At 42.6% G+C, this 229345-nt stretch overlaps 14 protein-coding genes and 1 non-coding gene across 20 annotated transcripts; 11 read left to right on the plus strand and 4 right to left on the minus strand.

The window, feature by feature from the left end:
- The first annotated feature begins 1980 nt into the window (after window positions 1-1980).
- On the plus strand, window positions 1981-14910 carry dhtkd1 (dehydrogenase E1 and transketolase domain containing 1). Its single transcript, XM_070830943.1, has 17 exons — window positions 1981-2215; window positions 2429-2581; window positions 3266-3477; window positions 3626-3820; window positions 4012-4281; window positions 5380-5551; window positions 5715-5913; window positions 6831-7143; window positions 7241-7325; window positions 7435-7574; window positions 7688-7838; window positions 7946-8052; window positions 9955-10119; window positions 10208-10290; window positions 11040-11206; window positions 13791-13876; window positions 13981-14910. Exons 1-17 carry the CDS (start codon window positions 2044-2046, stop codon window positions 14080-14082), a joined length of 2772 nt encoding a protein of 923 aa, XP_070687044.1. The 5' UTR covers window positions 1981-2043; the 3' UTR covers window positions 14083-14910.
- Window positions 14911-16666: 1756 nt separating this feature from the next.
- On the plus strand, window positions 16667-37664 carry camk1db (calcium/calmodulin-dependent protein kinase 1Db). Its single transcript, XM_070830659.1, has 11 exons — window positions 16667-17017; window positions 26524-26655; window positions 27755-27829; window positions 29508-29646; window positions 30065-30191; window positions 30436-30511; window positions 31837-31949; window positions 32877-32955; window positions 33676-33763; window positions 33904-34066; window positions 35628-37664. Exons 1-11 carry the CDS (start codon window positions 16923-16925, stop codon window positions 35777-35779), a joined length of 1239 nt encoding a protein of 412 aa, XP_070686760.1. The 5' UTR covers window positions 16667-16922; the 3' UTR covers window positions 35780-37664.
- An 824-nt stretch (window positions 37665-38488) lies between these two features.
- Window positions 38489-43378, minus strand: ucmab (upper zone of growth plate and cartilage matrix associated b). The gene is made up of 5 exons (XM_070831308.1): window positions 43107-43378; window positions 42895-42957; window positions 42709-42804; window positions 38987-39085; window positions 38489-38893 (listed from the first exon to the last, which is right to left on the minus strand). Exons 1-5 carry the CDS (start codon window positions 43306-43308, stop codon window positions 38796-38798), a joined length of 558 nt encoding a protein of 185 aa, XP_070687409.1. The 5' UTR covers window positions 43309-43378; the 3' UTR covers window positions 38489-38795.
- Window positions 43379-45002: 1624 nt separating this feature from the next.
- On the plus strand, window positions 45003-72665 carry LOC139201777 (cyclin-dependent kinase 17-like). Its single transcript, XM_070831192.1, has 17 exons — window positions 45003-45075; window positions 54804-54952; window positions 59792-59956; window positions 60852-60985; window positions 64954-65079; window positions 67112-67168; window positions 67430-67544; window positions 68555-68649; window positions 68872-68934; window positions 69417-69540; window positions 69671-69791; window positions 70349-70446; window positions 70608-70713; window positions 71205-71247; window positions 71445-71535; window positions 71707-71784; window positions 72492-72665. Exons 2-17 carry the CDS (start codon window positions 54826-54828, stop codon window positions 72527-72529), a joined length of 1581 nt encoding a protein of 526 aa, XP_070687293.1. The 5' UTR covers window positions 45003-45075; window positions 54804-54825; the 3' UTR covers window positions 72530-72665.
- Window positions 72666-73913: 1248 nt separating this feature from the next.
- LOC139201778 (ETS domain-containing protein Elk-3-like) lies at window positions 73914-86781 on the minus strand. 2 transcript variants are annotated; one of them, XM_070831194.1, is made up of 5 exons: window positions 86622-86781; window positions 78658-78866; window positions 77505-78281; window positions 75570-75692; window positions 73914-74690 (listed from the first exon to the last, which is right to left on the minus strand). In XM_070831194.1, the coding sequence occupies exons 2-5, from the start codon at window positions 78862-78864 to the stop codon at window positions 74592-74594; spliced, it is 1206 nt and encodes a 401-aa protein (XP_070687295.1). In that variant the 5' UTR covers window positions 78865-78866; window positions 86622-86781; the 3' UTR covers window positions 73914-74591. The 2 variants fall into 2 exon arrangements, with proteins under 2 accessions (XP_070687295.1, XP_070687294.1); XM_070831193.1 differs by lacking the exon at window positions 86622-86781 and adding an exon at window positions 81526-81820.
- Window positions 84031-90325, plus strand: hal (histidine ammonia-lyase). Its single transcript, XM_070831195.1, has 20 exons — window positions 84031-84281; window positions 84497-84557; window positions 84835-84862; window positions 84944-85018; window positions 85104-85176; window positions 85305-85371; window positions 85489-85526; window positions 85620-85745; window positions 85878-86017; window positions 86202-86249; window positions 86419-86566; window positions 86684-86779; window positions 87247-87305; window positions 87498-87578; window positions 87681-87746; window positions 87837-88002; window positions 88193-88327; window positions 89245-89353; window positions 89484-89553; window positions 89684-90325. Exons 1-20 carry the CDS (start codon window positions 84035-84037, stop codon window positions 89813-89815), a joined length of 1965 nt encoding a protein of 654 aa, XP_070687296.1. The 5' UTR covers window positions 84031-84034; the 3' UTR covers window positions 89816-90325.
- Window positions 90326-91872: 1547 nt separating this feature from the next.
- On the minus strand, window positions 91873-91961 carry trnay-gua (transfer RNA tyrosine (anticodon GUA)). The gene is given in 2 exon segments: window positions 91873-91908; window positions 91925-91961. It is a non-coding gene; the product is annotated as a tRNA-Tyr (tRNA).
- Window positions 91962-99403: 7442 nt separating this feature from the next.
- Window positions 99404-107643, plus strand: LOC139201450 (netrin-4-like). The gene is made up of 10 exons (XM_070830770.1): window positions 99404-99732; window positions 99901-100457; window positions 102388-102660; window positions 103529-103655; window positions 103897-104085; window positions 104910-105117; window positions 105256-105368; window positions 105515-105583; window positions 106531-106704; window positions 107132-107643. The coding sequence occupies exons 1-10, from the start codon at window positions 99672-99674 to the stop codon at window positions 107272-107274; spliced, it is 1914 nt and encodes a 637-aa protein (XP_070686871.1). The 5' UTR covers window positions 99404-99671; the 3' UTR covers window positions 107275-107643.
- A 1408-nt stretch (window positions 107644-109051) lies between these two features.
- Window positions 109052-115861, minus strand: LOC139202010 (methionine aminopeptidase 2-like). Its single transcript, XM_070831471.1, has 11 exons — window positions 115687-115861; window positions 114794-114907; window positions 114495-114557; window positions 113581-113683; window positions 113108-113269; window positions 112704-112885; window positions 112367-112461; window positions 111395-111491; window positions 111200-111303; window positions 109990-110105; window positions 109052-109779 (listed from the first exon to the last, which is right to left on the minus strand). Exons 1-11 carry the CDS (start codon window positions 115859-115861, stop codon window positions 109527-109529), a joined length of 1464 nt encoding a protein of 487 aa, XP_070687572.1. The 3' UTR covers window positions 109052-109526.
- A 4839-nt stretch (window positions 115862-120700) lies between these two features.
- LOC139201885 (uncharacterized protein C3orf20-like) lies at window positions 120701-124772 on the plus strand. The gene is made up of 9 exons (XM_070831317.1): window positions 120701-120799; window positions 121020-121170; window positions 121468-121687; window positions 121928-122008; window positions 122145-122502; window positions 122817-122933; window positions 123581-123723; window positions 123860-123976; window positions 124187-124772. The coding sequence occupies exons 2-9, from the start codon at window positions 121029-121031 to the stop codon at window positions 124224-124226; spliced, it is 1218 nt and encodes a 405-aa protein (XP_070687418.1). The 5' UTR covers window positions 120701-120799; window positions 121020-121028; the 3' UTR covers window positions 124227-124772.
- Window positions 124773-125385: 613 nt separating this feature from the next.
- On the plus strand, window positions 125386-140498 carry LOC139201558 (FYVE, RhoGEF and PH domain-containing protein 6-like). Its single transcript, XM_070830912.1, is given in 21 exon segments — window positions 125386-125427; window positions 126836-128837; window positions 130827-130956; window positions 131154-131221; window positions 131793-131823; window positions 134467-134618; window positions 135142-135298; window positions 135437-135524; window positions 136102-136152; window positions 136272-136330; window positions 136415-136486; window positions 137266-137334; window positions 137757-137840; window positions 137953-138032; window positions 138181-138304; window positions 138438-138578; window positions 138781-138886; window positions 139047-139141; window positions 139221-139349; window positions 139463-139602; window positions 139733-140498. Coding segments are annotated over 21 exon segments (3828 nt in total). The 5' UTR covers window positions 125386-125414; the 3' UTR covers window positions 139770-140498.
- Window positions 140499-141107: 609 nt separating this feature from the next.
- Window positions 141108-149018, plus strand: nr2c1 (nuclear receptor subfamily 2, group C, member 1). Of its 4 annotated transcripts, none has more exons than XM_070831161.1 (14): window positions 141108-141309; window positions 143779-143909; window positions 144167-144400; window positions 144557-144635; window positions 144736-144915; window positions 145007-145157; window positions 145677-145773; window positions 146130-146314; window positions 146689-146842; window positions 146938-147059; window positions 147233-147375; window positions 147578-147715; window positions 147883-147988; window positions 148151-149018. In XM_070831161.1, exons 2-14 carry the CDS (start codon window positions 143838-143840, stop codon window positions 148320-148322), a joined length of 1833 nt encoding a protein of 610 aa, XP_070687262.1. In that variant the 5' UTR covers window positions 141108-141309; window positions 143779-143837; the 3' UTR covers window positions 148323-149018. The 4 variants fall into 4 exon arrangements, with proteins under 4 accessions (XP_070687262.1, XP_070687259.1, XP_070687260.1 ...); XM_070831158.1 differs by having other exon boundaries at window positions 141109-141309; window positions 146127-146314; XM_070831159.1 differs by lacking the exon at window positions 141108-141309 and adding an exon at window positions 141423-141502 and having other exon boundaries at window positions 146127-146314.
- Window positions 149019-151716: 2698 nt separating this feature from the next.
- Window positions 151717-163322, plus strand: LOC139201956 (transmembrane and coiled-coil domain protein 3-like). The gene is made up of 4 exons (XM_070831406.1): window positions 151717-151948; window positions 159633-160618; window positions 160856-160991; window positions 161318-163322. The coding sequence occupies exons 1-4, from the start codon at window positions 151883-151885 to the stop codon at window positions 161621-161623; spliced, it is 1494 nt and encodes a 497-aa protein (XP_070687507.1). The 5' UTR covers window positions 151717-151882; the 3' UTR covers window positions 161624-163322.
- Window positions 163323-169025: 5703 nt separating this feature from the next.
- Window positions 169026-189682, plus strand: ccdc136b (coiled-coil domain containing 136b). Its single transcript, XM_070830695.1, has 10 exons — window positions 169026-169056; window positions 169279-169342; window positions 176401-176718; window positions 179521-179595; window positions 180776-181078; window positions 182333-182450; window positions 183684-183960; window positions 184089-184220; window positions 186063-186175; window positions 187439-189682. Exons 2-10 carry the CDS (start codon window positions 169291-169293, stop codon window positions 187449-187451), a joined length of 1401 nt encoding a protein of 466 aa, XP_070686796.1. The 5' UTR covers window positions 169026-169056; window positions 169279-169290; the 3' UTR covers window positions 187452-189682.
- Window positions 189683-193133: 3451 nt separating this feature from the next.
- Window positions 193134-215807, plus strand: LOC139200877 (filamin-C-like). 2 transcript variants are annotated; one of them, XM_070830022.1, is made up of 47 exons: window positions 193134-193864; window positions 196307-196555; window positions 198077-198174; window positions 199365-199515; window positions 199719-199837; window positions 199953-200030; window positions 200149-200311; window positions 200478-200678; window positions 200843-200959; window positions 201576-201713; window positions 201908-202034; window positions 202124-202260; window positions 202348-202541; window positions 202652-202765; window positions 202877-203020; window positions 203176-203299; window positions 203603-203763; window positions 203880-203970; window positions 204109-204278; window positions 204385-204502; window positions 204608-204870; window positions 205000-205597; window positions 206084-206257; window positions 207078-207240; window positions 207329-207657; window positions 207764-207887; window positions 208074-208230; window positions 208304-208493; window positions 208609-208632; window positions 208731-208972; window positions 209088-209187; window positions 209285-209425; window positions 209585-209713; window positions 209849-210022; window positions 210128-210292; window positions 210409-210612; window positions 210708-210860; window positions 210967-211089; window positions 211202-211450; window positions 211572-211841; window positions 211976-212113; window positions 212269-212384; window positions 213171-213303; window positions 213427-213603; window positions 213725-213943; window positions 214440-214661; window positions 215115-215807. In XM_070830022.1, the coding sequence occupies exons 1-47, from the start codon at window positions 193489-193491 to the stop codon at window positions 215300-215302; spliced, it is 8235 nt and encodes a 2744-aa protein (XP_070686123.1). In that variant the 5' UTR covers window positions 193134-193488; the 3' UTR covers window positions 215303-215807. The 2 variants fall into 2 exon arrangements, with proteins under 2 accessions (XP_070686123.1, XP_070686124.1); XM_070830023.1 differs by lacking the exon at window positions 200843-200959.
- The last annotated feature ends 13538 nt before the right edge of the window (window positions 215808-229345 follow it).

Below are 229345 nucleotides of genomic sequence, written 5' to 3' on the forward strand. Positions count from 1 at the left end.
AAAAGACATACACAGGCTTTCCAATTTCTACAACTGGTTGTTCATATGTATTTTGTACCAGTGAAGCTTTTTATATTGGAAATTAAAGAAAAAAAATCTATATTGGAAAAAAAAATTGTCTGGCCTCTCAATGTGGCCTCGCCTTGACCAGGTCTTGAGTTTGGCCTCTTGGTGGTGTCAAGCAATTTTTTTTTTTTTCTTTTGGTGGTTTTGTTTTTTGTCTCTAAAAGGATGCCTGATTATGATTTTACTTCGATCTCTACATGTCCCTCACTTCGTTTAATCAGTTTCAGTTTCGGGGGGGTTGGGATCCTCTAAAATCGTGGTTAGTTTCATGTTAGTATTCGTGCTGTCCACATAGTTTAATGGTCATCAGGATTTCGACAACTTTGTGTGGATAATTGTCTTAGTTGAAGAGTTAACTATCTGTTTAGTTTGAGCCTTGCTTTTTACCTGTGTAGAGTTTTCCGTTTTTTCCCATAGCGGAGTGTGTAGCTGAAAGACTCTGTGTTCTTTTTTGGTCAATGTTTGTTCATGTGTGGTGTGTTTCTTTGCCTCTGTCTCCAAATTAAACCATATCCCCTAATATGGACTGTGTGTCTTTGTGTGTTGTGCTTGTCCAGTGTTGTAAAGACATTTTACAAACCACCCCTCCCTCCCCCAGTGTGTCATGTCTCGCTAACTTGTTTCTCTTCGTTGTGCTTCTCTTTGCTTATTTCTCAGCAGTAACAGATGGGGGTGGGTGGGTACGTTTATCTGACTGCTGTTTATGTGCTGTGGGTTGTGTTATAGGTGAGGTATTTTGAGTTTTAATCATAAAAAAAAAAAAAAAAAACATTCTATGGCTAAACTGTGTCCCCTTTACATCTGTGAAGCCACACCTGAAGGTGTTATCACAAATACACCAACAGTGTGAAAATGAAAATAAATCCTTTAAATATAAAGCTGAATTGATGGTATTAAACACCATGAGTTTAGACACTTAGTAGTGTCTTAATGACACTACTAGTGACTTAATGACAGTGTCTTAATGACACTACTAAAACTTAATAGTTTTATGATTAGTCAGTTGATCGACAATTTGATGCTTTCTTTTGGAGCTTAAAACGGTAAGTCTGTCTTAATAAATGAATTGGTGATGCCAACTGTTCACTAGTTCCAGCTTCTCCAATCTGAGGCTTTGATACTATTTACATGAGATTAAACAACGTATGGGTTTGCATTGACTCTTTAGTTTGGTTCTCCACACTATCGTGGATGAATGTGTCTCATACTGGACTCAATAATTCCTAATAAATAAACCAGAAAAATAGAAGGAAAAAACTTCCTCCTATTTTTTCCTCTGGCCCTTATGCCCCTCCATAGTTTTAACACTCTTACATAAGCAGTGAGAGTATTTTAGTGAGATGTGCAGCTCACACGAGCCTCCTGAACATCTTAGGATACTTCGGCATAGACTCTAATTTTATATTTTGGGTGTATGTGCTCAACTGGATTGAACTCCGATGACAGTAGAGGCCTTTAAAATATCACTTGCATAATTTCAGTTCATTACTTGATATTTAAAAGTTCGGAGGAATTTAGAGCTACAACTAGAAAAGGCAATAAATAAACAAAAAGAAAACGGTTAATTTCATAGCAAAGCCACTTGAAATCCTGCTTTCCAAGTTTCAAATTGCTTCTGGAATTTTCAAGGAGCGCCTGAACGCAGCACACATCTCTTTGCCTGACACTTGTTGCGCTACGTCGCACGGGCTACTTTACGTACCTCGGATTTTTTTCTAAAAGCTTTAACACGACTCAAAAATTTATATTTGCGCACTACAAATACAAACCTGATATTAAATGTGACATAAAAGTATCTAAAGTTAAAAGTGAAAGAGTTCCTCGTCACAGCGTTGTGAAACGGAGCACAGGAGCTCCAGCCAATGGGCTTCCGATAAGGCGTCTCCTCCCATAACGTGCCCCCCGTCGGCAGTATGGCCGCCGTCCTGTAGCCTCCGCTGCGTGCTGCCCCAAGATTCAAGCTTTTCCACCTTAAACATGTCGGCCATACTTTTCCTGAGAAGCTCGCTGAGCAGACTGCCGACAGGAGTGGCCCGGCAGGCCGTCGGCTGCTGTTATCACACCGAGAAAGGTGTGTACGGATACCGACCCAAACAGACGGAGAGCCGGTACGAGCTGCACAGAGACAGCAGCGAGGCACTAAATCAAGGTCAGTATGGGGTTAACTCACTGTGAAGATAACTCAACTTCACCCAAACAGTCTGAGCCGCACTGAAATAACGTTATCAACTCATAAATGTACATGAATTATTGCGCTCAACGTTATTTTATCCAGTTTTTCTCTGGTTTCTCTGAGTGTATTTGTTGTTAAATGTCAGCCAGCTCGCACTGACAGCGGCCTGGTGCTCTGCTCTGTGAACAGATCACGGTCTAGCCCGTCTGGTGGAGGCATACAGGGCACATGGACACAAGGCTGCTAAAATCAACCCCTTACTGCCCCAGAAGCCCGTGGCTGACGGCGTGCCTGAGATAGACCTGCTCAGTGGCACCGTCAGAGGACAGCTCAGCACCTCAGGTAGGTGAACCCTGCAGCACAAGCAGGGACCACGGCAGAGTTGTGTTATTATCACTCCTGTGCATGCTGCATTGTGTAATCTATACTTTGTCAGGGCTAAAAACACCCCCATACTAGTAAAAGACATGTATTCAAAACTTATTGATGGTTAAGAAAGTTTAATTATCTGCATCCTTCTATGTGTTAAGTAAACTGTGCTTAAAGTATCAAAAGTTAAGTGCAACAGGTGGCTGCTGAGAGCTTTTTATTGTATTATTTAGTTGATATTACTGATGTAATAATGTCTATGTAGCATGATATGTAGTCGATCGTGGTGCAGATCATTTTTAGCATCTTAGAATATCGGGAGACTTCATTAATAAGAAGGCGTCATATTTTATAAAGTGACAATAATTTGTATGTAAAAGTAAATGTCGTGATAATGCAAAGTGCAGGACAGAACTTTGATTTTATTTCGTTGTACATTTTACATTACATATTGTTTAATAAACATAAGGATGGAAGCTGGAGTTAAAAGTCCAGATCAGTCTGTGAACAGCCAGCTAGGTTAATTAATGTATCATTCACATCAGGTTTAAAATGGTCATTGATTTAGATAAGATTAGAATCAAAGACAGAGGTGCTCTCTGTCCTGGTGAGGAGCCTTTCATGAATTCAGATCCTCACATATTTGTGCTCCTGCAGGTCTGCGACATTTTGGCAAAGCGGAGGCTTCAGTGGAGGAGGTTCGGGCCTACCTGGAGGAAACTTACTGTGGCCACCTGTCCGTGGAGACCAGCCAGCTGAGCACCCTGGAGGAGAGGGAGTGGTTCGCCGACCGCTTTGAGGAGCTCAAGAACAAGAGTTTCTCCCCCGAAGACAGGAGGCAGCTGGCCAAGATCATGCTGGAGTCTCAGGTAGGCCCAAGTAGAAAGAGGAGGATAACCTCCATATATGATGCAAAAAAAATCTTCTGTATTCTTTGATATGTCTTGTCATGTTTGTTATAGTAATGTCATAGTATCAACCCCCCTGTTTCTTTACTTTTTCTTTTATAACCTACAGGAATTCGACCACTTTCTGGCCACCAAGTTTGCCACCGTGAAACGTTACGGAGGAGAAGGAGCAGAGAGCATGATTGGTTTCTTCCACGAGCTTTTCTACCAGTTGGCCCACAGCGGCGTCACTGACATTGTCATCGGCATGCCGCACAGAGGCCGACTCAACCTCCTGACAGGCCTGCTGAAGTTCCCACCAGAGGTTAATTAGCCCCAGACTGCAGCATTTACTGAGACATGTATACTTTGAAATCATCCATGACCTTACAAGATAAGATTGTTTATTTTTGCACTACGAGCACAAGTAAAGAGGAAGTCAGGGTCAGCTGCCACACAACAAACAAGATAAGATGACCTCAAACAACACTGTGCTTCTACAATCTTTATCTCCAGCTCATGTTCCGTAAGATGCGTGGCCTCAGCGAGTTCCCTGACACGTCGCCCGCCATCGGTGACGTCCTCTCCCACCTCACCTCCTCGGTGGAGTTGGATTTCGGCGCTGCGCACCCTCTTCATGTGACCATGCTGCCCAACCCGTCTCACCTCGAGGCGATCAACCCCGTGGCTCAGGGCAAAACCCGAGCCAGGCAGCAGCTCAGGAGGGAAGGGGACTATTCACCCGAAGACAACGCCCAGCCAGGGGACCAAGTCGTCTGTCTGCAGGTACCATAACCAAAACACTCAACCAGCCAAGAAGTTTGGGCTTTCAAGAAGAGGAGGAGCAGCTTAAAGGGAATCCAATCAGTGTTGTAATGAATATAGTCAATTGAAGAAATAAATAGATCAGCGTGCGCTATATTGGCGGAGAAAACTAAGTTTTCCTTCTGCAAAGTAAGTGTGTTCTTGGTCACCGTCGCTGTCATCTGAGTCATTGGTGACCAGGAAGAACTACAGGCTCTGTCAGCTCGTTCTGATGCACTGAATTGCAGCGAGAGGAAGTTGTTGCTTCAGTGTTCTTCATTTATCACCAACACTGATTGGACGTCAGCATAAAAAGTGGCAGAGTTTCCCTTTAAACTTTTTGTCATTATGTGATAGTGACAGCAGAGAGTCTGACAGGGAACATGGGGTGAACATGGTTTTGATCAAATTTTTATTCACTTGAGGGCAAAGCAAATGTGGCCAATGATTCTGAGACACCATGTCAATGATCAGCCCGTGCATATCTATGTATCACTGTGTATAAAGTATTATTTTTCTTCTTTTTTAGTACCACTTTCTGTTTTCTGTCCACACAGTATAAATAAACATAGTAATTAGCTGCCACAAAGAAGCTGCTTCAGTTTGTAAATCACCCTCTCACTAGAAGAATTTGCCACATGTGCTCCATAATTGTCTATCACTGCATGTATTCTGATACAGAACCGGGTCCAGATTCAGAATCCAATTTTCGAAACATTTTCTGTTGTTGAAATAACACATCTTAAGGTTCGTGCAGCCTCGGCAGAGGGGTTAAAGGATCAGCCCACAATCCACAAAGCCCGTCTTAAAACAATTGTCGGGTTCCCCTAATGAACACTGAAACAGGGAATTGGCTATAGAAAGACTAACTCTGGAAGACAGCCACTCGATTTGATTGGCTCGGACTGCTGAATCCTCACATTAAGTCCAGATAAACTTTGGAATGTATTTTGAAGATGAGGACTGTGGATATTGGAAGTGATAACTATAATAAAGCCCTCTGGGCAGGGAGTCGTTAATGAAGTCCCTTTTTAACCTTCTTGCAGTCTTGCCAAACAATGTCTCTTCTCTTCTCCACAGGTCCATGGAGACGGCTCTTTCACTGGCCAGGGGATAGTTCCAGAAACGCTGACCCTCTCAAACCTCCCTCACTTCAGAGTCGGTGGGAGCATCCACCTCATTGTGAACAACCAAGTGGGTTACACCACTCCATCCGAAAGAGGGAGATCCTCTCTGTACTGCAGTGATGTCGGTTAGTGAAACACCTGAACGCCATTGGTATCAAAATGATTAGACATTTGCTACTTTCTTATCAGCCTTTGAAATTGTATTTGCAAATGTGTTTACATGCAAATTTAAAATGGTTTCAAAGGTATTACTTGACACACGTCATGTACGCTGTTGAAATGTCACAGGTAAGATGGTGAACTGTGCTGTGATTCATGTAAACGGCGATGATGCCGAGGAGGTGCTGCGTGCCACTCAGCTGGCTGTGGAGTACCAGCGGCTTTTCAGGAAAGACGTCATCCTGGACCTGATCTGCTACCGTCAGTGGGGCCACAACGAGCTGGATGAGCCTTTCTTCACCAACCCCAGCATGTACAAGATCATCCGGTCAGTTAGAGCTACCATTTTTACTTCAAGTTTAGCATATACAGCTAATTTCTCAGGATTCTTTGTTTTTCTGATCGTGTACATAGACGCACTAATAGTTCAGCAGGTTTTAGCTAATATTTGCTTTACAAAGTAATATCGAATAATATCGAATATCAAAGTCGATATTTGGCTGACGGTGGGTTTAGCTTTTTTATTATCTCTTTTTCTTGGAGAACGTCACTTAATACAGCTATCAAATTAGCAACAGATCTGTGTGTCTGAAAAGCTCGATCTCTTACAGATTGTACATTGATATACATATTAACATGAACACATCAGAATACCAGAACAGTGTATTTTCTCAGGACTCGGGGAGCATAAAAAACATTTACATTACATTTGTTGATGTAGGTGGTAACCTACATCAACAGGCTCATTTTCACCGTACAGACACTATTTAAAGACCTCAAAGATCTCTTTGAATGCTGATCAAAAATTCTCAAATGAACAAACAATTTATTCACAGCAGTCACAGCTGCTACAGACTAAGAAATAGTGCAACATGCTTTCCTTGTGCAGAATTTGTGTGATTTGGCTCTGTCCAAAGAGACAAAGTTTTTGATGAATGGTGATAATGTGTAACCTCAGTGTTGTTAAAGATGTCCCTAAACTCTGTTAATCAGAATTTTGTTAGTACAACATTTTTTACATTTACATTTTCGTGGTAAAAACAACAAAAGTGGTAAACAGTGGAGCTGAGGGAAAATGTACCACTAGAATTTGCATCTTGACAGACATAAACTTTGGGGCATTGTGAAATTTAATTTGGAGATTAAGTTATTTTCCTCCAAAAATGGAGTGAAACTAAGACATTGTGTATTCTGTTCCTGAAAAACAGCAGTTCATGAAACAGTCACATTGTTGCATCCTCACAGGTCCCGTCAGAGCATCCCTGACTCCTACTCAGACCAGCTGATCTCTGAGGGTCTGATGACCGAGGCAGAGCGCGACGAGATCAAGTCCAAACACTACGGCATGCTCAACAACAAGCTGTCCAACATGACCCTGTACAGCCCTCCACCCACCAACCTGCAGGGCCGCTGGGGAGATCTGGTGGAGCCCCAAGCCAGAGTCACCACTTGGGACACGGGTGTCCCCGTTCCCCTGCTGCAGTTTGTAGGAGCAAAATCTGTGGACATCCCCGAGCAAATCCAGCTGCATGGCCACCTCGCAAAGACCCACGTGCAGGTACAACCATCGTTGTCTTTGTCCTGTCTAGTGGATCGTCTTTTGTTGACGTGTCAGCGGCTAGGTATTGATCATTTTTGCCTTCTTTGTGACTCAGGCTCGGTTGCTCAAGTTGGAAGAAGGGACCAAGCTGGACTGGTCCACAGCAGAGGCCTTGGCTTTCGGCTCGCTCCTCTCTCAGGGTCAGTGTTAAGCAGAGACTACATCCGAAGTGAAATTAAACTTGAGAATCATTGGATTTTGTTGGTGTCAAGAAACGAATTTGCAGATTTCAGGTTATTGTTGTTCCAGGCTTTAATATTCGAATCAGCGGGCAAGATGTCGGAAGAGGCACGTTCAGCCAGCGACACGCCATGGTGGTGTGTCAAGAAACTAATGACATGCACATCCCTCTGAACCACATCAGCCCGCAGCAGAGCGGCTTCCTGGAGGTAAGGTCCTTATGAACATCAGTGTGAACGTAGTCTGTCTAAATTATGTCAACATTCAATGTAATGCTAAGAACATTAGTTCTTACATATTATGTGCCGCGCTGTGTGCTCAGGTGTGTAACAGCCCGCTGTCTGAGGAGGCGGTGCTTGGATTTGAATACGGTATGAGCATCGCACAGCCGAAGCTCCTTCCCATCTGGGAGGCTCAGTTTGGAGATTTCTTCAATGGAGCGCAGATCATCTTTGATACCTTCCTCTCTGGAGGTAAACCTCTAATTTACGCCGGTGCCATCAGCAGATTCACAATTACTCTCATTATCTCCGATTTTTGGGCAAATCACACATCAGATGTGAAACTGCTGTGTCCTCAGGTGAGGCCAAATGGCTGCTACAGTCTGGTATGGTCATCCTGCTGCCTCACGGCTACGATGGAGCCGGACCGGAACACTCATCCTGCCACATGGAGCGCTTCCTCCAGGTCTGTGGGACTGTGATGCCACATCCACGTCAAACCAAATGACCGGTTTCTGATTCTGTGCAAATATCGTTCACATCAACATCTCAGCCGTAATTTTAAATGGGAATTTTTCTGACAGACTTGACACTTAATGTTATGCTGCTGCCTGAAATCCAAACAAACATGGATGCCAAACTCAGTCATACAAAGTAATTAACACACACATCTTATTTCTGATCCCTCACAAAACCACCTTTGCCATCATACAGCCATCTTGAGCGATCACAAGTCTTAACATGGGAACATTACGCAGCGTTCACATTGTATGGAACGCATGATGAAGGTGAGTAACACCATGTTGGGCTGAACGATTCCTCAAGAAACTCAAGTAACTCGATTTAACGCACTGGTGATTATTACTGTCGCACAACACACTTATGCAGAGGACTCTGGAGGGAGAGAGACAAAAATAGCAAAGGGTGAAAAGAAGAGACAGGCCGGAGAAAACAACAGAAAGTTTCAAACGTTTGGGAGCATTTCAAGCTGAAACAAAACTGCTGAAGCACTGATGTTGTGCTATTGTGGTCAGGAAAGTGTTTTCTTCAAAACACAGAATGTAGTGTGGCACCTAAATGAGCTAGATGGGTTAGTTTTAATGGACAATATTAGTTTATGCAACGTCAGCATAAAAGATGCTGATTTTTCTAAAAAGGAAACCAATTAGTAGTCATTTCAAGAAACGTGTCTCATTTGCTCTTTAATATATTTACTAAAGCTCTTTAATAAAGTGAAAGTATTTCTTATCCGATTAATCGATTGAAGACTCTCTAGAATACTAAAATAATCGTTAGCTGCAGCTCTGACACCACGTTCACGTCCTGCAAAGTCATCAGCTGTTGCTTAATGATAAACCAAAAGCACCACGGATGTTTTCATGGAGGTTTAATGTTTTACCTGAGCCTGTACAGAGGTTATATTTTCACCACTAATTGCATGACTAATGAGAAACGACAATGTCACAGTGAGGACACTTTGTCCAAGTCAGCTTTCTTCAGATCAAAGGAACATAATGCAGCGCAGATGATATTACTAGCAAACCACTGAACAGGTCTGATCAATAACAAATCAACAGAGATAATGTTTCTTAACTGGCCACCAGCAGTCAGCAGACAAAAGGCATCAGACTGAGGTTGTGTCCGAAATCAGCCCCTCATTCACTCATTCACTTCTCCCTACACAACAGTCTGTAGTTTACACTGTTGTGAGCAGTGACTTCAGGCACTGACTGCATCACACAGAGGTGATTATTTGATCTATAAATGTGACTCATTGCAATGTGGGTTTTGTTAGCTTAAATGATTTTGTGGATGCCATTATAAGGCATGAATTTCAGACTTAGAATTAAGACACTTAAGTAAAACGTCAGAGCATGAATTTAGCGCACTATGGAGTAAAAAAGGAGTGACCATATGGTTAGGAATTGGTGTGTTTATCACCTTTTTTTTTTTTTTTTTGTGGTGTAGTAAGATTATTTGTAGGTTTGTTATAACCTGCATAGTGGAGTGAAATTATTCCACATTACAACATTTAATTTACTGCTAAATTTCTGCAAAAAAAAATGCTGATTTTGAGCTTTTCATAGACCAGCACTGCTGTTTTTACAGGATTTTTTTTAGAAAGTATTGTTTTCGTATTGTTTTTAGAAGCATGGCTCCATCTGTGATGTTATTGATTAACCGGTGGGAAACATCTAGTCTCTCCTGCTGGATATCACAGCATTCACAGTCTGTTATTGAGCCTCCAGATTTACAAGTTTGGATGTTTCTCAAAAGAACATCTGTGCTCGGCTTTTTAGTCACTTATGAGTTTTGTTACACATTACCTAAATTGTAAATGCTTACTCATCCACTTTTTGTCTCTTAGATGTGTGACAGTAAAGAAGAGGGTGTGGACGGCGACACTGTGAACATGGCTGTGGTCAACCCCACCACTTCTGCTCAGTACTTCCACCTGCTGAGGAGACAGATGATCCGTAACTTCCGCAAACCTCTCATTGTAGTTGGACCCAAGATGCTGCTCAGATTTTCTGTAAGCACCGTAGAGATTCTAAAGGAGAAACATATAACATTTTCAACTCCTCTTCGCAGACACTGAATAATGTTTGTTGTTTTTGCAGGGGGCAGCGTCCAGTCTGGCTGAAATGGCACCTGGAACATCTTTCAGACCAGTGCTGGGAGATACTTCAGTCTCAGCAGGAAGGTACAGAAGTCACAACGTTTTCATGATTGTGATGTCTTGGAGACTTTTCTGATAATGTAATTTATTCTGTAGTGGTGGTCCTCAATGTGATGAAATATATCTAAAGCAGATTTTCAGGTTTATACCTACAGGAATGTTTTTACATGCATGCAAGTCTGAAGTCCCAAGCAAAATAACGTTACACACACACACCTAACACTTGGGTTTTGCAGTCACTGAGGACATTTCCTTCACAGGTTTATCCAAAACAAAGTAAATCCTCTGGTCTTCAGTTCCTCACAATTTGATGTGCTTTGATCAAACCCTCTACGTCTTAGATTTACCAGAGCTAGTGGTAGCAAGATTACAACCGTGGCGGGAAGCGAGATGGATTCAGGTTTTCAGTGGGCTTGACCATCAACCTGCTGGAGGGCTGAAGGAGATCACATGATCAACTGCATGTGACACCATAAGAGGGGCCAGATCAAAACGCTGTTTTTTCACGCACATTTACTGAAAGATGGAGCAGGAGAAAAAGAGAGGATGTTTTTTTTTTTTTTTGTGGGTCTCTTGACACAACTGGGACACAGATTTATGTTAAAAAGACATTAAAAAGTGCATTTTGCATAATAAGTTCCCTTTTAAAGGAATTATTCAAAGTGTCATCAGCGTATTAGTTTTCTAAAACGAGGTTTTCCAGCTGATGTTTTGAAGCACTCTGTAGAGAAGCACGTACATTAAACGTGCCTGTTTTTACTGATTCCATGCAGTGTCCAGAAGGTGGTGCTGTGCTCTGGGAAGCATTACTATGCCCTGCTGAAACAGAGGGAGACTTCAGCAGCCAACCAGAACACGGCACTCATCCGTGTGGAGGAGCTGTGTCCGTTCCCACTGGAGGCTCTGCAGCAGGAGCTCAGCAAATACACCAATGCCAAAGGTATGTGTGGGACCCCACCTCCACTGTTAGTGGGCATGCTGAGCTCAGAAGTGCCACCACAACAGCAGTTGGTTTGATTTCAGTCCAGTCATTGTGGAAAAGTCCATGTTTGTATGTTTTGTTAACGTTTTTGCTTGTACTGCTGCATTACAAGCAAATCAGGGCTCACTCATGAATAAATGAGAATTTTAATTAATTCAGCATTTCAGGGTGAAGGACTTGACTGTGTTCCTCAGCATACATTATCATTTTTAGTCTTCGTACCACTTCAAAACTAAAGAGGAAACACAGTAGAGGACAACAACAGTCACTACAGTAACGCAGTGAATAAAATGTGATTTCTGTTTTTATCAGTCATTTTCTCTATCAATTATTCAACTCAATTCTTTATCAATGTGGGTTTTTTGTCTCAGTTAATTTAAAAGGAGTGCTTTTAATATACTTATTTTGTCTGATATTTTATTTTTAAATAAAATTGACTTACAATTCAATTTTCAATTCAATTTTATTTGTATAGCCCAATATCACAACAGAGTGTCAACTATGTTTGATTTTCATGTAGACAATCAGAGATAATGTAATATAATCAGCTTCCTAGTCATTTGTTTAGACCACAGTGTGTTGCGCAATCTGTAGCCTCTGTTTCCACTTTTCTTCTTTGTGTTTTGCATTTGTCAGGGTTTTTTCAGCCTTCACTACATATACTGCAGGCTTTGTGACTGATGCACAAGATGTACTTTTCACACACAAAGACAATTCATGGTTCTTTACAGCAAGCTTCAAAATGCATTAAAACGACATTTAAACCTCAGTGGTAAAGAAAATAAATGATCAAAAATACATGCAGTTTCAGTGCCGAAATGAAACCCCTAAATGTAATTTAAAAAAGCAGGAGCAAAAAGAGCCTGTGGTACGGAGAAACTAAACACTCACCATGTTTTGTTTCGTCCTCTTAGCTCTACCAAGACAGCATCACAATAGTCTGGCCTACTAAAAATATACACACTGAAAAGTTTTTCTAGGTCTTGCTGAGACGTAAGTCCTTAAATTCTATGACATGTTTTCAAGGTGACACACTTATTGTCCTAAAGAGGTTGTTAAAATCTTTGTAGCTATCTGCCTCTGTTTTCAGTGAAAGTGAGCAGTGACCTTTGACCTTTATATTGACAAGTTATCTCAGTTTTATCCTAGTCTGCTTGGAGGAAAGTGATTTCTTTTTTTCCTCAGTACACTAAGTAGTTTAGTGTCAGGCAGAAAACAATTAAGAAAGCAGCTGCACGAGTTAGTCATAGTAATTTGAATGTCACTCAGTGGCAACTTCAGTAGACATCTGACAATCACCACTTTTAGAAGCGAGTCCTCAAGAAACCATTAGACAGCCTGCAAAGAAATCAGCAGAGCCGGTGCATCAGTGTATCTGACAAATTGAAAGTATGAGCTCAGTATTCGCTGCAGGGCTGTTGTGTTTCTCTCTTCCTGTCCACGCTCTGTGGGTGACTGGGTGCCAATCCAGACAACGACTGTGTTTGTTTCATTTTGTTATGCAAGACTTTCACAGAATGAGGAACTTCTGGCTGTCGATGTCAACATATCTCTGCCTACCCATGAGTCCTTTTTGTTTGCGAGTTGTTAACTGTACTCTGTGAAGTTGGCTTTTTGCTCCTCGCTCAGGTTTCACATAACCCTCAAATTCTGAAGTCACTTCTTGTCTTTACAACTCAATGCGGTCGTTCATTCAGTTTCTACTACAACACTTACTATCAGAATTTGAACGCTCTGATTTCAAGAAACTTGTTGGCGTTCAAAAAACGAAAGCTAAAGGCACCTGGATCATAACTGCTTGTTTCTCTCTTATGCACCTATTTCTTTATGTTTTGCCTTTATGAGACAGTAACAGTGGAGGCAGACAGGAAATGAGATAGAGATAGAGGGGAATGGTATGCAACAAAGGTCACCAGCTGAAGCCGAACCTGCGACAGTTGCGACTATACAGCGATGTGGCGCTCGCGGGTTTCAAGGCACATTTACCTGTTTCTTATATTGTTTGTCCAACTTTTTAAACTGGTTTCTTTGCTGTCCAACAAACGTCAAATCTTTCAGCCCTCTACGTCCAGTCGAAGCTCACCTCTCGGCTGGTCTCAATCTGTGGAGCTAGTGGTGCTCAGCGGTCTTATGATAATCTGTAATGTTATTCAGCTAATCTTTTCATCCTTAACAAAACACAATATCACTTTTTTTTAATAATGTATGATCCCTTACTTGAAATACTGATAAGTGAAGGTTTGATCTGCGTAGTTGCAGATGTCAGTGTGATTCTGAATGAGGTTTTTTCACTTCTGGGGGGAAAAAAACCCTGAAAGTTGGCTCTTTGTTTCATTGTTCTCACCTCACCAAACACAAAAGCAGATCCAGTTCCTCTTTGATCTGGAAGCTGGAATCTGGAGCTTTGTGGTCAAAGACTTCAGTGAAAGTGGTAGTTTAGTCCTTAAACTACATGAACAAGTCACATGTTTGGTGTGAACACAGTGAATCATGTCCTCTTTCAGTGTAATTCATCTTTTTTTTTTTTTAAATCCACCCACAGAGTTTGTATGGAGTCAAGAGGAACCTCAAAACATGGGTCCCTGGTCTTTTGTAGCACCCAGATTTGAGAAGCAGCTGGCCTGCAAGGTGAGCAGCATCTCCGATGATTCAACATACAACGTTAAGCCAAACGGCTCTGAAATGAACCAGTTATGTCACACAGACTAGACCGTCTCCTCTGTCCTCCTCAGCTCCGGCTAGTGAGCCGACCTGCTCTTCCCGCCCCTGCTGTCGGTATCGGGACCCTCCACCACCAGCAACAGGAGGCCATCCTCACCGCTACCTTCTCCTAAGGCTACTGGGAACCAACATAACCAGTACGCAAGCATCGGTGCTACACTACAAACTGTGTCTGCAGTATCGCTGCTAAACGTGCCGGACTGCTGATACACGGGACCTTCAGATGATGTGGACGGTGCGGTTTAAAATATATGCATCAAGGTATTTTTTGGTTTTTGTCACTGTACAAGGACGTGTTAAAGAGAATAGTGTTGATAATTTTATTTGTACGGTTATAGTCAAACACAGATTTTAATTATGTTCATGGTTTGAAGGCCTGAAGTCTATTTTCCCTCTTTTTTTTCATTTAAGTATTCATGTGTTCAGTTACGAGGCACTATGGTAAGAAAAAAGCACAACTGTTGATGTGCTGCAGTTCTGAATCGAGGCCTTAGAGACGATGTTTACAGTGTGATTGTAGCAAATAGGCACTTTTAGCTGACCATTGTACCTGTAGCACTGGGGACTGTACCTGTGTCAGACCTGTCACATGGGCATCTAAACTGTCTTTCATTTCCTCTCATGCTCTCAGTCTGCATGTGCTGTTTGTTTTTGTTCTGCTGGAACTGAAATCTCTGAGCATTATCTTTGAAATATTTATGAAAGAATGGGAGCGTTTTAACTGGATTTCTGAACCAACGAAGAAAGTTGTTACTACTTTGACTGTTAAGCGTTTATCCAGCCTGGAGGTAAATGTATTTTGGACGTTTCATGGTACAAATTTAGGCTAAGAGGTAAGCGATCACCATTATTTAAGCAGAGTTTAAGACTTGAAAGTACAGGCATTGAAAGGGCTAATGTAAATAAACCAAATCAGAATATTCAAATGGAAATATTTTCAAATAAATGTATTTTCAAGGTTACGCATCATGTGTCTCTTCTCTTTATCTCATGCTCGTATAAGAGCAGACACACCTGTTTAAGTTTGACTTAATAAATGTGAAATGAAAATAGGGTCACTCAAATAAATCTTTATATTGATGATTGTTTCCTTTATGATCAACTAGTAGGCAGCTCAGCTGTTAAAGCTAATCTACAACTGCGACACGACTCAAAAATCAGAGAAGCTGCTGAGGAGACGGCTTCAAACTGACTTTATTTGACAAAAAATGACTTTGTTTTGTCCTGTAAAAAGACTTATAGCTGGAATCAGCAACACATCTGAGGATAAACCAAGTAAATGTTGCCAACCATCATTTTACAGCTTGAATTTAGCGTTCATTGTCCTAAATATTGTTAAAATCATGTAAAATATGTTACACAGTCTGTTTTAAAGAGACTTCAGGTTTAGCTTTGAAGTCCTATAACATTGTCAGACTCATAGTGGAGAGTTTCTCTTTTTATAAAACGGTCAAAACTGATGCAGCAGAAACAGAGATCAGAACAGTTTGTCATTTTATTTCCCACCGTCCTTATTATAACCTGACCTTACAGTTACTCTGCTATAGACTGATCTTCCCTGATGTTTGATTTGAGCCCTCCTGGTGCTCCGTAATAGTCAGTCCAGGCCACTGCAACACTGTACACATTTTAAACTGGTTTTGAACTGGGGTTAAAGTAGGATTTGTAAAGTGCGGGGATGCAGTGAACCCTCAGCCACCCGCTCACCGCTGGACTGTGGACTCGCCTGAACAATCAGCCTCAGGAGCACAAAACCGGCCTGAACCCTGGACACAGCCCCTGACAAAGTTAACATCAAGTTGGTGGAACAGAACAATCCCATTCATCAATATTAAATATCAGCTACCTGTGGCAAACCGTTAATTATCTGGTCAGGGTGACGGGACCGTTAATTTTAACTGTAAATGACACATTTCTACACGTCAGACGAATCTTTTGGAGCAAAGCATCCTCGGCTTGATCAAATTTTTATTGTACCGTAAGTAAAAGTCTAAACTCTGCACATGAAACTTTGCCCACGTGTCCCACCAGTCAGTGAAGCGAAACACGTTGACTGTGGCGATTATAGCTTGAAATATCACTAAATATGAGCTTCCGGCCCACTTTCACCGCTGACTTTGATGCAGTTTTCCATCGGCAAGGCTGCAAACAGACAAAGCATGGACGGAAACAGCAGGGGGCCAAGGGTCACCTGCTGTGCATGATGAGCCCCCCCTCTCTCTCTTGCTCCAAGCTACGCCCCTGCCTTTAAATTTCACCACATTTTAAAACTGAAACACTGGATTTGTGCATCACCCAGACGTGGATTAAGACGTGGAGACACAAACGGACCCCCGGCGCTCCTCATGTGTGCAGGAGTTTCCACCGGGCCGGTGATTTGGTGCAATGCGAACACTTAAGTCGCTCATTGTGCGCGCTGTCAGATAGAAAGGCGGGAGCAGCAACCTCCCACTCCTCCTATTGCTATAACAACCACAGGGCGGTCGGTGTGACTCGATGGCACAGCGGCTCGGATGCGACTGCCAAGTGTCATCTCCTTCCTCCTGCTGCTGCTGCTGCTGCTGCTGTAAGCAGCCCGAGCCGAGCTCACCGCGTCGCCGCCTGACACTGAGGAGGAGGAGGAGGAGGAGGAAGAGGAGGAGGAGGGAGAGCCTGTGTTTCCCCGTCACAGTGATCTGAACAGCGGGGAAGCTCAGACTGAGGATCCGCTACGTCAAACAGATTAGTGAAATAACCTCTCGGGGTAGGACATACCTCCCCTCCGTGGGCTTGCCTGGCCGCTGACAAATAGCCAGGAAGCCCTTGGCGAAATACAGAAGTGCACTACTTTTCTTTTTCTTTTCTTTTATTCCTGTTTTTCTTTCTTTCTTTTTTTTTTGGCTGGCTGGCTGAGACGACTGTGGTGATCCTCCGGCAGCGCCTCCTCTCGCCCCCCCACCCACCCCGCTGCGAAATGGCGAAAGAAAACGGCGAGTCCGGCGATGGATCTTGGAAAAAGCATGTCGATGATATCAAGAAAATATTTGACTTCAAGGAAGTCCTCGGGACGTGAGTAACAAGATAACACGGGCGGCAAGAAACTTTGTATCCAGTTGTGTAAATTAGCGTCAGACAACAATGACACATTGTGCCTTTTGGACGGAAATGAGACTGACAGCTGTTGAATACGCGCTGAATTGACTGAGAATTGCTCGACAGACAGACAGACAGACAGACAGACAGACAGAGGCAGGGCCCATCTGAACTTCCAGCCGTCTCATTTAGATCAGGATCATCATCAGTGAATTGCTCGGGGAGTGGAAACAATGCTCCATGAGACGCATTAATGTGTGAAGTCAGACACGCGTGATTTGTCCCCCCCCCCCCCTCCGTTTATGTCACAGTTCATTCAGAAACTACTGCAGCGTGTTTTTGCTCCCCCCTTCAGACCAGATCAGGGCTGAAAGCGTGTACTTCCAGCTCAGCGAGGGCAGCCATTTATTTAGAGGGTCGTTTTTTTTTGTCCAACATAACTCTGTGACACAGGCGGCAGGGCCTTATTCTGCACGCACAAATGATGAAGTCAGCTCCCAAATGAAGGGACCATCTGTGATGACTTTGTGTTCTTGTGCTCAATCTCTTCAAACAGAGGAGCAGGATTTGGCTGAGAAACATTATGTCAGGGCTTTACAGACTCAGATACTTGTTGGCTCTGTCTTTGTGTAGTTCAGGGACCACTTTGCTCTGAAAGTTGTTCTCCTGCCTTTGGACCACAGAGCAGACGACTTTCCAGGGTTTATTTTTGGTCCTCTGATAGTGCTGCTTGACTTCATGTCTTTTCTTCTCTGAATAAGTTATGGTGCAGAAAGAGAGCCTAAGTGCTACTGAAGCAGCAGAGACAATGAGTCTCAGGTAGTCAATCTTAAAATCACACATTTAATAGTGTATTTCTCATTTTCCTTATCGACTCTGTCCCCTAAAGACACGTCTGTCCTCCCCCGACTGAGAGGAATTCAGTGTGGTGATGTTTGTGCTCGGGGAAGGAGGCTCCCTGGGGAAATATGTTTGGTTTTTTCTTTAATCTTGACTCAGAAACTGGTGTCAAGCGGAGGAAAAACAAGGCCTCTAGTCACCATGGTTGTAGGTAAAGAATGGATCTGATCATTCAGAGGTGATAAATAATGTAATATAGACAAACTCGTCTTGTGCCAACTTCATCTTTCCTCTCCTTGGCTGTCCTCATCATGAGACAGGGCTGCTCGGCATGACCGCAGACCTGTTTTTCCTGAGCAGCATAAAATTGTCAAACACATCAGTGATTCATAAAGCGCACTCGACACTTCAGCTGTTGCATTAAACAGTCAGACGTTCCTACCTGGAGGCAGTTCTGATTTCCCCAAGGCTTTCATTAATGTGCGAAGAGCCTCTGAATAACACCAGTGAATCATCGTGAATTTAACTGTCCGCACAATGGCCAGGTTGGAGGAGCACACATCCCCCGCCCCCACAACCTAGCGCACATCTCTGGGCCCAGTTTGTCACTGATCGGCCCTTCTGTCACACATTATACAACACATACACTCGCCCTGATTGACTTAAAGTTAGTCCCATTTACTGGTTCCTGTGTGTCCTAATCAGGGAGTGCCTTGTTAACCGCACAGCAGGGTTCACGACAGGCCACCTGGGGCAGAAAAGCCCATCAGCCCTGCAGCTTTGCTTGAGGATTAAAAATGGACGAGGAAAGACTGTTGATCAGAGGAAGAGACGTAGATTATCCTCCTCCTGCTGCTCCACCTTTCAACTGTGGGTTCCTGGTCAGGTTTCCCCATCGGTGTCCAAGAGGGCTCATCTGCCTGCAGCATCTTTGTGCCAAACTGAACCCATTCATTGCTCTCCACACACTGCCGGTGTGTTCAGCAGTATTATTAACTCTTAGGCACTTTTCTCCATTTTATGTTTCTTTACACTATATTTAAGAGGAAAATGTTGTCCGCTTTTACCTCACTGCGTTTATCTGACAGCTGCAGTTTTGCAGATGAAAGTTTGCCACATTAAACTCTACAGTTAGTTTATAAAATATGATGCATTGTTACGGATAAAATTAAAAGATACCCAACAGTCTAAAGTAGTTAAAATGAGCTTCACCTCCACCAGCTACAACATTACAGTTGAATAATCAAACATTAAAAAAGTCAAAACTGACACAGGCTCTTCTTCTTTCAAATACGTTTTACTGATTTTATTTTACTGGTTTTAATTTCAATGCGTTTAGTTGTCTGTATGTGCTGCAGTACTACTGTATTTTTACTTAACTAAAATTTTGAATGCAGGACATTTACTTAGCTACTTTTACTAAGTTAAGCATCTGTGAGCCTCAACAGTAACATGTCTGAGATAAAATGGTTGCCAGAAGCACAATAGTTCAGGTTACTGTTCAGTTATATTTACAGATATATGTGATGCTTGGTTTTCTGTAACATTATGATGTTAACGTTTTAAAAATGAACATCAATACAAACATCCTACAAAAAGAAACGTTTGACACGAACAGCTGGAGGCCGTCTGTCTGCGTGTGAACGACGTCACCACTGATTAGGTATTGACAGGAGTTTAGGAGGAAGCCTACGCCTACGGTGGCGGCGATGGCGGCGTTAAGGCTTTGGCCACAATTCTCTTCCCCGTATTTTCTTTGCTGTAGATGGTGTGAGCTAATGAGATCTTCACCACTGAAGCCAGTGCTCCTACCCCACTGCCACTTCCCCTGTGGCTAATTTCAGACCCTTAAGCTGCTGATACTCTGTAGGAGCAAATTAAGTTAGCAGACCACAAACACCTTCAGAAATCCCTGCGATACTCACAGTGAAGATGTTGAGATGTTTGTCTGAGATCCTTCCTTTTCCAAAAACACTACAGCCTAGCTAATGAATAAGGATGCACCAATCCAATGTTTCCTTTTCGGATTCTCTTTCCGATACCTCAACTCAGCTCATAACTGCTGATACTTAGCACTGTTCAGGTACTAGTTTTTCACAAATTCCAAACCTTAATACTTCACTATAGGTGGCGCTCATTAGGATCAGTTTTATGTGAGGTAACGTGAGCTGAGGAATTGCTGTATTTAATGCGATTGAGTCACATAATGACCAGTATTCAACCTGCTTAAAAAGGTCAGTATCGCTGCAATATATCAGATCGGTGCAGCTGAAATGATCATTGAATGGGCTGATGTAACCCCGAGTATTAGCTCAGCAACAACAAAAAACTACTGTGGAGAAATGCCAAAGATTTGCTTGAGGAGATGTTGAAACAATGTCTCCATCCGTTTTCCCCCCAGTAAAAATTGATAAATCTATTTTTTACTGTAAAATGTTCTGTCAGTACTTACATTGGACACACAGTGACATATTATCACTTATTAAGTTGATCGAACTTGCCAGTAAACAGTTGCTTGTTTACGCATCTGACAATTATGGAACAACATTATCATTGATATGGAGTCGTTATTTATGGTATTACCTGATCATCTGGTTTTGGTCTCCACCAACTTCTGACAAAAATGTGTGGCTCTTAGGCGGCGAAATGCTCACTTATGTTCACCCGCTAGTCGCTAAGTTTGCCTTGTGGTGCTGGGCAGGTAGTGTAAAATTAGTTTTTGGAGCCTTTTTTCTGAAACCAGGTGCTGTGGATAAAAATGATGCTGTGAGAGTGAACCAAAATAGTAGAGCTGAAAGACGATAAAACGCTTTGTAGAGCTGAGAGGGACTGCAGACTCTCGTGGTAATTCTCTGTGGGTCCTTCAGATATGAGCAACTCATTTCACAGTGTTAGCATAGCCCATATTCTAGCTGTCAGCCACTCCGATCGTCTGACCAAGGCCTTTTATCCGTTTACTGTTGTGGCTTCTAAACTTTGGAGCAGCCGTCTTCCTCCCATCAGATCTGCTGAATCTGTGTTTGGTTTTAAGCGGCTGCTGAAAACCTTATAAAACTCCCTCTATTCTCCTAGTTGTCTCGGTTGTTTTGGTCATCTGCTTTGTTTATTTGTATACTTGTATTTTTGTATTAACACCTTTTATGTGAGGTGCTTTCTTTCGGAAGGAATTTTCTATCAAAAATAGTTGTCGCGTGTCCATTTTTATGTTGACTTAAACTGTCAGACATTAGTCGTTATCGGTCTAAAAAGGGCTCTAAAACATACTTTACCCAGGTGAATAACTTGAAGAATGCACATATTTTATTTATCTAAATGTCATGGCTAAAAAGTAGTCCAAAAATGGTGCTTTCCAGATTCATCTCTTCTAAGTGCTTTGTCGTGTATTTCCAGAATCTCACTTTCTGAGGTCGATGTACCAGAGATGTCCTCGGCTAGCTCCCACTGCAGGGCCAAACAGACGCTTGCTGTATCTTTATGCCAACAAAAGAAGAAAGTGACCTTTTCTGAGTTTGATATTGAATAAACATGCCTCTATATATTCCAGGTGTTAAACTGACCAGGGCTCTGACAAAGCCCCCACGTGTCGGTGATGCATTGAAGTCAGTGCTGTTGACTCGATGCATTGATCATTTTCTGAGGCACAGCTTGTGTGGAGACTAGTTGGGTCCTTGAGGCAGTGAAAATGGCAGCTAGGCAACTGGGATGATGGAAATCAGTAGTTTCTCCCTCTGAAGAAGACACTACCTACCACTTCCCACCACCACTGTCCTCCAGCTACATTCACTGTGGGAAGAGATACTTTGTCACTGACTGTAACGATGGAGAGTCAAATAATTCACCAAGACAATGTGCCGTATGTTTTCTGTGTAGTAATTTGCTGAGCTTCCATTTGTATTCATGTGCCTCTCACCACAGTGAATGCCTACAGAGCCACAGTGTGCTATCCACTGCTCTCAGAGAGCTGAAGTGTGCCAAACTGCCCTGTATCAGAGCACAGGAAGCGGTAATCATCCTTATTAAAATAATTCAGCTTCCCTCTGATGGTAAGATCTGAAGCTTTGGCCCGGTTTCTGACAAACATTTCCCTCAGGCAATAGATGTTTTTCCTTTTTTAGTTGTTTATGAGGGACATTAGCTCTTATCGGCCCGTGAAGTGACCATCTTTCTCTGCTTGATCAACAGTCTGGTGAACACAAAGTGCACATTCCTGGAACGTCCCCTCAGGTCCAGTGTGTTGTTGGGTAATGGTTTCCAGCTTCGGTCGTGGGGACTGTGTGACTGTGATTATTTCTACTTTAGTCATTCTGGTCATAGTGTTGGTGTTGATTTAACTCTGCAACACCAGATTAATACTGTTTACTACTGTACTGCTGTTTACTACATAAAACCAGTGTTGGCTGGTCCGGTATCAAGGGCTGAACTAAGGACATTAACCCTACGGGATAGAAAGTAACTCAAACCCAGTTTTGAGGTATTTGTACTTTACTTGAGTGCTACTATTTTAGGCAAATTGTGTTTTTTTTCCCGTCATTACATTTATTTGACCATAAGACTGAGGTGACGTGTTTGAAGTGGTTGATTTGTCTCATAAACTCTCCAAAACTTAAAAATGCCCAGTTTACACTCAAACAAGACAAAGAAAAGCAGCATTTTTGCTGGAAAAGTTACGTAAGTTACTTAAAAGATTAATCTAAGTTTGTCATTATTATCACAATAGTGGAGATACGATTAGTCGTTTCGGCTCTACACTTTACAGATTAAAGCTTTACATATAAAGCATGTGTTCAGCTTGTAACATATGATACATTTGATGCATTTTAGATTAAACTACCCAACAGTATGTAAAGTAGTTAAAACTGGCTCTACCTAAAATGCTGCTATTGAACTAGTAAACAATAGTCCAGTAGCATATAATAATATTACACTGACAAGTTCTTTTTCTTACAATATGTTAACTTTTGTACATTTAAAAAAAATTCATTTTGCAGGTAATACTTAACTTTACCAGTATGGAGTATGGGCCAAGAATTACAATATCAGCTGGTGCTATATTGATAATGATACTGATCAATGTTGTATCATCTCTCCTTCTAATTAAAATATCAAATACTTTATTGAGATACGTGAATTATACCATTACCATCATAGAAAATTCTTTAGCAAACATAGAAAACTGAGTCCAGTTTATCTCACTTGGTATATTCCAGATGAGGACGATGAGAATAATAATGCACATCACAAACTGTGTCATTTTCACAATCTTTGTCCAGCTGACTGTATAGTTCACAAAACTCTGAGTGGACGGAGTACCATATCACAGCTGAGCAGATGACGCTGTGAAGGCTGGTAAAAATACGTGCTTTGTGTTACTGTAAAATTATTATTGCTGCTAGAATAACATTTATTACCAGCTAAACTGTGTAGAATTGTTTTCTGTCCGTGTATATAAAAGGCATCTGTTGTCAGAATCATTGCAAGAGAATCAGTGATGGTCCCAAATTTCCAGTATCTGTCCACCTCTAGATTTTAGTGTTCACTTTAACAAAGCAGCCGGCTTGCTGTTCATCAGTTTTACTTTCATTTTCTAAAAACAGAGATCATATAAGCTGTCCTTGCACCATTGAAGGGTGACTTTGAACACAGTAGGTCGCCGGTGGTAGCTCTACCTGGATTATAAATCCAAACCATTCCATCCCATATGTTGCGTAACAGGCCGCTGTAATGCATCTTACACAAGACGATTCAGTGTGATTACTCAGCAACAACAAGAGTGCAAGCACTGTGAATCTCAATAAGCCCGCTTCAGCCATCGAGACCCTCACCCCCTCCTTTAAAAACACTTCATCCATCAACGCTGCCCTGAATTTCATAATCGCCAAGGAGGACCAGCTGAGGTCACGGCTTGAAAAGTTTTCTGAAAGATTGTTTGTGTGATACAGGGCTTCACTTTGCATCTGCAGCATCAGCCGCAGGTTTCACAGAGAGAGCAGCCCACATTCACATTTCACATTAGTCAGCCGTTGTGGCTCAGCTGTCCTGCACATAGTGTGGTGGTGTTCTGTGACTGCAGACGGTCACACACACACACACACACACAGCTCATACTGCCATCCATAAGCCTGGAGGAAGGAGAGCTCTGCGTCTCTGGGAACATCTTAAAATTCAACTATAATTATTCAACCAAGTGAGTCAGTGTGCTGACTTGATTGTGCCGTCTGTGACACTGGGTCAGGAACATTTTGCAGCCATACAATCATATTTATCTTGCGTAATAGATTGAGATGAGCTTCAATGTGGGGTCTAATTTAGATGGAGCTTTCTCTCATCACTTAATACTGCTCCAGATCACAGCTAGGATTACTCCAGAAACGAATTTGGTGTGCTGGTAGTCACATAGGTTGAGTTATGTAGCACTGCAACTAACTATTATTTTCATTATCGAGTATTTTCTTTATTAATCATTCAAAATGGTTTTTTATAAATGTTTTTGTTTGACTAGCTCTAGAGTTATGTGTAATTATAATGTGTGTGTGTGTGTGTGTATATGTGTATATATATATATCTGCAGATACAGCATGTGGGCAGCAGCGTCACCATATGCATGTCTCCAGCAGACATCACACCTTTTCTTTCCTGTGAATTAAGCATTAATAGACGGGATTCTATCAGAAATTGCAGCACGGTTTGTCATGCTTCATGCATAGACGGAGCGAGGAAAGTCACAGGCTTAGACTCTGTCATGTTGTCATTCACAGGAAGTGATGTTGCTGCTTGTCAATGTGGTGTGTGCTATACGCTCTAACCACCCTCTCAGTCAGATCACAGGTTTCCTGTGGTTTTCGTCATTGTGTGTCACCTGCTGCAGCAAGCGTGCTCTGAAAAACCGCTCGACAGGCTCGGCGTGCCATTGGGGGAATTTTATACCTCTCCTAATGTCCACACAGCTGTTGTAGACGGTGGCATGCGCTGAATAGAAATGATGCTCATTGTCCTCACGGCAACAGCTGTAGTGGGAAGATAGTGCTGTAAGTGGTGCACCAACTCCCTCACTTACACAAGCCCTTGAATTTACATATTGTCCCACATCATGTGTCAGAATGAGGTCAAAGTCAGAGGGGCGTATGCTCCGAGGCCTCCCGGTTCTGTTTGTTTGCAGTGAGTGTGTTCCACCTCATCACACCTGGGGCCGGGCTGTGTGACCAGGTAGTGTGTTTGTGCACAGTCTGTGTCCATGTGTCATGGCTGTGACTGACCCTCCCCCTCCTGAGCGATGGTGGAGTGAGGGATTAGCATGGATTTGATGGCCTTGGTGGGATTTAGTGCAGCGAGCGGCACTGAGTTTAGAGCCTGTTGGGAGAAACTGATTACACTTTGAGAACATAATGGACCTTTTGATGCTGGACGTCTTGCTTTTTGAAAGGAGGTGGATGGGTTGGGTGCTTTTCTTTTACTTTTGTATAACATGATGATGCGACAAGAAACTTATTTCAGCAATTAAATTGAATGTCAGAAAACAAATGCAGCATGGTTAAAAACAGATGGCTGCTATTTACATATTTGCTGGACGAAATTACTAGATAATGAAAATAGTTCAGTATAACTGAGCAAAATCACAGACCGATTTATGGCACAGCATAAATATTTAGTTTAAATACTTCTGGGTGCTAGAAAGGCAAAACCCTCCAATGGATTATCGGCTAGCAATAAAAACTGAATGGAGAAACTGACCTTCATCCCAAGGCTGTGACGTGATGTGTATTGTGTTGCCCATATTGATCCACTCATTTTGCTTTAAAATATCAATAAAAATACAGTTTCAAGAAAGGAAACCAACATGTCAGAAGAAAATGATTTATATCAGATTTATGTTATGAAAACCGTATGTCAGAAAATGTAAAAGTATAGAGCTGTAGTGGAGAATATAGGTGAAAAACTACACATGGCAAGAGTTGGTCAAGAATATATGTAACTGGGAAGGATAGCAGCATCCCAAAACCCCAGAAAATGTCAGTACTATGGTTATGCTGATGCGTTACAGCATACAGCCATGAGTTCATCAGTGGATCAAGGATTATTTTAGTCTTTTAGATCATATTAGTTGTTTCGGTCCAATGAACATGACCCAGAGAATTTCAAATCATTGCTCCTTTTTCAAAAATCAAGCCCTGCTGAGGGTATGTTAAAAAAAGATACCTGTGAAGGTGTGTAATGAAAAAAAGGCAAACACACTGCCTGCTCAGCGAGATTTAATAAGGTGGACTGAATGTGGTATCATAGCAACTGATACAGATTGCTTGAGCAAATATTCCCTTAATTCCGTATTTGTTTTTAAAGGCTCTCATGTATAGAGACAGATGGCCGAGGAAGACACGTCCTAAATGGGTGTTTTTTAGAGGTTTTAAAAGTGTTTGCCGTGCTTTTGGCTGCACACGAGCACCAAACTAAGCCAACACAGAAGGCTGTTGGCCATAGTCAGGGACTTTGCCAGTTCTCAGTAAATATTCCCAATATGCTGTTTGTGTACTCTGGCCCTGTCTGCCTCTGAGTGCCCTCTATCTACTTATTGACAATAGGTTTTCTGTGTCAATATTGCCTGAGCGCATATAAAGCAGGACTAACATGGTTCTCTGTCTCTCTTGCAGTGGTGCGTTTTCTGAGGTGGTGATGGCTCGGGAGAGGGCCACAGGAAAGATGGTCGCTATCAAGTGCATCCCGAAAAAGGCGCTGAAGGGGAAGGAGACGAGCATCGAAAATGAAATCGCTGTGCTTAGGAAGTAGGTACCGCATGACTGAGCCGCGGGGGAGTTTGCAGAGGAAGAACACCACTTTAGAAAGGGTCACCACACTGTGGCATCCTCAGGGAAGCTTGTTTGTCTCTCTCCTCTCTGAGTAATGACTCAGAGTCGGGATGCTGGTGTCGCTCAGTTTATTTAACAGCCATTGTCGGGCTTAAGTGACTTCCTTGTCGAATCCTATCTGTCCGCCATTTTGGATCTTTTACTTTGTACACACACTTGCACGCCTGTACAGGGTATCATTGCAGGATTGCATTGACACCAGGTGACACTCCATCCTCCTCCAGGGCCTGATGGGTAATTCCCCCAAGACGCTCAGTTATCACTCAGTCACTCTTGAAGTGAGCATGCCAGCTGTTGGGTGTAGTTGCCTGGTTACAGTTGCTATCCTTTGACTTTCCTCTTTATTTTTCTCTCTGTCTTGATTTCTCATCCCTTTTTTCTCCCTCTTTTCATACTCCTCGCTCGGCTCTGTGTGTCTAACAGCCCTCTAACTGCAACCTCATTTTTGCTCTGGACTTAGAAAAGAAGTTGTGAAGGTTGTTTGGTCCTTTGAGACTCTCCCCGCCTCCTCCTCTTCCACCCCCACCTTTTTCTTTTCAGCCACCTGCCCTTGTGAACATACTCTGTCATCTGCATAGCTCCTCGTTTAATTTTTTTTATACTAAAACCTTGGTTGGTTGCCTGGACACAGACTCCCAGCATCCTGATCCGTCGTGTATTGTTTGCTTCAGGTGCTCCTGCTGATGGGGGTTGCCGTTTCATGACTCATTGATTAACATCCTTGAAGAATCGCCCTGCTCTCCATCATGCACAAAAGGGTTTCTCCCTTGTGTGAAGCGTACTCTTTGCCTGGTTCAGTTTTTGAAAAGTGTGAACATACACATCTGCACAAACACATGCAGAGTCTAAATGCAGACAATGTGCTGTAACAGAAGCAAAGGGAATGCTTCGTTTTCAGTTGGCAGGGCATCATTTTAACAAAAATAAAGGCAAATTGCACCTCATTAGTGGCCTGTGTTGAAATGAACAGAGGCTGACAGCAAGCAAAGTGAATTTTCTGTTTTCCTTCTTCCAGGATAAAGCATGAGAATATTGTGGCTCTGGAGGACATCTACGAGAGCTCAAACCACCTGTACCTCATAATGCAGCTGTAAGTACATCAGCCCACCGCTTTATTTGTTTATGTCAGCTCTTTGTCTCCCATTTGGCCAGTCATTTTTATAATGTGCTGCGTTTTTTGCTTGAATAAGCATCTGTAATGTCCTTGAGGCATTTTTGCCTTCAGATGAATGTCTGAGTGAATGTATAGTGATGCTTTAAAGATGAACGGGATGAAGGTGACTTAGATCACTGTCTCCTGTCCAGGTAGCCAGAAATTATACACATGCTTGCACATTTTGATGATGCAACGAGCCTAGAAACGTTGTTTTTTTAAAATATTTTTTTACAATAGAAAATAATAGAAAATAACATCAATATAGCAAATTGTAACTGGACTTTGAACTTTATTGAGAATGAACTTAGCAAGCACACAAGTCATTTCAGGCTTCTATTGTGACTGCAGGAAGTCACTGCACCCGGACAAGAAATAGCCCGACAAATAACCCTCTGTACTTTTTGTTTTTACACCTCGTTTTTTGTACAGATTAAACATAGAAGATTTAGAGATTCTGCTAGGCTGTGGACAAGGCAGGCTAGCTGTTCCTCCATCTCCAGTCTTTGTCTTAAGCTAAGCTAACTGTCTCCTGGCTGCAGCTTTATATTCTCTGTACAGACGTGAGAGTGGTACCAATCTAATTCTATGCAAGATAGGCAATAATATCATTAATAATATTTCCTTTAAGCTCCTAAAGCTTGAGCTTGAATTGACACTGTCAGAGCTGTTCAACTTAATTTTCATTTTTATGTTGTTTATACGGCAAATATCTTGTTAAATGTATTTTAGACAGTGTTTGCGGAGGTGTACATGTGATAGCTGTTCCTCTGTACCATTACTGTTTTCCTGTGCGTGGTATATGCCGTCATGATTTCAGAGACCTGTCCCCTCACCACATAATGTCACAGTCTTTGTGACTAATGCGCCAGCAATTTAGGCAGCGATTATCTGCCCTCGTTGCACCTCTGCAAGGTGCGTAATGTTACCTTGAAGTGTCTCTTATAAAACTGCTGAGTGCCAGCAGGCATATACTCATAATTGATGCTCCACTTAATGAGTCTCTTATTGTGGCTTTTTGTAATTGTGATTTAAAGTAGTTGAGAAGAATTTCTGGTAAATCATTTGCAAATACTGCAACTTTACATAACTTAAGGGGAGTCTAATGACACGAGAAAACTCCATCTGGAAAATGAAGTATATCAGCAGCACTGACTGATTTTAACAACAACCTGAAAATTACTGTTAAATCCAATCAAAACATCAAACAGAAAGCAAAGAAGAAACAAAATTACTACCTACCTTTAGGCTCTTGCACTGAATTGAATAAGATATTTCTTTTGATTTCGTCCACTCCATGCACACTATGTTGTTTTCTTGTAGGGTCTGAGTTTGGATGCAGGTACATGTGGCTCACACATGCCTGCTGGGGGAAGGGGGATTAATACAGAGCAGTATGTGCTGGTTTGTGAAATGTTTATTTTGTCCAGCCCATGTAGGTTAATCTGGCAGCTTCTAATGGCAAATACCAGTCAGCCAATCAACAATCTGCATTCAGTGTCTTCACATGAAATCAGTCACTTGTAAAATAGGTAATAAACAGATATTATAATAAACACATATATAAGTATTCTGAAACAAACCAGTTTTGTGTTATTTTCTGTGATGCTAACAGGGTGTCTGGAGGGGAGCTGTTTGACCGCATCGTGGAGAAAGGCTTCTACACAGAGATGGATGCCAGTCGGCTCATTCGGCAGGTTCTGGATGCAGTCAATTATTTGCACTCCATGGGCATAGTGCACAGAGACCTAAAGGTAGGACAGTACGGCTGCATTTCATTCATACTTGGACTTAGCTCCTCACAAACTCTGCTTGATTTGTTATTAAATGTTTTGCCGCTCACCCTGGAGATCTCTTCAGTCTCACTGAGAGGGGTAATCCCTGCTATTTAACCTACGTGAGTGATGTTAGGGGAGTGCTCGGTGAGGATCACACACACGGGTTGAATGTCAGGGATTTTCCTTTCCTCAGTAAAACTGATGAAGCGTCTTGGATGAACTGTAAAACTCCCCCACCCCCTCCAAATGTTGAATGTCAAATCTAAGGGGTTTTGTTTCGTATCTTCTCTGATCTTTTCTTTCTTTCTTCTTCTTTCTTTTTTTAGTACATAAGGTCAGAAAAACACACAGACGAGCACAGGCACACCTTTTGACTCTTTCCTCTTATTTCCAGCCGGAGAACCTGCTGTACTTCAGTCCCCATGATGAATCCAAGATCATGATCAGTGACTTTGGCTTGTCAAAGATGGAGGGAACCGGTGACGTTATGGCCACCGCCTGTGGGACTCCAGGATACGTGGGTGAGCTCTGGCTAGGGTGGAAACTCATTCTGAGATAATTAGATACACTAGTTGGCTAAACATGATCTAATCTGCCAGTAGCTACCGGATAACCTTAGCCATCTGCTACAGGCAAACCACCAAACATTTATAGTCCTCTCCAGCCTCTGGTTCATGGTGACTGGTTGAAAACTGTTTGTATTGTTTAACCACATGAATATCAGTTTATCCGACCATTTTTTTAAAATGAATTTCATTGTTCCAGCTCCTGAGGTTTTGGCTCAGAAGCCCTACAGTAAAGCTGTGGACTGCTGGTCTATTGGGGTCATCGCTTATATTCTGTAAGTGCTTTAAATGTGCATTAAATTAAGCTTATTTTGTGTGTTTGATTTTCATGTATTTTTAACCTTTATTAAAAATGAAAGCTCCTATTCAGACTAGAAACCACCAGGAAAACCTCAACAACGCTAAAAATTGAGAGTGAGAGTGTCCTGACAAACAAAGGGAGTTGCAGACAAAGATCACGAATGGGATAACAAGATTAGCATGGAAAAATAAATAAGAGCCCGCAGTAATACTAGCTCTGTGAGGCTAAAACATTAGCACACGTGCTCACAATAACAACGTTGATGTTTAGCAATTATGTTTACTGTGCTCACTCTCATACACCCAAATCCATGCTACAATATTAACTCTAAGAAGGTTGAACTGTGTTCACTCTAATGTTAAATCTTGTGATGATGGCGCTAGATGAAAAGTTAAGGGATCAGCAAAGTGACGTGAAATTTTAGTAAAAAGCAAACTGAATCTCAGGCTCGTGTTAAATGAAACTATACAGGATCACCAAATTCAGTAGGATTCATCTTGTGGGGACAAACGTCTGCACAAAATGTAATGAAAATCATCTGATCGTTAAGATGTTTCAACGTGGACCAAAGTGAAGGACTGACCATAAAAACTGTTAAATATGTAAAAACCTCAGTGATAATCATGTAAAAGATCACATCATAAAAGCAATACAGCGTGACACCTTAAAGGCAATCTGAAAGAGGTTTACAACCATCAAGCGTGAAATAAATGAAACCACATCCAGATCCACAACCTCTACTGGAGGATAGAGATCGTAGTCTGGAGGATGCCCACGGCTACTGTTCCTACTTCACAGACTCCATTGAGCTTTCAGTGGAAAGCTGCCAAACTAATTAAGTGTTGTCGCTCGTTAGCGAAGAGAGAACATCCCTGGTCTCATTATCTATTGTTGGTGTGATGAATTTTAAGGTAATTAAGTGAAAGAGTTTCTGGTGCTCTCTCAAATGAGGCTCCTGCCTGGTGGTTTTTTGGAATCATTTATGCTTTTTCATGATTAAGATGACAGCTTGCATGTACAGCATTCATGGTGTAGATTTAGAGCTTGCGTGTTTTTCTTCCCCTATCATATGGAAATGGATGGTTTTTATCCCATTTTTTCTATCCTGGTATCCATGAAGTCTGTATAATCTCTCTGAAATGTCTCCTGTTGCGTGCTATATTAAAAATCAGACTGCCAGTGAATGGGATTAGGCCGCAGCAAATCCTTTTTAGATTTGGGTTGAAGTTTCTAACATCAGCTGGATGGCGGCTCTCACATGGACCGTTGTTGTGTAATCATCCATCTTCATCTCCTCAGGCTTTGCGGTTACCCTCCTTTCTACGACGAGAACGATTCGAAGCTCTTTGAGCAGATTCTCAAGGCCGACTATGAGTTTGATGCTCCGTACTGGGATGACATATCAGACTCTGGTGAGCTTTGACATATGTGTTTGTGTCTGTATGTGTGTGTGTGTGCATGTGTACGATGTGTATTTAAAAACATAAATGGCAACACTTTATTTTCCCATAGTTCCCTACTAATTTTCTATACAGGAACTGATACATGGAGCCCTGAAAACTGAGAAATGGCGGTAGAAGGTATTATGTGTAAAAAGTATAATTAATACAAATCTAAATAATCCAGGAAGTTCAAGCCTTTATGTTTTTCCTTCAGTTGGCATAAATGGACAAAAGCATTTTATTTTTTCCTTTATCGCCACTCAGTTGTGCCTTCGCTTTGTCTTGACATACATTTGAATCCTTTATCTCAATCCAACATTTAAAATTTTCCTCACCACATCCTAATAAATATATGATAATGAGATGGGCGTGGTCACTTAGTTTACTAGTATTTTTTTTGTTTTTTGATGCTTTGATGTGCCTTTTGTTGGTTTCTGGGGTCCATAAATTTGTTAGGAAGGATCCTTGAAAAGGCAGTGTTCTATTGGTAGATTTTCAATTTATAATTTCACATAATTTCTTAATAGTATGGAGCAGGTCAGCTCAACGTGCTACAATGAAAAAACATGTCTTTTTGTGGTAATTTTAACCATTGTTTCAAGGACATTTCTCCGGTAATCAACCACTACTTCTTAACTCTGCAAAACTACTGTACGCTTCCTGGTTCCTTGTTAAAATTTAAAATAATGGGACTGGTATTATTGTTGTGTACTTCCTCAGATCATGATTTCTATTTACTCTATAATTACTACCACATTGTTCTTTCCAGAAACTTTCTCAGGAAAATCTTCAAATAGCTGCAGGACTTGTAAAATGAAGTTTCACACTAAAAAAAAAAGGTAAAAAGTAATTCACTAGAACAGGTTCTCATCTTAACCCTTTCAATTCTTTTCGCAGCCAAAGACTTCATCAACTGCCTAATGGAGAAGGATCCAGAGAAGCGATTCACATGTGACCAGGCTCTTCAGCACCCTTGGTGAGAAACTAACGGCGGCCACACTGCGCTCCAACCAGACAATCACAGGGAACTACACATCTCGGTGCGATTAAACAGCAGTATGACGCAGATTGCCAGGCTTACGCATTTGTCATGGAGAGCATGTCCTCCCACTGTCATCTGTCGCCATGGCTCCGAGCCTCGAGCCCACCTCTACTCGGCACCGCCAGCCCTCAGAGAGAAATCTGCTGAATAAATGGCTGCCAATTAGTGGCTGGCGTCCTGAAGGATCCTTGAAGAATGTGGAAGCTTTAATGAACAATTAGGATGTCTTCCCAGGCCTGAGCCGGAGCTAACGAGAGCGAACTGGCGTGGGCTGCTGTCTCCGGCTGAGCTGGCCAATATGTTAACCAGTAATGGGCCTTTTGGGCCCCGGGCAGGTGGTCGTTCTGAGACAAATATGTGGTTTGTGACACCGTATCATAACAGAGAGAAATGGCTTTCATTGACAAGATTTCATACGGAGATATTATGATGAATGTGACAGCCAGTGATACAGTGTATTGGCTCCTGTAAAAACATGGGGCCCATCAGTCAAAGATGTTTTAGCAGAATGAAAATAAATGATTCAAACAAATAGGGAAACAGCATGAGGACGATTCTCAAGTTTTGACACATAAATATTTGTAATTCGGGTGATGCTGCGTTTGAATGTGTGAATGGTTATTTGAGTGAAAAGGATTTGACTTTAATTTTCAGGATTGCTGGAGACACCGCTCTCTGCAAGAACATACATGAATCAGTCAGTCGGCAGATGCGGAAAAACTTTGCCAAAAGCAAATGGAGGGTGAGCACGCAAGACGTGTTTCCTGGTTGTCACATATCACCAAATACAAAATTCTCTCTGCTTTTGAAGAGCAGCAACGTACACCAGGGATCTGTCTTTGGCTTTACGTCTGTTTGTCTGTTTACACCCTCTCTTCACAGCAAGCCTTTAATGCAACGGCTGTGATCCGCCACATGAGGCGCCTGCAGCTGGGCACCAGCTTTGGGAGCAGCATTCACAGCACCAACTCCGTGTCCAACCCTCAGAGCCGCGCTCCAGCCAAGAGCCAGTCCGTGGACTGCGCCCCGCTCTCTCTGAAGGACTGTGAGTGACACTTTAGACGCTCTCTGTTGACACAAGCATGTCCAACTCTTAGTTCTGCACTCAGCTGAGCTCTGTTTGCTCTGCTGCCGTCTCCACTCAGCTAATTGGCAGCTGCTTAAGAAGCTCAATTAAACAGACTAAAATGAGTTTGACACGAGCTCTCTGGCCACTGTGTCGGCGGAGATCTGTTACAACAGCACATCTCTACTAAAAATACTTTCTGTAATTCTTTATCAATCATTAAAGTCATTTATCTCTTTGTTTTATATCATTGCACATAGAATAACTGGATTTTGGACTGCTCGTCAAGATGTCTCTTTGAGGTCTGAGAAAGTGTTTAATCAGTTAATGGACTAAACAGTTCATGGACTTGAGCGGCCAGACTGAGAACTAATGAGCAGATTAATTAGCAATTAGAATAATTAAATATTATTTGCAGTCTTAATGTGTTCATTAGCTCCTCTATAGTGCTGAAGTATGTTGTGTTGTGCGGTGGTGAAAGTAGGACTTCATCTAACGATTATTTTTGTTTCAAATGAATCTGCAGATTATTTATTTGATTAATCACTTAATAGTTGGTCTATAAAACATTAGATAACAGTCAAAATGTCCATTACGATATACGTACGTCTTAACTCAAGGTCCACCTATTGGCTTTTTCCTGTGCTTTCAACCACACCTCATGGTTTTTGTCAGCAGATAGGAGTTTGCTCAGTTGTCATGGAAATAACTCAAGGTTATTTCTACTTCCATTCAGTAATGTTTCTACTATTTCCAAAGCCAAGAAAGAAAAAAAAACTGAGAGAATGAGTCTGGTGATATTCCTTATTTTTCTTATTGTCAGTAAATAACTATGAAAAACACATGAATGAGTCACACTGTTGCATCGACCGATGTGATCCTTCATTTCGGTGGATGTTGCCGCTGTGGTTTATTGTAAGTCAGTTCCACATAGACCATCCTGCTGCTGTAAATACTCACTACAGCACAAAGCATTTGTTAATACGTGGCCGAATATTGCATTATTATTATTATTTATCTGCAAAAAACTACAGAGCTCAAGAAATTATCATGCCCTTTTTTTTTTAAATGAAATGAAAAGTACATTTGTGACCTGTATTTTCTTCTTCAGTGAGAATCACTGGGCATGGGGTTGAGTGCTACAGACAGGCATAAGAGTGAAATATCTGACGCTGTTGTAAATAAGAGTTTATAGCTGTTCTTAACAGCCACACTCAAAGGCTGGCCATTATAGAGAGAGGAGGAGATGCGTTATCATGTAAATATGGAGATAATGGCGCACGATGTCAGACAGTCGCTCATAGGAGACATTCATAGTGCCGCATGAAATGTGACAAGCGTGTGAAAGGCTCAGACCGTGGCTCCTTTCTCACCTCCAACCATCTGACAAGCACTTCTGAGGAAGCATACTGGCCCCTGAACACATTGTTGGCTTTGATCTATTCGTAGGATTTTTTTTTCTTTAATAATTAAAACATTTCCAGACTTATTCTTGAACTTGACATGCAGCTCCTTGCTGACTCTATATTTTCTCCCACAGGTCCTCAGATAGCTCCATTGTCCCCTGCTGTTAAAGCGTACAATCAGGACTCTGACACCCCCTCTCCTGAACGAGAGGAGCCATCGGTGGTGGCCGAGCCGTCGCGGCCACGACCCTCCACCGTTACAGTCATCCACACGGGGACTAAATGACGCCAGGTTCCGCGGGAGGTGAGCTGGGAGACCACGGAGCTTTGAGTCGGGATAAAACCATCCCAGACGTCAAGGATTCAACGTGGTCGCCCAGTTTGCCCATCCCGCAGCCTCCCATCTGTTTCTGCCAACCACGGGAGGAATTTGAGGAGCACTTGCTCTGCTCCATTTACCAAGGCTCAGCACGGCCCACCCCCACCGCTGCTTCCCTTCCCACTGTCACACAGACCTGGAAGTACAGAGGGGAAGGTGCCCACCAGAAGTTGTTATTGTGGAAGCCATGTTCAGCCTGGATCATGGTTGTCCGGCAGATAAATAAGCAGCCTTGTCTGGGAAGTGCCACACTAAAGGGAACTCTTTATTGAAGCTGCTATCATTTTTGACTGCGAGCGTCTTGAGATGAGATGCTCCACTGTATGCCTTGTGTAAATATCCTGCCTGGAACTGTTGAGTGGAGTCATGTTATGCAAGTGAATTATAAGCTTCAAGCTGTGGTAAATAATTGTGACATCTGCACTCTGAACTTCTTGTCGTTTTGACAGCTCTTGTTACTTTGCCGTGGTGTTTGCTACAATGGCTCACAGGGCCACCACTCCCAACAGTATGTGTTATCTCTTCGCTTTTTATTTGTGTGGACATGAAATACGAGCAGGACAGTGTGCTTCAGTCACGGCTGTGATCGCTGGGAGGGCCGATGCGTTGCACTAATGCGTTGGATTATTTATTTTCTTACAACATATTATGACTTTTGTAAGAATACCACTTGCATAAATGTGTAAATGTGTTATTAGATTGGACTGAGACGTTATTGAATTGAATGATGAAGATACAGTATCTGATAGCTGTTCATTTGTAATAGGTGTTTAATTTGATGAATTCACTTTGACGTGACTGTGAAGTCCTCCTTGACCACAGGAGGGCAACCACGTGTTGTTGCTGTGTGACCAGTTCTCAGGGATGTGCTCAAAAAAGAAGCTGACCAAACACAACCCCCCAGAGTGATCAGACGTTGCTCATGAGGATGATGTTGGAGAAGTAGTTGAAAAGTAAAACCTCCAAAACCTGCATATTACTCTAATGTGCCATCGGGAGAGTTTGACAGATGCTTTCTTTCTTTAAATCCAGCGTTACTGACCATATGAGTGTAGTTGTAACTCATATATTGATTGTTTTTCCCTTTAAAAACCTTGAATTGTATTTTGGATTTAAAGAAAGTGGGGTTTTTTTTCAGTGCATTCACGTCTGCAGTGAAAATGTAAAATGACAAATGAATGCAAATGTATCTTGATAACAGTTGCTCCCATCGCAGAATCGTCAAATTGGTAGCGTACAGTTCAGTAGTTGTAATATTGTGCCCTGCTTCCGCTCATGAAGTGGCTGGTCTGAAAACGGCTCACACACTCCGTGTTTAATCACTGTGCTTTCATACCAGCCTGTTGAATTTAGCAGAAAGACTCTTTATCCTTCTCTCTCCCACTCACTCTCTAGAGACTTTCACACAGAGCAGAGAAGGGATCTGTCTTTGTATTTTCTCTGTGGTACCTCTATTTCATTTTAAGTAAACATGAATGTGGGGGAAAAAAAACGAACGCTCCACCGGGACATGCCCGACATCGAGGGCTTTGCCATCTTGAATTATCTAAAAATGTTGTGGTGAATGTCGACTTTGAGCCTCTATTAATGTAAATACAAATCTCAACAACAAAGTTAGCATGGGTTTTGAGTGTTTATTTTTGTCTTCCCTATATTTTCCCCCCAAAAAACATCAACAGAAAGCAAAACATGAAGCACTGAAAGCCCCCTGGTTGTGCATGTAATACCTGTTGTTGCAGAAATGTGCTTTGGAGTTGTAGAGAGTCATGTATTAAAAAAAAAAAGAGGCTTATTTGCATGTGTTGTTGCTTCTTTGAGTAAATATCACGTTAGTTGAAATTTGTACACATTTCTCTCATTTTTAAAAATATATCTTGAATATAGATATTTAAATGATTACGTTAAACATGAGTAAATATATAGTAGATACAATATATATGAGTAAATGCGGCATATTCACACTCTTCTCTGCTAATGTGTTATAAAATCATTGCACATGTATTTAACCCAGGAGACCTACTTAACATACTTAACATTGTTTTATCAGCTTGATACTTTGATTTTATGATGATTGCTTATAAACATAATTTTGAATTGATCAGAAAATTGTGCATTACGTCTGTTTGGAGTTTCAGAGATTCCAGGTTGTTAAATAAATGTATTTTTTAGTTTCTGGGTTTTGATTTGGATTCAGTTAATGGAGTTTTATAGCAGCTTGTTTACAAGACGTCTAACAGGAACCTTTATGGGCTCTAACTGACCCTAAACATAAGGAACTTCACTATTTAGGTTTATACAATGAACATTTATTTCCTTATTTGACTTTTTAAGTTGTTTTTTTAAGCAAAAATTCACTGGCTCCAACTCTTAAGGTATCTCAAATGTAAATATTTGCTAATTTTTTACTATTATAGCAAATTGCTATTTCATGGTTAGTCAGACAAAGTAAACAATTTAAGTCTGCTTGGGTTTTGGGAAGTTGTGACTATGGCTTTTTTCAGTGTTTACTACAGTGATTAATTGATAATCGAAGTCATTAGTTGCAGCCCTAAGCAAAAGGGATATATACATATTCATCAGTAGAATAATTTCCTCATTTAGAATAATAACGTTTTATGGTTATTTCTGTATTTTGTCATACTCAGTTTGTGACAAATATTGTTTTTTTTTTCAAAAGAAATATTTTGATGGAAAAAAGACGAATATTACCAATGATTGTTACTTTTACACATACAGCAGTTGGGTCCCAAACAAAGAGGAAGTGAAAACCAGGTGAAACATGAAAATCTCACTCTGTAGCTGATGTCTTACTGTATCACTGTCAAGGTCTAAGGAGAAAGGCTTGATCGTGCCATTGCAGGTGTTTCTCTAAAAGGTTTGCATCCTGTCAGGTCACCTCTCTCCTCTCTCACTGCCCTCAGTCTCAGATGGAGTGACGGTTGTACTCATGGGGAGGATGCATCCCGTCATAGTGAAACTCCCTCCACTGCTCCGTGCTCTCTCTGGTCCTCTCGTTTTGTTCTGGGAGATCATGAGAATTTTAGTGGGAGAATGAGCCGGTCGAGTGAGTGAACTCATCCCTCTCAGCTACATCGGATATCAAGGTTTGCATACCATCGTGCTCCTCTTCAGCATAGCTCTCAAACTCATTCCTCTTCTCCTCGTGAAACTCTCTCTTTCGCTCGTCTGCAGCCAGAACCTGCCTCTGCTCAACTGCAAGTACAGAGGACGGTGATGATCAATTAACTGAGTGGAAAATGATAAACATCTGTGATTACTATCAATTATGATCCATTTCAACAATCTGCCCATTAAACTTAAAAAATTACATTTTTATGGACACAACCTATTTTTATGGACAAGAGCCACATGTAAAAATCTCAAAAAATAAAATATCTTACATTCAAACATCAGCATTTAAAGAAGATGAACTTAGGGCCATGTAAGAATAAAATATTACACATTAATAATACATAATATATAATACATGACTTGCTCATCTCACTTTAGTCACTGACTTGTATTCACCTGCAATAAAACTAAAAAGCATTTTCAACACATTTCAGTCCAGTCGCCATTTTGGCAGAAGTTGCAAGTGGTATCCAAAACTGTTACTGAAATTAAATTTGACTTTGTTGATTATTACCAATATTAGTACTATCACCTTGGATTTACCTGATAAATTATTGCATTTTCATTGAAAACATACAAAAAAAAAAAAAACCACAACAAATATACTGCGGAATAACATTAGATTTATCACAGTGACACCATTTTAGAATCACAAAACTTTGTATTCAGTGGAAATATTCAGCTTTGGTCAAATATTTTGGTAACTATACCTTTCCCATTAGTGCAGTAAACAATCTGTGTTTAGAAAATTATCACAGTCATCAGATGTTTTGTTTGGGTGTTCATTTATGTCATTATGTTCGGTGTAATCCCTCTGTGACTAAGCCAAAAAAAATTACGTTTGAAAACGCAGGCCACATGCCAAGAGGGATTTTTCTGCCGCTAACTTTCTGGATGAAAGCCAACTGAAAAGGTCTTGTTCTGAAAACTGCAGTGCATCCTGGGAATTCATTTCAGCCTAACATACTTCAGTCGACTCAACCAGGTTAAGTGCAACACATTTTTGAACAAAACATCGGAACTGTGAATAAGATGAATATGATAAATAATTAGCCCATTACTACAGCATGGAGAAAAGTCTGGAAATAAACAGAATCAACCAACAGGACCCACAGTTTCAGTACAAAGCTCACCCACAGGTATGGACACACACACACATGCAACACAATGGCTGTTAAACATCACTAAACTAAAACCTCAAAGACACCAAAGAACTGAATCACAGTGTCTGAACAAAAGCAGCTTTTTAGTGACCTTCATAAGGCTGGTACAAGTGGTGAAGCTGTGATTCACAGAAGCTGCTTGTTTCCACACAAAAGCGCAAAACTTGGACCCCCAAGTGATGGAAGAAGTGTAATGAGTCATGTCTGACCTTTTTCACTAGATCCAGAAAGGCATATGTGGGTAGAGAGAAAAAAATTAAAGGACAGGTTCACATTTTATTTCAACAAGCCTGCATGTACAGTGAAGTCACTGGTTGAGTTACAGGCCGCTAATAGATCCCTTTCTAATGCACTTCTAATGTAATTTGGATTGATGACAACGTGGTCCTCATTTCATCCAAAAATACATTCTTGAGTTCAGCAGAAGCTAATATGAGTCTTCAGCGGCCAACATTACTGTATCTTGAGTGGGGATTTGCTCCGGTGGCCGGTTGCATTTTGGATCTGGCTCCTAGTTGGGACTAATATAGATACAGAAAGGTGAGGCCAAGAATTTCGTACAGCCTGCATGTGACCTCTGACCAGGAAGATTGGACATACGAGGGAGACCAGAAGGCATTAATGTACTCGTTAATGTCAGCGACACTACATACACTGACTGCAGTAACACTAGAAAGAGCCATTAGCTGGTGGAGTCAGGTCACAACCTTTGACCTCTTACCAGGATTCCCAGCACAAGTCTGAGCACGCGGCGAAGAGCTGCAGCTCATGTTAGGAATGCACGTTTTTTTAATTACAAGGTTTAGGTTTTACAGATGAGGTGCAGAACAGTGTTTGCAAATGAAAACATATTTAATAGAATATGTTAGTGTTACAAATCGAGTATTGAGGGCAACTAACTACTATTTTTGGACCGTTGTTCCTCTCAAACATTGCTCAGCAGGGTTAATCATCCATCATTTTCTGTCTGCTGACACACCACAGCAGACCCGCCTCTTACGGCTCACCAACAGCCACAAAAACTCCACAATCAAACAGCAGCATTCATTTGGAGTCTGATGTCTTCGTCTGGATGTCAAAACGTAGCTTCAAAATGGTGCGTAACCTTATTCGCCCACTGAATCACTACTTATATCAAATATTTTCCTTTGCAAATTTCATCTATCCATGAGTCTGATGTTGTGCTTTCATGTCATTAAGCATCATGAGAGGCTCTTCAAAGTGAGCACAGATTATTTGTCTCACTTTTTTACTCGGTTCGTCTCTGACCCCTTTCTGCCTGTGTGTCGGCACATTCCACATTCAACTCCCAACCGCTCACCCACTCACTCGTCCATCTCAGTCTTTTCACTGTGTTTACTGCTTTGTGTTCTTTTTATCCCCGCTTTAGCTGTACAAAGTGTCTTGTTGTTCTTACACAGACACACACACACACGCAGATCCACAACACGTTACACAACTCCAATTCAGAGCAGCAGTGTGTGCTCTCACCTTCCTGTTGGCAGGACTGTACATAACAGCGCCGTTAAATCATACGAGAATGTCAAACATTGTACAGTATGTGAATTTTCATAACACTTGTGGGGTGAATATTCACTGTTATACTCTGAGGTATGTGTGTGTGTGTGTGTGTGTGTGTGTGTGTGTGTGTGTGTGTGTGTGTGTGTGTGTGTGTGTGTGTGTGTGTGTGCTCCAGGCTGCCCTGTGGCTCCTGCAGAGCTGCTGTGTGTCCAGACGGGTCTGAGGCGGTCTCTGGTCAGGCCAGGTTCAGAAAACACTTAACAGCTGCCACAGTCATAAAAACTTTCAGGCAGTCATTAACATGTTTGCTCACCGTTCAGTCAAACTGCAAAAAATAACAATGTCAACTGTTTCCATAAGAATACAGCGTCTCTTTATACTCAGGATGGGGACAAAACCAATACTTATATCTTATTTCCTACAGTATTCAGATGCTTAACAATCTTTTGGCACCAATCAGTGCTTTTTACCTCGTTTATACAGCCAGTGCTTCTTTTTGTCCATGTCTAGCATATTGACATAGTCTTCCCCTAGTGATGCCTGATGTTTTTGTGTAGGTGTATATTTCTCAAGGGCCTATTGTGTAAGACAATGTCTCTTAAAGTAAATGGTTCTGTATTGGTACAGCACCTTTCTAGTCCAGCTGACTGCTTAAAGCACTTTCACATCACATCCTCATTCACACATCATTCATAAAGTAGGAATCTGAGTTGGAAACAGTAAATGTTTCATTCCGATCAATTCAATAACATCAAATAAACCTCAAATGTCATTTTGTGGCAGTCTGCATCAAATCCCTCAAGTGTGTAAACCTTATATCAGCTCTTAAGGTTATTTCTACATGTTTTAAGAGGTATTTTTGCACAACATAAACTATTAAAGACAAGTGTGTGGGATTTAAAACTTTTGATTGCAAGGAAACCAAAGAATCCCACAGATTATGACATTAATACATATGAATAATAACAATAATGATAATAATAATAATAATAATGACCAGTCCAAATTGAGTGAACTCACTGTTAATCTCATCCTGAGACTTTGCGCCCCGTCTGCTGCGTCTTCTGAAGAAGTTTGTGGCATCGGCCTCCTTCATGAAGATCTTTGTCAGAGGACCTGCAGTGGAAGCAGGAGGAAATTCAGTTCACAACATGAAGGGACGCAGGGAGGAGACGTGGAGGAGACGCAGCTGATGCAGCTCCTCACCTTTTGGGTCTTTAGCGCTGCCTGTGCTGCTGGGCACAGCTGCAGAGTCGGCCTCTGGAGACACTGGGTCAGAGGACAAGACACGAACACTCTGAATTAGAACGGACTCCCATACTTACCTCTCCATGAAAAACAAAGAAAACAAACAGCCATCTTCACTCTACATCCTTCAAAGATTCACCCTAATATAAATTCTCTCGCATCAGACTCACAGGAAAGTGCAAGAAGCAGAGTGAGGAACGCCAGGAGGGTTGCATACGTCCAGGACATCTTTAGCTCTGGGTCTGAATTGTCGAGAGGTGCGAGTATTGGGGCAGACCAGGAGGGAAAGATAGGTGAGATGTGTGTGAGAGGTGGGGTGGGAGCCTGGTGGAATATTGACTGCTTGTCAGAGGAGAGGGAGGGAGTGACCATGCAGATCTGATAAGAAGCTGATCCAACAAACAGCAGAGGGGACTACCGAGTGACGAGAAGGTGCTGAGAATTTAAACCTTCTGTGCTCCTTTCATCACTTTTCAGTCACTGGACTGCAATTAAAGTGATCTTTCTGCAGTGGACCCTGGGGTCATCGTGCACCACGGGCCTGTGAAGGCAAACTCATGGAAATTACACTACAGGCTGAATATGCACCACTTGTCTGGTTAATACCTATTCCTACTAGAGAAAAGATGGATGACAGACAGAAAAAAACACTGACATTTCTGTGAATAAGAAGTGGCAGAAAACAGCCCAGGCCCAGAGCTTTTTTTTTGCCAAATGTCTCCTCTTGCAGATGCAGCTGAAAGAGGCCCCTCAACAAGGCCGCTCTCTCTCTGTCTCTGCTCCTGCATTAAGTCCTGCCGGAAAGTATGCAGCCTTCAGAGTTTTTTTTTCCCACCTGAACTCTGGCCGTGCCCCAGAAAAGACTGAATGTTTAAACTGTTTTGTGGGGCAGTCCACGGTGGAGGGATTGTTGCTCATGTAAGTGAGAGGAAGTCGGAGAGAGAGAGAGTCTCAGGATGTGTGTGGTAGGTTTGCTCGCGTAAGTGAAGACAGCATGTAAGAGGTGGAAAATTGACCTAATTTGCACCAACTGAATATCACACTTGAAGTGAATTTAGGCATCCAGTTTTGTTTTGTTTGTTAGCTGGTTCTCTCAAAAACAGACTTTAATGAAATGTGGTGAGAAATTAGGCCTGCGTCCTGGGAAGTTTTAAAGGAACAATCATCTACAACTTAAAAAAATGATCTCTTAACATGGTGAGATGCACCGAACACACACTGTATATTAGTGCCTAATGATATACTGTACTTCCAAGATGCAAGTCGGTAGATGAGACACTGTTAACAGTGAGCAGTTAGGTGCATAGTTGCCCTTAGACATCAAACTATTAACTGTACATAGAATATATTCATACTCACAGTTAGCTCCAATACTTTACATTATATAAGCACAAGTATAAAGAAGTATAAAATGGAAATATTGAAGTAAAGAGCAAAGGGGTCTTAATATTGTACTTCAGTTTTACATTTTGCTCCAAACGAATGAGTAGTAGTTCCATTATGCACTTTATCTTGTATATTTATCTTCCCTGTATTTTTGATTCTCCCCTTTCTGGTTTTATTCTCTATCTATCTATCTATCTATCTATCTATCTATCTATCTATCTATCTATCTATCTATCTATCTATCTATCTATCTATCTATCTATCTATCTATCTATCTTTTCCTCCAGCAGGGGGCGCTGTGGGGCCGCAGTCACCGCCCGCCTGTCGCTCCCAGCTCCGGCCGGTAGGTGTCGCTGTTTCCCCGCTGGCAGCGCCATGACTGGGCTGAGTGGTGGCAGCCAGGCAGCGTCAGCAGCAGCAGCAGCAGCAGCAGGCGGAGGACACACTCAGATCAGCCCGTAATCACCATCGTCTCCCACACACTGCCATGGTCTCTCCGGCCGAAAAACCTCCAGCAGCGCTTCCTATTCTCCACCCGAGAGTGAAACTTTGAAGCCGGAGGACGAGCCATGCTGCTGGACGCTACAACCCCGCGGATATAAGCGACACTGAAGCCCAGAAAGTAGCTACCACCACACGGAAACCACAAAGAAGAAGGTTTTTTTTTCCACGCTCGGAGGGAAAGACGGCATCCGGCCTGAGAAGAAGCTCCGAGGTCGGGGACTCCGGTCGGAACAGCGCTCATCGTTTCTGGTGAGACTCCTGCTTGTGTTTGGTGTAGTTTCTGTGGATTTCACCACCGATTAAAACACCCTGCGTGGACACGAACAGGCTTAACAATGTTTACTTCACGGTGCGTGAATGCTGCCGCTCTATTCAGTGCGTCCCATTCACCATTCACACAAACTGCAGGCTTGAACTACATGCAGCTCCGAATGAAGGACAAACTAAGTTCAGAGCGGTTAATGCTTTATCTCTCCTGACCTCACGGGGGAACATTTGGGTCAGCTTAGTTGTTAAAAAGCTCTCCGAGCAGCACAAACAGTCCTCTGGTTGGTTGTCAGTGAGCTGTTTGGTTGTAAAAGGGAGAGCTGGCTGGGCTGCTCTGCATGTATCGTCTTGCACAGTTGCCACCAAAACATCCACTGACCCACATTGCAGAGATGTCCTGTCTTTCTGGTAAAAAAAAAAAATGTTTTTACAAATTCTCTCAAACTTCTTTGCACCAGTCAGTACTAACAGGTTTAAGCCGTTTCAGCTGCTGTGTGGAGGCCAGAGCAGGACCCTGCAGAGGAGACTGCTTGATAGAAAAAGTGCATTTTCTAGGAATCCCACCACCAAGAGGCAGCTTTCAATGAACTCCTGTGCTAAAGTCTTCCTCCTGTAGGGAGCTAACCTGTCTGTGTGTGTGTGTGTGTGTGTGTGTGTGTGTGTGTATGTAAGAAGAGTCTGAAGTTGGCAGGATGTCCCTGAGGAAGACATCATTGTTCAGGAGGGGGGAGGGATGCTCATGGCCAACTGACCAGGAAGTTCATTTAGTGTGAAAACACCCAGGAGCAAATGTGGATACATATTTACTGTCACATTTATTGGTGTTAACAGCCTTGTTGTACATTTACTGACTAAAGACTATTAACTCCAAATCATGTTAGTTCATGTTCCACTTTTATGATTTGCATGGAATCAAACTCTTAAAGCTTCAACTTTAACAACTACTTTTGTTAGTTTTTAATTATAGCTTGCTCAGAAAATAAGGGGTGCATCTTATGATTACTTAAATTATTAGTTAGTCTGATTATTAAGTCGTTAAAATGTCTGAAAGTAATGAAATATAAGAATAATATCAGAATGGCCTACGGCCCAAGTTGTAAATGAGTAAAGAATTGACAGTGCTGAGGTTTGATACCCAGCCCTCCTTGTCATGATGTGCTGTTTATGTTGTTTTGCTGAATTAAAGAGCTGTCGGAGCACTTTCTAGCTTTTCCTGTGTGCAGGTGTCCGTTTGACAGCCACAAGCTGGTGAGCTTCCTGACATGATGTGTATCGTCAGGAGGCGTGTTGGTTTGGGCTCAAAATACCCCGCGTTGAGCCTGGTACCTGCAGGAGGGCAGGGAGCTGCTGGGGGACGGTGTGCCCGTGTGTGTGTTGGTTTGACGCGGGGTCGTTCCCTTGGTGAAGGCCTTGGGGATGGTGGTGGCAGGGTAACCTGACCCGCTGTGAAACAGCTGTAGCCACGCGGTGCTGATCCCCAGAGTCCCAGCACAGATCAGATGATGGTCCAGTATGCGTGTGGGTGTGTGTCGCTGTGAGCACGCACATTAATGGATGTGTTTTTGTCAGAGATTCGTTCTCTACTTCTGAACATGCTGTGACGCACAGAATGATTTCAAACCAAACTTCACAGCCTTTATGGGCGATTTAAGTTCGACGTATAATACAAGTGTGTGTGTTCTCCCTGAGTGTGTGTTTGTGTGTGTGAGCTCATGTTTAAGCGGCAGGCTAAGACAGCTGGCTGAAGGTTAATGTGTCACTGCTCTCCGGGGAGCAGCTGCTATGTCATAGGCACCACTCCTGTCTATAGATAGCCATGAATACAAACTCTTCCTCTTTTCTCCGCTGCATTAACACAAGAACTCTGGCACTGGCATGCAGCTCAGGCCTCTCACATGCAGTTGCCCCACATGACAAATGCTGCTGCTTGCAAGTTTGGCCTCCTCCACTCCCTGATTGTCTATCTCAGTCTGGATCTGGAAGTGTCGGGTGGTAGTAAAGACCCCGCTGCAGCCGCTGAGCCAGCTGGCTGAGAACCTGTTTGATTGAGTTATACAGTAATAACTTACACCGCATATCTCGGGCGTCATCTGCTGTATTAATGTCTGAGACAGGTGAGGGCCAAATATTGCTCTTTTTCCTGTCACTGTTGGCCGGATTTGCCGGAGCTGTCTGAACACTTGTCTGGTCTTTATTTGGAAGCAGACACACATCTTCATCCAAACCAACGTTATTACAGCCAGCATAGCTTTGCTTATTTGAGATGTGCTGAGGTGTTCATAATGGAGTTCTCACTGGCTTAATAAAAAGCCATGTTAAATCCGTATGTGTTTGGTTTTTTAATTAGCTGAAATTAGAAACCCCCAGGCCCACTCAACCTCGGCTCAGTAGGTTTTTTTCTAATCAGGAATTGAGAAAGTAGACCACTGTTCAATGGCTAAAAATAAACATCAGGTTTCCTCTTGATGACATTATCAATTTTCCATTTGATTCAAGGCTTAGTGAGTTTCTCACCAAAAGAACCACGGTGGAAAACAGGTTTTCCCACATTGATTTATTTGATTCAAATGCACACATCCATAAAAGATTAGTCAACAAAAAATAACAATTTCAAGCTAAAATCCCAAACAGTTGCTGGGTTTAACTTCTCAAATGTGATGATTTGCTCTGTTTCATATCATAACAAAAACAGAAGAAGTCAGCTACAAACAAGATACCACCCGAACTTTCTGAAGTGCTGTAACACACAGCTGTGCCTCGCATGCAGGCTGTCTGAAATTACTACAAAGGCCACTGAGGGCTGTTTATGTTTGCAGTTTGATATGGAAACTGATACTCTGATAACCCCGTCCGGCCGGCTGCCCTCAGTTAGATACCAGCTTGCCATGTTGGATGAAAGGCTATCACGACCTGCTGGTGTGACGATGAGTGCAGACGAGCCGGGAGGGGAGGGCTAATAGTCGCTCTCTCTGATGCTAATGCTCTGCTCACAAACGGACGCCAGGTGACTTGTCTCAGATGAGTCCAAGCCTGGGCAATTATCTCCGTAATGAGCCAAACAGGAGTCTGTGCTAATCATGCTGCCTTTTATCTAGAACAAATGAAGGCATCAACATATCTAAACATATATATATTTATGGGGAGAAAGGAACACCCAAACTCTAGTAGCTGTTCAGTTTTCAGGATCTAGCAAAAAAAAAAAGGTTTTATTTGATCCTTAGTTTATCCACAAAGGATTCCAACCATTAAACTTGATGTTTTTTTTGTTTTTTTTAATTGCTTGAATAAAAAAGAAAAGAGAAATATTACGTTGGAGTGACACTAGTCTGTTGCTTGTCTGATGATATCAGGCCCTATCCGTTGATCTGAGCGCCCTGCTCTGAACCCAGCTGGGTCCACAAGGCTTATCTGTCACAATTCATGCTGGTCTTTCATCTCATATCAAGTGTGAGTTGTGCTTCAGATGTATTGTTTTCATTCAAATGGCATCTTTCATTTAAAGTCGTGGTTTAGCTATTCGTGACATATTCATGAGGGGAAATTAATCTAAATTAGTTTTGTGTTGTGATTTGTAAGATAAATCTGGGTGTAACTGTTTGTTGAAGGACGATCTGTGAGAATCCATAATGTGGAAATGTGGTAACTTATCTAGAAATGGATGTAGTCAATGGTAAAAGTTACAGCATGATTTCTGTGACAAATGCTGCCACTGTCATGATGGAGCAACATCAAAATACAGCTAGGCGTGTTCGTGATGTTGAAATAACGAGTGGATTGTAGCCACAACAATTTTGAGAACGTATTAATTGTTTGACGCCATTGACGAAGCCAGAATGGCAGATATCCTCTTGTTTCTCTTTCTCCTTTATATTGTTTCTCGTTTATATCTGTGGAAATTTAATAGCTTTGGTTTTTAGACTGCAGGATTTCCCAAAGGAAATTGTTTAGTCGAGGTGGTAAGCCACCCAGATCCTGATATGTGACAGCCTTAACAACAGCCACACTCATTAAATATGTGGCATTTTCTGTGTGAAATAGTGCATCTATTTATTTTTCCTGAAGGCAAATGTTGTACTTCTTAAAAGTGTCAACATTATGCCTGATGTTAGCAGAGACGGTCTTTGTTTCTTGCTTCCACTGGACAGTAAAACATAGCGAGAAACCCTGGAGTGTTTGTCAGGTAAAACAAGCAATCAGAAGACTTGACCCCGAGCTCTGCGGACTGCAGTATTTTTAGGGAGCTTCGGCTAACTATTATTTTTATTTTGGTGAAGATTGTTGAGCGAAAAATGCCCATCACAGTATCCTAGAGCACATGATGACTTCATCAAATGTCTCATTTTTTGTCTGTTCAACTGTCAAAAATCCAAAAATAAGACAAAGAAAGGCAGCAGATTCTCACACTTGAGTCTCAAATGTTTAGTATATTTACATGAAAAATTTACATTAAAAATGGATTGATTGTCAAGATAAGTACCAACAAGCCTAATTTACAAAAGGAACACCACCTTTACAAAACAGATCATAAATGCCTGTCCTGCAGTAACCCCTGTTCTATCTAGAGTCTATAAAACTATATTACAGCTCTGTATGCCATTAAACTGCGGCTACGAACCTGCAGTATTGAACTTGGTCGTCTGCTGTCTGACTGCAGGCGGTGTTGGGCCACTCAGAAAGCTTAGAGAGGAGCACGCCTGTCACTCAAGCCGCTGTAACCATAGCAGCAGTGTTAATCACCTAGTGTTGAATCTTATTGCCAGTGAGATCTGCGGCCGTGCGTCACTGGTCTGGCCTGAGCTCCTTCGGCCACAGCCTCTGGCTGAGGTGTCTGTTGTATTTACCACACACACACACACACATGCACGCACTCCCCCCACACACACAGACCGGCGCTAACCTGTCTGTCAGCACCACTCAGCCCTGTGGACACAGGTGACAAGTGTGAAAGCAGGCTGAGGAAAGAACGTGTGTCAATGAGGATGGAAAAGAGCAGAGAAATCAGGCAAATATGATGAGACTTACGGTGCGCCTGTCCTTGGTTAAGTTCAAACAGATCTCACTGTTAGTAAAGCCTCACCTGCTGCAGTGTGTGGGGGGAGCATGCCTGCCTGGTTGTCATGCTCAGCTCAGCACCACGCAGCACACCACTACCTCCTGTGTCTCTTGAAAAAGCCTACTTTTTACTGTGCACAATGCAGCCTTTATATACGGCCCCCATAATGGAGCCAGCTCCTCACTCATGTCCTCATTGTCTTGGCCAGGATGAGAAAAGGCTGCTCTTTAGAAAAGCAAGGCTGAGCTCACCAGTGAATCATGCCAACAGTCACGCTTGTTCTCTGTCGTCTTCTGTAAGCGAAGCAGCCAGGGGCGGAGAGGCAGGCGTTTTCTAGGACCCCGTTCTCCCGATGGCAGTGACGTTTGGAGGTTTACTGAACCCTGTAGGGGTCACAGAGAGGTTGCGACCTTGCTTTTCCTGTGTCTGTGGGTGGCCCATGCAGCAGTCACCCTGTGGCAGTAATGGTAGCTGTGGTGTGATTGGTTCATCTAACACAACTGGGGCAGTTGCTCAGACCTTTACAGTGATGGTGGCTTGTGGTGCTCTAGTCTGGCGTTGCAGGGCTGCTGTTGGGGATGTTGGTTCCTCACAGCAGGAACTGTGGCCTTACCCTTTTAGTGCCCCCTCTGTTTCTCATCAGCACAGTTGCTGTTCGCTTGCGGCTGCAGCAGGAAAGAGACAGAATCCATAAGAAGCATATGTCTATTGTCACCACTGCAGCATCCATAATGCTTCAGCCCCCTCCCTCTTGTTTCTCCTGCATCCACCCCACTACCTCCTGCAGACTGTACTGCCAGGAAAACAGAGGTGGAAAAAGCAATTTAGCATACAGCTGGAGATGTCAGGGTTTGTCTGTGAGGCGCGTGTTATGGTGGATATTGATGACCGGTTTAGGGGATGAAAATGCAGACTTAGTCGGGTGGGGAGAGGGGGGCTGTAGCAGCAGTGGTGGAGGGCTGGTTGAGGTTGCTATAGGGTGGGAGACGGAGGGAGACGGAAAATCAGCATGCATGCAGTCCCCTGCTGCGGTCTGCATTTTCAACACGGAAAAAGCAGCAGGGTTGCCGGGGCAACAAATCCCGAATCAGCTCAGCTCTTGGACCCCTTTACCCCCCCCCCCCCCCCCCTTCTTCCTCTCCTCCTCCTCCTCCCTGGCCACCTCCCAGCAGATCTGGAGCTCAGACCTCAGACCGGCCTACTTAGGGGAGCCGGGATAAGGCTTGGAACAGGGATCATGTCCAAAGCACCACACTCGATCCCAGAGCAGGAACGTGGTCCAGCGGATACGGGTGCACAGTAGACACCCCCCACCCCCACCCCTCCTCCTCCTCTCTACTGCACCCATTAACTTTCCATGGAACATTCAGAAAGTGATTTGTATCCACAGTCTGCTGGAGACTGGGTCATATCCCGGGTTATTTATGAGATGTTAATGTGCCCCCTCGTATCCCCATTATATACATTCATAAATTAAGAGGAGAGTCTGGATATTATCATGGAAAGTGAAGAGAGATTGACAGCAAAAACCAACAGCGATTGGCCCGTCAGTTTATCCCAATTTGGTGGCAGATAATCCTGATTTGAGTTTATCCCAATGATCGTAAATACATTATAGTGATTTCGTTTGTCCAGAATAGTGTCCGAATTATGGCTTCAACGAACGATTGTGCTCATTATCAATAAATCTGTACCTGTTTTTTATGTAGTCTGTAAAATGTCTCTAGCTCTAGGTGACAGCTTTGATTGTCGTGTTTTGTCTGAATAGCTGTCCAAAGCCCAAAAGTATTCACTTTAAAATCATATAAAACAGAGAAAAGCCTCACATTTAACATAATGTATAAGCAGGAACAAGCTAATATTTGGCATCACTGCTTTTTTAAATGACTAAAACAATGATTTGATTATCAGAATTGTAAAATTAATTTGCTGTTGATTCACTGACTAATTTCAGATATAATCAGAATATTAATGCACATCAAAATCCAAAACACGCTGGGATCTGTATATCAAATGTGTCGCTCATTATGAGATGTAAACCACAGACAACAATGGCTGCAAACTCCTAACTCAGGCGTAGAGACCGTTAAATCACCAATGTTTTGATGGGTAAGTCGTCCCCTTCAGGGCACCCTTCACCAGCGGGGAATAAATAGTTTTCCATCAGAGTTATGAGTGTACCTTTTCTATCTAGAGCACATGCTGCGTGTGTGTAAGGCTGCAGCAGGAGGGAGGTTAACGGTGTGGGAGACGCACAGCTCGCCCATGCTGGAGCTGATGTGTTCTGACACGGACTGATGTAAAACTGTTATGACAGTCGAGATGACGTCCTGCCTCATCTCGGTTCCTGGAACAATTAGATTGATTGTTGCTTGTCTCAGAGCACAGAAGGGAAATATGTATAAATGTAGGTCAGGCGAGAATATTGTGTAAAAATACATATTCTGGCCAGTTTGAGTTGAAAAGCAAGGCAGCAGTGGTGAAGAGTGCTCCATCGCTTGTGCTTATGGCCCCGTAGATTGTCCCTATTTGTCAGCTTTGTGTGTGGAAGTAATCAATAATCAAACCTGAAACGTCACATGGCTACATGACAGTCATCCTAAACCGCTCAGTCAACAGGACGCCCCCGAAGCATTTTACTCGGTCACGGTACCTCATTTTTGGTTATTCAGGTTCAGATATTTCAGCTACTTCACTGCCATTTAAAGCTGTGAATATGTGAAGTTTCCTTGAGTAGTTTAAGTGCTCATGATCTGCAGTTTAATATTTCGTCTTTGCACTGTCCCAGTTTGCTTTGGCCTCAAGCCCAGTTCAGACAGACGGTTGCTGCTGTCTGCTGTGTGGAGGCAATGGGGGCAGGCTCCCTGCCTCTTAAAACTCTGAGTACAAACTTTTTAAACCAGCCGCTGCAGCTCTAAATTTACAGATGATTCAGCAGCTGCAAAGCCAAATTCTCACCCCAGATACTGTATCTTTACAAACAGATGTTTATGGGCTGTTTAGGTGAAATGAAAGTTTAAAATCAGGGCACCGTGTTTGAAAACCGGTTTCGTGCACCGATTTACTTTCGTCTGTTGTCATAATTCATAATGAAAACACTTGTTAGTTGGAGTCCCATCTAGACACAAGAGTATGTTTGTAAAATATTGTTGTCTGCCATGTTCTTGTCTCATGTTGTTCTGGGCTCAGTGATGTAGGGGAAAAGTTTACTGACAAAATGAAACTCAAATAGTGAGTTCTTAAAGGATTAGTTCACTGGTTCTCGAGTCTGTCTCAAAACAAAACCTACAATGCCCATATTTACTACGAAACCGTTTCTAATTTTCATGCTGGCCAAGAAGAGATCCTTTTCACACTGCAACTCCAGTGGAAGTGATGGGGAAGAAAATCCACTCTAAAGTCTAGCTGAAGATAGTATGAGGCTTCAACAGTCAGAGTTACACAAAATTTGTTCAAAATTATTGCCTTTTTAGTTAAGAATTCTCTGTGTCGCAGTTCCTCTGCCGCAATTCAGCAAGAAAACACAGCCATCAAGGAAGCACAAAGAGGGAATTTCATTTTAAAAAGACTTTGGACTTTTGGAAGCTCCCTCACTGCTAAAGCATCATGTTTTTGCTGAACTTTGAATGCATTTTTACACAGAATAGGGATTTTGTTCCCCATCATTTACATGGAAATGACTTCAAATCATCAACAACATCAAAATCAACATCAACACATACTATTACATACAACATATTCACCAAAGACAGTGAACACTTCACACTACTTCACATTAATAAATATTTAACTCATAGTGAGTCACTGCACCTTTGGTTCGAGTTCAGGTTATGAGTGATATTCGGAAAACAAAAGACTATCACAAGCTTGACAGCCAGCGAGCCCGGAGGAGCCGTACTACTCATGTGTTTTCATGTCTGGCTTTACTCATCATCGTTGCAGACAGACACTTGTCCAGATCTGCAGTAGCAGTGGAGTCATGATCTCTTTGTTGAGGTCACGGGGAGCGGCTGCTTGTAATCTGCTCCTGCCAAACATTCCCAGATATCCTCCTTCTTCATTTGAAATCTCTCTCCTCTCTCTCACACACACTCGTACTGTCTCCAGCTCTCACAACCAGTTACTCTCATGCACACAGTAAATGCAGCTGGAATGTGTGATGTGGACTCGATGTGGCTCAGGCTAGTCCTGCTCCATTCAGCAGCAAATCCCCCTGGTTTAGGATTTGCTTTTACAGTCCGGTGTGCCAGGGACAGTACTCTAAACTCACCCGTAAGAATCTCTCACGGACTTGTCATGTTTTCCCAGGGAGAGGAATGTAAAGTAACGTGCCTGAATGAGCTGAGTCATAATTAACGTCAGAGTGCTGATTGGTCCATGTCATTATTGGCCCAGTCAGACACCTGGTGATCCAACGTCTTTGGTGTCAGCTTGACTCTTGATGTGGGATTGGGAAACATGGCTGTAGGCGGATGAGGTGTATTCTTTTGAATTAAAGGCAATTCACGTCACACATTTTATCAGTGAAATGTCGAGGCCTGCATTGTCACTACAGAAGCATTCTTCTGTAACAAAAACAATCTGTCTGATCTTATCATTGACTTACACTGTTTACAACCTCAACTCAGGTATGTATTCCTTTATTTGTCATCCTCAGGCCTCCCCTTCCCGAGAGCTCCATGGAGAAAATGAAACGGTTCAAGCGGCGTCTCTCCCAGACGCTACGAGGCAGCCACACCATCGACGAGTCGCTGTCCGAGCTGGCAGAGCAGATGACCATCGAGGAGAACGGCCTGAAGGACAGCGGTGAGTTTTATCAGCGGCTTTTAGATATTGAGGTTACATTGAGTTCAAAGTGGGAGGAGTTGGTGGAGCCAGAAGTATTTTTCTCATCTGTAAAGTACCATTTAAATGTTTTATTCTCAATGTTTTTCCAAAACAAGGATCTTCCAGATAATGTAACATTTGGAGCGGTCTATATTTCATGGCCATTTCTTTGAATTATTCCAACTTAGTATTTCCCCTTTTCTTATCACTTCAGTATGGCAGCTGGCTCTAAATACTTCATGAGTCACAGCTGATGTTGCAGTGAAGGAGAAGCCAACCAGGGGCACAAATTAAAAACACTTTGTCACCGCAGTTTGAAACAAAACACTGCAGCCAGAGCCTGTTTCAGACATGGCGCTTGTGATATTGATGGCTTCATGTATCTGTTAAAGTAATGGTTTGTTGTCATTCATACAGGGTAAAATGATATGACCATATATGTACTTTGAGACAATATAAACTTGTCAAATGTGAGAGAATTTAGGGTTCGTCGTATCTATCACTCAAGTCTCTACTAATAATAGCATGATACACCTAGTGTTGCGAATCAGTGAGCAGGCTCTGGGTTTGCATGACTCGGGGTTTATTCAAACGTGTGAAATTTCCAGCAATGTTTACGTAACGAAATGCGCGACTGAAATGAGCTTTAGCTACTGACTTTTAATAGACTACATTTATATAGCACTTTTATCCAAAGCCAAATCCAAATTTGATCTAACATTGACCCAGAATCTGAAAGTCAACTGAGTTAAACTGCTCGATATATTATCAGGTTTTTACAAAGTGAAATCTTTAGCTTCACTTCGCCCAGTGAGACGCCAACAGAATTTCACAGTTGATGATTGGATGTTTCTTACTGAAATGCACCTTGGGAGTCGTTGTTTACTTTTGCCTTTAAGCTTTTGAGCACGTCCAAGCCTTTGAAATCCTCTAACTGCCAGTCATTTAACTTTAACTTTATAGAAAATGAATGTGACTTTTACTGAAACGGCCCCTTCCACTTCCCACATCTGTATCGACCATGATCAGATTGACTAACATGACCCTTTATTCATGTTACCGTAGACACACTTTGCTCCTCGCTCGCTGTCGTCGGTTACATCCTTCACGTGGATCCCGCTGAAGGTTGTGGCCTTCGAGGCGTCAAAATAAAAGCAGAGTGGCACAGCTGCTTATCTCTGCTGATTTTCACAAAATCTGCAGGAAGCGCGGGTGGGAGCATGGCTCGGTGTGCTACCACGGCGTTGCCATGGTGCTCAGGATCTGGAAACATTCTAGAGTTTCCATGACATTGCCACGGCAACTTGGATGACTTGGTGAAACCAGCCAGGCATCTTGATGTATTTTCCTTTTTTTTTTTTGGCATCTTTCAGCTCTTCTTCTCGTTTGGCCACCCCGATACCCCCCCCCACACACACACACACACACACACACCCACCCTAAAGCCTCTTTCAGGCTTGTCCTCAGTTTTCCTCTCTTGTCTTTTGTCCAAATGAGAAGTATTTTCCCCTTATTCAATCAATCAGATCGTCCAAGTCCACCCCCCTCTCCCCACCGCCCTCTGAGAACTAACTGGGCTTTGTAAAGAGCTTTTTGTGTAGTGATTAACACCAGGTTTGGCCAGAGTGTTCTGTGCTTGGTGAGTAGGGACACAGAATCTATCTGTGTGTGTGTGTGGGTGTGTGGGTGTGTGTGTGTGCGTGCTGCCATGAGGGGATTTTACCAGCCTGTGTAACAGTAAGTAGGGTAGAGAGGAGACAGAACGGAGTAGCCAGATGAGATGTGATCTGAACTCTGTGATTGGGGAAAGCGTTCTGGTCCTGATCTGATTATATAACACTTATAACTCAGCAGCAGCTGCAGAGAGATAAGAGAGAGGTGGCATAAGGACCTGGATATTATATGGGGGCTGTGGATTTTTTCTTTTTTCAAGGGAAATCCAGGAAATGCAACCAAATAGATGACATGGCTTGTAATGTAGGACAGACAAAATGCTCCAACGTCTTGACGTACATGGTGATGAAACCTGTTTAGCTTAAGAAGAGACGCAGACGCACAGTACTCTGAAATAGCCATGAAAGGGCGGCCCGAGTCTTGTGAGCTTAATTTTGGCAATAAGGTTTAAATGTAAAAAAATGCACGGAGAATCGGTTGACCCTGGAAACTGGAAGCCGGACAAATCAGAAAGCTATGGGGGGTGACTGAAGTGGTGACGTGGTTTGCTTCCTCTCAAGCGCACAAATCTTGTTAACTATTTGTTATAGACGTAGACAGAAAAAAAATGAAGCATGACTCCACAACTACAGGTCTTATTTCCTGCCCTGGATTGATTTAAGTTTAAGGTCCATTTGACTGAACAGCAGCCATGTTTTTCCAGCTCTACAATCAGGGCCAACAGTTGATGACAGCCCAGTCAGGGTGCGTTTATCTAATCGGCTGTAGGAAGGGCTGCTGTGATGTCTCAGTGAGGGAAAGCAGTTGGACAGGCAAAAACAAATACCTATTGAGGCTAGCAAGGCTGCAAACTAAATATTAGAGTTACCTTTGTAATTCTAATGCTCAATTAAAAACATAAGAATCTTTGGAATATTATCTTAGACTAACTAACCAGAAACAAGAAAAGCAAACAAAACAGACAGTCGAGCCAAATGAGTGATTTTAGATGCAAGTTCTTTGCAGTTCACATTGCAGCTCTTCATCATATTTTAGAGTTGCAGTTTTTGTTGGATGGTTTGCAATCCCACATTTGTTTGCATTTCTATTCTTGACTAAATTAACCCAGACAGTCCGCAGTCTGTGTGATTAATCAGAAGAATCACATATTTTTTCAAGGGGTAGCAGATGAGGTTTGGATGAAATCTTCTATCTGGTTGTATGGGATACTAATACACATATATTGTGAAATATTACATTATCTTGAAAATCTGTTGAAAAATCGTTATTGGATTGTCAAAGTACGACACTGATGCAACAAATCTAAGAACATGCAACTAAAAAAATGTCTTGAGTCTATCCTGCTCGTTGATTTGCAGCATTGCTCATTTTGCCCTAATAAAGTCAGAGAGATGTTAAAGGGGAAGCTACCACAGCTACACCCCACCCCCATCCCCATCCCCCGACCTGTTCCCATTGCTGCTTTAGACATATGATATGGGCTCAGCCTCAGTCCAGCCTCTACACACCACTCCGCCGCCTTTTGCATGTTTGGTTGGATGGCTTTTCATACTAAGGGCCACCCCAAACCAGACAGATGATGAATAAGGGTGAACTGTGAACTCTGACAGACTGACAGAGACTGTCTATGTCAAATCTTATTTTAATGCACACAAAAAGCAGCATTCATAAATGCATACTTGAACATACTTGAAATGAACCAAATCTGGTGTTTCGTCTACACAATCACTCGTGTAAACCAAAAATCTTTCAGCGATTTAAAGATTCAAAGATAAAGGCGTCTTTCTCTCTGACTGTGCTGTATCAGAGACAAACTAACGTACGTGCTCCATCACCACCTTTTCCTTTCTGCGACGGACTTGTCTGCTCTGTAACTGTTGCCCGATGTCTCGTCCTAATCTTCACAGCCCTTGTTGCACATGTCCGACAGTATCCTGCAGTCTGAGCTCTGACTGACTAAACAGCTCCTCTAAACGGGGCTCCATTTTCTCTCCACTGTCCCAGTTGGCGTTTTAGTTTGTGAGTCTCTATACATAATAAATCTTCCTCCTCTGTCAGCTCCATTCTTGCCTTTGAGTAAATGCTCCTCAGTCAGGGAGCAGAGATCCTTTTTCTCAAGCCAAAACACACCGCTGAGACGACAAGGCGTTATGTTTAAGATACTAGACCTTCTCACTTCTTTACTTTTGATATTGGCTATTTACAGTATAAGGGTTACTCTGGATAAGAGAACACACCACATGAAACTGCCCCAACTCTGTTTCCAGTTAGACTCTAAATTAGGTTTCATTTAGAGCCTGGAGGAATGTGATAGTCTGGAAAAATCAATGCACAATGCACCAAACCACATTTATTGTGGGAGTTTCTTTTATTAGCTTCATTGTGTTTTGTTTTATGGTGATTTCAAGTGTGCTTAAATTATGACGATATCACAAATTCTCACACACTTCACATAGATTTAACAATTTTAGATAGCCTAAACTGTTAGTTTGCAGTGCCCTATCTGTTGTACAACAGTTCATCAGTTTCCTTTAGCAGTCCTTTACTTTCATCATCTCCATTTCTCTACTTGTTTTTCGTTTTTCATGCTTGTTGTCACAGTTCTTTGTTCTGAAACTCGCTGTTTTCTTCTCTTTGCGTCAGTCTCACCGTTTGACATTTTTCGTTTCCATTTTAAATCTGATAAAGAAAATTCAGTGTTCTAGTTCAAGTCTATTATGGAAATACGCTTTATATGGAATAATGTTTGTTTAGCACGCAGCTGAAAGTCTAAGTTAACTGATATTACATGCAAATCTATGCATCAGTAGATTACGAGTTAAAACCCCTTATGTAACGGTGATTATTTTGTGCTTTATCTGATGTTCTGCTATGTTACCAGCAACGTATAGAGTATCTAAGCTGATAGTGATCGTGTTAAACAGCTCAGGTATTGGCCATGACATGATTCAAATTAAACAGTTTCTTTGTGAGCGTCACTCTTAAAGTCAGCGTTTGTGTTACCATCATTTCCACTCGTACACTCGCAGGTAGGATCGTATGTTTAGTCAGCCACGGATCACTGTGCACCCACACGCATATAAGATTGTGTTGTGTTTTGTTTATTTGGTCGTTATTTTAACACTGGTGTGTGTTCTTCTGCAGAGCCCATAGTGAGGAATGGCCGTCCGCCGTCGGCCCACAGTGTCCACTCCTTCCTCCACCAGTACACGGGCTCCTTTAAAAAGCCGCCACTGCGACGGCCTCAGAGCGTCATCGGAGGCGGCCTGGGCTCTCTCATGGTCATGCCTCGTAACGGCAGTCGCCTCGGTGAGACACGCACTTATCACATCTACACACACACACAGAGGCTGTAATCACATTTGATCTTTCCTGTGACTTTAAACAGAGGGTTAGTACAGGAGATTTCTTTAGTGTCAGCAGGTAGAGTCTGTTTGGAAGTTTCTACAGTGGCTATTCCACATTTTGATTTAAGTTTTGGATGTGAAACTCTTAGATTTAGATGTTTAGTTGTGTTAATGAAATCTCTACTCGTAGAATATCCCCCAAACTACATGTAAAATCTTTGTCTTAAGCATTTGTTCTTTGCCAGCTGAGCCTACGCACATTGAGACATATTATGTGTGAAAACATGCTCAAAAATAAAAAGTACAGCTACTGGCCCATGTTAGTGCAAACGCACACATAAATATCAGTACAATCATTCACATTCAGTCACACAAATAGCCATTTGTCAAAAAAATTTGACTAAAAATAATGACTTTGGATACTTTCAGCATACCAGCTGTTTAGATTTCCCAACCCAGATACAATATTTAAATTCACAACATTTCCTAATATAAACATAAAGCCTGGAGGAAATGGCAGCATACTTTATATGTATGAAACCTACACGGGAAAATTTCAGTGTGACGTGTTGTTTCTCTTGCGAGGCCCCCATGGCAATGAAATAAATTAAATCCATCAGTCAAACTTATTAAACCTAATATACTTCTCGTGTATGTCCTCTGCTCGACACAACCAGGAGCGTGATAAGAGCAGAGCGGCTCGTAAAAGTGTCCAACAGAGTGTTTTTCTTTCCTGTTGAAGTCATCAGCCGGTGTGGAGCCCTGCCCTGTTTTCCACCGACCTGCTCCCTCTGTCAAACTCAATTTCTCATCCTGTCTTTCTCTCCCTGTTTTCGTTTTTTTTTTTTCTGATTCAGATATCGTCCATGAGAACTTGAAGATGGGGTCGGACGGGGAGAGCGACCAGGCGTCGGGGACTTCCTCTGATGAGGTGCAGTCCCCCACGGGTGTTTGTCTGAGGAACAGAGGGAACAGACGCATCTCTGCAGAGGTGGGATTTGTTTCTCTGTGTTTTCAGGCTTTTCATTGTCTTTGCAAAGCTTTTCTGCTTTTTAATATGAATATGAATATGGAATATGAGTCACTGAGTATGGTACCGTTATCAAGCATGACACATTTATTCGTCTGGGGTCGTACGCGGCTTAACGGTTCAGCCTCCACTTTGTCACTGCAGGCATGTTTTCATTAATTCACTGAAAATCAAAAGAATCTGACAATTTTGACAATGGACCTTTTTTTTTCCTACAAGAGGTGGTGGTTAATGAGTGTAAGCAGTAATGTGTCATGACCACGCAGAAGTCCTCAGCTGCCCACATAATCTCAGCAGGACACACACACACACATATGCACACAGTGACGCCACATACTGTACTGCTGAAAGTACTTTAAAAATCTGAAAAACACGCTTTTCAGTCATCACCATCTCTAAACACACAACCCCCTACCACACACACACACACACACATTGAGTCAGTAAAGGGCAGGCAGCTTTTGACATTCCTCTGGTGGTTGCATAATTTCAACACATTATGGAAAGACCTCTCGCTGTGATTATTTTTTTTGTTGTTGTTGTTGTTGTCTAAGAGGGATTTAGTCTTACCACAAGACTTCTATGAATCCAGGGCGTCTGATTTTGCACATATTAAATATAGTGCAGTGTTATTTGTATTCGTTATCCCAAATTCATAAAGTCGAGAACAAAAGAAAGCCACTGTCAAGATGAAGTTGTTATGGCTCGCAACACACCACACAGAGTTTTATTCCGCGGAGCATATGGAAAGACAGACGCGCACACAAATGCAGAACCAGATCAAGGGGGGGAAGCTCTAATCCAGCTGGCTCGTCGGGACACATGAAAGGCACCGTGAAGTAACAAGAGAAATCCCTTTGCTTTGACTTACAGATAAAGTGTGCTCAATTGGGGTTTTCTTGAATTTAGCAGCTTTCTGACACTGAGTTACATCAGATTACTTTGCAGGTTCCACTAGTGATCAATGGGAACAAGATGGACGAAATGACATCAGTGTTAACGATTCTTTAATTTGTTTAGTTTTCAACATAATCAAATTCTTAAATCTTCAGTAATGGAAAAGTCATGTATATCTCAATCTATGATTTATTACTTTAACAAGAAAATTCTGACATAATGTTTAGATTTTACTTTTTTTAAACAACATCTGAAAAGGCGTTTGTCTTTCCTCATAATAAAGCCCAGATTTGGCCTCTTCAATCTAATCTAATGACTGTTAATGGGATTTAAGGATGTATAACTGACTTTCCCTTTCATAGTGACAGTGAACAAGAAAATATGTTCTTCTCACGTCTCACTTTGATTTACACATTCATCATATTTTATTCTCAAACCTACAGAAAAAATGTGCTTAAGATAAAGAGGTTTTGAGAAATCATTTATCATTTTGACAGTTTTGTTTCCACTTTCGGTTGTAGCTTCCATTTTCATCATTGCTGATTTGAACAATTTTTGTTCTTTCACCATCTACATTTCCACATACGCAGGTGAAGACAGAGTCTCAAACATCCAGAGTTGCTCTCAGGTGTACTGCACTGCCTACATCTGTTGCAATGTGTTGCTGAGTTGCTTTTTTTTTTTTTTTTAACTCACACACTGTAAAATTAAATATAGTGTAAAACTTTTGAATACAACTTAAACATGACACCTGACTAATTCAAGACGATGCAAACAAATGTTCCATAAAGGAGACCAAACTTAGTTAAGAAAAAAAACTGCTTGTCTATTTTGATGTGTGGTTGCTGTTGACATCTTGCCAGTGAACCGCATGTTGCACAGAACCTGCTGTGAAGATCATGCGAAGAAAGGACTCATGATTGAAGAACACACACTTCACTCCCTCTGTGAGTGTTTATTGGTTGGTTTGATTGCAGGACCTCTGGGGATTTACGAGCAGATACGAGTAGCCACACAGACAAAACCAAGCATGCAAGACTGCACGAACTAAAAAAACCCCCAAACCCTTAAACATGTAGTTAAGCAGCTTACTCATTTTGGGGCTACCCACACGCAGAAACATGACACATCACCTCTCGCTGTGCATCAGGAGTGAGTGCAAGCTGTGCTCTCTACGCTTCCTGTTAGTGTTTCACAACCAGAAATGGTTGAGAATTGTGTAGAGACACACATTTATACTCAGGTTCTTTCTGGCAGCCCAGCAAACACTCTGTTTATTGTTCGTGCTGGTGCGAGCAGCGTGATTGACCACAGGCTCGCTGTTGATGAAGTGAACCAACTCAGTCACTGTGTGGCCCTCGTTCTTCTTCTTTGTGCTGATGCGACACTCAGAGGAGGGACAGTAGAGCAAGATGAGGAAGATGAGAAGGAAGAGTGAGGAAATCCCTCTGGCTGTGGTCAGGTAGCGGATTGGATGCCTCTCACTAAAGAGGAAGCAGTGCTGTTTTGGGATTACATCACAAGGATTACTGTAATACGGTCCAGATGGGTCCCTGTTGTAACAGATTAGGGCGGGTTGATTGGACAACTGGAGGGGGGTGGGGGGGACGCAAAGGTCAGGTGATGGATGGCATCCCTTACTCAGGGGACAAACCACCAATCCTGAGCCAGCACACAGAAACTACAGACCAGCATAACTGGAAGTGATTTCATCCCAAAATGCAGATACACACAACCAGCAGTTATTTATATAACTTCACTTATAGAGTTTAAACATAGTTGATTTATTGTTTAGTTTCTCCGGGTTGACAGCCGGCTGCTTTTCTTTGCCTTATAGGACACTAAACTGAATATATTTGGGTTTGGGACTGTTGATCAAAAATAATAAACAACTTGTAGTTGTCAACTTGGGCCCCTATTTTCTGAAATTTTATAGACAAAACAATTAATCGAGAAAAAAAGCCAGAGAAAGTAATCATTAGTTGCAGCCCCATATTGATTATTATTCTGTCAGTCGACTAATCATTCTATCAATCTGTTTCAGCTCCACAGCAGTGCACACAGACATGTAAATTAAGACATTTTCCAGTATCTGGTAAAAAGCATATCTCTGTATTTGCTTGAGATTTTTATTTTTTGTTTGACAGAATGAATAAGACAAAATTAAAAACATGCATAATAAGACATCTTCACAGCAACGTAATCAATTCTTTTACATGAGCTATAAACACGTCCACATATTAACACATTTATTAACTGCTATGTGCAGTGTCATATCTTATTTTTATAAGATGTAGTGAAAAAACATCACTTCCTGTAAAACTGAGAGTATGTCTCAATCTGCCAGCTGGACGTCACCGTCACGATTTGAGTAAAAGGTTAAAGGGCCAGTTCGCGTGTCCACACGTCACTCGTCTTCAGTCACAGATTTATCAATGAGCTTGTTGTTGAAATGTGTAAAGTTCAAAGTTGCATATGGTTTCGTGGTGGTTTGGAGATTTGCAGCGGTGGGGTGTCACTGAGTGTCCAGAGTTACTTTAGAGGGAGTGGAAGTAGATTTAAAGCAGCTAGAGAGAGAGAGAGAGGCCGGATTAACAGTAATCTAACAAATAGAGGAAATGCATCATGGGAAGAATCCAGACGTTGTTTTGTGAGTGTGTGTGTGTTTTATTTTACATAACAAGTCATTAGGATCATACTTTAGTACTTTGCTGCTCTGGGAAAGACTTTACCTTGAACTCTTAAAGGGCTCCACAGGCAGCTTTTATTACGTAGTCTTCTGTGTGCAATTATACACACATCTACACACACTGCCCTCTCTGTTGACCAGCGGGGCCTAAAACTGGCTGGTTCTTACAGATTCTGCTTGTTTACTTTGGGTTTCTGCCATTTTGTTGTCAATCACTGGTATTTATTCAGAGCTTATGCTGTTTGCTGAGGGTTTACTCCTGTTTTTTCAGGGTTTTACACCATGTTGAAACTGTTTTTAAATCGGGTTCTCTGTTGTTTTATCTGTTTGTCTGCATGTGCAGGACCTGAACAAACGTCTGTCCCTGCCGGCCGACATCCGGATACCTGACGGTTATCTGGAGAAGCTGCAGCTGAGCAGCCCGCCCTTCGACCAGCCGCTAAGCCGACGCTCCCGCAGAGCATCACTGGTGAGAGAGAGAGACAGAGAGAGAGAGAGAGAGAGAGCAGGGTGATGGAGAGACTGGTCAGAGGACAAGAACGAGAAGACAGTGTGATGCTAAGACAGAGGAGGAAAATTAGAGTTGTCAAACAACAACTAATTCAAAGTAAACATCAAAATTACCTTTTTACCTGTTTTCTCGCCTCTTGGTCAGCATGTGTCTGAAGACACTGCTACCTTCACAGGTGCTCAGTTATTTTATAATTAAGAGAGACGGATAAAAACAAAAATCTCATTTGTGCAATAGTCTTGTTACATTATACAATACTATATACTATAAATTTACCGTAACCATCTCCTTGGATGTCAGAGCCGCAGCTGCTGCCACTGTTGGTGAACAGGCAAAATCAGCTACAGTGTGATAACTAACTTCCTTTTGCTGTACACCTGTCACTTTCACCTTCAACCTCATACAGTATCAACTGAGAAACACCTTTTTTGGTGGCTAAGTATTTTAAATACCTGACAGATGAAGGCTATATCAAGGCAATACAGTGATTCGCATAGGGCAGCCCTCAGAAACATTCTGTGTGGCCCCTGAACAGGACATGAAATGCACGCCTTCTATTTTAACCACCCACAGTTCTTTTTAACACTTTCACTTTCATCAGCCTGCATTATGATGCACCACTCGGCTGCAGCATCAAACTGCGGGCGGTTAACAAGCGTCTGTCATGTAAGGACCGACAGTTCTGCACCAGAAAAAGGAAGAGAAGTTATGTTGATGTAGTAACAAAATCAGAATCATTGCAGCTTATCACTATATCACAATATATATGGTGTTACAACCAAACTTATTAGAGAAATTCAAAAACTCACTCACTGCGGACATAATTTTATACATTAACATATTTATCACTTCATGCCATACAGTCATTGAATCACCCAGACCTCATCTTATCATAATAGAGCTAAAATCTGGATCTGCAGTAAAGCTAAAAGCCCCAACTGTCAGAAAAACTGAGTGGAGCAGAAGCCACAGTATTTCTCTGTGAAATGTTGTGGAGAGAAAGTGCTAGTACCTCCAAACTATGCTTATGTAAATGTACAGTCCTTGCTGCCCACGTCTGAGAGCGAGCAGCACAGATTTGAGAACCAGGCGGATATGGAGAGAAACAGAAAGGCTGTCGGGGAGGGGCTGCATAATATAAAGATAGCTGTGAGAGTTATGTTTTATTGAAAGGCAGCAAGAAGCAGAAGTGAGAGAGTGAGAACTCACACCTTGGCCCTGACAGTCTAATTTCACCCTTCCAGCCTGTTGTCATTTGTTTACATTTCACAGCCTCAATAAGCGGCTTCTGGTTTTACTTTGAACGTGCATCTGTCAAAAGCAGAACAGAGGACAAGTACGAACACTGAGCCTCACCCAGTGCACCTCATTTGCATACAGGCCCTCCCGCAGAGCTGTTTATAAAGCACTTAACAGCTTTGCTCAATATGCGTTCCACATGTTGTAAATCTATGAGCCACCCAGACCTCTCAGCTCATCTGGCGTTGGTCTTCATGCTAAACACAGGATCAGTTTAGATTTAGTATTTAGTGGTGAAGCTGTGATGGGCTTGTTTTTATCTGATTAAAAGTCCAAAACCCAAAAATGTTCAGTTTGCTATCATACGTGATACAGAAAAGCATCTAATCCTGATTAGAAGAGCTGAAACCAGAAGTTTTGCTTAAAAAACTGAATTAAAAAAAAATAGTTATAGTTTTAGTTATTGTTGGAGCTCTAAGGCACAATAGACTTTTCTGTTATGCACGAAACATGCTTTATAAATAAAGTTTGCCTTCCCCTCCCTGTAAACAAACATTGTAAAAGCCAAAAGCCAACAGTCCTTTGTCACAAGAGATTAGCTATGATGGTGGTTGGGGGTGTGTGACCTCCTCACATCCCCCCTCTGTTGCTGCGAGGCTGTCATAAGGATTTGCAGTAGTGTCTTTAAGCTTGTCATTACTAATAAAGATGCCACGCTCATTAATGCTGTTTGTCCTTTTCCCTCCACCAGTCAGAAATCGGATTTGGGAAGCTGGAGACTTACATCAAACTGGACAAACTGGGTGAGGTAAGAGAGCGCGTGTGTTCGCTGCTGACCTTGTCTTTTCCACAGGTGCTAATGTTCTCATAGAGAGTGATGCAACACACACACACACACACACACACACACACACACACACACACACACACACACACACACACACACACACACACACACACACACACACACAGAGCTATGGTTAGTTATTAGAGTTTACTATTAACACCTGACAGCCTGGCGTTGCTGCATCCTTCTCTTCACCTCTTCCCGTCTCCTCCTATCCTCCAGGGCACGTACGCCACAGTGTTCAAGGGGAGGAGTAAGCTGACAGACAACCTCGTGGCGCTGAAGGAGATCAGACTGGAGCACGAGGAGGGGGCGCCATGCACGGCGATCCGAGAAGGTATCGCACCGTAAACCTCTTTGTCCCCTTCAGTTAGATTTAGTTTGGATTCTGGTGTTTTACAATAAGCAGCTACGGCATCTGCTCCAGTACGGTTATGAGAGGGCTTGGAGGTTTTTCTGTGATTTTAAAACATCTCACCCGGAATATGTCCTTATTTTCCCGGGAATCCTGGGAAAGAATACTCCGGATAGTTATTCACTAACCCTTATATTAATTTTCTGGTAATTTTATGGTTTGTTGTGTTCATTACTTTATTCCATCTGTTCTTCTTAAAGGTACGATGTCTTTAAGGTTAAAGTCATCAGTCATCAGTCATACAGAACCATCTGATCCACTGTTTTGCATCCAAGTGGTTCTATCAGGGTGTTTAATAGCAACTTAATAATGCTGGTCTGAAGTTGTGACTGTGTGTAGTAACAGGGAGGTAAAATGTATCTCATGCAGCAGATTGGTCGTGTTGTGTTGGTAGTTATGAGGAACATTGTTTTGAGATATAATTGTTACTTAAGGGCGATGATCTAAAAGTTATTAAGTTATTTTTCCCAGAAACTGGGGTCAGATTTTGGCGAGAATTCAACTCTCGTCACTAGTTGTGTTTATTTCAGTTAACAAAACACTTGAACACTTGATTTGAGCCGAGGTCCTGATACAGCGCATGACCTCACTGAAGTGCCTGAAATTACAGGTTGCCCTCCTCCTGGAGAAATGCATTGTGGTTAGCTCGGAGTGAAAATGTCAGATCCACTACAGAAAAAACAAGGAAATGTGATTTTTGCTAGATGGTGTCTTGTGCTTTCTGTGACTTTGTGTTTTTTTTTTTTAATATTCTATTTCATCTTTTTTTGTGACTTTGTTGATTAGTTGAATCTACAAGGGCTTTTTTTGTGTCTGACGTAAAGCTTTATGACTAAACCCCACTTGGCCTGATCAGTGGAAACCCTGAGACATCAGAGGCAGAAATCAATGTGCAGTTCTGTTACAGCTGTCTCCGCTTACTTTTACTGCAGTGTCGTTACTGAAGGACCTGAAACACGCCAACATCGTGACGCTGCACGATATCGTCCACACGGACAAGTCGCTCACACTGGTCTTCGAGTACCTGGTGAGACCAATGAAACCTCTGCCCTCACTTCCTGCATGACTCACGTGTCATTCTGTGCACAGATGCTAAAATAAACATTTTTACATCATTATTATTCATAACCCTCTGCTGAGTTGGTGATGATGATACAGGAGCACAACAGTTGAGCTGTTAGTAGCAGGTGGTGTGCCTGTAGCCTTTCTACTCTTCTGACGCTCTGTCCTCTCGCTCTCTTTTGTCTAGGACAAAGACCTCAAGCAGTACATGGACGACTGCGGGAACATCCTGAGCATGCAGAATGTCAAGGTGAGCCTCCACAGGCGGCCCTCTGGCCCGGCCAACTTCATCAACTTGTCACGGCTCTGCGGTGGCTGGTTTCAACATAAGAAACACTGTTAGTGTGCCCCCTGGTGGCGGAGTGTGGCTGAAATTTGAGATTTATTGTCCTTGCCTCACTTTCCCACAACAATCTATTGTGTTTGTGCGAATTTGATTGACATTTGTTTAAATGTTACGTAAGTTATGTAAGTACACATGAAGGCTCAACTTTGGCTGTTTGGAAGGAGCATGTAAATACTGTGTTGTCTCTATCCATCAGTGTAGAATTCAGTGCTTTGTAATTTAAAGATTAAATTCTCTTGAACATATTCCAGGGGGATAATTAACATGTAATGTTGCAACGGCATCTGAAATATATAAAATCTATCTGTTGTTTTTATTGAGCACTGCTACATTGATCTGATTTTACCAATACGATCATGTCTGATCTAAAATGTCTCTTTCCCCAGATTTTTCTGTTTCAGATCCTGCGAGGCTTAGCCTACTGCCACAGACGGAAAGTTCTCCACAGAGACCTGAAGCCCCAGAATCTGCTCATCAACGACAGGGGAGAGCTCAAACTGGCTGACTTCGGTAAAAACAAAAACCCCACTTACATCAATTATTCATCTGTATAAGATTAAGATTCTTTCCGTGTCGGATCTTTCTACGCATTCATTATCTGCCATTTGGATAAACAGTGACACATATTTCTGCTCCACAGGCCTGGCGAGGGCCAAGTCTGTGCCCACTAAAACATACTCCAATGAGGTGGTAACACTTTGGTATCGGCCCCCCGACGTGCTGCTGGGCTCCTCGGAGTACTCCACGCAGATAGACATGTGGTGAGTGGGCCTCACTCAACAGGGGTGATCGCAACTGTTAGAAAACACAGAGTGGACTCCCGGCCACTCTCTCCGTACGGTCATACAACAGAGCGCAGTGAATGTCCAGAGGCCAATAAAATCCTCAAGAAGACACAATTCCTGTCATGAATTTCTCATTCGCGTCCTTGTTTACTTGAAGTCTCGAGCCGCTGCAGCGATTTGCGGATTAACCGTAGATGTTCTTTCATTTAGTTGATGCACTTATGTTTAGCAAGTGAGCAGCAGACAGGTGTCCTAATCTACAGTAAAGAGACTTTGATGTGGCAGATGGCTCTTAATGAAGACGCTCAAGCTGTTATGGAATTAAACTCTGAAAGTGCCCTCCAGCTTTCTCACACGCATTCCTGCCTCCTCTATTGATATTTCATTCATTGGACAGGTTGAAAGCGGCCAATTAATCCACGATTCAGGGAGTTTGATCCCTAAAAGTTGTAAACACAGACAACCTGTTGAGTTGATGTTAAAGCTTCAGCCAAACGTCTGTTTATGACCCCCTGTGTGTGTCTTCCTGTCAGGGGTGTGGGCTGTATATTCTACGAGATGGCTGCCGGCAGGCCCCTGTTCCCAGGCTCCACAGTGGAGGACGAGCTGCACCTCATCTTCAGGCTGCTAGGTCAGTGCTGCCCCCTGCTGACAGGGAAGCACTCAAACTTTTAACATGATCCTTTAATCGCATTAACCCTGGCATGTAGCCCCCTTGGCTGCGTGAAAAGCCCCTCCAGCTGCCACGGCCAAGCCTGATTCTAACATGGTCGATTGAATGTCCCTCCACAGGCACTCCCTCAGAGGACAGCTGGCCTGGAATATCCTCTATCGATGAATTCAAGTCGTACAAGTTCCCCAAGTACAAGGCCCAGCCCCTGATTAACCACGCGCCCAGGTAAGACGGAGAGACTTCAACATCTGCTTTCTACTTTCTACTTTATGTGAATATGTAGATATATAAATATATATGTCTTTTAATATTACATCAGATATGGTGTGCTGCAGCTGATCAAATGTGACATGAGATTATTTCTGATTTATATGGCAATCACAGACCTTCAGTGTCTTAACAATCCCCCCCTCACCTCTCTTGTCAGCCCTCTAATCATTGGAGATGGAAATGAGCAAATCAGACCAAGGTATAAGAGAAGAGCTGCTACCGTTTGTAGAGCTTTTTAGATTTTAGAGTTAGAAATTAGTATTATTGGTTTGTTTAGTTAAGAGTGTGTGCTCTGTGTCACTTCCTGTAAGGAAATCCTGTGGAATAGTTGACTCTGTTTCCTTCCTTACGCTCGCCAGCATCTGTGAGTCACCCCCCCCCCACCTCCGCTGACCTCCCTCTCTCTTGCTTTCTCTCCCCCTCCCTCACCCCTCCCCTCCCTGCAGGTTGGACACCGATGGCATCGACCTGCTGATGTCATTCCTAAAAGTGAGTCTCACTTTATCAGCCAGGCATGGTTGTGATGTTAAAAGCAGCCCGACACATTTTATAGCTATGTTAGGACTGTATTTTTGGAAGGAAGTGCATTAAGGCGCGCCAACACATTCACATGCGATCGCACTTTCGTGACCTCATTTTTCATGTCGTTCTTTAATGACTGATTCTTTTACTTCCCCGCGTTTCAGTATGAGTCGAAAAAGAGGATCTCTGCTGATGAAGCAATGAGGCAGCCGTACTTCAGGAGCCTGGGGCCACGTGTGCACACACTGCCAGAGAGTGAGTAATGAAATGGCAACGCAGTAATGCAGACTTGGCAGGCTTGGCTAGGTACAACTTGAAGGATATTGCAGTGTACAGTGAGGATCAGTTACAGTTCCATAACAAAGACACCATTCTCTTGGCAAGATGTGATTTCTGTTACACTGACTGACTCTTTATGTTTGGCAGGCATATCCATATTCACACTGAAGGAGGTCCAGATGCAGAGAGATCCCGGCTACCGGAACTCATCGTACCCTGAGTCAGGTGAGGAGCAATCCAAGAGTGAATAGTCTGATGGCTTCTGTCTCCGCTGTGGAGCAGAGGTTTTTAAACTCAGTGTGCCTCCCCAGGGGGCAGCAGGAGAGTTCAGGCAAAATGGCCGCATGAGGTAAAAGGGACAGGTATTTGCTGTTGTAGACTCTTTTAGTTAATGGGTTGTTTTTGCGTGGCAGCAGTGGCTGTGACACAGCTCATAGAGGCAGTTTCGGTACTTAAACCATATTGTGACAAAGCTGCGTTTATTTTACTTCTGAGTATTAACTCAGTCAAATCTGAACACACAGATATCTGCTTTTAAAGTTCAGGGTCACTTACGCTTTCTGAGGATTTCAGTATCACCAACATCCACTGTGAATGAACGTCCATAAATGTGGTTAGAAATGGAAAAGATGCTCCTTTAACTACAGAACTTGCCTGGAAATCTTCACATTTTTAAGTTTCTCCAGTATCACTGTATTCCACCGATAGCTGTCTGAACAACCATGGATACATTGCAAACAGGAACTGCTAATGGCTAATTCGGCACAGTTTTAATAGTGCCTTTGTGCCAAATTGTGAATAAATGCAGGCTACAAAAAAAAAACACGGCTCAGGGATGGTGGCGTTCAGTGGTCTGATTTGAAATCCCCAGCTGTAAACTCTATAAAAACAGTACAGTAGAATAATGTATGCCTTATTTTGTTTCCCCTCAGGCAACGGAAAGAGCAGAAGACAAAGCATGCTGTTTTAGATTCTCTGGACTGTATTTTTTTTTTTTTTTTTTTTTATTTGGGAAGGATCGCCTAGCTGTACAGTCTCGCCAATGGATCAGTAACCTGAGATGGATGGAGACGGAAGAGATGGATGTTGGCGTGGAGCATCATCATCATCATCACTACCCCCAAACTACTTAGGAAACTCGTCCACAGTGCGACCCCCCCTTTCCAGGTTTGGCCTGAGCCTGGCCCGAAAGAGACATTTATATACTGTACATCTATATTTATTGAGAAGAGAATTTGCTGCTAAATACAACTACTGTCTAGACTTCTAACTGGCTCAGTCACTTTAATGAGTACATGCAATGTGTATAGATTTTTAATTTTTTTTTGAAGTGGTGGTCTTTTTAGTGATATTTTGTCATTATTTCCATTTTCATACATAACTCCACCTCAAAGCTCCTCGGTGTGTGTGTGTGGGAGTGAAAGGCTCACAGACAAACACAGGGATGTTTCTGTAGCAACTCAAAAAGGGTTTGATTTTCTGTCTCCGTTGCCACGGTGCTGTTCTCAGCTGCACCCACCATTTGTGACCATTTACTCTGAAGGTTTTTGAAGCCAGCTTTGATACAGCTGATAGTGTTATCCTAACTGGACGCTAATATGAGAGCAGTGCTGCCACGCTCTGAGCAAAAAGATCATATTCTTGTCAGATGCTGGCGTATCATTCCAGGATGCTGTGGTCTCTGTCGTGACCAATGAACAAATGCAGGGAGATAAAGGCAACATAGAATTTTTTAACAAGGGCATTGCAGGATCAGTTACACCTCCCAAATTCTTCAGAAGATATTCGGCTGCAGTGAACAACCTTCTCGTCATTTTCCACCTCAATCCGACACATTATCTGCTCCAATCTGTTACAGAGAAGAGGCGCAAAGTGAATTCCCAGTGTTTAAAATCTGCGACGGTGCCATTGTGCATTACAGATGTGTTCTCCTCTCTGCCATTCCCATCTCCGTCAAATGTAAAAATTGACCCTTTTTTTCTGGATTGCCTCCATCGTTGTGTTGCATGCCTGCTCTGTTGTATGAGGAAGCACACAGCCACTGAACTCCTAATTCAGGGAGCACTAGCTATAGTCCTGCCCCTAGTGAATACAATACTGAGTCACAGTCTATTTAACAGTGTTACAAGAGATGTTTTGTATTATATTCTTTAACTTTATTTGTGGATAATTGTTATTGGTGTGGGATTTCGTTGCAGATGCCCTCCCATGAGTTTTTTTTCCAGAGTAAAAATAAAATCTAAAGTTTAAACAGAAATCACATGAACTGGTTTTGTTTTTCCCCTTGTTGTGGACATTTCAGTTTGTTTTTGCTACTGTAAAATGTTTAAGACACTTAAAAAAAATGCTCCATCAAGCATTCAATGCTTTGTTTATTGAAAATGACAAGACATTCTTCACAATACAAAATTATACAGAATACAAACTGTATACCAAGTCCAGTATAAAAAAAAGAACATTACAAGTGTTACAAAGGTTTTCCATTGATTTGAAATCTCGTCTTCATTAAAAGATTTTTGGAAAAAAAATAAGAAATGGGACAACAAGGCACAGCCGGTATTATCTGAGAAGCATAGTGCATACAATAGATACAATACCACGCAAGTGAAACAACCAGTTTCACTTTGTGCTGAACATTTAAGGAAAAAAAAGTTTTTATATATTTATTTATTTTTTTTTTTTTTGTTTTACAGGATTAAATCAACCAAGCTCTCTGCGGAGAATGAGCGGCTGGCTAGTCTTTTGCAGCTAGCTACGTGTCACTACTGTCCACCGTGGACAGGGTCATGTGGAAATGTGCTGTACTTTATCACAAAGAGCCCGACGTCTCACAGACATCGTGGCATATGGCTTTTACCAAGTGCTTTCAACCACTGGAATCCTAAGCAACTCAAGTGCAAAAAAGTGAGGTCACATACTGTCTCGTAGGACATTTCTGACGCTGAATTTAACAAGACGGACAAGATCACTGCTGCAGATGATGATGGATGAAGGTGATGGATGGAGATGGGAGGCGTTTCACAGACCCTGGATCAGGATTTGTGGGTGGTGGGGGACAGGAGCAGAGAGGAGGGTGTTCCTTCCAGGTTTGGCAGGGGGACAGGCATGTGTCCGTTGATTAGACTGGGGAACTGTGGAGGAAGAGAAAGGGGCGGAGAGTTAGCGAGGAGGGGACGGAGGCTCTATGAAAGCTGCTTTCCGGTGAGGAACTGCAGCATTGTCACTGCTCTGGTTTCCTGTTTTTTTATTCATTGTGCCTCTTCCTTTTCGTCTCTGTCCCCTGTACCTCTACAACAGAAGAAGTCAACATTATTTGTGCACAAAGAATCCGGTATGGTGTGTGTGTGCCTGCGGAGGGGGTGTGGTATGTGTGTGTTTCACAAATGAGGAGCAGCTCTCAAACCAGTCCACCCTGTTCAAACCGGCTCCCCTGGGCTCAAACAGGAAGTATTCACAGGATTTCCTCTCCCTCTCACAAGCGCTGAAACAGGACACCTCTGCCGGACCTGCTTACTAAGTCTCGACTAGTTTCACAACCGTGGGTGTCTGCTGTTTTGCAGATCTCAAAAACAGCTTGTTTTTTTTTAGTTTAAAAAAAAAAAAAAAAGTCAAGTAACCCGCCTGAAAAAAACAAACACAAAATCTAGATGTTCAAGAGTGCCACTTAATTTTAGTGACATAATAACAGGGCGTCATTTTGAGTATGAGAAACAAATGAAGTTTAGGCTACAAAACTAGGACCAGTCATTTTATTACCTTTTGTAAATGATATCATCTTCGTCTCTTCAAACAGTGTACCCGTCGTAAACTTTACTCACCTGAATTTAAAAACTACTGGGAAGTACGAGGATTTTACAGCAGTGCTAATTTCACCTGCACAGCTTCGCAACTTCCTCCTCCGCTTTCAACCACTACAACACAATAATCCTTTGAGCACACGTTCTCTTCTTATCTGCTGTATTTGGGCCTCTCTCCTCCTCTGCACGTCTACACCTGTGTACGCTTCTTACCTGAAAGAGGGAGCTGTGGCCCTGCAGCCGGGCGGGGCTGAGCGGGGCGACGGGGCTCAAGCTGCTCCAGAAGTGGATGCCTGACAACAGCGGACTGTGAGCCAACAGCAAACCAGAGGGAGTCTGTGAAAGGGGGGGGGGGGGGGGGGGGGGGGGGGGGGGGTGAGGGCACAGAGGGAGAGAGGCTTCATGTAAATATGTGAAAAGAGTGAAGACAACCTTTTTTTTAAAGAAAAACACTGGTTGCAGAGCGTTGCTCTGAGGGCTTAGTTAATGCAAAACATGCTGAAATGGTAAATGGACGTGTATTGGCGTTTGGAAAAACAAACTGATGACGGAGCAGGAAGGAAGTCTGTGGTTTCTCCCCCAGAATACAGGGGTGACTTGGGGAGGAGAGGAGGACGTGGATGGTGGGGGTTGTTGTTGATTGGGGTGAGGGTGGAGGTGGGGAAGGGGGGGTCCTCAAGCACTTGGAACGCCAACAAGAGAGAAAACATATGAAATCAATTTCTGCCTCTCTCTCCTCTGGTCTTCTCTCCCCCTCCCCCCGACTTTCCCCTGTGTCACCTCAGAGAAGTGAGGCAGTGTTGCGGAGGGACCCAGCCCTGCTCCCATTATTAATGGAATTATTGGAGCATATGGCATCACTTAGGGCCTCTTCCCCTCTCTCAGAGGTTGGACTTGCAGATGATTTCTGTAAATCACTTGTTTTCCTCTGATCTCACTTTTTGCACCCCCATAAACAGACAGTGTTAGTGTGATATTAATGCCTTTCTCACTGAGGGGATGTGATCTGGCAGAGCAATCTTTCCAACTACTCTTCTGTAAACACACTATTTAATGAAATAGATCAAATACCAGTTGCTGCTTGGAGCACAGCCTTTGGGGTTGTGGCAAAGATCAAACTGAGCCAAAATGTCAGACTGGATGAGTTTGGCTCTATATTTGTTGCAGAGAATAATCTAAAACTTGTATTGCAAAACCTGAATCAATCCAGCAAGCAGTAATTTTGTTAATGCAACCAAAAAAGGTAAAAAGCAACAACTGAATTTGCTGCACTTTACATGAGGAAATTTGCATTTTACAAGCACTTTTATGTCTCTAACGTTTCTCTGAGTGTAGTCATATTTCTTCAAGGCCTGTTATTTGCAGCACATAAACATTCATTACATAGCAGTAATTTTGGCCTCTACCTCACAGAGCTGTTTATCAAAAATATTTGAAAGGTTTAATCCCAAACCAAACACAGACAATGACTCATTAAATAAGTTTAAATTTGTGTTTCGGTTGTAAAATTCCTTTTTGACATGAAAGTGTCTGTGCGTATTCAAACCTAAAATCAAACCAATTGACCTTTTTATGTCTTCTCTCTGTCTGTTTCTTGAGGAAATTTTGGCTCAAGTGACTGCTTGAATAAATATAGCGGTAGTGTTTCCACCAACACATGCCAGGCTGTGTCAGATGTGTCTCGCTGCTCTGTGAGTACTTTAGGGACACTGACATCATACTCTGGATAGATCCCATCATCTCCCCGTGGCCAGCCAGGCCACTGCACAGAAGGGACGGAAACCGATAGCATCACAGAATTATTCTCTTTCTTTCTGAGATTTGATTATTTTTGGGCTATCACTGCACTTCAACTGTGGCTGGCACAGAGGGACAGGATCTCTCAGAAATAACATGTAAAAATTTGTCAAAGAGTAGCACTGGGGTGTGTAAACATGTCTCAACTAGACAGAGATGAAGCAGGTTTTAGAGCAGTCTCGTGTGTATCCAGAACCTACCAGTCAAATTAAACTGTCTATTGCAGCAGACATTATGCAAAATGCTGGGGAACAAACTGACTGGGTCACCAGCCCCCCCAAAGCGCCATCATACTGGACTGGTTATGCTGCCCTGAGGACATTATCGGTGTGTGTTATTCTGGTAAATCACCTGTGCAGTGAAGAAGGCAGGAGTGAGGGAGCCTGACGGCAGTGCTGGGCTGTTGAGGGCGATGGAGCCGATGTCACTCCCTGCGAGCAGCAGGGACGGGGCGGAGATCTCCAGAGCTTTGGGCTTTTTGCTTTTTGGTGGGAGTCCATCTCCTTGGTTACTACTACCAATAGTGGAGCTACTTCTACCGCTGCTCCTCTTCTCAGGAGGTTGCAGGGCTCGCTCCCTGTGCCCAGACGAGAGGTTGAGGGGCTGAGCGCTCAGGTCAGAGTCCTCCTCCTCCTCCTTGGCTGCAGGGCTCCAGCTTCGGCCCAGCTGGGAGACTTGGGTGTGGGGAGAGGATGGGGGGTGGAGTTTGGATTGCCTGGGGGAGACGTAGGACTCGGATTTGATAGAGGGAGGGGAGCAACTTTCGTTGGCATTGGTGCCAAAGCGGATGACGGAGCGTGGCTCGTCCTGGCGCTCCCGCAGGGCACGGAGCAGCTCGGGCTGGTTATGCAGGGAGCTGATGCTGAAGGACGAGTAGAGACCAGAGCGCAGGTAGTCGTTCCGACACTGCTGCGCCCCCAGCACTGCCAGGGTCCTCCTCTGGGCTTCCTCCTCCCCTTCCTCTTCCTCCTCCTCCTCCACCTCCAGCTCAGAGGCCTCTCCTTCCTGAAGGGGAAACCTTCCAGAGGCCAGGCCCATCTCCACCGCCTGGGGGTCCATCTTCAGGATCTCAGGGAAGGACACAAACTTGTAGACAAACTTCTGGCCAATCACCTTCTTGATGATATTCTGTAAAACAGACAAACACCATTAATGATGAGGAGAAGCAAACTGGTATCAATCTAGAAAATAATAAAAGACCACACATAGATTATCTGGGGATGATGACATTTAAGTGAAGGCAAAATACCACACTGAAACTGTGCGTTTGAGTGCGACATCACAGGCGGATTTCTACTGTGTATTTGATGAGAAAGAGGAAGTGGAAGTGTCTAACAGGGGAGATTGTGGGTGTAAAGAGAAGAACAACAAAGAGATTGTCATGGTACTACACTCCTCTCACATGCCTTCAGGTACTGTCAGTTACAAGAGCTGTAACAGAATGACTAGTTGAACTGTTACACCGGGGCGGCTCCTGCACATAAACACAGTCACTTTAATTCACCTTGTCGTAGTAGTAGCGCAGGGCTCTGCTCAGCTTGTCGTAGTTCATGTTGGTCTTGTTCTTGCGTAGCCCCCACAGCTTGGCCACTTCCTCTGACTTCAAGAGCTTAAACTCTCCGTCGGTGGACGTCCAACATATCAGGTGCTTGTGACTTTGGTCCAGCAGCAGTTGCAGCAGGAACTGCCACAGAGTGATGGCACTGTCCATACCTGCAGCAACACAGGATCAGAGTGAGAAGAGTGAATTAACTGGACTCAGCAACAACATCGAAGCCCTCGTTGGCTACTTTTAAAATCATCATATGCTGATATTTGAGATCTTCCTCATGTGGCCTTTTTTCTACACAGGACAAAAATGGAACATCAACACACAGAGATGTCAGCAAGCAGAGAAAGCACTGAAACTCCCTACACATACAGCACCTGACAGATGCTACAATTACCTAATAAGCAAAAACCTCAAAGCGAGACAAGCCCGGTACTTTTTGCAATCTAGTGTGCTCATTATTTTCTATATTTTAGAACTGTATGAACCATCTTCCTGATGAAAACATACCTTCTGTATTTAAAGAGACTGTTTAGAACAAGCAGAGCTGACGTTTCATCTTAATTAAATGCCCCCCCCACCCGATTCCTGTCTTGCTGGTGTGCTTTACCGCATACAGACTAAATTAGGTTACTGTCTGAGGAGGGAACGGCCTGTTTGAGCTGTAACATGTGGTGTAAGGAAGAGTAGACTGGTGATGAATAGAACAGTGTGTGTTAAAGAGTGTAGTGTAATGTAGCAGCAGCAGCAGAAGAGAAAAAAGGCATAAGGAGGAACAACAGCTCAAGCCAGAAATATGCTGCGGTTCAACCTGGCCCTCTCTCCACAGGAAGTATGACGGGCCCAGGGTGGGTTATTCCTTTAATAGAGGAATGTGCAGCCTCGGAGCTCCTGTCTGCCTGCTAGGAGCACATATATTAATAGAGGAGGGGGCGGTTTCTGTCACCACAGACAGTAACACCAGAGTAGTCTGAGAGGATTAACCCACTAGTTGAATGATAAATAATAAACTGGCCAATGTGTAGATAACCAATTACTTAAGTAATTTATCGAGCTAAAATACCAAAACTTTGTTGCCTTCAGCATCTCAAATGTTAGAATTGGACGATTCTCTCAGTCTTGTAGATCAGAATAATTATTTGTTGTAGACGTACACCGGAGAGACACATACAGTTATGGTTCAAATTTTTTTTTTAGTGCTGACCGCAAGTATCAAAAACTGTCAAGTATCCAGAGTTGTCATTAAATGCCTCATCAGGTCTGTAGTCTTTTCTGATTCCTGCTTTGTGGTTTTGGCAATTTTATTTATCCAGATTTATTCTTCAGCTGCCTGTGTGAGCGTTTTGGCTTCTTTTGTTAAATAAAAAGGGTGTTATCAAGAAACATATTTATATTCCTCAAATAAAGTATGGCTTAGATGTGGTTTTGACACTAGAATTGAGAATTTTATGCTACACACAGGCCTACACATGCTGATGGACCTGACTGTGTTCTCAACCTGTATTATTTTCTGTGGACGTGAGGAGTGATTAGTGACTGACATTGATAACAGTCTGGCTTTTCAACCACTACATGACTCTGTTCTCTGTCCAGAGAGGAGACACAGACAGAGAGAGAGCGAGCTGAACTCATTTCCGACACTCGCTATCCCCTGAGTTTTCCATCTGCCATGTGAAACTACAAACCTGTCAAAGTCAGGACTTCCTCCTATTCTACTTCCAAGGACAAATGGTGAGGAGAGGAGATCCCACAGCAGGGAAGCTTTTCCCTGGCCCTGCCACACTTCCCACAAAAATCCCAAAGGCAGAAAGGTCAAAAGATCAAATGATTGTCCCCTTTCCACAGTTCCACCCTTTAACCCACCCTGAACCCAGACTTTGGTTCTGCTTTTAAAACAACTAAAGTATGCCTGCCTCTTCAGGGCCGCTGAGATGCCAGGTCTACAATTAGGCCAGTGTGACTTATATACATTCACCTTTGCAGGATGCTGCAAATAGCACAGAGGGACTTCGAGCAGCTACTGTAGATCAAACCATGTGCTACAGAAACCAGGCTTTATCAGCTGCAGTAAGATGTGATATCAACCTCACTACTGACACCTCACATTAATATTATGATCGAGAGATAAACCCCCCACACAGCGGCCCTACAGAGAGCTAAGTCAGCCAATGTGTGAACCGCAGGCGCGGTGCAGCTCTCTCTAGGAATATTACAGGGACATTGTGGTGGTTTTGGTCGGGGATGTGGAGCCCTGCTGCGGATGCTCAGGCTGAGAAGTCTCGCAGTGCGCACAAAGCCATCAGTGTGTTGGCTGAACGGAAACTCCTAATGTGATTAGATGGTGTGTGCAGACATTACTTAGCCATGACTAAATCTGCTCTCTTCCTGTTGGCAGACGGTGGAAAATTCAACAGGGGCCCAAACGAAAAGCATCTTTAAAACCGTGGACTCTGATGCTGACGGCGTATCGCTCGTCTTTTGTTTGCCTCTCCTCAGTTGTATCCGGGACTTGAAAGTTGCACAAACTGTTTTGCACAGAGGTCTGAAACCATCTATTCTGCCCCACTGACTCATTTTCAAGATGTTGCTCGGACCGGAAGACGGCACAATTGCGTCCGACCCTAAATGTGATCTATTCTTGCTTAAAACTGAAAAAACCACACCGGATCCGAAAGAGTTTAACCCAAAGCACAGACATTACATCAGAGGAAATTCATTTAAAGTGTGAAAACTATCGCTAATACTACCCATCATGCATTATTTCACCCTCTACGTGCCAACAAAGCGCTCTTCATAGAGAGGTGTCAGTTTATTTTATGTTACCTGCGATGTCTTGGTCGTTTTCCCTCCGTGAAACTTTACGGTGAGGCTTGTGTGATTCCTTGTTTTTCCATGCTTACTTCTGGTCTACACAGTTGTGCTGGACTGAAATAGGATCCTGGGCTTTTTCTCTTTCTGAGCAGGAAGTTGGAGCAGGCAGACACAGAGCCGGCTGACTTCCTCTCCCCTACGATTCCCCAGGCAGTTTGCCGTCTGTGTAAACACACTTTTCCTCCCCTCCTCTCCTCCTCTGCCTGCCCGCTGACGGCCAGCAGTAAGCCTACTCTGTGTCGGCACACATGGCGATACAGAAACTCCCTACAGCCCCTGAACTGACATCATCAGACCGCAGCCTACTGTGGTGCATTCAGGTGAGCCTCGTTAGTTCGAACATTTGCTGTTCACAAGCCCAAATGTCATGTGGGTTTGGAGTCTTCACCCTATTTAATTTTGTGAATTGGATTAAATCATCGTCAGAGTATGAAAAAATGTCAACTTCAGTTAAACATCATATGCTGTACTTTTAGAAACACAATTTAGGAAAGCATTCATAGTGGGGATATTCACATTTTAGAGCAGCACAGGGACAGACAAAGAGGTTAGACAACAGATTAGATACTATTAAAATAAAATGCAAAAGAAATGAGAAATTACATACATTTTTAGCCTGCATATAGTATGGATTACAATACATTACACTGTGAAAATACTGTTCATGTATACGAAGATTAGTTGGTGGCACAAATGCTTTAGTATGTATCTTTCTTTTTTTTGTGCTTTTTTGTTTTTGTGTCTTAAATTGTGTTGAGAAAAACTTAAAATCAAAAACATGTTTAATGAAAAATACATTCAGGGATTTATTTTGTCAGTGTAGTTTTGAATACATTTCTATGAATGAATGGGCAAAGACTGGTGATTACCCTATTTACACAAAATTTACATTTTGCCTTTATTTGATATTATTGAAGGACAGAGAGGAAGAGGGGGTTAACATGTGACACAGATATGCACTTTAGACCAACTCAACCAAGGGGACATGAGGAGGCAGGATACATTTAGTCAGAAAGATTTAAATAGTCTCTGTTGCACTGCACTTGATCCCTCTTGTGTTATATTTGGTGAGCATCAACTTTTTTAATTAAAGACTGATTGTCCTACAGTTAAGATTGAACAGATTTCAAACTATTTTTGTTCCTTGGTCAGTTTGTTCAGTCGGAGTACAGGGCTCTCAGTAGGCCACAGGTAATGTTACACAGAGGATCTGGTGTAACACACCCAGCTGGTGTGTTTCAGGACCTGCGCACCTCTGTAGGTCAAGCAGTGGATGCTTGTTTTGTAATGCATGTATTGTTTAGTTATGAAACGGGCTTTGCTCTGTGATGCAAGATGAATTTTTAAAGAAATATGTCAAATCTAATATAATCTAATGAAAGAGTAATTTTTGATATTAGTTGAAGGTTTGATATGTGGTTACAGTTGTAACACATGTAAGCCTTTAATCTTTGATATGAGCCAACTGTAATTCGGAGCCACAGGTCATGGCGGTGATGGTGTTTCTACCTAACAGTGATGTAAAAACACTAAATCAGTTTGAGGTGAACTGAATTAACTTAAAATGTTTGAATCAATTTACTCTAATAAAAAAACCCTGCAAAATCCTTTTTGTATTTGTTTGTGAGCTCTATTCTGCAGAGCAAAATATAAAATAATCATAAAATTACATTGGTGTAACCCTACTACCAAACATTGTGCTGGATCAATAAATGTTGCAAATGTTCATAACACTGTCTCCACCTCCTAAAACAGCAACATATAAACATTTAGATTAACTGGTTACTTAGAGTCAGGATATGAGAAAAAAAGCTCTTTGTCAGGATAGACTGTAGGTATGTCGCATAGTGTCATTTCAAATGTTATTTTAAAGAATACAGGAGTACTTTATAATGCGGTGATCCTTTTTCTGTTGTGTATAGTTTACTGAAGATGCTTTGTAAAGTGATGAGTGTAATCTGATATTGGAGGAACCAGATGTGGCGTGACACGGAAATAATAAACTAACTACAAACCTGTGGCCTGTGAAGGCATCAGTAATTAATAAATAAATAGAATACGTCCGTCATCTCTTTTCCAATTAATGTATGATTTAGTCATATTGAGAATAACATTCATTTGATTATGTTGTCGACAGTCACAAAATAACTGGTTTGGTTGTTACACTTTAAATAGAATACAGTCCACCTGTGAACTCGTGTTAAAGCGGTCAAAGTGTAGAGCAGACTTCACGTTTGGATTCTCCAAACAACGGTGCGTTTCTGTGGTTCAATCACGTGAACGCATTTGGGTCAATCTGTCCAAATATTGGTGTGACCGACCTGTGGTCAGAGGAGGGTCACCTGCGAGGCGTGGCCCCCCAGCGGTGCGTCTGATTGGCGGCTGGACTTCGGGCGGCTGAAGGTGGTACCTTGGAGAGCGGCGAGCAGCACTCACTGCTGCAGAGTCCCGCTGAAGCGCAATGCCTCGTTTTACTGTCCACATCCGAGATGAGTGGCTGGCAGTGCCCTGCCGGGACACCACCAACACCATCCGGTGGCTCGGACAAGAGGCTCTCAAACGCTACATGAAGAACAAACCAGACAACGGCGGCATCACGGCTGTAAAGGACGCCCGTTTTGTTGTGCGCAGGTGCCAGGGTTTGGGTTTGTTGGACGCGGATGACACCATCGAGGATGTACTGGAGGATAATGACTTTGTCGAGATTGGTAATGACCATATGCTTATAAAACATAGGAAATGTATGCATCACATTTGGGGGACAGTGGAGATTTCTTTACCACTACCTGTGCGTAATTGCGCATGGTCAGTTATGTAAGGACAACAGAGACGTTAAATGTGATCATGTAATCTACCAATGGGAAGAAATGTGCGCATTACTATGTGTATTATTATTATTATTATTATTATTGTGTTCTTACAGCTATTGACGGCGATACTATGTCTCCTGACTACATCCCGTGTGAGCCTGGAGTTTCTCATCTGTATCCTTAAACTAGCTGAATATTTGTGCCACATTAATTACAATGGCTACTTGGGTGCTGTCTTTGATACTAAATACTATTTAGTAAATCAGTTTTTCATTTCATTCATACTATTATATTGTTTTCAAATGTGGGAAACACTGACTTCTGAAAGGATAAAATAAATCTGAGTCATATATCTACTAGCATAACATGAGGTTTTGTAATTTCTGAAATAAAATAAAACATTAAAAATTTTTTTGCTGAATGTTATCCTTAATTAAACAATGTGAAATAGTACAGCAGCATACAGAGAACCTGGAGAAGTAAGTGTTTATCTGTTCTCTGTTAAAATTCAAAACATACTTTACTGACTACTTCTGTGTAACACAAGGCTCCCTGTGCAGTATATTTCCCTGGATGGCAACAGCCTGACATCGACAGATCTGGTCAACTTAGGAAGGGGGCTCTACAAGATAAAGGTAATGATCAACAAATTGTATTTGTTGTCATAGTCTTTGGTAATCTTTGACTTAACGTAATCATTACCTTTACCAAAACTTTCAGCTGACTCCGGAGGCAGAAAGAAAGGTTGTGCAATCCAGAGAGCTTTTGGACACCATTGTAAAAGAAAACAAAGGTTATGATACATTTAAGTAAAACAACCTTAAATGCTTTTAATATTAACCAGCTACTGCAAAATTAAAGCATTTCAGATATCAACGATCCCATGCATTCAAATCTCTCTTTTTCTTTCTTTTCCTCCAGTTGTCTATGGAATCACAACAGGTTTTGGGAAATTTGCCAGAACAGTCATTCCTGTCAGCAAGCTCAAGTAAAGACAATATTTTATATAAGAATAATAGTAACATGTTGTCTTTGTTGGAGCTTCTGTTGGAGAATGAGCCGTTTTCATGTGCTGACTGATGGCCATGCACTTCTTGTTCCACAGGGAGTTGCAGGAGAACCTGGTGCGGTCACACTCAGCAGGTAGTAAAACTCCCTGAAAAGCTCATTCATTTGTCTAGATTTTAAAACTTCAAGATATTTAGTAAACCTGACAATGTGTGCTGTGGTGCGTAGGTGTGGGAAACCCGCTAAGTCCAGAGAGAACCCGCATGCTGCTCGCTCTGAGGATCAATGTTCTGGCTAAAGGCCACAGTGGAATTTCTTTGGAAACCCTTCATGCCATGATCCAAGCCTTTAATGGTAAATCACCTGACTCTCACTTTACCTTGGCTGACCGCGGAAATCGGGCTCAGTCAACTGCTGCTTTAGAGATCAGTATTGGTGACTGTCATATGACTAATCCTCATCTCCAACTCACTTTGCACCCTGCAGCTTCCTGCCTCTCCTTCGTCCCAGAGAAGGGAACAGTGGGTGCTAGTGGAGACCTGGCACCCCTTTCTCACCTGGCCCTGGGGCTGATGGGAGAGGGTAGGATGTGGTCTCCCAAGAGCGGCTGGGCAGATGCCAAATATGTGAGATTTTAATAGCTAGAATTGTCAGGACATTTTTACCATTGTGGTACAACAATAACTTACTTCATGCTGCAGGAAATGTACCTTTTTTGAAGAGGTTGCAAGGTCCAATTGGACAACATGTTTGCTTTTTGATGATCCTTGACCTTTTCCATGTTTTTTTTCTCCTTTCATCTCTGACCAGGTCCTGGAGGCCCATGGACTGAAGCCAATATCACTAAAGCCTAAAGAGGTAATGTTTAAAACCAACAATGCTCTCATATTTGATTTGCCTGCTCTAAAGAACGTGGCCCAGGGTTCACTGGGAATGCATTGTCTCTTCTCAGGTACATACATTTACACTGCATTTCATTATCCTGGTGGAAAATAAATCCATCTCACCCTCAGTCTTTCCGTTACAGGGTCTCGCTCTGATCAATGGGACCCAGATGATCACCTCTCTGGGGGCGGAGGCCGTGGAGCGAGCCCTGGCCATTGCTCGGCAGGCAGACATCATTGCCGCTCTGACCCTGGAGGTGCTAAAGGGAACCACCAAGGCCTTTGACAGTGGTGAGCAGCAGCAGTGGTGCTGAGCAAAGTCACAAAATTAAATGGAAATACATACCTCACACTTCCAAGATTCTGTATCTGTTCCGTTCTTCCTCATTCTCTGGTCTCCTCCGGCAGACATCCACTCGCTGCGTCCCCACCCCGGACAGATAGAGGTGGCCCTACGCTTCCGATCGCTGCTGGACTCTGATCACCATCCATCTCAAATTGCAGGTCAGAGGACAAACCCAGATTCTAAAACAAACATGTAACACAACATTATAAAATAATCACACAGTTACTGTTATACACACATCCATATGCATGTCCAAATAGACCTGGACAGCTCCATTGCCTCACAGAAAGAAGATCCTGTGTTCAAACCTATGTATGGCTTACAGGGTCCCGATGTGTGGTATTTACATATAGCAGTATCCCCATGTTTGTGGGAGTTTCCTCCCATCCAAAACACATACATCTACATGGAAAATTTCTACCTTGGTCACAGCACTGGTTTTAGAGCTGGTGCATTGCACTGCGGCTGCCCACAGCTCATAAGTAGTTAGAGCAGGTCAAATGCAGAGGGTGTATCTCTCTGGAGTGATTAATAAAGTACAGCTTTGGGTAATAGCATGCCTGCATTGCGCCCTTAAACATGTAGTAGTTAATGCGTGTCATCTGGCGTTGGTATGTTTTTCCAGAGAGTCACCGGTTCTGTGACAGAGTCCAGGATGCCTACACCATGCGATGCTGTCCTCAGGTAACCTCAAGTCAAGTCGAGTTTATTTTTGTATCCCAAAATCACAAGTTTCTTCTTTGGGACTTCACAATCTGTGCACCCTTGAGGCTTACACTCTCAATTTGGAAAAGCATTCTGATTTTTGGAATTTGAGTTGGACAGTGCTCAAGTGTTCAGTTGTTTCTGAGCGTACCTTTCTGTTTCTGTACACAGGTTCATGGAGTCACCAACGACACGATAAATTTTGTCAAAAACATCATCAATACAGAAATCAACAGTGCCACTGACAATCCCGTATCCTTCCCTGGTATAAAGATGAGGAAAAATAGACCGTTAGGTGAATCTAGATGTGCCGCTTGTGTCACTGCACTCTATTTTTCTTAACGGCTGTATAAGATGGTATTTGCTGAAAGAGGTGAGACCATTTCAGGTGGGAATTTCCATGGCGAATACCCAGCTAAGGTTTGTATATTTGTGACTAACATAGCATCATTTTGGTATTTGTTGTAGAATTTGTTCTTCTCTCTATCGTTGCCCTTTGCTTTCTCTTAGGCTCTGGACTTTTTAGCCATTGCAGTCCATGAGCTGGCCTCAATCAGTGAGAGGAGGATTGAAAGGTTGTGTAACCCCTCTCTGAGTGAGCTGCCTGCCTTCCTCGTCAATGAGGGAGGACTCAACTCAGGCTTCATGATTGCTCATTGCACCGCTGCTGCCTTGGGTTAGTGTGCAATCAATGACATTTAATTAAAATTTAATTTTTGTTGGTTGAATTAAATAGGATTTACTATTGAATAATGATTGAACAGAAAGTAGATGTGTTATGAAGGTAAACAGCCTTTTTTATTTCATTTATCTGTATTTATATCTTTTTTAAAAAAACTCTTTTTCTCTATTTTTGTACTCTCTAGTTTCAGAGAATAAAGTTTTGTGTCATCCGTCTTCTGTGGACTCCTTGTCCACCAGTGCTGCCACAGAGGACCATGTGTCCATGGGAGGCTGGGCTGCTAGGAAGGCCCTGAGGGTCGTGGAGCATGTGGAACAAGGTATGTTTTTTATTCAAAATCTGGCCATGATTGGATTATTACAATATCAAATTAGTAATGGTTTTCAAATGTAGGTGCTGTAAGACTTAAGTAGTGGTCTTTGCACTGGCATCAAATAAACCAAATCAGTCAAAATGTAATGCCAAATGAAAAATGAGTCACTTTAGAGTGATAACCGAATCGCAGTTACACAAGCTGCTACATAGTTTAAAAAAGAGATTTGTTAGCTTTGAAAGCAACAAGAAGCAACATCCACAAGAAAGTTCAAAGGTAGCGGCTGAAAATGTTGCCAGTGTACACCAAATGTGGATAAAAGTGGATCAGCAAACATTAGCGTTTATCAAAGCTCATCGAGTGGATATAATGGTTAACCATAAAACTACAGGTTAAAAAATAATACATGACTAAATCAAAGCCTCTGAGGCTAAATTATTTTTCATCTTCACGTGTTTTGTGAAAATAACTCACATTAAAAGAGCAAGACACATTAGTAGCTGAAATGTAGTGATGTAGTGCTGTACAAGTACAAAGAGCAGGTTTATACTGTAATATGTTTATGACTGCTGAAAATGTAGACGATCTATAATGGTATTGGAAGAGTACTGTGTTTTTGTGATGCCCTGTGGCTTCTCCACATGGACATATTACATTTAATTCATGTGATGCTCCCTGGTGATTTTTAAAAAAATATTTGAATACATGTAAATCAAAATGCATTTTTACGTGAAGGAACCTAAAATTCAGAACATTTATGATTGAGTGCTGAAGCCTTTCTAAAGCTGTGTTTAGCATTAATCAGCGTTATGTCCATTTAATTTGGTAAAAAAACAGTATCCTTTATCAAATAATCTCAAATAGTGAACTAGTTAGCAGCATTATGCATTTCTCCAGATCTAACGGATGTTTTCTGTGATTAGTTCTTGCGATAGAGCTGTTGGCAGCCTGTCAGGGTATCGAGTTCCTCCGCCCTCTTCGTACCACCACTCCGCTGGAGAAGGTCTATGAACTTGTGCGCAATGTGGTCAAGTAAGTCAAACAGATGTGGCCAAGGTACACAACTTTTAGTCTACTGAAATGATGTGCAGGACAGTTAATATTTATCCACTGTTCCACTTCTGCCTCTCTCTCATACTCTCAACTGTTCCGCCATTAACAGACCTTGGATTAAAGACAGATTCATGTCTCCAGACATCGAAGCTGTTCACCGTCTTCTACTTGACCAGAAGGCAAGTGTCAAATCTTATGGAGGGAACGCTGTTAATTCTTATTGTGGCTGTAAAATGTGTCTAAACTATGTGTACACATACGGATGGAGAACGGTTATTTTTAAGTTCTGTGTTTATGTTTTCTGCTCAGGTGTGGAATGTGGCCAAACCGTATATCGACAAGTATCAGACAGAGTACATCCCAGAGTCCCGTCCCATCTCTCCTACGGCCTTCTCTCTGGAGTCTCCAGCATCGCCAAGGAAGCGTGTTCGTCTTGAGTGAAAGCATGTACAACTTTAGTTATTTTGCAGTAACTAAAATTAAAAACATCATTTATTGGATTTAAAAGCAAATCAACCAAAAGCTTTGACTGAAGATTAAACATTGATTTGAAGATGAAATGTTGTTTTACCCTCATAGACTAAATTAATGCTTTCACTTCTGACCTTTTTTAATCCATAGGATATCTTACTAATTTAAGACTTGATAATTATTGGGTGTTGAATGTGCGCTACACCATTGTGCAGTAGAGTTGTATTTATCTGAACTTTTGTTGTCCCTTTAAAATGTGCCTAATTTAGTTTGTATTGCTACATGACTACCTCAACCATTGCACCAGTTTCATATCAAATATTTTTTTAATGATATCTCACAAGCAATACTATGATTAAATGATGTTTTTTCTGGTGTGATTATATAAAATCTTAAATAACTGACATCCATACATTTCCGACAACACAACAATAAAGTTTTTTTTAAGGCTGCATTCTTTAATGATTATGTACAACCTGTTTTCTGCTCAGTATTCCTGTTAATATGACTGTACATTAAAGGAATGTTTGTGGTTGACAGAAATTGCATCACTTAATAATATGATAACTTTTGTCTGTTTATCATTATTATGACTACTTTTGGCTGTAGCAGTGGTAGAAGTGCTGATAGTAATAGTACTAATATTAGTAGTTGTAGTAAAAGCAGTGGTGATTTGATCTTCAACTATCGCCATTGTGTCATTAAGATATCACCATAGGAGACCACAGCAAGATGTGACGTGAGATCTTAAAATTACAAAAATCCTACAAAAAAATCCATCATAAAATAGAATAAAACACCATGTAGCTACAACATGGCAGACAAGAGATGCTAAATCTTCTATGTGTATGTGTGAACTGTATTCCAGCAGGTTTGTCTAACTGTCAGATGGCTCAACAGGAACATGAGCTCTTCAACAGATTAATTTAGGAAATAAGGTTAAGTGTATGACTATAAATCAGCAACAATTATTTCAATTGTTAATCAATCTGTTAGTAATTTTTATTCATTTATCTATACAAAGTCATATTAACAGAGCCCAAGGTGATGTTTTATCTGATAATCCGATTAAAACTATCAATTCTGACAGTGAAAAGAATCAAATCTTCACACTTGAGATACTGAAACTGACTAATGTTTGGTATTTTTACTTGAAAAACTGACCCATTGTCAAAGTATTTGCTGATTGATATTTAGTTTTAGCTGTAATTATCTGTAATGTAAAGGCCAAATAAAATATATGTACTCATAGATGGATTAACAGCTCATCAGAGTTGCCCCTCTGCTTTAGTTGAGGACCAGCAAACCATCTAGTTTTATTATGAGCATTACATTAATTTACCAAAAGTTCTTAAGGTCCAGTGTCTTAATTACACACACAAACGCACACTCAGTGTACACAGAGAGGGAGTAAGTTTAACAGAAGCTTCCTCGTCCAGTTTAATGGTTCCTACCTGTCCAGGCTGAGAAGTCACTCTGCCACCCTGAGGTGCTGTGAGGAAAAACCTGAGGAAGATAAAGTGATATGTCACAGACCTGCAAAGGCAGCTTAAGTCAACGAATTCAAAGGTTACACAAACAACTCATGACAGATAGTAGCACAAGGAGCAGGAATCTGTCGTGTAAAGAAATAGTTTTCTGCATTGACTTGTTGACTTTACAAATTATCATTAAGTGAACCGTGTGTTTCAAGACAAAGCAAAACAAACACAACCTTACTTACTGCACTGTACTTCCTGATTAAATCATATTGAAATGTTACAGGTTACACAAAAACACCCATTCATCCATCAATCGTTATTAGATGATGATCCCACAGTTTATAGAGTCGATGTTTGGAGGAAGACTTGATGGATACAAACATGATGATCGAGACAACTTTTTAGTTACGACGCTCAACAAATAATTAATATTCGATTTTCATATACAAACCATATATTTGCCTTGCAGATAGCAAAGGAAGCTAACAAGGTTTTCTCACTTACATGGCATTATGGTAAAATAAAAGGAATTTAAAAACAAGTGTCTCCTTCGAGCCGGATTCGAACCAGCGACCTAAGGATTTCAGCCATGAAGCCTCTACAGTCCTCCGCTCTACCAACTGAGCTATCGAAGGGACGATATGAGGAAATGCTACATTACACTATTCGAGCCTTCATCCCGTGAGAGACTCAATATTAACTTTGTGTAATACACTCGGTGCTGATAACGTTAGCCCCTTCATATAAATGACAGCTTGCTACACGACGTAAATGCGACCCCATGCCTGCTAATGTCAGTTACCTAGCATCGCTAGCTAGCTGTATAGCTAACTAACTACTATCAACCATTAGCTTCCAGTGAAAGCAAAGTGGCACTTTTGGCGCTCTCAGGCGAAACAAGCAGCATAGTTTTCACGAAAAAGACTTAAAACCAGCCGGTGTTAATCTTTAAATAAGTTGTTAAAAACTGACTCAGCTGTCGTTAACTTCCTGTCCATAGTTAGCACCAAAGCTACCTGTTAGCTAACGTACCTGGAGTTCCTCCTGAGGTAAGAGCTGCACACGACGCTTTGCAACAAAAAGAAAGAAAAAATACCTGAAAAACAGTTGTTTTATAAAACATTTGTCTAAGTGGCACACTTATGGCCCTTCTTTATTTTAACAAAGTAACAAATAATTACATTAAGATGGGGAAACTAACGTTAATAAATTAGCAACATTAAACGTACCTCTGCTCACCCATAAACAGACAGTAGCAGGTGGGACTGACCTCGGGGTGATTAAAATAAGGTGGATCAATGTGATTAAAGCTGTCCTGCCATCTCAGCTAACTCTGCACTGGAGAAATTGGAGATTGAGTGGTCAAGAGCACTTCGGCTGCTGGTCCGGGGATCAAATCTTCAAGCTCTAATCACAATGATTGATTAAGAGACAACAAAAGATACCCTATTTTAACTGCATTGTTTGACTCCTGCTGTAATCAAAATATTGTCAGTTTGCTCTTAATTTGCAACTTTACAGTCACCAGTGGGTTAAAGTGATGTATGGAGATATACACATCAATGTAAGTGCATTTTACTGTAAATAAGATTTATCTTTTACAAGCTTTGCTATAACAGAATCACACTGATGACTAAACTTTACTGTGAACATCTTAAGATACCAGTCCAATAAACTCCTCAGAGTTCATTCAGTCATACCTGCTCATCAGGAGTTTATTTGTGACTGAAGACTTCAGAACATCACAGGTTCGTATTATAGCTTTGCCTACAGAACAATACCATAACATGAACACACATTGTTCTCTGAATTACTACATTCTCTATTCTTTTTAAAGAATCTGTACCCAATTCTAACCACAAGGTGGCAATATTCCCTCATTTTAAGAAATCAACATTTTCTCCTTTTTTCAGCACTATAAACTACACAGAATCTTTTTCTGCTGTGTTCACACAACATACAAAACTCCTCTTGTCACTATAACCCTTTCATAAACAGACATTAATACCACTGTGGAGAAAACTGGCCGTGAAGATGTTAATAAGAAGTTCACATCATTTTAAATATTACAGTATAGTCTGTATTTCATCTCAGGACATCAGAGGTTTTACCACAGACCTCTTATAATTTTATCACAGGGACAGATCAGCCTCCATTAGTTTGGTCATCCATCCATTCATTCATCCATCCTTTGTAGATATCAGTTATCCTTAGGGGTCGCAGGGGAGGCTGGAGCCAATCCCAGGCTGACACATAGAGACAGATTAGTTTGGTCATGATTATCTGAATTAAGAAACGAAAACAAACTGCAGTTACACATTGTAACGTGTCAGTATGAGACAAAAGATGTACCACCACTTAGCTGTTAGCCAGGTTTAAACCTACTGTTCGTTCACCAGGGAGGGAAAGTACAGTTGGAGAAGATATTGGTATCAGTAACAGAAAATACCAGTGCTGGAAAAACACCAGTGTGCTGCAATGGTAACAGGTCTGCATAAATTGTGCTTGTACTTTGCTCGAGAATTAATATTTTATATTACATACTACTTCTATTCCACTACATTTCAAAGTGAAATATTCTTCTTTTAATTCCAGGACATTTATCTGAGAGCCTAAGTTGCACATCACCTTTACAATTGAGATTTTACATTCAAACATAGTTCAATCTTAAAATATGGTGCGCTGTCACAGATTACCATTAGATAAAGTAGTTCAAATGAGATCAACCTGCAGGTCCATTACAGTGTTGCTCACACATTAATGCATCAATCATGGTAATCTGATAATGAAATACACACAATAACATGACATTTCAAAAGAACTACTGTGTATTATGTGTACTTTTACATTTAATACTTCTCATATTTTCCTGATAGCTCCTGTGTATTTGCATATTTTACTTCCAGCACAGTATTGTTATATCTTGGTATTGGTATAAATTGGTATAAATGATCCAAGCACTTCTTCCACCACTGGAAAAGAGTCATAGAGACGTAAACCTAAAAAATATTGAGTCTGTTGAGTAGGCACGCGATGGCTGCTTTCAGTTAGGTTCATTAAGGGCCTGTAAAGATGAATAGGACTTGCTGTCAGGCTGCTCTCTGAACGTTTCCCCTCATCCAAGTTGAAGATATAGTCATCTTGTCCTGACGTGTCAGACAGCCAGGTAATGAGTTACATGTGTAGCTGCTCCTACTTACAGTACATTAGAACAACACGAGGACAGATGTGGAGCCTAAAGCAGGGTCACGCTGGAGAGGCAGCAGACATTCCTCTCATAACACAAAGGCAAAGCTTGAAGGATGGATCTTCAAGGCACATTATCATCAATCATATCTGCTAATAGACAGCTTCACAACGCGAACGTTATAGTTATCCGCAATAACTTCCAAATGTTTTATGGCTTTTTGCACAATTTTCTTCATTAAGGAGTTTTTCAAAGCAGTAAATACTACAACTACATGGCCAAGAAGGTGCAATTTCATCTAGGTAATGGAGCTATTTTATCTCAGCAAAGCTTTAGCTTAGAACAGCCAAAAGGCACCCTCATGATTAACAACTGCCAGAAGTCTTCAGTCTGCTCTCCAAGGTCGCCATGTCCATCACATCCTCATGGGCCATGTGACCTTGATCTTTTGACAGAGGAACGCAGTGAGTGTTTTGCTTTGCACCACATCCAGTGGAAAACAGCTTCTTTGGGCTTTCTAACATGGACATTTTCTATCAACACTTAATATCCAACACTCATAGAATCCATTTCCTTACTGCATTCCAATACTGTTAAGTATACACTAAGTAGTAATCTTTATAGTGTTTTGAAAGCTAATTTACTGAACACTTTTTCAACTGACAGGATATGTGTGAGCTAATGAACATCATTTGAGCTGTTACTGCGGAGCACTGCGACCATTTTCATATGAGAAGAAATCACAAATAGCACGTAAAAATGTCTTTTCCTAAACTGATTTGTGTAGCCTGTTTTTTTTCAGGCTCAATACAATACAATACAACTTTATAGTCCGAAATAGTGTATTTCACTACATTTTCACAGAATGCAAAGTTTAGACCTAAAAAACGTTGATGAAATGTAAAGCTGAATGTGAAGCTAAATGTGGTGGTGCTCTCCATTAATAGTATAAATAAATGTTGACACAAGTGATAGCAAGTAAATACAAGAACAAAACAAAAGGAAAAGGGGAAAAAACACACTACAGTGTCATGTTCAAAAGTCCAGTAGAATTTTGTATAAAGTATGCAAATACATATATCAAACATTTGGTACTTTTCCAGTGTTGTTGTACCAAACCTTTAAAAAAATCACAAGTATAAAGGTATGTGGGTCCCTTCCTCTGTAGCATCATGTAAACATGATCTGTAATATCGGTGATGTCCTGTTTATCTGCTACTCTGCTTTTTCAGCTATCACCTGTCAGGTACACAAAAGATGAACACACACCTGTGGTTTGTACAATGTTAAAACACGTCACTGTTTCCTCTCCTATTGTTAATGATACTGTATGTTTTTTTTCAGCTTTTATTCATATGTGGCAGGTGACATGACACAGGTACACTTCAACCCTCTGCGGGATTTCCGTCTCTTTCTCATAACTCTGAAAACTAAAAATGGGACACATCCGCCTGCCTCGCTTTTATGAAGGTGAAACTCCCACAGTTCCCCTGTTTCTGTGCCCACTCTAAAAATCAGGCTTGTGCTCAGTCATCTGTTGCGTTCTTCCTGTGCAGTAAGAGAGGGTGTCAAAAGGTGATGTAAAATGTAGAGTATAAACTTCCAGAAGTGTCTGGATGAAGAGGGTTCAGGGGGTGAGGGGAATTTGTGTGCAGGGGTAGGAGAGGCTTTTTGCTGTGCTAAGTAGTATCAGGAGTCTTACTACAGTACTGTTTTAGTATAATGTGAATAACTACAGTACAGCTTTAATGCCAAATGAGTTACATCATCGAAAGAGTTGCATTTTAGGACTTGGACTATGACACAGACCCTGTTTGTTTTTTTGTCATTACAGATTAAATCATCTGATGAAGCGTGGGTGAGGGCAATGTTATGGCTAGAGGAACAAGCAGACAGATTGTTGTGATAAACGTCATAAAAATGGAAACAAAGAGCAAGGAAACTAGTAACGGCGGGTGTTTGGAGCATTCTGTTTAATACTTAGCCTGTGGGCAAGGCACCTAACCTCCTTGCCTGGAGCATGTCTGGCTTTTTGTCTGGCTTTTACAGGAGAGTAGACAGATTACTTGCTAGGGTTGAGACAGTTCAGTGAGCTGAAGGTACTAGGTGACATGGTAGCACGAGGGGGGAGGGAACCATATCCTTTTACAGTCTGGAAATAAAGCAGGCCTGCGGTGGTGGAACGGCCAGCGTCTGTCACCTTATTCATGTCATCTTTGCAGATTAAGATTTTACATACCAAACATAGCATAATCTTATAAAATATGATGCACTGTCACATATTGAACCACCAGTACATAAAGTAGTTAGAAAGAGATCAACTTGCAGCTACATTACAATGTTTCTTACTTACTCTTATTAATGCATCAATTTAGATAATCTAATAACACAGTACACACAATAATATGACATTACAAAAAGCAGCATTGTGTAATATATCTACTTTTACTTTTGATACTATTTCTAATAGCAGCTGTGTAGTTGTGTCTTTTACTTGCAGCAGAGTATATATACATTTTGGTATTGCTACCACAACCTTCCACCAGTCTTCCACCACTGAACGTATACCTAAAAACACTGAGTCTGTGGATGCCTGCTTTCAGGGAGGTTTATTAAAGACCAGTAATGATAAATAAGACTTGCTCCCACAAGTGCTGCTGAGGACACAGCAGCACAACTGATTGCGGAGGTACAGCACCAGACTGTAGCAGGCTGGGGGATAATTTAACATGGGTATGAGTATGTTATCCTAATATTTCATGTGTTATTAGACTAACCCCTCTGACTGCACTGTCATGCCCAGTGTTCTATTCATAACTGCATTTATCTGCAAATAGATACCAAAGTTTTTGCATGTGGTTGTTCAATCACATAACAACTAATATTTTCAAAGGTCTGAGCCAGCTTTTAAATGGAATAAGAGAGGAGCACATTCTCTGAGAGGACATTTCCTGCTGAAAGTTAGATGAGAGGATTGACACCACTCTTATGTCTGTACTATAAATATGACACTGCAGCCTGCAGCCGTTTAGCTTAGCTTTAGCGTAAAGACTAGAAACGGCTAGTTTAGCACTGTCCAAAAGTAACAAAATCTGCTTATGAGCAATGCTTGAACTAAATCTAGTTTATTTAATCTGTGCAATAACGGCAAAAATGACAAATTGGGGTATTATGGGAGGTTATGTGCCAGGCTAGTTGCCTGCTGACCTCATGGCGACGACCTGAGTCCTGGAAATGACTGCACTCACTTTATACTTTGCTTTCTGTGTGGATTAAAAAAATGAACCAAAACATGTTCATTTGTGAGTTTTACGGACGCTGGAAGAGATATTTTGTTATTTACATGCAGAACCAGAACCAATCTAAACCTGCTGATGGCTGTAGCTTCATATTCACCATACAGACATGAACATGGTATCAATCTTCTGATTTAACTCTCGGCAAGACACCAAATAAGCATATTCCCAAAATGCCAAACAAAATCCTTAATGATATGGCTCAGTAGAATCCAAGTTGTGTAGCAAGAAAGAAAAACATCAAACAGTTGAAGTTAAACAAGAGTAAAGGCATGTAATGTGCGTTGCTTTCATCCTGCCAGGGGAATACACCACAGACTGGCCAAGATTAGACATCCTTCCTGCAGCATTTTTCATGGTGACTCCTGGGATTTCAGGATCGAAAAACATGCAAGTGATGTACAAAGGGAACAGCTCAAGGAGCATCGCCCCTTAGCCCGGCGGATCATCCGGAGACAACCAAAATAACCCATGCAAATCTAAAAACACACAGACATGAACCCTGTCCCCCTTGAACAGAAGAGGCCGTCGCTGTGACGAGAGTCGCAGTATTCCAGGAATGCCGGGATGCCTTGGGGAAGACTGACAATACTCATCAACCCCCGCCCTGTTCCTGCTTTAACATATACATACATATGAGAAAATGATTCATATGACAGGCCGTCTTCACAATGAGAGCAGATGACTCCTCACTTCATGTATTCACAGGTATTCTCAGCGGCCCTGCTCCCTTTTCATCTTCACTCATCAGCCTGTCCTGTCTCTGGCTGTCTACTCCATTTTCCCTCAGACTGTCCGCTCTTTTGCACCTTTTGGTGTCACATGATAATGATTCATCTTGTTAGCCACCGGCAAAACCTGTAATATCATATACCCATTTTTCTTGAAATGTCTCTTTTCAGTGAGGTGATGTCACCGTTAAAGTAAAAAAAAAAGGGGGTAAAAAAATGCGTGCAACTGGATGATTATTGGGGTCAAGGGTTGTGCGACCTTTCAGGTGCAGGGCTGTTGTCTGTCTGACGAGGCAGGTAAAGCGTGGTTAATGAGTGGCAGTTAGAAATAAGTGCTGATATGTGGCAGGAATGCAACACAATGACAGCACTCGAGTGTGTCAGTGGTTTATGGATGCAATCTAAATGTCTCAGTTTTTGTCTTAGGCTGGTGCTTTTCTACTCTAAATCTGATGACAACTAACTTTACTGCTTCCCTCTTATTGAGGAATGCAGTGAAACAAAGAATGCTGCTCAGGGACTAAAGTACGCATTCATTAGCTTATAGCAAGTAAAGATTGTCCTGTGTGTAAGGTAGGTGGTTGTACATTAATGGTGAAAACATGGATGATGATAATGTTAGTATTGTAATCATCTTTATCACAGTTTTCCCTGAAACATCCCCTTTAAAATGCATATATGCCCAAAAAGCCTGCAGGACATGGTTTTGATATTCTTGCTCCTTTTGGAAAGTCTGATTTTAGGAATCACAGGGGGAGGGGTCTGGGAAAAGACAAGAAGAGGGCGGTGCTAACCTCCTCATATCCCCAAATGTCAATGAACTCTACACAACAAGTTGAACCTTGAAGTGCGTGGGATGGAATTATTTAAGGATCAGGACTGCAGAGCTCTCAGATAATACGGAGTAAAGTCAAACGAGGCGTTTCTACACTATAAGAGACATAAATAAGCTTCAGTTGTAGTCTGTAATCTGCGTCCTAACTGTTTGCAAGTGGTTGTTTTATATCGAAAAGGAACATGTTGGATTCCTAACAAGTGGATATTCTTGGATCAAGCTGTTGAGGGCGCGTTCCTGCCTTTGCGGACTATAGGACAGGTGACTTAATGTAGAAGGTCAACAACTCCTTCAGGATGAGACTGTGGACTTTACTTGTCATGATCCCGGTGTGCGCATCCTCTCCTCTTTCAGCCGGTGAGTTTGAACTTGTGTGTCTGACACCTTTACGCACGCGCTTCGTGAGGATGTGAATGACAGAAACAAGCAGTGCACGCGCTAGTTTGAGAGACCGATTCACACCTTCAGTTCTTCTCCCACCTTCTCTCGTGTTGTACTAAAATAAACACGTCTTTTTCTTACCAGAAACACTGAAACCCAAAGGTCCAGCAGTGGAGAGTCGCTGCTCCGGCCGAGCCTGCAACCCCCGCATGGGCAACTTGGTCCAGGGTAGAGTGCTGCACACACAGTCAGTCTGCGGCTCCAACTCCTCAGAGCCGTACTGCTTCTACAAACAGATTGCCGACCCCCGCAGCAGGGAGTCCTGCTCCGAGGCAAAATGCAGCAAGTGCAACTCTGCAATCCCCAGCCAGGCGCACCCTCCCTCTGCCATGAGCGACTCCTCTTTCCGCTACCCTGACACTTGGTGGCAGTCTGCTGAGGCGGTGGAGGAGGAGACGCTCCAGCTCGACCTGGAGACGGAGTTCCTCCTCACCCATCTCATCCTGGTGTTCCGCTCACCCCGGCCCGCTGCCATGGTGCTGGAGCGCTCCCAAGACCATGGACACACATGGAAGGCCCTCAGATATTTTGCCAGGGACTGTGAGGAGATGTTTGGCCTGGCAGAGGGGGCGCCAGTCGGGGACGGGGGAGCAACTTGTACCTCCAAGTATTCAGGAGCTTTTCCTTGTACCAGAGGAGAGGTAAGTACACCGGCTGGGCTTCAGGTGTTTTTTTTTTACATGAGTTGGCAAGTGATTTTCACAGTGTTGCTTACTGGGTGTGCAGGCCTCATAGTGTAGGGTGGCATCTGCCCCCCCCCCAGATCCATCCCTGGGTGAGTATTGTTTAACACCATAGAGATAGTTCAACTCCAAAATTCATCACAGTGTCTGTAATCCTGAAACATAGCCCCTTTTTAGGTAGATATTCCCTTATAAATATATGAAATGCAAACACAAACAATGATCAAATTGATATTCAATACAAGGATCTGTGTCATCATCAGATAAAAATCAATAACACAATATATTCATATTATCCAAATATGATTATACAGAAGGTTTGTGGACAATAGTATAAAATGACCACCACTTCACTGAATTAATACCCAATTACAAACACACTATGGTCAAGGACCAACAGTCTGTAATGTTTGAGGTGTGTGGAGAAGCCTGTAGCTTTGAAGGTCAAACAAAAGGTTTCAGTATTAAATTATGGTTTTATATTTGACATCTGAGAGTGACCACATCAAAACATGCTGTCAGACATTCCCACAACACTTCACAGCAACAACACTCACCATCTGCTTGGCTCATGTTGTCCATTCATTGGCACCAGGATGCCTTATGAACTGATATCGCACAAACCACTGAATAAACGGTTGACCAAGCTTTGTAAACTGATCTCCTCTGATGCGCTGCGGGAGACCTTTTTTGTTAAGCCAGCCATCTAAGCCACAAACTGCTTTGACATGCACGACTAGAATATCAATGCTCACTTTTACCTCTGATGTTCCCTCAAAGCACTTTTTGGACGTGCTGTATCATCACAGGGAGGTCTGAGGCACATAGTCAGCTATAGTTAATTCATGAGCAGACCATTTCTTCACACAGATGGTGTAAAAGAGAGACTCTCACTGGTCTGTAAAGATTTATTTTGCCCCAGAGAGCTTCAGACCGTGTTGGGAGGTTCTGGTTGAACATCTGAATGAATACACGGCTTTGACTGATCTCATAATTGCAGTGTATTTACAACAAATATGTGTCTTGCTACAGTATGTCACTTCTCTTGTGTAAGCCCCTCACCTTTTATAATTAGTGTCTGTGTTGCTCAACATGCAAAGACATCCCCAAAATGTTATGTGAAAATGATTTTTCAGTGATAAAGTAATACTGCAAACACCAGGCACTTGGTTTAAACTGTGCTTGCAGTAATTGGATACGTATACATATGGACAACACAAGTTTTCTTATTATAAATCAGAATTAGCTTATTTGTTAAGTGCAATGATTACACAGTAAATCATGTTGACATTTGTGAAGTATCACTGACTGATTCAAAATAGAATCAATAACATAAAATGAATTATTTATCTTGGGTTTGACACACAGAACTGCTATGAGATTATGATAAGAAAATAAAATGGAAGGTATTGAAGATAAAGTTTTAGTATGAGTATGTTTTTGAGTCTAGAACTTATTCAATCATGCTTCCTGCTCTCAGTTTTACTTTCATAAATCCTTATTCTGTGTCTGGTTTCATTCCTAATGTTATGATGAAGAGTAACGACCTACGTTTTTGTTTTTATATCTGAGCACATTTTCATACTCAGAGAGGATGTACCTGGAAGATCAACATTCAACAAAAAGTAATGAAGTAGAACAAGAACAATTTGTCCTCGTTTACATTGGAGAGTCTGATTTTCCTAGAATAGCTGCTATTTGAGGAGCATGAAAGGCGAACCAGATTTGGCAGACCAAGAAAAAGGCAAACCGACATTATTTATGTGTTCGTCATGGTCTGTCAGTAAGATAGTTCCGTTTTTTTTCACTTGTCAGAGAGGCTTTTACAGATGGAATATCACAGAGTTTGAGAGATTTTCTCACGTGTCTCATCTACTTCAATCTCCAGGTGATCTATCGGGCCTTGTCGCCCTGGCACTCAGTGGATCCCTATGGACCAGCTGCCCAGGACCAGCTCATGATCACCAACTTGAGAATCCATCTGCTGCAGCGCCAACTGTGTCCCTGCCAGGCCAAACATCCTGGTGCTGCCGTCCTCCCCACAGACCATTACGCCATCTATGATTTTATTGTCAAAGGCAGCTGCCTTTGCAATGGACATGCAGATCACTGTGTACCAGCCAGGGGCTACGAACCCAGCCAGCACAAGACCAACAACATGGTGAGTGGTTCTCAGCTGGAGTTTGTGAACCCACTACTTGCAGGTGCACCATACCAAGGAAAAACTGTTTGCTCTGTTGTGAAAACTTCTTGAGATGTTGTTTCATGCCGAAGTCAGCTGATGACTTCATTTTGTCTCCACTTTTATTTGTTTTATGTGTTGAGACTGGGAGTAGAGGGTTTGGGATTTTGTTCCCACCACTCCCTTGTTACTCAGCTGAGTGCTGGTATGTGCTGCTGATGCTGAAGGCTACAGTGAAGACTGGATATTAGGCCACAGCTTTACCTACCATTACAGGGATTTAAGAATGTGGAAACCTTAATTATGGTATTCAGCCTAATGCTTTAACAACCCATAGTCTCTGTTGTGTTATTCTTTTTCACTGTAAATGGAGAATAGTAGCACTTGTTAAAGGGGTGTTGTTACACAGACAGTAATAAGCTGCGCAGTGTGTAACCACTGTGATCACACACATGTAGATGTTGGTATGTTGCAGCACTGAAGAAGTATTGCACACATCACATGTAGGTGCAAGCCTGCTGAAACTCAGCATAGATAAAAGGCGTCAGGCTTGCACTCTGATGAATTAATTTGAATTGATAATGTTTTGGTCCAAGTGTTTAAATTTAAACTGGCCAAAAAGTTTTAAAATGGTCACCACTCCTTTATATACACCGATGAGGTTAACCATCCAACCTGCCTAGGGTGAGAAATGTGTAAAAACAATTAACATTTCAAGAAGAATGCAATCAAAACTCTTTCAAAAAATTAAACTGTCATTAATCCCAAAGAGTGGGGGTACAGTACAATATAATACAACATACAGTCTGTTGCAGTACTGCTACTCTCTGTGGTGTTTTCCTGCCAGGTCCATGGCAAGTGTGTATGCAGACACAACACAGCCGGTGACCACTGCGAGCGCTGTGCACCTCTCTTCAATGACCAGCCCTGGCAGGCTGCCAATGGCATCACAGGGACACCGCATGAGTGCCAGAGTGAGTGATGGGGCAAGAGAGTCAAATGCAGAGTAGGACACACAGCATGTAGACTTATCTGTAGAAAATGCATTTAGTGTCATAAATCACATGTAACCTTTTAGATGCTCATGCATGCTGAATAACAAGAGCAGTTCCTTTTTTTTTTATATCATCTGTTATTAGAGTCAGTGCTATCACTAGGGCATTGAAAGCCATCTCAGTCTGTTTGATTTGATTGTACATGTCCGTCCAAAACTAGAGTGCAAGTGTAGCGGTCACGCCAAGAGCTGTCACTTCAGTCGCCGACTGTGGCTCGCAACAGGACGGCAGAGCGGTGGCGTGTGTGACGACTGCCAGCACAATACAGAGGGTCGTTACTGCCAGAACTGTAAGAAGGGCTTCTTCAGAGACCCCAGCCGACCGAAGACTGACCCTGACTCCTGCACACGTGAGGCCCTTAAAGTCTTTATCTTCAGAGTGTAGCTTGTTTTTTCCTTAAACCATAACTCTCTCTGGACCAATGCCAGCAGAGAATTCCAATTATGAGGGGAAGCCTTTGATATTTTGACGGCAGTAATGGAGATTTGATTTTTTTTACCCTGCTGATTAAAGCAGATTGCTCTCTTTGATAAGGGTAATTCCCCCCAGCACCTTTTTGAGTCACTGACCGGCGAGTAGTAAGATGACTCTCCTCGGCTCCTTCGCAGGAACGACGCTGACCGCACTGTTTTGGAATGTCACTGTAATTGCAAAAAATGGAAGAATTTCCCATGGACCATGCAAGTGCATTTTTCCCATTCTTGTCCCACCCCCCCCAGACCCCCAATTCCCTCGACCCACCCCTGACAGGCACGCTGCAGCATTTTTAAGAACAAACATGCTGTTTTTGGAAACAGATGAAGCAAGTCTGTAACAAAAATCAATCTGTCATCACAAAGGACCATCAGGCAGCAGGTCTGACAGCGTAAAGAGGGAATGATTTACTGTTTGTTTTTGGTGCAGCAACTTAAAGCATGTTGAGTACATTCTCCCAGTTTGTAGGAGGATGATAGAATACACTTAACTTTTGTAGTGCCATGGGAGTGCATGGTGTACACTCTAAATATGTTTGTTTGTGCTCCTACAAGTGTGTTTGTCCTTTTCATATATACAGACTCATAATGAACACTGAGTACTTCATGGCCTGTGCCAGAAAAGGAGGGACGTCTTTTGACTCACAAACAGAAATGTTAACATGCAGTCCTCTTGTTCTGTCGCCCCTCTCCTCTGCAGCATGTTCCTGCCACCCTGTAGGCTCCGTCCTCTCAGGTGGTAGCACCCTCTGTAACCCTAGCAGTGGGGAGTGCACTTGTAAGCCTGGTGTTGGAGGCCCCCGCTGTGACAGCTGCATGCTGGGATACTGGGGGCTTCATGAATACGGCTGCCGTCCGTGTGACTGCACAGGGGATTGTGACCCCTACACTGGAGACTGCATTTCTGGGTGAGAGCCAAGACTTAATACCTTCTATATGTATTTTTTCTCGGATGAAATGACGTATGGCTTAGAGGTAGAGTGCATTGTGGACGATTAACACTGAGTGGAGCCCTGCCCCTGACTGGTTTTACCTCTGCGGCACAGCTCAGATGTGGAGGTCTTCTATACAGCCACTGGCCACATGGGACACAGCAGCAATAATAGTGAGGCGGCACTCTTTAGGGTAGAGGAGCTTTTCTCTGCACTGCACCACTCTGGTGAGTCACAGGTCATATCACACTTAATACACTGCACACTCATCACCCCACATAGATTAAAGGCAGCTGTTTCAATCTTGAAATTTATACATATATGTGATGAGGTGATTGATATGAATCTCATCAGTGATGTTTCATTTTTCCAGAGAAATGTGAGTGTGTAGAAGTAACCCTTGGCAGCCCTAAAGTCTTCTGTGCTGCAGAGTATGACTATGGTAAGTGCTGTTTGAAAGAGGGCATTGATTCATTATTATGTGATAATCACGAGAACATTCCTTTAAGGTGCCTTTTTTTTTGTGAATAGTTTCTGTTTACATTCAGTGTTACTAACCAAAACACATTACGTGTGTCCTTTCAGCCTGTCATATGTGTTAAATGCATTTTCATCCTCCCAATTAGACTTTTGGTAAATTGTGAAACCTGCATTGATTACATCCGTGTTTACTTGCTTGCAGTCTTCGTCCTCCCTGCCTCTCTTTCAGCGCCACCTGTAGATCAGTGGAATAGTGTGAAACTATTGGCAGGAATGTCTATCTCGTCACTGCATCCTCGTGCACATGCACCAGAACAAACAGTACAAGGACCCACTCACAAAAACATTACTTCATAGTGCTACAAGTGGTCAGAGACTCCACAGGGTACTTTAAAAGAAGTACTATTAAGATTTAGCATTGCATTTCCTTAAAGTTGTGAGAAAATGGTCAAAATTGATGCTATAAAGTCCAAAATATCTTACTTTGAGTTAATAGCGTGAATGAAGATTGGATCCTACAATTACCATATTGCAACCCGATAACATCTTTTCATTAGACTCTCCCTGCCTGGTAGTAGGGTCCACATCTGTCAAATTCAGTGCCGCCAATTTATAATGAAGGCTTTCTGTCAGAAATTTGCAGAGACAAATCCTGATGGCATCACTCAGGTTATTTTGCCTCGTTTATCATTACTAGACTTGAAAAGCTCATACAGGGCTGCAGAAACAAAACAGAGGCGTAGTAGTTCTCCTTATGATTTGTATGAACGTATAAAATCGGTGAAATTTCCCTTTAACCTTAGAAATGTGCCTAAAGGGGTCCATGGTGCATTGCACTTTGTTTTAGTAGTAGCTTAATATTAGTCTTGTAGACCATTCATTTATTGAATGACTGTGTTGCCTTGGCAGTGCTGGTCGGAAGGGTAATGTCAGCTCATGATAAAGGCTCCCATGCAGAGGTGGAGGTCAAGGTCAAGAAGGTCTTACACCAGAACCCTCTGATGAAGATCCAGAGGGGAAGCGTCACCCTTTACCCAGAATCCTGGACCGTGCAAGGCTGTACCTGTCCCATCCTCAACCCAGGTCAGCTGCAGCCACCTCTAATGAAAAACTTTAATGCTCACAATGCAGAAGCTTATAATTAGTCAAAGACTCTTGAGAGGACATCAGCCAGCTTTGTGCTGAATAGAGGATCTTTGTCGCTGTTCGTGGAAGCTTTGATTGGGAGACTGTCCTTGCATCGCTTATTTAGAATGGGCATTTACATATTAAAGATTAGAACTAGCTCTCTGTTATGGGACTATTTCACGCCTAACACTTTCTGAGAACATTAGTACGAGCCAGCCATAAAAGTGCAGTATTTAACTGGTTGACCATAGTTATATAATAATGTGTGCCCATTGTACATGAGGTGCTCTTCACAGTGATTTTTCTCCTGTTCATTTTAGTGATGTTCTCAGTAGACCTGAAATTCAGTTAAGGCTTATGTTCTGCTCTCTCTCTTCTCCAGGGTCCGAGTATTTAGTGGCTGGTCATGAGGACTGGAAGACCGGCCGACTAACGGTCAACACCAAGAGCCTGGTTAAACCATGGAAGTCAAGTTTGGGACGCAAAGTCCTCCACATCCTCAGAAAAGACTGTGGTCACTGGTAGAGCTGCAGTGGACAGAGGGATGGAGAGGTGGAGGATCATCTGATTTCTTGGACGAGTGAAGGAGTGTGCAGAATGAACAGAAGGACTGTTTAAATTGCTTGGACGCTAAAATGAAAGCAAAGCCTCACGCCTGCTGCAGGGACTTCATGTGTCTTCTGCTTCCAAAGTGGAGCCCACAGCTCCAAGAAACGGCTACAATGCCACAGTGCCGTGGTTATTGTTAGCCTGTGGTAGAAATAAGCACATACTGTAAGCAGATACCTCGCCAGACTACAGCCACTTAAGAATCAAAGAAAACAAAACAAGCCATAGAGACTTTCATCTGAACACAGACAAAGCTGTCTGTTACTGCATGATACGCCTCAGCTTGTAATTCTTTCCAGGTTATTTATGAAGCAAGTAATGCTAAATACTCAGTTTATAGTTATACTTTATTTCCCGGTCAAAGATGCTGTCACAGTTGATGAGCCAAAACACAGTAATGTTCTGCTGTATCTATTTCATTGAGAGCTGTTTACTTTGAAATGTTGCAAAGGCGCAGACTGAATTATCCTTGTCGTCTCGCAGATATTGGCGATAAATCATGAATGAGTCAACATCAGAATGCATGTGTGTGAGCGTGGATGTGTGCATATGCTTGACGTCCTTGTCAGGGAGTCTGGGACTGTGCAGGTCAGAACAAGTAACTCCTGGATGAGGGGAAGGGATGAAAAAAAAACATTAAAGGAATCAGACGGCCTAATCTGTTCAGCTCTACCCTGTGCCGACACATTCACCCGCCTGCTGTCTGACAAGAGCAAAACACACTCCATTCCACCCTCTCTGGGCTGGAGTTCATGAAACCAGCTAAAACACTCTGGATTGAGTTTGTTCTTACAGCTGGTTCAGTTACAAGAGTGGATCATTGTCAGGTTGCTTAAGTCAGACTTGATTCTGTGAGGATTTTCTGTGCTGTCCTCGAACAACTTGATTCCATATGAGAAGGATTCACTTGAGAAGGTCTCTCTGAACCTGACCCTGAACCTGTGTGTGTGTGTGTGTGTGTGTGTGTGTGTGTGTGTGTGTGTGTGTAAGAAAGAGAGCACAAGCTCTCTTAACATGTGCTTCTCTTTTTGGCCTGTGACTCCTGTTCCCGCTCCCACTCCCGCTGCCCCAAAATAAATATGTATTAAAAGCCTGGGTATTCACTGACATCACAGTGTATCAGATCCAGAGTCCACAGGCCATTTTTGAGCCAGGTCCAGTTAAGAATAGGCCTGGTCCGCTGTCTCCAAGGAGAAGGACAAACTATGCGAAGAGACATGATGCATTCCTCAACCATGACATCACCGCTCATGTCCTTGTCCCAAAGACTTTACCAAAATAAGAAAAAATGGGGCTGGAAATTTTCTTGTGGAGGACAACGTTGTGATTTAGAGTGCATGAATGTATTCTGCCAGCGATGTAATATTTGTAATGCTATTTCTGTATGTCCTTTATGTTCTTTTTTCATCAAAACTGTATAAGCTACACATCAGTGTGCTCATTCTTAACGCTTCTAGGAAAAGTCTATTTCATTCCATGCTGACATTGTGCTGAAGCACGAGGCTACAAATAGCCTGATGTGTCTTACTATTCCATTTTCACTAGTAGAGGTTTCGGACTGATGTTTGACCTGTGTTTTAGCACCGCCCTCCTTTGGATAAAAGAGAGAAATACACTTGTTACAGTTGTGGGTTATGTTATTGAGTATTCTGAACTCTTAAGCCTTTATAAACATGCACACAGTAATCACTGCAAGATTTATAACAATTTATTTCTTATAAAACTGCCTCAAATTAAAATAGAGCAAAGAAATGTAGAAATATAAATATTTCATAGCAGTTTTTTTCCTCACAAGTTCTTAACAAGGCAATGAAGCATAGCATTGTCAGGTGAGGTGTTCGTCAAAACCTTTTTTGCATGACTCTTGCATATATTTCTTTTGCATATTTCCTAAAAGCAGCACATCAAAATGTATGACTAAAATGACAACACTACATTTCTGAAAGTTATGCCCTTTGTCTATTGGCTGGATCCTTTGGAGAAAAAAATACTAGTAAGCTACTGCCATGACACAAGTCTTTTGCTCTTGCTAAAATAATTACCTAAAGGTACTCAAGCAGTGGAAATTTAAGTCAGAGAAACATTGCATAATTGCTATCAGTCTGCAGAGGTTTGTTGTCTCAGAGCTGTTATGCTCCTCCTCGTTCGCCTTGAGTTTTGGTGCATGCTTAGTAGTCGTCTCCCCGGCTCACGACCTCCTTGCAGGTGGGCCTGAGTAGGATGGTGTGCTCGTACTGGGCGGTGTAGCTGCCCTTGATGTCGCAGAGAGGTGGGTACGGGTCTATGATGCCAAGGTCACACAGATTCTTCAACGCCATCAGGTACTTGCTCTCGCCCAGGCGGTCCAGCCAGCGGCGGCAGAATGCCAAAGTGCCAAAGTTCTCATTGATCACATTCAGCAGATGTTTAGCCCTTGGAAGTCTGTGGGAGACGTGAGGGTCAACAGTGAGACAGACGGAGGTCGATTCCATAGATGTCAAATAACATGCAGATATGATCCCCTATTCACAGTCTCTTTTGTTAGAACAATGGATTTGGAAGACAGAGTACAAGGAGCAAATCAACCAATAAATAATTAGATCTGAATCAATATTTTCACTACAGAGATGAGATGAAAACAGCAGAGCCGACCTTATTGGTACATGTCCAACATTAAAGTTTTTCATGTAATGTGAGCACTCCATGTCATCGTGGACTGCACCTCTTCCTGTGCTGCCAAATGTCTCAATGGCATAAGCTTCACCTTCCTGAGATGCAACAAAAAAGAGACAGGGTTGTTCCTATTAGTCTTTTATGGGTAAGAAAAGGCCACTGTATCTGGCTGTATATATACACCTTTATGCAGGGCTGAGTGGGTATGATGTTACTGAAAGGACAAAAACACTCCAGGGGGACTGAGAGTAAATTTAACAAAAACCTCAGGATGCCAGCGGCTGACATATTCATGTGTAGTCTATTAAGGACAGTGGTGTCCTTTCTGGAGCAGCACCTCGTGCGAGTTGATTGGCTGGGTTTCATTGGCGTTTAGTGTCTCTATCAGCGCATGGCTGTTGTTGGAGTCCCTGTGGTATTAGCTGATAACACTGCGACACCCTCTCTCGCTGCACCGATAATCAGTCAAAGTGCTAGCAGCCCTGTGGCACGCCCAGCTGCCACTCTAGCTGTGCTCTCTCTGATCACAAAGAGGGTAATGGCCCTGTTACACCAACACACTTCAGCTAAAAATACAACATGCAAAGCTGCCACATCAGCAGCCCCCCCCCCCTTCTCTTCTGCAACCATCAGGTAAAAAGCTTGACGCAGCAACTTGCCAATTAAAATGCTCAGTTCTGTCCAAATACAGTCATGTACTGCAGCTGTGCGGATGTGAGGCAGGCATGCATCTCTGTGTACTCTCAGGAAATACAAGGTAGTGCAAAGGCATGCTTCTCCTTGGTGAAGTACTGGACTGTTAATGAACTCTGGATGCCCACAATTCAGTGCTCTTATGGCGAAATGAGGGGCTGGAGTTTTAACACGTGTTGCTACTCGATGCGGCTGGTAATTCCATTAAAGGTGTAATTAAAGTGCTGACGAGGGTGACTAAGAAGCTGTTAGAGCAGTGAATTGGAACACTTCTCCACACCCTGCCGTAACCTTAACCAGCCACATGTTCTTCCAATTACACTTAAGAATTAAAAGGGTTTATTTATACGCAAGGTCAAGCAGCTAATAAAGGTTTAATTTCAAACACTCTGGTAAAAAGAGGCTGCAGTCTTGTTTTGTGCTCCATCCACATTTGGCTCAGATGAAATAATATTTGTATTTGAATCAAGTGAGCTGTAGATGCTGCTGTACAAACCTCCATCCTCGTGGCCTCTCCACCTTTAACGATAGGGACTGTCTTCCCTGAGTGTATCCTGTACTGTCCAATAGAGTGGCCATTGAGGTTCCTGATTGGCTTCACTGTAAAGAGAACACCACACAGAGGTTAAATGAACAGGACGAAGCACTGAAGCTGTGCGTGAACAACAGATGATAAGTGACCTCATATTACCTTGATATGTTTTCCCATCTATCTCCACTTCATAAGACTCCATCACCTCCTGAATGGTTTCACCAACATCGCACAGGCGCACATCAATTCCTGCAAACTGGGACATAGAGGTGTTTACACTCATATCAATACACAGAATTACAGTACTCACACACATTGTGATGTGTTTTATCTGCAAGTGTTACAGTAAAGTGCACAAACTCCTGATTAGTTACCAAAGTGCAAATAAGGATGAAATCAAGTGCTAATAAATTAATAGTAGTTATAGTAATAGCGGTAGTAGCTACTATGTTAATGAACTAGCATAGTCTATGTTATGCTATAGATTTTTAGTAACTATTTTTATATAAGCTGCATATGGCACCTCTTATACCTGGTTTTCATACTCCATAATGTATACAGTGCATACTTACATGTGTAAAAGTACTTTTTGAGGTACTTTATCTATATTAGGTGATGCACTGCTTTTTAAAACATATATCTTTTCTGTATTTCATACCATTGAGGGCCTTTGTCTGTGCACATATTGAACATATTCTTTATCAGAGTTTCTTGCATTCATCTCTACCATACATTCATTCTTGCTCTTTCTTTTGCTTCAGTGACGCTTCAATTTTCCATTTTTTTTATTGTCTCATATTAATCATTACTTACTACATTATGCACTTATTAGTCGTTTATGTGAGTTCCAGTGTAAAGTTGTATGTCACCTTAGTAGGGATTAATCAAAGCTTCATAATAATCTTATCTTTCATCTTTTTGTGTCACATCAAGTTACATTTAGGCACTGAGTGTTTCCTGGGAACTAAAAGCCAGATAAAACACATTTTTCAATCATGGAATCATAGATGTTCCATCTTTATAAATTCTGATCCAGATAAGAATATTTATATGAATGTGCTCTGAATACAATGTTAAGTGTAACCAGCAGTGCAAAGAAGCACCATGCATGGGAAGGGAGAGCCATATTACCCTAATGCCAGTGTTAGTTGCATCGCTCACAGCCTCCAGCAGCCTGTCAAACTTTGGATTGAAAGTGACGGTGAAGGCACAGTCTATTATTCTGCCTGAAAGACCAAAAAGTTTGGTTATTCATAAAAGTCTCTGTGAAGTATTCATTTTGCAGAAACATTCAGTGTGTAGTAGTCTAAAAAAAGCTGGAAGCTAATTAACTTAAGAGAGAGAGTTTATTTCCGGCAGTAAGAATTATAATGTAATCATCATTTTACCATGTCATAATAAATGCCAAGTGTGAGATGGCACAGCATTAACTCCAAAAGCATTTAAAAAGTTATTAGCAAGTTCTCACCGTTGATGTGCGTTCCAAAGTCAATTTTACAGATGTCGTCATAGCGCAGCACCGTGGGGTCTCCTGCGTTTGGGGTGTAGTGGGCAGCACAGTGGTTGATCGAGCAGCCGGTTGGGAAGGCCAGGCCCGCCTTTAGCCCATTTTCTTTGATGAGCCTCCTGGAGCAGTCCTCCAGCTTCTCACTGCCAGAAACAGAAGGCAGGGCAGATAGTGCATCAAGAAGAGGTTGAGACCACGAAGCAGTTCATTTGCTTTCAGGGATCATTTTCTTGCAGGCGAGGGCAAAGAAGTGCTGAAACCATATCAATTTCAGTTTCAAATGAGCCCTGGTGGTTATGAGCAGCCAAGATTTAAGTCCATTAAAACAGAATGAGTGAGTGACAATATTTCACTGCATGTCTCACCAGATGTCTATCATGGTCATCCCTGGTTTGATCCAGCTTCTGACGTAGGAGCGGACTTGCCGATGTGCCTCGGCCGCCTGCCTGAAATCACTCCACATCTCCTCGTTGGCCCTGTCCAGAGTCCGCTTCTCTTCGCTGGTGGTCCGCCATGCTGCACTGCGCCTGGTGGGAGGTGGACAGGTACACCGCAGAGAGGAGGCACTCATTATTCTCTCATTATACAAATATCTGTAATGAGGATATGACACGTTTGTAGATAATTCACAGGTGAAAGTGGTGCTGGATGGTTTTCAGCTGAGACCAAATTGATTTATTTGCCCCTGAACAGGAAATTAAAGCACACACTTAAATTACACCTCATTATTTTGCCCAGTATGAATAAGTGCAGAGCAGAGAGACCTAAATAAAAACTAGGCATGTCACACAGTGGAAGACTACTGCTGAGTGTGAGGGACGATGTGGAGGTCACACACCCGTCTTTCGATGGTGGATATTCACACTCTTCTCCCTTTGGAAAGTCTCCGTTGGGATAGAGCTCACAAATAGGGACTGAGGGAGGGTCAGTCTGTCCCTTCACTGTGGCCCAGATAGAGAGAAGGCGAAGCAGAGGAGAGCAGCAGAAGAGAGAAAAGAAAACACCCATTATCCTCCTCCTGTTCATGGCATTAACATAGCACTTAATACAATAATAATAATAACAATATCTTCACTAAGATAGAGAATACAGTGCAACCCCTCATTTACAGCTCTAGTTAAGCAAGACAATGGTGAGTAAAAGAAACCCAATGAATTACATTGCTAGAAATCTGTGGCAATATAAAAGCATTTGTATCATCTAGTTTGTCGCAATGAAATGGATGTAGTACATTTTTTAGGATCACTTACCTTCAGTTCACTCTCCTCTCACTACAACACTGGCACATTACTCTGATCTCACTGTATTTTGTAGTGTGTGTTTAAGTTGATTATGATGTCATTAATTTTGTCCTGTCGGCTCAACATGTAAGGTCCTGCCGCATTTTGTCCTACACCTCCTGTGTCAGTCCTACATTATGTAACTCTCATGGCGCCAATTAACCAAGTCAAGCTGCTTTTGTGCACCTGTTGTATTGATCTAATGATAGAAACTGATGCAGTCAATTTAGGATGTAGGTTCGCCTCAGAATTCAGACACAGAACATATGTACATGTGTACAGATCTATCTAGTCTTTCTATCTAGTCTAATCTGATGTGCCTGCGTATTCTGCCACTGTGATGTGAATCACAGTTTCAGTTCAAATTCTGAATCGAGTTAATGGGAATTTAATTCAAACAGCCGTTGCCAGACTGTAATCTGTTCTAGACAGTGCAGATGCATTTGCTGCACTGAGAAAAAAAATGGCTTACGTCCTTTCTTCTTTTTCTTCTTCTTCTTCTTTTTTCCAGCTGAGTTCTCTCCCTCATCCCCATCTGTTGAAAGCATCATTAGTTTCAGTACAGTTTGTAAAGTGAGAAATATCGACAGGAGGCTTGGGCACAATTCCCAGTGTGCTACTGAAAATCAGATATCACATTGCAGATATGACCAGCTGAATTTCACTGTGCACTTTGCAGGGGCTTAAAGTTCAACACAATCACTGCTGCAGACAATGATGATGATGATGATGGTGGTGGTGATGGTGGTGGTGGTGGTGGTGAGGAGTTACCTTCTTCTCCATCCTCCTCCTTGTCTTTGTCCTCCAGTGTTTGCTGCTCCAACTGTTTTGTCACATCACCAACACCTCCGGCTTCTCCATCCCCCTCAGCCTCATTTGTCCCTGCTGCAAAGTCACACACCCTCGTGCATGCATGTGCAGGTGAACACGCACGTGTACACCAACGGCATGGACACACACACACACACACACACACACACACACACACACACACACACACAGAGTGAGTAAATTATTTGTGGTTCATCTCAAGAAAGTGCATCTACTACGATCTCAACTTGGCAGGGTCTGTGCATAAATTCTTTCTATACCTTTGGAGCCAATATCCTCAAGGGCATATGTACCTTGCAGCAAAATGACATTTAGCCCTTCAAAGACAGAGCTGTGTGGACCACACTTGACTTAGGGCAGGTTCAACAGCTCAGGCTTTTTGAGATTTTATTTTTCCACACTGTGAGGCAGTGAGGTTGCAATTATCATCATGGATTTTTGCATAAGAGTGGTTGTCATCTTATTGCACTAAAACTGTGGATACTTCTATTACATAATTTCACGCAGCTTAGTGGGATTTATAGGATAGAACATACTAAATCTGGAGGGAAATTACATTTTATTCCACCCCTATCTTGAAATGACAGCTTTCAATCAGTTTTGATGTTAAATTTCGTTTCTCAGAGATTGTCCCGTTTCCAGATGAGAGCCCTCAGCTCCAGTAGCAGCCACTCAGAGTTGGGACATCTGGACAGGAATACCCTCTGACAGGTTGAAAACTCCGTCCCGTCCCGCATATCTGCCTCTGTAGCACTACATCGAGTGACACCAGGAGGAGACAATTTTGCGCTATTTTCTCAACCATTCTCCAACCACAAAGTGATGCCTCTTACCTGGTGCAGTGGTCTTATTCCGCTTCTTCTTTCTTCTCTTTTTCTTCACAGACTCTGAGGTGTCTGCATCTTCTCTCTCCTCGTTCAAGTCGTCCCCATTGAGAAGTTGCGGCTCCACTTCACGCTGTGGCTGTGGCTCCGCCATCATCGGCGACTGAGAGATGAAGTGACGCATAAGCTGCTGAGAGCCTCCAGTGGTCAAAGCGGAAAAGTGTGCTGGAGGAAGCTGAGCCAATAATGAGCTATTAGACAATCTCCGTGCAACAACTTGATCCGAGAGGAGGGAGACGATTCTCCTCTGTCCCGAGGAGCAAAAACTTTTATCATCAGTTTTTTTTTGTTTTCTGCAGGGAAACTTAGATTTTGGGACAAACTGTAATAGCAACACAATCCCATCGCTCTCTGTGGAAGGTTGAATGCTCTTTTATTTGACCATCATGTCCTGATATATGTCCTGCAAAAGCTGCACTTCGTGCTAGAATCATCACTTTCTCCGAGTCTCAGAGTTTCAGGTTACCTGTCTGTGCGCGCACCTGTGACTGCAGCGCCACGGTGAGACAGGTGTGTGTCACCTCTCCACCCCGAGTCCACCCTGCCAAACGCTCGACACCTTATCTCTTAATGCGGGTAATGTTTTTGTCGTTTGCACAGGTAGCGTTTCCAATTAGATTCCCGGAGTTGATCATTAATGGTGCGTAAAACGCGAGTATATTTGGAGACGGGCGTAGATCTGAGTATCCAAGCAACAAGCCCAGAAACACTAAGCCACATTCATGGGAGTGAAAGGTGGATTTTAAAAGCACCGCCGCTGGGTTTTGTTGACATTTTGTTACAAGGACGTACACTGCGTTTTATCCGAAGAAACACAAGTGGATTTCTTGTGAGGACATTATGACTTCTTCCGGTGCGCTGACAGGACTCAGGACTGGCCCTTTGTATTTCTTTGACCAGGTGGGCTAATGATTCATGTTGCTGCCTGTGGGTTCAAAGGAACAGCAGGACATTAACCGTGTAATTCACCTCTCTGCAGCCAACAAAAAGAAAGTCAATCAAAGGGGCACGAAGCAACATTTTGCATTTTATTATTGCAAATGAAGGAGAGCAGTTAGAAGATGCAATACAAAGGTAATTCAGTTCCCAAATAGCTACAAATTCTTTGTTTCTCAGGCCTGTGTCTAATAATTGTCCTCGTCTTTCTCACAGTAGTCGAGATAACGACCACAATGAAGGTAAGCCTGATGCTTCATCTGCTGTCGGTGCTGCACTGAGCAGAAAGGACGTCGATCCGATGGATGCGTACAAGCGAGCAGCCCCTCTGTTATTAAATGAACTGGCTCGCCTACTTTCACAGCATAAGTGGACTGAGAGGGCATGTATCCCTCGAGGGATTGTAAATATCCTGAATTACTGCTGGCAGGATCTGACTGCAGGGGCGGAGCACTTGAACCGTCCAGAGCAGCCTGTCAAAGAAAAGCCCAGAGGTTCCCTGAAGTTGGACGAAGCTCGATCCAGTCAGGAGATCGATAAAGACAAGAGGGAGGCAGGAGAGAGAAACCTGTGTGCTGTGGAGAGTGCAGGTCCCTCTGCGAGAAAACCACAAGTTCGCTCTAATCCACACATGAAAAGGGACAAACACAACTCCAACAGAGGTAAATTAATCTCTGGGTCACAGCTGTATGGAAGCTCATTTCTGGCAGCAAAGAAAAATAACTAGGTGAAAGATTAAAATACCTAAAATACTCATGGTATGCCAAAAGACACACAAAGTAAAAATCATTGTGTTTCTAAAATGAAAAAAATGACTTAGTATCTCATAATTTTCAACTATTTTGTTCCATTTCACAGAAGTGTGTATTTAAAGGTATTAATGGTTAACATAACATTTATTAATGCCTTCAGGATTAATTATATCCTTGTGCAGAAACTTGCTTTGGCAAAACCCCTTTAATAGGTTTTACTCCATTTATCTCCCTGAAAAGGGTTTGAAAAGCATCTGGACCAATATATATATTATTGATATATTATTACTCGATATATTATGATTAATATAACTAATAACTGGGTTATTAGAAAGTGTGTAAGTCACTCAAAAAGGCCAGGTGTCTCTCACTTTAGTTAATAAATTCTTTGCTAAATACAAAGACACTACAAGAGGAAATACATCAGCCAAAGGGGTTTAAAAGTGGTAACTCAAAAGTAGGTTACAAATAGCTAATAAAGTTTGATTAACCATTAATTAAGCCTTTAGTTACAGAAAAAAAAAAAAAATGCATTGCTAGAAAATGCTGGTGTCATAAGGTCATAATGTCACTTACACCATCTTTAACTGTAAGCCATAGTTAATGTAGGTAACAGACAATTACAATAAGAGTAATAAGAGTGAAAAGCCATTAAGTAATTTCTCATGACCTTTTAAGACTGAGCCTGAGGGCAGCTTTAGTTGCAGGTTAATGGAAGTGCGGGGATTAGTTTACCAGATAGAACAAGGTAGCTGGTAGCTGGGCACAGATGTACTGCTGCCTGTTCAGTCAGTTACGGAGGTATTGAGTTACATTATTAAGTTCCTTGATGTCACTGGTAGTGACTCATACATGGCCAGTATTGTACATACAGGTCAATGTCCGACCTCAGGCGACACACTGACTGAGCTCTATATTTTCACTCCCCAACAGCTAACAGCTCCACAACTATGAGTTTCACCATCTCATCCAAAAGCTGTGCAGATCCAGGTAAGACTGATGCATTATGTTAATGATGGCCGTGTCAGTGGTTGACTGTCTCACAGCGGTGGTCCTGCTGTCTTAGCTGGATGTGATTTGTGTCCAGGTTGGATCATCCAGCCAAAGCAGCCCTCCTGTGATGAACCTCATGAGATCAGTCTGTGTCAGTGGGTGGTGGAGCGGCTCCGGTCTTCAAGAGATCCTGAGTGTGTTGTTAACCTTTTCCTGCTGCATTTAGCTTCTAGCAAACCTGTGACACATTCGGGTTTAGATTCCAAAATCTCTTAATAATCACATTTTTCTAGGATGTAAATATCAAGTGATGGGTTGGTCACTAAATAACTATTAGATGCATTAGCATGGACTTAGAAACAGATATTCAGGGTGTCCAATTTGGCATTGAATTTGAATTTAGCATCACCAGCAGGTCAAAGTTTCAATCCAGTCTTGCCCGTGGCACACGAACAGCTAGACCAGACTATCAATTAGCCATTTTAATGACTAATTTAAGATCATCCCTCTCTGTTTTGGGGATTGATGGTTTTCAGTATAGATGAGAAGTAACATACCCTTCGCACCAGTATATGTTTCATTTTGCAGTGTAAATCCCCAAAAGTGCTGAGTCCTATTTAATAGCCTGTGAGGTCATTTTTGTAAGCCAAAAATGTTTTTTTCATCTTGAATAGAAAATTGCAAACAGCCGAGGAGGACCTGGACAAGTCCGTCATACTGTGTCACTACAGTGATGCAAAGGCAAAAATGAGGGATGAGAGAGGCAAGAGAAAGGCCCAACCCTCCGCTCTAATCAACGGGATGCCCCAGATACCAGAGCTGAAGCACCAGGGTCCTGCACGGCAGAAACTACACTACAGGATCGACGACGGCTCCTCGTTCATATAGTACCCTTCTCCCATCATGTTTATTCATAACTATTTTAATTCTAGTGGTTGCAAACACAGTGCACAGCATATGGGAAATGTGTCACTGCAGCTGACCTTCTGACCTTTGACTCTGCCTTCTCAGCTACCCCTCTGGTTGTATGGCAGTATGCCAGAGCCACTCAGGACTGCCCTGTGGAGGCTTCTACACCAACGTCTTCAGTGACAGCGATTGTCCTGTTATTCTGGCCACTATCACAGCGTTTGGGCATGGGGCTGTTACACACCCCCTAAGGTGAGTTTAGTGCTGATATATGAGAATATCTGCTTGGATTAAAAGGTCACAGGTGTATAATCTCATGATTATGATGATCCCATGTGAAATGATAGATCCTGTGTTTTTGGAACTTGACCATGACACAAAGTCATGATATATGCTTTATGTATATGCTGAGTTTGACCATTTGATCAAAAATATCTCTCCTGTGAATGTGGTCTATAATTATGTATTCGTGACAGCTTCAATGATATATAAAAATCTAATTCTTCCTTATCTTTTCCTCCAGCTCTGCCATTACAGCAGTGTGGGACCAGGATGGTGGATTCATATGTGACCATCATGGGAACGTAACGAAGGAGTGGAGCTGGCAGACAGGCTACACACCGAGGGAGAAGATTGTTATACAGGTGCAGCCGCAGTGCTGGAATAGTGACTGGCAACAGTACATTATGAACGAAGCATCTCTCCGTGGAGTTAGATATTCGTCACTTCTCTTCCCTCACTGTGTCAGTGTCTAAACTACTATACATGCCAGAGGTAATCTCCAGGCAAGAAATACATTCAGTGACAAAGCTAGTCAGAGGGACTGAGAATGTGGAGGGAGCCTGTCATGTGAGATAATTGTGATATGTGCATATGGGAAATGTCACATTTAGAGGAAACAAAGCCGTGCATGTGAGGTCTGACGCATGACCTAATGATGAGCAAACACTAACCGTCTCTGACAGGACCGAGAGAGGTTTTATAGCAGGCCTATATAACGTCCAGATTAGATGGCCATGGATGAATTCACCAAAATTTAAGGGTGCTCACAATACTGACAGAATCTTAAAAGATTGTTTCCATTTTAAGGAAGCCGGTAAGTAAAGAAAGAGGTTTTTCTCTCCCACAGTTGTCGGATCTAATCTCTGTGAGGCTGCTCAGCGGTACTTCTGCCACGCTCAGCTTCAAGTGTAACAACGAAAGTGTTCAGCTTCCTCTTTCTGCCCTGTCTAACAGTAATCAATCAAGCGAAATGGTGAGATTAAGATTAACAGATAGATGACAACAGAAAGTATTAAATGTATCAGAAACAATTCTATTTACATATTATGTCTGCTCTGCATTGACAGCCTTGTTTGCAAACTGAAGAAAGATTTACCTCCGATGCTGCTCAAGACCTCCTGCTGGCGAGGAAGACGACAGAATCTCCTGCTGTGGTTCTAGAGAGCAAGAGGAACCTGACGCTAACACCTGTAATAGCCTTTTTATTACCATATGACGACATGAATTGGTGGACACAAAACCAAATAAAAAATATATGTGGTTTACTTTTTGAGCCTCTAAAGGTTCTGAAGGTGCTTTCACTAAGTCACTTTGTATGAAACAGCTTCCTAAATGTCTTACGTTGCTTAATATTATATACTCTACCATGCGAGAAATGATGTATGGCAGGTGTCTGTGTGCTCCCGGGAGGTCTTCCAGATGGTCAGAGAGGTGGAGGGGCTGGATGAGCCGTCAGCACAGCGGAGAAGAGGAGGACATGTTGGCAGGGAGCTCAAGAGGCTTCAGAAGAGAGCACAAAACACCCTGGATGACTGGCTGGCGTATTATCGTGTGGCCATTGGTACCTACCTGTGCACACAGCCTTTCAAGCTTTTCTGAAATGTGCTCAAACTGCAACCAGTGGGTGTGATGTACAGTGCATTATGAGTTATTAAAGTATGTGGCGCAAAAAAAGTAACGGAGAGACAATCTGACCCCTTAAGGTTGTTTAGAGTGGTTCAGTGAAGCAAAAAGTTACAGTATCACCTCATCTTGCAAACTCAACATTATTGAATAGTTCCATCAGGATCTTGTTCACGGTCACTCGTGTCACTGGTTGTCTGTGTGCATTTCTGAGCGACCTCTTCCTCTCCTTCAGGGATCGAGTGTCCTGACATGGAGAGGATGCCAGATGCCCCACTGAGGACCAGGCTGAGGAGAGAAGTACAGTCAGCTCCTCTGCCCTCTCTGAACCCCCCTGAGCGGGCACATAGTAAACCAGTCCAGCCTGGGGAGGGCAGGAATGAGTTACAGGAGCTACACAGACATTTGCCAGCACCAGCAGAAAGACCTCTGGACCCATACGTCAAGCTGCCAAGGTGCACACGTTAGACCAATACACACAGGCCCAAAATGTCTGACCAAAGGCCAACAATTTTACATGTCAAAGCAAATTTCACTATGTATCCTTAATCTAATGAGAGACCAGTGATTTATTTTGTTATGATGAGGTAAACATGCTGTTTATTGATGAGTTTCACGTGCTTGTCCTCTGCTAGGCTGCATTATGTAACCCTAACTAAAGGGCAGTTCCACTGTTTTGGCCTGTATTTTGCCAGGACATCAAAAAAGCGGACAAAGGAGGAGCCCTGTGTCACACAGATAGGACCCATTCAAATTTATGGCAACTTCACACCTGAGTAAGACCCACTTGCTGTGAGACATGAATAACTCAGTCGAATGTTATTGTGTAGAAACTGACATTTACTGCAGTTTATAAGAGCAAGAGTATTTTGACAATGACAGCTTCACTATCCCTCCTCCCCACACTGCCAGGTCAGTGATTATTCCAAACAGTCCAGATTTGCAGCCCTCGTGTGTCACCCGCTGTCCAGCCCGGCCATCGCTCACCCCCTCCTCCCCCCTCACAGTGTGCCCTCCTCTGCTGAGAGCGGCCCTGCTGGGGGAGGGGGGACGCAGGAGGTGCTGCTGCAGCGCCACACTCATGCCAGTGGTGACAGATATGGAGTACGATGATTTCGTTATGGGCCAGCCTGCACACAGTCAACAGATCCTGGTGGTGTGTGTGACTCCGCCGTGCCAACCTGTCAACACACATGCAGTGGCTGACCAGGATGTGCTGGAGCAGCTTCACAGGAGGAGGAACAAGCATAGAACCATGCCGTGCACTCAGGTGTGAAATAACTAAACGCAATAATAAAACACAAGAATTCTTTCTAATTTCAGTTACCTGTTAAGTACCCTGTATATACCCATCCAGGCATCATTATTGTCTCAGTTCTAGTGTGTGCTTGACTTTATTGGAGTTAAAATAACAGCAAGTTCAGTAAATGTGCCGAAATTCCTCTGGATACTGATTCGCATTTTACAAGGACAGCACAGCTTTGCATAGAGTACAAAACACAGGGTCAATGAAAGACGGACTACAGTCAGCAGGTTATTGTACAGGATGTATTTCTGAAAACCAGGTTTTGCTTTTGTATTTAGTGCCAGATGGATTCATTTCGCCTGGTGAGGTATGAGATGTCAACAGGGAAGCCCAGCTGTGGAGAGGAGAACATCCTGCTGCAGCAGCGACACAACGCTGCTCCTGGGATGGTCCTGGTCAGTAAACTCACTGCAGGCTTGGCTAAGGGCTGCAGCCTCTGCTCAGTGCATGTTTTTATAGCTCCCACTGGGTGGCAGCAGCAGTGCTCGCCTGGAGCAGAGGAGGCGATAGCATGGGGGCGATGGGGTGAGGAGGACTAGAGTAAGGTGCTTTCAAGAACCCCAGACATCTATTAGAAGAGTACTGTAGGCTGACAAGCAGTGAGTGATGATGCCTCTTAATTACAAAAGGGGGCTCTAGTTTTTAGCCCAAAGTCACTGATTTTTGCTGTGAGATGAAAATCCCTCCGCCAGCCCATAAATCAAACAGACATTAATAGAACTATAGTGACCTGAAACAGTATTTGCACTTAAACACATTAGGCCAAGAGGCCTTACCCAGAAACACAGATTAAGCATCTGTTATTATTGACAGGATATTGTATGGTCTAGGTTCCTCTATTACGAAATCTAAAATTAACCGTATGACTGATCTGAGTTATGTTGTGAAAAGATAGATTCAGCATGATGTTGCACACCACTTCTCTGTAAACGGAATAAAAACTACACGGACAAATTATATTTAGATATCACAACGAGAACTGCAGTATGAGTGTTTTCCATTTTCACACACATAATGGAAATTCTCGTTGTCACTGTGATAGATGTACATGAGAGGGAAGCTGCTGTTTGTGGGCTACATATTCACTGGTCACAGCTGCTCAGTCATGGACCTTCAAAAGCAAATCTCCAGAACCAGGGGAGACTACAGATTAGGTCTGAGCCTCCCTTCAGACTACAAGCTCAGGTACCACTGCACTATAAACACTGTGAATGCACTGTAAGGAACAGAATCATCACTATAAATTATTTTGTCATTACCAACCAGTGATTTAGTGTGAATGTAAAGGGAATAAATACAGTTTTCTGTCATTTCCTTGCAGGGATGCAGTGAATACGCCTGCAGCCACAGATGCACACAACTCACAAGATGCAAAATTAAAAGGAGGAGGGGACATACCGCTGACTGCTTCAGTGGAAAAGGAAAAGGCCAATGACAGGTATGTGACTGGAATAATATTCTACATAGATTCCTGCAAATTTGCTGAAATGTAACTTGATGATTCTCAGCATGATCATGTTCCATAATTTATATGTTGCCTTCTAATAAAATCTTCACCACCTTTGATTTTCGCCCTGCCAGTGTTGTAAATTAACACACTGTTAAAGATTTCTGACTGAATTAATTATCTGTCTTCTTTCCTGCACAGAAAAAGCAACCGGGCTGCTGAAGTATCACACCGACATTAACGTCAGAAAGACTTTTGTATCAAACTGAAAAAGACTCCAGCACTTCCTCACGTTCCTGTCATCACACATTAAACATGCTCCAGTGACGGGATAATATCTGCATCGGTTCACTTGTGATTGATAAAAAAAACCAAAGTCTCCAAAATGTAGGTTAATTTGTCAGGTTAATGTGCAATCAAACTGCAAACGCTTCACTGCTTACTGTGCATGCTGCCGCCACTGATTGTCCAATCTGTTACTGAAATGCAAAATGTCTCACAACTTCTGTCCGTTAAGTGTACACTGAGGACTCTTGGAGACTTCAGGGCTAAAGATCAGAGATAATCAGTGACTGCTGCTGTTTCAGTGTTCTGTCATTAATGGGCTTTTCATTTAATGTGTATCCACCGAAATACGTATTGTATTTTTTGGTAACTCTAAAAACACCAAACGGCCCAGTGCTGTGTTTTCTTGTTTTTAATCTAATGTCTTGGATCTTGATAAGCTTGTCGTTCATCTCCTTTCCTTCCTGTCAGCCGGGGCTGTTTTCCTGTAAGTGGCTGATTAAACAACCTGCTGACTAAGTTAAGGAATTATGAAAGTATCACTGATGAATGAGTTTTACTTCCACAACTATGTTACAAATGCAGCTTGCAAAGAATCAGCTGGCTCCCACTCATATTTCTAACTTCTTAGTCATGCGAGTTAACATTAGCAGTGATGATGATCTATGTGGAAAAATATGTGTGTGACACTTGAAAATTCCTGTGTGATGATGAGCAACCATATGGTCTAAATGCAGTTGAGCAGAAATGTTGATCTGATCGGGAATATATTGCAATTCACACAGCTATGACCTACCATCAAAATATTCAGGGTTTTCTCTCACACACTTAAGACTTAGTTAATCTTATACTTGTTTATCACAGTTACGAGCCTTTGTTCAGGCAGGTTGTGGCTCCTGAGGACCTCTAGTGGTTCGTTAATGGAAAGAAAAAGGAAGCTGACTGGTGCAGATCACTGGCAGGCGGCTCCAGTGAGATTGAACTGCAGGATCACATGTGTTGCTCGGACTTAACAGGAGAAAATCTCGAGTTCTGACTCATCTTGAGTGGACATCTTGCAATGTATGTGGACACAAACGATGATCTGTTTCCGTTGCGCTGATTTATGAGAACTGACAAGAACAGAAGCGAAGTGAGTGAAGCGATGATGAATTCAGGTAAGTGACTGGAAAAACTCCAAACTTGTTTGTTCTGCTCGTGGTAGAGACTGCGTGGTCTCACCTGACTAGAGAAATAATAAAAACACAAGGCGGTTTAGTTACGGTGGAGCCGTGCATTTATTTATTTGTTGCTTTACTTATTTCTGAGTAACATCGCAGACGGACATTGTCAGGCAAAGAAAAGCAAAGCCACAGATGTTGTGTATATACTGTAGGGCGTCTGCCTGCAGCTGGTTTGCAGCCCACTTCCCCGCTCATGTCTCTAAATGTATGGGTTTAAACAGTTAAATTAATACGTGGATTCACCGTTTCAAGATAGAAACTACAGAAGGTATTAAACAGACTGTGTGCATGTGTATCTAAAGACATCTGTGTGTAGCCTACAGGTTGATAAATGACTATTGGGATTTTAGAAACATTGCAATGTGGTCATCCAGATAAAACATCTGTCATTTAACTCGTATGTCAGACACACACACACACACACACACACACACATATATATATATATATATATATATATATATATATATGTTACCTCTTCTCATGAAATGATTGTGACAATGTGATTTATTCTTGATAAATAAAGTGTTTATCTTCTCAACTTTATTGATCAAACTCTTCCAAACATTCACAGTGAAACTTAACCTTTGCAAACTGTGTATTAAGGTTTTAACAAAATTGGGGGTATTGAACAATTATTCCAACTTTATGGGCAACAGTGTATATATGTATATATGTACAGCATATTTCACTCATCTTCCTGGCTGTCAGTCAATGGCTGATAGTGCCCGGAATTTCCAAATCAAAGTTCATTACAATGTTTTTGTCTTATTCAGCAAGCCACAAACTATTTGCTTGCTGAATAAGGAAATATATGATTGGCTGAGAGACTCTCTTACTGTCAGCATGCAACTGTTTTGTCCACCACACAAGATTTTAGGACACTGGCTCAGCCAGATGTACCAGTTTGCGTGACTCTTCTCCGAGCAGTGCACCCCCTCCTCCATTTCTGTCCCACTCTTCATCTCCCATCTGCTCCTCCTCCTCTGTCTGTTGACATGGGCCATTAGCCAGATTACAGCGCTGTTGTATGGAGTGGCAAACAAATGCCATGTGATATTTGAAACCCCGCAGAGAGGGGGTGTAGTACTTAACAGGAGTTTTCTACTAAGCTGTCACTAGGTTGGGATCAGTGCTACAGAGCAGAAGAGTTAAATAGTGAGCTCTCATTCGGGTGACATCTGTCAGACAAGTGAAAATGCATCAAATATACCATCTGGATTAGACCAGATTAGATCCATAATCTTTTTCCTGATTTTTTTTTTTTTTTTCAGCCTATAGGAGGTTCAGATAACTGATAACAGATAAATTCAAGTGCATATCTTTTGTTTTCTTTCCTCAGGCATGCCCAAACCACCTGTGGCCCCAAAACCAAAGCTTGCCCAGCTGCAGAGGCCAGAGCTGCCTCCATCAACCCCCAGAAGGGACGGCCTCTCGCTTCCGTCTCCTGGGACACAGAGAAAAGTTAAACCAGTGCTGGCCCCCAAACCCTGCCTCTCCAAACTCACCACTGCTGTGGAATCCAAACCACTCGCTTCAAAGAGCCTGCACCAGACATCTAGAATAGAAACCCCACGGATTGAAGGCCTTCTTAACTCCCAAAATGGAATACAGCAAGAGAACAAAAAACCGGATTGGGATTATATTATTCCTATTTGTCTGTGTAGCCATGAAAACTGCATGTGCATTAGGAACACTAATGCAAACCTGAACAAAATGGAGACAGACTTGAAAACGTTGCAGAAAGGTAAAACTGAAGAAAACAGAAAGCTTCTCCCAACATCTAAAGGTACTATGGACAACAGCAGAGAGAAAACAGACAGTGCTAAGTACCAAGTGATGAACACTGCTCCAAACCATAAACCTCTTCAAGAAACATTTACTTCAGACAACAATCACAACACAGACATCAATAATGTGACTGTCAGGTTGTCCCTTCCTCACAGAACGTGGAGCGATGAGGCAAATGGTAACGTAACACCTCTGAGCGCACCTGGGCCACGACCAGAGGAAGATACTCTTGGCTCTGAGCAAATATCTTGTGCGTCCCAGCCCAAATCAGTGTCAGCAGTACCTAGGAAGCCCGTCCCTGTGCCTGTGCCACGGAAACCGAAGACGGCCGTGCTGGTCCGCCAGGAAAAGGTGGAGCAGGAGAGGGAAGGGATAGTGAGTCAGGAAGGGAGAGACATGAACGTCGACAAAGTGAAGATGTCATCAGAGGGGAAAGGCAGCACATCACTGTCTGTCAGTGTACCTGTTCTATCTGTTGGAAAAGCCTGCGCTGTGCCAGCTCCTCCGCCCAGGAAAAAGCCGTTTCTGTCTGCACCTGAGAAACCACCACCCTCTGCTCCTTTGACGCTCCCAAAGGATGTCCAGGAGGAAGACCTGGGTTGGGACAGCAGAGATGAGATGGAGGTGTCGGTTGATAAGGAGGACGAAGAGGAGGAGGGCAAGGAAGGAACGCATGTTCAGGAGGCAGTCTACACTGACTTCACGCGCAGTCCTCCGTCTAGCAGCTCCATTAGTCAACCAGAGGTGAGCCAGCCTCCGGCCATCACTGTGACAGTAGAGGATGTGGTGGTCAAGGTAGCTCCCAAGAAGCCCCAGAGACACAGCAGCCCGATGGCGTGGATGCAGAAGAATGAATCCTCTGAGGAGAAAGAAGAGGGGGAATTAGGTGATAATGAGAGAAGGCAGGCTTCTCCTATACAAGATTGTGTTTTAAAGGAGAGAGTAATGAGGAAGCTGCCTCTGCCTTCAGATAAGAAAAACAGCAGAAAGCTCTTAACAGCTGGACCTATCAAGCCTTCTCCGTCCAGCCTGGGCAAACAGAGAGCCAAGTCGTTCTCTGCTGCTGACCTCATACGCTCTGATGGACAGAAGAGGAACTCTTTCCGGAAACTGCTGGACTTGAAGCTCTCAGTGAAGATGTTTCCCAAGCTAATCATCAAAGGAGGCCCGAGCCAGGACTGCACTGACAATGAACAAAGCGTGGACCCCGTCCAAGACGGATGGCACAACTTCCACGAGCATCTCAGGGCTGAACGTAAACTCTCCTGCCCACTGATCGGACCAGAGCAAAACGTGGACGGAGATGAGTTTTCTTTTGGAAGAGAAGAAGATGATTACTATGAGAACATTTCTTATTATGAGGAGATACCAGACTACATGAATGTGAATGTGGGAAGGGCAGTGACGTCCCCTCTGGCTTCTGTCTCACAGCCTACAGCCTGGCAGAGCTCAATGTATAATGATGACAACATTTATGAGGAGCAGGAGCCATATATGTCCTTTGAGAAAGACACTGGACTCCAGCGGTGTCGGGCATCAACAGACTATGAGAGGTAGATTATGACGGCTTGTAATTCTTTCTCTGTGTCATACTTCTCTCAGCACCTCACATCCTGAGCTTATCTATGAATATCTTTTACTTTAGGTGATTATCCTTGTTTACTGAGAGAAGGAGAGGAAGAATGAGAAGGGAGGAGAATATCTGAGGCTTCTTAAAACCATTCAGCCATAAAAGTTAGTTTAGTTAGTCACCAACAGTGACTGCAGCATTCGTAAAAGGGGAAGTTCACAGAGAAGCGCGTCACATTGTGTCTTTTGTTGCAGATTCCTGTCAGGGGAGTTTGACGAGTGTGGTGGCACGTGTCCTTTTTCAGGAGTTGTGGGTTGACTTTAAATCTATGCTCCATAATCTAAGTTACCATCAGAGGCAACAGTAACACTCGACAACCTTTGGCCTAGAAGGCAAGCGTGTGTCTGTGTCTACTTCAAAATGCCTTTGTTAATAAATGCTGAGCCTTCTGTGTGTCAGTGTGTTTGTCACCAGTGCATTGCAGCTCAGCTGACTGTTTTATTTGAGGCTGAGAGGGCACTTAAACGTAAAATGTATCAATTCTTAAAGGGTTGGTTCATCCAAAATGACAAAATAGTTTTTGTAAAATACCTGTGGCGTTATCTGGCCACGTAGATGGTGTTTGTTTTATTAGCTCAGCTTTTTAGATTACTGTCGCTACTGTCGGTTTTTGCCTCCACTCAAATACAATGGAGGTGATGAGATACCATTTGTGCTGCTCAGTCTTTCCAGAAAGCATAGTCCTGTCACGCTGAATAATTCACAGGCTCACTAGCTGTCACCAGCTTTAATTGAAAGTCCTTTTTATCAAAGCGGCTGTCTTTATAAAACAGTGATGTGTGAGAATAAAGCAGAGTAACAGAGACATTTGTTCTGCTGCTGTTAAATGCTCAAAACCTGGGATTAAAAAAAGATAGAATAATAGTGTATCTCAGGAAGTTGAGAAAACGTGTTTTTGTGTGAACCAGTCCTTTTAAAACTTTCACACGAACAGCCATCTCGGTGATTAATTAGCTCAATTGAACTCATAGTGTTTGTAATTATCCTTTCATTAAAAAAGAACTCCTGTGTCGTGAATGACCAGTGAGTAGAAGTCAGTCTGAAAAATAGGATTAGGAGTTTGTGTAACTGTACACTCGCTTCATACAGCTTAGAGTGTCGCCCCTCTTTAGCTCAAACTGTACAACAATCACATGTTAAAAACACGTTGAGCAGCTCACGGAGACCAGTCAGAGTTAAATGCAATGAGCCACAGACTCCAGCTTACTGGGTTTGCTGCTTAGCCTTGGCCTATTTATTTTTCTGCGGTTTTGTTCAAGGAGGTGCAGTTGTTTTACATGTAGTGCTGCCTCTGGGAATTGTGGCATTTAAGATATGTGGTTTCTCTTTGGTGCTGTTCCCTTTTAGCTGTTCAAATGCAGTCATTTTACAGCTGCAAGGTTAGATTAGTACAGTGTGCGATGATTAGTGGCTTGTGTCTGGTTTGGCCGTTCTTCTGTTTCTGTTGGACAGGGCAGTGTTTAGCCAAACTGCTGCTCTGTGACCAGAGGGAGGCAGCTGGACCCAGAACTCTGTGACAGTGTTGATGATTATCATTAAATGTTTTTTCCAGTTGTGTCAAGTGGTCCCTTTCCTGTGTGCTCTTTTTTTTTTATGACTCCCACTTGGAGCAGGAAATGTTCGAATACTGCTGGACTGACAGTTTTTCTCTCAAAAAGACACTGCCTCAGATTATATGCTGACACAGGTGTTCTTTGTTTCAGACCTCATCCCTTTCTCCCTCTTCAGTAAATTACATCCACCCGTTCTTGTGCTTCACACACAAATCATGGGGCATGTGAATGACTCAACGTGTGTCACCATGTGCAGTGTTTTTGATAAATGCCTCCAGCTGCGTCTGTGCGTCCCAAGCACCTGTACAGTGCATTCATCCTCTGGCATTCACCCCTAACATTATATACGCTTTTGACAGGAGCTCCGTCGATGAGGAGGTGACACCTCTGGATGATGACATCTTGGCCAACACCTCAGATGAGGAGGACGAGGACGATAGCAGCTCCACCTCAAGTAAAGGAGACCCTGAGCAGCCAGAGGAGAGCACGGTGAGAGGCAATCACTGTTAGATTTATGACTTTGGTCCCTGATAATCATCGCACAGGGTTTGTTCTTTGCAAGGTTTTAGAGAACTTTTTCTGGGTCATATGGGGAAGAACTTTTGTTCCTTTTCACACCTTAATAACAATTTGTGAACCGCTCAGTGATTTATCATAGTGTATTGTTTCTTTTCACCTTTTGTTAGACGCAGAGTGGACAGAAGAAAAGCAAGATTCACCACATCGCCACAGAAATTATGAGCTCTGAGAGTGTGTAAGAGTCTTAATTTGTTTTTCTTAAATTGCAGGCTCACTCAAATGGTTAAAGACAAATTTATTTAGCCATTGACATAGTTTTGGTATTATTTGCTCAGGTTTTGAGGTATTGTCTTCCACTTCAGCAGCCTACATTGGAGGTGAAAGGAGCGGTGTTTGTGATGCTCACGACATCAAAAAACAACATGTAAAGATTCAACAGTGGCACCTAATTCTCATTCATTCCCTTTGCAATCGAATATTTCGTCATCTACAGATGTCACAGGGACTATTTCTTTGATACAAAATGTAAAACTCACAGCAAGATCTGCATTTTATGCAACACAAAGGCCTTTTGAATAGAAGTGTGGCTGTTGAAATTTTTATTTGTAACTTTTCTATGCTGTTTTTAATGGCACCACCGACAAAATGCCATTCAACTACATTGTATCAGGTGGCAAAATAAAACCAAAATTATCATCATGGCTAGTGGGAAAATGTGTTTTGCCTTTTTTGGCACTTTGATTGAAGTGATTCTTTACTCCTCTATGATAACCTCCTTAACTTTTTTTAATGCTTTGTATTCCAAGGTTTGTTGATGTCCTCAAGTTGCTACATGTTGTAAGTACCCCCACACATCACCCTTCGCCTCACACAAAAACAAGCTCCATGTGTGCAGTGATAAGAGCAGAAGCTGATGTTATTCTGTGTATGTTTTATCTAGTGCTAGTCTACTGTCTGAGCCCACATTCTCCATATGTGTTTGATTATGCTAGCCACTGGGGCACACCCTATGCAGGATAACACTGTGTAGACCCAGCTCCCCTCAGTCTCGCCCACACTGCTCACATTCCTCATAGTTTTCCCCAGACTTTCATTTGTAGTGTGATCGGACGGTAATTCAACACTTGTTTGGACATAAAATGGAGTCGTGTCGTCTCCTCTGGCTGTTTTGAGAAATTTAATCTGAAACCGATCGAAGCAGCCAAAATGATATGATGATGTGGTTTCTGTGCTGTACCTCCCTCCAAAATATGCTCGAGAAAACGGCCAGAAAACACACCAGAGGGTAACAGAAATGTTGGTTTCTGTGGTCAGACCAACTCTAACAGATTTCCAATCATCCTCTTTTATAGTTGTGATTGAGCATACACAGGAAGCTGGTATGGATTACTGTTAAAGATGGCGGTATGCTCAAAAAGAACTAGTTCATATGATATGAAACATGTCACAGGTTTCCTTTAAATAACAATTGGTGTGCTCCAAACAAAGTTCTGATTGGATGGTCGAACATTATCTGACCCCGTTCAGACCCAACATTAACATGCGTCTTTTATGAGCCGATCACAAGTGGACCGCTCTGAGTGCAGGTGTGAACGCACCAGAGATGCATTGAGATCTAATCGCTCAGACCACATTCGGAGGTGATCTGGGCAGCATGTGACCACATCCTTTTAGCAGTGTGTACGTGTACATGTCCTTAGCCACATGAAGGGCCGTCTACTCAACTGATGTCGTCTGTCTAAGTGAAAGTAATGCAGATATTACGACGACTTTAACTTACTATCAGAACTAAAAGATGTTATGAAAATAATCTGCCTGTTCACATAAACTTTGCTCTGCACTCCATCAGAGTATATAATTATTATTATTTGGAATATGATATTAAAGACAAGATGAGAGAATGTTAAATGGAACATGATGCCGTGATATTTCCGCACCAGGTACAGACACAAAGACTTTTTTTCATTCTTTTTACAGCTGTTTAGCACTGTAAAAGCTTTGCAGGAAAGATTGCCCGAAAGCATGTGCAGTTATCCCTAATTTTAAACAATATTGAGTCAGGGGTTTCAAACCTTAATCAACCATTAAGCACTTTGGTTGGATCATACTGACACCTATACTGTCATGGAGTCCTATGATAACCTGTGCTTCATGTCTTTGACTTGAGAGTTCTTTTAAATGGACTGCTATTTTTCTTCTTTATTTTCACAAAAAAAAGGATGAGTACAGTGAGATAAACAGATGTTTGGGGAGACAAAGGGTCACGAAACAAGATTGTAGTAGGACTGAGTCATCCGCGATGACTCCTTGCTGCAGAGCAGGAAATGCTCGAGTCTCTGTAGACTGTAGAGGAATGGAGCTCAGTAATGAAGAACGGTCACACCAAGTTCAAAAGAATATTGAGGTGACTTCGTATTTGTTCTTTCTCCAACTCTACCAGGCACTCGGCCAGCCTCCCGCAAAGTGATAGATGATAGCAAAACCTGCCATTTGTTGTTTGTTCTTATCTGAGTTATCAGCTCAGCCATATTTTCAACAATGCTTGCGTTACGGTCTGTTTGTATCGGGCGAAAACGTCTCCAAAATGCCAACTTTCAAGCAACAAAGAGATAAAGCAGCGTATCTTTATCTTTAATGAAAATGTATTGTTTTGTCAGTTTGATCAGCATCATAAACCGGAGAGTTTAGAGAATATTCCCAACTGGTAAAAGAGCATTTAAGTTAAAACATGAAAATCAACCAAACTGAAGTCCACAGCTTCGTGTCTTTGCTTGTTGTTGCTAATTGTACCCACTTCACTCTGTAGTGAGATGAGATTACCAACAAATATTTACCTACTACTGATTCAGTCAAGCCTTCAGTGTTTGTTTTCTCATCTCATTAAACATCCAGGTTTTTTTTCCCTTCCAAGTCCTTTTCCACATGACACTCCTCTTTCACTCTCAGCTGATGTAGTAGGAAGATGTTAAGCACAGGAGCTCTCTGCTGGATGCTCAATCTGTAAGCAGTTTTATTTGCCATGTGTCCCCGTAAACCACCAAAAAAACTCCACATCATCAGAAAGCGAAGCAGAAACAGCACCCTCAGGCTCTCTGCTCTGCTTTTTTTTTTTTCTTTTGATTTCTTATTGCCTGTATCGTGGAAATTTAAGGATGCTTAGTGTGTGTCAGGTTTTTGTGTAGGCTTTGTTTCAACACCATTTCTCCTTTTTCTGTTGTTTCTGGAGCTTTTCTAATTTGAAGCATTGTTTTTGGGACCATGCTTCAGAATTTGCAGAGCAGACAGTTTTTAAACCTGTATTTTTTTAGTAAATTTCTTGGACTTCAATTCTGCATTTTCTTGATAATCTAAAGAGAACCAGTTCAACACAAAACTGTTCAGCAAATACCCCATTTCACACTCTTAAGGTTTTCTCCTCTGTGCCTGAGATCCTGTATATGACCACCTGACACTTCATCTGTCTTACTATCCGACCTACAGGACTTCCGTGACGCCGCGTCCAAAGCGTCGCGTCATGGTGGGAAGCCTGTGATTGAGGAGCGGCTTCTCAACCAGATCCTGTACTACCTCCCACAGCTCTACGAACTCAACCAAGACCTCCTCAGAGAGCTGAAGGAGAGGGTGGCCAAATGGTACAACACCATCTTTGCAAAAAGTGTCTTTGCATGTGTATTGATAACTGTTACTGACTCAGAGACTAATTATGCATCTATACTATGTGGCCAATTGTTTGGAAGACACTCTGTCACAATACTTGAGTTACTATACTTGTCACAGCATTCAGTTAAAGTTTAGACAACACTTTGCTTCCAACCCTGCAGCGCTTTCCTGTTTTAACATGAGAGAGTCCATAAGAGAGACTTCCTAGGGAGATGGATGCTGTTATGGCAGCATATTAATACCCACAGTGTCGGAACTAGATGCTCAGTAATCACATATGGATATAATGTTCGGGGGTCCACATGATTTTGGCCTTGTAGTGTGTACCTGATTGAGTCACTCCCGACTCTACTACTCTCGATATAGTTAGACCCACCACTGTCCCATGGAAAACAATGAAACAATAGGCAGGTGGGATCTCTGAGGTAAAGGATTTAAACATGCATTCTCCAGTCGGTGCCTAGTTCATCTCATTCTACTTTAATCTGTGTACAGGGATGAGAAAGCCCAGCTGGCAGACATATTCCTGAAAAAAGGACCTTATCTAAAGATGTACTCCACATACATCCGCGAGTTTGACAAGAATGTGGCTCTACTGGAAGAGCAGAGTAAGAAGAACGCAGCATTCGGCGCGGTGGTACGGGAATTCGAGGTAATGAAACTTGCTTGACCTGTTTTCTCTGTCTGAGGAGCTGTGGTGTCTTCAGTGAGGTTTCATTGTTTATGTGTGTGAAGAGGACGTGTTTGTGAGTTTGTTCCTGAAAACATTGTTTGCCATTGTTTGTCTAAGGCCAATCCACGCTGTGCTAACTTGGCTTTGAAGCATTACCTCCTGAAGCCTGTTCAGAGGATTCCTCAGTATCAGCTGTTGCTCACAGGTACATTTCCAAAAGAGTCAGTTTCACTGCTGTACATTAATCATGTTCATATTCAGTTTCATTTCTTGATGAATTATCTGCAAGTCAGGGCCAAGCTTTATCTAATTACAAAATCTTGTAGTCATGGGCTCCTGAAGTCTGCATGTTTGGCCAATCTTTGATTCTCTCATTATAGGCATAGTGCTGCCCTCTGGTGTTTAGAAAAGCAAAAATAGTTTGGAATTTCTGTCTTGCTTCCTCTACCGTCACATATAATACGATTTTTGAAGTGCAGTCCAAATCAGATTTGGTGACATAACATGAGCTTTAACATGACTGAGCTTAGTGTTTCAAGAGTCTAATGGATCGGAGTCTATCCTTTAGTACCAAAATGTGAAGAATGTTCGTGGCGTCACTCTTGTATAATTGTATTATGTAAGCACCTGCAGACCTTTTGATCCAGGATTAAAATCTCAGATTACGTTCTAGGAAGTTACTGCACGACGCTGAACATTTGTAATTCAGTGTACAAATTAGTTTTCACTTGTTTGGTTTGACCATTGATCCCGACTCTGAAATGTTTGTAACTGTGTTTCAGACTATCTAAAAAACCTGTCTGAAGACTCAGACGATTACAAGGACACACAAGGTAAACGGAGTTCCCTTTTTACATCTACATACTGTAAACTCTCCTGATGGCGTCAGTGGAATGGATAAACTGTCTGTCATGTATGTGATGTGCATCTTTTCATATTTGTATTCACTCAGCTGCCCTTGCAATAGTGAAAGAGGTGGCCAATCATGCCAACGACATCATGAAACAAGGGGTGAGAGCCAACAGCAAATCAGGGTTATCTATGTCAATAAAATGCTCTTTGCGGCATACTGATGTCCACTTTTCTTCCTCTCAGGATAACTTCCAGAAGCTGATCCAGGTGCAGTGCAGTTTGAACGGCCACCGTGAGATAGTCCAACCTGGGCGGGTAAGGCCGCAACAGTTTTTTTTTTTATTATTGTGTATTGCTCCTTTCAAATGTAAACTATTTGTAAATGTACCTACATTTAATAAGATGGTTTATATTTTTAATTACTTAATCACTTAATAATCTTAATAAACATTCCTACATTTCTCAGATGAAGCAACATAAACAAACTGAGAATTAAGTCTCACTTCCATTCAGTAGCTGTGCTGGAGGTTTTGATTGTATTACACAATCTTCAGCAGATGCAGTTTTCCCAGTATGGAAAGTCATGGAATAGTAGTAAATCTAGTAAAGGACATCTACTCCATGTTGTCTTAAAAGTCCGATTTCAGAGTTCAGACTTGACCTCGAAACTAACAGTTGACAAAACAATGTCACCTCAAGGTCCTATTTTCAAGGTTCAAATGAACGATACTAATAAAACTAATTATACTAATAAAATTCATTTATGAACGGCAGTTGTGTTTTGAATGTAGATTGATTCTACATCATCAGTTATTGTATTTTTAAACCATAAACTTTCATGCTTATTGTCATTTATGAGGAAATCAGATCAAGTAATAATTATTATAATGGACAGGACATAATATCAACAGAACTACTGCTCTATTAGCTGCATACTTTTATCATGCAAATGTTTTTATACCTTAGGACTTCTGCAATATAGTGCTTCATTTTAAGTCCACCGTTTTAAAGTTAGAGTCAGTAAACAGTCATCATGCTCAACCAAATAAATTCACAAACATGACTGAATGAGTTTTGTGATATTTTGTGCTCAGATCTTCCTGAAAGAGGGCGTCCTGAAGAAGCTGTCCAGGAAGGTCATGCAGCCCAGAATGTTCTTCCTGGTACGGAAACACCCGTCTCTTCCTTCTCTTGCTTCACTCTTACACAGCATAAACATGGGAGTGATTATGACGACAGGGTAACCTGTCTAGGCCGATCTACTGCACCCTCTCCAATACAGTCTTGAATGTAACAGAACTGCTGTCTGATTATGCTGCTGTAAAGATGCTAAGGAAGTTTTACATGAATCAGTGGCAATTTGACAGTCTGAGATTAAAACTCCAAGATGAAGATGATCAGACCCTTTGATGATAGCACCTCAAAGAGTAACTGCTTGGATCAAAGTGCTTAAGAGGATAATGAAAACAGAGAATATCTTGAAATCAATAATCACCAGTATTTGCTAAATCTCACTCTGAGCTCCTCTGTTGTATATTAGAAGAGACAGAAAATTAATAATGTTCCTGTGTTGTTTCTCCTGTAGTTTAACGACACATTGCTGTACACCACTCCTGTTCAGTCAGGCCAGTTCAAGTTCAACAACATGCTGTCTCTGGCTGGGATGAAGGTAAGACCTTCACCCCTTGTTTCCTTTTGCTCTCCATCTTTTCACATTTTAATGATCACATTAAGATATGGTATACACTGCCATCACTGCTCACAATAAAAAATAATTACAGGTTAGCAAACCGAGCCAAGAGGCCTATCAGAACGGGCTGAACATTGAGAGTGTGGAGCGCTCCTTCATTCTCTCAGCGAGGTAATGATCAGAAACAAAAGATATCTCTTTAAGAACATGCGTTGTTTCATGAGTCATTTCATAGCAGCCATCCTGTGTTTTTCCTTGTATTACACAGGTCTGTGAATACTGTGTAGGTGTGTAGTTACACTTTGTTTTCTCTCTGCAGCTCTGCTACAGAGCGAGATGAATGGCTTGAGGCCATTTCCACGGCGATCAGTGACTACACCAGGAAGAAGATCAGTTTTATATCAGGCAAGCCTCTAGAAGAGGTAAGATAATGCCTTCAAAACGTGAAGCTCATATATTTCCTCTCTGCAGTGCATGACCCTATGTTACAGTGATGGGAAAAAAAGTCTATTTTATATTGTATGAATAAGCAATGAGACTTAACTTGTGTTTTTTTTAATATATATTCCGGTAAAGCTGGTGGATTGTGATGATGGGGCTCCTTTGGGATCTAAAGCCCCAATATGGATCCCTGACCCACGCACCACCATGTGTATGATCTGCACCTGTGAGTTCACCCTAACATGGAGGCGACACCACTGCCGTGCATGTGGAAAGGTGAAGTGAAACAAATACAGTTTAATTAGTATTCTCTATAGTATAGTATAATTTATACAGCTTTTAAAACTGAACATGAAAACAGAATAGCTGATTTAAAAACAAACTCGATATTAAAAATGGGACAGCTGAGCATGTTGAAATCAGATGCTGTTGTAAAATAAGGAAGAAAAACATTTTGTGTGCTTTATTGTCCCATCAGGTGGTGTGCCAGTCTTGTTCCTCCAACAAACACTGTCTTGAATACCTAAAGAACCAGTTAGCACGAGTGTGTGATCAGTGCTTCCTTGTTCTTCAGCAGCAGAAAAGTAAGTCTGACTTCCTTCCAACATCGCCTGCAGCCTGATTTAAATGCTTTTATGTTGCCGCAGGCTGAAATGTCAGTGTGGATTAGATACCGACATAACTTGTATTCTCTTCATTTTCTGTGTATTAAACGACTGCATGCTCCTCATATCTGTTCATCAGGTGAACAGGCCCTATCCACTGCTGTATCCCCTGGAAACAGAGCTCCCTTTGCTTTCACCAGGAAGCAGAAGAAAATACCTGCGGCCCTCAAAGAGGTGACTGATGCTTTGTCATGGTGAAGATGAACTGTGATAAAGACCTTATCTCTCATCAGATGGGTTTTCCTTGTTTCAGGTGTCTGCAAACACAGATAACTCCTCCATGAGTGGCTATCTGCAGAGGTCAAAGGCCAACAAGAAGCAGGTGAAGAGGCTGTGGTTTGTCATCAAAGACAAGGTCCTGTACACGTATGCTGCAAGTGAGGTACGGTCTGCTTGTTTCACTGAAAGCTCAATGTCATTTAAGGACTGTGCCAAAGGGAATTGACTTCATGTCCATCTAACATTGTTTTTTTTTCTTATTGTGTCTTCATGCAGGACGTTGCAGCCTTAGAGAGTCAGCCCCTCTTAGGGTTTATGCTGAAAGTCGATTCTTCACAGAAACTACAGTTTAAGCTTTACCACAAAAACACACTTTACTACATTTATAAAGCTGATGATGTCCAAACGGCACAGAGGTACAGTATAATTATGGGTGCCACTTGTTGCATATTGGGATTAATAATGATAATGATAATAATAATGATGACAATGATAATAATAATGCTGACAATTATAATAATAATGCTATTTTCTTTGTTTTGACAGATGGATTGACTCATTCAAAGAAGCCACTGTGCTTTAATGTTCAACATATATTTTTGGCTCTTTCCTTCAAGTGTTTTACCTCAGTGCTCTCTGAATTTTTGAGACACCATATTAGTTGCAATGAAATAAAATCCATATACATCATCTTATTTATTTTATCAGACAAATGCCTTTTAAATTGCTTTAAAATGAACTCATGTGGAGGTGGGAATGACCTGTGTTATTTTGGTCTGTTAACTTGAATAGTTTCCACCAGGATTTGTGCAGTTTTGGCTACAATTTTAGAGTCATGCAACTATCGCCTGTAGTTATTTTAGACATGAATGCTTTGATTTTGTCTCAACATTTTAATTTCAATTTCCAGTAACCTGCTTGGATCTCCGTAGCACGGATTTAGTAATAAAGGCCAGTTGTCAATAGATTTGTAATGAATAACTGTCTTAAGATTTGGATCCATATTTATGAAATATTATTTAGAGATCAAAACAAATCATGTTTCTTGTTATTTGGGAATAATTGCTTTATTTCACACTTGTGATGGATGTAGGACACACAATGTGCACTCTTCATGCTTGTGTAAGAAACGTTCACCTTACATTATCAAGCTTTTCTGTGACTGTGAGAGAATTAATGGTGTATTAGGGGAATACTCACTGTTTTGACATAACTGTACCATAATGTGTATTGCACTTAACGTAACTAAAATGGTTGTACATAGATTATATTCCTATACACAAACTGTAAATATATTTTATGGGATTGTAAATTAAATGTAATCAAATTTCCACAAATCTCTCTTTTATTGTTTAAATCACTGAAATAAATTTTTGTTTTACTGTGTTTTTTTGTCGTGGTCAACAGTACAAAGAGGGAACATTTAGGCTGTGCATTAATATGGTGGAAAAGCACTGTGTTTTAATAGATGAGATAAAGATAAAATAGATCATATTTTTACTTATCTTATAATGCAGATTTTTTTTTAAAGTATGTCCCTTTCACATGAAAAGAGACACATGAAAAAGTAAAAAGAATTCAAGATGTAACATACTTTTATATACACACACACACATATACATATACATATATATGTGTGTATATATATATATACACACACACACACACATATATATATATATACACACTGGAATACAGTGGTAGTAGATGTACAGTAATGATAAAATGAATACATGAGTTAAACAGCTAATCAACAGCTAGTAAAGGTCTGGACAGTCAGTAAAGGTACTGCGAATGTAAAAATTTCTCCGTTCATTGGAAACTTCATGACTTTAAGTGGGATTATCAATAATAATAACTTACCTAAATATATACTGTGTTAACTGACTGTCACAAATTGGTCATTACTTTTATGACAGAAGACCTGAAGTCAAGTGAGAAGAAAATGACACTGACAGTTTCACACACTCGCCGCGGCCCACTACCTGACTGCGCATGTGCGAAAGTGGTTTATTGATGAAAAAAAGGTCACGAACTCTGACCCTCCCACCAACTGCAGCAAACAGTTAAAATATTAATTTATTGAGGACAATACATCATCTGACTTTACCGCAGCGTGGCAGGTAAGTAATGTTTACTAATGTGGACGCATGAAAGCCTCATGGAAGAGACACGAGGGGCCAGTAACACAGGAAGGGAGTGTTCAGTAGGGCTACAGCAGGGAAGCAGCCATTAGCTACAAGCTAGCAACAAGCTAACCTAGCTTGTTAGCACTGTCGTCCGGAGCTCACCGCATAGCAAAAATCGACATCGCAAGTATGTAATAATGTTGATATGTCTGTGGTTGCATATCTGGTTCTCTGACCAACGTTGCATATCTACGTGTAGCTGTTAGCAGCCGTTCGGCAACCCTGATGCTGCTAACAAACGTGTAAGTTAGCCTACAAGCTTAGCCGCGTCAGCTAACCCTGTTACTGTTAACTGATGTTAGCTGCCGTGCTACGTCGCTAGCCGCTCTCCGTAAACTAAGCAGCCACATCATTGTTTTGAGTCTAAATGTGAGAAGCGGCGTGGCGTAGTGTTGAATCCTCAGCTGTATTGTGAAATAGCCGTCTGATGTGGAAGTCCAGTGCAAGAATTAATGCGGTTTATGCCCAGTTGTCAAAGCAGAAGTCCCGCCGTTGAGTTTGCGATTCGGCATCATGGGCCCTGAACCCTAGCATGCTTTAACCCTTCAATGTTGACCTTTCACCCACAGGAAAAGAAATACCTTTATCTTCCGTATCGATTTTAAATAGCTGGCTGTCAAGAGCTTGTTTGTGTTACTAGAACAGCTGTGCCGCTCATCCGTTGTCATCTTACAGTGATTTAAAGCTGTATTTTATAACGAGGCCACCATTACACAGTTTCGAGCTAGCGCCGGCTAACGCTACATTGGTTAGCACAGGCCAAAAAACTAACATTAGTTAGTTTAGTGACACACAGTGTAACGTCAATAAATCAGAAATCCATGTTGCTTTATAATTGTTGGTTTATTGCAGATCAAGCTAACTTCGATGTGGTTAACTCTTAATGTCGTTAACGTTAGCCTAAGGGAGAGGTGGACGACTAAACGAGAGGCATTAGAGTAGTTGTAATGTTAGTTTTTGTACTGTTTGTAAGGTTTGTTCGCTCTTAGCGATCATCCTGATAACAGCCCTGAGCTGTGTAACAGGTTTGTTATACATTTATTATATAGGAAATAATATTGAATTAGATATCGCCGCAAACATCAGTATATTGGGAGAAAAAAAGCCTCTTTAGAAATGAGATAAAAATGTATCAAATGCTTTATCGGATCTTAATTAAACATGGAACTCAAAACTCCAATTGGTAATAAGGCTGGTGATATTCTATGTATTTTCTTATTGTTCACTGTTGTCCAGATGTGTGTGTGTGTGTGTGTGTGTGTGTGTGTGTGTGTAGCACTCCAGCAAGTTGCAGTTTACATCCATGTCTGTCCAGACTCCTGTAATACATGTAGTGAACACTTTAAGGGAAGCTAATAAAAGGTATTAAGTCAATTATTTGGCAAAATGGAAGTTATCACCATATTGACATGTATGATTCCACTGAGTAATGTCCAGTGAGAAACATGCAGGATTCACTTAGCGCCTGTTTTTACAGAGGAGTACAGAGGACTGACAGAGAGCTTTATCACATGGTGCAACAACAGTCACCTGCAGCTCAATTCCAGCAAAACCAATGAATTTGTGGTGGACTTCCGGAGGAATAGGGGCCCTCTGTCCTGGTTGTCATCCAGGAAGAGCAAATGAAGAGGGTGGACTCATACAAGTACCTTTGGGGTCCAGATCATAAAAACTGGACTGGACTCACAACACTGAAGCCCTGCTCAGGAAGGGACAGATCTGTATGATCACCACAGTTTCAAGATTATCGCTGATTGTCCAAAGATTAGTGTCACCTATTCAGTATTCAAACAAATGTGAAATATATCACAATCTGCTCCTGATTTATGGTGTTTAATAACAGCTGCAGAAGTGTTTTTTGCAGAATGTTTTGATGTCACAGTGAAGTTGACCTTTTTAAATGTTAAATGTAATCTCTTTCTCATTTTATTCTATTAGACATTTATGTGGAATTTTGTATAATCTATAAACAAAATATTCAGTTATAGCCAAAAACATGTTTTCTTTGGTCACAGTGACCTTGACTTTGATCACCAAAATATAATCAGTTCTTTCTTGAGTCCAAGTGGACATTTGTGCCAAATTTGAAACTGGGGGGACGGACAGACAACACATGGCTGTTGCTGGTGCAGAGACATAGAAACATAATTGGGCCTGACTGTTGCACTAGATTACATGCTCCTGTATTATATTATATATATTAAAATTCAGTGGGAAAGACTGGACTGAGCACACAGACAGGGAGGGGGATTAGAGAGTATGGACGAGTATCATATAGAGAATTTAATGACAGTATCAGAATTATAGAATAAAGTCAGCCTTTATCCTTGAAGGTACACTTTCACATGATGCAATGTTTGCTTTAATTAAAAACATACAGTAAAACATTTGCTCTCCCTACAGGCCTGAATGCCTCATGGGGAACTGATGTGAAGAGCAGTGGATGAAGGTGCAGTATCAGAATGGATGGACAGACTCAAAGGATTCAACTTGTGTCAACAGACAACAGCATGGCGTTAGGACACAGAATCCAGGTGATGTGACTGCCTGCCATTGTCACTGTCATTGTGTTTTGTGTGTAAATAAACATGCGCACAATTTGCACATAGCGAGGGTAAAATTAGGTCCAAAATCAAAGAATAGCTGACAGCAAAACCAAGCACTGCCTCATATTTGTACAATTTCTTGTGAGTAGTCATATGACGAGCACTGTTTTTCTTCTCCCACGCTCTTCCTGCATATACAGTCAGCACCCCCTCATGTTTTGATATTTTTTTTGTATTCCTATTAGATTGTAACAGATCAGCAAACAGGCCAGAAGATCCAGATCGTCACAGCACTTGAGCCATCTTCCCCTGGAAAGCAGCAGTTTATCCTAGCAAATGCTGACTATTCCCCTGGTGGGAAGGTGATCCTGGCCAAGCAGGAAGGTTCGCCCAACAAGGTCATCCTCACTACTCCAGACGGCTCTGGGGTTAACCAGCTGTTGTTTGCCTCCCCTGAACTGGCTGGGCAGCAGATCCAGGTATCACCCGAGGATATTAATGACTTCTTTCTGCCTGTTTTGATAAACAAGTTACTGAAGGGTCTTATGACTGAAGCATGAACATGTTTAGTCAGACTAAACTTATTGCAGTGTTTGCTGTATTAAATTACTCCATTGTCTCGGGTTGTTTGTCAGTTTGTGACTGAGGGGTCAGACCAGTCTATTGGGAAGCCGGTTGTGGAGTACTGCGTTGTCTGTGGGGATAAGGCCTCAGGTAGGAACTGAGTTTGATTTGCTACAGCAATATTATTTTTTCAGCAACACAAATGTGGAAGCGTTTGCTAACCCTTCCCTTTTTCTCTTTCCCCTTTTAGGGCGTCATTATGGAGCTGTCAGCTGTGAGGGCTGTAAGGGCTTCTTCAAGCGCAGCATTAGAAAGAACCTAGTGTACACGTGCAGGGGGTCCGGGGAATGTGCCATCAACAAGCTCCACCGAAACCGCTGCCAGTACTGTCGACTGCAGCGCTGCATAGCTCTGGGCATGAAGCAGGATTGTAAGAGACTGCCGTACTCTGTATATACAGATGTAAATATGTTATTTAGGACTTGTATAAATAAAATCTGATGCCTCTGTTTTGTCTTTAGCTGTGCAGTGCGAGAGGAAGCCTGTTGAAGTGACCACCAGAGAGAAATCCGTCAACTGTGCAGCCTCCACTGAGAAGATCTACATCCGCAAGAACCTGTGTAGCCCTCTGGCTGCCACACCTACTTTTGTATCTGACAAGGAAACTGCTAGGTACAGCCACATAACATATTAACATATTAACAATCGAATGATTATATCAGTTTATTAGATTCCCCTGTACAGTCTAACAACATAATAAATGTCCCTGCTATTAACAGTATCTTCGTTTTATATCTTCGTTACATTTCTAATAACTCTATGGGGTTCTGTTGGACTGCAGCATATTGAAGGTTGTTGCTCGTGTTTTGTCTTTCCCACTCGCATACATGACAGAGACAGGAATCTAGAAACATCTCTCAATATAATGTAGTCCAGTCCAGCAACACCACTAATTATGGCCTCAAGAATTACCATAGAGTTGAATCAGCACCCCTCTGACACTTTGTCTTTATTAATTGTCATTAAAGGCTTAAGAAAGATGGGTGTTAGATTGGTTTGAATGCAGTTAAATTGTACACGTGTAACTAATAAACTGAGAGGATTTTGAGTAATGACTTTACATTGTACATTGCATGGTTCTATATTACATAATGCGATGTGATATGTGACATGTTAAATCTCTAACATTAGGTCTACAAGTTTGCTTGAGTCAAGCATGTTGCTCAACATCCAGCAACCCTTCTCCAAGCTGGAAAACACCATCTTGATTCCAGCATCTCCTGACAAGGTAACACTGATGTGGTCAAATGACTGTGAAACAAGCCTGAAGTCTGACATGTCATTCCTAACTAGCCCTTCAGATCTTAAATATGAAAGCCCTTGAGAGTATTGGGTGTTTTAAATGCTTGTTACAGACTGATAATTTATAATAAAGAAAGGATTAAATGCTCGTTCATTCATTTAGATCTGCACAGAGTGACTAACACCCGCTCGACAGTTCCGTCCTTGTCATTTTTTCTGCAGGAACTTCAGTGATAATCTTGATAAGCTATGTTTTGCTAACCGGTGACCGAGCAGTGTAAACAAACTCAAACTTCTGTGGTTATGAAACACACTTGATAGTGACCGTTACTCCCTCAGCAGGACGACCCATCTCAAGGTGACCTCGGCACGCTGGCAAATGTGGTGACATCCCTCGCCCACCTCAACAAGACCAGGGAGGCGAGTGACAGCGGCAATGATCTGATGGGAGTTGAAACGCTTAGCAACGGGGACAGCTCGATGACAGACATCCAAGGAGATGAGCAAACTGCAAGTGATATCACTCGGTGAGGGAGATGTCATAAAGAATCAAGAGGCTTTGATACTGATTCGTAGTTGTTGCTGAATAAGTTGATGTGTATATCGGAGATCTGGAGGAGCACTAGGCAGAGACCCAGGGGCTGTTTCTTTCTGTGTCTCCAAGCTTTAATAGAATTTCCTGAAGGGCCATGTGGTTTCTGACTCCGCTCTTAAAGACTTTATTAGATTCACCCATAGTCAATTCTAAATGCACCGTATGTCAAGGGTTCACTGCCGTGCTTTGAGTTGTCTCCGATATTTTCTGTTTCTGTGTGCATGACAATATATTAGATGTCTACATAAAAACATGTGGATCTTTATAAATATAAACCTTTTCTCATCGTATTTTGCATATCGTTAGCGCCTTTGACACCCTGGCCAAAGTTCTGCACCCTGGTGAAGTCTCAGCAGGAGAGTCCTTGGAGGCCACAATGCAGCTGATGTCAGGGGACCAATCAGGTCCTGTGGTGGAGTTGGAGGGACCCATACTCTCTGACAGCCATATCCCTTTCAAGGTACAGCCACTGACCCACAGGATGAAATCACACTGAGAGTAAAACCCCTACTTGTGTTTTACCGAGTTACACATTTTCAACATTTGTTCATACAGCTTATGATGCCTTTGCCTGTGCCAGAGTACCTCAATGTCAACTACATCTGTGAGTCAGCTTCCCGGCTACTTTTTCTCTCTATGCACTGGGCACGCTCTATTCCTGCCTTCCAAACCCTCGGGTAAGCTTTAGTCACAAGGTTCTTCATTGTTTCATAAATGCACCTTTTTTGAATAAAGGCTTTGACCTGTATCATTATATGATGGTTATAAAATTACATTAAAGTGAGGTTTCCTTTGTGTGGCCACTCAGTGCTCTGTAATATATTTAAATGAATCTTATTTTATATTACAGTGGTCAAGACAATGACATTAACTTGATGAAAGCCTGCTGGAATGAACTGTTTGCCCTGGGTCTGGCACAGTGCTCCAATGTTATGAATGTTGGAACCATCTTAAGTGCCATTATCAACCATCTGCAGACCAGCTTACAGGAAGGTAGGAGGGCTCTGCTGTTGGCTGCCTGCAAGTGCAAAGGCAAACAGTATTTTCAAGTATGTTGTGAAGGGAAAAAAATATGCCATGCATTACTTGAGATCTGTCATGTTTATTTTTTTGGCTCAGTTTTTGAAAAAAAAAATTATACTGATGCTCAGCTTTACACCCCCCCTCTGTTTTTTTTTTTTTTGGTCTCCCACAGAGAAGTTGTCCCCAGAACGAGTAAAACTTGTAATGGAGCACATCTGGAGGATGCAGGAGTTCTGCAACAGCATGATCAAGCTGACGCCAGACTCTTATGAATATGCCTACCTCAAAGCCATCGTTCTCTTTAGCCCTGGTGCGTAGACAACTGGCCAGTTTACAATATAGAAATTACATTTTCAAGTTCTTGTTTTCCTGTTGGGGCAGAATCCTTAGAGGAAAATTCTGAACACAGAGTTTTACAGAGGGCCAAATGTGCAGAGACTTATGCCTGACTGTGTGCGTGTGTTTATGTTGTACCAGATCACCCAGGCATAGATAACACCCCACAGATTGAGCGGTTTCAGGAGAAGGCCTATATGGAGCTGCAGGACTATGTAACCAGGACCTATCCAGAAGACTCTTATCGGTCAGTAGGCTTTACCTCTGTGCTCAATATTGCCAGCTTAAAGATGAGGATGTGCTACTAACACAGAATAGCTTTATATTTATAGACAACTATAATGATATCATTGATGTATTGATGCGGTACCATGCATGTATTTTATGCCTACTTTCTCGTCGTTGTCAGGTTATCCAAGCTGTTGCTGCGTCTTCCTGCCCTCAGGCTGATCAGTGCAGCTGTCACCGAGGAGCTGTTTTTCGCTGGGCTCATTGGCAATGTGCAGATCGACAGCATCATCCCTTACATCCTCAAAATGGAGTCCACTGATTATAATAGCCAGGCGGTCTCTGGGGTCTGACACACTGTGCCATTCTTATTTGCAACATTGGACTGTGAACACACGATAGCCAGCCAATCAGAGCGATCACTAAGTGGTCATGACATACTGTATTTATGACACAGCATCCCATGGGAGGAGTTCTGTTTTCACTCTCACCTTGCTCCGACCTGACTCCTCAGTAACCAGTCAGCGGAGCACAGCTCATGAGGCAAGCGAGCCTGCCCGTATCTGCCCATTCAGGAATGAACCTCTGAAACCTGCATAGTAGATTGCGCTTTTTATTGTACATAGTATTTTATGCTTCATTGCCCCCAGGCGTTTCCTTTTTTTCTGCAGATCATGTTTGTACTTTGAAGGAATCAGGATGGTTTGTTTTTCACTGCTTTACTACGTGGTCATGCTTTTTTTATTTCTAATAATTATGAGGAAAAACTTGTCAATGTGAATTGGTTTGTGAGATGTTGTTATTGCAAAAGGTTATAACCTTTTATTTCTTAATTGTTTGCCAGTCCAAAGGATCGGGCAGCATCAGTTGTCAAATATTTGACACCATGTGGATCTGAAGTAATTGTGTATATAGATTTGTGTATAGAATGCACCAAGAAGGCTATGATGGGCAGCACTTGGTAATTCACAGATTCCAACTTTTGGACAAATTGATGTGGACGGAAAATGATGGTCAAGTCATTTGAAAATAAAAACACCTTTCAGTCACGTTTCTCGATTATTTACACAACTGAGCTTTTATTTTGATTGTCAGTAAGAATAGGTGGAGCTGGTTCAAGTGTAGCTCTTCAGGCCCAGAATGCTTTCTCACATAATTTTGTTTTTGTGCCCGTATTTGAAAAGCAGCTGGACTACCAACCAATCTAAAATATGCTGTGTTGCACCCATGCTCAGTCATGTTAGAATAAATTAGGACGTCAGCAGTCTGCACTATAAAAGGCTTTCTGTGTGGATGGACAGAGGGGAAGCATTTACTGTTGCAGGCACTATTTTTGTAACAGGTCCAGTTGACTGAGCCTCTTAATTAAAAAGAAAGTAGCATTTTTCGCATGCATGTCCTTGTTGCAAAAACCCTTTAAATACAAGAACAATAACTGACAGTGGCCTACGTCAATTCTGTGGCAGGTAATCAGTTTAAGCATTCAGAGACATCAATGGAGTATTCACAATATTGAAAGGGATAAACATTCTTCAGTTGACAGGTTTGGCAAGCTAATCCACTTTTGTCAGTAGAAGTCGCCCTTAAGGCAGAAAAGCAAATACGGAGCCTGTTTACCAAGTTCAAGTTACCCGGTAGCAGCAAAACTGTCCCCATATACACAAACATCTGATTTTAGGGGTGAGCACAGCTTTGTCTAATCCACAATTTAGCCTGCTTTAGGATAGTCTAGATGCAGATTTACTGAGATGTCTGGACAACTTTACAGTTAAAGTGTGCAGCTGACGGAAAACAAATGCAGCGTGTTCTGGGCTTGATGAGTGTCTGAGTTTCAATAAACAAATCCAGAAAGCTCTGTAATCATGTTCTTGGAACTTGCACCTGCTTCTATAAACATAGCAGCTTGTTTACATGTTCCTTCTGAATTAATAATGCAAAATCTGTATCCTACCCCAGGGACTTATTGTCGTGCTTCGTGTCAAGTGACGTGAAGGTGGAAGATGTTGCAGGGTGCCGTGCAAGGGACTTGACTTTCAATGTTTGTTATTGGCCAATCAATTTTTCATTAAGGCCCTGTGGATATGGGTGAACAGAGGGCAGCGACTCTAAGATTTCTTTTACTGTAGTTACCCGGTGTCCTGCTAATTAAAGGTGCTGATAGAGCATTAAAACTTGATGGCCAGATGAATGATGTTGTCTGCTGCTGTTTTTTAGAAGTCCATTGTCCAGCATATCCAATGGCTTCTTCATGTGAGTCTCCACTGCATCACTTGACCTGCCCTCTTTGAACTGCAGAAGTTAATGCATGTCGGTGTAAGTGCACTACTTGCACAGTCTGTAAAAACAAAGAGGATTCTCATGATGTCTCTGATTGCAGGCTGCAAGAATAAACACTTACTGTCTGTAGCCATAAAGGCAAAGCAATTTGTGATGCAACGTGGGCTTTTTGTTGTTCACAGCTAGGTGGATTAGTTCATTCCAGGCTGGATGAATGTGAGTGAAAGGGCCAGTTGGGCTGCTCCCATGGCCTCGTGGGGCATTGGGTTTGACTGCTTGAGTGAAATTGATGCATAACAAAGCGACTAAACTGGTTTTGTTAAAAGGGGCAAGAATCTCTTATATTTACTTAATAAGCAAATGGCATCTCGCCTTCGTCCAGTATTATAGGAGACAATCAAACATACACTAAAGTAAAGAAACTGTGAGTAATTACACATAAAACAACAAAACAATTACTTATCAAAACTGTAGAAGGAGGATTTTCAACAGATGGAAAGATTTTTGACTTTATAAATAATTTATACTGTTTTAAAATCTGCCCATTCTCTGAATTTTCGAGCCTTTAATACACTAAACAGTGGCTACGTTGGTTTTTGGAACATATTTTTGCCTCCAATTCTTGTGGCTCTTTTTTGAATTATGAAAACTGTTTGGAAATGTGTTTTTACACCGTTAGTGTTAATTAAGCGACTCCGCTGAAAAATAACTTGTAGCCTTCTTGTACATCATTATTTCCATTTTATGCTGCTTTGTATTTCTGCTGCTCCACATATCAGAGAGAAATATTGTACTTTTTACTCCACTAGTTATTGGACAGCTAGGAGCTTTTACAATTAACATATCATGCATTATTCCAGATCAAACAGCCAGGCAGTGTGTAAAGCACTTGAACAAATACATTAAAATGCTGCTTACACATGAATGCATTGCAGCACATGTTACTTTAAGTACATTTTTCCTCATTATACTTCTGTACTGTCACTGAAATACTTTCTCAGATCAGAACTTTTTACTTTTTACATTAAAGTACATATTTTAGGTTGCTTCAGTAAAGTACTTCCCCCCCTGATAAGTTAATAGCATGATGTGTAACATGTCCTGACTTTTCATAGTGTTGCAACAGACTTTGGTATTTTCGCTTGGAGAAAAGTGTATATGTGGTTTTGAGGCATAATTTATCATCTATTTTCACTCCCAAACATTTGATTTCAAACTCTCTTCTTCACTCTTCGCATTTGCAACATCATGAGCACCCTGTGCTGATGTAAAACTGTCACACACACACACACACATGCAGGCTGTGTTTATCTGGGACCACCACTGATAGGCACGTGTGTTGAAAGAGTTAACCCGTCCTGGCGCAGACACCCTGCAGAGACAAATAGGCGGAGTTTGGGTTCACACATAGTTTTTGTGTGTTGTCCAGAGCACCCAGTGTGTGTGTGAGAGAGAGTGAGTGTGTGTATGTGAGTGTGTGTGCGTGTGTGTGTGTGTGTGTGAGGGAGAGAGGGAGAGAGAGGCAGAGAAAACGGGGTTCAACATGGATACGAGATGAGGCGTGAGTTGTAAAGTAGTCCGTGTCCTGATCTGAAGCAGCACCAGCTCCCGACTTGACCACAAACACGGGATTATTATGCCCAGCGCAAACGTGTCCGTGCGAAGTTTATCCGAAGTAGAGAAATACCTCGGCAGCCGGATGGTGAGTATCATGTGAGTGTGTTTTGCAGCATCGTTGTGTCACACACGGCAGGTTCCGCACTGTACCAGCGATACATTGTTGTCTGTTGATCTCCGCGTCATGTGAAACCAACAGCTGCGCCGCTTTAAAGCCGCATATTTCTCCCAACAAAGAGCTTCCAGCCCTGTGATCCGCTCAGGCCACACAACACAGGAGAAGAGCACGTCTTTAGGGAGATGTTGTAGTGGTTTAAAGTGTGTGTGTGTGCCCACCGTGAGCTGAGTCCTGTGCGCCACAGACCAAATCCCGGTCGGGACTTCATGGGTTTGTCCACATATTTGACAGTAATCTGTCTGTGCTGCCTCCAATGGACATAAGGGCTCAAACTGAGGTTTGTTTTCCGTATCGATTATTCTGATGATCACTTTTATCGAGGATTCGCGTTATTGTTTGATCTATATGTCATAAAACTGTGGATAAATTCCTACTGCAAGCTCCCAGAGCCCAAGTTAATGTCTTATAACTGTTTTGTTCAACCAGCAGTCCAGAAGCCAAAAGATTTTCAGTGCAGGAAACCTGCTCTATGCTCCCATTACAAGTTGTATCCAGTGAATTTTGAGGATTTGGGCTTTTAAAAAATACTCAAATGATTAATCAGTCATCGTAATTGTTCACAGATTCATTTTATGTCAGCTGACTAATCAATTAATCATCAAAATGTTTCAGCTCTAACTGAAATTAGCACATCTTGGACTGCTGTAGTGGCACATCTCTGCTGATTTCACTGTAATCCAGTGATTCAGATGGATGTTGATTCATTCACACTGCCATTTGTGCATTCTGTAGTTTGTAGGTGGGCTGCAAGTGTTTCTAATATTTGTCCTCCAACCGAATAAGATGGACGAAGCATTTGTACAGTCCAGTGCAACAGCAGCACGGCAAAGTAAAGCCTCAAAACATACAGCGAAATTCAATAAAAACATAATACAATGTTTTTCTGGAGTTATAATTATTATTTTTTCCCCCTTTGTCTTCGTCATAGTGGTCACATCATTGTTATATTTACCTCGACACAGATTCTCACAAGGTTGTACATTTCTGACAGTGTAGTCATCTGTGTAAATAATGCTGATGTTTTGGAAACATTCATTCCAAGCCAACAGCAAAGAGAGGATTAAAATCACTCAGACGAATCTCCTGATTGCCTTCACACTGCTCACTTAAAACATAGACACTGAAAAAAAAAAACACAAACCCAAAAAAAACCCTCAACATAACACTAAGAGGGTTTGATGGGAAACAATCCAACCAGTAGCTAATGTTAATGTATGATGTTCAGAAAAATCCCCTAAAGGCTGTGACAGTTCAACCTGAGCATGCGTGTCGAGCCAGGTGCTTTGAGTCACAGTGACGCCGAAGAGAGGAATGCTCTATCTGGTGTGAGACTTGTGCAACCAGAAAGTCGGTCAAGTATCGTGCAGCAGGTTGTTTCTCTTTCTAACACATGCATGAGCCTTGGGGCCTGCCACTCTTGTCACCTACGGTCTTTAGAGCCTTTGACCTCCGTTAAAGGGGGATCTGTCAGGTTTTTCAACTTCCCTGCTGCCCTGTGAGCAGTTGCGGATACCTCAGATTAAAATATCACACTATAACTGCGTATAAATGAATGAAAGTCAATAACTTTTCCCCTGGAGTAGAGCTCACACACAAATAATTTCAGCCACCTTCTCAAGTAAGCAATTAGACGTTTGTGGTAAACTCGCCAACACAATCTAATAGAAGAGCGTATCTGACGACCTGGCTGGTTTATTTCCACTGGACTGTGTAATTGCACTTTTCCTCCTTTTGTTGGCTGCAAATTAGATTCCAGTTTTGCTCCTCAAAAAGAAAAGCCATTGTACAGCAGATATAGTGGGTTAGAGGCCAAAGATGATGCAACACCTCAGCTTGAGTGGCTCACTTCCAGAAACCGTCTTTAACCCCTCCTGGATGGTGGCTCTGTAGAGATTTGCACACCATTCCTCTGTCCTTGTGCTGGCCTCATGCTTTACTTTTTGTGGTTGTCAGCAAAATAATATAGTGTTTCTGTGTGCTGTGAGTCAATACATTGCAACTATTATCCCCTGTTTTAGTGTCTTTTTTTATTCTATTTTTTTTTTTAGGTCTGTTATGTTTTTCACAGCTAATGAGCTGCTTGACTCCTCACCAGCCTGCTACATCAGTGGCTCTGTTCACTCTTTTATTTTGAATCAGTAGCCTACATTGAATATAGCTGCATATTTATCTCAATTGAACCCCATTAAATACTCTCCCAGTCCACGGGGGCAAGCAGATGCTGGGAGTGTTAATGGGCTATTGATTTAGTCCTGGTCCAGCTTGTCTATGAGATAATGGCGAATACGTCTTAAGCAATTCATGCCACTGACCGCCCGGGGATTACTCATTCAGGAAACTTAAAACTTCAGACTTGCATGAGGCATAGTGTTTAGCCTCTGAAGAAAGGTTTTGCAATCAAAGTGTGGCCACATAGGCAGCTGTGGGATGCAGATGAGAGTGGGGGGAGGGAGGGGGGGAGATGTTGGGTCAGCTTTCTGACTACAATCAAAGATGTGCCCCCTGTCGCTCTCCCTCTCTCCCTCTCTGCTTCTCTTCCCGTGTCCCTGTGTGAGCTCTGAGTGGGAGACTGTCTGTATCCATGAGGATCAGCTGGAGGGAATACCAATAAGCACCGCAGGCTTCTTCCCCTCTGTGGTTCTGTTCTCTGCTGAAGGGACGGTTTTGTTCCATCTCAAAGAGTGTGCCAGCTCGAGTGCCTTGTGTGTGTGTGTGTGTGTGTGTGTGTGTGTTTATTTGTGGTGCACAGAAGCAATGACAGAGAGAGCATTAAATAAGTGCCACCCTATGTACCGCACACCACAGCCTCATCATTTTCATCCAATTTCCTCAGATCACTGCAAGCACCTGTGCTTGTTGCATGTGTCTGTGTGCCTGCATGACCCGACCCTACACTGTGAACCGATGGTTTTATGAGATTACAGCTGCAATTGTGAACAGGGACTTACAAACATTACTTCCTCATAACGGGGACAATGCCTTCCTGTTTGCATAAGAAAATGTCTGTGGCTCAAATAATGTCCACCTTAACAGGGAGGGACTGTGTGTTCAGCGAGAAACAGGCTCAGTTTCTGTACACTCTGCTAATCTGAACTATTATTTAGTTCACTTATGCTGCTTAGTTTTTAGTGTACGCCCTCTGCATACCCACCCCGGTCTAAATAATTTGTGTGCTTTCACCTCACTCCAGCTCAGAACTCGCTGAGTTCCTGAATTTCTGCTTTGCATGTTTCTTCTGGTGCTGCAGTGGGCAGATGAGCGTAAGGTCTGTTTTTGCATGAAAAACGGAATCACTAACTAGATCATTGATCCAAGAGAGAGCACACTGCAGTGGAAGATGAGCACCATCTGCAGCTCTTGTCGACTCCCCCGACTTGGCCCCCAAAATGTAGCCAGGGTTTGGGCGGATTTCTCAAGCAGAACAACACAGAGCTCTCCCTTGTTGTTTTAAGATTGAGGCTAATGCAGTTTGATCTTTATGTTATGCTGTCTAGCGAGGTCAGAGCATATTAAATGGGTCACGGTGTTGGACAGACGCTGCGTGCTATGTAGGACAGCGTGGGGGACAGGGGGATCATACAGGGCTGAGGTGCGCGGGAGGTACCCAGGGGGCACAAAGGCCTCCTGCAGATCCTGTTGGTGGGGATGATGATGATGATTGGGATGATGTGTGCTGCTGTGCTGTGTTTGGGAGCTCCCTGTCTGTGCCCTATTCCCTCCCCCTCACCTCTCTTCTGCTTCAGTTTCCTTAGCTCTCTCTCTCTCTCTGTTTCATCTCCCACTTTCTGTCTGTCTCTCTTCTTCTGCTCTACTGACACAGTAATGTAAATGGGTGAGTCAAACAGCAGTGGGTGGATGCCTGACTTGTTAACTTTAAAGACATTTTCTCACATTTCTAGTCATAAACCAGATTTTGAGCATATGATCAGACAGATGGCCCAGCTTTAAAGATTCTCTAAATGATATCTCAGCATCTGAGACCGAAACATATGTGCGCCCCCGCAGCTGGGTCTCTTGTTCGTTCTCATTCGCTCTTGTTCGTCCTCTATACAACAACCCCTTGGTTTTTGTGCTCCTGTGTTAGCTTAGCTCAGGCAGTTGTTCTGACAAATTTTTCAGCCTGGTTTCACTGTAGTACGAGTTCACTCACTGAACAATTCACGGAGTCACATGCGCTAAGTTGCACGTCTGACAACCAAAAGGGAGTGCGACTTCATTCTCCGCTCAGGTCACCATCACTCCACTGCATCTTCACATAGTGAATAGATGTTTAATGCCATATTAATGTTCTGAATGTTGTATGTCGAGAACCTTTAAATCCTAAAGAATCACAGCGAGTGAGTGCAAGTAGAAGTTCATCATACTGTGCGAGGACACATGATTGTGGATGAAAACACTATCTCAACCAAACTCTACTGAGTTGAATCTGTGACCTCTCAGTTAAGGACGGTCCACTTAACTGTCAGACTTTACCGCTGCTGTCAGCTCTTCCCCGAGTTACTGGACTTCCAGCCCCCCCCCCATCATCTCTAGCCACAACCCCAAAGACCTTCAATCCTCATCCTGTTTCACCCTCCTACCTCAACAGCCCCTGGAGAACGCCTGCATAAGTGTTTGGGAGAAACAGAGTGAAAAGTAGGGCAGCTCCTCAGCAGATTTGAGAGGACATTTTCATCAGCATGAGACTAATTCATTTAGCAGAGTCACTCATCCAGAGAGACCCTCAGATTGCTCCAGTAGTTAGTCAGCATAGGTAGAAATCCCATTGCAGCGGCAGTGGAAATAGGCTCATTAAATTGAAATTGTACAAATTTCATAGAATCTCTTATCAGGAAATAGTCAGATGTCACATAATTTTTAGCTTCTAGCGTGTGTAAAACATCTGGGTTGTGTTATTTGTGTTATTTGAGCTGCTCCCATGAATTAGACCTCATCCTGCCAAAAGCCATCTTGTTTTTATAAAGAAAAGCTAACTCCCCTCATTCCAGCTGTGTAGTACAATTTTGGCTTCACGTACATTATTCCAGGTGCATGAGTGTTGATATGAAAGTTGTATCGATGCCCTTTTCAAACATCACACTGCTCTCAGGGTCTGATTTTGCAGCAGGCCTCAGCAATTGATGTATTTTATGCTCATCTATGACATCACAGCACCTTGAAGCAATACACATACACTTCTGTGCTCTGTGTTTGGCCTCTAATGCTACAGAGGAGAATATTGAACATTTCAGTCCAGCCTGGTAGTGGGAGAGTGCCTGAGGAGCTTGCTTAGCTCCACTACTGCAGAAATAGCATGCAGTCTATGCTGTTTGGTCGAACAAGCAGCTCTTTGTGTTTGTCGTTTGATAACTAAAAAGACTGGGTAATATGAACAACCTACAAACAAGCCTACCCCACACTTCCTCTTGAAGGAGGGTGATATTAGGCTCCTCTTTCCTTTTTTATGACAAACAGGTTTGACAAAAGGGCAGCTTATGTGTGAACTGGATTGTTTTGACGAGAGATATTGCATGCGCACTGGAAGGAGGAGGACTGCGGTTGGGTGCAGGGCTCCTCAGGCTATACGTCAGGCCAGCGAATTCATATGCTGCAGCTCGCTCATCAGAGTCCTGAACAGAGCAGAGGTAGGACATGACAAAGTGTGCTTTTTTCTCCACAAACAAAGAGTCCTGTGTTCAAGAAGGACAGATGCCAGAGAGGGGGAGAGATTGGGATGAAGACAGAGGCTGAAATACCCCAGGCATGCATGTAGAAAGAAGCGTGGCATTCTCTGATTACACTATACAAGTATGTATGTACAGTATAAATGTAGGCACACTAATGATAACAGTAAAAAGATGAACATAGATGCACTTATTTGTACATGTATGTTAAAGTTTACAGCCATCCTAGCAGTTTGTTGAAGATCGCATGATGATGCTTCAGGAAAAGTCCATTATAAACAAAGTTATTAGGATTCATCCTCTGGGGAACATGAATGCCTGTGTTAAATTATAATCCATTGCAAAATGAAAGTCCAATCCATAATTGAGAGATTTTAGTCCAGACCAAAGCGGTTGACCAGGCAAAAGATATAGTCATCACCAGAGCCACGACATTACAAAGAACAAGTATAAAGCAGTTTCTGTGTTGCACATTGTGGTGAGGCCATGACAGCGATGACGCACCAATTCTTGCTCACCATGTCACACTCACAAACAAGTTTGGCTAGTCGATTTAGTGAGAGGCTAAATGGACAATAACAAGTAGATGGGAATGTACATGTGTAGTTGGATAACTTACATTCAGCTGGTTTGAAAGAGGATTATTCCTGCTGAATGTGTTTTTCTTTTAGTCTGAGTATGTGCTATACCGTTATGTTACTTAATGCATGCATGCACCAGTGTACTTCTAGCCATATTTACCGTTAATCACCCTATTATTGGTAAATCCTCCACTGAATTCTAAATGACAGTCATGTGTTGAGTGTCATTGTGTGGTGAGCTCAAGATGCATTAGTCAGTTGTAAAGGTGCTTAGCTTGCAATAAGTAACCATTATGTGGTAATGTGGAAATGCTAAGCAGGATTGAGCCCAAGGTCTGCTTGAATTAGCTGTGATCTGTTTATTTGCTTGGAACTAGCTGTGTTATATTTGTTAAGGATTAGTGCAGCTTTGTACAGCCCATAGTGCTTGTTGTACAACACTTTGTATCGGGCTTCATCAGCTTACACCTCCTATCATTACTTTAGTGCTGTACTGTGATCAACTTGCAAGATTCGGTGGCTTGTTGTTCCTCCGTTACCTCGCAGGCCATTACATTGTGGTGACACTTGCTCTAAAAATGCTTTGAAACATAGATACATTCTGTCTTCTCTGCCGTTCTCAGTTTCCTCTTTTTAGAAGGTCTTTAGGTTTTGCTGCCACATTTACACTTGCCTACTGGGAACATATTTATACTGTTTCACTTCCTCATAGTGAACTACTGCCGGTCAGTCTGTAATGTTGGGCCTCTATCAGTAAAATGGTTGTTTATTGTAAAATAGGGGACAATGTCTGGAAAAGGGATTTTCTAAGCCTTGTGACCTTGTGTGACATTATCACTGGCCTACATTAGATGTGCACGCTCCACTTCTTTCACACACATTAATAGCTGAATTTTGTCATCTGCGTCATTTGGGTGCTATACTATAAACAAACAGGATTAAATTCTGGCTCATAAAACATAACAGACGTGCCAAATAAGAGCATTACGTACACACCCAGATGGTGTCACAGTGGCAATAGCAGAAAAGCTGAATAGAATTGAGGCAGGGATTTACTATGTAGAAGGACTGTATATTAAAAGCAAATTCAAAAATGTCAAAAAAAGGATTAAAGGAAATGTTTTATTACCTGGTTCTTAGTATTACACTAGAAAATAAAGTTCAGTTTGAACTTGGAATGGGTCATTTACTGTATGACTGCTCATTTGTAGTGCAGAAACTTTCAATTGGAGACTACATTTTACCTTTTCCAGATGACTTGTTGTGCTAATTAGATAAATAATGCCTGCAATTGCTCTCTACATTATACAGTCTCTGTTTCTGATCTTCGGTTTTTCTCCTTTTTAGGACCGGAGTACTGAGGGCAGTTTTCTGAGCATCCCTGCGTCAATGCGTCGGGGTTCTTCAGAGAACAACCTGGATTTGGATCTGAGTGAGGGAGGTCCTGGTCCTGCTCTGGGCTTCGAGGTTCAGCGTAGTCGTTCTTGCTTGGATAACCTCCAGCAGAAGATACTAAAAGTCACAGAGCAGCTGAAGATTGAGCAGACGGCGCGCGACGAGAACGTAGCCGAGTACCTGAAGCTGGTGAACAGTGCAGACAAGGTGCAGGTAGGGCGCATCAAGCAGGTGTTTGAGAAGAAGAACCAGAAATCGGCTCAAAACATTGCCCAGATGCAGAAGAAGCTGGAGCAGTACCATCGTAAAATGAAAGACAGTGAATCCCACCACAGCCCGTCCCGGCACCCGTCCACTGTCAAACACAGCACCATACCCAGGGAGTCTCCCAGAGAGCTGCTGAGGGATATGACTGGCAGTGGACGACACCCGACCATGGACAAGATCAAGACCATCGGGCCAGGTGTTTCCCTCTCCCCCCCTTTCTTCTTCAGCAAGCCCAGAGAGTTTGCCAATCTTATCAGGAACAAGTTTGGCAGCGCTGACAACATCGCCCACCTCAAGACCACTCTGGATGCTTCCCCACCGCTGCCCACTGACAGCACAGGGAAGGGGCTGAGTAGCAGCACCTCTATGGTGGGCAAGCCCAAATATCCCAGTGACGATGAGTGCTCCTCAGGGAGTGCTTCCATTTCAGCAGACAGTAACGGGCACCCATCAGGGGGAGGAGCGTCAGCAGGGCAAGCACATGATCCGGGCCAGGGTCAGGGCCAGCAGGCTGGGGGAGACAGCCAGAGCAGACTGGCCCTGACTCTGGAGGAAGTGAGGGAGATCAAGGACGCCCAGAGCCAGCTGGAAGAGGATATGGATGAGCTGAAGTCCCAGTTCAACAGAGAGTATGGCATTATCAGCCAAACACTGCAGGAGGAGAGATACAAGTATGTTTCTATTACCTAATATTTCATTGCCCTCACAGAATACAGCAGCGTGTGTAATCTTATATATAACATATGTTAGATGTAAACAACCACAGCACTGACAGAATTTGGAGAAAAATATTTACTAAACGGTAGATAGAGTTGATTACATTAACATAACATCGCTGAAGCTCATTATATATAATATATCCAAACATGCCTATAAATAATAACTGATATTTCTGCGTCGACTGCCAGGTATGAGCGTTTGGAGTACCAGCTAAACGACCTGACAGAGCTTCACCAACATGAGATGACTAATCTGAAGCAGGAACTGGCCAGCATTGAGGAGAGGGTGGCCTACCAGGCTCATGAAAGAGCCAGAGACATACAGGTACATGACTGTGAAATATAACTCAGCTCATCTGTGACACTTGTCTTACATCCAATAATAAGGCTGTTGTCAGGGGTACAAGGGATGAGTCCTTTATCATGTAGAGCTGATTGTGTTGTCTGTGCGTAATTGTATCCTTCATCAGATAACAGTCAACACAAAATCGAATTCTGTTTTGTCATTTGACATTTCTGACAATGAAAATTCTTCTCCGCTGATACACAATTAATCTTTGGGGAGAATTTGGGTAATCGAGGATTTGAAGGTCAGCAAAATGCCCTTTAGCCACTTGGGAAAACACAAGTCTCTCTCCATCTTTTTCTCAGGAGGCCCTGGAGTCATGTCAGACACGAGTGTCCAAGCTGGAGCTCCAGCAGCAGCAGCAGCAGCAGACGGTGCAGCTCGAGAGCCATGACGCCAGGGTCTTGCTGGGGAAGAGCATCAACATCATGCTGGCCATCATCACCGTGATCCTTGTGTGTGTCTCAACTGCTGCCAAGTTTGCCGCTCCACTCATGAGGAGCCGGCACCATGTGTTAGCTACATTCCTGGGAGTTTGTTTTTTGACCATTTTCTGGAAGAACTGGGACCGTTTACTGTATGCCATAGACAGGCTGCTGGTGCCTGCCTGAAAGAGAAGAGTGCATACCTAAAACAACATCACAGTAACGTTGGACGCTGTTAGTTGTCAGGATAGGACTGTCTAAGAGGATTGGTTGTACAATCATCAGAAGACACGATCGCCATGCATTTACAGAGGTCACTGTCAGACTGAAATTACTTTTTTTTTTTTCCTTGTCTAGAACTTGAACGTGTTGCTAAAAATTCTCATTTAACCTCTAAAATAATATTTATATAACAGTACATTTTGTTACTTCCCTGAGAACCGCTATCAACTCCAGACATAAATAGCCAATTTAAGGATTAAGAGGATTGGAGAAGTGCATTGTCATATCACTACACTGCAGCAACATGGGACTCTTCCCACAGTTTTGTGGGGAAATAATCAATAGATGAGTGAAAATTTGGCAAGTGATTATTCTTTCTGATTTTGCTTCAGCTTGACTTCTCAAACTGTTGCAAGCATGCAAATGCACAAAAACAAACAAAACCTCAAGCTTGGTATCTTGTTGTTTAGCTATGAAATGCTAAAGGTGCTGGAGGGTGGATTTTGTTAGCTTTGCACAGAGACAGAATAGCTGTTTCCTCCTGTTTTTAGTCTTTCTGCTAAGCTAAGCTAATCAGTTACTGGTTGTTGCAGCGTCTTTAGCATTCAGACATGAGAGTATCAATCTTTCTTCCCCAAATATTAAATGTTTAGGTTACTTTTTTAAAATGAAGAATCTACAGGCTAAAGCACAGAGGCAATGGGCATACTATTTTTATGTGTTTATTTTCTTTATTCCTTAATGCCTTGTCTGCCTTGTGTGGTCAGTCATCTCTTAAAGTTTTTTCTGTTTACCGTTCCTGATGTTTTAAGTGCAATATATTTCATTGCTAAGAGCACTGTTGGTAAGATGTTTATTTTAGGAAGGAACGCTTTACGTCAGTGTTTTAAAGTGACAGGGTGTTGGTTTGTAGGAGCGAGATGCTGTTGGATGAGGAAGTGTCATTGATGCTGGCTTGAGAGGTCCATAACCACTGAAGCCACTGCCAGGCTCTGATAAGACCAGCTGTCTCCTCTCTCAAGGGCCAAAAATGAATCCCACAGCATTACTGTGCTGATAGTATGGTAATCTCACCACACACCAGCTCTGCTGCAGGCTCACGTGTGCATACACCCAAACAACACAAAAATAGAGTCAGTCACTTGGCTCTCTTTATGTCTTATGGGTCTAATGTTTTTTACTAATAATGTGATTGAGAAGTGATGGGTTATACTGTGATTCAAGGCCTTTTTCTGAGGAAAAATGCAATTCCCTTTTTTTAAAGAAGCAACCAACAGCCTTCAGTACTCCAATGATGCCAGAGGAGCACATTACAGGCTCTAAGTAATGAACTATGAGCCTATTTGTTTTTGGACTGACTAATCATGTCATTTCATGTTTGTCTAAGAACATTGCCTATGCGGCTCTCACGTGAAGCTACAGACCACTTTTAAAGTTTGTCTGCCATAATAACATGTTTATGTTGATGTTTGTTGTCGTCTCTGTCGTTCTACTGATTCTATCGTGTTTTGTTGTTCCTGTTTCAACACATTTGAGGGAGTTTTACATGCAGAACTACAGATCTGGTTTACATTCTCTTTTCATCTCCGGTGCACTATGTGATCAATCAGTCGTGTTTTCATGCATTATGTGCCTTTTGTCTGACAATTTCTGTTAAATTAAACAAGCCTTTTTAATCAAGCTGTGACTGGTGTTTGGAATCGGAGTTGTCCTGGTATTTGTGGTTGTGTTTGTCACGAGTTTGGGTTTTTCTTAGATATTCCAGTATTGGTAGTGTACACAACAGTCATAAAATTAGGGATTACTTCATCACGAGATCCAAGTTTGTTAAATTACTGAAACGTCCTGAAAGGAACCCATTTACATTAATGGTAGCTGCTGAGGACACTGTTCATTAATAACGCTGCAGATTTCTTTGTCATTATCTTCTTTATTTTCCTTTGGGACATTTGCACCAGAGCAATAAACCCTTCTAAAAAAATCAGAAATCAGAAGCATAAGTTGCCCGTGAAGTTACACCCTGACATTTATTACTATGAAGACCATAAATATCTGTTGTACTAGAGTTCTAGTCCTGCTAAATATCCTCTCCTTCACCACCACTAGGGGGTGTCCGTGCTGCACTGTTGACACAGCAGAGATCCAAAAAACATGTAGGATGGCTGCAGCATCTTATACAGACTGCACGGTTCTAACCAGATTCTGTTCATGTTTTACATCGAAATTATTCATACTGTCAAAATTAATACCAGCACTTCACACAGCATTAAGGCTACAACATCACAGAAGACGGAGACAACACTTTCCTGTGACAAGAATATCACAAGTGGCACGGAAGAGGAGCGCCCTCTGCTGTTGTAACAAATGGACATTGAAACTACACTCTTTTTTACACATTTGTATGATTTTAAGTGTGTGGCTCCATTGCAGCATATTTGTGTACATTTCCATTAACAAATGTAGGTCACACTGTATTCCATGCTGTGAATTGGCACTGTGACTAGTGTGGCTCCCGTCAGGGTTGATTTTGGTACCCAGGATGCTGATGGCCAGAGAGGGATGGATTAAATTCCATCACAGTCACTTTAATAATCACTCTGGTGCAGTACACAACAGCACAGTTAATACCACATCACACAGCCACAACAGCAAGCAATGACATGTTACAAACTACATAAGAAATATCACCCTCAATTAACAGAAAACATGTTTCATATGTACATATATATATCAATGTTGCAGCTGTATACCACTGTCAACAGATAGAGGGACACACAAACACACATATAGAGTACACACAATGAAGCTCATGCATAGTGCAATATGGGTCACCTGGCACAGCGGTGTTCATGGCTTTTAGTCTGCGTGACTAGTGCCTGCCTGCATGCAAAACAGAGTCACAGACACACGATGAGATGCAGGACAGGAATGGGGATGATAGACAGATAGCTTAACTGGGGATCTCTGGCACTCACACAGTGTTCTCGTACTTTATGAGAGCTTAAGTTTTAGAGTGGAATTGTGAGTTTTGTGTGTCTGTGTATGCGTGTGTGCGTGTGTGAGTGTGTGTGTGTGTGTGTGTGTGTGTGGGAGGACTGGTTGTGTTTCAGGCATTTGCGGAGCGACTAAGGCCTCTAGGGGAGAAAAAATACTCAGATTGGTGTGACGCAGAGATCCTGACTAACACACACATGCACATGGCCACCCACACACACACAGGGGCTTAAAAATGGGGATTATGAGCTATATTTGTAGGTGTGAATGGAGAGCAATATTTTCTTTCCCAATCTCTCTCTGCTCTCTATTATGTGATCTAAAAAGTGAGCGCTTGCCTTTGATGTATGCTCAGATCCTGTGTGTTTTCCATTGCATTCTCCCTTGTGGCTCCTGGAGCTTGTTGGCCTATTCACTGGGCTCCATAATGAGCTGCTAATTATCCCAGGACCTCATCAAGTCTCTTTGGGCTCGGAGCTAAGCCTCCTCCTCATACAGGTTGGCATGGTGACCGTAGGGGATGGGACCTGCGTGGAGGAGGCCACCAAAAGGACCGCCGCAGCTTCACTCCAGCTCTCCTCCACTGAGGGGGAGTGAGAGGGACACATTTTTTCACTCCTGGGACGACAAAGGAGAGAGTGGGAAGTGTGTAGATACAATTAGCTTTAAGCATGGCTGTTTTGTGAATTTTGGTTGTATATGTGTGTCTGAGTGTTTATAAATACATGTGTGGCTGTGGGTTTGGTTGTTTTTGTCACTCTGAATGCATGAACTCATATTATGGGAAAGTTCTGACCTCTCTGGCAACTTCCACACTGATTTAAACTCTTCTGGCAGCACTGCCCGCTTCCCATTTCCTGTTTATGGTGTCATGGAAACAGGCCATACGCCTTTCCTCTGCTTTTGCACTATAACATAAAAATGTACCCTGCATCAAGCGAAGCAGGCACAAGATCTGCAGCTCTGACGCCGCAGTGTCTGTGACCAGATTTAGAACTTCCAATGATGAATACATAGAAATAGCCGGTAGAAAATTCCAAATTTATGGACACATTTATCATCAAAGCCTTTATATAAATCACCTCTTAAAATTCCCTAATTCAAAGGCACCTCCAATTTCCTTTAGTTGCTAGGCAACCACAGAGCGCCAAAGTGATGCTTGGAGTCGAAGGCTGGCAGCCCAGCGGTGTAAAGTGGATTGTGGGGTGAATCATTGTCTTTTATAGCTCTGAGGTTCTATTACACGGCCAGCTGACAATGACAATGATACGCTCTCACTGGAGAGTAATTATACAGCCTGTTCATCCCTTGTGTGTATCCATGAGCAAATTATGTCAGGTTGTAGTGGGGTTTGTGCTGTTTGCACGGCCACTGGACAAGCAGTTAACCATCATAATCATTAGAGATGATTTGACATAACAAATCTCTCAAATTATGATCTAAAACTATATTTGTTAAAGCCACATATTGACCCTGAGTCCCATTTCAGTGTTTCAGTGTCTTTCAGCAAATTTTTGTGGTTTTATAGCCCATCATTTTACTGTTTTGGTTGAATCCCACCACTCTCATTACCCACAGGCAACACATGCACCATCACCTCTTTTTAAAGGGGTTGATATATCAATATTGTGTTTCCAAGATGCCCCCAAGGCTAAAATATGGGGCATCTGGGGCCCAGCTTTTCCAGGTTGGTAATCCAGCTTTGATTATTCTAAATGTACGTTTATGTTGTTTGTCTGGAATCACTAAAATCTACAGGATTCATCCTCTGTGGGCCCCGAATGCCCGTATGAAAATCCACAGCAATTTATGTAATAGTTGTTAAGATATTTCAATGTGGACCAAACTGGACTGACATCACCATCTTTGGAGCTAAAAATCAGACATTGCACGAGTTCTACACATAATTCTACTCCCGACGCACATTTTTTGTGGAAATCCTTTTTAAACAGTCTCATTCAAACCACCATTCCACTCAAGATGACCCGAATAGGGGATGGTGACTGTTAAACCACAGATACGCACTGCAAATACTTACAAGAAGTACAAGAAACTGGTGGCCCTTTATGTGTTTTGCGTATGTGTGTGTCCATTTGTGTTACATGTCAATTACATGCTCGCATTCCTGAGGTCTATGCTGTAGCTGTGGGCGCCTTGTGTATGACTTGTTGAATCTGGATAAAACAAAGACCACAGTATGAGTGGAGTGAGTAGATTCCCTGTGTATGACCTCACACTCTGTGGGACAGCTCTGTGCTGTAGAACAAACAGCTCATCTCTAACACTCTCCCACTGCAGGCACTGTAGTTTTTGTAGTTTGATTTTCATTTTTATTGTCTTTTTGGGTGGAAATTGCCGCAATAGAAAAATTGGAGTGTGTCTTCCAACTGCACAACATGTTAACAGTGATCTTAGTGTGCTTTGGCAAACAGCTGTATAGCTGAGTCTGAGTGAGCTGTCCCGTGGCAGTAACATCCCACCCATCTGGTTCAGTAAGCAGTGTTCAACAAACAGCGAGAATTATTTTAGTGTTTGTCCACGGTTTGACGGTATTTGCATTCTTTCTGTGCTTATCCTGCTCTGCAACCAAAGCTCCTGCCACACTAGAGTGACACTGGTGGATTGAAGCCAGACATTGTCAGCTCATTATCAACACCTTGTCGGCCAACTTTCTCCACTCCACAGCTCTCCCTTCCTGTGTGTGTTTGTGTGTGTGTGTGGGGGGGGTGCTGTTATTGTGTGTGGTGAGGAGACTGTGGGAAGATTTCAAGTTTAAAGATGCCTCCATGCTCGGTCGCCTTGTCTGAGGATTACAGCTGCCTGAGGAAAGCTATGTAAAGCAATGGTGAAGGAAGTGCAATCTGGTACCTTTTATCCCTTGTGACTTGTTGTCTGTCCCTGAGAAACCGCTCGCTGTTTATCATTGGTGCAAACAAGCACATGCAGAGACTCAGACAGACTTTCTGCTTCTTTCGATTTCCGTTACACAAACTTCTGTTTTTTTTTTTTCTTTTACATTTCCTCTTTTAGATATATACGGCATATGAGAATGGGAACCATATTGTGTGTTTGTGTGTGTGTATGTGTGTGTACGCCTGAAAGCACTTCCTGCTCTCTGACAGTGCTGTGATAGGAATATCCTCATACTGGGCCAGCAAACTATTAAGGCTGGTCCTCTCTCGCTCTCTCTCTCTCTCTCCGCTGACATATTTTCAGGCTGTTTCACGGCACACCTCTGTTTTCTGGCTCCTCATGTTCGGCACAGAAGTTGCCAGATGTGATAGTGGCTGAAATGGAGAGAGAGAGAGAGACAGAAAAAGGTGATAGGGGAAGAGGGTTGGTGTGTCAGATGCCGTTTATAGCCTAAGAGCCACAGTTTGTTCGCAGTAAACAGAGAGAAAGAGTCAGCAAGAGGAGGGGAGGAAATGAACAATGGAGGGGAAATGATCAGTAATCTGCAGTGGTAGCTGTTGCAGCTTCCACTGCAACAGCCTGTCTGGATCTCATTATAGGTAAATTCATTTGGCTTTGGGGGTAAAGCGGAACGCATATGAGTGTAAGAGGAAGCGTGCATGTATGAGAATGAAAGCACAGATGAAAGGTGAGCGCCATAAGAGGCAAAGATACAGTCTGCATATGTTTTAGTCCTCAGATCCTCTGAGCTGCTTTTGCAAACCTGTTTCTTGTTTGTCGCCATAGTTTATCCTCTTGAACTCATCATGACACATATTCAAATCCTCCACTTTGTGTTTCTAAGGGAGCCAGACAAGCATTTTCATGATAAATATAAATATATTTGTAACATTTGGCAGCTAAATGCATTGCCATTGACTGGAGATCTAATATTTTGCCAACTCTTTCACACTGGTGGATCAAGCTGTCAAGTTACTTAACACCTCTATGATAACAACTCCAGGATTTCCATATTAATTTAGATTGTTGGAAAGATTTCAAAACTATTTCAAAGGGAAGTTATTTGTACCTTGATGTAGAGATCTTATTTTAATCCTCATTTCTGAGTAGACCTGAAGTATCCTGTTTTTGTGTGTAGCCATCGATGGGTTTCCTTAGTCAGGCCATCTAAGTGTAATGGTGGTTATGGTTTCTATATCTATATCTATATTTGGGGGGGAGCAATAAGAGGCTCTAAAAAGAGGGAAGAAGTTGAAAGTAGAGTGCAAAAATACTTACCAGAGAGAGAGAGGGGGGGTGAATGAGTGTGTGTGTGTGTGTGTGTGAGAGAGAGAGAGAGAGAGAGAGAGAGGTCTACGCAGGGAGCTTGCCGTCTGGAAAACAGCATCTTTCCCTCCACTCCGCTCCTCCCCTCTTCTTCCCTCTCGGCATCTCTCCCACGCTCCAGAGCTCAGCCTTCAGCTCCCCGGATCCTCCCAAATTCTCCCGAGGTGCAGCCTGTTTGTGTGTGTGTGTGTGTGTGTGTATGTATGTGTGTGTGTGTGTATACATGTGTGTATATGCACTGCGTGAATACTTGACGCTCAGTACTTTCTCTGTGTGTGTGTGTGTGTGTGTGTCTCTCTCTCTCTCCGTGCAGCTGAGGTGGGCGTGTGGAGCCTCTGACCCTCTCTCGCCCACTCTCTTCCTCTGTCTCTCCCTCTTTGCTGCAGCTTCTGGGGGCTATGGACGGACTGCGTTTGCCTCCACTCATCGAGGAAGCTCTGGACTCCACAGGTCTGTGCGGCTCTTCGGTCGGTTGAGCGTTTTTCTGCGATTCAGTGCAGTTGGATGCCGTGGGGCTATTTATAGCGCTGCACTACGGATCAGATAGGATCAGCAGAAAAGGTAGAGGGGTCGGTGTTTATCTGCTAAGACGGAGTGTTTACTCCCAAAGTGAGGGATGGTTTGGTGAACCGAGGGGGCGGAGGAGCTGGAGAGGGGTGGTCAGGTGGTTGGAGGTGGGGAGATTATTGTGGAAGCTCCGTCTTTATTAGGAGCTGTGGCCGAGCTGACAGACTGACTGACGAGTGGGCATTGCTGTCAGCTATGGCATCTGTGGACATTTGATGGAGGCGACACGCTGCCAGGTAATGGATGGCTGGCAGCCAGAGGCAGGAAATAATGTAGTCATTAGTCTGGGCTGTGTTAGATGTGTTGCATATGTTATTCTAAGGCAGACTGACAGCTGATGCAGTCATGCAGCGTTGGGTGTTATTTTTGTTCAGCTGACTTTTTATTGTACTTATTTTATAGTATTTATTTGTACTTTATGCTTAGATTGTTTTTAAGCTCACAGATTGATTCTTGTGGAAGACTTTGCATATAGTGATTGTGTTGAACAGCCTGTTTTGTAACTTCATACCACTGAATGTTGGCACAATGCATTATCATTAACTTCCCCCCAGACAGCATCAGTAACTATGTGCAACAGTTCTCAGAATAATGTGTGGAATGTTTTTTTTGTGTGTCTGTGTGTCCCAACAAAAAGGAAGAGTGAGTTTTCTGCGTGTTTTGAATGGGCGTGTAAACAGTGCAGCTCTATGTGGGACACTGCTTGGAGGATGTTTATTGGAGCGGAGGGACTCAGAGGGACCCACAGGTCAGCGGCCCTTTGACCGTTGGCCAGGTTTGCCAGAATCTGGCTTCCTTTTCCTGTGTAGCGCTGTCCTCAGACTGACCTTTCAATAACATTCATTTGGTGGATTATTTCTCAAAGCCCCCCTGCTCTGCAAAGTTAGCTGTAGACTTGTTTTACCAATTTGTTCAGTGTTCAGTGAGTAATGTCCTTTATCACATTTGTTATGCAGAAGCCTGCGTACTGCCCATCACAACATGGATGCTGTCTCAGGAGAAATTCTTCCTCCCTAACAAGCTTGTTCCTGTTATCTTACAACTCTGGGGGCCTCTTTCCTTTCATCACAGCCTGAGGCATGCTCTTAAAGCCGGAAATTCAGCGTTTAGCTATGGCAAGTGTCTTTCTAAATGCAGAGTGAATCCTGACTGATTGAAAGTAAGAAGGATGGACGTCCAGCCAACGATAAGTGGATTTAGGGATGGCTAGTATTAAGTTGTATCTTTTTGAATTACATACATTCAGGGATCTAAATGGATTAAAGTGCATTTATCCTGTCCTGGCTGAGGTCAGTTGTAGCTAGACATCAGCCTGGCTGCTTCAGACTAAGCTACTTTTTGTTTTGAAGAACAAAGGTAGCTTTGTTCTGAGTTGCAGTTATTTTCAAAGCTTTTGTTTTCAGTTCTTTTTCTGTCCTGCTGGGAATAAATTCCACTCAGCACTGGAAGAAATGCTCCTAAGATCACTTGCTACATCTACCCCAGGGGAATACAGATGCTCTCACACAAACACGCGCTCGTGCCGATCAATCGATTTGACATTCGCAAGCTGTCTGTCTATCTCTATCTAACCACTGGCCACCATATTGTTCCTCCCACCTTCACGAGTCGCCGGCCGTATCCTTCTCCATCCCTCTCTCTCTGCTCTCCCACTCAATATCTCTTCCCCCTCTTTCAATTGCAATCATCTGCTCTCTTCGGCGCCCACACACCTTCCAACACACACACACACACACACACACACACACACACACATGAACGCGCAAAACCTTTGCACCTGCCAGTGCATCAGCCCACACAGCATTTCTCTTCTGTCCTCTCCTGCTCCCCCTCCGCTCCTCTCCAGTGTTGTGCCCTCACACTGTAAAAATCCACATCAGCAGTGATACTCCCCAAGGGTGCACAAACAGGATTTTTCTCAGCTCTCTGGAACTAATAAACAACAAAGTTGCTGCCTTAGACAAACTTTGTAGATCTGGGAGCTGCAGAGACCTCTGAGAAAAACAACAAAGTGAGATTCTCACGTCAGTGTTTAACATGGCCAGTCATGGAGCTAAATGAAAACAAATCTTGAATGCTTTTCCACACTCTGGCATCCCAGCTCCCTCTCTCTCAGCCCATGAAGCCCTAAAGTGTGACATGTTTCCCTGCAGCACCCTGTCCTCATTCTTCCCCATCAGACTCTAAGTGCTTCATTTTAAAACAGGCTTCCAAAGCACTCTGCACGTCCCTGACAAAGCTGAGTGTGCCACATATTTTTTTATTCTCTCTTTGATGCATTATAGAAAAAAATCTTAAGACTTTTGAGTGAATGGTGAAGGTTTATGAACTCCTGCAGCTCCCTCTTGCAGCTTATTCTATGGAATTAAAAAAAAAACTTTCCTTGTCCCTTGCAGAAACACTCGGCATTGTCAACCTGTCATTAGCGTGCTCTCTCTCTCTCCCTCTGAGTCTTTATCCTTTTTGAATTTGGCAGCTACATGGTGAGCTGTGGTATCCCTTCTTTCCTCTGTGGTTTAAGTGATGTAAAACCTTCCAGAGAGATTGCTTTCAGGTGGGAGGCACTGATATGTGATCAAATGGATTATTACCGCCTCACTTGTTTTCATGCTTTGTTATCTGTTCCTATTCATATCCCCTAATGGAATAACTACACAACAAGTACACACACTCACATTGCAGCACCACACATGCATATCACCTACAGTATACACACACTGACATAGCTATTGTGCGTGCACATCTAATTAGGCCACATTATAGCTCATTCTACAATATATCTTTATTCTGTTGACCCACTTTCTCCTATTTCCCTTTCAAAGTGCAAACATAGATTTTTCCATTTAAATAACAGAGTCAGTCCAACGTACTTGTGGTTCCTGTTACTTTTCTTGTCTTCTGCTGCTGCTGTTGTTCCTCACTCCCCCTGGAGTTTTCAGGCTTTTAGTGCAGAGAGAGAAAAAGATAAATTCACATTAACCTCACAAGACCTCCACCCCTGGAGCTCACTGTTCGTCTCAAGCTGCTGAGTCTCACGCAGCTTGAAGTCAGCAAAGCTCACATGATGGTGACCTCACAATGTGGGCCCCATGGAGGGACAGCTGATAAGAGCACTTGGGCTCCTCCGCCGGGCAAAGCAAACGGCGGACAGAGAGGTTTCCATAGTAAACAAAACTGTGGACGAAAACACAGCTTTATTACCTCGGTGACTTTCCATATGGGGTGCAGAGGTCGCCATGGAGATGAACTAGTGTGTGGCTTCACCTGACTCCTCTCTCATGAGGAAGGAGGCAGCTCGATCGCCTTCAGGCCATATTATCACTCCTTCTCTCTTACTGTCTTCTCCTCATTTCCTCTCTTACACAGGCTCTCCACCTTTTTTCACCCCCCCCCCCTCCTTCCCTGATTCGTATTATGTCTTGCTTAGGAAGTGTGCCAGTGCAGGGGAAAAGCTACAACATCACTGCTGGGCTGGCTTCAAAGCTGGGGTAGGAGGGGGTGGTGTGCATTATGCATGGCCTCCTACACAGCTGCAGAGATCTACGGCATATATACAGATACTTAACACATGCAGCTTAAGCATGGAAGACTTATATGATCATATATACGAACATAGGCTCGTCAGAAGTGTGGGTCAGAGGTTTTGCAATTAAGTGATACATATAAGCCTGGATGTTCGCATAGAGTACACACACACAGATGTTCACAATCAATATATGCTCATGCACACATTTATACACTTATATTCATGCGCAGAATCACTGACAAAAACTCAAACACAAAAATGCTGCACATACAAACCACTAACATTTGCCACCAGTAGCTGTCTGCTCAACCCCATTTTCAGCACAAGGCTCCCATCACACTACACTTGTAGACAGCCTCCAGCTACTGTTTCAGTGAACCATCATCTCCTTTAACAGCTGATACGACTCCAGATGTGGCACTCAATACATTTGCTACATAGAGAAGTTCTCTTGAAAAAGTGTATTGTACTAAATTTTTATATTATGTTGCACCTGATTGCATGAAGCAATATGAAAAATGAAAATCAAGGCTTTAAAGACAACTCCTTGGTCAGTATATTGCTATCTGCTCTATCACACTGTAGGATTGAATCTCAGATTTTGCTTAATGCGTATTTTATGAACAAACGCTTGTCTATATCCCACATCCAGCATGCCTTTTTTTTCCCCAAAAAAATCCTCACTCTGCTGCTCAATTTTGCAAAGTGCAAATTTCATTACACTCCTCACTCCATCACTGAGCACCAAATCAGAAGCAAAACAAAGGCCTTGTGTTGCCACATTAATGTTTAAATTTAATCCCAGACAGCTATTCCGAGATGCTGACAAAGAATACAACCTGCTTGTTGTCTCTTTTCTAAAGTGGCACAATGTTTGCAGTGGCATTTTCAATGTGTTTTGCTGCAATGTGATTACGAAGGAATGTGCTGTGGCTAGATAAAGCCGTCCTCTCCCTGGAGCTGTAACACTGCTCCTGAGATGACTCTACTGCTCTTGTATGCATGCAGCGTCCATGTCTAATGCAATCCCTGCGTGACTAAAGACCAGCACTGTGCCAAGTATGCAGTGGAGTGATCACAGGTGTCACTGCAGCTGATTCTGTTGCACACTGTGTTTGACATTCACTCACAAGGTGAGGTGATAAAGCTTCTTTAAGGAGTGAAATGATTAACAAGCTGTTGTGAAAAGCCAGGAAGGCAGACGTATGGCAGCACCGGAAAGATAGCAGGGGTGGCTCTGGAAGGATTCAGAATTGATGGGCACAGAATAATATGTTGAGATAATGAGGTAGAAAGTAATGCCTTTGCAAATATGCTATTAAAGGCAGTTGAACAAAGTTGAGAAGAGAGTTTTCTTTGCCCAACACATTTGTCCAGTATTAGTGGATGTCCTAAACAATTTGCCAGTGCCAAGCAACAGTGCAGAAAGTGTGTAAAAAGGGTCCACATACTTCATTCTTGCCCTGTTTTCTCTCTTTGTATTTAATCAGCTCTAGTTTGTGCCCAACGGAGGACAGTCTAAATGCTACATACACGAAACCAAAGAGCCAAAACAGAGCACAAATCACATGAGCCAACAATTTCTGAGTTATTACCCCCTGAGCTCAACATCCTAAAGGGTTTGGATGTGAGTGATATTCAGTGGGAAGCCTTTTGTCTCTTGATGGCCTTTAGCTGCCGCTGGCTATACAAGCGGCTCTGGCTCTCTCCCTGCCACACAGCTCCAGCTCTCTTCTTTATGACTAACTCATTACAGCAGCATCAAAGTTTAATGACAAAATAGCCCAGTGCTCATGAAACCTCTCACAAGCCTCCCAGGAGCTGCATTGTTTAAATTATCATTATTATGAAGCAGGAAGGAATAAGGATGATTAGGAATAAGAATTTTTTGCGGCCTGCTACTAATGTCATACAAATATGATAAAAAAAACGTGTATTGCATGTGTCTGGCCGTGATGGAAATAGTTACTGTATCTGGTGAGGGGAACAACAAGGCAGAGAAATAATTACCACAAGAAATGAAAGCATCCCCTGAGCCAAGATTACACCAGTGAGCATCACTCTTAATTAGGTAGATCTTTAGTTAATGCTTTACTCTGTCCCCTGCTGCACCTTTTTTTTCTCGACACTCCATTCCCGTCTCTCAGCAAACACCACCCTTATCTCCCATCCTCACTCTGCTTTCTGATTACAAACAGCATTTTTAAGGCACTTGGAGACCACTTGAACATAAATGTGAGATGCTACATATCAATTTATTTCTGAGATGGACTTGACCCAGGAGGGCATGCTACTGAAAAATAGGCAAGAAAAGATAGCAGGCCATTGTGGAAGCAGAACCGCCTGAGATGAGACAGAGACCGAGGCACTAGTGATTATTTCTTACCTATTAATTGTAAATGAGAACAGACTAATCCTGTGAAAATAATCTCCATTTAGCTCTGGCCTCAATCCCATCTGAAATCTGATGGGAAAATACTTCTGCTTGTCCTGCTCTGCATTTGTCTTTGCAGCTCGAGCGAACATCGGCAGTTATGACATCAAATCAAATTTATTACTTTAGCCCTGCGTTGTATACAGTGTATCACTGGGCTTTACAGGCCCGCATTAAACAACAGCACCCCAGCCGGCCGAGGCTGTCTACAAGAGCGAGGAAAACCAAACAAACAAACCGTGTAAGGTGACACATTGTTTTATAGAGGTCTGTGCTTGTCAGATCTTTCTCACTATGGCTGGTAGCTTGTGCTATTATGAACTTGGAGGTGCATTGCTGAGTGGTGAGTCATTGTGATTGCTTCAGCATACAGACCCACCTACCCCCCTTCTTTCTCCGCATTGTATCAGCTAACTCACTCCACCTACTGGTCAGAAATGTTAATTCACTGTGCAGATAGAATGTAATGAAGTGTATGATGAATGTAATGAGTGTGATACAAAGATGCACAGTAATGCTTCTTGAAATTATAATCAGTTATCCTCAACACTTGTTATATGTCAGCAAAGTCACACTTTACGACTGCACGGTATCGACATTTAGACTTACTAGACAGCTTGACATTTTTAGGCATATAATCTGAAGCATTCTTCTCCAAGTGAATGCATTTGTTGCTACTTTTCTGTCAACATGTCAGCTCTAATCTCATAAGAGTGTTGTCGGTAATCTTGTATATTTAAATTAGTGCGCTAAATCCAGGTCCATGAGTGGAATAGAGGCTGGTGTACGAAGGACTCAATGCTACTTTAATCACAAGATGGTGCTGTTGATTCAGTAGAAAGCACAATCTATGTGGTGATTAAAGCGTGGTTGAATTTGGGTGATGACAGAGGGGTTTGTCACCTGTAAATCTCTCTTCCTGCCTCCCTCTCTTTCCCTGTCAGGCATCCCTTTCTAATATCGCTGTCATCTCTCCATTAGATGACCCGTGCGATCTGAAAGCAGAGTGCAGCCCCACCATGGACAACGAGATAACGGCGAAGGAGAGAGGCGTCTTGGAGGAGGACAACGAGAAGGAGGAGATGGACCAGGAGAGAGCTCAGGAGGAGGAGGGGGACGAGAAGAAGCTGAAGGAGGAAGAAGGCGAAGGGGAGGAGAAGAAGAGGAAGGCGCAGGAGCCGCTGACAGAGGAGCAGGAGCTGGAGGAGCTGAGGGCCCAGGTGCTGCAACTGCTGCTGGAGCTGGACGATGCCCGAGAGACCTCCAACAAACACCAGGAGAGCTTTCATGAGCTGCAAGGTGAGACCTCCATTCTTGGATGTGGCTGTTACCACTGAGACTGTATTCTTCTACCATTTATTCATTATTTAACGCTTTGAATCATTAATCTTCCTTTGTCACAATCTTTTATTCACTAACAGCCATGAAGTGAAATCAAGATCTGTGAAACTGAATGCAAACATCTCCCACATACCCTAAATCCTGTCTTCCTCGGCAAACTTTTGTGGCATTTAAAAGGAAATTCAACAATTTTTCAACCCAGGTCTTGTTTTTTCAACATTTAACTCCCTGTCTCCACTACAATGATTTGTAAACTGGTGCAGGGAGCTGAAGAAACAACAACCTTCCCAAAAACCTTAAAAAAAAAGCATGTCAAACATTTTTGTGTTTTTGAGTCCAACAGTCCAGCAGCAGTTGTAACACAAGTATCCACAAATCTTCTTTAATTTCAAAGTGTCTGTCAGTGAAATTCAGCACAATCTGCTACAGTGTTTTGCTTATTTTACTTTTGCTAATCGGAAGCCTGCAGACACTAAGCATCTTCTTCTGCTTTATGTTGCTACTCCCCCAGCATAAACACAAGCTAAATGGAAAGTGAGCCTCACACTAATGTAAGCAAACTGGTGTGCATGTATGAATAGAGCAGGTAAGTCTGTGGCCAGTTGACCAAAAAGTGGCTACGTCATCCCATCCAGAGCCCCGTTTCACCAAGTCTGCAAAATGTATGAAGATATTTGCAACATAATATAAAGAAATTATATCCCTTAATAGTCCTTTAATATTGGCACGATTTACCTTTCAAAACAAACACTATACTTACAATCCAGACACAAGCGTTCAGGAGTCCAACACATGTTTAAGATCAAGACAAGCGACGACAAACAAGTTTTCCTTTAGTCTCAAATGAATTATCAATGATCAAAACAAGTAAGCAAAACAATTTCATTTATCTTCATTTATGTAAGATTCCATGGTTATTGATTCTTTTTTGGCCGATCTCAACCTTATTTACTATTACAAAAAAATGTACCTTGCACAATGTTCACGTATTCTCACTTCTTTTCACACAACAAAATAAGGAAACTCCTGTCCTGTACTTGCCAAGACATCTCCTGTTCATCACAATCTAGCTGAAAATGTACACACGTAAATGTTTATATGCGGTCACTGACACGGTCAGTTCCTCATCGCCGCTAAACGGAGCACGACATCATACCTTAGAAATTATGAGCTAAGCATTCAGGGACACCAGCAGTGCGTAAGGCCTTGGGTATGTGTGTATTTATGAGTGTGTGTATATGCCTGTGTGTCATACGGAGAGACATGGCGAGGTGAGCTCAGTTGTTTGTCTGGCAGCAGTAGAGGCATTCCTTAGACAACTGCGTGCATGCTGAGGGAAGCTTCCAGACTGGGTGTCCTGGAGCACAACGACTAATCACTAATGGTCAACTCCCACAGGGAACAGTCAGCTGTTCAGGCTGCTGCAGCTGTTGGGGGATAGAGGTGGTGGTGGTGGTCCTGAGTGTACGTGGTCAGAGAATGAGGTGTAGGTAAAAGCATTAATGATTAGTTATACAAGCTGTCAGTCATGCTACACTCACCAGTTATATCCTGCTTGTGAAACAGGGGATGGCAGGTGTGTGACTAAAAGTTCTGGAAAAATCTGAAGACAGAAAATGACGTATACTCTGAGGGAATGACATTATGGCGAGCAGGAGAATGTGAAGCAGGGCGTTGCTTATTAAAGGTTTGGATCAGGCAAATTACAACAAAACTATATTGTCTCAGTTACCTCAAGTAGCCATGAAAATACTGTAGTTTAGGCTTGAGACCTCTGCTGCAACACCACTATGGTGGAGGTGACTGGAATTTTAAAAAAATGACTGTCATGTCTGTCTGTCAATGTCTGTAACATTGCTGTCAGTGTGTTTTAAATGTTTAAAAAAGACTGAGAGTCTACGGCCAGGCTAACATGCTGATGGTAGGCTGGTATATTGCCTACCATGTTCATCTTAGCACATTAGCATGTTTTTAGTTACTAATTAACATCTAACACAAAGTACAGCTGAGGCTGATGAGGATACATTAGTTCAGAGGTAATTACCCAAATCAGTTTTGGGCTGATTAAACGTTTGGCCTGATGATGATAGAGGAAAAATAAGGTCAAAGTCTTTTTTATTTTATATCACAAAATCACAAATCGCAACTTGCCTCAGGGAGTTTTACAGCTTATGCAGAATAAGACACCCTCTATCCTTAGACCCTTTGTATTGGATAAGAAAAATCCTTTAACAGGAAAAAAATTGACTTTATGCAGAACATAAATATCAGCAACTTATGCTATAGATGCAGAGATATTTCAGTCTGGATCAAAGTGGTGGACTGACCATGACTAGATGTCACAAGTAAGAAAATATATAAATCATCAACTAGCTGCTGCTGTTGTATTAAAACCACTAGTGAATCTGCCTGAAGTGCCTGCTAGAGAAATTACTTGGCGTGACACGCTAATAGGGACCTAAAAGAAATAACAGCAAAGCGAAAGCTGTGAAAATAGCAGATTCAAGAAGAGACTTACTGAATTAGTATAGTAACAAATCTTAACTAATAAAAATAATAAGAAAACTACTGATGGTCCTGCCCACATTGTGTTAAACACGCAGACAGACACACAACTGCCTGTGTCATTCAGCCATGCCTCAAGGTTGAACAGCTTATCAAGTTGTCATCTTTCTATTGGCCTGCTGGAGTGACATTTTCGTCTTATCTCTCGGCCCACTCCCCCCCTCCTCTCCCCTCTCCTCCTCTCCTCTCCACCAGGTCTGTTGGAGGATGAGCGTCTGGCCAGTGCCCATCAGGCTGAAGCCTTCACACGTCAGATTCAGAATCTACAAGGTATCAGCATAACGAAACACTCATTGAATCTCACGCAATGAATTTCTGCTCTTTGATAAAGCCAGAACATAACAGTGACTCTTTGATCAGTCAAATACAGACACAGGAAGAATAATCAAAAATCCAAATCACACATTGCATATTACCTTTCTTATGTTTGCCAATAGTTTGGCTCAATGTTATTTTTACTCTCTAAGCTGCCAGTGAAGAACAACTTGTTAGCTTTAAACAATAAGACCCACAGCTTGAATATCACTGTATGGATTTCTATTGTTCCACTGAATAGTGTGAGACAGACAGTGCTATTTAAGTATATTCCGCTGTTATCGACTAGAACATGTTATAGTCTTGCAATAATTTGGTTTATTGATTTGGAGCTATTGTTTACAACCAATAATACAATTTAGTAGATATATAAACAGATCAGTTCATACAGACACAATCTTTTTATCCTCAAAGAGCCTAAATGAGATGTGTGTGCGAAAAACATGACGGGTGAATAAAACATACCCGATAAGGATAATGGCTCTGAGCACAGGAAGGAGAAAATTGATAAAGAAGAAAAAGAAAAAGCAGAGATAGAAAGGAGGAAGAAAGAAAACATCCACCTCAGTAAAACATTTGTCAAATAACAGATTTCCACATCTTACATAAGAAGAGAAAAAGAAAAATAGAAAAGGGACGAGCAGAGAATTGTTTTTAAAGCTGTAAGTCATTTTCCTGTTGGGGTAATGCCAAATTACATGACACATCTGCAGTCATGCAAGAATTATGTCGAAACTGTTTAACTGAGTTATCATGGATTTTCTCTGCCTTTACCTTGTGTTATTGCTCTTGCTGTTATAATGAGACATGGAGAAGATTTTCTTTTCCTGAAAATACTAAACTAATAATCTAAAACTGACCCTGAAAAAAAGGTCCGTTACCATCAGTTACATCAGCTCTGCTTTCAAACAGTACCCACTCATACAGCATGTACATACACGCACACACACACACACACACAAACACAGACACCTGCAAAAATACACCACCCACACACACAAACACATGCAGGCCCACTTGCAAATCCACAGGTAAGGACACACACACACACACATACACTCATACTTAAACTGCAGTCTCACCTACACATCGCCCCTACAGAAAGCCTAACATTCTCCTCCTCCTCTCCCTACAGCCCAGCTCCGTTCTGTGCAGGAGGAGATGGACAGCCTGGAGGAGGAGAAGGAGAGCGAGCTGGCCGAGGCCCAGGATGAGCTGCGTATGGCACAGGAGGAGGTGCTCCTGCTCCAACAGGCAGCAGAGGAGGCGGCGGCAGAGAGGGAGAACGACATCGCCTCGCTGCAGGAGGAGCTGTGCCGCAGGCGGGCCGAGCTCCAGCGCCTGAGTGAGGAGACCCAGGAATATGAGCTGGAGATCACCACGCTGAGAGCCGAAATCAGCATGAAGAGCCAGCGCAGGGAGGCAGAGAGGAGAGAGGGTGAGGGAGGAGGAGCAGTGTTGTAATAGAAGAGAAAAAACACCAAGACGACAGGTATAGATTGATGTTGTAGAGGAAGGATTGGTAGTTTGCGCACATGCCTTCTCCTCCATTACAACTTTGTTTTATTTGCAGTACATCAAAGTTAAAATACAATAAGTCTTGGTTTTGCACCTCATCTTCGCACTTAATGTTAAAAGCCTTTAGTGAGAAGGACACACTAAAAAACACAAAGACCTACTGTCTCTGCTGGTACTATGGAATCTATCCAGCTTACGACTGGCACAAATAGCCTATAATCAGTCTCTGTAGCTGATATTATGAAAACCAAGCGTGATGTTATGGATGCTCTTGTTCCAGGCTCACATCACGTTAGCATGCCGCAGTCAAGCACGTAAATCATTTGTGGGGTTTAATAAATATTACAAATTACAAATGTGCTTGCTGAGTGTTGCAAGGGGAGTGGTGTGCGTGTGTGCAGATGTGTGTGTGTGCAGCTAGGATACCAAGGACATGAAGTCATGAGGGGGGAGGGACACACACTTCTGACACATGATGTCATTGCTGTGCTCTGCAGCTGAGCCTGGGGTGGGACTGAGGGAGGGGAGTTTATATTATTTCATTGTTGCACTCTTTTATGAAAACATCACCCCAAAATGTATTTCATGTACAAGTGCAATCTAACTCACAGCTGGCATTTATTTTAAAGGGATAGATTGTATTTTTCTTGCTTTCTTGCCGACGTGTTATGGTTTGACAGAGGGTGTCAGTGTGGGATTATTTCTTTGACCAGAAATCCCCGCTTGTTGCCTGGCAACTGCTCTCGGCCAGGAAATAGCCCAGCACATAACTCTGCGTAAAACAGCAAATTGTCTTTTTTACCCTTTTTTTCCGTTTTTGTACAGATTAAACAACTGAAATATGATATTTTCATTTCTGAATCTTACTGGTGATGGTTGATGGATTTTGTTAATGCTGGACAGAGCCAGGCTAGCTGTTTCCCCTTGTTTCCAGTCATGCTAAGCTAAGCTAACTGGCTGCAGGCTATTGCTTCATACGTAACAGGCTAGTATGAGAGTGTTATCAAACTCCCCATCTAACTCTCAGCAACAAAGTGAATGAGCATAATAATATCAAACTGTTCCTTTAATATATTCTATACATGTTATAATGATATTACAGCCTCCAGCAGTAAGATTAAAGATGAGCTCTAATGATTTGCATCTTCGTCTGTGACCTTCCTTGTTCTGTCAGGTGACGTGGACCTGCTGAAGGAGGAGTGCCGTATGCTGAAGGCGGAGTGTCAGACCCTGAAGGAGGACAACAGACGTCTCTCTGAGAGGCTGCAGCTGCTGCAGAGACAGAGGACATGGTGAGAGGTCCATGACTGCTCACTCATCAGCTGCGCTTACTGGATCAGCTGGAGGGTATACCCTCTGGAATACTACCCCTCTTTACAGCCATTCACGTCATGTCTCATTTGGACCGTCCACCTGTTTAATCTCTGCAGTAAATCTCTAATGTCATCCGAGGGATTACACACACATTCTGAAACCATTAATTTATTAGAAGGACAGAAAATTAATCAATTAGTTTTGTGGCTGAAAGTTTATTTTTCACCTTGACAACAATTTCCTCACAAGATCTATTTAGTTGCTGTTCTGAAATATTTCAGCGCATCACACAATATTCCTCAGCAGATGGGGAACTAGGCATACTCCATCTGCTGAGGAAGATCTTGTGATGTATTAGAAGCAGAAGCAAACTTTATTTATAGCAAAATTCAAAACAGAAGTTACACAGTGTTTTACAGGGAGAAGACAAGGGAAATAGAGGGAACAGAGAAGACAGTACAGTCATATAAACAAAATCAAGAAGAAGCCAACAAAAACAAATTAGTTTTAGGATGTTTTTTAAAGATGTGAACTTCTTCTTCCTTGAGACTTTGCGGTTGGATGCTTCAGAGTAAAAGAGGTAAAAACAGCATAAAGATGATGACCAGAACAGCTACTAAATGGACCTTGTGGGATTGTTTTTTTTTTCAGCGACAACAATAACAAAATGCATTAATCAAATTGAATTTTTCAGGCAAAAATGACAACATTTTCTAGTTCCAGCTGACTAAATGTGACCATTGGCCGCTTTTCTCTGTTTTGCATCTTTTTGAAGTTAATTTAGACAAACCATTTTTGGTTTTGGACTGTTGGTCAGGCAAAACAATCTAATAAAACTCTGATGGGCCTTTTTTTTTTATTGTTTTCTGACATTTTATAGACTAAACAATTCAATGAAAATAAAAGAAATTATCTATTGATGAGTCCAAAATGAAAAGAATTCTTGGCCGCAGTCCTATTACAAGGCTGGGTGGATACACGTGGCAGCATTTTCTTTCACAGAAACAGTGTATTTGCTATAATGAAATCTCTGCATACTATATGTGGCAACACAAAGCAGAAAAATAAGGGTGAACTAGCTCTCTGGGTACCACATGAAATAGCATCGCAACCATGTCTCGTCTTTTATTGAAGCCCAGTTTTGAGCGTTCAGACATTTCAGCTGAAAGTGAAAACATATTGTATTCTTCACCTTCACTCCTTTTGTCCAGCTCCAGTGTCTATCTGTCACTGAAAGAGGAAGACACAGAGGACGGCACAGAGAGGAAGGATATGGAGACTGGCTCAGATGAGGTCATGACAGAGAGCTACATGACCATGGCCCAGTCTGAGAACTGTCGCCGGGTGGACGCCTCCATCCAGAAGAATATTTCATTTGATGGGAAGCCTGCAACGCCGACCAGTTGGAATGGAGGCATCGGGGAGATCTTTTCCCTGAGGGACCAGCTCAAACAGGCGGAGGAGAAGGCCTCACAGGTTCAGAGAGAGGTATGATGCCTTCATTAAGATGAATAAAACATGGAAGGATATGAGTCTAGCATTTCATCTAATAAATGCAACCAGTCAGTACACTGCTGTAAAGAAACGACTGAGAATTTGACCTCTGTGTCCCCCAGTGTGACGGTCTGAAGATGGAGCTGCAGGAGCTGCAGGTACTGTATGACAGCAGTCAGAGGGAGAGAGCAGAGCTGGAGGAGGAGCTGCAACGCTGCAAGGCAGAGCTGGCGAAGCTGTCAGGGGGGGCTCAGGTGAGGGACAGCTATGAATAACATAGTATTATACAGTTGGTATCAGAAGCAGAGTAACCGCTTTAAATCCAACTCGATTAATGATACAAATCCTCAGGACATTTAAGTTGTGTGGTTAGCTTTGCATTCTTCTGCAGACTCCTAAAGCATCTCTAGAACAGGCTGCTTTTACTTATTTACTAATGTAAACTTATTTTAGAAGTAGTTTTGAAAGTTTCTAACCATGATTTCTACATGATAAAAGAAATATATTGCTTTTTTCTTTGCACCCACACTGCCCACTAACACCTAACACACCTCACATCGCACCTACTGTATCCTGTGTCTGTTGAGCCCACTTTTTATGTGTCTCATACTGTAGCAATATATGTTTAGATATGAACTGACCTGGCCTGTCAGCCCATATCAGTATTTATTGTGTGCTTTGGGCTGGGGAACCTTTCCCCCCACTGTGTCTGTGTTCTAACCTCGCTGTGACAGAAATGCTTTAATACTGTTGTTGGACAAAAACACAAAATCTGCCAGAAGCCATTCAGGCATGAAGCAAATCTATTCTTAATGAATCTTATGCAGGAATCGAATATTGTTCAATAGAGGCGAAGTAATTAAAAGATCGTTTCACCTTTTGATTTTCTGCCTCCTTCCTACTTAACAACTGGTTTCTATTCATTTTAATAAAGTGCTGTGTGGAAGTCAACTTGCAAATGAATGAAATAAATCATGAAATTAGTCATATCTGAAGTATAGGTAATTGATACAGGCAATAGCAACAAAAATGTTACCCCGCTGTTGCAAAACAATTGTTTGAAATCATGGATAGTTTTGAAAAATTCAGCAGGATTTGTGTGTCCACATGCTCATGGCGACCTCAAACATCCAAATCCTTCTTAACTCAAGAAGCTACTGTAACAGATTCATTGTCCTTTTTGTGCCATTTTTATTCCCTTATTCTTCGTCCTCTCGGTTTGACAAGGACAATCTGTGGTTTCATCTGCATTACCACATAGATTCAGACTCAGAAATATTATGTTAATAATATAATATAATAATAATATAATATTCCGAAATATTTGACAAGTTGATTTTCACACCGTTTTAAAAGGAATTGATACCAATGGTTACCTGTAATGAAAGGAGTTATGCTTTCAAAAATATTAAAAGAACAAGCAAACAAACAAAACAGTTTGGTATGATTTTGAATTGGAAATGCAAAGTATTGCGTGTGTGCGTAGACTAATATGGCCCAGAAACAAACAGGACTAAATCTCCATGTTTTGTCTACAACAGCCGTGATGAGATGTCTCTGCGTTGTGTCAAACTGTCTACCCGTGCCTGTCTCTGATGCTGTCCTTGTTCTCTGAATGTCCATGACCTCTCAGCCTGTATTACAACAAATTCAGCAAAACATAAAAACAAATAAAATGAGGATAGAGAGACAAATGATGACACCATATACTAGTCACAGCATTCATACTCTATGTCTTTCTTTTCTTAATCACCATAACATCACACACGGCGTATAAATGCCTCATAGGACTGCTCACACATACTCACATTGAGTTGATGTGTATGTCAGCATCAAGTTATGCATTGTTTGTTTAACAGGAAATGTAAATCACTCCATCACAACCCTTCCCCTTTGTATCACATCCATAGACCGTGTCACACTTTTAATTTAGTGATTTGTAGTCGTGGTCCATTTGTATTGTTGTCACAACATTTTTATTTTTATGTGTATTTGCTTGTTTATAATTTGGTTACCTCAATCCATCCATTCATTCATTCATTCATTCATGCCCTTCATCCCCATGGTCCTTGTGTTTGTTTTTATCCTCTCCTCAGAGATTCATCCATCCGTCTGAGCACCCTGTTCTCTCCATCCCCTTCATAGGAATGATTGTAATAGTGGCTGTGGTCTGGTGCTGGTTGTCGGAGCTGGCGTCCCAGAGGGCAAGGTATGGGAGGAGCTTATCTCTATCTGATGATTCTTACACACAGATTAAAGAGTCAGTTCACCCAAATAACCTACCATATGCAGCTATGCAGATAGTTTTGGTTTTCTTAACTCAGGTTTTGAGATATCTCCTGTGAGAATTCTCTTACCCTGATACAATTGGTGAAAGGAGAGTTTCAGAGTCTTCTGAAGAAAGTATTACCATTAGAACTGTAGCCAGTATACTTTTTTGGATTATCCATATTAATATGGATCCTGCATGGCTCGAGTTTGCAAAAGGTAAGTGCGAAAAATTTGTTATTTGAGTGAACTGAACTATTAAATCATTGGTTAAGATTCATTTAGAGTGGTGGTTGGTATTGGAGGGTCTAAACGAAAGAAATGCCAAAATTTGAGTAAAAATAGATGATGATATTAATCATTTTTGGAAGTTGGACGTGGGGCGGGTGGGCAGTTTGGCAAATACAAAATATTCCTTTGAATGGCTCTGAATACTTCAGTTAAAGGAATAGCTCAACATTTTGGGAAATATGCCTGTTTGCTTTCTTGCCAAGAGTTAGACGAGAAAACTGATACCACTCTTATGTCTGTGCTTTAAATACATGAAATACAGCCAGGAGACAGTTAGCTTAGCTTAGCATAAAGATAGGGGGGAAGCAGTGTCTAAAATTTAAAAATACTCCTGACAGCATATCTGAAGCTGCGTAATTAACACACTGTATCTTGTTTGCTTGTACGCAAAAAGAAACACAAAAACACTAATTTGTGGTCGTTGTGGGAGTTTTAACGTTAAGCTAATTGTTGGCCAAGCGCTGTCACTTCTCACAGTCTTGGTCGTCACCGCACCCAGCAGAGACAACAATGGTGATGGGCGGACAGATACACTGATGTGTGTCAAGAAATAGTAACACCACGTAACTGCCCTGAAACCACAAATAGTTGTTTTTACATTTCATTGTGTACGGATTAACAAACAAAATACGAAATGTTAATTTGTATGCTTAAAATGTTCTTGAAGGAACACATGTATTTTTGAATTTTAGATTCAGCTTTTAGGCTAAGCTAAGCTAATTGTGTTCTGGCTCCAGCTTCATATTTAATGTCCAGGCGTGAGGGTGGTAGCAATCTTCTAATCTCACTCTCAAAGGAATTTCCTAAAATGTCCAGCTATTACCACTAACTATTCCTTTATAAATGGTTTATCTGTGGCTGATAGCCAACCTCTACGGACTCTTAACACCACTCTTTTCCTGTCTTCCCTCAGGGGAGTGAGGTAGGTTGGAACTCCATTTTGACTATCACTGCAGCCACAGCAGTGCTACTAATGATGACTAGCTTGTTAAGAGCTCTTGTCCGATGCTGATTGGAGGGGCAACAACTGCACAGGGACAGGCGTCTGCTTCAGACCAGCCCTCGCTGTCTCCTGCCATGTCTATAATCTGAACTGGAATTCTCTAGAAGTGATAGAGCTGACAACTGTGTAGTAGAAAATGTATGGAAAATGTTGTCTCTAATAAGAAGGTACTTCATGCACACGCAGACTGAGAATGATCCGCTCAGTCTGACCCGAGACTGAAGACGGCTGTGATGATGAGTCCATCCGCAGAGAGCAGACATGGGGACTGATCTCACTCCACTAAATGTATGCTAGTGCTGAGTCATTCTTCCTCTGTGTCTGTGGATTTTATTTTTCTCTCCTTTAGCTAATGTGATAACTTAATGTGCGCCAAATGGTTTTCAGTTTATTTAACCATTATTTATTTATTTGGTTGTTAAAATACTGTTCATAGTTGTCTCTGATAATAACGACAAACATGATGTCCAGACATTTAATGCACTGAAATCATTGAAATATACAAAACAGCTGTTATTGACTTGACTAATAATTAGGTGTTGCTTTCCCCCAAAAATTAAAGGCAATAAATGCTATATCCTACAAAATCTGAACCATGAATTAACATCAGGATACCATTTCCAACCACTGTACGCCACCGTAAACATCAATGATACGCTCTTACAAAGAGAACGTGTGGCTAACACCTGAAGCACCCGTGAATCTAAGCTCAGTGTATTATGGCTGATGTTGAACTAGCTCTTCTTCACAGTGTTTGTTAGTTTTGCACTTTGCTCTCGGCTCTGTTGCTTCTGCCTGCCTCACAATTGTCTTGTATCTGACTCTGAAATCAGAAAGCTCCCATCTTCCCCCTTTAATTACCAGTTGATGGAGATTCCAGGAAGTCAATGCAGTATTTAAGATTCATCTTACCTGCTCACAGGTCATTTTGAAAATCTGAAATCTTACACCCACTCTTACAATATGGTTTGCTGTTGTTTTGCTGTGCGCTACTAAAAATATTTGAGCAGCTTTGGGAACAAATTCTATAATGGTTGAGCTATATTCTCTTGTTTTATAACATTTGAGGGGAAATCAACTTTTTTTAATCTCCAGCAGGAATTAAATGTCTCGGTTTTTCCAAGTGTACTGGTTTATGTAATGGAGTATGACCTCTGGTCACAACTAGATTAAACCACTGATGCGGCTGAAGTAAGAGATCGGGGTTATTTAGTCATGAGGGCATTTTAGACACTGATAGAGTTCCAAAATATGTAAAGAGGACGTTGTCAGAAAAATTTAGTTTGTTTAAGCCTCAAGTACTAAACAATTATGTATATGTGAAAGGACTCTGATTATTGTTTACATTTGTGAAATGTTTTTTTGTGAAGATATTTTAGAACCGAAATAAGCATGCTAGAAAACATATAGAAGCACAATATATAATTTATGTCGGTAACGTTCCTTTGTATTTCATGTAAATAAATGTGACATATAGTACTATGGGAGAGATATTTCTTAAATCCATTTGTACTAGCTTTGTAGAAAGTTTATTCTATTTTGGAAGAGCATCGTATATTTGATAGCCAAATTATATGCTGTGTAAATGTTTATTTATGGTGACGTTATTCCGAAGAATTGCTAGCATTGCTAATCATTTTCAGTACCTCTTTGTTTAAAGATGGTGTAGTCATTGCATGCATTTATATTGCATTTGACCGTAGTTTCCAGAAAGAGCAATATGACTCCTGGTTTTTCCAGTCTGTTAAATTTCAGAAATGTATTGAAACCTTTTTCTGAAATATTTGTCATTAAACAGAACCTCGATAAGCACTGCCTGAGTTATTTCTGCATATGAACATACACTGAGGAAATAATAATAATGTGCTACTGGACTGCAGATGTTGTCACTCTATTTTAAAAAATGAGTCTGCAATAGAAATTAAGTTTCTATCAACTGCAATGGTACATGTGAATGTTGTCTGATTCAGAACATTAATTTTCATTATCTCTGAGCTTATTTCATGAATATTAACTTTATCATAGTTTCACAAGCTTCTATATTGCACGGTGTTTCTCAGCTTGTTGCTTTACATATTGACAGCATTGTTGTTTTCAATATAGTCCTGGCTATTTTGTTACCCGGAGGTCTATTTTGTACTGCAAATTACATGAGAAAATAAATATACCCCACACACCACATGATGTCTGAGAACTTTCTTTTCTTGGAAAGTGGCCTCACTGGCAATCACAGTCTCAGGGTTTAAGGTGTCCTGGAATCCCATTCATGAACTCACCAGCAGTCAACCTGAGAGAGAACCATCTCTCTGCTGGCATCACGTTACACGGGTTGTATGAGTATTAATAACCTTCACTCCAGAGACGTGACACAAGCTCACAGTCACGTATTCTTTACAGATGGCAGTAACTGGCACGTCATCGTTCACGAGGATTTATAAACTACACTCATTACTCTGCTGCCACGACTCGTGATTTAAAAAGTTTAAGTGCGTCTAATTATCTAAAAGTAGCCTGGACGTGCAAACATAGTCGGGGCATACAGTTAACGCAAACCCTCATTGAACAACCTTCTGTCAGTCCAGACTCAAGTAAAATTAGTGAGCAAATTTTCATTCCCAACAGATTCTGAATCAAGTTTCTGTCTCATTCTGTGTCGGAGTTACAGCTAAAGAAATAAAAAGTGTCTTAACTGTTCAAATGTCAGATCCAGATCACCAGTGAAACCTAATCAACTAGGCCTTGGCCTCGGGCCTATCTGTCCAGCAACTTCACCCCAAATCCCCTCTTAAATATTTAATATATTCAACTGCCAGACTAACGGGGGAAAAAGCTAATTAAAAAAAGTGGAAAGCTGACTGTGAGAGCAGCCATGGGCAGTGTCTGGGGATATAATGTCAAATGAGCAGTATCCAGGTCATCAGATGTAGCTCTGTGATTTGGTTTTCGGTTTAGTTCACACATACTACCAAGGGTGGGATTATATGATTGAAAATAAAATCACATTGTAAAAATGTGAACTTGTGTTTAATACCTTGAGTGAATTATGTTTTAATCTTCAGAAAAATATTTGATCTCTGGCAGAAAAACAATTAAACTTTTCTAAGTATTCATTTGCACACAGTGGAGTTTACTCAAGTAGTGTATTTACTTTTTTTTTTAAATTTGTTTTAATATAATAAGCTTTATAAACTTTAACTCTACCACATGTCAGTGTCAAATGATACTGTAATTTTATCTCTGGCACACTCTTTTACAACTTCACTAAAAATAAAGGTTTTACATACAAAAGCTATGATCACCTAATAAAATATGATGCATTGCTATAGATTAACCTACCAAGAAGTATATAAAGTATTAAAAATCTAACTGCCAGGCTACAAAATAAAATGCTCAAACACAGTAATACACCGGTGATAATAATCTAGTTTTATAGAATAACACTGAGGAGAATCACCAACCGGCTGACGACCTGAATGTGTTTTACAGCAGGTCTGATGAGCCCACGTTCACACCCCTCACTCGCTCCTACGTCAAACAACCACCTCCAAACCTGCACCCCTGCCAACTGGTCCTCCACCTGCACTCAGGACCTGTGGGGAGGGAGTGTGTGAGCTCTGTCACGGGCGGAGATCAGGAAGGCACCAGGCCCAGACGGCGTGTCACTCTCCTGCCTGTGCTGACCAGCTGGCCCTTTTCTTCACACAGATCACTATATCCTCTACTCTTCATGTACTATCATATCCACCTACCTCATTCATACAGATCACTATATCCTCTACTCTTCATGTACTATCATATCCACCTACCTCATTCATACAGATCACTATATCTTCTACTCTTCATGTACTATCATATCCACCTACCTCATTCATACAAAGTAACCTAATCACCATAGCACTGTTGTCTTCTCGTTCACAGTTGTTTTTTCTTACATACATTTTTTGATATATCTATATCTGTAGACAGTAATTGAGTGTTTAAATTTACAGTGGTTCAGCTTTGTTATCATTGTTTTTTTACTGTATGTACGAATCTATTTCTTCATACACACGTGCTCAATAAAGCTGATTCTGCTTCTGATCAAGTACATTTAGCTGGTAGTAACTCTGTAGTCGTACTTGAGTAAAACCTTTTTTTTACCTTGAGATATTTCTAGATCTAGATCTAGAGATTTGAATATTTCTTCCACTGCTGTTTAAACATGAGAAGAGTGAACCATGATATGTAAACACCAAAAGGTTATAACAATCCAATTTGAGAGAGATGATAAAAGGTATTACTGGATAATTTCCACCTCTGAGATAATGATGACATAATGACATGATTCAGAGATGCTGGTATTAACCTTCTAAGAAGAGATGGCTAAAATGGCTGAAGACAAACAAACCATCACGAGTCTTATTACATGGTGGGAGATCAACATGGGGACCCCTGGCTGTGTCCACACTGTGTATCCCAGGAATGCCTCCTGCATGTGTCACAGTCATTCTTACCCCCCCACCACCTCGTCAGGGACGGTGCTAGCATCTGGTGTCACTGCCAAGTCACCGGCTGCTGAGTCACAACACCATGACGGGCCCTGAACCTGCAGCAAAGAGCAAACAGAATATTTACTGGAACTGACTCGTTTTATATATAGATAACCAATTTTACAATATGCACACACACTGACAACTGTCCCAGTGTATTTTTGTTTTATACACAGACTCATCTTCAATCAATGAATGCTGTCATGTTGTCACTGAGTTGGAAGTGACACTAATTGGCTTCCAGTCAATTCAAGAAGTCAGTCTGGTTTTTTTTTTTTCCGTCAGGCACTTTAAAGAGAGCTCATTTTAAAAGTGTAAATTGGGGTATTGATTTTGAATTCAGAGAATGGAGAGGCATTAACTTCTCAGCTCTTTCTGGTGACATTACTGAACACATTCTCTACTATATATTTAATTACTATGGTTTTGCTTGATGGTGCAGAAACATGAGTAATTGTATAACAAAATCCAAAAGAACTGCTGCCTTTAATATTAAGCAGCCTCCCATAACCTCCCCTTGAGCTTGTATTGACCTTTGCTTGTCTACATAGACATGCATTTCACTCAGAGGTGGCAGATAGCTGTGAAACACACGTAATGCGCTCGCTTCATCTTTACCAGAGTGACCTCATCCTTTGAAATGTTTCTCTCCGAGGCCCCTCGGTGAACGAGAGCGAAAATCCCACTTTTTTTTTTTTTTTTTGACAATCATCCTCTGCGTAAAAGACAACTCTCTGAGGCAGAGCGACTCGCCACACTTCTCACTTTCCTTTCTTAGCTCAATTGTTCAGCCACTCGGTCCCTGAGCATGACACACATTCGCAACAATCGTGAAGTCCCAGCCCCCAGCCGCCCAAATAGGAGCGCCTAAAAATAAGGAGCATGCCGCAACTGTTGCGCTGCTCGGGGTCTGACCAATCACTGCCCCATCCCGTCCAGTAAACCGACCCCGACTCCATTTATCCTTATGGATTAGCAAATAGACTATGATCACAGAGGCTGAGTGACGTGGCCCGGGGGTCCTTTATATACCCAACTCTCCCCTCTCAGTCAAGTTAAACAGAGTGAACTCTACAAGCGCTGCTCCAGCTCACCAAACTCCATTCTTCAAAAAGCGACGTTCTTCTCGGGGCCGTAATAGAAAAGACCGACTTGTCAAGAAGGTGCCAATTAAAAAAAAAAAAAAAAAAAAAAAGCGGACGAACGAGCAGCTGCCTTGCACGTTGTAAATCGGATCATTTAATCCATCACTGTCCTGACATAAGTGGCTTCTTCGCAAGTGCGTCCGAAAAATCTCTGAGCTGCTTTTTAAACTCCTCCAAGTTTGAACTTTCCTCCGCGGGAGCGCGCTTGCCATCGACCTGCTAAAAGTTTTCTGCGCTGCCGAGCAAGTGTCACCGAGGTATAAAAGTGGACACGGAAAAAGCCACCATGATGAGCAATAACTACAGCGAAGACCAGCTGCCTCCGCAGTATTACCAGGCCACTGACTTTGGGGAAGAGGAGGACGACGAGATGCCAGCCACGGAGAAGGACCTGGCCGAGGACGCGCCCTGGAAGAAGATCCAGCAGAACACCTTCACCAGGTGGTGCAACGAGCACCTCAAGTGCGTCAACAAGACCATCGTCGACCTGCAGAGGGATTTTAGCGATGGGCTGAAGCTCATTTCACTCCTGGAAGTTTTGAGCCAGAAGAAGATGTACAGAAAGTATCACACCAGACCCAACTTCCGTCAGATGAAACTGGAAAATGTTTCTGTGGCACTGGAGTTCCTGGACAGAGAGCGCATCAAACTGGTCTCAATAGGTAAGTTAGACTGGTGAAATGGCCTCTTAAATGGAGACAATTCAGTCCTGGAATGCAAACATAAAAATGTACCACTATAAGATAGGATATACTAAAAATGATGGTTTTCTGGTAGCTGGCAGTGACAGCGTGCGTTTAGATCCTAATAAGATGCAGTGCTGTCCAATCTGTCAAGTCTTCACAAACACATCCACATTCTGTAGCTGCTCTGTTGGTATGTTATCAGCCCAGGTGTCAGCCAGCAGTGAGACATGGGTTTCACATGCCTCTGGAAAGCTGCTCTGAGCTGGGGTCAACAGCTTATTGGAAAGTTACTGCAGAGGTGCCACTGAGGTCATTAACTTGTGTCGGGGCCAAGGCCTTATGGCTCCACAGTGTGCTTAAGTTTACTGCCGCAGCAGCAATGCGGTAAACTATGGGCTGGAAATTCACTAGGACTGTGCTAATGAAAATGACATAAGTTTATACATGTGGACAGCAGTGGTTCTCTCTCTCTCTCTCTCTCTCTCACACACACACACACACACACACCAACTCTATATGCAAACACGAGCAGGCACACACTCATCTCTTGTCAGGTCAGGGGTCACAGCGACTCGCTGGAGCTCTTCGCTGGCAGCCAGTTGCTGCCCAGAGCCATCAGCGACTGCAGTGAGGTGAGGATTAACTCCGATGGGATTTGGGGATCAGATCAAGGATCAGACAGCTGAAGTTACAATAAAATGTTGAGGATATGTGTCTCATCCAGAGAGTCACCAGAGGAAGACTTCATTCCACCAGGGTGGACACAGTGCCCCCTCTTAGAAATATTTAATAACTGAGGAGAAACTAGTAGCCTAATATAAAAAGCACAGATATTGTAAGATGAAGAGTTATGGCTTAATTACACACATAGAGACAACCCCACAATTCATAGAGGAGAAAAGTTATTAAAATTTTGACAGAGTATTTTTCTGTTTTGGTGACTAATGATCCTGCCACACACTTGAGTGAAATTCCCGGCATGGCTGAGGCTTTGGCTGGTGGACTGTGAAGGCTACAGTGTGTCCACTTGGATATACACTGAGTGTGTAAGCTGGAGTGTATTGACACTGTTGGAAACTGAATGGCAAGCTCAAATCTCAGGGGCGATCACAAGAGAGCAAAGGTCACAATCACAGAGCCTAAAGAGTGTCTAGGAAAGTGTGTATAGGACTTGATACGTTGGTGTGTGTCTGGCACCGTTGTCCCAGCTGTACCGACACACACTAGGTCAGACTGTTTTGACAGAAACAGGGCGTGATAATGGAAGTCCTAGCATTTTACTGCCTAGCACCCTCTCCCTTCATGCATCTCTAGTGGGTCAGTTCAGCCCTCTTAACATAATGTCTCAGCCTCATTCCAGTTACCCAGAGACACTAAAAAAAAAATCACCACAGGCTTAGTTGCACATGTGTCACAGTGTGTAACGAGATACCATTTGATAGATGTCTCTTTGCCCACACAGTTGCCCTTAATGCCGGACACGGCAGGATCAAAACCGCACTGTGCCACATTGTGCCACCTGCCTGCGCCAGTCAAACAGAGACACATCAAACATTACCCTCTGATCGCAGGCAGTGATCTATGATAAGATAAATAGTCTCAATAAAACGGTCTTGTGATAAACAACTGGCCTCACAGTCCCCCTGTTATTAAAACTGAATTAACCAGAGTGTATCACACCAGATTAGTCAATGAAACATTAAAGTCTTGCACTCCTCAGAGGTTTTTCAGCTTAAACGGCTGAATTTTGAAATTAGATTGGATTTAAAATGGCTTATTTGACAAAGTTTTCCTCCGAGAACTTCAGGAAATGAGCCACGTGCGGGCTGTCAATGAATCTAATCTTCCCCTATTTGATTTATCACACACTAGTGCTACAAGTTTTGGACGTAATAGAAATCCAAGTGGTATTTATGCAGAGAGGGATCTACTTGTGCATATCCTCAGCTGTCACTGTCTTCAGAGTACCATTGTGACTGGATGACAGATTGTCAGGGGTCCTCAGCCAGACAGCTGTCTGAGAGAAAGGGGCTCGGGGGAAGCAGTGAAGAGCATTAGATTCTTGTCTTCTCAGCAGTCAATCATCATTGTTTATATCTCTACCCAGAATAGCCTGGTCAACTCTGCAGAACAGCATGGACTATTTTGATATTATGTATGCATGTACAGATCTCAGGTTTTAATTTCTTATGGTTTAGCTTTGGGCTGCTTTTATCAGTAATAACTATATACAGAATGTAAACTGATTTACTAGTAGATTGCACTAATCTAACCCCAGATGGACACATAAACAACAATGAAAATACAGCAGGATGATGGAGTCAACTATTGTACCACAAAAACTGCAGGACATGGTGCACTATGGGAACTTTTGAAAGTTATAAATCCTGATAAACACTCTGTACTGTCCAACTACAGATAGCAAAGCCATTGTGGATGGGAATCTAAAGCTGATCCTGGGTCTTATCTGGACTCTCATCCTCCACTACTCCATCTCCATGCCCATGTGGGACGACGAGGATGATGAGGAGACTAAGAAGCTGACCCCAAAACAACGCTTGTTGGGCTGGATTCAGAACAAGGTGCCTCAGCTGCCAATCCACAACTTCAACCGTGATTGGCGGGACGGCAAAGCCCTGGGAGCTCTGGTCGACAACTGTGCCCCCGGTAAGAAGAGTGTAGTGGCGTCAGCTGAGTCTACAGGGCGGGTGGAGTAAGTGCTGAGTCAGAATACGTGCCGTGCCTGTTGAAAGGGCTGCTGTATGTAGTGGTTTTCCTTGGTTGCTATGGAGGTTGGGGTCAGACATATGTCAATCTGAAACAGTCTCAACTTCTCAGGAGAATTTGTCTCCTTTGCTCGTCATCTAGAAACGAGGGCTGTATATCTCGCACACATTCTCATGCACCCAGATTCAGATGTCAGTTAATGTAATCTGTTTCCAGAGACCAAGTAGTGTCAGTGGGTTGTAGAGAGTTTGCTGATGGCCGGAGGACATCCCCGCCAGCTGTCCCACAATGACTGAAGCTGTCACTCCCACTGTGTCGAGCCCTGAGGCCCAAGCCCGGCTTTAGTGTTTATAGCCTTGCTGCTACACAACACCCCCAAATTTGGGCACCATTCCTCCTCCGCTGTCAAGGGGGATGCTTGGCTCTGCATCAAAATGCAGAGTGATCTGTCACACGGAGGTGTCTAAGCCACAGATCCAAGGACCACAGGGCCACAGTTTGGGTCAGCGCCAGTTTAGGAGTGTGCATCCAACACTGAGCGTTAGAGAGTTCCTTCCTAGCTGTGCTTCTCAGAGCAAAAGGTGGAGGAGTAGCAGGAGGAGTGTAGAACACCGTGTTTAACTGTGTTTATATGAGCCATTGATCTGAGGAGACGCATCTTTCAAACACTGTTCTGCAACACTGACCATACAAGGTTCTGTTGTTTCATCAGCTAAGACCAAACAGCGGGGTAACTGATGAAACTAGCTCTGCCCTGAAACCCAGAAACACAGAAGCTCTGCTTTTGATTCAGATAGCCCACAAATGTACAAGACAAGTTAATTTGCCAGACCAGGAATAAAACAGTATCCTATTTGACAGGCAGGATTCGTCTGCCTCCCTTGGTATTACAATGATGTTGCATTATGAACTACATGACTATAGTTTTAATCCGGCGCTTGACATCACTTTGAAGAGCACTGATTTCCCATAGTAACACTGTTGAAGGGCCACCCTGGAGCCTCCCAACTGACAGCCTTACAAACTTATTTCTGTACTGTGTCTGCACACTCCTTTGTTGCATATGTATGTGAACTCCACTAAGTTAATACTGCGGCCCTGTGTCTATATTAATTGGATAACAGTATTCTGCGGTGTGCCTGTATAGGCTTTTTGAGTGAGCGGCTACTCCATTGCCATCACTAATCCAATTTAGGCATTAGCAACACAGAGGACGCTAGCTTTAGCCACAGTGAAAGTGTCACGGTGGCTACCAGGTTTTCTCTTGTAAACAGTTGAGAAAGACCATCACTGGATTCACCGGAGCAGAGTAGTGCGGGTAAGGTCATGCAATGTTGTAGTTGGAGGTGTTAGACAGATAATAGTGACTGCCCAAGTGGCCTAATTATAGCAACTGCCGTGCAACACCAACTGCATTAGTCAGTGCAGAATTGTCTAACTTTCCTGTTTGCCTTTTGTTAGGTTTGTGTCCTGATTGGGCAGAGTGGGACCCAAACAAGCCCGTGCAGAATGCAAGAGAAGCCATGCAACAGGCTGATGACTGGCTGGGTGTGCCTCAGGTAAGATGTATGGCAGTGGTCAGTTGCAAAGTTCTTTTTTGTTTGCTTTAGCTCAGCTGGCTATCACATGGGGGGGGGGGGGTTGATCCCAGGACAGTGCAACAACAAAAGCAGGAGTCATCTCTATTTTCTGATTGACAATATGGTTTACACCCAGTGTATGGACATTCAGTAAGCGCTGATCATTTAGCAAGACCCATTACTAAATGCAAACACGCCTCACCACATGTACATCCACCTGCAAGACAACACTGAACTAAAAAAAGGCTGTGTATGATACGGAGCCCAGTGTTTTTCCATGGAGATCATACTGGAGGGTGTCATGAAATATTTATTACCCAGCTCACTTACTAATATTTCCATTTGCTGTATTGTAGCTCTCAGTAAGTCCGTTTGTGAGAGTTTTATTTAGTGGATTTGTGAATTTGTGGAGGTGTGAGATTTCTTAACACCTTCCAGGCCAACCACTGAAACAGAGGTGTAAATATGCCTTTCCTCATCAGAATAACAATGTGAACAGAGCAAGGAGAGTAGAGTGCAATATTTCCAGTCCTGTTTGTAAGACTGTGAGTCTTCATATTGTAATGTGCACTATGCAGGTTGTTTACTTGTTTGTCTAAGACACAGGGTCAGCTATTCTCCATGAGGCTTAGCATTGGTTAGATAGCCGGAGTGTGTATGTCATGGCTCTGAAGGCCTGGGGGCTAGATTCCAGTGTGGTGGTGTTAAGGAGATGTGGGAGAGGTCTGGCTCAGGATAAATCCCCCTGGCTGGCTTATTGAGAGCAACAATCCTTAACCCTGCTGTCCTGGGGTTAAATATAACCAGCGTGGAGCATGGCTTTGTGCCACTGTGTGACAGACAGGCAAACAAGAGCTAGAAGTGAGAGAGGAGTCAGAGGTAGGAGGGAATAAATAAGTTTAATCCTTGTTAAATTCCATTGCACTGCGCTTAAAAAGGGAAAGTTGAATAAAGAGTCAACAATACCCTTCTTATAAATGACAGTACAGTCAGTTTAATTCTAAATTAGGCTATGGTGTTCTTTGATGGTCATGGTTGTTGCTTCAAGATGCATAAAATGGAACATAACCCCTTATGCTGATTGGATATACAAATTAAAACACAACCTGTTATTCTCACTCATTATTAACTCCTGTTGTGCTGGTTTCTGGTTTCTCTCTGTGCTGTAGGTGATCGCACCTGAGGAGATTGTGGATCCAGATGTGGATGAGCACTCAGTGATGACCTACCTGTCTCAGTTCCCCAAGGCAAAGCTGAAACCTGGAGCCCCTGTCAAGCCCAAACAGCTTTTCCCAAACAAGGTCAAAGCCTATGGACCTGGTGGGTAGCTCAACAGTTCACAACAGTTCATATGAAGAGTATGAGTGTATGATGAATATTGTTCTCCTCCTCTGTCAGATATTATAGCAGCAGCACATAGATAATTCAGCAATAGTACAAACATCTTACTCGTAGGAAACTTTTTAATTCTTTTTTGTTGTTGTGTTGCTTCATTTTCTGTGTGTATGTAAATACATCTACAGGTATTGAGCCACATGGCAACAAGGTGCTTCAACCAGCTGTGTTCACTGTGGAAACTCTGGAGGCTGGCAGTGGTGAGGTCCTGGTCTACGTGGAGGATCCTGAGGGACACAAAGAGGAGGCACGTTATACCTGATAAACAAGGGATCTTAGCATAAGGCCCACAAGCCAACTCAGATAATCCTGCTAAGTTTTAACATTTTGCATTTTTCTTACTTTGTCTTCTTGCTCTCCAGGCGAAGGTTAAACCCAACAACGATAAAAACAGAACCTACACTGTCACCTATGTTCCCAAAGTTGAGGGTGTTCACAAGGTGAGGCCATGCTGCAGTTTTTTCTGATGTACATTAAATCCACACATCACTCTGCATAGACATGGACAAACCACCTTTATTAAAAGTGTCTAAAATGTGTCTTGCTTTTTCGGCGTAGGTAAAAGTGCTGTTTGCTGGTCAGGATATTGACAAGAGTCCCTACACGGTAAATGTAGCGAAGGCTTTCGGCGATCCCAGCAAAGTCCATGCCAGGGGCCCAGGTCTGGAATCTACAGGCAATGTGGCTAACAAGCCCACCTACTTCGACATCTACACAGCTGGTTAGTACGGAAAATTCAACCACTTTACACACTGACATGCAGACAATAGGATTGTGATCCAATGAAAGGCTGTGTTTTAAAGCAAAGTCAAAATAGTCTTTCAGAGTGTCTAAAGCTTCAGCATCAAAGTAAACTGATAACTGGTTATTTTTGCTGTCACACTCAGGTGCTGGTAATGGGGACGTCAGTGTGGTCATCGTTGATCCTCAGGGCAAAAAAGACACAGTGGAGCTCATCCTGGAGAATAAGGGCGACAGTGTTTTCCGTTGCACCTATCGTCCCATGCTGGAAGGGCCTCACACCATCCACATACTGTTTGCAGGCCAGGAGATCCCCAAGAGCCCCTTCATTGTCAACATCGCAGAGGGTGAGCCATCTGTCTGTGTTGTAAATTACTGTCGGACAAATCTGATTTCTTAGCGTGCTGTCAGTGTCAGGGTGATCTATCCATCACAATCTTCCGTCATCTTTGTTTTCCCTGGGAACAGCCACCCAGTATAGGCCATAACCCTTCCTATCTGTCATTTCTAGCTCCAACCGTTGCTCCTCCCTCGGGGGCTCCAATGCAGATAGTCCCTCAGTCAGTCTGCGCCCCTCCTGGAGTGAAGGGTGGGAAGGGGGTACCCCCCCCAAAACCTGGCCGTCCAAGTTAGTATGGTCTGCTGGGAGGAGCCTGTGCCCACTGCTCAGCCAGATCCCCCCAAACCTTTCCCTATGCCGTGCCCTGCAGATGCCCCCCCCGCCCCCTTGTGCTTTCTCTAAGATTAGGGTGCCGCGGCTAAATGCCGTGCTTGGTTGCCTGCTCCATACTCTTGCATCCTGCAGCTTGACGGTTAAGTTATGTTCAGAGAGAGATGAGATGCAGTATTGCACAAACAGTTTACATATTGTTCCACTTTGCATCGCTGTCTACTTTGTTCTACTCTGTTAAATATCTTTGCTTGTGCTGTTGACATGTTTGTTTTTAGTTAAATTTGCATCAGGCAGCATTCAGTCTAAGCCTGCAGTCAACATTTCGCGGTGGCTGAAATGTTGTCAGATTCTCCCTTGATGCTCGCAAATGTGTCAATATTCAACATTCAGCAATTTGTGTTGTACGTGCTCCAAAAAGCATCATTCTCATTTACAGGCTCTGTCAGTCAACTTTTAAAGAATTGGATGTTTTAATGTCTTGCCTACTAACATTGCTGTCAACTGCTGTCTACTCTCAGTTGCCTTTTGCATTGCTAAGTATGTCGTTCACATTTGCTGTCATTACTTTTAGCCATAAACCCAAACGCCTGCAGAGCTACAGGCAGAGGCCTTCAGCCTAAAGGCGTGAGAGTAAAGGAGGTTGCAGACTTCAAAGTTTTCACCAAGGGAGCTGGTAGCGGAGAGCTGAACGTCTCAGTCAAAGGACCAAGTGAGTCAGACAGCTCTCTTTCCTGCATCACTTCTCACTCCTCCTCACACATTTTTAGAATTATTTCCTTTGTTTGGGTTTTTTTGTTTGATGGGTTGCATACAAATAGGCATATGATAAAGCACTGTACAAAATGTATAGAATGTCTCTTCGACTTGATAAGCATCCATATTGACTGTATTATTCATCCTCAGCTGGAGCAGAGGAGCAAGTGAAAGTGCGAGATGCAGGAAACGGTGTATATGAATGTGAATATTACCCCCTTAAGCCTGGTAAATACACAGTCAGCATCACCTGGGGAGGCCAGCCCATCCCACGCAGGTAGGGTCCTATTGCTGCTTCTAGCTATTCATCAACAATGCACATTCACATTTGAGCGAGGTTAGAGTGTTTATTCTTTGGTCCTGCAGCCCCTTCGAAGTGTTGGTGGGTGAGGAGGCAGGTTTTCAAAAGGTGAGGGCCTGGGGTCCTGGTTTGAAGACGGGCATGGTGGGAAAATCTGCTGACTTTGTGGTAGAGGCCATTGGCACTGAAGTCGGAACTCTAGGTGAGCCATGCGAAAGTTTTACAGAAGTGTTTTTTTAAATTGTATTCTGAATGTGAAATCTGAATGTTTTATTTATTTGACGATCAGGCTTCTCCATTGAGGGCCCATCACAGGCTAAAATTGAATGTGATGATAAGGGTGATGGCTCCTGTGATGTGCGTTACTGGCCCACCGAGCCCGGTGACTACGCTGTCCATGTCATTTGTGACGACGAGGACATTAAGGACAGCCCCTTCATGGCCCACATCCTTCCTGCAGCCAATGACGTCTTCCCTGAGAAGGTAATTCCCGCTCATAGAATTGTATAGCATACATATAAAGAAGGTTACCATGGTAACCTGTCTCGATCATATACCAAACAGAATACTTTAAAACAATAAAAATGTTGTAGGTGAAAGCCTTTGGTCCAGGCCTGCAGCCAACCGGCGTCACTGTGAACAAACCAACAGAATTTACCATTGATGCCCGCATGGCTGGGAAGGGTCACCTCAAGATCTACGCTCAGGTATGAAGAGCACCAATTTGTGAAGCCTTCGTTGTTTATTAATACCAACACATCATTTATATTGTATGTGACTGTACATACTGGAGCTGACATGCTTTCATATCTGTTAAGGATGCTGAAGGCTGCACTATCAACATCAAGATCACTGATAAGGGAGACGGCATGTTTCAATGTGTGTACACTCCTGCCAAGCCCATTAAACACACCATCATCATCGCCTGGGGCGAGGTCAACGTCCCCAACAGCCCCTTCAGGGTAAGACAACATGACGGCGTACACACATGCATACAACTATGCTGCACTTCAATTTAATTTAATGATGCTCCACGGATTATAGACAAAGTAAGAGTACTGCAGCAGTTGTACTTGGGCCAACAGCCTCTGCCTGAAGTACACTGTGAATTCATTAGGTGCTGGTTGGAGAGGGTTCTCATCCAGATAAAGTCAAGGTCTATGGGCCCGGAGTGGAGAAGACGGGGCTCAAGGCTAACGAGCCAACATACTTCACTGTGGACTGCAGCGAGGCTGGTCAAGGTGAGCATGTACGAGGAGATAGTATGAGTGGTTACAAAAACACTTCTGAATTTAGTCGACTCTTAATGAAATTAAGGGTCAACTAAATGCATGCTACATTTTGTGAATATCGGGAACAAGTACAGAATGAACAGAATAAATAAATCTGTGCAGTTGAGCTGACAAAGCTGAGGTAAGTTATTTGAAATGTATGAAATGTACTTAAAATAAGCCTCTTGGCAGTGGAGTGAGTGTCTGTATTTATTCAGATCATCTACTTTTGAATGACCTTTGTGAACTGTGCTCATTGCTATGCACCATTAGGGGACATCAGCATTGGAATCAAATGTGCCCCAGGGGTGGTTGGCCCTGCCGAGGCAGACATTGACTTTGACATCATCAAGAATGACAATGACACCTTCACTGTCAAGTACACTCCCCCCGGTCCAGGCCGATATACCATCATGGTGCTGTTTGCTGACCAGGTAAGAATACAGTGTCCTGTGACAGTTTGACAACATGGACTTTAGTATAGTCATTTTTGGAACTTTATTTAGTTTTGAGTCATTTCTTATGATTGTTTTACGATTGCCTTTGTAAGGAAATTGCCGTCAGTCCATTCAAAGTCAAAGTGGATCCTTCCCATGATGCTGGTAAGGTGAGAGCAGAGGGACCTGGACTCAACAAGACAGGTGAGATCCACTGACACCACAATTAGCATAAATACCAAGAACACTAAATTTATAGATACATTGTAATACTTCAATGCCATAGAAGTGATTTGATTAGACAAGGATTGGTAGCACTGACAAAACACGTGTGTGTTTCAGGAGTGGAGGTGGGCACTCCAACCCACTTCACCATCTACACAAAGGGAGCTGGCAAGGCCAAGCCTGAGGTGAATTTCACAGCATCAAGCCCAGGAGAGGCGGTGCGTGACTTTGAGATCATCGATAACCATGATTACTCCTACACTGTCAAGTACACAGCTCTTCAACAGGTACAGTAATGTTTTAAGGCCATTTGCATTAGAAGAGGGTGCAGAGATTATTCACAATAATGCCTCAAATTAATCAATATTTGTTCTTCCTCCTGTGTCCTTTCAGGGTAACATGGTAATTTCAGTCACACATGGAGGAGATCCCATTCCCAAGAGCCCCTTCCACATCACAGTGGCACCAGCTATGGATATTGGAAAGGTTAAAGTGGAGGGATTAGATAACAGTAAGTTACAAACAGTGAATACTATACTCTGCTTGACTTTCCCTGCAGCCGGTAAAAGTAGGTATTTGTGACAGTTTAAGTGCTCCATGTTAATCTTTCTTGTAGAAGTGGAGGTCGGAAAGGATCAGGAGTTCACAGTTAACACAAAGGGTGCTGGTGGGCAGGGCAATGTGGGTGTGAAGATGACTTCGCCCTCTGGCCGACCAATCCCATGCAAGCTGGAATCAGACAAAGCCAAAGGCTCTCACAGTGTAAAGTATATTCCCCCAGAGGAGGGGCAGTACAAGGTTGATGTCAGCTATGATGGCAACCCGGTGATGGGAAGCCCCTTTGGTGTGGAAGCCGTGATGCCTGCTGATCCTTCAAAGGTGAAAGTTCACGAAAGCTGTTGTTCTTCACTTTCTCCACACTTACGGCTCATGAAACATAATATAGACATTTTGAATATAAGTTTGTAACACCTCATTACAAAAACTGACCTGACTGTTGCATCATAGGTGCGAGCATATGGCCCAGGCCTGCAGGGAGGCATCGTGGGTAAACCAGCTCCATTCACAATTGACACAAAGGGAGCTGGTGCAGGTGGACTGGGCCTGACTGTGGAGGGTCCCTGTGAAGCGAAGATCGAGTGCCAGGACAATGGCGACGGCACATGCTCAGTGTACTACCTGCCAACTGAGGCTGGGGAATATGCCATCAACATCTTGTTCGCTGAGCAGCACATCCCAGGCTCTCCCTTCAAGGCTGCAGTGCGCTCACCCTTGGACCCCAGCAAGGTGACGGCCAGCGGGCCGGGTCTGGAGAGGGCGAAGGCAGGTGAACCAGCGACCTTTACTGTGGACTGTACCCGGGCAGGCGATGCTGAGCTCACTATTGAGATTGTGTCAGAGACTGGGGTGAAGGCTGAAGTGCACATCCAGAAAACTGCAGAGGGGACCTTCTCTGTTACATACATCCCACCCTATCATGGCACACACACCATCACGATCAAGTACGGTGGTCATATGATTCCCCAGTTTCCCAAAGTCCTGCAGGTTGAGCCCTCTGTGGACACCAGCGGGGTGCATGTCTATGGGCCAGGAGTGGAGCCAAGAGGTAACAAATCCTAAAATGAGTTATCACTTCATTTACTTTTTTTAATAAAGCGAGGGTATGTACTGAAAGACTTTAGTCAGGTAATGGATTAGTTAAGTGTCAGAGAGGCAGCTGAAGTCATTTATCAAGCAAAATGTCCAACACTTGCTGGTTCCAGCTTCTCAGACGTGTACATTTTCTTTTGCTTTTCTCTGTTTTACATCATTGAAATTTCATTATATTTTGGGTCCTGTTAGTGACTCAGAAAACAAGGAGATGACACCCTTGAGCTCTAGATTTAAATTGGCATTTTACAGTATTGTCTGACTTCTTATAGACTAAATGATCAATTGATTAAAAGAAAAAAGAATTGATTTCATTCATAATGAAAATATTGAATTGTCATTTGGTAGTATGTGCTATTTTAAACGGCTCAGAAAGTAGCATGACTACTTGGTCTTGTTTATCTTTGACAACAAATAACCTTAAGGACTTTTCTGTTTCAAGGGGTCCTCAGAGAAGTCACAACCCACTTCATTGTTGATTCCCGTGCTCTGAATAAGGTTGGAGGAAATCATGTGAAGGTTCGCATTATCAACCCCTCCAGCACCAACACAGACGCCTTCATCACTGACAAAGGAGACGGCACCTACAGAGTGGAGTACACAGCATTCGAGGACGGTAGGAGAAAAGTATAACACGATTTTATTTAACAGTGTTAATTCACACAATAAGAGGGTCAAGAGGTGGAGAGGCATCGAGCAATGATGAAAGTAAAGGCTATGTCAAAAGTGTACCTAACCTGCTGTAGAATTGCGGAGGATTTTACATAGACAGGGTGCCTGTAAGAGTGCAGGCAGACAGACTGAAAAATCACTAACAGGTGCTCGTGCTGGATGCCGTTTGGGAATGAAGCAGGAGAGTGGGAAAAGAAACAACGAGAAAGAGTGGGGTATAAATACAGAATGATGCAGTGGAGCAATGATGTGAGGGGCAGAGTGCAGGAAGGCAGAGAGGCAGACAGGCTCTGTTTTATAAATAGTGTGCTCTGGAACAGAAGCTCTTAACCAGGCAGGTATGTGTGCTGAAGGCAGCCTGCACACAGCTATAGAGAAGAGGAATGACAGGGGATATTAATAGAGACCTATAACACAAAGCAAAGAGATCACAGAGCACTTCTCCACCACCAGACATGCTCTAATATCACAGCAGTGCGGCTGGGAAACTGGCATAGAGGCCTAGTGAGAGGGCTCTGTCAGAAAAATGTTGTAACAGAATAATGAATAGGGAACAGATGTAATGCCTTGTACGTTCACCGGAGCGTCTGCACTCTAGATGGCGTCTTTTATAAATAAACAGATGTTAATCTCCCTAAAAGGGAATTTGTCTGGCCCATAATTAAACGCAAGTGGCAATAACAGAAAATATTTGCTTGCTTTGAGAAAACTCATGCAGAGAGAATGACATCAGACACTAAACTGATGTAATTGTTTGTGTGCAGGAATGCATCTGATTGAGGTAGCATATGACGATGCGCCCGTGCCCAAGAGTCCCTTCAGAGTGTCTGTGGTGGAGGGATGTGATCCTACCCGGGTTCGTGCTTATGGACCTGGTCTGGAGGGAGGAATTACCAACAAGCCCAACTGCTTCACTGTGGAGACAAGGTACCGTTGGATGACATTTAAAGGAAACATTTATGGGGACTTAACTCAAACATTTGCCATAAATTACAAGTGCTGGCTTCTCTTTCAGGGGTGCTGGTACAGGAGGCCTGGGCCTGACCATCGAGGGAGCCTCAGAGGCAAAAATATCCTGCAAGGACAATAAAGATGGCAGCTGCAGCGTGGAGTACATCCCCTTCACTCCTGGAGACTATGACGTCAACATTAACTACGGAGGTCACCCGATCCCTGGCAGTCCCTTCCGTGTACCAGTTAAGGACCCTGTGGACCCCAGCAAGGTGAAGTGCTCGGGTCCAGGGCTGGGCGCTGGAGTGAGAGCCCATGTTCCTCAGACTTTCACAGTAGACTGCACCCAAGCTGGACAGGCCCAACTGGATGTCAAACTATATGGCCCATCAGGTGAGGACATGCTGCTGAAGTATGACAACCCATAAACCTTGCCTGCTCTAAACTGACAGAAAAAACAGAAAGATGGTGATATATTTCCATAATGTCTTATTTCCAGGTACTGCGGAACCAGTCGGTGTGAAGAACAACGGCGATGGCACCCACACAGTTCACTACACCCCAGCCCAGGATGGCCCTTACACTGTAGCTGTCAAATATGCAGATCAGGAGGTCCCTCACAGGTACAGTGTGAAATTAAAAAAATCACCAAGCAAGAAAGTATGTGCAGATATGTCTTAATTAAACTTCTGCTCTGTCTGGCTGGATTTAAAAAAGAAGTATAGTTCAGCAAATTTTCTGCTCCCATTTCTGTCTTTTGTAACACTAGGTTTAGTAATTATACTTGACATTCTCTCCTTCTTCCACAGTCCATTCAAGGTAATGTCTCAGCCTGGGCACGATGCCAGTAAGGTACGCGCAAGTGGCCCTGGTCTAGACACAAAAGGTGTGTCGGCAAGCCTGCCTGTTGAGTTCACCATCGATGCTCGTGATGCCGGAGAGGGACTGCTCACTGTGCAGATTCTGGTGGGTTTCACTACATTTTTCACAATAATTTTGTGATGAATTTTTGAAATGACTTGTTATTGTCTATTGACAGGACCCAGAGGGCAAGCCGAAGAATGCAACCATCCAGGACAACAGGGACGGCACCTACACTGTGTCCTACGTGCCTGACTCTACAGGCCCTTACACTATCACCATTAAATATGGAGGAGATGAGATTCCTTACTCCCCATACCGCATCCAGTCCCTGCCCACAGGAGATGCCAGCAAATGTCGCCTCACAGGTAAAAAACAAACAAAACACTGATGATCCATAACTGTTTTGATGAAAAAAAATAACATATTATGGTTGTAACATTTGCATATTTTTTATTCAAAATTTGGATTTTTCCTTTCCAGTTTCTATTGGAGGACATGGCGTGTGTGAGTTCCCTACACTTTGTTTTTATTTCTATGCTATGTCTCTTACAATCCATGCATGTATGGAGCACTTATCCTCATTGCTTCTCTGCCCTTAACAGCAAGCCTGCAGAAGCTGCAGACCTCAGAGGATACAGTTATCACTGTGGATGCAAAGGCTGCGGGGAAAGGCAAGGTGACCTGTAAGGTGCAGACCCCACAAGGGATGGAGCTAGACATGGATGTGGTGGAGAATCATGATGGGACCTTTGACATTTACTACACAGCCCCTGAGCCTGGAAAATACGTTATTACCATCCGCTTTGGGGGACAGAACATCCCTAAGAGCCCCTTCCATGTGGTGGTAAGTAAAGGAGTGTTTAGACAGCTGCTGCTGCTGCAGTTGTGTGCTAGGTGCACTGTTGCTCTGACATTTTGTCGTATGAAAACAACTGTTTGTCTTCTTGCTGTATTGACAGGCCACAAATGAGCCAGTTGTTCCCCGCGATACTGTAGATCCTCTCTTCCGTCCTGTTAACTTCCTCGTCCCCTTCACGCCACAGCAAGGAGAAATCACAGGTGTGACAAACAAGAAACAGAACAACTCACACACACACACCCACAAAACATTTTTTTTTAGGTCACTGACATTTAACCAACCCGCTGTCATTTCTAGGTGAGATGCGGATGCCTTCAGGCAAAACTGCCCGTCCGCATATCACAGACAATAAGGATGGCACCATCACAATCAAATACCAGCCCACAGAGAGAGGATTGCACGAGATGGACATCAAATATGATAGCAACCACATTCCAGGTCAGAAACACATGAAGAAAACAATAAACATTTGATTTGTTTTAGGATTTTTTGCTATTTTATTCTTGTAAGCCAATACAATAAATATCTCATTCTGAGACATTACTATGAACCGTTCTGGGTCTCATTACTGATTGCCAATGATTATTTCCCCTATAGGAAGCCCTCTGCAGTTCTTTGTCGATGCTGTGAACAGTGGAGTGGTGACAGCATATGGCCCAGGTCTGAGCTACGGCATGGTCAACAAGGCTGCCACTTTCACTGTGATCACCAAGAATGCAGGAGAAGGTACCATTACATTACTTTTCCAGTCATATTCACTATTGCACAGTGGATTTGTGTTAATACAGTTAACCCTTACTAACTGTTGTCTACGCCACACTGCATAAAATTAAGAATCTGGGTGTTTTCTCTCCCTCTCAGGTGGTCTGTCACTGGCAGTAGAGGGACCATCAAAGGCCGAGATCACCTGTAAGGACAACAAAGATGGTACCTGCACTGTGTCCTACCTGCCCACAGCTCCTGGAGACTACAACATCATTGTCAAGTTTGACAACAAGCACATTTCTGGCAGCCCCTTTACTGCAAAGATCACTGGTGAGGAAATATAAATCATTTCTTGCTGTTGATATATATATATATATATATATTTATATATTTATAGTGGATGTGACAAATATATAACAAGTTTTTTATGTTAAGGGGATGACGCCATAACCAGGACATCCCAGCTGAATGTCGGCACATCGGCTGACGTTTCCCTGAAGATTGCAGAGACTGATCTGAGCTCTCTGACTGCCAGTATCAGAGCACCATCAGGCAATGAGGAGCCCTGCCTGCTCAAGAGACTGCCCAACAGACACCTCGGTGAGATATTCAGATAAAACTAAATAACAAGAAGAGTTGAAGATGATTAAGACATTGTTGGGTTTGACAAAAATGTTATTTTTCTGGTAATTTTTTCCTATCGTTTTTATTTGCAGGTATCTCTTTCACCCCTAAGGAGGTTGGCGAGCATGAAGTGAGTGTGAGGAAGAATGGCATGCATGTAGCCAACAGCCCTTTTAAAATCATGGTTGGCCAGTCGGAGATTGGCGAGGCCAGCAGAGTGAAGGCTTTCGGTAAAGGCCTGGTGGAGGCACACACTTTTGAAATGGCTGAATTCTTTGTGGATACAAGGAATGCAGGTAAGCTTTTTCATCGCAGTGGTAAGCACAGTTGGACAAAATAGGAAAGCAACAAATAGTTTTTCAACTTCTTTCTTCTGTTCTTCCCTCTTAAGGTTATGGAGGTCTAGCATTGTCAATTGAGGGTCCGAGCAAAGTGGATATCAACTGTGAAGATGTGGAGGACGGGACGTGCAGAGTTACATACTGTCCAACAGAACCAGGAAGTTACAATGTTAACATCAAGTTTGCTGAAAAGCACATCCCAGGTTAGAGTCTTTAATTTAAAAAAAAAAATAAAAAAACATTTGACATCTGAAAATGAATGAAGTCTAAATATATGTTGTTTACTGTATATGCGTTTGTGCCCGGCAGGAAGTCCTTTCGCAGTGAAAGTGACCGGAGAAGGAAGGATCAAGGAGAGTATTACTAGAAAGAGACAGGCATCATCTATTGCCTCAGTAGGCAGCACATGTGGCCTTAACCTCAAGATCCCAGGTGAGAACAGAAGCAGTCAGAAGGGATTAGAGGGCAGCGGTCAACCATCTTATAATAAATGAACCTGCTCTAAACTCACATTTGTATTCTCACTGCTTTCTCCTCGCTGTAGGAAACTGGTTCCAGATGGTTTCAGCCCAGGAGAGGCTGACCAGGACGTTCACTCGCAGCAGCCACACCTACACCCGTACTGAGCGCACAGAGATCAGCAAAACCCGTGGGGGAGAGACCAAGAGGGAGGTGCGAGTGGAGGAGAGCACCCAGGTGGGCGGAGGAGGAAGCCCCTTCAGAGATGTTTTTGGAGACTTTCTGGGCAGAGAGAGCCTGAGCAGCTTCGCCGGCATCACTGCCAGACCTGAGGGTTAGAGTCCAAATTTAAACCCAATATTTCTAAATGGGAATCCCAAGCATATCTGTTACATGTCCTGTGTAAGTGTCTGTTGTATCTAAACACATCATCTGTGCTGCTCTGCCTCATCCAGTTGAGAGCGGCTCTCAGGTCATGACGGCACAGGTGACCAGCCCCAGTGGGAAAACAGTGGATGCTGACATAGTGGATGGAGGGAGCAGCACCTACAGCGTGCGCTTCATCCCCCAGGAAATTGGACCTCACACTGTCAACGTCAAGTACAGAGGCCAACATGTCCCTGGTAGCCCCTTCCAGTTTACTGTGGGACCCATGGGGGAGGGAGGAGCACACAAGGTCCGCGGAGGAGGACCTGGCCTGGAAAGAGGCGTAGCCGGAGCACCTTGTACGTTCACTCTGTGCTTGTAGACATGCTATCAGTGGGAGAAATTGGTTGTTTTTTTTTACAAATGCTATTCAAGACATGATTTTAAGTGTTTCATGAAATGTACTCATTTAGCTTTGTTTCACTCTCTATAGCTGAATTCAGTATTTGGACCAGAGAGGCAGGTGCAGGTGGTCTGTCCATTGCTGTAGAGGGCCCCAGCAAGGCTGAAATCTCCTTCGAGGACAGAAAGGATGGTTCCTGCGGTGTCTCCTACATAGTGAAAGAACCAGGTAGAACTTTTGTCCCATGAGAGTAGAAATTCCGTCATTTTAAAGTTATATCTGGGTGTTTTTTGGACTCTCAACTGCTAAACTCTTAAGAAATTCTTCCATACTCCCTCCTGTTCATTTGATGGGGAAAGTAAATAACCTGTCTGTTTCCCCAGGTGACTATGAGGTGTCAATCAAGTTCAACAACGAGCACATCCCTGACAGCCCATTCATCGTTCCGATTGCTACACTGTCAGACGAGGCCCGCAGGCTCACTGTCACATGCCTTCAGGTATGATTACACTCACATACACACACACGGAGTTGACAAAATCCACCTTAATTTGTTGCGCAAAAAAAGCACAATACACGCACAGTCACAAAATATCAGGGCTAAATAACAGATTGCATGTAACATAATGTATGAGTGCTTGTCGATATTTCTGTCTAATAGCACTTTGCCCTTGAAGTGTAATTGAATGCCAGTGTTGGAGCATTATAATACTGTGATGCTGGCCAGTGATGAAGGGCTGGATTAACTGTCCCTTGCTAATGTGGGGCAACACAAGCTGTGCTATGTGCGGGCAGTCAACTAGTGATGTGATTGTGTTGCTGTCTGAGAAGAAGAAAACAAGAAAAGAGTGAGCAGAAGATAAAGACTCTTTTAAAGATACCTGTGACAGCCCACAATATTGCTCTCCTCACTTCACAGATGCTTGTTTTATTTGCTTTCACAGTTTCCATTACAACTGCCAACAATGCTAAAAACATGTATTTTTAGTTAACTGAAATGCCACTTCAGAGTGCTTTTCTACCACAAGAAGCCAGGTGAAGTGCAATATCAGACCAACGTTTAAAATGTCACGCTTCCTCTTATGTCTGGATGGACCGCTTGTCCGCCTGTAGGGCAAAAACACTAAACGCCTCGCTGTAAACTCTGACCTTTTCTGCCTCTCACACCCAACTGCTCAATCTATTCTCGTTCGGGCATGATGAGTCACACACTTTGTGTCCCTCGAGGTGCGGACACGCACACGTACACACATATGTGCTGATCATATTCTTCTGTCTTTTGAAGGAGAAAGACTTGAAGGTAAACCAAGAGGCATCCTTCATGGTGCAGCGCAGCGGGGCCCGAGGTGTGGTTGACGCCAAAGTCCACACCCCATCTGGCTCCTCTGAGGAATGTTATGTCACTGAACTTGACAGCGGTACGCACCAACGTTGTAATACAAAGCAGTCTTCAAAAGAAAGAGAAGCTTCAGCTTTTGTATCTGTGAGCCCCAGTTATGTGTAACAGTTCAGTCACGTATCCACTTGTGTGTTGTGTTCAGACAAGAATGCAATCCGCTTCATTCCACGGGAGAACGGAGTTCACTCCATAGATGTCAAGTTCAATGGATGCCACATTCCTGGAAGTCCCTTTAACGTGCGAGTGGGAGAACCGGGACTGATTGGAGACCCAGGCATGGTGACAGCACATGGCCCTGGACTGCAGGGAGGAACCACAGGTAGATATTATCACCACTATAAACGTGCACCACATCTGCTTATAATTTAGCATTCATTCCTTTTAAAAAAAATTTAATATCATGTCTTTTAATTTTTTCTGCATTGCCCTCTTTCTTCCAGGTGCACCCTCAGAGTTTGTGGTCAAAACCAGTAACGCAGGCTCTGGCACTCTATCGGTCAACATCGACGGGCCATCCAAAGTCAAGATGGACTGTCGGGAGTGCCCTGAAGGCTACAAGATCACCTACACACCCATGGCACCCGGCAACTATCTCATCACCATTAAATACGGAGGGCCACAGCACATCGTGGGCAGCCCTTTCAAAGCTAAAATCACAGGTCTGTTTGACAGTCACTCTCCCATCTGATCTGTGGCTCTCAGATGACAAGTGTCTCGATTATGAAACAAATGTTGCTCTGAAAAAAGTGTGGCAGTCAGGAAAATGTTATGTCATCTTCGGTCATACTGCTCAGTGCACAGCAGACATGAAAGCTGTCTTTTTCTGGCACCACACTTGCACAGCTGTACTTGGTGCATAGAAATTTAGGTTTTTAATGAATGTAACATAAAAATACTATTAAAAATTAACTTGTGTGAGTCCTTGAAGTTCACTGTATTTGTAAGTGGTCTGAAATATTTTCCAATTTATTTTGGCTTCAGGCACTAGTCCACTTCCTTGCACTTCTCAGTGGAGGCAAACTCTCCCCACGAGCAGCAGCGTGTTTGCTGCCCTCATATCTTTGTCAATACTGAGTTTATTATGTAATGTCTGGACTGAGCCATGATGACATTAGATAACCTTCCTCCCTCTCTCTATCTCTCTCTCTCCTACAGGCGCCCGGCTGTCAGGGGGACACAGCCTCCATGAGACCTCTTCTGTCTTGGTTGAAACAGTTACCAAGACCTCCAAAGTTGGTGGTGCCTACAGCTCCTCCTCTTCCACCACCTCAACAAAACTGACATCTGATGCCAGCAAGGTGGTTTGTCGTGGAGCAGGGCTGTCCAAGGCTTTGGTGGGACAGAAAAACAATTTCACAGTTGACTGCAGCAAAGCAGGTGAGATGATCACCAGACAAAAGACACAGACAGGCTTTATGTTCATACGGTAAAACCATTAATGGAATGACACTGTTATGTGACATGTTATCACCTTAGATGTACATCCAGTAGACACAAGCAGAGCAAAAATAGCTGACTGCTGATGCTGAAGTCATGGGTTAATGAGTGAGAGTACACAAAACATTACATTTGTGGGCTTTAAAACCAAAATAAAGAGCTGAAAGACACTAAAACATTGATGTAGAGTTGATAGGAGCGGGTGATACTTCTCTATGGGTTTGTCACTATGAGCAACCCCCTCTTACATCACAGATAATCATTTCATTCATGGTTTGTATAAAAAATCCGATTAGTGCAGCTTTAAGCCAACAAAAGCATGCACGCAAACAAATACCTGTGCAACTTTTGTACACCACAAATATTAAAACCCCCTCTTGCTGCTCCGTCCAGGTACCAACATGCTGATGGTGGGCGTGCACGGACCCCATGCTCCCTGCGAGGAGGTTTATGTCAAGCACATGGGCAACAAGCTCTATAACGTCACCTACACCGTCAAAGACAAGGGCAGCTACACTGTCATCGTCAAATGGGGCGACGACAACATCCCCGGAAGCCCTTACAAAGTGGTTGTACCCTAAAATAAACTGCACCAATGCCCCATCCCTTCTCCTCCACTGACCCATCCCCCTTTTTTGTCATCATGTGCACGCATCAATCAAACTGCCCAGTACTTCTTTCCCCTTTGCCCCTCAGCGGATTGCTCTATACTCAACATGCACTAAAACCTGCAAGGACATTCGCTTACAGTTTTCTTGGTGACAGAATATCTATTGTGCCAAAGTTTTGTATTAACTCCAGGAATTACATTTACAAGTATGCATCCACGTTCAGAGTGATGTAAAGGCAACAGCGTGGTTTACGAGGTTTTGAGTGATGTTTTGCTCCGTTCAATTCCCCCTCTCCGTTCAGTTGTGTTGTAAACGAATGGCATAATATATGAATGTTAAGAGATGCTGGAGTAATCAACAGTATTAAAGTGTGATGCAGTATGGTTTTGTATGGTTTAAGAATGAGAATAATTTTGTTATATTAACCTATTTTTGGTAAGTCTTTGCAGACCTAATAAAGATTTAATGGCTAACTTTCCAGACAAAAGTGGCTGAATTTATTTGATTTCTCACAGTGCTGGCAGACCCTTCGCTAATTCAGCAGGAGGCATTTCTTACTTTTTAGATTTTAATAGTTTCATCATGCAGCTATTTTCAGACCACTGCTGGTTCTTCAGTCTAAGCTGCTGTCAGGATATTTTCTCTTGACCACAGAGGCTCTCAGTGGAGTACCTAACAAGTACCAAATAGATAGTTAGATTTCATTGCTTTTCATATTTAGTTTCACATCTGAGGTTCTTTTGATGTGATAGTGAATCTCCTATAGCCTATCATTTAGCTTTGACATTAAGTCAATGTTACTGATTAGAGTTGCATCGGTGAAGCAGTCCAGGATGTTCATCCACTCCTCTCATTTACATCCTGTACTTGTTCAGATGCAATCACAAGATGGCAGCATAGTCAAGCTCTCCCCTACATCTACATCTCAACCAAATACTCCAGAACAAAATCTCCATTGTTCGCAGTGAAGATTAACTACACCATCTTTTACACAAGGGAGCCTGCGGAGTGTATAAACCAGAGGCATCAGCTTCCATTGTGTGTGTAATTAATCCTGCTGGATCAGAGATGGAACACAAGTGGTTGTGGCATCCTCATGGGTGGGCAGACCCTGCTGAGGCATAGATCAACCAGAAAGAAGGGAGGTTCAGGCTTTTGCTTGTGTGTGCATATGTGTGTGTATCACTTGTGTCTCCTCTGTGGCCTGTGTGTGTGTTTTGTATGTCCTCTGCATGGTCCGCAGTTCTCGGTCCCACAGTGAGTCAACCACCCAGCCTCCACACACTGACACACACCACCAGCACCAATACCATTCTTCACAGAGAGGAGCCTATAATTAGGTGCTAATTTTCTCTGGTTCCACTGTGACATGATGCTGGGGGCCATGGCGAGGCAAGACAGAGCGAGCGGGTGCATTTGATGAACAGTGGCGAGAGCTCGACACTGGACCATCTGGCCAAGTGGCTGGCACTGCCCGCTGCTGCTCGTACTGACGTTGGGACCAGGGCAGGGCCCACCCACGTCAGTCTGTCGTCCCAGTCCTGCTCCTCCGGACCGGGACCCAGGCGTCTGTCCACCACAACATGTTTATCTGGAGTGACTGCCAAGTGAATCACAACCGCGTGTAAGATACAGATCCTCGCTATGCAGACAGCAGCGATCAAGCAAGCAGAGAGAGGAGGAGAGAGACGGAGATAGAGAAGAGGGGGTGAAGAGGAGGGAGGAGAGGGCAAAGACAGGGGAGGAAAGTGTGGGAGGAAGAGAGGGAGAAAGATGGATTAGGGGAAAAGAATGGGATTAAAAGAATCCAGATGGAAGAATGGGAGGCAGACAGGCACACAGAACCAAACAAGCAAAAGTACATTTGAGATAAAACACACACTGCATATGAGTCAATCACTGCAAATTAATTTAGAACATGCTAATGCGGTGTATAGCTTAACCTTCAAAGCAATCATAAATGTTGGACTTAGTGAAACGGGTGATGACTTATTAATTCTGTTCTAAGAGAGGGATCAGTCTGTGTGTGCGTGTGTGTGTGAGTTGGGGGGGTGCTTCAGTCTTTCTTACATCTCTCTCATCCCCATCCTCACTCTCACACACACACTCAGAAATCTGGATTATGTTAAGAGTAAAATTGTGTAAAGGCAGCTTTTGAAGTTGGTGCTCTCAGGGCAAAAATCTCATTCTCTGGCTTGCCCCTATCATGCTGACTCCTGCTCCCCCCTCTCTTCCCATCTACTCTGATCCAGCCTCTCCCTCCCTCCCCCCTTCCCCCAATTTAATTTTTCCTCCCTCTCTCTAAATTCCAATCAATCTAAGCCTCTGCAGATCCAGTGGTTTATTTCTCGTCTCACTTCTGTCACCACAAGCTTGTCCCCCGGCCTGCTTCTTCTACCTTTGACCTTTATTTATCAATGCAGCCAGTCCCTTCAATTCAGATAGGAATCCCTATAGATTCATGTCACAAGACACTGACGTCTCTTGGAGCAGATAAAAACAGGGAAAACTTCCCGGGCCGAGTGAACAAACAAACAAACAGCTAAACGAATGTTTGCACAAACAAATGGTCGCTTGGTTGGATTAATGAATGGACACGTAGAGAGAGTGGAGGGACGGATCGTTGTAGGAATTCATCCATTTGGTTTCTATCCGAGCCCCAAGGCCCTACTATGTAATTGCTTCATGCATAGTTGATACACTGCATAATCAACCAAATACACTACATTCTTTTTGTGTTTGTGTAGAAGGCTGCACTTGAATTTGCAGGCTGTTGGTGAAGTTTACATTCGATGGGAGGCATCTTATAATGGAAAAGCTCATTCATATCTAAGTGCTCATCGCTCCCCTTTAGAATGGACAGATACACACGGGACCCGTGAAAGGTATGCTGTCCTGTGGTTGAATCAGGAACTCGCTGCGCTTTATTTATATAGAACATGGATGAAATATTCATACCACAGTGTTGTTGCTATGCATTCTTCTGTGTCTCTTACCTCTCTCAAATACTGATTAAAAATCAGACGGACTAAGGCCGCAAATTGGTTCCCTTCACATAAAAGCGTAAAAACAATGCAAATGGATGGAAGGAGTTCCCACTGGGCGTCAGCAGATTGTGTTCATGCAGCATGCAAATGCATGAAGCATGAAGCTGGTCCAACCTATTTCACCCCAGTACAAGTGAGCTGAACATGCTGCACTATATAGAAGGATGGATTTCTGTTGATGGAAGCCTTGAACGAGAGATGCATGTCAAAGACCATCACAAGCACACATACAGGAGATCACACACATTTTCTTCCATGGACATATACACACACATAGGCTTGACCAGCCATTCATACTTACAGGCACACACACAGAGGCAGCGGCTCACACGAAAAGAAACAGCATGATGCGAAATGGTTTGGCTTCATGAGGTGAATGAACAGCAACAGCCCGAGGCAGGAGGAATGACAGGAAGGGAAGCCTTCCTTTTGTATGTGAAAGGTGTGCTCACACTTCTTTTGTGGAGCAGCAGGGACGTGTCAGGGGCAAAGTCCCCATGTCTCCATATCTAATTGGAGCGTATCCCTCTGCCCTGTCCCTATCACACTATGGTGGAGGCAGGATGCTGTGCTAATGGATAGCCCCCCTGTGGAGTGCTTGTCCTTGATGTGCTGGGTTGACGGTGGCCCACGCTGAGGGTAGACTGCAGATTAGAGGCAAATCAGAAGAGTTGTTCGTCCTCTCCAAGCAGGGCGGGACATTCAAGGAGAGAGACCAGCCATGGCTGTGATGGAGTGGGTTGGACCGGTGCGACAGATGTGTGTTAGTGTGACTGATGTGTTGTGGGTGAGCAGGCTGCACTGGGTCACCGACACCTGGAGAACGAACATAAGCCCGTCCAAATAATGCATGGGCATACTGATGCAGTGTTTGTTTCGATCAATGTCCAAAAGGCAAACAGCTGAGCAAAAGGTAGCTTTTTGTGATAAGACCTTTGGTGAAGATTTGGGAGAAGATAACGATGTTGTAATCACCTGTGCCAAATTGGAACTGTGGGAGCTCAATGAGCTATAAACAAGGTTACTCTGGTCCCCTTGGGGTAATTGTTTCAAAAGCCTGCAACAGTCTGGTCCAGTGATGGTGAAATTGGAAGGGGTGGTATCCTGTAATTTCTCAGATCATTGAAGCATGTCGTGTGTGTGGGCTGAAACTCAGGCTGATTTGAAATGGAAGCATAACTTTTTGTTCCCTCTTACTGTAAGAGTCAAAGTCATTGGTCTCAATCAGCTTTAACCCAGAGATGATAGAGGCCTGTGGGTCATTGGGCACCACCTGCACTGCTTTTTACATTTCAGTGAGTATGCCAATTCCTGTTACAGAATATCTCTTCAGCCATGACCACAGCGCTTCTATGAAAATCATGTTGTATTAGAATATGTGCACAGGTGGTTAAATCTATGTTCCACCAAGTAGAAATAGCTTGGTGGAACAGAAATACATCCTATTTGATGTTCCTTGCAGATGGGCCGTCTGTTGAAATTAACATAATGGAATTCAGAGCACACCCACAGAAATTCACTAATTCATCACAGCATCAGACCAAGCTAAATAATGCTGTGGCCCTTGAGCTCTGAAAGGCCGCCATGTTTCCAAATATTAGTGTAGACTGATTGTTTACTGCCTAAACAAGTACTGAGCTTAATTGTTGAATCTTTATACAAGCAGGCAACATTGCATGGTGAGATGTTGTGTCTCCGTCATGCAGGCTTCACCGTAGGAAAGCTGTGGACGGACAGGTTATCCCTCTGATCTTGCCAGCTTTCTCCTCAGCCGACATCACACCATGTGATAGTGAAATTCACAGCCGCAGCCTCTCTGCTCTGATCTCCGTCTGATTTCCAATCCTTCTCTGCATTTTGTCCTTTGTATCTGACTGACTAGCGGGGCTCACTTTAATGCATGCATCTCTCGGAGAGGCACAGCTAGTTTTATCAAAGTTTGATTATCATACAGTCACCCCCTTTTGAATGCACTAACCGAACTCCGGGCGGTCTTTCGGATTGAAAGATGAGAGGAATCACAATATATGTGCAGCAGCAAATTGATACCGGGAATGCCATTTTTGACTGCTGTATGAGAAAATGTAATATAATGCATCACTGCAGTGCACGAAAGTCGCGAGGTGTACATAGATCAAAACGCCCACAGAGATGGACACACACATCCGCGCACAGGCACGCACTCACATCATCAGGATTGCATGCGTTGCAAGCACTCTGTCTTCTAGACGTGTTCCCAGCCGTGATTAATAATGCGCTGCTTGCATTATTTAGAATATTTAAACTAGATGCCTCTTTATTAACATGCATATTACATTATCATGTAGGTTGTGGCCACATTAGCGTCATGTAGGGCTATCACGGTCCCAATGAATTTAATTAAGCATGTTGTCTTTAGTGTGTGTGTGTGAGGTTGCTGCAGGCTTCTCATGAGGACATGATGTTTAGGAATGTCATTACATTCAAGCACACGGTAGACTTGTCATTACTCAAGACTGGAGAGAGAGTGGAGGTGGAAAGATGGAAATTTTGACTTCCTGAAAAGACTGGAGGACAAATCTGGTGACAGAAATGATCACGACAGTACTCATTACAGGAAATCAATCACATGGCCATTAAATTAAAGCAAGCTCTGCTTCATATACAGGACGCTATAGTAACTGCATTAAATATCGCATGGTGACATTTACATAGAACACATTGATGATGCTGTGCCTATAAAAATACTTAAAGGCCCAGGCTGTCATTTTTTCAACCACATTACAAGCAATGTATTTTGTATAACGCCTTTCTAGTCATTTCGACTACTCAAACCGCTTTTACATCACATCTTCATTCACACATCATTCATACAGGAGGAACCTAAGTTGGAGGAGACTGTTCTTTCATAGCTTCACACATTGAAGCTTCAGGACCAAGTTGGGGTTCAGTGTCTTACCCAAGGACACTTCAACATGCTGACTTAGAGGAGCTGGGGATCGAACCACAATAATTTTGTTTGTTTGGAACTGATTATAACTTAAATTTGGCACTTTGTTGTAGCTGTTGTTGGATTCATAGCAGTGTTTGATATTACGGTGACTGATCAACCCTGTTGATTTGGTTTTAGATGGCCTACTTTTTGATCATGGATTGTGTCTTTAAGGTTGCAACAATTAAGAATTGCTCAAATGACCACATGTAATGTGAAAGGAGTCGCTCTTTGTGACAAGCACACAGAGAATTATCACCAGATTCAGACCCTTTAGCTTTACAGAGCTTTTAGCACCTTTCAGCTCATTGTTTCGGTTTTACGGCCACATCTTTTCTGCCTACACTCCCTGAAGGCATACCTGAAGGCACCAAACAACAGAAAGGGAAATTTAGCGACTAGCTGGTGAAGAATAGTGGAGCATGTACTTGTGTCTGACATTTTTCTCAGGAGTTGGTCGCTCTAGGGTGTAGGGGGACTAGACACACAATTTGAAATGTATGCATTGTATAACTGAATAATCCATTGTTTTTCCATGTTTATTCATTTCATACATGTTTTCTTAAGGCTGTGTTAATTTTGTCCCGTTGATTAGGTATTACATTACAAAGGCTGGTGGTTTTATTTTGGAAAGAGTGATCCCAGTAGGAGTGAATAGACCCGTATGGTAAAATAGTAAACATCTTATGTCGGCTCAATGTAGCCTAAGTTCATTCATATTAACAAGCAATTAGCATGCATTGGCTTAGTATAAGGGGAGCATATTGGAACTTGGACTGTTTTTGTCATGTTTTTGGTCGATTGTAAGTCAGAGCTTGTCATTTTGTTAAGTTACAAACCGTTAATATTTTGTATTTCCTCTCCTTCTTAGTTATGTGTCAGAACACAATATTATCAATAAAGCTTAACAAAGAGCAAGGCCACCCTTCAGCCATACATATTAACTTTATAGGGTGATGTGTTGTGATCACAGCTCGTTGTTGTGCTGCTCCCAAGTTTCCAAAAATATCAGCCAGTTCTGTTTTATGAGCTAGTGTTGATTCCATGTCAGAATAGGGAGGTAAGGTGTTGTCATATTCTGTCTTACAGATGCCAGCAACTCCTGTTTATCCTGTCAAGGTGGCCGACTCTATAAGACATAATAACCTGGTTCAAGTGGGTAATCTGATGTGGATCAACCTTGAATTTCATCAGAAGCCTTATTGTCATGTGCATACATTGGCCCTCTCACTATTACCACCATTTGAAGGGGGAGGGGTTAGGGAGTGCTTACAATTATGCCATTATTCCCACTGTGTCCTGTTGGGCTAAACACTTCAAATCCAGCTGAAAAGACGTGAATTAATCTGGTTCATTTGAATGGGATAATAAACCCTGTGTAATAAGAATTATATGGAAGTGAGTGGCAGCTTGTCTCTTGGCCTCTAGGTGTGAGTTAGAGAGAAAAAGAGAGGGAGAGAGAGAGAGAGGGGGAACATATGCGCCTGTGTGTTGATGTGTATGCCCATGTGTGCATGTGTAGTCTGTTTATGTGTTTATGGATTTGTAACTCCAACGGGGCGGAGGGGAGGGGGGGTGATACAATTTTGCCTGTTGTGATCCAGTCCCAGCTGTGTCTCATTAACTGCTGTCATTTTAATCCTCTTAGTCAAATCCCATAATTTTGTCCATCAACAAAAACATAAGCAACAGGGCAACGATTAAGCTACCCAGTTTCAGCCATTCAGAATGGTTGAAGTCTAGATAGAGTCAACACTAGTTCAGTCACATTCATCCTGGTGTTATGCAAAACAATCGGGAGGCCTTTCCTTTAAATCTTCATCAACTACTTGGTGCAAAGCTAAGTTAATCTGGTTTGGACTCTGCAGAATTCTGGGAGATGAAAGGATTGTTGTTTGTAGCTTTACTGTGCGGACTCATCTGCGGATTCTCTGGGGACAATGAGCAGTTCGGTTACATTACATACCACTCTGGATTCCTGCAGTCAAATTCTAGTTTACTTGTGTGAATTTATTTGAAAATGTATGACTGATTCAGTCTCTGCCTCCCCGTGGCCCAACAGTCCTCTCCCCTCAGTGATGAAAGCTATTTTCTTCTCTTTCCCCACACTGACAGCTGGTGTGTGCTCTTCACCAGCAACACTTCAGCTAAGACCAGCTCTATGTATAGATCGCCGTCATTGAAAAAGCCTATTTCAGTGGCTCTTGCTGCTATGAATATATGTGCAACATTCAGCCTTGCCTTATTTCCAATGCAATTACCTCTTTCTCTCCAAATGAGTTCAATAATGCTGCAATGCGCAAGCTCTTCAGGGTACATAAAATCCAACTTCTTTCGTGATGAGAAACTCAACATGATTGTCCAAATGTCAAGCTGTCCCCTGAGAGGTATTGTAATGTACACAGAGCTTGTGGTTGGTTTTAATTGTGACATTTATGAGATGTGGGAGAGCAACATTTGTGCTCCGTTTCTCCTGTGCCAAAGCTACCCAGAGGATTCTTTTTTCTGTGAGAGTGAATCGTCCATTAATTGTGGGTACAACTGGTGAATCGATCTGTCAGGTAGTATTTTCCCGAGCTGCAAATTAGTTTCCCTGGAAGCTGTTAGACTAGCTATGAGAGGGTTGCAGTACGTTTCTGCGCAGTGCATGGTAATACTATAATGTGTTACCATAGCTTCCCATGATGCCTATAAAGTTCAAATCAACACATTGCAATTACCATGTATTCCTCAGTGTATAGCTGCCCATAGTGGTTGCCTCCACCAGGAGAGTTAGGACAAGCTTCACTGCTTTATTCTTCTGTATGTCATCCTGGGCTGAAAAACAAGATTAAATTGGTTCTGCTCAACTATTTGCTGTCAGCTAAAAGTAGATGGTTCAGTCTTACAGTAAAAGGTATCCAGCGAATCGGCGACCAAACGCTCACTCAAACAGACAATGCAGATGCACACGCACAGCCTTGCACTCGTAAACAAATGAAGGAAAGAAATTCAATGGCAGATTCAGATATGCACAAAAAAAAGCACACACGGAGAAATGCTGGCGCACGCTCATACACAAGCATTAGAAAATACACACTCTGTAAACATGCACACAGTAATACGCACGGACCACACAGTCAGACATTAGTAGCATGTCAGAAGTCTGTCATTTCTTGTTTGGAAGATGTGAAGGCGTGGGCCGGATTTGTGACCTTTGTTGTGACTGTGAGGCGTGTTTCTCCCTCTTTGCAGAAGATGATTAATTTCTGTTATTTACATTACTGCCCTGAAGGCTCCTCAATAGGCCTCACACATTTGTCATTTCCACTGCACTGTTTTTCAAATGGAAATGAAATAGAATGTACAGCCTCCTGGGTCCGCCTCGCCAAGACTCTTTTAAGCAGAGAAGGCGCAGGAAAAAACTGTATTTGCTCATAATAAAACAGCCGTGTCAACATGGCGCTGCAGCAGTCACACAGTGCAAAGTCTTTTGGCTCCAGTAAACAACAAAATAATCTTGAGGGCTATGAGGTGCTCTGCTCTCACCATTCCCACACTGCTCTTGCATAATTAGATCTCTGATTGGATGGGCACAGTCCATAAACCAGCCATAACACTGGTTCAATCCAGCTGCAGAGCTGCACTGCTTTTTTAACATTAGTTTATAGCCTGCAGGAACCATGACGTCCCCAGATGTCTGTCTGTGTATTCCCACACCCATGCAGCAAACACACACACATTTTAGTGAAACACCTAGTGAATTTATGTTCACCCTGTTCTCACTTCCTCTTCTTTCTCCCTTCCAACAGTTCAGGGCTTATTTCTTTCACCTCCTGGGAGTGTGGCGATGGAGTAAAAGAAAAGTGAGAGGAAGAAACAGGGAGTTAAAGTGAAAGTGAGAAAGACTTGAAGGTGTCCTGAGAGCGATTTTTGCTTTATGGAAAATGCTGCGGCTAATCCTCTGAGTGTCACTGCACTCTCCGCATCCTAAATAAGAACCTTTTTTGTAAGTACAGACACTTCCCAAGACGTGACTGTCCCTCCCCACCTCTTTCCGGTGCTGTCGCAGCCTTGAAAAAACAAAAAAACACTGACAATCAACCACCTGAGTTTTGCTTCATCATGGCCGTCATTAGCTTTCACCAACACAATTAGGCTTTTTATGCTGTAAGAAGAAAAACAGAAGCACAAAGTCGCTGTTTTCATCATTAGGGCCTGATGTGTTTCACTGAAATGGTCTGATTGGAAAACAGCAGCCACTGATGAGCCATAAATAAGTTATGGTCATTTATGCTAATCTACAATACGCATACCTCATTCTATGTTAAACAAACACTTTATTTTCCCAATGAGAGGGGCTGGCATTTGTTCCCTGGGGTTGTATTACTACATCTGGCCTACAGCTGCGATCATAACTTAACGTCTCCATAATGGGCTTGGCCCTCTAAGCAAGCTGACCTGTTAGGCCTGGGACTGCTTGGCGGCAGTAATTACACATGTGAGCCATTTAAATGAGCATGATTAGCCAGTAACAAGCTGAAAGAATGAAAGGAGGTGATTAGGCAACAGTGTGCTGATCCATCCGCCAGTGGGAAAGACCAAACCGCTGCAGGTGAATATTTGTGTTACTTTATGCAATCATAGTTACTCTAATGATGTTTATACTTGTGGCGGTGAGCCCAACAATAACGAGAATCTTAAATTGTAATAAAATGTAGTTTTACAACTCTAATTTAGAGAGTAGGCACACCAAGGCACAGGGAAATGGAAGTGCTTTTATGTTTCCGTGCCTGCACAGGCAGATCACAAAGTCAAAATATATTTAATAACAGCAGTTCAGTTGGGGTCCCTCACCCTGTGTTTATTTCAGTCTCTTGTTTAATTTAACCACACGCTTGTGTTGTCAGCGTAGCCCCTGAGCTATGCTCAAAGCCCCAGCATTGCCCTCTGGCATTTTTTTTCCCTTTGCAGATAAAGAAACCCCTGGCTTAGCATATCAAAATACCAGACTTTAATGTGGCAGGTTTATTTATAGAATGAAGGGTTTATAATTATTTTAGCATCAAAAGACATGGTGGATTGTGTCATTCTAAAGCTTGCATGTGTTACTCGCCATCATAATATCTGACAAGCAGCTCCAGGCACTTCACTGTTTACTGTGAGCAAGAGTCCAATTCTGACAGTGTTGTGTGGGGTTTCAATAACGCTCCCTCTCCAAACTGTTTCATTTTAGATATGCATGAGTTTAAACACATACCTTTGGAAACACATATACAGCCACCGCAGTCCCTCCTGCGGGTGCACAAATCTTTAATTACCCCTGAAACAAACACTAAAACTTTTATGGATTAAATTTTAACAGCATTCCTCTGATCATTTTAAAGGGAGTCGTGTGCATCACAGCAGCAGAACCAAACACAAAAGAGGTAGAGAAAACCCAGCCACATGGCATCTCGAATGCTCTGGGTGACTGATGTGCACTCAACGCAGAGTGAACTACAGAGTGTGAATCTACTGTTTTGGAGCAGGCGACCGAATACGATCAAACGTTACATTAAATAGAACATGACATCAAATTAGACTCGGTGATTAGTGGCCTTAGTATTGGTCAGTAATACAGCAGGACACGTCTTCAGTGAATGCGCACAAGTGCACATACCCATGCCAAAACACACGTTCGATAATGATCCTTCACTCAATTTGAAAAACTTATACAGCAGCAGACCAGTTCTAGCAGCCATTGCCATTAATAACATATTAACGACGTATGTCTGCTTTGAAATTATAATATTTTTGCAGAGGCTCAATTTGAAATCCATCACGGGTGTGGAGGGCTCATTACTAGTATGTAGCCGAGGAATTATCGGAACAAGGCCCTTCGCTGCCTGTCTGTCATTACAACATTGTCAGATGTGCTTTGGCTAGGGGGCCTGTTAAAGGGAGCACGGGGACTTATCTGCTCAGCTGTAAAATGATTTTCTGTCTCTTCAAGAGATACCGGGAGTGTGTGTGGGGGGGTATCAGTGATCTGAGAGTAATTAAGATATGGGCTCACATCACACAAGGGCTTTGCACGTGGGCGACGAGCAGATAAAATTGAACGTGAAATAGTTGAGTTTAAAGGGGGACTGATTAATTACAAAACTCTCAAAGGACGGTCCACCCCCTCTTAAATTGAACTGCCATCCAATAGCAGCTGCTTTGAAGCCGATGACCTCAACACCTCCCCTTTATCTTTAATAGGCAGGTTATCTCGTTATTCATTGCAGCTCATCCATTCATTTGCTATATTGCTCTTTCTGCAAGGCTGGATACATCATTATCTTTGTATCAAGCTGTTCCACGTAAAGATTTTCTTTAAAGGGTAAAACAATTGTGTGCTCAATGGAATTTCAATTGAATTTATGATCCAAAACATATTTACACTTTCACTGCATACACCCTCAGCGCCAAAGATGGTGAATAATAGCTGCTGATGTCATTGTTAAAGAATATTTTCATACGTGAGAGAGGTAGATGAGAAGATTGTTATAAGATTGTTAACTGTCCATTATATATGTAGCCACAGCCAGTAGCTGGCTAGCTTAGCACAAAGACTGGAAATGGGAAAACAGCTCTGTACAACCTCTTGAGTCACACAATAACATGTTACACTTTATTTCTTTAATCCGTGCAAAAATTCAATCGCTTAAATGACAATTCTTTATTTCACAGGGGGTTACCTGCCGAACTATGTCTTGCCTCTGAGCAGTTGCCAGGCAACTAGCGGAGACTACAGGAAGTAAATGCTTCCACCCAAGATATAGTCCAGTATAAAACATTTATGTTATACTTCAGTTTTTGTATTTATTGAACAAATGAGATATAGAATCTCAAACAATTGCTTTAACTGTCGCTTGTAGAAACATCAGCCCCCTTATGTGACGCCGTGTGCATTCGCTTGGTCAAATTTGGGATTGCTTGCGCTCAGTTCGCCACAAAATATTTGTTCATTTACAGCCTGATGAATTACGCAAACAACAATGGAATCAGTGGGAGGGAATTTGGAAATAATGAAATATGCTAAGAGAAGCAGCTTGCACAGGGCTTTCTTATGCATTGTTATCATATGCATTCCCTGTCATCGCCTCTCTGTCCACACACACATATATATATATATATATATATATATAGTGTCTCTAGTGTGTGTGCCTCTAGTAAAGCAGAAATGATTTTACAACAGCGGCTCAAAGAAGCTTTAGATTAAAGTGCTGATGCTTATCAGAGTTTACTGATATGATGTATTTAGAGAAAGCCCCCCTTCATTTACTCTTCCTCTGAGCTGCGATGCTTATGATTGATAAAACCTTCAAAGGGAGTAAATTGATTCGCGTCCTCCTAGCAGGGTTAATAGGCCACACTTATAAACACCGCACAAAGTGTTCAGTTTGCCTTTCAACCCCTGTCTCCCAGGGCCTCTGGACTACATCACAAAATATCTGGTTCAATGACGGATCTCAGTTCACTGGTTGTTCCACTGAATACTATTCATAGATGACTAACGATTCCTTCATATGGGACTAAGGCACCAGTACAAGCGGAAAAAAAAAGAAAAAGGAGGGGATACGAGACAGAAAGCAGAAGCGAAACAAATTTTGCAGTCCAGATAAAGGAGAGGTGGAAGAGCTGTGTGCTGTGCCTTCATGATGATATTTCACCCTGAACAAACAAGCTGAGCCTCACAGAGAGAGGAAAGCATCGATCTACCCAGCTCCAATCATAATACATCCACTTTTCCCCAAGTTTACTTTCTGGCATTCTATCAGGACTTTATAAATTATTTTGGGTGACAAATCGATCTGTTGCTTTGCCCCTCTCTCTGCTGAGCGAAGGGAAACTTGATTGTGAGCAGTGTGTGTGTGTGTGTGCTTATGTAAATGTGTCTGTGCGTGTGTGTGTGTGTGTGTGGATATGCTCGCATGAGTGTTTGTGTGTCGTCTGCTTTGGAGGCATCATCTGCCATCTGGCCTCAAA

This window comes from Pempheris klunzingeri, chromosome 5, assembly GCF_042242105.1.
Source record: "Pempheris klunzingeri isolate RE-2024b chromosome 5, fPemKlu1.hap1, whole genome shotgun sequence".
Classification (NCBI taxonomy): Eukaryota; Metazoa; Chordata; class Actinopteri; order Acropomatiformes; family Pempheridae; genus Pempheris; species Pempheris klunzingeri.

What these genes read in the sequence shown, in the direction of transcription:
- dhtkd1 (XM_070830943.1), top strand. Translation starts at nt 2,044, where the DNA reads ATGTCGGCCATACTTTTCCTGAGAAGCTCGCTGAGCAGACTGCCGACA. An exon ending in TGATACCTTCCTCTCTGGAG is followed by an intron (nt 7,839 to 7,945) that starts GTAAACCTCTAA and finishes CTGTGTCCTCAG; the next exon opens with GTGAGGCCAAATGGCTGCTA. An exon ending in AGATGCTGCTCAGATTTTCT is followed by an intron (nt 10,120 to 10,207) that starts GTAAGCACCGTA and finishes TTGTTTTTGCAG; the next exon opens with GGGGCAGCGTCCAGTCTGGC.
- camk1db (XM_070830659.1), top strand. Translation starts at nt 16,923, where the DNA reads ATGGCGAAAGAAAACGGCGAGTCCGGCGATGGATCTTGGAAAAAGCAT. An exon ending in TAGTGCACAGAGACCTAAAG is followed by an intron (nt 29,647 to 30,064) that starts GTAGGACAGTAC and finishes TCTTATTTCCAG; the next exon opens with CCGGAGAACCTGCTGTACTT. An exon ending in GGGGTCATCGCTTATATTCT is followed by an intron (nt 30,512 to 31,836) that starts GTAAGTGCTTTA and finishes TCATCTCCTCAG; the next exon opens with GCTTTGCGGTTACCCTCCTT.
- ucmab (XM_070831308.1), bottom strand. Translation starts at nt 43,308, where the DNA reads ATGGTCACTCCCTCCCTCTCCTCTGACAAGCAGTCAATATTCCACCAG. An exon ending in CAGCGCTAAAGACCCAAAAG is followed by an intron (nt 42,805 to 42,894) that starts GTGAGGAGCTGC and finishes CTTCCACTGCAG; the next exon opens with GTCCTCTGACAAAGATCTTC. An exon ending in GTCTCAGGATGAGATTAACA is followed by an intron (nt 39,086 to 42,708) that starts GTGAGTTCACTC and finishes CTGTACTTGCAG; the next exon opens with TTGAGCAGAGGCAGGTTCTG.
- LOC139201777 (XM_070831192.1), top strand. Translation starts at nt 54,826, where the DNA reads ATGGAGAAAATGAAACGGTTCAAGCGGCGTCTCTCCCAGACGCTACGA. An exon ending in GCTCAAACTGGCTGACTTCG is followed by an intron (nt 69,541 to 69,670) that starts GTAAAAACAAAA and finishes TCTGCTCCACAG; the next exon opens with GCCTGGCGAGGGCCAAGTCT. An exon ending in TGTGCACACACTGCCAGAGA is followed by an intron (nt 71,536 to 71,706) that starts GTGAGTAATGAA and finishes TATGTTTGGCAG; the next exon opens with GCATATCCATATTCACACTG.
- LOC139201778 (XM_070831194.1), bottom strand. Translation starts at nt 78,864, where the DNA reads ATGGACAGTGCCATCACTCTGTGGCAGTTCCTGCTGCAACTGCTGCTG. An exon ending in TGCGCTACTACTACGACAAG is followed by an intron (nt 78,282 to 78,657) that starts GTGAATTAAAGT and finishes TCTGTTTTACAG; the next exon opens with AATATCATCAAGAAGGTGAT. An exon ending in CTGCCTTCTTCACTGCACAG is followed by an intron (nt 75,693 to 77,504) that starts GTGATTTACCAG and finishes CCCCTTTCACAG; the next exon opens with ACTCCCTCTGGTTTGCTGTT.
- hal (XM_070831195.1), top strand. Translation starts at nt 84,035, where the DNA reads ATGCCTCGTTTTACTGTCCACATCCGAGATGAGTGGCTGGCAGTGCCC. An exon ending in CCATGCGATGCTGTCCTCAG is followed by an intron (nt 87,306 to 87,497) that starts GTAACCTCAAGT and finishes TTCTGTACACAG; the next exon opens with GTTCATGGAGTCACCAACGA. An exon ending in ATGGCGAATACCCAGCTAAG is followed by an intron (nt 87,747 to 87,836) that starts GTTTGTATATTT and finishes GCTTTCTCTTAG; the next exon opens with GCTCTGGACTTTTTAGCCAT.
- LOC139201450 (XM_070830770.1), top strand. Translation starts at nt 99,672, where the DNA reads ATGAGACTGTGGACTTTACTTGTCATGATCCCGGTGTGCGCATCCTCT. An exon ending in ACTGGAGACTGCATTTCTGG is followed by an intron (nt 105,118 to 105,255) that starts GTGAGAGCCAAG and finishes TCTGCGGCACAG; the next exon opens with CTCAGATGTGGAGGTCTTCT. An exon ending in CTCTGCACTGCACCACTCTG is followed by an intron (nt 105,369 to 105,514) that starts GTGAGTCACAGG and finishes TCATTTTTCCAG; the next exon opens with AGAAATGTGAGTGTGTAGAA.
- LOC139202010 (XM_070831471.1), bottom strand. Translation starts at nt 115,861, where the DNA reads ATGCGTCACTTCATCTCTCAGTCGCCGATGATGGCGGAGCCACAGCCA. An exon ending in GAAGAAAAAGAAGAAAGGAC is followed by an intron (nt 113,684 to 114,494) that starts GTAAGCCATTTT and finishes TCTGGGCCACAG; the next exon opens with TGAAGGGACAGACTGACCCT. An exon ending in CAACTAACACTGGCATTAGG is followed by an intron (nt 111,492 to 112,366) that starts GTAATATGGCTC and finishes TCTATGTCCCAG; the next exon opens with TTTGCAGGAATTGATGTGCG.
- LOC139201885 (XM_070831317.1), top strand. Translation starts at nt 121,029, where the DNA reads ATGGTCAGAGAGGTGGAGGGGCTGGATGAGCCGTCAGCACAGCGGAGA. An exon ending in CCTTCAGACTACAAGCTCAG is followed by an intron (nt 123,724 to 123,859) that starts GTACCACTGCAC and finishes ATTTCCTTGCAG; the next exon opens with GGATGCAGTGAATACGCCTG. An exon ending in AAGGAAAAGGCCAATGACAG is followed by an intron (nt 123,977 to 124,186) that starts GTATGTGACTGG and finishes TTTCCTGCACAG; the next exon opens with AAAAAGCAACCGGGCTGCTG.
- nr2c1 (XM_070831158.1), top strand. Translation starts at nt 143,838, where the DNA reads ATGGATGGACAGACTCAAAGGATTCAACTTGTGTCAACAGACAACAGC. An exon ending in CTGTGGGGATAAGGCCTCAG is followed by an intron (nt 144,636 to 144,735) that starts GTAGGAACTGAG and finishes TTCCCCTTTTAG; the next exon opens with GGCGTCATTATGGAGCTGTC. An exon ending in ACAGCCATATCCCTTTCAAG is followed by an intron (nt 146,843 to 146,937) that starts GTACAGCCACTG and finishes TTGTTCATACAG; the next exon opens with CTTATGATGCCTTTGCCTGT.
- LOC139201956 (XM_070831406.1), top strand. Translation starts at nt 151,883, where the DNA reads ATGCCCAGCGCAAACGTGTCCGTGCGAAGTTTATCCGAAGTAGAGAAA. An exon ending in AATACCTCGGCAGCCGGATG is followed by an intron (nt 151,949 to 159,632) that starts GTGAGTATCATG and finishes TCTCCTTTTTAG; the next exon opens with GACCGGAGTACTGAGGGCAG. An exon ending in AAAGAGCCAGAGACATACAG is followed by an intron (nt 160,992 to 161,317) that starts GTACATGACTGT and finishes TCTTTTTCTCAG; the next exon opens with GAGGCCCTGGAGTCATGTCA.
- ccdc136b (XM_070830695.1), top strand. Translation starts at nt 169,291, where the DNA reads ATGGACGGACTGCGTTTGCCTCCACTCATCGAGGAAGCTCTGGACTCC. An exon ending in GAGCTTTCATGAGCTGCAAG is followed by an intron (nt 176,719 to 179,520) that starts GTGAGACCTCCA and finishes CCTCTCCACCAG; the next exon opens with GTCTGTTGGAGGATGAGCGT. An exon ending in GGAGGCAGAGAGGAGAGAGG is followed by an intron (nt 181,079 to 182,332) that starts GTGAGGGAGGAG and finishes TTGTTCTGTCAG; the next exon opens with GTGACGTGGACCTGCTGAAG.
- LOC139200877 (XM_070830022.1), top strand. Translation starts at nt 193,489, where the DNA reads ATGATGAGCAATAACTACAGCGAAGACCAGCTGCCTCCGCAGTATTAC. An exon ending in TGGTGCTGTTTGCTGACCAG is followed by an intron (nt 203,764 to 203,879) that starts GTAAGAATACAG and finishes TGCCTTTGTAAG; the next exon opens with GAAATTGCCGTCAGTCCATT. An exon ending in CAAACTATATGGCCCATCAG is followed by an intron (nt 207,658 to 207,763) that starts GTGAGGACATGC and finishes TCTTATTTCCAG; the next exon opens with GTACTGCGGAACCAGTCGGT.